Below are 257,029 nucleotides of genomic sequence, written 5' to 3'. Positions count from 1 at the left end.
TAACCCACTGTGCCATCCCTGACAACTACCATAAAATTGCCCAAATGTAGCCGTGTGTGTGTGTGTGTCTGTGTATCTTTAGACTCTTCCTTAAGGCCAACAGATGGGTTTATACGAATTTCCATGGGAGGGCAATCCAGATGATTCCCAAGCTGCTCTTGAGTTTAGGATATATAAAAGTCAAAGAAAGCATTCAAGGCAAAAACATATTATTTTAGCAGAAACAGGTATTTAAACTAGAGCAGGTGTGGGGAACCTTTGACCCGCCAGATGTTGCTGAAGTACAACTCCCATCTGCCCCCAGAAGCATAGCCAGTGACCATTTTGCTTCTCCTAAGAGTAAGCATCTCATGGCCCCTGTCTTCTTGTACCAAACAAAGTACTGTAAATCACATCATCTAATCCGTTTGTATCTGCTCTTTTTCCTCTTTCCCTTCACATTGCTGAATTACCAACAAAGCCATGGGCCACGGTGTCCAAAAATATGTTGTTGTTGTTGTTTAGTCATTTAGTCGTGTCCGACTCTTCGTGACCCCATGGATCAGAGCACGCCAGGCACTCCTGTCTTCCACTGCCTCTTGCAGTTTGGTCAAACTCATCCTGGTAGCTTCGAGAACACTGTCCAACCATCTCGTCCTCTGTCGTCCCCTTCTCCTTGTGCCCTCCATCTTTCCCAACATCAGGGTCTTTTCCAGGGAGTCTTCTCTTCTCATGAGGTGGGCAAAGTATTGGAGTCCAAAAATATATTTTTGTGGGAAAAGTGCATGCACTATTACTGGGAGACCAGCGTGTTAACAGCTGCAGGTGGGACCATCTGTCTTCCAGAGGCAGCTTGAGAAGAAAAAAACTCAATAGCTGTTTGTGTACATGATAAGATGACTGGCTGTTGATGGAGGTGCTAGGCCTCAGTTGTGTTTTATAGTAAGACAGGAGGTTCTTTTAGTAAGTAAAAGTGCCTGTTCTTACTGGAAGCCTGAGGACACCGTTGACTTACGTGTCATTATTCGTATTTCCATTCTCTTCTTGGGTCATAAGTGACATTTTGCTCTTAGGAACACTAAGGTCTGCTCTCTTCATGCCTTCGACCTCCAGTCATGCTAGTGTTTGTACATATTGAACCCTATTCATCTTTAATTTCTCGGACTATGATGACAGGCATATTCAGAGTTTGCCAGGATTTCCATAAGTGTTGCCTTCTCTCATATCCAGCACCTTGTAAGGACTAGCTTGCTTTCATTTCTCATTCCTTCCAATAATTAAAGGTAAAGGTAAAGGTACCCCTGCCCATACGGGCCAGTCTTGACAGACTCTGGGGTTGTGCGCCCATCTCACTTAAGAGGCCAGGGGCCAGCGCTGTCCGGAGACACTTCCGGGTCACGTGGCGAGCATGACATCGCTGCTCTGGCGAGCCAGAGCCGCACACGGAAACGCCGTTTACCTTCCCGCCGGTAAGCGGTCCCTATTTATCTACTTGCACCCGGAGGTGCTTTCGAACTGCTAGGTTGGCAGGCGCTGGGACCGAGCAGCAGGAGCGCACCCCGCCGCAGGGATTCGAACCGCCGACCTTTCGATCGGCAAGTCCTAGGCGCTGAGGCTTTAACCCACAGCGCCACCTGCGTCCCTTCCAATAATTAGTCAGCTCTTTTTCAGGAGGGTGGGGAGGCAATGTTATTGATTTAGAAAAGCTCTACACCGCTTAACATTTTGAGCAAAAAATCCCCAAGCAGTTAACAGAGATGATAAAATTTTAAAATGTAGTAGAATTATTATAATTAATATAAATAAAAGCAAAGCACAATAAACACAATGCTGTTGTTGTTTTTTAAAAATAGCCCATCATTTTAAATGCCAAGTCAACAATGTTGCCCATTATAACAGTAATTCAAAGCAGGAATGCATGGCTTAAAACTTGGTGTGTTGAAGATCTGAGATACACAGTGGTGGTTCTCAAACTGGGGAGAAGAGAATTGTTCTGCACTTGGTAGGCTACCATAGGTGTGTCAACTCCTAGGGGCCATGGTCCTTTCACTCCCCTATAAAATATTTGAAGTGCCCCCCCCCAGTTGAATGAGATTGCCATTCAGATGGTGTTTGTGTGCCACATCTTGTGATTGATTATGCGGGGCAGGACTTACCTACCCCCCCCCCCCAATATTTTATTCAAGTTGGTACCCCTGTAGGCTACATTGTCTGGCTGGTGGGCTGCTTGGTCGATCACAAAATTGGCAGGTCCAGTTTTGACCAACATTGCTTGTAAAACCTCTTCTAAAAATAGTTGATGCGGTATCAAAAATACTTGAAAATAAAATGAAAATAACTACTTATATATTCATACACAGAGAGACCTGTTTCCCAAGCTGAGACAAAGGATTAATATGCACTTTAAAATGGGTGGCCTGCTGCAGTTCTCCAAAACACCTTTTTCTCCCCACCTAAGTAGTGCCCCACTGATTTTGGCAGCAGCATACAGTGGTACCTCAGGTTACATACACTTCAGGTTACAGACTCCGCTAACCCAGAAATATTACCTCAGGTTAAGAACTTTGCTTCAGGGTGAGAACAGAAATCGTGCAGTGGCGGCGAAGCGGCAGCAGGAGGCCCCATTACCTAAAGTGGTGCTTCAGGTTAAGAACAGTTTCAGGTTAAGTACGGACCTCCAGAACGAATTAAGTTCTTAACCTGAGGTATCACTGTAATTAAAACAAAAAGTAACCAGTGCTGGGGGTTGAAAGCTCTCTGTGCAGTTCAGCATCTTCAAATGGGTGCGCTCTCTCTGCCCACCATAATTATGGATCGGCTGGTGTGGGGGAAGTTGTGTGCATGTGTGTGTTATATGTGTGTGTGTGTCTGGGGGGGGGGAAGACCCACTGCTTGCCATGTGGCTTCTGGAGAGTTGGCCCTGAATGTGGCCCTCAGGCCAAATAGTTAGCCCCCCCCCGTTAAAACATAAAAAAGATATTTTGAAACAAAACATACGTAAGTGTAAATGACAAAATTCGCTGGAATGCCAATAGTCTGCTTGCTTATGATCTCACTTAGTGCCATGGGCATAGCCAGGGTTTTTGTTAGGGAGGGGGAGCCAAAGTTGTTGAGATCCCTCCCCCCGCCAAGCTGTTGAGCTTTTTGGGGAGAAAATCATGGGTAAATATACTCCCCCAAAAGAGGACATTATGGGGGCAGGCTTCTCCGGGAGGAGGGGCCAGAACCTCAGTTAATTGAGTGCTTTCAATTCTTTTCAATAATTTTTGCGGATCGGGAGGGGGGCAGCTGCACCCCAAGGTACACCCATGCTTGGTACTTATATAGGTTGACAATCTATCAGCTTCAGACAGAGCCCCTGGCATAGCATACGGGAATATGAATACTTACTACTTTATGGGGTTGTTGTGAGTACTAGAGAGAAACAATATGTGAAAGGTTTTGAATGTGAAACCAGGCAGTGCTGTCATCCGCCTAATTGGAAAAGTGTCTTCTTCTTTTTTTAACTTCACCCAGGCTTTCCCTGAAAGGTTATCACGTTGTGTTAATGATCCATATGATCTACAGATGAATTTTGTATTATGGGGGTAATATAAGCAGTTCACCACCATCCGTGGTGGCACTGGCGGAGAAAGGGGGATGCGGTAGGTGTGGTCCGCCCTGGGTGTCATCCCTGAGGGTGACATCGCGGCAGCTAGCTCCGCCTCTGTGTGGCGGACCTTGGGTTCTCAAATTTCAGCGGTGCCCTGTGTGACACCAAAATTGTGCACCCTCTCCCTTCATGGGCATAGCCAATGGGGGGCAAGGAGCAGCTGCCGCCCCTAAATCAATACAAATCTGAGGTTCTCCCCTCCCCAACAAAAATCCTGGCTATGCCCATGCCCCTGACACTCACTTTCCATTCTATATCATACGTGTGGCGCCCCCCTCGACTCCACACCCAATAAATATGTGACCATATGTGCAAAGGCTCCATAAGCAAGACACGAATGGACAGGGCAAGCATTAGATAACACTGGATTTTCTATTAAAACTTAATTCTTGAGCATATTTAGTTTGCCCCCCATTTTAAAACAAAACAACAACCCGCGGAAAAACCCATTCAGCTTGTAGTGAGGCAGATGAGACACTAGAGGTCCTCATTACTCTAGTTGAAAAAAAGGCAAAGGGATTTCGCCTGTAGATTATTTACACAGATGCCAAATATTTCCCCCCCTAAAGATGTTCGTTGTTTGCAGTTGTCTGGTACCCAAGTGCTTGAAGGAGGAAACGCATTGTAACTGCTAGATACATTAGTAATGGAAATATCACTTTCTTAGTTAACTAAAAATGGAATTAGACACATTAACGAAGGAGCTGAGGTGACTATTAGCCATGATCCATGAAAGCTTGGTGGAGCCTCCATGTTTGTGTGCCTTTGATTGTGTGGTTCCTTGAGACATCTGGTTGGCTCATGCTGGTTTTGTTATATTGGTTGTTTCTATAGGGATATTGTAAGAATTTTAAAAACAATTTTATAATTCAGAGACATTCCCTTGTGAGAGATAACTTGTCATCTTAGTAATTTGCAGACATGTCCTAAACCCATGCATGGGGTTGTGGGAGCACAGAAAGGCCCTGGGCAGTGGTGGCTAAGACAAAAGCTCTGGATGAGGTTGTTCTCCCACTAAAAGAATGGGTTTGGAGCTTAGGAGTGCTCTTGGATCGATCTTTGTCACTGGAAACCCAGATAGCCCAAATGGCTAGGAGTGCCTTTTACCAGTACACCAACTATGGCTGTTTTTGGACTGGGGTGGTCTGGCCATGGTGATTAATGCATTGAGGCATGAATATAGGGGCAATTACTGTGATGTGCTCTACATGGAGCTGCCCTTGGGCCTCAAACAGAGGCTCCAGCTGGTGCAAAAAGGTAAAGGACCCCCGGATGGTTAAGTCTACTCAAAGGCGACTATGGGGTTGCAGTACTCACTCATTTCACTTTCAGACTGAGGGAACTGGTGTTTGTTCACAGACAGCTTTCTGGGTCATGTGGCCAGCATGACTAAAATGCTTCTGGCGCAACGTAACACCATGGCGGAAACCAGTGCGCATGGAAACGCCGTTCACCTTCCCGCCACAGCGGTACCTATTTATCTACTCACACTGGCATGCTTTCGAGCTGCTAGGTTGGCAGGAGCTGTGTCAGAGCAACGGGTCAACCTTCTGATCAGCAAGCCCAAGAGGCTCAGTGGTTTAGACCACAGCGCCACCCGCGTCCTAAAACAAAACAATGTAGCTGGACTGTTGATGGGAACAGGCTATCACCAGCACTTAACTCTGGTTCTGAAAAGCTTGCACTGGCTGCCCATATGTTACTGAGTCAGGCTCATGGTTCTTGCATTAATTTACAAGGCCCTTAACAACATAGGTCCAGATAAGGACCACTTGATCCCCTATACCATTGCTCAATCAACTGAGATCTTAAGGGGACTCACTATTAGTGACCCGCCCCCCCGGCTCAGATACATGGCTTGTATCCACCAGGCACCACGTGTTTGTTATTGCAGACCCAATTTTATGGAACTCCTTTCCAGTTGTGATCAGGCGGCCTCCCTGTCCCTGTATTATTTTGCAACAATGAGGAATAGAAACCTGCGTTTATTCACCACAAGCTGTAGCTCTCATGATTCTGCCAGAGGCCAAGAGCTGCCTACTGCATTTGAAGAGGCTGCATGGCTTCCCTGAGAATACAGTCTGGTTACGAACTTAATTCCTTAATTAATACCTCTGGTTACGAACTTAATTCGTTCTGGAGGTCCGTTCTTAACCTAAAACCATTCTTAACCTGAGGTACCACTTCAGCTAATGGGGCCTCCCGGTGCGGCCGCGCGATTTTTGTTCTCATCCTGAGGTAAAGTTCTTAACCTGAGGTACTACTTCCGGGTTAGCGGAGTCTGTAACCCAAAGTGTTTGTAACCCGAGGTGTTTGTAACCCGAGGTACCACTGTACTGTAATCATGTCACTTCAGTTGCAGTGGGACTGCCTGAATTCTACCACATAGCAAGGAAGTGAACTAATACTTACTTTCAAAGCTATTTTGTGACCCTTGCTTCCCATTATATTCCTGCCCATGCTTTTATTCTTCCAACTGTTTCCACAGTCTAAATGTCACCTCCTGTTTTATGTGCTTCTGCGAATGAGCTTGGCGCCATCTCTTTCTCTTCCTTGGACTCCTTCCTTGGAAACTCCCTTTTCAGAAAGTCCTTTTTCCATCCGTGAGCATGTTTAAATATACATGCTGTGCGTGTCATTTTGTACTGTCTCCTTCACCTTCCCCCCTCTTGTTTCTTGTCCCATTGTCTATTTTAGATTGTCAGCTTCTTGTGGGCAGGGACCTTTTGTGTGTGCATTGATTATCAGTTTTTGTAAAATACATACATACATAGTTTTATTTGTATGCCGCCTTTCTTCAGTTCAAACCGTGCTCAAGGCGGCCTACAACAATGGGGATGTGGGTGGTGCTGTGGTCTATACCACTGAGCCTCTTGGGCTTGCTGATCAGAAGGTTGGCGGTTCAAATCCCTGCAACTGGGTGAGCTCCCATTGCTCTGTCCCACCTCCTGCCAACCTAGCAGTTTGAAAGCATGCCAGTGCAAGTAGATAAATAGGTACCGCTGCTGCGGGAAGGTGAATAGTGTTTCCATGCTCTCTGGCGTCTATCACGGTGTCTCATTGTGCCAGAATCAGTTTAGTCATACTTCCCCCATATGACCCGGAAAGCTGTCTGTGGACAAAAGCCGGCTCCCTCGGCCTGTAAAGCGAGATGAGCGCTGCAACCCCAGAATCATCTGCGACTGGACTTAACAGTCAGGGGTTCCTTTACCTTTACCTTTAACTGTCCAGGGGTCTTTACCTTTATTTTTACAACAATGAAAAGAAAACATAGCTGCAACATAACAAAGGTAGTTATAAATAAAACATTGAAAATATACATCCTAACTGAACAACTTCCACATCTATCACAAGATCTAAAAGAAAGATACAAAAGGCCAACAGCAACAACCCCCCTCACACATAGTAGGACTCAGAGTAGAGCTATGAAGATGCCTTTTCCTGCAGCATGTGACTTGGTTTGGTATGTAAGGCTGTGTCAGCTGGAGTTTCCCCCCTCTGCAGACACCTCCTGCAATGCATTTGCTCCATGCTGGTAGCTTATTGTGGTCTGGATTGCCAAGGCTGATGTGCAGGCAGCTGCTAATGGATGGGTAGCCCTGCCTCTTGAGAAGTTTAGATGAGATGCCCTTTTAACACCTTCCATCTCTGATAACAGATGCGGAACACAGCTCCCAAGAGTGAAGGATGAAAGAACTGTTTTTGAATTGAGAAAAGAGAATTAAGGGGAAACACTTTGATGGTTTTCAGATAGCTCTTTTTACTGAAGGGGGCACAAGAACCATAGAATCAAAGAGTTGGAAGAGACGCTAGAGGTTCTCTAGTCTAACGCCCTGCAATGCTAAAGCAAAGGGTTATGAACAGCAGGGAGGCAAATTGAGTGAATGCCTCAAAAAATACCCTGGTTGTAAGAGACATCATTGCTAAAATAAAACTCTAGGGTTTCCATATAACCCAAGGTTTATTTACTTAAATATTCATAAACTGCGCACTCCACATAAAATATCAAGGCGGAACACAACAATATATCCAAGTACAATACAGTGGTACCTCGGGTTAAGTACTTAATTTGTTCCGGAGGTCCGTTCTTAACCTGAAACTGTTTTTAAGCTGAAGCACCACTTTAGCTAATGGGGCCTCCTGCTGCCGCCGCGCCGCCGGAGCACAATTTATGTTTTCATCCTGAAGCAAAGTTCTTAACCCGAGGTACTATTTCTCGGTTAGCGGAGTCTGTAACCTGAAGCATATGTAACAACCCGAGGTACCACTGTACATTAAATAAATACCACAAAACCTACATGAAATAATAATAACAATGACTGACTCTTGAGACAGTTTAAATGACAGTGTGAAAAGGCCTTCTGAAAGTTAGCAGCGAGGATGTCTGCTAAATCTCAGTCAGAAGAGTATTCCACAGCATGGGGTCAGCAACACCAAAAGCCCAACTTTCAGTTGAAAGCAATCCGGCTTCCGAAAAACTGGGTAACAGCTAACACTGATCCTCTGGATGATCTGAGTGACCCAAGCACTTTAGGACTTTGTATTTCAACGCAGGAACACTAGAACTGCCTCGGTAGTGCAGATGTTTTAGCAGAGCTGACACAAAGCAGCTTGATATTCAATTCCTCGTCATGTGCAGAAGTGGTTATTTTTCGGACTACAGTTTACATGCATCAAAGAAGTAATTTGAGATACAATCTGAGTCTGGATGCAATGTGTCATAGCATTGTTGTTGTGTGGCTTTGCAAATGTGGTAGCAATTCTGTTGCTTCACAGAGGCCTTTGGTCAGTTTCTGTATCCAGTTGGTTTCACTTAAGTCTTACGATGGTGTCTGATACATATTTTTGTTTACAGTATCTTCTCATTCTTCACATTCACTAAAGTCTTCCAGCGAATCACTTCTAACATTTTTAAGCGAGCTATAGACATGTTTAGTATTGTTTAAAACCACACACACTAGTTTTTATCCCGGGACCATCCATAAAGTGTTGCAGTGTATTCTCACCTGCTAACTGAAGTCTTCCCCTTTAGTGTTCTGGCCAGTAATTTCCTCCGAGAAGAACATTCTACCCACCTTCATAAATGCCCATTTTTAATTTCCAGCTGACAATATTCTGTGATTAATGAGCATGCTGAGTCTTCACTGGACTGGGGTGCTTTTTGGGTGTGCATGTCAGGTGGCGCTGTGGGTTAAAGCCTCAGCGCCTAGGGCTTGCCGATCGAAAGGTCGGCGGTTCGAATCCCTGCGGCGGGGTGCGCTCCCGCTGCTCGGTCCCAGCGCCTGCCAACCTAGCAGTTCGAAAGCACCACCGGGTGCAAGTAGATAAATAGGGACCGCTTACCAGCGGGAAGGTAAACGGCGTTTCCGTGTGCGGCTCTGGCTCGCCAGAGCAGCGATGTCACGCTGGCCACGTGACCCGGAAGTGTCTCCGGACAGCGCTGGCCCCTGGCCTCTTAAGTGAGATGGGCGCACAACCCCAGAGTCTGTCAAGACTGGCCCGTACGGGCAGGGGTACCTTTACCTTTACCTATGTCTTGCCCCTGCATATTTGTATGTCTGCAAACCTGAGAGTTTCCTCCCTTTTGTTTCTCAGAGGCCCCCTTTGGCCTTATTTCTTTCAGTACTAACCATCTAAGTTACAGGTAGGCAAACTAAGGCCGGATCTGGCCCAATCACCTTCTACATCCGGCCCTTCGACGGTCCAGGAATCAGTGTGTTTTTACATGAGTAGAATGTGCCCTTTTATTTAAAATGCATCTCTGGGTTACTTGTGGGGCCTGCCTGGTGTTTTTATATGAGCAGAATGTATGCTTTTATTTAAAATGCATCTCTGGGTTATTTGTGGGGCATAGGAATTCATTCATCCCCCCCCCCCCAAAAAAAAAAAATATAGTCCGGCTCCCCACAAGGTCTGAGGGACAGTGGACCAGCCCCCTGCTGAAAAAGTTTACTGACCCCTGATCTAAATTGATGGAATAGCATGTGATTAAAAAGGGAAGATGTTTCATCCCCATAAATACATGCTAGTCAATTAACTCATGGGTTACAGTTACTTGATTGCTTGCTTGATCAATCAATCAATTGATTCAATTTTCGCATAAAGAAAGCATTAGTTCTGAAGGTAAAGGCATGCTTTGTTGGTTTTCAGATTGAGCTCCCGGGTGTGCTAGAGGTCATCATAAGAAAGAATGTGCTGCTTACAGATTTTCTAGGTCACCCCAGGGTATGTATGGTCTGAAAGCAAATGAAGCTGTGTCTGGATGGGTGACTGCCCAGGAACCACAGTATGCCATCTTAGATTCCACCTCAGAAGAAGAATATAAATGTAAGGAAATAAAACAAAATAGATTTTTAAAACCTACTGCCCAATTGATTGTGGCTTTCTTAGGCCATCAAATGCTTAAATAGTTGATTGAATGTTGATTTATACCTCTGGAAGCTAAGGCCCGAAAAAGACCCAATATGGAGGCCAAATGGCCAAAATATTGGGAAATATTAGAAAAAGATGGAGACAATTGGAAATTGCAGAGTTTAGAGAAAATGAAGGATAAAGTGCGAGACTGGTTACATTACGCTCAGATTAAAGAAGTTTTTAAAAATGACAAAAAGGTAGGGTTCCAGGTGGAGAAATCGAAGTTGGAAACAGAATTGTTAGAACCAAAAAATAAGGTACTATCAAGAATGTATAACTTGCTGTTGAAATGGAATACACAAGACGAAATGGTTAAATCGGTTATGATAAAGTGGGCTCAGGATATTGGGCATAATATCTTGTTTGAGGACTGGGAAAGGTTGTGGACCACAGGGCTGAACTTCACTGCATGTAATGCTTTGAAGGAAAATGTAATGAAAATGATATATAGATGGTACATGACCCCAGTTAAACTTGCCAAAATATACCATTTGTCTGATAATAAATGTTGGAAATGTAAAGAACATGAAGGAACATTCTTTCACCTCTGGTGGACTTGCCCTAGAGTGAAGGCCTTCTGGGAAATGATATATAATGAGTTGAAAAAGGTATTTAAGTATACCTTCACTAAGAAACCAGAGGCCTTCCTTCTGGGCATTGTCGGCCAGAAGGTGTTAAAGAAGGACCGAACATTTTTTATGTATGCAACAATGGCAGCAAGGATACTTATCGCTAAGAGTTGGAAAACTCAAGATCTACCCACACTGGAAGAGTGGCAGATGCAGCTGATGGACTATATGCAACTGGCCGAGATGACTGGTAGAATTCGAGACCTGGGAGAAGAGAGGGTTGAAGAAGACTGGAAGAAATTCAAGATTTATTTACAAAAGTATTGTAATTTGGCAGAAGGCTAAGAAGGATGCTAGATCATAAATAACTGCCTACCATTGAATTAGATTTGAATTTGACGATAAGTGAGATTGAGGAAAATATAAAATTTTTGGAGAATTATTAGATTAAATTAATTGAACGAGATTTAAGAATGTAAACAAGATGATAAATTGCTGGAAAAAGGTCATAATGATGTAAGTGGGAGTGGGAGACGTGAGGGAGTCCAAAGAAGTTTTGAAAAATGTGTTATGATTCATGTTATATTGTTTATCATTTTTGCATTTTGTATTTAAAAAATTTCAATAAATATTTATATATATAAAAAAAATGAATGTTGATTTATAGACTCATAGAGTTGGAAGGGACCCAGAGGATCATCTAGTTCAACCCCCTTCAATGCAGGAATATGCAGCTGTTCCACAGGGGGATCGAACTTGAAACCTTTGCATTATCAGCACCACACTCTAACCAGCTGAGCTACCCAGGATGTGATCAATTATATGTCAAAAACACGGACCCACCAGTTAATTGCAGAGTGCGCTCTCTTCCACGAACAACCCTTATTTCCGTGGTGACAGTCTAGTCTGAGCTTGGGAAGGAAGCTATATTGGAACAATCATGGAAGAACATTTTGTTCCGCTGAGAGGCTTGCCAGCTACTGTTTATTTCCCCAACAGTATACTTTACTTTGCTAAGAGAAAGGGAGGAGGGATGGCAAGCCTTTGTAGTTGTCAGCACCTGAGGTGTGCCCTGCATTGACGAGGTTGTTAAACCAGTCATGGCATCAACTTGCTGGGGAAAAGTTGTTTTGCTGGGCAATGGCTTTATGGCACTGACCGACTCGGTATCGGTTGAGATTTTACTGGCACTTAATTTTTCTCTCCCAGATGTGGCAGCTGAGCCAGAAGGACCTGCAAAGCCAGCGAAGCTGAAACTAGTATTTTCCTTCCTTCCTTTTCTGCCACTTGACTATTTGACAGCAGCCAAATTCACATCTATATAAGAAACTAGATTATTGTATGTAACATGTGAAGAACGAATAAATCAGGGGAACTCTGCCAAAGGGTCTACATATTTATAGAGAAGCCAGTGAAGGTCCCTGTAAATTGAAAAGAACCTAAGAACAGGCACCCCCCCCCCTCTGTTAACAGGAAAAAACCCAACAGAGTTTATTCACAAGCTTGTAAGAAGAGGCTGCGTGATCAAGCCAATGACTGATTTAGTCAGGTATGCATTCTGTTCTTACAGTGGCCAACCAGATGCTTACGAGAAACCCCAAAGCAAGACCTGAGCGCCACAGCACTCACCACACTTGTGATTTCCAGAAGTTGGTTATCTGTAACCTTGGAGCTAGAACATATTCATCATGGCCAGTAGCCATTGATCACAATGGCTATATTCTACTTCCATTGTTGGAGGCACTATGTAGTGTGTGGGGTCAAGTAGCTTTCCTTTTGGTACATTTCAAGTAGCACTTTCTAAACAGAAGAGAGTGAGTTACGGAACTGTCTACCTAGTCCAGTGAAAGAACCATGTGAATTTATATCGCAATGGGGCCATTTCTCATCCCCTCACAACACCCTATTTCCCTTGCCATGAAAGAAGATAAATGACTGGAGCAGGAGATGGGCTTTTGGAACGAGTAGTGGTTCCAAGGCGTTCAGAAAATGTTTTTTCAAGGGGCAGGAAGAAATTTGCTTATTTGTGATTGTTTTAATTGCCTGCAACTCATACAACAGAATGTGTTTTGCTTGAGCCATGTGTACAGTTAACATTTTTACAGGCATTAGTACATTAAAGTGGACTTGCGAGTATTCAAAGGAGGCAAATTTCTAAATGCATTTCTCTTGGAGTAAGCCCTATAGAACTGGACTTGCTTTTGAGTAGACTCATAGGATGGCTCTGCTAATGAGTGCTATGATTTACAGCTTGCCATTTTCCTGCTTCGCTTTTCAAAGGTTTTCCAGGGTGTGGTCAGGCACAAGCTGTATCTGTGATGTTCCAGATCAGCATGACAAAACCACGAAAGAGGGCAAACCTATGTTGACACCATCCCTTAAAAATAATTTCATCAACCTACCCCTATATTATGTATTAGTAATGTAATTGTAGGGGACGCAGGTGGCGCTGTGGGTTAAAGCCTCAGCGCCTAGGACTTGCCGATCGAAAGGTCGGCGGTTCGAATCCCTGTGGCGGGGTGCGCTCCCGCTGCTCGGTCCCAGCGCCTGCCAACCTAGCCGTTCGAAAGCACCTCCGGGTGCAAGTAGATAAATAGGGACCGCTTACCAGCGGGAAGGTAAACGGCGTTTCCGTGTGCGGCTCTGGCTCGCCAGAGCAGCGATGTCACGCTGGCCACGTGACCCGGAAGTGTCTCCGGACAGCGCTGGCCCCTGGCCTCTTAAGTGAGATGGGCGCACAACCCCAGAGTCTGTCAAGACTGGCCCGTACGGGCAGGGGTACCTTTACCTTTTAATGTAATTGTGGCACACCATAATGGTGGTTACTTGGGAGGAAAAATATCAGTATGGATGGTTCTACTTTATTCAACCTCTCCTTTTGTTGTTGTTCTTAAAGCAGCTTTTTAGCCCTTATGCCTGCTCAAATAGACTCAAAATGTGGAGCCAATGCCCCTTTGAGTAGGAATTTCTGTGAAACCGAGCCCAAGCATTTATAACAGAAACAACCGATGTATTTTGCCCATTTACCCCTACCTCCACTCCCTGTCTTTTCTGCTGTAGTTTCCTGTGTGTTAAATTTTAGACTGCAGGGTTTTGGGGGCAGGTATATTTTTTCTCCTCTTGTACTATTTACATCATGCACAAAGATGGGCGCTACCTAAAACAAGAAATACAAATTACGATCACTAGTTGAGGTAGAAGACTTCATAAAAAAAGCAGAAATTGTATTGTGAGATTTGGGGGTTGGTCTGGATGTCTTCTAAGTAGTTGTAGAGCAGGTGGGTGAGGGTCTGGACCTTGGAAGGACTGCCTTAAGCATGTGGTCAAATATACCAAACAATCCTGACATTGCTAAATAAAGAATGCTTGTTTTCTTAAGGCGATTTCACTATATAGCTGCATTCTTCCTGATCAGCTGTTACCAACCTGCTATAGCTCTCCTGCTATTGTTGAACCACAACTCCCATCAGTTCCAGACTCCTTGTGGTTCTGATCACATTTTTGGCACCCCGTGTTTCCATCTTTCTGCAAGCTGGAGCAGAACCAAACATGTGCTGGTAAAATCTGTGCAACGTACCCTGGGTTGCCCGTACCTGGTGCTACCAGCCAGGGGAAAACTGGACATGTCATACATCTTAAAGCAGGCATAGGCAAACTCGGCCCTCCAAATGTTTTGGGACTACAACTCCCATCATCCCTAGCTAACAGGACCAGTGGTCCGGGATGATGGGAGTTGTAGTCTCAAAATATCTGGAGGGCCGAGTTTGCTTTTGCCTGCATTAAAGTAAAATAACGTAGCTTTGATAAAAATAAGGGTGTTTTTTTGCCAGTCTCAGAGAAGGAATAGGATAGAAGATGGGGCGGGGGAGAGGATCTGCTCAGATTTCTTAGCTATTTTCATGATGTTATTCATGTCATCTGGGCTTTGTGTTTTTTAAAATCAATAATCAGTATGGGGATTTGGATCAGTAGCACAAAGAGGGCAAAGGGTAAAATCCCACTTCCCTCATGCAATGGTCCCAAACCATTGTGGTTTTCCCCTACAAGCAATTAACACCACCATCACCACCACACACATGGCCAGAGTCTGGTCCTGAAGTGGATGGAAATCTATGAGCTACCCACAACCCATATACGTTAGTTGACCTGCTTATGAATTATTTTACAATGTTGTGAAGGAAAAGTCTCACATGAGGCCAGCCTACCGAAGGAGTTGTGCATGGTTGGTGGGAAGGGGCTGACAGAGTTGAGGAGGGTTTAATTTCTCATGTGCCCTTTTCTTCAGAGATGTTTATGCCACAGGCATGTCGCTGACATGTGGTAATGGGAAATTCTGGTACAACAAACACGCACACTATAAAACGTACATGCACGCTCTTGAGAAGAGGAAAAAAGAAGAGGGGAAGAGGCCTACATTCACAATAAGCCAGGAATGGAGTACCTTGAGAGAGAAGCAAGCACATCTTTCAGTGCTTTTCTTTGACTAGATCATAACCTTTGTATTTAAGTTGCAATCCACACCAGAACTTTGGGATGCCAAAAGGTAAAAACAAAAAAACACACAAAAATAGAGAATACGGGAAATGTTTAGTAGCATACTTTTCGAGTTTATTGACCTATACAAAATCATAGGTCTTTAAAAAGTCAGGAGTAGTAAAAGAATAGGCAAAAAAAGATATCCTTGTTTCTAAAAGGCTATACAAATATGCACAAAAGAAATAAATTATTATTTTTGTTTCTTTTTTCCACGTTTATTCCAAACTTTAACTCTAATAATACAAATGACTAAGGACCAGCTTAACAAATTCAGAATCTCTCTGTATATATATATATATATTTATAGAATTCTTTTTACATGATTTGGAGTATCAGTAAAAAAAAAAGGTTCAAAAACCTTCCCACCCCCCGAAACTTTTCCATATACAGTAACAAGGAGTGAGTCATTCTGCATTTTGTTTTTTTAAAAAAAGGAAGATCCCCAAACAGCACCATTGGATAGAATCCTGAAGCACAGTATAGCTGAGAAACAAAAATATTTTTTATAAGTTTGCAAAATTACACTAGGTAAACTTTAGCTAATTTGTTCCTACAGGTAGATGATATGAGGTAGGCTTATTCCTCCTAGATAAAACCTGCAGTTGAGTTCTTCCTTTGTTTGCACAGAAAAAAATATTCACTTATTTTGTTTACATGCTAATTCATCACTCGGTTGCCCCGATCTATATAGGAGGCAATTCACATGAGTGGAAACAGGTTTCCATTCACAGATCCCCCAGATGGCTATGCTAGTCTTCTTCACATATTACTTGTATGAAGGCGGCAACATGGAAAGAAAAGTACTTGAGGCCACAAAAGACTCCTCATATGGTGAGGGATAACAAGTGGAGAGACTTTTTCTACCCATGTAAGCTTGTCATTCAGGATTCTTAAATCATGCAGGGAGCTTGCAGGGATAAAAAGGCTCCCTACTTCAGAAGTTATCCTTCAACACAAAAGGGGTCAGAATGAATTATGCAGCCTCAAGGGCAGGGTGAACACACAGCCCTGCGGTCCATTTATATCTGTGTCGCCTCTTCGTTATTGTGTGAAGATGGCTACTGTCAGCTCAAGCCAGTTCATTCTCCACCCTGGTGCTCCTTCCCTCTTTCTCTCTCTCTCTCTCTCTCCTTGGATAACAGATAATGAACACTGATCACATCTTGAAGGTGAGAGGTTGCACCAGGAGAGAAGCAGGGGCTATTCAAGTCTTCTGCTCTACTCCTGACTTCATTGACTGGGACCAGCAAATGCATAGTGCACCTGCTTTTTACAGATAGCAGATTTTACAATTTAAATGCCCTTTGATTTTTAAGGCACCAACTTGGTATTACTGTTAAGTGCAATTGTGTCCACTGTTGTTGTTTTTTAAAAATAATAATAATACTGGTCAATATAGTGAAGCCGTTCAATGCATTGGACATATTGTCACATCAGTAATGCAAATATTCTCGCAAACTTTCTGTTTCTTAAGATGTATCAAAACCAAGTGTTTCCCTGTGCACTCCACATTTAAACCTGCATGCATTATTCCATAAATGAAAATTTATAATGGAGAGGTGTAAAATTATTCCACCCTAGGAAGCAATTTGAAGATGCCTGCTTGCACTTTTCAGAAAACAGCCACCCTGCTGCCACAGATTTATGTGGTACATTGCAATGTGCAACTACTACTTCTTTTCTTTTCATGGTGCTTCGATGAGAAAGAGACATTCAGGACAGCACATCTTAAAAAACATTTTTAACCTCATTCAAAATACTGTTTAAAACCCCAAACATCCTTCAAGTAGTGCTGCAAAGTCAACCTTCTGCCCTGTAGCCCACAAACTCGTCTTCTTGATCAGCAGGTGCTACGACAGAAGCGACTCCACTGTTGTAATTTTCTTTCTCTCTGAATTGTGCTCCTAAAATGGTCCCAACAAGAATCCCCTTTTCACATTTTTTTGAAGTTTGCACCATCATCTTCTTTCCGTCTTTTTTTTAAAAAGTGCTTTCCAAAATACTTCAACCAAAGGCTGCATTTTGTGGTAGGAGATTTAAAACCAGATCTCTTCCTCATTTTGGTCTATTTGGATTCATGTTGTTGTGCTAACGTGGATAAGAGCCTGCAGCTTTGTCTCGCTGAATACTTCATCCTCCCATAACAGTCCTCACTTCTGAGTTGCACCAGGAAGCTAAGTTTTGTTTGTTTTGTAGAACAGCATAAAGGTGCAAGGCACATGGGGTAACTGAAGCCAAGGCTAGGCTCACACTAAAGTCCCAGGCTTCGAATCCTCATGCCAGAACAGTCTCTGGTCACCGTCTTGCAAGTCGCCTTCCAACTGGTCCCTGTCGCTGCTGCCCAACTGGCTTGTTTCGGCATACATCCTGTAAAAACATAATGGCTATTAGTGATATGCAAGATGAACTGCAAATTCAGGTGCTGCTCAATAGTACACTCACTTATATTCAATATAACCTTATCCTCAAAGCAGTGAGATTTGAAAGTGGAATCAAGAGGACTTGCACCAGTCTGATGCTGGAGCAGTAAAGGCCCAGGAAGTAGATAATGGCCACAGTGAATATTGGTTTCGGTGACAGATCAACCCTGTATTTCAGCTTGTGTATTTAATTACAGATTATGAGCCCCTGGAAACTGACCGGTTATAAAGTTTGGAACATAAATACCCATTAAGAAAAGACATATCAGAGTATTTGCTTGGCATTTCTCTCTCATCCTATTCTGCAGAGTCCAGGTTAGGTCACAGCACATGTATAAACACAGCCCACCAAGATGATAGTTTTGACACCCTATGACAGTGAGAAATCCTGCAAACTGGGCTCCTCCACAGCCAGTGACAGATGAAAGGTCTCTTAAGAGTAAAAGGACCTGCTTCTTCCAGAACTGGCAATGGGAGCACTGGTCAGTGTTCTGGATTGGAGCCAATGAAATAAGCTGTTGTTTATGATGTTGGCTTGTTTAAACAAATTGTAGTTGAGGTTAATCACAGGATAGATTTGGGACACTGCAGTTAACAGACAGTAGCAGAGGAAAACATCCCATCACCTCATTGCACACACAGGGGAGAAGAGAATATCATGCACAGAACACTAAGCCATCATTTAGCATTACAGCTAAATCAGGCCTTTGTGTAAAGCTGCCAAAATAATGGCCACTCTCCTCAGTGTTTGGCATTAGGTGAGAAAACTCAGGCAATTAGTAATAAAATTAAATATGATTATAATGTAACTTTTAGCCATCCTGTTAAAAAACTGAAATGCTGCAAGGACTTAAATGAACCGTTGCCTGGGATGCTTTACTGTCCTTAAGAATGCAGTGTGGAGAATGAAGCTGATGTCAGTACCTAACTAGACAGCTTCACCCAAGCCAGTTCAGCAGTAAGAACACGGCAGGCCACTATAAACCATGCACAAAACGGTCACTGCTACACTCTGCTGGCTGCATTCAGCAAAAGTGCATTTAAACACGATCTCATATTTCAGGCACAAGCAACCTCCTGGACAGAAGGCCTTTGTTCTTCTGGGTAACAGGCGGAGTAAAGAGAAGGAGGAAAAGAGAAGAAGAAGAAGAAGATTTACATGAAAAAACATTTGGAAGCACTTGGACTTAACACTAGACTACCTGTTGCTGGCAGAATTGTGATGAGAACAAGGTGAGGAAAAGAGTGGGGAATGCTAACCAAAGAAAGCAATGAGGAACACCCTTGCCTTGAGAATGAACCCTCTATTTGACCCACCCCATCTTGCAGAAATGTGTATTTATTTTTCAGAGGCCAGGCACAAGGCCAGTTCTCTCTCTCTCTCTCTCTCTCTCTCTCTCACACACACACACAGACAGACATGCAGAATATGGATCATGCACAAGGTCACACAGCCAAAAAACAGAGGAAGCTGCCTTATGCTGTGGTCCACCGACTTGAGTATTGCCCACTACACTGGCTTGCGGTGGCTTTCCAGAGTTTCATTCGTTGGACATTGCTAGCCCCACCTGGGTATGCCAGGGAATGAATGTGGGTCCTTCTATTTGAGTGCTGGAGGCAGAACACCGCAACTCCATTCACCATGCACAGAAGGTACCTCCAGGAGTCAACATTCCATGTTTTGTTTTAAGATGCAGTTTAGAACTCTGATTGCACAGGGCTCTGGTTTGTTCAGTAAGGCTATATGAGAACACCCCAAAAACATGGGAAGTTAGAAAAGGCCTCATGGCAACAGGGAAGGAGATGAAGGCACAGCCTTGCAGGCCCTTTTGTACTTGTGTGGTGCCTTCACACAAATAACAAATAAACAAGTTTTCCCCCACTTTCCTTCTAAAATCCCCAAGCCAATGGCTGACCTGAAGATATGCTGTACATGCAAATAAATGGTAAGGAAGTAGACTACCCACAGTTCACCAGTGTAATAGCACAATGCAGGCTCTTGCACAACACATTTCAGGAGCACTTCATGGTGTTGCAAGCTCATACCGAAATTCAATTTATTAGGGCTGGAGTCTTAATTAGCACATGCAGTTTTTCAGTTCTCTAAACCAGGGGTAGGTCACAGGTAGCCTTCCAAGGTTTTCTGTACTGGCCTGTGCTTTCTTTTACTGCTACCCTGTAGACTCACCAGTGGACCATTGGTCTAGGGAAATGGTTGGTGTAATAGAGACTTTTTTTAAAACCAGGCCTTTTGGTTGACCTGATCAACATCCCATACCCTTTTAAAATGTGGCTCTTTTGGGGGGATATTATTGGGTTATTGCTTTTATTTTTATTTTATATACTGTGATCTTTTTATGTGAACCGCCCTGAGACCTCCGGGTATAGGGCGGTATATAAATTCAATAAATAATAATAATAAATGATACATTGCCCTACCCGGCTTTATGCCCTTCCCCATCACAGCTGCAAATTTCTGTCTCAATCTACTTTCAGTAAATAGGCCTAAAGTCCTGCGTGCTACAATCAAAATGCTGTACATGAATGAAGAGACGGAGCTTGAGTTCAGTTCTTAGAAAAAAGTTGAAAACGGCAGAAGTGGCTTTCTTATGTGTAGGCTGCTGCATTCCAACAGGCAAACCAGCTGTAGACATATCACAATGTAAGCCAGCAATTCCATTGTAAATAGCTTACCTGCTTGGCAGCTGGTGGTTGCCATACACACTCCCGTAACAGCTAGCATAAGAGGATTGAGACAGCGTATCATAATCGGGAAGTCCCAGTGCAATCGGATTCCGCCAATTCCCAGAGGCATTTGTAGAAGATGCTAAAGCAGAGGGGGAAAGAAAATAATGCTAGCAGTGACTAACTTGCCTAAGGATTCAAGTATGCTTTTCTTCTTCACATACTCGAAACACAGCCATTAGCTAGAGGCTGTTTTTAGACAGAGACAAATAAGTGGAAGACTGGAAGAATGTTTTTTTTATATTGTAAACCACCCTTCGGATGAAGGGTGGTATAGGAATTTAACAAGCAATAATAATAAGTAGTAGAACCTCAAACTGTGAGCAATTGATGCACTGCTACCAGAAAAGTATAGTCAGCTATTGCAATGAGTTCACAGAAGTACCACATAGATTCACTGGTGAGAATAACATGTTCATTCAACTTGATTAGGGCAATGCACCTCCTTTTTATCTAACTTTAGATTTTAATCCGATCAAGTTACAAACCAAATCACAGAAAACAATTGCTCTGCTTTTTATCTTACACTACTTAGTTCTGCTCTAATTCATAATTTAAAAAATGATCATAACACTGTATTCCCTTAGATTCCCTACCTCCACCATACATCTTCCTGAATATTCTAGGTTTAACAAAAGCGATACTTATTAATGTTTTATTTTAACTTAAATTCAGTAACTCTGTTTTTATATATGGTAGGTTCTGTTGCAACAATTGCATCTTTTTCTAATACACAAGTGCCCACATTTCTGTTATAAAATTACTCCCCCCTCCCCCCCAAGTTGTGTGAGGGTTTATCTATTATTAAGACTTTATGAGCTTTGTGCATTCAGACTGTTTCTTTCAATGGCTTAGGCAATTTTCAGTGTTGGGCAAGAAGTCCATGCACAGGTATCAACACATTTTGTATTTTTTTTTATACCCCCAAAGCACAGATACTGGTTGAAAACCCAATATAAACCTTAATATTTGTCTTATTCTCATATGTACTTGTCCCTTTGTGCAGTAATTTTTGGATGCGTTTGCTGCCACCTTTTGTGGATAAAAATGTTTCATTAACTGCCTAGATCTCACCACTATGAGAGGCAGGATGTTGAACTAGATGAGCCACCTCTGAGCCAGTAGGCTTGTCCCCAGTTTCTTAACCTCCTGCACACTGTTGACACCCAATTACTTTGCAAACCAGCTTGACCATTCTTTCTCAAACCAGTTTAGCAAGGCTTCTACAAATTATTTTAGCTCAATCCAGAGCTCTGTCGTTCTTACACAGCACCGTATCTACTCTGACACCGAGAAACAATATTAAAGAAATGTTTCCCATTAAATGTTTTATGTGGATTGAATTTAAACACAAACACACACACACACACACAAACGCTCGTGCACACAGATAATCTATTTGCACAAAGTAATTACAGAATGTAAGATTGGTCTAATACTCCGTCTTATGCAGTATTATGTATCTATTTACTATTCTCATTAAAAAAATTATATTCTGTCCTTTTCTTGTATTTAGGGTGGATTACGTACAGTAAAAGAAACTTCAATGAAATGCACTGGAAAACAGTAATAAAACCAGGGTAAGTGGGTGGACTCAACAGTTTAAAACAATACATACACCAGAAACTAAATATGTCTTAATCACCCATGAGCCTGTTCCATCCTGTTTGGCCTAGGCAGGCCTGTCTGCAGGCATGGTGTAATAACAGAGGAAACCTTGCTCTTGTGATTTCGCCAACCTAACCTCTGGCACAGAGCAGCAAGGCCTCTCTCTAGGTGGTACCAGGGGCAAGGGAGGGTTACATGGGAGCAGGTGTTCCTCAAGGTACACAGGCTGTTCACTGCTTTAAAGTTTTAGGCACCATGGCATGGACCTCCAAATCTACCTATTGATGAACGCAGCTATTTTCAAACAAGTGCAGTACGTTCCCTACTACTCAATATTCAAGGCATCTGCTTTCTGCACCAGATGCATTTCCAGGTAGTCTCAAACAAAGAAATACCAATATGAAGTTCAAAATTCTGAAGCGTCTCCATTTTGCATCGGTATTAAACAAGCTGTATTTATTTTCATATGCTGGTTTCTTTTAATATCCCAATAGTTATTCCTGCTTCCAAAAGCTGATCAACTGGAGAATTCTCTCCCCCCCCCCCCCCCGCAGCCTGTGCTGCTCATTGCATGAATCAACAAGGCAAGATTAGAAGCATTTGCTCCAGGGGCACCAGCAATCTGAGTCTCTGGGCTTTATCTCTGCCACCTGATCCAAAGCCCTGTAAACGTGCCAACGAACACAGGGAGTTTTTATGTGAGCAGGCCTTCCTGCTCACATAATGGAGGAGGCGTTCATTGTGTGCGAAGAAAGAATTCAATTTAGATATGGATGTGTTAAGTTGTTACAGTCAGGGGGACACCTCATAACACCCATGAGCAATTGCTGGGCTCCAGAGCCCACGATATGTGTGAAGTTGCAGAGGCACAAAATGGAGAGTTACCTGAAGAGAAAGAAGATGCGCGGCTGCTCGGACAACAGGGGACCTGCAGCCCAGCAAAGCCCAGGCTCCTCTGTGACCCTCTGTCGGCGTCAAAGCCTGCCTGCAGGCCATGAGCCTGATCTTTGTGCCCAGAGGCACGCTGGTACCAGCCGCGAAGATGCTCTGCTACTAAGGCCTTGTGAATGTTTTTGGTGATGTGTTCAGATTTCACGGACGGCTTCCGCGGCAGGCGAAGGGTGGCGTACGGGTTGTGCGGCACTCTCTCCATCTCATCCTCGTGGAAAGACCTGAAATCCCGATAGCGGCGCTCGTGTCCATAGTGCGCCGACGAACGGTAGGAAGGGTTAACCGTGTACTGGCCCTCTGTGCCATTTTCATACACGTAGCCGCTATTGTAATACACATCGCACTCCGTGTAAGGGGCGTAGCCAGGAATGTAGCAGGTGACCGACGGCTGCTCCTGGCTTTTTGGGTAGCCGCCATTGCGGACGTCCTTCTGGGCAAGGTTTGGCATGCTTCCCGAATTCGCAGCAGAAATGTTCTGCTTCTTGGTCCATCTCCTGTTTCTTGTGCGGTTGTCCAGAGTCTGGGTTGTATAGCAGGGGCTTGGGGTTGAGGTCACATAATATTCCGCACTGGACTGGCTGGTGTAGGAAGACCCATCATCTAGGATTTCTGTACTGCTGCTTCTCGGAGATTTTGAAAGGGTGAACACTGGCTTTTCGCTGGCAGTCTCAGACAGCAAGTTGGTTTGGGACTCTAAGCTGCCCCTCCGCTGCCTGCAGTGCTGGGGGGATACATCCGGCCTGAGAAAGCAGAAAATAGCCTTTGTTACAAACATGGCATGCAGTTCTATCCAACAAGTAGCATAGGGCAAAGCTACAATACTTTGAATTACAGGAAAGGTAGGCATTGGTTTTAAGTAAAAAAACCTTAAGAACAATGAAACAAGCTCTCTATGGAGTCTGTGACGCCTTTTCCCGTGAAGTTTTTCATGGGAAGTCCAGGCAGGAATCTAACAGGGATATAAAATATCACGAATGTAATGGGAGGTTGGAATAGTTCATGTTCCTTGGTCTACTCCACAAGAGTCTCAAATATCTACGAGCTATGCTAGGATTTCATGTATCATTGTTGGCATTCATCTGTCTCGGGAGACAATGGAAGAGTGTAAACTTTGGAGAGTTACAGTGCCTGCTGCGGCTGTAGAGACTGACACGGTGTCACAGGGCCAACCAGTGTTTCCCAAACTTCAGTACTTCCTGCGACAACCTTTATCTGATTCAGAACATCTGTACTATTCAAACATTTGTTGCAAAAAAATAAAAAGAAAATGAAGGAAGATAAAGCAGCAAAGGAAGCTGAGCAACATTTGAGTTCCACTGAATAATTTCAAGCAAAGCTTGTAATTCCTTCAGTTTCAAGGATACTTAAGAACGTCTAACATTCCTCTGGATAACATCCATCAGGTTAGGGAAATCTGGGGAAGCTCCCTCAGCCTTCAAGAGATGTAGGAGCTTGGTTTACTGTTGTTGATTGAATGCAAATATATAGGGGACCAGCAATAACTTACTTCTAGGGGTAAGCAGCTTTTGGGAAATTTTAGGGAAGCTTTTAATGTTTAATAGGTTATTGTATTTTAATCTTCTATTGGAAGCCACCCAGAGTGGCTGGAGAAACCCAGCCAGATGAGCAGGGTATAAATCATAAGTTGTTGTTATTATTGTTGTTATTATTATTATTATTATTATTATTATTATTATTATTAGCAATGCACCCAATGTCTCAAGCTTTCAAAGGAGTACTATGGCAGACACACCCATGACTTTATCTATTATTTTATGATATGCCTCTTATCATAAAGAAAGATTATGGATGAGCTAATTATTTTCTGTTGGAAATGCTTTCTGGGGGAAAGAAAGAAGAAAACCAGCTTACTGTAAATGAGTGCTACTATACGCATTGCGTGTGAGAACTGGTGTTGTGGGCATACTTCTTCCACCATGGTGCTGCCTCTCCACTGTTCTGTACGGGCTGCTGTGTGTTGACAAGGGGTCTCTGTGATTATAAATAGAGGAATCCGATATGTGGCCACCATCCCAATATCTTCAATAAAATGCAAAGCAGAACAGCATTCGCGTTACTCGCCAACAGATTGAAAGCGAAAGATTTGAAAAACACAGGAAAGATAGTATATAAAACAAGCACAAAGTTCACGCAGGAAAGCATCTTGCAGAATGGCTGGTATTTTGAGAGCTGCGAAAGTGGAACTTTTAAAAACGGGGAGGAAGAGAAAACGAAAATAAAAGCAGAGGTGAAACCAGTTAACTTAACAGTCATGCTTTGTTGGGATGATGGTGCAAGCTCACGGAATACTAATATACAATCTCAAGTGACATAGAATGGATGAGGAGTGTAGAAGTTAGAAATAATGGTGAGGAATTCACACAAGTGGTTCTGCACATGTACTGAGGATCTCCAGCTTTCTCATTCCCACTGAAGGTCCTTATGCTTCATTAGAAGCAGCTTGGAAAGGTCACCTGGCTTTCTGTAGCAGCCTTTGAAGGGGCACAAAGGATTGCAGTGGTAAGAGAAGAGCTCAGAAAACCCTGGGTGTGGAGATGAAGGCTCTTGAGGTCCTACCTAGAGCCAATAACTTGTTAAGCTTTGCTTGCAAGTTCCACAAGTCCAGCCACTTTTTGTTTAACCTAGCTCCCCTACTGAATAATCTCAAATGTTCAGTGTTGCATGCAAACACAGAGAAATGTGTCTTCAGTTTACAGATGAAAGGAAGTTCAGCCATGAGAAATTGCTCAACTACAACTGCCCCTCTCCCCACCCCCCAAAATTGTGTTGCAAGTCATTTTGCATGCTTTTTTTTTAAGAGGCAGAAAAGGTGATGGATGAGTAAATAAATAACAGCAGTATTTTAAAAATATCATCACCTCTGTAGAAAAACTAAGCAAATGTTACTGAAGTTTTTGGCCATATCAGAAATTCTGTACCTGGAGTGCCTGGATTCAAGGAGTTGCTCATTCATGGAGGACTTCCTGAGATGGATTCTCTCCACCCCAAGGGATTTGGGTGGTGGAGATTTTGGAGAAAGTGGCACAGAGTTTATTCTTTGGCCTGGCACAGCAAGAGAATCGCTACCTGCTTAAAAAAACAACAGCACATGGTTTAAAAACTTGGAAGGATGAGGAAGGCATGTTGTGTGAATCCCTAGCAACCTTCACATCCTTAATTAGAAGAATCTCTCTCTCAACCCTATCATTTTGCATGCTTTTCATTTTACAGAAAGTTAAATAATACAAAGGGAAAGAAGCAATACATAGTTGGAACAGGATTTAGTTGAATTTAAGGGCGAGGTCATGCACACTCCTGGCATATTTCATGAATTAATTTATTAAGATGTTAGCCTGCTAATGTCATGTTTTCCTTAAAAAGGAAGACAGATTTATTACGCCTAAGCAAAATCCCAAGCCACAGGGTTGAACAATGTAGCATTTTAATACAGTGCAGAAATGATAGAAACTCAGGTATGGGCTGATTTTTTAGTATTCAACAGTCATTCAGGTATTAAAGATTCATCCAGTTGTCTTTATAGATTTAGCAACTAGTTTGCATAAAAGGCTGTTTCTTTAATAACTGTGATTGAGAACTGATGGAGCCTCAGAGTTATATACTCACAGGACTTTCTTATGTAAGTGATTGGGAGGTCAAATAGAACATCAAGAACATAGGAAATTCCATTATTGCGAGTCAGACTATTGCAAGTCAGACTATTGGACAATCAAGCTCAATATTGTCTACAGCGTCAGACAGTAGCGGCTCTCTAGAAGATTTTCCCAGACTACTTAGGAGATATTAGGGACTGAACTGGATTCCTGTTGAGTTACAGGACTTCCCTAGTACTCTGGACTTACTTTCTGTCACATTTTGACCTGTTATAGCAAAAACTTCCTGAGGTTTGAAAGAAGCACATTCAGACCACATGTTCAAAATATCTGTCCCACAAACATGTTTAAGCCCCCAAAATGTTGGAATCAACTCAATTCCTGAGGCTGAATGGGATCAGTATTGTATCTAATGAGACACCAGCAGACGTTTCTCGTGCACACATTTGGATGTATACATTGAGATGTAAAGCAATAATCATAATCATAGATAAACAAATTCATGGAACGAGCCCCATGAAGGAGGAGCAAAGTTTTCTATTTATATAGGTATGTGCCTGGAACTCTATATCACTTTGGAAAGCGAATGGTTCATGCAGAGCAGCTGGTTGTGCTATTTCATGAAGAGACAGTTGCATTTTCATTCAGTCTCAAAGAGCATAACAGCTGTGACGAGTCAACTGGGGATAGGGGGGCTGTGCAGGAGAGCTAGTTATCTCCCCACCTAATGTGGTCTATACATTTCTCCCAATTCCCAGAGTGGCTTAACAACCAACCTCTCTTCCCAGGGAACTCTGGGAATTGTAACTCTGTGAGGGGAATAACTTTCAGCACCCTTTCCAAACTACAGGTTCCAGGATTCTTTGGGTGAAGCCATGACTGTTTAAAGTGGCATGATACTGCTTCAAGAGAGCGAGAGCGAAAGCCAAGTCCTTAGTTGTGGCTTCCCAACTCTGGAGCACTCTCCCCTAGAGACTTCCTGACACTGTTGTCTTCACTCTTTTTTTATTTGCCCAGGCTTTGAAGCTGCAGTGGAAGCTTTTTATTAGCTTTTCCTTATTTGTTCTTTCACTGACTACATCCTATCCGTTGCTCTCCTTGTTGTTTGTGCTCCCCCCCACCCATATATATATATATTTCTTTCATGGCTAGATCCCCAGGGAGCAAGCTTTTCTGAAAGTTTGGAGGGCACAGATCTCCTCCTCTTAAGTTGAAACATTTTTTTTATTATTATTAAAAAAGGCACTACTGTTTTATTAGCTGGACAATCTAAAACACTTGTGGGCAAACCAAGCTATCACTACCAGTTAATTCTATGCTACGTCTGAAATTGGCATGAGTTTCAAGTGTGAACATTTTTGCAAAGAAAAAGGAAAAGCTGAGGACTAAGTCCTCTTCTTGATGACTCAGAAGAAGCAAGATCAGATATGTTAAAAAGGGAGTCATCTAGGTCATTCCATTATTGGCGGAACCACAGCCAATTGGGACTGGCCAATCAGAAAAAGCTTGCCGGATCAAAGCTACGGAACAATTTGCACTGTAGGAGTTTGAGCACTAAAGTTACAGGTTATCTGTCTAAGCAATAATGAATGGGAAGGGAGGGACGGAGGGTGTTTCTAGACAGCTAATGACTAGATGAAGGAGTATGGCTAACCCTGCCTGTTGTCAGCGGGCAGGAAACACACAACCTAGATGTCATTATCGCAATTAAATAAATCATGGGAATCCTGAAAATATATATATATAAAAGGATAATAATCACTTGTTTGTGTGTTAAACAGGGAGCTATATCTCTCAAGGAGGTTGAGAGATTGCATTAGCACGCCAGATTTCTTCTTATTCTCAACAAATTAGCAGTTAAGTCCTTTTCAGAAAATGGCTCAAGGTTAGCTCAGGATCGCCATAAACTTTGCTGTTCAGTGCAATGTTCAAATGATATCATGGGGCTCAATCTTAGGCAACAGTAACGGTGGCAGTGATAAAGGGAGAGGGGGAAAATAGGGTTGCCATACATCCAGAATTTCCTGGACATAGCTGGTATTCAGCCCTTGTAAACATCACCAGGGAGGAAAGCACTGAAATGTCTGGGAAAATCCGGATGTATGGCAGCCCATGTTGGAAGTGTAGATTTTGGCAAATTTCATTAAAAATAGCTGCAAAAGTCTTCTTTTTGACTTCTTTGCAGAAAAAAAGCTCAACACCCCTAGAATCATAGAATCATAGAGTTGGAAGAGACCACAAGGGCCATCGAGTCCAACCCCCTGCCAAGCAGGAAACACCATCAGAGCACTCCTGACATATGGTTGTCAAGCCTCTGCTTAAAGACCTCCAAAGAAGGAGACTCCACCACACTCCTTGGCAGCAAATTCCACTGTCAAACAGCTCTTACTGTCAGGAAATTCTTCCTAATGTTTAGGTGGAATCTTCTTTCTTGTAGTTTGGATCCATTGCTCCGTGTCCGCTTCTCTGGAGCAGCAGAAAACAACCTTTCTCCCTCCTCTATGTGACATCCTTTTATATATTTGAACATGGCTATCATATCATCCCTTAACCTCCTCTTCTCCAGGCTAAACATGCCCGGCTCCCTTAGCCGTTCCTCATAAGGCATCGTTTCCAGGCCTTTGACCATTTTGGTTGCCCTCCTCTGGACACGTTCCAGTTTGTCAGTGTCCTTCTTGAACTGTGGTGCCCAGAACTGGACACAGTACTCCAGGTGAGGTCTGACCAGAGCAGAATACAGTGGCACTATTACTTCCCTTGATCTAGATGCTATACTCCTATTGATGCAGCCCAGAATTGCATTGGCTTTTTTAGCTGCCACGTCACACTGTTGGCTCATGTCAAGTTTGTGGTCAACCAAGACTCCTAGATCCTTTTCACATGTACTGCTCTCAAGCCAGGTGTCACCCATCTTGTAGATGACGTCCAAGTATGTGCATATTTGGAATTATTCTGGACAGTGAATGTGTATATTTTTTGCAAGTGTTCAAGGTGGGGCAAGGTGTGGGGCAGAGAGGAAATGGGCAAAAAAGCATGTCTCTCTTTGCAATGGGGAAGTGGCCAGCTGGAAGTATCCCTCATGGGAGGGATAAACCAACTTCAGTAAACTTTGCCGGCTGTCCAAGTCTTATGTGATAATCCAGCGTTATGTACAGCCATTACCTTCCTGTTTCTCTAGGTCAGGGATGGTGAGTCTGTGGTCCTCCAGATGTTGCTAGTCTAGAACTTCCACCATCCCTGACTGTTGATCATGCTGGCTGGGGCTGTTGGAGACCAACAACCACTGGTGGGGCACAGGTTCCCCACTCCTGCTCTTAAAGAAAAGGAATAGACAGAAATCCTCATAGACCCTCATGCTGTCTTTAGGAATAAGCCTGGCTTTTTTTTAAGGCTCTGTACAATACATTCCAGTCATGGGCTGTTGCAGGGGGACTAGCCAGTTCCCTAAGAATTTGTTGTTGTTGTTTAGTCGTGTCCGACTTTTCGTGACCCCATGGACCAGAGCACGCCAGGCACTTCTGTCTTCCACTGCCTCTCGCAGTTTAGTCAAACTCATGCTGGTAGCTTCGAGAACACTATCAAACCATCTCGTCCTCTGTCGTCCCCTTCTCCTTGTGCCCTCCATCTTTCCCAACATCAGGGTCTTCTCCAGGGAGTCTTCTCTTCTCATGAGGTGGCCAAAGTGAGAAGAGAAGACTCCCTGGAAAAGACCCTGATGTTGGGAAAGATAGAGGGCACAAGGAGAAGGGGACGACAGAGGATGAGATGGTTGGATAGTGTTCTCATACTCAGTGTAAAATTAGGGAGTTGGGACATTCCCAACTTTGCTGTGTTTTATCTGTTTGTGTTGAAAAGCAAAAGCCACATACCATCTTCAAATGTTGTTGTGTCAGACAAAGAGCTGCTCTCAGAAGGGATGATTTCATCTAGGGGGGAAAGAAAAGAAAAAAGCTTTAAAAAGGACAAATGTTACAATCTGGAATTTTAAACACAGGGCACAGTCGTTGGGTTCACTCACTCAAGTTTGTGTATATTTATAGGTTCTGATATAATGATCAACCAAAATTACCAATGGGAGTACTAAGAACAAACACATAAATACAGCCCCACAACTTAAAAATAACCAGGAAAAAATAGAATCCAAAACTGCCTTTTGATAGCAGGTGTGTTGGTTACTTCAGAAAAATAAGCATCTCTAGCGTAGTCAGAGAATCTAACTAGTCTCAGATTCTGTGAAGAATAATGCCAAACAAATCAGCTGTTGGCAATTTTTAAAATTCTTCTCTATATTACAATAGCGTCCATTGATGCTGGGCCACACGCATAACATTTGCTGCACTCTGCACAAATGTTCCTCACTATGAAATGCACAGGAGTCATACCAGAGCCTTTTACCATCACCCAGGATGTGCCAGCAGACAGCCCTGCACAAGCAAGACCAACAAAACTGTGGATATGGCTGCCAAATACATTTGCTCTATCCACAACTGTGTTTACTGTTGAGCAGCTCCAGAAAGACGCAGCTGCAACAGATTCATTGCTGAACCAGAAAGCTAATCGGCAAACTTTCCAAAAGAACTAGTCACTTCTTTTTATACTGGCAGATTTCATAATGATGAGGTGGAAACCAGCAGCCACACAAGCTGCTTGCAGAGTGTTTGGAAGAGCCCTTGGCAGAAACTGATGGAGAACATTGCTGATCTCTTACAAGGCTAGCTAGTCATTGCCCACAATGAGAAAAGACAGGCAATGAACTTGAGAAATGGCAGACACTACCTGCTGTAGGCCAAGTTTTTTCTTTGTCTAGCAAATAGCATGATAAATAATAATGGTAAACAGAAATTAATAAAATAATGGCAAAACAGAACTTAATAATAAAAAGTAGGACATTTTTCGACATGTTAAGGCAGCCATGAGCATCCCAAATTCTGCAATCCTTTTCTTTTGACACTCAAAATCAATCCTCTGGTTCCTCATGACTGTAAACAAGTGCTGAAATACAACCAGGTTTGCTTACTCTGTCGTCTTTCCATGAACTTCTATACACAAAGCTCTTTTTCTCTTCTCTCTCTCTCTATTATGTGTATTTTGTCCCCTTTAGCTTTTTGCCTTGATGCATCATTCTGTTCCCGTATCTTTGTTCAAAGCAGTCCTCAAAAAAACTTTCATCATCCTCACTTTGTTTTTTGAAGTAAGGAAGAATATTTTGCGATACCCAAGATCCCAATTCTAAGAGACATCTTATTTTCTTACAAATAACACTTCTAAGATAAGGGTATATATTCTAAATTCACCCTCTCTCACGTGTAAACACTGGGGGTTGCAATGGCAGCACCCAACCCATTCTAAACTAGCTTAGAAGGAACTTCCTGTCTTGCCACTTACACCATTTTATTGAATCATAGGTCTCTTAAGTGCAAAGGCAAGCATCAGGATAATCTATAGTAATGGACACCAATTATTACTCTTTGTGTCATTATCATATCCCTTGATATTTCCCCCTTTACCCTGATGATAACAACACTGTGATTTTTGCATTCCTGAACATTTTGCAAGGAATTATTTTTCAGTGATCTCATGTTTAAACAATGGAGGTTACAACTGCATTGCTTAGGCCACTTTAGCACAGAAGGGAGTTCCTAGTTTGTAATCACCATGTCATATCCTTTTATTAGTGTTTCCCCAAACACATCATGGTAATGGACATTTCCAAAAGCGTTTTTCTTCTCCTCCATCTCTCCCCTTGCCACATCCTATGTGACATTACATACAAAGGGTGAAGTACAAACTCTTAGCTTTAAAATCAGAGATGAGTGGATGCCAACAGCATGCCAGAAACCATACTGATGTCAGATAAGCAAGTTGTGCAGGCCTGCTGGGCAAATAACATGGTTCAGTTGCAAGTCAGTGTGAAACTGCTAGTCAACTACAGTGCAGAATACAGAAGGAACTGGCTTTCATTGGCAGGCAACTAACATTGAAACTGACCCATGGCTTGGCCCCCATGCCAATTGTCCAGCTTTTGCTCCCAGCAACTAGCACCTTTTAGGCTTTCCTTGGCTTCATTAAAGAGTCCATTTTGGTATCCAGACATTTTCTCCCCATGAAGGTGCCATAATCACCATCAACCTAATCCTCTTAATCTTCACTTTGATAAACTGTACTAAATTGTACTCTTCATGCTCCTGCCTGATCCGGTTTGTTTCCCAACGCCTGAATCATTTCAGGGAGCTCTCCTCTGTACATTTCAGTGTCATTTCAAAATGCAGGAACCACCTCTGGACCAACCACTCAGGCCCATGCATTTTCCTGCATTCATCCTCCCACATGTCTGCCCAGCACATAGGTGTTGACGGCTAGGTGAAACAAATGGCTCTGCATCATTTCCCAGGGCAGCCTGGGGTAATGTGCCTGAATGGAAGGGGCCATCAGGATGCCATCCATACTCAAACCAGGCCATTTTTGTCTCGTAGATAAAATAGTGCAAGTGTGCCTAAAGCAGCCGTGCCAAATTCCTCTCACCCCCACTCCATCCTGCTTCAACAGCCTGCCATGCAACAAACAAACCTATGGTCACGTAAAGCATACTCAATAAACACACGAAGAAGAAGAAGAGTTTGGATTTGATATCCCGCCTTTCACTCCCTTTAAGGAGTCTCAAAGCGGCTAACATTCTCCTTTCCTTTCCTGCCCCACAACAAACACTCTGTGAGGTGAGTGGGGCTGAGAGACTTCAGAGAAGTGTGACTAGCCCAAGGTCACCCAGCAGCTGCATGTGGAGGAGCGGAGACACGAACCCGGTTCCCCAGGATTACGAGACTACCGCTCTTAACCACTACACCACACGAGACGTAACTGGCTGTGTTCTTAGATAAATAAGGTATACTATTCATGTATCAATTCATAAATTTCAGCGGAAGTAACTCATAAAGTTCAACAAACGAACAAAGCAGAAGACCCAGTGGATCCGTGTAATGGTGTCTATTCCACCTGTCTGCTTATAAGGTCCAAACAATCCACATGCAAGGTTGTTACAGTTCCACAGAATCCCTTCACAGAGTCTAAGACAAGGATTTTCAGAATATTGGCCTTGTTTTGCCATCCTGGGCTTCATCAGTAGTTAAAGCTCATATGTGTTTGGACCTTATGAACAGACAGGTGGAACAGACACCATTACACGGATGGACCTTATGCATGAACTGACTAGAGAATGATCTGATCCACTGGGTCTTCCGCTTTGCTCGTTTGTTGAACTTTATGAGTTACTTCCGTTGAAATTTATGATTTGATACAATGAATGGTATACCTTATTTATCTAAGAACATAGCTGGTTACATCTCGTATGCCTCATCCTATGGCAGGAGGTTCAAGGGGCTTTAATAGAGTTTCCGAAGGAGGCAGGAAATCCCCACTGCACAAGAAGCATTCCTCTCGCTTGTCTCTGCATCCAACCCATTACTGTCCTCTGTTGACTTCTTAAAATTTTCAGTTCATTGAAAGGAACACAGGTAATACAATACTGGTCACGTTATTATCTACAGGTAATAAAAGATGCCCTGCCAGTTACTCACGGCTACATGAACATACATGCAGTTGTAAAAATGGCTGCTGTGCGTAGAAATGACGGCATGGTGGCACATCAAAGGGAAGCAGCTAGTTGGAACAACTTGGTTTGGAAACTGAAGAGGCCTAATTTGGACTTCTCAAAAGCCATATTTGGGACTCAGGAGCTGCTGCTTCTTTTTTTAAGAGCCCCTGGGCAGACGATGACTGCTGTGCATCATCTAGCCAGTATTTATTCACCCTGCTGTGTATTATACAACTGGCCCTAGATTGTCCCCTGTTCAGGGGGAGCAGCCTCCTCTAAAATCATCATTCCAGCTCTTAGAAAAAAGCAGTGTTTACAAGCACCTTACAATCCTCTTTCACAATGGGTCTCTTATATAGGCACTGTCTCATTACAACGTTGTTACTTTACAAACTCTTAAAGACAACTGACATATAAAACTATGCACGCTTCATTCTTGCTATCTTGCTGGGAATTCACAACCAGACACCATCTACACCCCCCCTTCCCCTTGCTGCCAACCTACACGTCTTAAGACCTAGCTTTAATTATGTGCTTGATTCATAATGTGCCCAGCATTAGCTAAGAGATCACACAACAATTTCTGCTAAAATCAGCATCTGATACTCAACAGAACAAGGTACCACACTAGTTTCGGCTGGGAGATGCCGCCAGCCCTTCGACATACAGCAATTCGTTGGTTTGCATTCTCCCTCAAACATGCCAGTGCTTGTGCTGCACTTTGAGACTCTGTTCCCTTTTAACCACATCTTACATAAAACACGGCAGTCAGATTACAGGTAAGCTCCAGACTTTGCTGAACGCAGAGGCTCTAGTTTCTGCTGGGCAGGACTACATCTTTGCCTGCCCTTGGTATCAAAACCATGTTTTTCTTCCACAAGAGAAAAACACACCCAACAAAAAGTACTTGAAAAACAGATTCTCTCCACAACCTCCCCATCCTCATAAGAATGTTGTTAGATCTCTGTTACCTGGTAAGGTCAGGGTTGATTTCTGTGTAGGCTTCTTTCCACACTTAATCCTATACTCATTAATGGAATTTTCAATGTCCTGAAGCTTTTTCACTGCCTCTATGTACTCCTGTTTCCTCTTCTTCTTCACATTTTTGCATAGGTCTGGCTCACTGGAAAGTTTCTTCACGGCTTCCACCATCTTTTGCTGTATGAAAAAGTTGCTCTCCAGATTCTGCAGAGCTGGGTCCTACGGAGCCAAAGTAAAGTAAAATAAAATAGGGATTTCCCACTTTGGAACCTGAATTTAAGCCAAGTCTTTGGTCTTTTGAGGTTTGAACAACAACAAAAAATTGACTTCAGGATGTGCAACAAAGAATAGGGAGGGCTTGTAGACTCATCTGTACGTAGCACTGGGTGGCCTGATGTGGAAAGCCAGGGTATTTATAAAAGGCCAACATTTCACACCCGTTTTCCGAACATCTGCCAAAAGCTAAACACCAGACTCTCTCCATTGCCAGTAAAGCATTTGCATTGCTATGCTAAGGACAACCTGTTGTCAGGCTTCTCTACAAAAGGGTTAGCAAGGTGTAAACATCAATATAATGATGCTCATAATGCTGGAAGCTTTATTACTCAGTGTTTGTAAACAATTATGAAGAGACCAGATGAAAGGAGGCACAAACATATAAACCCCAAAGCACTCATTATTTACTAGACAATTATGATTCAAAAGCATTCATATTCATATATACAAACAAGGACCTCGGTTTATGCTATCCTCACATAAGGGAATGGGATCCTACTAACAGAGAGGTGTAAATAACCCATTAGCCACAAAAAAGTAAAAGCCAGCCAGCCTTCAGGGCAAGTTACTGTTTGAAATACAGAAGGATAAGGTGAAAACCAGAATACGTGGCATCTTTCTCTAAAAGAGAAAATCTGCTTCTGGCTTCCACAAGTTCTCCAAACAACACATATTTGTGACTTTGGCAACAGTGTTCCCTGTTATATAAGAAGCATCAAACTGAGGCAATCTGAAGCATCAATCTGAGGCAAACAAGACCCAGAGAAGCTAAGCACTTGCCCCAGGCAGCCTCTGCAGCCATCTCGCTATACTATTATTGAGCATGGAACATGGGGGACCTAGTTGCCATTATCCCAGTCCTTCAACATAATCATAAATTGCATCATACATGCAATGAAAAGATTACTTTAGCTCTTTGTCAGAACTGCAAATGATTTGTGTCTCCCCCACCCAATAAATGCTTGTCAACACAGGATGCACCTACAGACTGTCAGTATACTGTGGGAGGAATTCAAGAGCACACTGGAACTTTAGGCTTGCACATTTAACGTTTGCAAAGCGGTGGGGAAATGCATTGAAAAGTGTGGGAAGAGCAAATGATTAATGTGAAGAGATGTAAACACCTCCATAAACGAAAACAGGATGAATGCTCATTGTGTCATGTAACTGCCCCGAAAACAAATCAGAATGAATGCTTAGTAAAGTCTACCCACCATGCAAGCTATGTGCAAGCAAATCGAGGATGAATGGTGAAGAAACAGGAGGAACCCGTAGCCAGAGTGCCAAATCGCACTCTAGCTATGTCTTTCCCACCCAATCCATCAGTGGTAGGGTAGGATAGCTTTAAGATTCTGTAGGTGAGGGGAGCAAAAGGGAATCCTTCTAAAGGGGGTAAACATTATAGCACAGGTGACACTCAACTGATGCAGGAGTTACGTTTCAGGGATTACACATAAAGTCAAAATCGCGTATTGTCAAAACACTTTGACTATGGATTTCCAAAGTTATTTTTATAACTTTGGATTGCCAAAGTTCAATGGATTTCCAAAGTTATTTTTATAACTTTGGATTGCCAAAGTTATTTTTCCAAGGCACCCACCCCCTTTCTTATTTTTTAATATTCTTCTGCCAAGAGTGTAAAGCTGCACAAATTAAACGTGCGCAAGTAGTGAGTTACCTGTATTGTGAAGTGGGGGTAGCTGCGTGTGGCAACAGGGTTTGAAACCCCAAATTTGGAGCTTATTTTAGTGCTCCTAGCTTAGGAACTGCTCCCGATTACGCATTACAGGGGACGTTACGTGCATAAAGTAAGCATGCATGGTGAGTGCCAGTCTCTGAGTGTATCCTTAACAGAGTGCCAATTGGGTAAAACAAAAACCCATGCAACTTGCTTGGGCTTGGTTCCACTCTGCAGTCATGTGTGAAGAGGGCTGTATTCCAGCATGCCAATGTCCCTATATCATTTCCTACATTAGCTCCGAGTTGGCACCATAATGGTATCTGGCAGCCAACAGAAATGGTTGCCTTTCAAATCCATGAGGAATATGTGGGAATCAAGGATTTCGCAAAGTAAATGTGAAACAACTTTGAAGGACAGACCAAGAGGTTCAGGTCAGAGCTACAGAAGTAGCAAGTGCAGAATTCGAGCCTCACCCTCCCTTATGGGGCAGGAACCCCCGCCCCCAAGTTATCAACTCCCTAGGAGAGGTGAAGTATGCGCGTTTTCCCAGCTTCCCAGGAGAGGTAAAATGAGTGCAGTTTCTCAACCACAATGTAATTTGGAGGAAAAAAATCTATTAAGCACGCCCCTATGTGTTAAACGCTTTAGTGAAACTACTGGCCGAAATTCCCAGCAATTTAAATATTTAAATCTTTACTGAGGCCAAATAGCTTTTAAAGCCATTATGCAAGGGCTGAATTCTGCACATAAATAATTAAGTGAGGCTTAATCTTTGTTTCAGAACATGTCTACACAGATTTCCAGCAATCGCCCTATCTGGGATTTCCCTTCACTGACCCAACGCAAACCAAAACCAAGAAGCTGTGAAGCCAATGTAAGACACGGCATCTGGGAGATGGTCCCAATGACACACGTTTTACAGCCTTGTAAAGTAAGTGAAACCTGCAACGGGGCTTGCACATACCTCCTCGCTGGGAAGCAAGTTGCCATCCAATTTGAAGGCTGTGCCTACACGCCTTCTGACCTGAGGTGGTTTCTCTCCTGTGCCCAGGGGGTATTCCTTTGGCATTTTCCCAGTGAGCTCCTATGGAGGGGAAGAAAAGCAGTATTAGGAAAAATCAGTGTGGACATCATAGGAACCTGCCTCATGCACTCAGAGTGCTGGGTTCACCTAGCTCACTACTGATAACCCCGGCTGGCAGCTGTTCTCTGAAGTTTCAGGCAAGAGTTTTTCCTGGCCCTACCTGGGATATATTGGGGGTTGAACCCAGTGGCGTAGCGTGGGGGGTGCAGGGGAGGGCCGGCCGCACTGGGCGCAACATCTGGGGGTTAGGGTTAGGGTTAGGGTGCGCAAATTACTTGCCTTGCCCCGGGTGCTGACAACCCACGCTACGCCACTGGTTGAACCTGGGACCTTCTGCATGCAAAGCATGCCCCTGCCCCTGAGCTACAAGCCCTGTCCTGGACCCACGCTAAAGAAAAGCAAGCAACAGGTCTCACCGCTTCCCGCAGGCAGATTTTCTTCAGTTCGTCAACTTTCTGCAAAAGCTTCTCCTGCAAAAGCTTTTCTTTCTTTTTCAGCTCCAATATTTTCTCTTTCTTTTGCTCCTCACTGGCCTCTGAATCTTGAGACCCTGTAAGATCCAATGATTTGTAAACTCATTCCTCCTTTTGGACTTAAAAGAGTTAGCTGCTGGGTGGGGTGGGGTGGGGTGGATGGCTAACATCTTACATCTTTTCTTAGTTAAAGGTGGCCTTTTCAAAGTTGGACACAACAGAACTAGAGTTAAATTGAAGGAAAAACCTCTGTTGCCAGCCAAGATAGGCAAACATGCATCGAGTCTACTTAAAATGGATTACTGTGCCAAAAAAAAGTGCACTTCAATTTGACCTTTTGAACCTTTCAATTAGAATCCTCCTTCCAAGCAGATTTTCCATATTTGTTGCAGGATCTGTGGGTTGCACATAAATCAATAGAATCGCACAGAATTGTAACTGTAGAGTTGGAAGGAATACACCAAGGGTCATCTAGTCCAAACCTCTGCAATGCAGGAATCTCAACATGTGAGTCCCCCATCCAAACTGAAACCACACAGGACTCTGCTTAACTTTGCAAATGTGCTAGCAGTTTTATTGCTGTACCACTAGGAGGAACTAATCATCAAACAATGCTTTAAATGTGCATACAGGTGACGTCTGGTATGTACATGTTTTATAGAGAATTCATGGACAAAGTGGTGCAATCCTGCAAAGCTAGGCTTTTCATTTTGCACTGCAAATCCCAGAATATAGGTGCAAGTTGGCTGCTGCACCTAAGGGCAGAGTATGCTGAAGGAGAAGGGGACATACAGGAAGCCTCTGTAGGTCACTTGGGTGGGGCAGGAAGGAGAAGTACTAACTATACCTGACTGCCCTGATATTGCCCTAGGTAAACCTGTGTTGCAGGAGTGGTGTTGACTACACCAGAAATTTTCAACCTTGGGCCTGCTGATGCTGTTGGACAACAACTCCCAGCATCCCAGCCCAGCTACTTGAGACAATGCTCAGGGATCATGGGAGTTGCTGTAGTTCCAACGATGCCCGGGAACCCAAGATGGAAGAAAGCTGGTCTATACCAAGGCTTCCCCAACTGTGGAATGTGGACAACTAGCAGTCTGCAAGCTTCATTTGGGTGGACTGCAGCACACCTGTGAAACACACTTCTTACAGTTTGAATTCTGTAGAATTTGAATTGCAGAACAACAAAAGGGGCAGGGGAGAAAAACAATCTACCTCCAGTGAGATCTGTTTTAGAGATCACAAGCTCTGTCTCTTGCTTCCCTCACCATAAGTCTGTGCAGAAGGGGGGCTGCAGGGGATGGAAGACGATGACTATTATGACCGTGAAGGAACTAGGTTCCATAGGGCGGCATGTTAACAGCCAGAAATGAATCGTTTTAGGAAACTAGAGTTGTTTTATGCAGTGGGATATAAAAAGGGTGAGAGAAAATTGCCAAATCAGCACAAGCTCAGGGAAAAGAAAGGCTGACTTCCCTTTTTGCGATTGTGGTGTGTGTGTGTGTGTGTGTGTGTGTGTGTGTTGTAAAACAGCAATTGTGGATGCGTGATATAGTAGAATTTCACCCATGTTAAGGAAAGACATATTTTCCTTGTACTACATGCAACTGAGTTACATAATACAGACACCTAGACTCCAAACAGAAGACATTTGAAACAATATGTGTTACCTGAGGAGATTAGGCTACCATTGCTGGCCATAATAAGTTGACTCTTTGCTTCCAAAGTGGCTAATTTCGAAACCTTCGGTGTTCCCATCTCTGTTAAGTCCATTGCAATATCGTCCAAGCTTCTGGCTGAAGGGATTTTTGCCTAGAACAATTTAAACACACACACACACACACACACACACACACAAAAGTGAGTGATCGTGTACAATCAGCTTAGCCCTAGCGAAGACTCCAAACAAAAGGGAAATAGAAGATGGCCTTTTGCTCCACTCCAAGAGCTACATGCATGCTGTCTCACTATTTAACTTATGTCCTGGGCACTGATCACTAAAGCCAACTTGACTATCTATTAGAGGCTCAAAACGAACAGAAGGGAAAACAGGCAGTAAAAAATAAATAAATAAAAATGCCCCCTAGGCACAGGGCCCTCATATTTACGGGACTGCCTCTCCTGGTATGCCCTGCAGAGGACCTGAAGGTCCATGAATAACCATAGTTTAGAGGTTCTGGGCCCAAAGGAAGTCAGACTATCCTCCACCAGGGCCAGGGCCTTTTCAGTGATGGCTCTGACATGGTGGAATGCTCTGTCCCATGAGACTAGGGCCCTTCAGGATTTAACCTCCTTCTGTCGGGCCTGTAAGACAGAGCTATTCCACCTGGCCTTTAATTTGAATTCAGCCTGATCTTTTATTTCCCTTCTCTTCCCTCTCCCTCTCCCTTTTGAAGATTACCCACTCTGGGACCCCACAGCTAATTCTCCCCTGGCCTCCTCGTAGGACTAATTCAGCCAGCTAGCCCTGGTGACTATCAAATGCTTATTAGATGGATTTCCCCCAAATTGATTTTTGAATTTTATTGTTATACATGTTTTTATACTGTCTTTTATGCTGCTTTTACAATTAAGTGTTTTAAATTTGTTGTTAGCTGCCCTGAGCCCAGTTGTCTGAACCGGGAAGGGCGGGGTATAAATAAGAATAAGAATATAGGAACAGAATAAGAGTTCTTAAGGGAAGGGCCATGGCTCAGTAGTAGAGCATCTGTCCTGAATGCAGAAGGTCCCGGGTTCAATCCCCGACATCTCCACGTGGGACTAGGAGAGAACTCTTCTCTGCAAATCTAGAGAGCCACTGCCAATCAGTGTGGACAATACTGAGCTAGATGGACCGTTGGTTCTGACTCTGTATAAGGCAGTTTCCTATGATCCCAAGAGGCTTGCTGGATCAGACCAAAGATCTAGTCCAGCAACCGGCTCCTTACACAGATCAACCAGGTGCCTATCTCACCATCGGGACATGAGCTGGGAGTATTTGCAAATTAGAAGACAGTTGACTTTTTCTTGTCTGGTGTGTTCACACAGATGACTAATATAGGTACATGTGCAAGCAGGTGGTTAAGAAAATAGTGTTGTGGCCTCATTTGCAAGGCAGATATAATCTCTCTTGAGGTATTCTTTTTGATGCAAAAGACAAACTATGCATTTTCAGCAACTAAACATTCCTTTATCGACGGGTAACTTACTTTGCTTTGTTTCCTGTCCAAGTAAAACTGATGTTGACTGATTGCCATAACCCAGATGGATTTGATCAGAGAAGTGTTCGCATACCAGGTTTGCACTACGAGGCCGCTCTGTCCAAAAGTCCTCCGTGACACCGAAATTCTAAAAACATTTTTTTTAAAAAAAGGCTACGTAAAGTGTTTTTTGCTGTTTCTTCAAAAATTAAGAAATAAAACTTCAGATGAAGTCACACAACAACTCTGTTCTGGTGAGGATGACACCCTCCCCACAAATAATGAAAAATCCTATTTTCAGTTTGGGTGTTATCTGACCAAGTTCTCAAAAGCTAGTAAACGCATTGCCTGGGCTAAGCCAGGGGTTGCCGCTGCCCATTTGGGAATGGTAGGGTGGAAGGCAGGAAAGCCAAAAGTAGGTGGTAAAGGTAAGGGTAAAGGGACTCCTGACCATTAGGTCCAGTCGCGGACGACTCTGGGGTTGCGGTGCCCATCTTGCTTTATTGGCTGAGGGAGCCGGTGTACAGCTTCCGGGTCATGTGGCCAGCATGACTAAGCTGCTTCTGGCGAACCAGAGCAGCACACGGAAATGCCATTTACCTTCCGACCGGAGCGGTACCCATTTATCTACTTGCACTTGGACATGCTTTCAAACTGCTAGGTTGGCAGGAGCAGGGACCGAGCAATGGGAGCTCACCCCGTTGCGGGGATTCGAACCAACAACCTTCTCATCGGCAAGCCCTAGGCTCTGCGGTTTAACCCACAGCGCCACAGCAAGAGTTAATGGCAGGTAGAGCCGACTAATTCAAGTTTTGTCCCCATCCTCCCTATTGATCTCTACAAGGGTAACACTAAGGTGGGGGAAGCCAATAGCCAGCACCACCACCTGGAGTTTATGCATGGATAAGTATTTTATCATGACACACACAGACACCCATTATGATCTGAAATCTGAAGTAGTATACTCCAGACTCAGGTTTGCCACCTCAGTGAGAAAGAGGTTTCTGTTACACCCAGGCTTTTTTACTTTCCTCTTTGTTAGAGAACTGAGTCACAAATGCAAAACCACTCCCGAGATGTACATGAAGCAGTCTGACCCCTCTCTTCCTCCTCCTCCTTCAGAGCATGCACAGATTATTTTTTAACCAGATCTTTGTCATCAGTCTACATAGGCAGTGTGCCAAGAGCATGCCTGTCCAGCCTCTGCAGAAAGGCAGAATTTTTATGAATGACTGCAACTCTCCCTTCTGCCCCACCCACTCCTTGCAGACCAGTGCTTGATTCAAGTACCCAAGCAAGCCCAGCTGAGAATGATCTGGTCCACCCACCACTTCCACTAAAGCACACTAGGTCTGCTGTGGGATGCCCGTTCCCATCAGCTCCAGCCAGCATGGCTGGTGGTCAAGGATGCTGAGAAGTGTCATCCCAAAACATCTGGGAGGGCCAGAAGTTCCCTATCCCTGCTCTAGAAAGACCTTATTAAGTAAATGCATCCTCCTGTGGACATCTCAGGGAAGGATGTGTAGAACCCTAGTATATCAATGCAACAGCAACATTACATCCTTCCCTGAGAGTAAGTCACGCAAAACTCAGTGCAACTTACTTTGGATTAGCCATGCATAGGAATGCACTCTTAAGCTTCTCTAACATACTCATCCCCTGCTCCCTGTGGCTTTTATGGTGTGACTGTGTAGACTTGGGATTTTTTAACTTCTGCAGTTCATATGAATTTTTGTGGTATAAACAATGAATGTTTAGTTGTTGTTGTTTTAAAAAAGCAACAACAGTCACAATTAAAGCATGTATTTCGTATTGTACTCTTAGGTTAATTTTAAATACAAGCAAGCAAGTGTGGCGTCTTAGAAATATTGTGCCTAAGCTATTTAGGCACAACTGCAACCGCATGCTAAACATCTCTCGTTTATTTGCATAGAAGATTTGCAGCAGACATTTCCAGTGGATTCAGGCCTGTAGCGATTTCCCAGCAGGTTTTTACAGCATGTGCCAGAATTTGTTTTATTTGTCCTATAAAACTGGTGCATGCAACTTTTCATGAGGTGACCGAAACCCACTTGTGTTAAAAGGGAAAAGAAGGGTTGTGATATGTTCGCTTTGTGCCGCCAAAGAGATAAATACTGTGGATGGCACAAGCAATGCAAGCTTAGCCATACATGCAGCGAAACATTAACCTGCGGTGTTCAATGTAATGGATTTAGGTCCCAGGGGTTCAGCTGCATGACAAACGAATGTTTTGGATATGGCACACAAATGCACTGCTTACCTACGGGGATCGTGAACCTCAACAGCAAATTTCTTCTCACGGAAATAAAGATTCTCCAGCTGTTTCCATTGGAATAACTGGAAGAGTGAGAGAAACAAAACAAGAAAGACAATTATTTAAGAGCCAGCCACATTATTAAGAATTATATTCCACAGAACTTTAATTTCAAAGAAACCCAAATTACAGCAGAGGATTAATTGTGCAAAACAACAACTCACTATGCATTTGTAAGATTAAAAGGACCACGTCATGATAAACAGTACGTAGCTAATTGCATTTTGCAAGTGTGTTTTAACTTCAGGTAGTGGCGTCTCTTACTTACTTCTGCCATCCTCTGCTCATCCTCCAACCCAGAACCAATTCCAGGATTTATGTCTAACAAACACTGCTGTCTTGGGGAGGGTAACTAAAGGCATTCTTCATTTTGAGCCAAAGCAGACTTAATAGAAACAACAAAAAGTAATTTCCCTTTCCCCCTCTGACCACCATATATCACTTCCCTATGGGTAAACCAATGTCCAAAGAGGCCTGATATGCTTTGGAGTGGCACATCAGGTCAGTAGGAGTGAGGAGTGAACCCATCAGTTAAAAACCCCTGGTGTCAGAGGTTTGAAACCACAAGATTCCATGTCCTGCACAGGCTCATTTTTTAAAACTTCATTTCATGGACACCATCCAAGAGATAGAGTGATGTGATTGCTCTCCCACAAGGTGCAGATGAAGTCCTTTTAAGGAAAACATGCTGGACAAAAGAGACAGACTGGGGATGTTGCCAGTGCACCACTATGCAGTAACTGATGGAGTTTGCCTTGAGATGGTTTCATAAAAGGCGTAAGAGGGTAGGAAGAAGAACCTTGCTGGATCAGGCCAGTGGGCCACCAAGTCCAGTGTCCTGTTCTCCCAGTGCCCAATCAAATGCCTATAGGAAGCTCACAAGCTCTACACAGGCAGTGCACAAGCAGTACTTGCAATAATAATAAAAAAGAACATGCATTAAGCAATCAGTGATGCTGCACTGATGCAGAAAACAAGAGGGGCAGTGGGGAGCAGAGGAAGGAGAGAAACCACCAAACGATACAGGACATGCACACAAAAACCGTCTGTCTTCTGCAGGCTCAGAAAGAAAAATTCAATGCATGTACAGAACAATTCTCTTTCTGTGCGCAACATTTCGCCCCCTCTGTACTTAGTGGAAACAAGGAATCACAGAGATTATCGTCTCGTTTGCCTTGGGGCAGTGAGTGTTGTGCACCTGTCTAGTTTTTTTAAATAAAAAAATCCATTATAGATCGATGAGCTAAAGAGGGATTGGCGAGCTCACCCTAACTGAGCCTCAGTTGGAAATGAAAGTGCAATCCATCTGCAGTATGCAATTCTCACAGACAACTTTGTTATCATGAAAAATTAAAAAAAGAGGTATGGGGGTGAGGGGGAAGAAATTAAGGAAGGCATTTAAGTTTCGCTTGGACTGTTTGTAAATAACAGAGCAAAATTATGATCTCTCCAGCCATGGTTTAACTCAAGTAGTGTGGTAAAATTAAACATGTTTGGAGACACCTAATGCCTTACTTGGACCATTCCCAGATGCATAGAAGTGGGGGAGCATGTAGACAAAAGTACGGAGTGTTACAACATGCACATTCACCAAGCACACCACAATGACACAGTATGTGGGCCGCATACTCTGTGAAATGGGAGCTATCAATGGGAAACATTAGGCACCCGTGGGCTACGCAGATAACATTTCTATGGTTTGTGCTCAGTAAAGACATTCATTGCCTTCCTGTGCACACTTGCTTGGGAGTAAGTACCACTGGGCACAGTGGGACTTGCTTCTGAACAAGCATGCGCCGGATTGTGCTGCAAAGCCAGCTGTGGCTACATGCAGGCACAGCTAAATAAGCCACACTCAGTTAACTCAGTTAAACTTAAGAACACACAGAGAGCCCTGCTGGGTAAGACCAAAAGCCTATCTAGTCCAATGTCTTGTCTCCCACAGTGGTCAATCCGCTATGTCTGAAAGCCCACAAGTAGGAAATGGGGACAACAGCAGTCTACCCACTCATCCCCACCCACTCAAACAACAACAACAACAACAACAAGAAGCTGGAATCCAGAGGCTTCCTTGTGTCCAAGCATGAACTGTATCAGGCTGCATAGGTCTCTTAAGCAGCTTCCTTTGAAGAGCCTCTGCTCATGCTTCAGTTTAGCCCAGCAGGCTTGATGCATGGCATATTAATAGTGTAAGAGATAAATCGCAGAATTGTAGAGTTGGAAGGGACCTTTGGGATCATCTAGCCTAACCCCCTGCAATGCAGGAGTATGCAGCTGTTCCATAGCAGGATCGAACTTGTGACCTTGGTGTTATCAGCAGCATGCTCTAACCAACTGAGCTGATACTAGAAAGCTAAGAAATCTTCCCCCCTCCCACCTCAAATTTCACGTGGCCTTGTGAACAGATGCTAAGCAGTGAGATTTCTAACTGTATCAAGGTAAAGGTAAAGGACCCCTGGACGGTTAAGTCCAGTCAAAGGTAACTATGGAACCTGGAATAAACAAATAAACCAACAGTATTCTCTGGGATATGGTGACTAGTAGCGATTTCACTGCAAAGGGACAGTGAAGAGTAACCTTGGGGAGAATTCAACATCCCTCCCACACACACACCCAAAAGGGGCATGTGAACTTTATCCTTACTCATATTGCCGATAGAGGCCCTGGAAGCAGTGCTGCTGACGCTGTGATTTGAATTAGTTTGGCACCCAGTGCTGGCAGCAGTGGCGATGCCTTGGGGGCCTCTTCGTGAAGCCTCAGACAACGCAAGAGGTGTTGCGCAGCTCTTGAAAGCAGCTCCATGTGCCGGCTTTCCATGGGAACAGGAAGAAACAGGGGTGGAAGAATAGGGAACAAACGGGGAAGAAGTAGGGCTTGCAGAGGGCAGAGAAAGAGGAAACTGGAGTGAGCATGTGAACAGGACATGGCAAGGAAGAGGCTGGTGTGTGGCAAGGAAGAGGGCAGGAGTCTCCCCATGATCTTCCAAAAATGCCTCTCTTACCACAGCCAGAAGATTAGCGAATTATTAGGAACACAGGAAGCTGCCTTATACCAACTCAGGACAATTGTTCATCTAACTCAGCATTATCTACACTGAAAGGCAGAAGCTACCCAGTATTTCAGTGGGGGGGTGGTGGTCTCAGCCCTACCAGGAGATGCCCAAGATTGAACCACTGATGCCAGAGGTGCTCTGCCACTGAGCCTTGGCCTTTCCAGAGATGGTCATAGGACACAAGAAGCTATATTATACTGAGTCAGACCACTGGCCCATCTACCTCAGTATCTACACCAGCGGTAGAGAACCTGTTGCTCTCCAGATATTGTGGGACTACAACTCCCATCACCCATGACCACCTGATGGGAGCTGTAGTTCCAGAACATCAGGAGGACCGTGGGGTCCCTATCCTTGGTCCATACTGACTTGCGACAGGTCTCCAGGATTTCTGACAGAGTTCTCTCTGAGCCTTAGCTGGAGCTGCTGGGGCTGAACCTGCAACCTTTTCCATGAGAAGTTCGTGATCTGCCACTGAGCTATAGGCCCAGCCAGTATTCCATATTGAATAATGTCAGTGGTCCATAAATAATTGCCACCTTCTATACCCGACCTACGCAAATACACCTTTTTCTAATTTATCAGCCAGTTCTCTCTTGGAATCATAGAATTGTGGAGTTGGAAGGGTCCACGTGAGTCATCTAGTTCAACCCCCTCTAATGCAGGAATCTTTTGCCCACAATCCTGAGATTAAGAGTCTCATGCTCTACCAGGTTATAGCTGCCCTCTTAGTTGCTTAGACCTTACAGAAGGAAGTGGCACAGCTTCCTAAAATTCTCCTCAAGGAGCACTAGTGTAAAGCAAAGTCAAAAAGCTTTCATAGTTGTCTTGCCCACCAGAGGTCAATCTGGAGGCAATGAGTTTGGACAGGTGTGGTCAATACTGTGATTTAGCTATGACGTCCTTTGTTGCTGATGTTGATGGAGCAGCTAAGACGGAGCTAAAGGGTTGATATTAAACTAAGAAAAGAACATCTCTACAAACTGGGCAAACTGAAATGAAAGACAATGCAGCACGCTTCCAGGTTCCACCAAACCTCTGCTCCCATGTGGAATTATTTGCTTTTGTTTTATGAATGCTATTGTTCATCAACACATACACTGCAGTAACTGTGCTTGGGTGCCCCTAGAACAAAGGGTGAGCGTGTTTGGCTGTTTACCTATTGGTGGTATGAGTCCACCCAGGGATGGCTGTAGACAGGATTCCTGCATTGCAGGGGGGTTGAAGTAGATGGTTTTTGGGGTACCCTCCAACTCTACAATTCTGTGAGCTACAACTTTTGTAGTCACTTCTGTGACTGCAACTTTTCATTCTGCTCCTATTATTGTTTGCTTGAGAGTAAGTGCCAGTGCTCAATATGGTTTACTGCCAAGAATATCTGCAATCTATACACACTTATCTGGGAGTAAGTCCAACATCTGAATAAACATGCATAGAAATCGCATTGTTAGTGTGCATAGGACCCGCTGAATGTCAAGTCCTTAGGCTACAATCTTATGCACACTTTTTTTTTTTTGCAAAGAAATTCCTTCCAACACAGCAGAACTGACCTTTAGTATAAACATCCACAGGATTCATTTCAATGAAGAGCACACTTTGTGTATGCACCAAACAAATCTGCAGTCTGCCCACTCATTGAGACATTTAATTCTTCACATATACAACAATATGTGTATGTGCGTATAAGCTGCTGTGTACCATTGCAGTGGAGAAACAAACTGTAGTCCACCTCACTCTGCATCCATACACTTCAAAAACATCAAAGATTACAATTTTTAAAATTTATTTTAAATGCACTTATCTCATGCCATAAATAAGGCCTAATCCTTCACATGTGTTCATGGAAGAACCAAGCACCACTCCTTCTGCAAGCCTTTCATCTTCAGAAATCCCACTGGATCCAAACTGCGCCTTTGCCCAAACTGTGCTTTATGATTGTTTTACTAGACTTCGCTGTTGAACAGGAGGCTACACATGAGATGTGATTGTGCTTTAAAAAAATACCCTGTTTCTGGCTCACAGGAATGTTTCAGCAGCCTTGGTTGCTGACCAACCCAGTTCTCATTCCATTAAAAAATGTGCATAAAACAGCCTCACAATATTCTGCATCTATAAAGCAAGCAAGCAAACCCTGGAAAGTTCACTATCACAAAAAATAAATTTGACCCAGGCAAGAAGTATCAAAAGAGAATTTGAAACCTTTCAACCTGTGAGATGATTTCAACAGCTAGTCAAACCTGTAAGCTCATTAACTTTCTGATCTTACACACTTTATGAGGCACCAGCCTGGCTAATTTAAACTGAACTATGCCCACTTAGATACACTTAGGGTCGCAGCCTGATACAGAGAGTTTTCTCCTCCCCCCTCCAGCTTTTGGAAAAGCAAAACCATGCAGCCTTACACTAACACTTCACCCACAGGGCAGAAAAGGAAGGCAGCTGTAGTGGAAAACCGGACGCAAGATCCTCTGTGCTTACCTGAGTTTCTTAGTCAGAGCCGATTTCTTGAAGGATTTTGGTTATTCCATATCCACATGTCTCAAAAGCGCCATTGTGGTGCGGTGTTTGGCTTTTCAAAAACAATACATGCTTAGGGAAATCCTCCCCTCTCCAACCAACCTCTCAAATTCCTTTCACCTAGTGAGCAGGGCAACTTCCTGTCTCAACTCCTCTGCCCGACTTTCAGACACTTAGCTAGGTGTAACTCCCTGTCTCACAGGCTGGCTGCCTCCCTCCGCTGACACACTGCTGACATCATCAGCTTTTATCGCCAGGGAGGCTGCCTCCCCATTCCACAGCTCTCTCTCTCCTCCTCCTCCTCCTCCTCCTCCTCCTTGCACAAGGGGGCAAGGGAGGAGAAGAGCTGGTGATGGGTGTCCCGCAAGAGGAAGGACGCAGCTGGCATGGAGGAGAGAGAGGAAAGTTCGCTGGTCAAGTCTGCTGAAAAGCAGCCTCCCCTCTGCCCTTGCGCACGCTATCGAAAGGCAACAGGTTTTACAGGAAGACTTTGCCACATTCCAGCCAGACTTCCTTTCAACTCGGCTATCATGTTCATTTAATAATAATAAAAACCCCCGAGAGAACCAAAAAGGAGGTGTGTGTGAAACAAGATCTCTTGGAAAGCACAGCGTCTCCCTGCCTTATCGCTCTCTGACTAATAATGACTCCAACTTACCATGCTCCCCCCTCTCTTATCACTTCCTTTGGAATGTTTTAATTCACAGTGACATCTTATGTGATGCTCTCTGCGTATCTGTGGGAAGCCAGAAAGGGCACCGGCAACATACCAAGAGAGACAACCTGTTTGACTAGGAAGAGGTCGGGTGTGGCACATGAGTAAGCACCTCAGAGATCCCTCAATGTTCGTGGCTGGAAAAGGCTGCCTTTTTATTTGTCGTATTTATTTTCCAGCTTCCCTCTAGCCAAGGCAGTATACATGGCTCTTCTCCTGGCCTTTAGCTTCACGACAACCCTGGGAGGTTGGTTAGGTTGACCCCAGTGAGGGGAGGGGGAAGCCTGAACCTAGGTCTCCAGCACCCTTATTGACTGTGTTGCACCGGAATGGGCCATAGCTCAGTGGAAGAGTGTTCACTTTGCATGTAGAAGGTCCCAGGTTCAAACCCTGGCACTTCCAGGTAGAGCTGGGAGAGAGATGCTGCCAGTCAGTGTAGACAAATATTGAGCTAGATAGACCAATAGTCTAGACCCAGTAAAAGTGCACCGACCCCTCTCGCTCTCCAGGCTTCAGGAAGCTATCAGCAAGCCTGGGGAGCCCGCGGGAGTTCCCGCAGGGCTCCCTAGGCTGCGGATAGCAGCCTGCTGCATGGAGCATGGGGAGTGCTGAAGCAGAGCGCCCTGCACTTCGGGCAAAAATCCGCAGCCTCCTGCACGGAGTGCAGGGTGCGCTGAAGCAGAGCTCCCCGCGCTTCGGGCAGACATCGGGCAGCCCCACAAGCTCGGGGGACAGCGGGGAGGCAGAGTGCCGCCATCCCGCTGTTCCCCGACCTCGTTTGGATTCCCCGACCTGGTTTTGGGGGGGAAATAAAGGAAAAAAAAAATTTCCTTTATTTCCCCCCCCCAAAAAAACTAGGTGCATCCTATGGGCCAGTGCGTCCTATGGGACGAAAAATACGGTAATTTTAAAGACCATAATCCCTTCAGTCCCCCAATTTTGAGGGAGCCAAGGGGCCAGTGGGAGGCTGCTCTGCCCTTACCTCCCAGAAAGAAAACCATAACAGGTGGGAGGACCAACCATTGGCCAGAACGTGAGCAAGTGTATGGCGCTTGCTTCAACTTTCCCTACTGGAAAGAACACTTGTAATTGTCAGAATTCAGGCTCGGTCAGAGGTATGTGCCTATCTCTCCAGGCACCGGCTGAATTCTTTCGACCTCCCTCCGGCGACTCCCGGTAGGAAAAACACACGAGGTCCGTTCCGGCGATTTTCCTCAGGCTGTGAGAAAAACACACCAAACTGCTTTCCTCCTCCCTGCTCTCCAGCATGTCCCCAGGGAGGGGAATCAGACACAGACAGAAATGTATCTACATGTTTTATTCCTGTCTTCAGCAGTCATATAGAGAAAACATGTCTGCTCTCATCAACAAACAGAGAGAGACTCCAAACTCCACCCATGTACATCCTGTACAGGTCATATGACACACACACTGAGCTAACATCCGGTGCTCAGTACAGAATGGACTGCCCCTTTGTTTCCATGGCAACAGTCACATACACCCTGTCTGGCTTTGCAGCCACAAGCAGCAGACTTGGCTGCTATAGCCTTTGCTTGCTGCTGCATTGCTGCTTTAGAATAACATACTCCCCCTAAAGTATCAATGCGTGCAGCAAGCAAAGCGTCATCCAGAGAAGAAAACAAACAGTTGTTATACTTATAACACTCCCCTGTTGTTTCAGTTCCACCCTTGGAACTACCCGCCACTGGTTTTACCAATGTACCTCTCTGGTTGTGTGACTTCCAAGGAATGAGTGCTTCTGCATTACCTTGGTTAGCAACTCTCTGTTGTGCCTTTGTCTCTGACTCAGACACAGCTTCAATTTGACCTTGGTCGTTTACAACAGCAACACATGCAATAGCTTGGTTGGCAAACTCTTTTGAATACCTCTTGGGTGGTACACCCTTTGTTGCTCTCTCAGACCTACGTAAGAGGTGCTGCTCTTCTCTGCTTTCTGGTTCAGCCTCTGAACTCTCTGAAGAACCAGTACTAAGCTTAATCAGTGGTTCATCCTTCTCTTCTGAGGGTCTAGTCATTGTGTGAGATTTCTTCTCAATGACTGTGACAACTGAGCTGTCTGAGCTATCGCTGTCATCATCAGTACTACTGAACTCAATAAGATCAAACTCATCATCATCATCATCAGAATCATCATCATCTCCTGTGGGAAATGTGTGAACAATCACTCTCTCCTGTTCAGGAGCACTCTCTAGAAACTTTGTGAGAATCACCTGACCAGATTCAGACAAAATTACTCTGTAGAGCCCCTTTTCATAACCCACAAAAATGCCTCTGGCATTCTTTACTCCACCCGGAGCTTCTGTCCTCACATGAGACCCAAAAACCTTGAAATGGGCAACAGAAGGTTTTCTATGGAACAGTTTCTCAAAAGGAGAACTTCCCAATTCTTTTGAAACCTTTCTCAACCACGTATAACAATATGACATTAGTGACTCAGCCCAGTACTCATGTGGCAGACGTGAACTAAGCAATTGCGCTTCCATTCCCTTTTGCAATTCTTTGTTCACCCTAACACAGACACATCTCCTCCAAGCTTCTTCGGAAGCTGCGATTTTGTGTCTTATCCCTTTCTTCTTCAGGAACCTCTGGAAATCCTGTAAGAGAAAAATTGGCTTCTCATCTGTGCAAAGACAATCTATGTCAGCATCATGCATATTTTTAACCTTGTCACAAAACTCTTTAAACCTTTCTAAGGCTTCTTTCGGTCTCTCCAAAAGATAAATCCAGACAAAACCTGTGAAAGAATCAACACATATTAGGTAATATTTTGCATTGCCTCTAGATGGTGCTAAAGGACCAATCACATCAGCATACACCCGCTGAAATGCCTTGTCGACCCTCGAGGTGACCTGCTTGGCGTTCTTTTCAGCTACACCTGCAAAAGAAATCATGTTAGAATCACAAGAATTACATTCCATGTAATCACTTTGATCAAAAGTCAACAAATACAGTCCATCTTTCTCTTCGGCAGAAAGATACAGCTCTCCATCTTTGTAGATCTCGCAGTGTTGATCATCACAGGACAGTTTTAGTCCCTTCTTGGCAATCTGCGAAACGCTGAGCAGATTGTACTTCAACTCTGGAACCAAATAAACATTGTTTATAGTCAAGTTCAGACTTTTAAGATACACAGTCCCAATTCCGGTGGCTTCCAGCTCTCGACCGTTGGCTTGTTGTACAACGAAGCTTTGCTTCTCAAACGACGAAAACAAATCCCTGCGATGGGTCATGTGAACCGTCGCTCCCGTGTCTAAAATGAAGGAATTCCCCACTTGTGGTGTGGCTTTTAGGGACATCAAAGCCTTTGCAGGCTTCGCCTGTGACTTGGCATGACTTCTGCCTGACGCCTCAGACTTCGTGGAGCTTCCCTTGGCTCCTTTGTTCTGACGTGGCTTCCTGCAGTTCCGCTGAGGATGCCCAGTCTGTCCACAATTGTGGCATCGGACAACGTTCAAAGCTACAGCGTCTCCTCCAGTAGCTACAGCAGTGGGGGTGTCTGAACTCCGTTCTTCCCTCCCCCTGTCCTTGACTTCCAGGGCGGCAAGTCTGTCATGTTCACAAAGAACCACGGCAAAGACTCTGTCCGAAGTCAAATCTTGCGCTGGGAGAGACCCCAGCTGACTGGCAACCGTTTTGTAAGTCCGATTCAGACTGTTGATCACCATGAAGCAAAACACTTCCTCCTGCAGACGGAAATTGCGTTCCACCATCTGCTGACGCAGAAATTTCATTTCCGTCAGGTGCGCTTGAACATCTCCATCAGGCGCAAGCCTCAGGTTAGTCAGCTTTTCAAAATACAGCAATGCTGAAGAACCTGCATCTCTCTGATGTGTCCTTCTCAGCGTGTCCCAAACATCTTTCGCGTGCTCTAAATCTTGTATATGAATAAGCTGAGAGTCCGACACGCACAGAATTATAGCGGTTCTGGCCTTCATATCCTGTGACTCCCAAGCACGCGTTGGTGCTGCAGGGATGGGGTTCTCAATCACCTCAAACAGTCTCTGATTCTGCAGCAGGGCCTTCATCTTAATAGACCAAGATGCATAATTGTCACTGGTCAAAAGGGTTGGAGAAGGCAGGCTTCCCTTCTTGACATCCATTTTGAGTCCTTGCATTGACTCTCAAACACAAGCCTCTAAAATCCAATAGCTGGCTTGTTTACACTCTGTGCACCTGGCAGCAATAACACTGGCTGCTTGGAAAGTCCCTTTCCAACAGTTCCTTTGTAAGGGCCTAGACTAAACACGAGCTGTTTTTGCCACTCTGGGCATAGCCTGACTTCCAGCCCTTATCTGCGTTGCTAAGCAACCACATTCCTTTCCTTGGACAGGAAAAACCACAGGAATGTTTGGAATGCAGACTCTTCTCTCTCGGAGCTGTTTTTCCCAAACGTTGCTCCCATGAAGCAGAGAATTAATCCATCTGCATTCACACTTTTAAGCCCGAAAATCTCATACCTGGGCTCCGTAGCTTGGCTTTCAGCTTCTTCTGGTCAGCTTCTAGCTGCAGAGAATCAGCATCCATCTCAGGCTTACATGGAGAGGGATGAATACAGTCTCCTTGATGCAGACTCCCATGGATCGTAGCAACCGTCAACTGCTACCAATGTCAGAATTCAGGCTCGGTCAGAGGTATGTGCCTATCTCTCCAGGCACCGGCTGAATTCTTTCGACCTCCCTCCGGCGACTCCCGGTAGGAAAAACACACGAGGTCCGTTCCGGCGATTTTCCTCAGGCTGTGAGAAAAACACACCAAACTGCTTTCCTCCTCCCTGCTCTCCAGCATGTCCCCAGGGAGGGGAATCAGACACAGACAGAAATGTATCTACATGTTTTATTCCTGTCTTCAGCAGTCATATAGAGAAAACATGTCTGCTCTCATCAACAAACAGAGAGAGACTCCAAACTCCACCCATGTACATCCTGTACAGGTCATATGACACACACACTGAGCTAACATCCGGTGCTCAGTACAGAATGGACTGCCCCTTTGTTTCCATGGCAACAGTCACATACACCCTGTCTGGCTTTGCAGCCACAAGCAGCAGACTTGGCTGCTATAGCCTTTGCTTGCTGCTGCCTTGCTGCTTTAGAATAACAGTAATAACTTGGTAACTATGACTGCAGTCCTAACACCACCTCCCTGGGAATAAGTCCAGCTGAATTCAATAGGACTCACTACTGAATCAATAAGGGTAAGATGGTGATGTAAGAAGCAGTGGCAGAGTTTGCCTCCCCTCCTCCTCCTTCCTAATTCCTTTTCCTTTTATGTCATGTCTTTTAGACTGCAACCTGAGGGCAGAGACCATCTTATTATTGATTACTGTAATCCACCATGAGAATTTCCCCCTTAACTGAACAGCAAGGTAAAATGACTTTAAATAAATAACTGACTTTAAATAAGTTTGTAACGCTGCATTTACCATCTGTTTTAAGAAAAAAGGCTGTCCATGTGCCCTTGCAATACAGAGGTACAGTGGTACCTCAGATTAAGTACTTAATTCATTCCGGAGGTCCGTACTTAACCTGAAACTGTTCTTAACCTGAAGCACCACTTTAGCTAATGGGACCTCCTGCTGCCGCCGCGCCACTGGAGCACGATTTCTGTTCTCATCCTGAAGCAAAGTTCCTAACCTGAAGCACTATTTCTGGGTTAGCAGAGTCTGTAACCTGAAGCGCATGTAACCTGAAGCGTATGTAACCTGATGTACCACTGTATTAATAATCCTTGCTACAGCTTGGCTCAGTGTTGCTCCACTAACTGTAACGTGACAGGGCTAGTTTAAACATGGTGACTTTCACAACTCTCTCTCCACTTTCTCCTCATGGTCCTCCTTATGAACTTTATGAACCTCCACTGTACAGCCTGCTGAGCTGATTCTTCCCCAAGTGAAGAAGAAACAATAAAGCCAATGGGGAATGAACTCAATTAGGCCTGGAGAGACCAAGGTTCAACTCCCTGCTCAGCTTTGAAGCTCACTGGGTGACCTTAGGCCCATCGCTATCTTTCAGCCTGACCTACCTACCTCACAAGTTTATTGGGAAAACGAAATGGAGTGGGTGGGTGGGTAGGTGGGAGGGAGGGAGGGAGGGAGGGAGGGAGGGGAAAGAACCAAACATGCTGCATTGGAAAAAAGGCCAGACAGAAATATGATAAGTAGATAAATCAATAGAATTAGTCGACATAAGAATTTCTGCCCCCTTGTCCTTATGAGCTTCTGAAACTTAAGTTAAGAGCTGTTCTTGTTTAGGCAAAGCATTGCTGTACCTTGCACCATATGGGGTAAAAACTGAAGCTCGGTGGTTAAGAGTATCCTCTTTGTATAAGGTTGCCCTATTCCTAAAAGTGAAAATCTGGACAAAGTTTTGTTTTGTAGTTGTTGAGCGTAACCCCCTTGCCATACCTCCAGGTTTTCCCAGACATTTTGCCCACTTGCTGAAAATCCGCCTGGGAGTGTCAAGGAAAACCTGGACATATGGCAGCCCTAACTTTGCATGTAGAAGGCCTCAGGTTCTACCCCTTGCATCTCCAGGTCTCAATCACTTGGGAACCTCTATCGGTCAGTGCATGCAATACTGAGCTGGATGGACCATTGGCCTAACTCAACATACAGCAGCCTCTTACATTCTCTTCCTGTTAACAGCATTGGAAGAACCTCCAGGTTAGCTGCACCGTAAATGAGATTATCAAGTAGTATTCATGGAATGGCTTCGGTTTGATACCTTTAGGGAGCAGTGGTCTCCCATTAGAATGATTTGTGCTTGACAGGAAGAAATTCCTTTCTAGTTACCCTGTCTGTTCACCAGGGGGTCTTCACTGCCTCTCTTTCATCAACCCCCCACCCCCACCTCCCACCTCTATTGGCTCACTGAGCACAGCCCAACTTTAGGCAGAGAGAGCAGGGAGAAACCACAGCAATATTTACCACCCAGCAGCCTTGCAAGTATGCGTAAGGGACAACGCCACTTTGCCATTTATTTTATAGGCTTGTGAAGAATGATTCTCGAAAGCCAACGAAGTGACGGAGCCACTTTATCTTAAAGTGCCGTAACATGAAGTGTGCGCAGCTGAACACACACGTTTGCTGTGTACACAAGCAATGGCTTTAGTTGAGACATTTACCATTCGTGGTATTGGTGTTAATCATGCAAGTCTGCAACTGTAGTAGGCACATTTACTGCTTCTGAGTAAGTCACACATATCGGCACAGAAAAGAGAGAAAGGGAGAGTGAGCACAAATGCAGCTCAATAGACTCCAAGCCTAAAATCCCAGTTCGGGCATTGGCAGGAGGCCGCTCCAAGCGCTGGGCTGTATCCAATGAAGCTGTCTCGTTAGAACACGTTGGGCAAACCCTCAGAACAGATTTGGGGGGCGGCACGGGGAGAGGTAATCCCATTGTGGAGCTGTAAGTCCTTGTGCTGATGGAACTACTTCAACAGATGTTGTTGTTGCTTAGTCGTTTAGTTGTGTCCGACTCTTTGTGACCCCAGGGACCAGAGCACACCAGGCACTCCTGTCTTCCACTGCCTCCCGCAGTTTGGTCAAACTCATGTTAGTAGCTTTGAGAACACTGTCCAACCATCTCGTCCTCTGTCGTCCCCTTCTCCTTGTGACCTCCATCTTTCCCAACATCAGGGTCTTTTCCAGGGAGTCTTCTCTTCTCATGAGGTGGCCAAAGTATTGGAGCCTCAGCTTCACGATCTGTCCTTCCAGAGGAGCACTCAGGGCTGATTTCCTTAAGAACGGATAGGTCTGATCTTCTTGCAGTCCATGATCTTCTTGCACTCCTCCAGCACCATAATTCAAAAGCATCAATTCTTCGGCAATCAGCCTTCTTTAGGGTCCAGCTCTCACTTCCATACATCACTACTGGGAAAACCATTGCTTTAACTATACGGACCTTTGTTGGCAAGGTGATGTCTCTGCTTTTTAAGATGCTGTTTAGGTTTGTCATTGCTTTTCTCCCAAGAAGCAGGCCTCTTTTAATTTCGTGACTGCTGTCACCATCTGCAATGATCCTGGAGCTTCAACAGATACAACCCTTTATTTTATTTAACACAATTCTATACTGTTTTTTCACAAAATGGCAGCTTTGTGGTAGAGCATCTGCTTTGCACGCAGGTATCCAGGTTCGATGACTGGCATCTCCAGGTACGGCTTGGCATAGCCCCAGTCTGAAACCCTTGAGAGTCACTGTCAGTCAGAGTAGGGTCAATACTGAGCTAAATGCACCAATGGTGTGAACTTAGTATAAGGCTGTTTGCTAGGTTCCTAATCAGTCATTACTTTTATGACCAACGAATTTTGGGACTGTACAGGTATAATAGCGGGGCTCTGCAACACTTCGCGAGGGAGCAGGATCATTCAACAACTAAGATGGGTAATGCCTTTTTAGAAATAATGAAACAAATGTTGGCCTATACTTGGAGCATAGACAGTAGTCTTGGCTTGTTCCAGTGTCCCTTCTGAAACATATATAACCCATTGCTACAAGCCAATACCTGAACTAAAAAGATGTGGTGATGCAACTATAAGCCAGTGTTCTCAGAAACGCTTCAGAGTTCATTAGCTCCTTGAAACTTGCAACACTTCCCAAAGTGTTGTATCTAGGATTTGTGGGAGACCTGAAGGCATTCTCAAGAGCGTAGAGGGAGACAACAGCCCTGATTGAGAGGCTTAAGCAATGAGCCCATGCACAGACCCCCAACGAAAAGCAGGCGTTTAAGTGTGCTTCAAAAGAAGCCTTCAAATTGCTTCTGTGCAGGGGAAATAATGCACGCCTGATGTAGCAGGCCAATGGCAAACCCAGCTCTCACAGCGGCCCACCAGATACCGCTGGGAAGCCTGCAAGCAGCACTTGAGCACAACAGCACTCTTCTTGCTTGTGATTCCCAGCAACTAGCTTCTAGCTGCAAAACGAAGGGCTCCTTTTCCTCCAGTCTTCCCTGGCTTTGGCAAAACTTCTTCATAAACACAGCCCGCTGGGAAATTCCACCAAGTATACAACAAAAGTTCTCCATATGCTATATATATATATATATATATATATATATATATATATATATATATATGAGTATGTTTTGACTATGCTCCTGGCTTAGATCCAGGGAGCAGGTTTTTTTTCTTATAACAAGGGAGGAAATGTTAAAACACAAAAACTTGGGCAGGGGGGAAGGAGGAACATTGCATACCATAAAAAGTAAAACGTTTGTATTCTGTTTAGCTGTCGAAAGCTGTTTTTTCTCTCCAAACAAATGAAGCCACAGTGGAATAAACAGGCATAAGGCTGGGCTGTAGGTTAATAATTCAACAGCCTCAACATTTCTTCGCTCCTGCTAGACACAATCCACCGGGAACTTCTCTTGCATAAGGTTCTGCTACAAGGAATGGGAGTTACACAAGAGTTCCATAGCAAGGAAGAAGTGAAATGGGGAATTGCTCCCATTGACTAAATAAGCATAGTATTCAGCAAATAGAGCCTTCTCCGCAGATTTAGTCCAAACATGTTTACCATTTGCTGGCAACCTGTTCTTGAGAATGCAAATACATTTATTTCCAAGTAAGGCACACACTGTTTCCATGGAACTCACTCCCAGGTTCACCTGGGGGAATCTAACTGATCGTCTTTAACCTGAATATATAGCTGCAAAAGCCTGATGAAGTCATAGGTCATTTAAAAACAAACTGTGTAGATAAATAATAGCACCCGTGAGAGCTATAGGCACACAAGAATCTCCATTTCCCTATTACTGACAAACAGATCAAGGTGTTCCCCTTTTCCAAGTGCTCTGAAAACATTAAGAACAAGGTGGAAAGAGGGCAGACGAGGGCACAGAGAAACAACCAACTTGCCCTAACGAAAGAAGCAGTTTCAGGTTCTGTTTGCAAACTCGGAACGAAATGCTCACTTCCCTTGGGGAGGCTGTGCTGTTGCACTTCAGCCTAGGCCAGTCACATCTGGGGGCAATGCCCTTCAGGTCACTGTCATTGTGACGGGAGGCAGGCCAAAGCAGCGGCCGCAGCCAATCACCAATGGCACGAACTTATTTATGATGCTGCAACCACAGCACAAGCCAATGGTTAATCACATCCCCCCCTCAACCTGGCACCCTCCAGATGCTGTGAATTTCAACCCCCATCAGTTCTAGCTAGTGTCAGGCTTGTTCCCTGAGAGCCAGGAGCTACTTGCACAAAGCACACACCCTACAACTTCTTTCTAGAAAGCAGACAGTAGCACATGTGACAATGCTGTACAATACGCCGGATAGTCCCTTCCTTACATCTGTTTATTGAGTCAATTTACTTTGGAGCTTGGGGTTTTTTTAGGCCAAGAAAGAAAGAAAGAGGGGGAAACTAGCCTGCCCAACTTGTTTCCTTGATGCTTTTGTCATGAGGCCAAGTTGCTTTATCAGCTGGGACTCCCCTCTTGCTCAGAAATGGCATCCTTGCTAGGCTGCCCTAAATCCTCAGCAGATTGTCCTAAATCCAGTGTAAACCTGCTCAGCACAGAAGCTAAGCATTTCTATAACCTGATATGATTTTTCAGTTCCTTCTCTACTCTTTCAGTCTGTGGCTGATCAAGGCTTTGTAGTCATCCTCAAGAGGCCTTTCACTCCCTGCCACACATGCTCCTGCCATATGCTTGGGACTGGTAGAAACAGGACCATAACCATCATTTCCTTTTTATACACAACTTTTACTGAAGAAAATGCCTTTTGCAACCTAGGGTTTGTTTGTTTTTTAATGGTGCAAACCTAATGGCATATCTTGCTTCATTTTTAGCTTCCCAGAAATGAGATTTTTTAAAAAGGCATCAAATTTGCAGATGACACCAGGAAGGGTAGCTAATGTCGCAGAAGACAGAATTGGGGTTAAAGATGACCTCAACATATTGGAGAACTGGGCCAAAACTAACAAAATGAATTTCAGTAGGGACCAATGTAAGGTTCTACAATTAGGCAGGAAGACCCAGATGCACAAATATAAGATGGGGGGGACACCTGGCTTATGAGTAGTACATGCTTAAAGGATCCAGGGGTCTTATTTTCTCCTGTTCCGGAGGCTAGGACCCAAACCAATGACTTCAAGTTAGAAGAAAAGAGATTGTGACTAAGAACCAGGAAAAAACTTTCAGACAGTAAGAGCTGTTTGACAGTGGAACAAACTCCCTCGGGAGGTTTATAAGCAGAGGGTGGATGGCTATCTGTCCTGGACGCTTTAATTGCAATTCTGGAATTAGTGACTTTGCTTCTGTGTGAGTTTGGCAAACTGAATTAAGGGCCACATTCGGCAGTGCGGACAAAGGTCTAGGGCAGCCTTCTCCTGAGACGCCAACTCCCATCATCCTTAGCTAGTAGGGCCAATGATCAAGTGTGATTGGATGTGTGGGCCAACAACTTCTGCAGGCCCCAAGTTGGGGAAATCTGGCCTAGGAACAGATCAACAGGGAAGCTGTCATTTAACAGGCAGTCATTTACCTGTAGATGAGATGAAGCAACTGGAAATTAGGGATGATCACAGAGTGCAGTACACATACACGTCAGATGATGAGTCATTGCTGCAAGCCTCATAATATTGCTTGGGGCAAAAATAAAAACCAGTGTCTCCAAAATAAACTAGCAGCGTACTCTCCACCTCCCTTAAGACCACCTCCTTATAGAAGACAAAACCAATGGTATTTCTGAATTGCTGAATGTAGAACATCATCTAGAGAATGCGTATGGTGTATTGTCTGGAGTGCCAGACTAGGAAGACCTGGGTTCAACCCCCCACTGAGCCATGAGTTTATGGGATGGCCCTGGGCCAGTCATTATCTGTCATCTTAATCAACCTCACAGGTTTGTCAGGGAGATTAAAATGGAGTAAGCACCATGCATGTTCGATCCCCATATGGGACAGCTGCATATTTCTGCAATGCCGTGGGTTGGTCTAGATGATCCTCAGGATCCCTTCCAAATCTACAGTTCTATGATTCTATGTATTCCACCCTAAGCACCTTGAGTGGACTGCAGAAATAAGCAGTACGGAAATAAGAATATTCTCAAATACGACTTTTTTCAGAAAACAAGAGATACTTGCAACAACATATAATTTACTAAGCCCTCAGACATCCCATCCATCTTGAACACTGGTTTTGCTGGTTTGGGCTGAAGGGAATTGGAATCCAAGAGTGTCTAGGAACACAAGTTTAGAGAAAGGGGATTAGGATAGGCCTATAGGGGCTTTCCTCATCTAAAATAAAGCCCTGAATGGATTAGACTTTTGAAAGGGTCAAAACTAGGGTAATAGCAATATCTGAAAAAGAGTGGGTTCGCCCCCCAAAAAAATAATTCTTCAAGTTTAACCCTCCTACTAATACCATGAAAAATTGAACCGGTGCTTCCTTTCAATTCAATACAAAGGAGTTAAATAGCAGTGACTCCTCCTCACTGGTGCCACCACTTTCCCACTTGTTTTCTTACCCAAGTTTTACTTGGTAGCAATGGGGCGGTTTCACAGCTCCCGTAGTCCCTAAATACTGCTGCAGTGGAAATAAATAAAACAAACAGGACATTCTTCATGGTTCCTTGAAGCCATTGCAGCACACTGCGGCAGGCTTTGGGGCAGGCCAAACTACAAGACCTTGCTGCCACCAAGGGAGCTTGGGACTCAAGGGAGTTAGTCCTCAGGGGCACACCACACTCCCAAGTAATGCCTTTAGGAGTGTGGTGCAGCCCAAAATTTGGAATGGGCTTCCTTTATTGCTCAACTCCATTCACTGCAGGTCTGGTGGTCCAAAGTGTGGTACACAGCTTTAGCAGAGATAAGAGGCTGCTGTGGGATGTGAAATTGGACAATGCTTTCATAAACACTTGGGGTCCCTTTGTAACATTTACGATGGGACAAGGCGAGTCAGTGGTACCTCCGAGTAATCAGAGATTTACTACCACTACCGCTTTATTTACTAGTACTTTTGGTTTTTGTGTGATTAATAAGTCAGTCAATAGACTAAATGCGATGACGCTATCCCTTCAGTAAACTCCCCATATGTAGGAATAGCATGCACCAAGTTGAAGTTTTTCTTTTTATTCCTTATTGATTTAATACTTTGCCTATGTGTTTGTTAAATAAATAAAAAATTCAATGAAAATTACAAATAAAATAAAAAACCCCTTTATTTTCAATTTACTCAGAAAATAAATGGTTTTAATCAGGTCTGTTCTGCACTGAGCCAGACTCGAAAACCCGTAAGAACTCTGCTAAAACTTAATTCCTACAAAAACAACTTGGGGTAGAATACCTGCATTGCCCAAGGCTCTGTGTTGAACTCTCCCCCCCCCCAAAAAAAATAAAAAATTGCTGTGGATGTTGGTTAGATATAGGAGAATGAGACTGCATCAATTACCAGCTTTTGCCTGGAACATCAGATGCTATCCAAGAATATAATCCCCCACATTCTCTAGAACCTTGTAATTCTCAGCACTATAAGGAGAGTGAAAACCTGAAACACTTTTCATTCCACTGAAAAGAACTTCTAAGTGATAGTTTAGAAAGGTTTAGTATGATCCTCAGTCACTGTTGGCTGCATCCTTTCTCCTGGCCAACATCTGATTCGAGGTGTGGGGTGACAATTTTTCTTTTCAGTAGGGAGTTAAAAACACTCACCCACAAAATGTAAGCCGTGACATGTGCACATGATGAGAGTGTGTTAAAAGGCTGTATACCAAGCCTTTCTTCTGAACCCAGGACCAGTTACTGATCTTGGATGAATAGTCAACGGCATACATGCCGACTCGTGTAGGTATAGGATTTTACCCTCACTGATTAGGAAAATGACATTTTTAAAGGTATGAAAAAATTATACTTATGTGCAACATGCTGGCAGGCCCTGACGGGGGTTGTAGTTCAATAGCGTCTGCGGCACACCTGTTTGGCCAAGCCTGCTCCACAGCATGGCAGGGGGAAATAGCATCGCAGGGGTAACCTCAGGTGACTCTCCTGCCCTTAGCAGAGAGCTGCACTATGCGTTGCTCTTGCCACCTGCCAAAAGAGCAGTTGATGGTGGCTTAGCATCATGGAAGCCGGGGGAGAAGGGGGTGAAAGTGGTAGAACGGGTAGGATTTACAAAATAAAATGCCTCATTTTTCTTTTAAGAAAAGTAGAGAGCTGTTGGTTCCCCGCCACCGCTGCTGCCCTACCCCAACTCGGCTTTATCTGGGAGAGGATTATTTTCAGGTTGCACGTTGAAACTAAAGGATGCTTGCGGTTATCTCTGACAGCAGCTTCAAAGAATGTGGAATTGGCTAATGGCCACGGGGGTGAGGCAGGGAGATCGTGTGGTTAGTTTTACCCGGCTGGAACAGTGCCAGAGAAAGAGGTTAGCACTCCTTAATCTTGCTAGAGGCACCTGTATCTTAAAAATCTCAGGCGCTTTCCAGCCTTGAACACATCAATGGGAACGGTGTACAGTCAGCATTTCCTTGTAAATGCAGGAAGAGAGAGCAAGTTTCGGCATATTGAAAAAACTCTGCATCTCACAAGATGTAAATCCGTGTATATCATGGTTAAGCTATAAACTATAGAGCAGATCATAAAACTTTGGAACAGCTGACGACGGAAAACAAAGGAATGTTTATGTGAGTGTACACAATGAAAAATGTTTGTGTTCTGAATCTGATGGTTTTAATACAGAGCAACTCTCCCTTCTCATACAGAATGGAAACCATTATTATTATTATTATTATTATTATTATTATTATTTTATTAATTCATTCAATTTATATACCACCCTTTATCAAAAGATCCCAGGGAGGTGTAAAACATTAAGAACACATTACGGATCACCAGTAATAATTAAAAAATAAAATAAAAAGCATAACAACAGATAGCATAATAACAAAATAATCGTAATAAAAGCTCCCTCCCCCAGCTTTAACAGGCCATAGATTATTTAATAGTAGAAGGCATGGGTAAAGAGGAATGCTTTTGCCTGGCACCTAAAGACATGTAATGATGGCACCAGGCGAGCCAATGAAAAGGCCTGTTCTCTTACTGCCACCTTCTGAAACTCTGTGGAAGGAGGGACATAGAGAACGGCCTCATACGACAAGCACAGGGCCCAGGTCTGTTGTTATGGGGAAAGGTGGTCCTTAAGGTATTGAGGTCCTGATCAGTGTAATGGCAGGTTAAAATTAAATGCATGAATGAATGAATGAAAAGTGCATAATTCAGTATTCACAGATTTTACCTATATATTGTATATATCGCGTTCTTTGAAATCAATCCTTTTTATATACACTGAACTGCTTGCATAAGAGATGAACTGATATTTCTGGCCTGTATCAGAGAGAGTGGATATAATAATCAATTTGTTTATCGTCTATGTCACAACAATGACTGGTACTGTTTGGTGTTAAGTACATACCCTTTGCGAGCTTCTATGGTAAGAGTGGAGTGGCTTTGCTGAGTGTTCTATCACATACATACCCAAACCCACCCCCCTTATGTTGAATGTACCCTTAGTGGCATAGACTCGAATGTATCTGGTTTTCTTTTCTTATTTTGTGACGTATAAATATTTATAATGTGGGTTTACATGTGCACCAGTCTCACATTCTTTAGAATTAATCAAGTTGTTGTTGTAACGGAAGATTTAATCTGCACAAAAACTTAGCCAATACCCCAAAGGAAAGCTCACGTGAAGCAAAAGCTGCCCTCTACCCTTGTCATCCATGCAGGCAGAGACAAGCAAGTGAATGTACAGGAGATAAGATTACTTTCACCACCAGCATTCCATTCCTAAGAAACTATTTTACATTTACCATGAGCTTTCTGTATGCATTATACAAATATCCCCCACCTCAGAATTGTTTCACTGAGAGATACTCACATAAGTGAAATGAAATACATAGAGAAAATTCACTCATTTTGTAAATCACATTGAAACGGGTGGCTTAGAAGGCGATTAAGAAATTAACTGTAATAGTAATAATAAATTTGGCACACTAGTTGAATCTAGCTAGGCAAAATGTGCACTTGATTCTGAGAGGGGGAAATAAAATTGAACACACACAGAGGTCAAACATTTGATGAAGGGCTTTTAATTCTCAGCATAAACATTTAAGAAAATTATAATACAAGACCTCCCATGTAGACAATTCTTTTTGATGAAAAACATTTAAGACACCTGCAAATCTAGCCTTACAGAGAAAAACAGGCATGGTTATTGCAAGGATCATACCTCAGAGGGCAGATCACATACGTTGCCTGCAGAAGGTCCCATGTTCATTAAAAGGATTGCTGTTAATTGTATGTGTTAGTTGCTATATATATATATAGAGAGAGAGAGAGAGAGAGAATGCCTCAAAGCAGCTTAAAAAGAAGGCAAAACACAAACAAAATAAACTAAAAGACAAATAAAAAACAAGTATAGTATGCAGATGGTGAGAAAGATTTCTGCCTGAAGCTCTGGAGAACCACAGCCTGTCCCACTAGATAATACTGGGCTAGATAGACCAGTGACTCGACCTCATACAAGGTGACTTCCTGTGTTCCTAATCACATGTGCAGTGCCCCTATGTCTTATAAACAACCTAGGTATTCTGCCTTGGCAAGTAACATTATATTGCTCCATAATCCCTATGATTAGAAGGGCAGGGCTTCCAGGTCAGAGGGTGAAGTTTACAGGTGTAATCAAGTCCAGGCACTTCTCCTTTAAGAAATTACCTGAAGTCTATGGTTGGCTTGCAGAAGGAGGTGCTGCAAAAATGTTTGCTTTTGGGTAAAGGAGCTGAGTTGTCTTGTTAAAACTGATCAACGCCTTCAAGCAGTATAGCTCAGATAGATGTCAGTATGTAATCTACATACAGAAAGCTGAATATTTCCTTGCCTAGCCCTCTTCTTGGTTGGCTCATTTCAACCTGGAGGAAGAGTTTGATGCATTATCTTTCAGAGCAAGTGGTCTACCATGTGTGATGAAGTTGTAAAGCCCTGCTGCAAGGCTCTACCAGGTGTCTCCCTGGCTGAGCTACACATGTAGAACCAACCCTGCTGGCAATGCACCTCTTTAGAATATTAGGCGTGGGGGAATGTCATGTTTTCATAGCCTCATGTGTTTAAAAACAATGTACATACAAACACTACACATGCGCAAAGCCAGCATGTCAGGAAAAAGCATGTCAGGCTTCTAGGCATGCTCAATGTGCATGAGAGTAATAGCTTTGCTGAGGTAAGGAGTTCAAACAAATGGTACCCCAAAGTCCATAAAGATTCTGCTATATTGCTCTGCTTTAAGGTAAGACAGCCAGTAGGCTATGTTTGACTAGGTAATAACAGGCTTCTGTATATTTCCTCTTAAAAAAACAAAACTCTGTTGGCAGAGCCAAGGCTAAGTGTCCCTTAACTTGCAAAGCAGTTACATCCCTGATCACCATGGGGCAGGGAGACACAGAGAGATGTAAACGTAGGCAAAAGAAATGGAACGGGAGGGCAGATTTTGGGAGAGGTCATTCCTCACACACATAAAGCAGACTTGGCAAGCATAAGGTTCAAATTTCACTCTTTGGCATCATCATGGAATGTGGCTAAAATCCTAAGACTCTGGAGAGTGGCTGTCCATTGGACTAAACCAAGGATGGGGAATCTGTAGCCTTCCAGGCGTTGTTGGACTCCAGTTCCCATCAGTCTCAGCCAGGAATGATAAGAACTGGGGTCAACAACATGCAGAGGGCAACAGGACTAGACAAAACTAGGCTATGTTTCCGAGAGTTTCCTAGAGACAGAATAAGGCTAAATTCCAGTTGCTGGAAGGCAACAGCATATTCTACTTCTGGGCTTTCCCAGAAGCATCTCACTGACCATTGTGAAGAAAAAGACACTTAACTGGATGTACCATCTAACTGACTGGCTATACTTTGGTAACCAAACTGAGGTTGTATGCATCACTTTTTCTGTGTGTGCAGAAAGAAACTTTTTCGACACCTGATGCACCAATCACACCAGTCTCTGTACACCTCTCTCTCACACCCTTGCTAAACATATGTATTTATTTCTCCTTGCAGTTACTCCTTGCTTAGTTGCTTTTGCTTACTTTTACAGTTTACTGCACATGGCAAACAAAGAACCACCCTCTGTGCAAAGAAACTGTTTGTACTATCATCTCTTCTTCCATGACTCCTTTTAGTAGGAGTCACTGTTTCCAGAAGCTGGCTGGCATCAAAACTTGCCACCCGCTTTCCCTTCCTTTTGTGGTCTATGCTGTGTAGCTACTGCAGGAGCTGCGTAAGTGTGTGTGTTGCTTTGGAAAATAGACTGCAGAATGTCTATTTTTATGTGTGGTGGCACGCAGAAACACTTGCCATTTGCTGTATCACCATTCCCAGTAATTGGTATTAATTAAGCACAGATTAACAAGCACAGATTCCCCTAGAATTGTCTCAAATGGTGTGAAAGATTGCTTGCAGTGACAACTAAGTGTTTAAGGCTGTAATCCTAAAACCATTATTTGGGCTTAAGTCACACTAAACTAAAAAAGAACTTATTTCTGAGGAAATGTGTATTAATAAGTACATTTAAAAACCTACCTTTCCTCTAAGGAACTGAAGGTAGTGTACATAGTTCTCTTCCCACTCCCCCAGGAAATAACTCTGACTTTCTTTAATGACAAGTGGTATAAAAAATACTGTGGGATACATTCCTTCATATTTAAAATAAACCCAGTGAGGTTAAGCTGAATGACTACCCCATGATCATCCAGTGAGTTTCATGAGTGGGTGGGTATTTGAACATTCGTCTCCCCAGTCCTAGTCTGACACACTAACCATTATACCACACTAGCCTAGATGTACAATTCAGGACTCCTAAGCAGCACTATTTTTCTAGAAAAAGAGGTGCCAGAACTCTCCATGAACACCTCCCTTGTTCTCTTATAATGACAATGGCACCCACCTGAGAGGTGACGGAACTGAGTTCCTGTGAAAAGCCCTGGTAGTAAGTAGTAACATACAATGATGCTTTGCTTAAGAATGAGCAGCGCTGTACCAAAATTGTCAACTTTCCTTTTACCCTGGAAGCCCAGGTTAAGCCCCAGGTTAAGACTACCCAGCCCTCTTCCAAACCAGTGTTTTACCAAAGAGCAGGCAATTACAGGCAATTGTTCAGGAACAACAACAACCAAACAACAACAGCAGAGCAGCAGCAGCAACAACAACTTTTGAACACAAAAGCAAGATATACATTTTTTTAAAAAAATGAAAACAAATTCACTGAATAATTTGATCACTGCATAGTCAAGCCATTGCTTGTTTGTTCTAGATCAGGTATGGCTAACCTGGGGTCTTCCAGGAGTCACTGAACTACAACTCCCATCATCCCTAGCCAACATGGCCAGTGGTCAGGAATAATGGGAGTTAAGAGTCCAATGACATCTGGAGAGCCATAGGGTCAGCTGCTCCTGTACCAGATGAATAACTGGTGGTTGGATGAACAAAACAAAATTGAGGCATGTTGACTAATTGTTTCTGGATTATTTACTTGCATTGTTGTGGAACAGTTGGGGACATGGGAAAGAGCATTTTCTGTGGCAGACCTCTTGTCCAGTAAGATCCGCCTCTTTTACGGTATTAAATGAATTTCACATTGAGATACTTTTTCAAATATAGACGTCTGCTAAAAAATCTGGCCAGATGTACCACTCCTACACATACCTGACTTGTATTCTGAGACAGCAGCAAAATGTGCAGCTGGCAGAAAATGCATTTGAGGTGTTGACCCCTAAATGATCTAGGGAGCAGGAAGAAGAGCAAAATAGCTAGCTCTTGGCATTGATATGCAGATAAAGCACAGAGGTGTGGCTGCAAAGAAGCAAGGTGCGTTTTCCCTGTGGGATAGTCACGTGCATTAAAGCATCCCTGCTACACTCAGCAAGGGAAATTGGCTCTTCCAGAAGTTTATGATTTGCACGTGTTTATGATTTATGAGTTGGGACAGTTCCTATACACATCATATGCCCAGGGAGGAGGAAAGGGGCCTTTTAGGGATGGCAAGAGAAAGCAGTGGGGCAGGACCATGCCCTCTATTTTGGTAGGGTAAGAGGGTTAGGCTTATTTTGTTCTGATATGCTGCTTACGATGGATGACAAAAGGTTTTAGCCTACCCACCTATCCTCATGCCACACCACAGGTTCACCTGTGATGCCACCGGCCCCTCAGTGAGATGGACAAAGAATTTATTCTAATCACGTTTTAGTACAGACCTAATCATGGCAAATGGACATGTCCTTTCCAAAAGGCCGGCTCCCCTACTTTTGATGGCAGACAGACACACAGAAAGTCAGTGGGCGAAGCTTTTCCCATTGGTTCTCTCCCTGGCAAGAAGAAGTGTCATGCATTACACAACTGCATGCCAGGGAAGGGTTAAAAATATGGAGGCAAAGGAAAGACAGACAGACAGACAGACAGAAAGAGGGCAACCCTAAGTGAGTGGATGCACAAACTAGGCCATATATTTCTGTGAAGTTTGTATAAAATAGTTCCCACAAAGGTGGCAAGTCCATTCCCCCCCCCCCCATTGGCCCATGACAGCTTCTTTAATAGCTGTGGGAGAAACAGAACAGGCACACATTTCCCCCACCACGGCAAAAAAATGCTGTATTGTGCCTCTCACACAGTGTTTATTTATATAAACACTTTCATAAAAAACACAGCGAGTCAGTATACAACAGAAAACGCCCTGACATGACAATAAAATCAATAAAAGGATCAATAAAAAATGGCAGATGAAAAGAAATTCACATTTCAAAAGGCCTGTTTCAATAACAGAGTAATCAGGGTGATTCCTGCCAAACTTCTGTTGGCAGGGAGTTCCACTGGGCAGCGCCTGCCGCACTAAAGGTTCAGTTCCTAATAAAAGCTAGATTACACTGGATTCAGTTCTTTCACTGAACAGAGGAACACTTTGCTAATCATCTTTTTTTAAAGTTGCACCCGCACCTATGTATTACAAAACACACACAGAGAGACTTACCTTCCTAGGCTTGACTTTATCTTGTAAATCGTACTGGCCGATTCCTTTATAACTGATCCCGAGCCACCATGGGATCCCTTGTTTATCCTGAAGAACAGAAAGGACACAAGTGGCGAGACCTAAGTAGGAGTCAAGCGCTGCCGAGTTGATGCAGTAGCGTTTAAAAACTATTTTGTTCTGCAACAAGTATCTGCAGGTTAGGGAGACGAAAAGCAGCTCTTTGTTAGCACACCTGCAGCCAACTGAGCGGGGATTATTGTTTAAAGTGGTCTGCCATTCCTTTCCCAGCTGGAAGATAGATGCTGTGCAAACAGGCAGAAAGCAGTGAGGAAGCGAGAAGGCTGCATTCCTTGAAACAGTGGCTACAGGCGGGGCGCAAGCTGAGGAAAATCTGTGGGCGGTAAAACAACAACAATGGAAGGGGTTTGATGAGGGGTATGTCCAAAGTACTGCTGCCCTGGGACACTGCTGAGAGGAAAGAATGGGCTATGTACACATGCAGCACAATCCCTGGCACTTTACTCCAAAGTACATCTTGCTGCCTTTAGTAGATCACCCTGCATTTATTGCTTTGCACGAGCATATGATAACTGAGTAAGGAAGTAGACTGAAGCTTATCTTGTTACTGTGTGACTGCCTCCTCTTTGAGGGACCTGTGCAAGATTTCATGTTTCACAGGTCTCTCTTTCTCAGTTAAGGAGATAATAACATGAAGCATTATGCAGCCAACACACTGTTTCAGTAAACCTGACCACAAGCCTTTAATACAGGTTATTAGTATCATCCACCTATTGCAGACGAGGTTCAGAGGCTAAGAAACGGCAGCTAGCCTAAGGCCACCAAATGCAATCACAGCCAAAGTAAACTAGGGCTTTCTGGTTCACAGCTCAATCTCTCAGCCACTAGCTTGCTAGTGTGAAGTCGGCATTTTTCAACAACTGTATTATGAACATATATTGGCAAGCTTGCATAGTTTAATCAGGAACGTATGGGATTATAAAATGTATACATTAGGTATGTGTGATCTTAAGTTATTACCAAATAATGCTGTCTGTGTTTTTAATGTGACCCTGCCCTAAAATTGCTTACCATTAATTGCTTAAAATTGCACACATAAATAAAATGCCACATCTTGTGTTTTTGTGTGTGGAAGATGACACAAAGTTCCTAGCATATGGCCTCACAGTATGGTCTGAAAGCACATGAGGCCACCATCTTGCTGAAGTTTATGCAGGTCTGGGTCTAATCACTGCCAAGGGGAACAAACACCTGGGAACCACATGTATGTTGTTATATTAAAAACAACAGACTGAATTAAAGCCAAGAGTGTTGCTCCAGATGTTGATTCTGACTCCCATCAGCTTCTGCCAGCATGGCTAATGGCCAGACATGATAGGGGGCTTCAGTCCAACATATGGACAGCAGCATGTCAAGGAAGATTGGTCTACCCTCACTGGCAGTGGTTTTCCAGTGCCTCAAACTGAAATTTTCCCCATCACCAGGGACTGAACCTGGGACCTTCCGCCTGCCAAGTATGTGTTCACTCCTGTTTTTTTTTAGGGGGGGCACTGCTCTTTCAAAACTCCAACGCTGTGAGTGGGATTCAACTAAATTACTGTGTGCGTGCAACGAAGACCACTAATGCAACAGGGCTCACCCCTCCTCCCCCGCAAGCACCCCCTAAATATGCTCTGGAGGGTTGAAGAAACCCCTAGAACAGGTTTAGGGGGCGAGAAGGGGGGGAAGTCCCATTGTACAAGCAGACTTTGTACCACACTTAGCGCAATGCTGAATTCTGCCCCAAGGCACTTAGGTTCTCTTGCAGCAGTCACTAACCTTTACTCCGTAGTAATGGACTCCGTATGTAGGCAGAGCTTCAACCACTTTCATGTACCTGTGCAGACAGATTCATAAGTAAATGGGCCGGCTCTTCTGTGAAGTTCTCTCTAAGCACATATTCTCTGATTTTTTTATTCCTATTTAAGCTGCAGCAGAGGGTTCTCCCCATTGCCCCTTAATTTTTTTTAGAACAGATCAGTCAACAGCCATGTTTGAAGTATGTTTACAAATGCGTTCAAGCACAGCAACAAACTGCATGGTCAAAAAAATGTCAAAAGAGCTCAGCAGAATGGAATTAACGTGGTCTCCCGTTAAAAAACACCACCAAAAGTTGTGCTGTGCAATTTGGCACAGGTGCTCAGCCCCTGTTCTACTTGCCAGCTTAACAGCTGAACTCCATTAAAAACTTGGCTCCAATTATTGTGGCTGAGCTCTCTAACAATACAGGTCTGCACTATTTTCCAAGCTTAGTTCTAAGGTGTGTTTTATGTTCTTCTGAGTACACTTCCATGGTAAATGTAGCTGACCAGGCTATATGATAGACATTTGAATAGTCAAGTACACATAACCTCAGGGAGATATGACCAGGAAACGAGATCTGACCAAGCTAGTGCCTATTCATGGAATGTTCAGTTGTTTGCACAGCTTCAGCTGTTGGGTCAGTTCTTAAGTAGGCTCCTGGCTATGAAAGGCACTGTGGAGTCTTCAGGAGAAAAGACAGTGTGGAAGGGGAATTGGGGAATTGGTCCAAAGATCTGCTGTCCATGCCTTTGCGACCTACAGGTGGGCAAGTCATTTTTCAGCATGTAATCGCTGACCATCAGTGCCTACCAGTGACTAACCGAGAACCATGTCAACCTATCAGACCATTGGTGAAGCCCCTTCTGCACTCCACCTCACCCCACAAATGTCCAAGTGAAACACTTACTGAACAATCGCTTGTCCTCTGGTCAGCCCCTTATTTTTTACATAATGTTCAATGACTCTGTCCTCACTGTGGAACAAGCAAAATGGTTAAGGAGGCGGCAGAAGTATTTTATACCAAATAATAATGTTTGACGGCACTCAGAAAACCATTCCACACACAAACATACAACACTCCGCTAAGAACCTCTCCGGTGAGGTGCGCACTCTTGCACATTCAGGAACTGAGCTGCACAGAATGGAACGATGTGTCTGTTCCTTGATATAGCAGGACGGGCTCTAATTTGTAATTAACCCTGCTATATTGTGCACACTATTGTAGAATGTCCCATTACTAAGACACAAGCATTGAACGAGTTGCAAGCACAGCAAAGCTGAAATTTAGCAAAAAGCAGGTGGAGTTATGTTAGGTTCCCTACCGCATCGCTTATCACCATGAAGAGAACTTGCAGACAAAAGTGTGCCTATGTCAGAAAACTGCCTATACCAATACATTATCTTTGGGGGAAATTACAGAAGAAGTTAAGTGGTTCCCTGCCAGATCAGGCCAAAGACCCATCTAGTCCAGGATCCTGTTCTTACAATTAGAGGCCTCTGGGAAGCCCATAAGCAAGAGATGAGTGTAATAGCACTCCCCAGCAACTGCTATTGAAGCATATCACCTCTGATAACGAAGGTAATATAATCATTGTGCAGCCATTCATAATGTAGCTGCTCAGTGAATTTGACTGCTGTTAAAGGCAGAAGAGTCCTGCTGAGTGGAGGAAGGAGTGCAGTAGCAGCTTTTAAGACATATGGGCTTGGATCCAGAGTTCCTGTAAGCTCAACTCTGATCACAGGATGCTCCTGCTAGAGAAAGAGGCAATTCCCCCTCCACCCCTGCCTGCCCCCATAATCCCTTGAAAAGCTACTCTAAAGGGTTGAGAGACCCTCTGGAAATAGTGTGGGAAGTGGCCTGCAGTGCTGCAGCAGGAAGGAGGACTGGGTGAAAATCACCTTCTCACCTCTTCCTCTAGCAGGAGCATCCTGTGAGCAGAGCTCAGCTCACAGGAACTCTGGATTCAAGCTAAAATGTCTTACAGTCCGCTACAGGCCTTACCAGGACCTTTCATAGTTGCATAAAATGCAGGTATTTAACAGGGATAATCCTGGTTTACATGGGCAAGCAATGACTGGAATAGCTAGATCTGTTGAATTTCTGCAGGACACTGATATTGTTAAGACACAGGAGCCCTGCTAGAGAAAAAGATAGCAACACCGTGGGGCCCACAAAGGCTGCTACCCTACATACACTGCTTAAAACTTACTGAGCTTGCAACACCTACCTGTGTGCATAACTGCAGCCCAAAAGGAATAAGCTGTTGTAAACGATCAATGACTTGCCCTCTCTGCTAACCACAGATTTCATAGTGCGGCTTGAGTTTATGAAGGTGAGTTATCAGCATGACAGCAATGGACTATGAAGCGGCAACAACAAAGATGGCCACGTAACTCTCATGGGAAGTAATAGTTACACTTTAGTCTGCACTAGGTAGACCTCATCTGGAATACTGGGCCCAGTTCTGGGTGCCACACTTTAAGAAGGATGAAGAGAGACTGGAACAGGTTCAGAGGAGGGCAACGAAGATGGTCAGAGTATGGAAAACCAAGTCCTATGAGGAAAGGTTGAAGGAATTGGGTATGTTTAGCCTAGAGAAGACTGAGCAGGGGACATAACAGCATTTTTTTTTAGTCCCAGGATTACAGCCCCGAGTTTACTTTGGAGAGAGATCATCTTATGAAAGTCAACTCCTTTAAAACATTCCTATGTTTTCCTTAAACATTTGAACTAATCTTTAAATCCTGGCCCTGGATTCAGATACACTTATCGACCTACAGAACTTGGGCAGTGTCTGTATTAAATACATCTATACTATTTGTTTAACAGCTTTTCAAACAAATAGTAGCTGGGAGGAAATTTCGACAGCCTCATGAAAATATGTGTGTTATTTAGGGCGTCAGATAAAGTGTTCGATGGGCCAGGAGGACCTTGGATTAAACCCCTGCTCAGAGGTGGAAGTCCTTGGATGGCCTTGGGGGCAAGGCACAGCCAGACCTAATTTACTTTGCTGGCCTGTTGTGAGGATAATATGGGGAGTTGGAGGCAGGGGGAGAAGAGAAACTATGGCTTGGATCTAGAGTCCCTGTGAGTGAAACAGGGGAGGTGATTTCTGCCCAGTTCCTCCTCCTCTCCTCCTCCCTGCAGCCTCCTTTGTCCATTGAAAAGCTGTTTAGGAGGGCTGGAGAACCCTCCAGAACAAGGTGGTCTGGGAAGCATGGGAAGTGAAACTTGTCAAAAATCTCCTCATCCTTACTTAATGGACCACAAGTATGGAAAGAGCCCTTCCTATTCATGGAAGAGACATTGTGACTCTCCGACCCTTCCAATTCTGCTTAGAGAAGAAGGGGAGGATAAAAGCGTGAAAGGCAAGTGAAACAAAAAATAAATGTGTCTTACCAAAAGGCGAGCGATGGGTGTTCCTGTAGCGTCTTGGTAGGAAAGGCAGGCAAGTTCTTTAGATCTTTCCTTGCATTCTCATCACTTGGAAGTGCACGGGAAAACAAAAGAATGGAAGAGTGTTAACTATTTTGGAATCAGTAAGACTTGCCCAGTTGGTTCTAGGAAAAGGGGGCTGAGTTTTAGCCACTCGGAAGCGGGTTCATTCATAGTGTAGTCCAGCTGTCATAGCAACGTAACCCTATAGGCCTTCTTGCATGACAACTCTGAACAAAAGAAGTGGGCTTGCATTACTTTTCTGATTAGGGACACAGTGCAACTGAGGAAATTTGGCTGCCGAAGAAAAAGAAGCAGTGATACTCATCAGCCACTGAATATTCTTTGCTGAAACGATACCTTCTGGTTCAATCAGTCGATAAAACAAACCCCCGCGTTCTCTAACATGGACACATCTCTTAAGATTCCTAAAGCAAATCTGATTCCACTTTTTGTCTAAATAATAATAATCAGCTAAGGCATTCTCACTATTCTAGTTCTTAGAGAGGGGGGAGAAATAGGAGAGAGAAAGTTAAAAGGAAATTGTAACTTGGCCCCAAGATGTAGGGTTTGGGCAGATATCCATTTAATTATTTTAAGAAGACAAAAAGGCATGTGTGGTTGCTGGCAGAAAAGAAAAGTGGGCAATACTTTCTGTTTATCTGCTTAATTTGGCCAACGAGTTTCTGCAGGATTTCTGCATGCTTTTAGCAGAGATCAGCAAGCACCAACATGACTTTTCTGTACCAGTAATTCATTGGGCTTCCTGAGTCACTAACACGTGCCTCGTTTTTCCCAATGGAATAAGCTGACACATGACTTATTATACAAGGTGCCTTGTTCTAAACTGAACTCACAGAATCTTTAAATAATTCAGCACAGGAGAAAAGTGTGACTCCCTCCCAACCCTCTATTGCAGAATCTCTCTGGATGTGCACCTGTCCAAAAACAGGGAAGGATTTCCTAACAGTGTGGTAGCCCAGGGGTGGGGAACCCCAGGCCTAAGGGCCAAATGCACCCCTCCAGTCCTCTCTATCTGCTCCTCGGGACTGACTGTCCCCAGGACATACCACTCAACTGCCCTGCTGTGTGCATCTGTCTGCCTGGAATGCCTCCCTGAACTGCAAGAAGACATTTTGGTTGCCTGGGCAGAGGATGGAGGGGCGTGTGTGTGTGCGTGCGTGCATAGAGACCTCTGGTTTCTGCCTGGCTAGCATGTAGTCTACTGTACAAAGGTAAGTCGCACATCTGCTGCTTCACACAACGTTGGCTCTGGCCCCATCCACCACTTACGCACACAGGGAAGCTGCCCATGGGAATGAAGGTTGAAAAAGGTACCCCACCGCAGTGATAGTATTATCGCAGCATTGGCATCCAAATATTTCTGGAAAGAGCCTCCTGTCAAGAGAAATATCTCCTTTCTGGCAGCAAGAATCGCCTCTTCCAGAACTGGAATATTTTTTTAAAAAAATCAGATTTAAGCTCTATCTGCTTATGTTTACACACATACACACACACACACACACACACACACACACACACACACACAGGACAACACTGAGATAAATTGCCAGTTGCCCTTCTGCAGTTCAGGAAAGGCTCTTGCTGGCAGAAGGAGGGAGGAGGCCTCCCCCTTTGTCCTGCAACGCCCCACACCACCCCCCATGCTGTTCCCTGATCCCTCTGGAGCACATTTTCATGGAACAAAGGGAATAAGAAATAAGCAAAAACTGCCCTCACTGAACTGAGTTCTGTTCACAGGATCCAAGCCATTATTTTAACACTTTCAGTTAACTGAAAAACACACACGGAGTGAGAATATGTCTGCATGTGTGGATAACACAAGCACTCCAATTCAACTGTGGTCCTTTAACACAAGTGTTCCTATAGGAAATAAAAGGATTCTATTTCAGCTGCCAGTTCTCACCAGAATCTAGGTCTCCACCCGCCACAGAGCAGGCCCATTGTAGTCCAGCGCCTGCAGGGCAAATAGCTATTGATGACAAGAAAGTCGATCTGCGAGGAGATTCTCCTAAGGGCTGCAGCCAATCTGAGGTGGTGGGAAAGTTTCTTCCTGACCTCAAATATCATTATATGTCAAACGCTTGAGTGTTATTTGAGCAAACCTCTTTCAGAGAGTTACTCCCAAAAGAAAAGAAAACCGGGAACAATTCTTATAAGCTGTTCGCATGCATGTGTTCATTGCATGAAGACTGCAACACCTTTTGCATTTGTTAATGGCCCACCATGGCTATAACATGGAAATAACTTTCACATTTCCTCGTACCATCTCACAAAAACATAGTGTTTCAATGAATTGTGCCGACACTTTCAGCTAGTAGTATTCCAGTGTACAATAACTGAGCAGGTAACTCGCATCTTACACTTATTTTACTTATGCAATCACACCTTTGCACAGTGTGTGTGTGTGTGTGTGTGTGTAACCCACTCCCCATTTATATATTCTCCCACCACCACCTGGGCAATGCTGCAATGCTGGGCTTGCCCAGGTTTGGGAAGGTGGCAAAAGGGAAGGAGATGTGAGCACTCTGGCAGTGTCCTAGAACCCCTGCTCCACAAAGCTGGGCAAGCAATCCTACACCTTGTAGTGGGGACAGTTCTGGAGGTTCCTGGCTTTACATGATTTTGCATCTGCAAGCAATGACCACAAACATAACCCCCACATAAGATGTCAGTTACCTGTACAATCGTACGTTGGAAGTCAAACAAAATCTGTTCCGGAAGTCCATTCGACTTCCAAAACATTTGGAAACCAAAGCTCCTGCAGCCAATTGGAAGCTGCAGGAGCCCCGTCCGACGTTCGGCTTCCAAAAATAGTTCACAAACCGGAACAGTCACTTCTGGGTTTGCTGCATCTGGGAGCTAAAACATTTGAGAACTAAGTTGATCGAAAACAAAGGTACGATTGTATATGAATGACAAAGTCAAGTCATGTCACCCAATATCCCAAGGTTTTCTCTGACTCCCAAGAAATGGGGGGAGGCAATATCTTGGGGGTGTGAATGGGTGCATCTGTGTGTAAAGGTTCCTGAATCAAGGCTAGAACACCCCATGGAGGGGTATCTAGAGTCTTCCTTGTACAGTTTTCGACATAAGCTGAAGAGACGCTTCTTCTATACCATAGCCTTAGACATTTAAGGTATTTTGTTTTGAAGTACCCTCCTCTTTCGCTGAATGTATACTGCTTTGTTCTGGCTGAAACGGTTCTCCTTGCTCTTACAAATGTTAGCTGTTTTATCTGTTTTTATACATTGCATATTCTATTGTTGTAATCAGCTCTGGGACCTTAGGTGAAGGGCGGGTAAAAAATCTTCTAAATAAATAAAACATCTCTGCTCTCATCTCGACTTTGAAGCAATCTGTTCATTAGTTCTCTGTGGTATACATGACAGCTTCTTCACCTCCTTCAAAGCTCCTCCGCAGTGGCTCACCACTAAGAGGCTAATATACGTTCACAACACACCCGTGACAAACTACAGTGCCCTATTTTTCTATTTCAGAACTATGGGCCAAAAAAAAAAAAAGTCAAAAGGCAAGTCGCCTCCTACACACTGAATGAAGGTGCAAGCCGTAATTCAGAGGTTTCCTATGACAGGGCTGAAAATGATAGACTCCTTACACTGCAGGAGAACTGAAGATCAACTAAACTTCAAACCCTAGTTCACAACACAGGATCAACTTTCACAAACCCAACACTACCCAGATGACAATGTGTGCAATACAAAGCGCACCACTGAACAAGGAGTAGCATGGCACACTTTCCTAAGAAAATAAACTGAATGGATTCATTAATTGAGCGGAGTGACATGTTACAGATGAAAGCAAAAAACCCCAACCACCTCACAATGTCAATGTGACCTGAGGAAAAGCTACCTCCCCAACTGCAAATAAGTCTAAATATAATGTCACAGGCACAGCGCTGCAAATTGTATTCTGTGCTTCTATTTCCATGAGTAACAGAACTTCAGGGTCTGAAATGCTAGCTTTGGCTCATTCCTTTTCCCCAGTTGCCTTAGCTTCACCTGCCAGTGTATTCAAGCTCAGGCTGGATTCAGATGATCATCTGCAATTCAGATTACCACTTAAAATCCAGCCCAGAGAGAATGCAACCAGAAACATAGTCCATTATCTGTGCCATCTGGCAACATGGCAAGGTGTTCAGGGGAGAAAAGAAATAAATAAAATCCACTTTGTTTTCTATCTTGGTCTCTATAAGCCTAGGCCAGGGAGCTGGTGTCATCAGCTCTTGAAGGTGGTCTGAAAATAATTTGTTCCATTTGCCTGGAACACATTGGGAGAAAGGCAGTACATAAATGCAATAAAGAATATACTCAGTTGAGAACGGCATTCTAAAATATGTCTACCATTTTAAAAGAGTTGCACATTAAATAAACAAAACGCCAACACTGGCCAATCAGGTCACAGAGAGATGAGTCCCTAACACTGGCCAGTGTTGGCCTAAGTGTACTAATTTGATAGCCAAACTCACTGCTATACCACTAGGCCATATCCTAATCCAGTTTGCCCAGGAATACACCCCACACTGAATTTAAGAGGATTTATTGCTGAGTGAGACACAGAGAGGACCGTGCTATAAATTATTCTTCTACAAACAGCTTAACGTCTACACATTACCGAAGACTACATCAGCACTCCCTTTTCAGTTAAACTAGTTTCTAAACTAACGTTAACAAAAACTCATAAGCAGACGGAATTGGCAGATGCGACCTTTCATTTACCTGCAATAGTGTGCTTCACGGCCAGCTATGGAAATGGAGGGAACACTAGATCACTCAATTCAAGGGGAAAAGCCAGTATCACTTTCCTATACAGCAAATTTGTGCTGGAGCATCCTAGAGGCTGAAACCATCTGTTGGTTCAAACATATGCAGCCTCCATGCTTGAAAGGTCTAACTAGTGTTTAGTAATTTAGAGTAAGCCCGTCACTCACATGGGGGTTACGTTCTGGGGGTTACACCTAGAGCCAATATCGCATAGAGTCAAAACACATTGGGTTCAATAGTGGGCAGGATTGGCCAAGTCTTTTCCCCCAGACATCTGCCCCCTTTTTAATTTTTTTTGCAAGACATGTAAATCTGAATGCACACAAGTTCAATGCACATAAGCTGCAGGCTTACTGTATACACCGATCCCAAAATGTGAAGCTGTGGTCCAAAGGTATACATTTCTGCACCCAGGTCCCTACTCACATAGGTTTCTTAATTGCGTGTGTATGTTAAATTGAGATACGCAGTTTACATATTTACAAAGGGCATTAAAACTAAAGAGCTTACAGCTTTTGGGGTGGGGTGGGGGGATAACCAATGGGTATATGATCTCATTCAGGCACTTACAACTTGCAAGAATGACCTCAGAGCACCAGACAGATTCTCCCATGCACCAGGCAGGAAGCGGATCTGTTCCTCTCTACCTGCGGATTTATTGTTGAGCGAGTGGGGATTATTCACGGTCTGCATGATGCTAGAAGATGTCTCCCATGAGGCTTCCAAGAGCTGCAGACTTGTTATTGCTAACACTCATGGGTTCTTCCTCTTTGCACAAAAGTCAGATTAGCCAAATTAGTCGTGGTTCCTTTGTGCGGCAGCAAAACTGAAAGCTTGTTATCACAGTCCTATGTGCTTGATAACAAAAGGCACCTCGGCCTACAAAAAGGCATGCATCCAGCAACAGGGAGCTGGCAAAACTACAAGGGGAAAGTGGCATTAAAGCGCATTCACTGTCTGTGCTATGTCTCCTGGGCACACAGTAAACCTAAGTCAGGGGAAAGCTTCAGAAATAGCAGAGTGGAGCTGCATATAAACACAACACCTCCCATTTTTATTTTCACAGAATCGAAGCAGAGAGACCTTAGAGACCATCTAGTCAACTCTCGGCTCAATTTAGGACTCTTGCAACTACAGCATCCCAGGTAGACGGAAGTCCAGCCTGCACTTCAATGCTTCCAGCTAAGGAGAGCCGATCGCCTCCAGAGGTAGCCTATTTCATTGTTCAGCTAAAATCTACTTCCTTGCCGTTTCTATCTATTAGTTCCATTCCTGCCTCCTGGAGCAGCAGAAATCAAGCCTGGTTCATCTTCTCCCTGAAGCCGATCAGATCTCTGAAGGACAGCTATGATGTCTCCCTAACTTCTTCCCACCAGCCTAAACGTACCCAGTTATCTCAACTACACTAACTGACTGACTGGAACCCTGTTCCAAGCAGATTAATTACTGGCACTGTTACGATGTTACATATAGGCACCCAAGGCACAATAACAATAGCTCAGAGGTATAGTACTGTATCTGTTTCTCAGATGGAAGCATGTAAAAGTCTAATGAATACAGTATTTCCCACAGATCTCATGAATTGTCTCACTTAATCTCTGTATTCACTTGAATTCTTTAGAAATGACACCACTGACAGCACAAAATTGCAGCAGCTGACATCATCACACTTCGTTAGCTAATTGCTTTCCAAAATAATGGACATAATTGAGCCAAAGCAACATATATGTTGATTTCAGTGGGAGAATTACAGGACAACCCTATAAAAGTCCATGCAGAAATAAATACCACCAAGTGCAATATGTAGGATTAAAGCCTTAAACATGTGCTTCAGTTCTGTCCCATTGTAATCAATGATAGCGCTTAACTTTGGCTGGATTGTGGCCACTGTTTTGTCACAGAAATTCCCTGTTTGTTCTACAGGCATATTTACACCTGCTGATTAACTTGGATGCACTGATTGCCTTCTAATACAGATAATTAAGATCTATTTCTGTTAACCCAGCCCACAGGCTAACCCTGTTAACCTCAAACTGCATATATCCTTTTATATGTATTTCAATAATAGTCAGTTTTCATTCCACCCCACCAAAAAAGCAGCACCAACGACAAGAAGATACTGTTTTCACATAGACTACATTGTGATATGTCTTTCTAAAACACATCAGGATAGATTCAGGCTACCTATTGGAACTTTGTACACAGGGTGCTCTGCTAGAGGAACGGGGTAGGTGATTTTTGCCTATTGTGTCTTTCCACAGAAAAGTTGCTCCAGAGGATTGGAAGACAGCACTGGAGGTGATGCTGGGAAAGGAGGAGCGAATTGGCAAAATTTGAGCCCTCTTTGTTCAGCGAGAACTTCTGTAGACTCTCAGTCCCTTCTGAGAATGGAAGGATTGGTAAGTCTGGATCCAACCTATAAATCACTTAACAACATCTGCAAGTGGAGCAATATTTTAGAACAGGGATGTCCAACTGGCCAACCGCAATCAACTGGTTGATTCCCTGCAGCTAGTGGTTGATCACGGGCCCTATTTCCTCCGTGGTGGAAAAATAACATCTGGCCCCGCCCCCTTGCCCCGTCCTTCATTTGCGCACAATCACAAAAGTGGCAGATGGAGTTATCTACCCAAATGGGTAGATCACTGCCAGCTTTTTATTGTGGGAGTAGATCGCAGTCTCTTGGGAGTTGGACGTCCCTGCTTTAGAAGGTTTATCAAGACAACAACCCTGTGAAGTAGGTCACCACACTCTTCCCATATGGGGAGCTGAGGCTAAGAGAAAAGAAATTTGCCCTGAGTCACACAATGAGTACATAATAGAGTTGAAATCATGTATCTTAGATCCTTAGGCAATTCTCTGGTCCACACAATGAGAGATTGGTATATTTGTTAATGAAAGATACTGGAACATTGCTCATCACTTAGATTTAAAAAGCTATGTTAGAAGTAGCTGTGCCTATGAAGTACCCAACAAAGCACAATAAATCTGTTAAGTTTTTTTTTTACAATGCCACAAGTGCAGTACTTTTAAGAATCCTGGGTGCTGAGCACGGCAGCTTATTTAATTCATATTTTGCCTGGTATAAAATTGAAAAAGAAATACCTCCCCCAATTGAAAACTAGCTCCCTGTGAGAGTAAATGAAAAGACTTCCGGTCGGCGCCAGCGCTTAATGGCGGTCCGAGCCTCGAGCTCCGAGGCAGGACTGCTCCGTTAGTTCGGGTCTTACCCGCTACGGCAAGCGGGGGACCCCTAAAATCACAGGCGCGGAGCCTGTGAACAAAGGAGATTCGGTGGGCACCTTTTGCGCCCCCCGGTACTGTGAGGGAGCCTTTTTAAAGGCTTCTGAGCGGCATCGGGGTAAGCGCGGTGCTGAGAGTCGTCACCCAGCTAGCGGAGTGAAGCCGCGTCGCCATGAGCGGAGAGCGCCGATTCCTTCCTGCAATTGGAATTTGACCACAACACCCGTGAGTAAGATTGGAAAAGTAACGGGACTTTTAAAAAATAAAATTGGCTGAAAACGGGAAAGGCAAAAATTAAGGAAGTCTGCCTCCCCGGAACTGCAGAAGGAATAAAGCAACGAAAATCAAGCTGCACTTAAAGGGAACCTTTCTAATTTTTTTAAGCTGTCAAACTGACATCGGACTTAAAACCTCCCCCCAGACTGGCAGGAGAAGGGGGGAAGGGATTGGAACGTTGTTATCTGCTGGAAAATTAATGGAAAATTAAGAACTTCCATTGCCAAATCCCCTGGGGTCGGGCTGCCCAAACAAGACACCTGGGACGTGGTCTGTCAAACTCTGAGAAGTGGGGACTTGTTTGCAAAAAAGTTATCGGACCTTAGATGTACTTTGTTGCATTTTGGCCACATAGAAAAATAGAGACTTTACAATTTGGATATTGGAAACTTTTGGCTACTGTTGTATTCCCTTGCTTCTTTGTTGTTTTTCCATCTTTGCCATTTGGATACAATTGAATGCTCCCTCTAGAGGGCTCTATCTGAAACTGTTGCACTTGAAAAAGTAACAGTGGGATTTTCCACTTGGGAATCAACTCTGTGAGAACGACCTTGAGGATATGAGTGCCCCTACAGATGAGATAGTAACAAGGCAGAAAGCAAAACAAGCTCACAAGAAAAGGGCCTCTATATCAGGAACTGCAGCTGTGCAGGAAAAAACACCAGCTTCTATGGATCCTATGACTCAGGCTCTACTTAAAATAAATCAATCCCTGGAAGCATTGACAAAACTTTCGACAGAGAACTCTAAAAAATTAACAGAGTTGACAACAAGGTTGGATGTGAATACGGCTAGTGTCGCATCGAACACAGATTCTATAAATAGATTAATCCAGGAAAATTCAGAAACACGAAAGATTGCAGAAAGTGCAAAAATAACAGCTGAAGAGACAAGGGAAAAATTTGGGCCTATTGTTAAAAAAGTGAATGAGCATGATGCAGCCCTCTCCTTACTGGAACTTCAACGTAAAGAGAAGAATTTAAAATTTAGATTGGTGCCTGAAGTGGAAGGGGACAACCTTGTGAAATTTCTCACAGAGAACATTATAACTTTTTGGCGGGAAGAATGGGAGGAAGATGAGGAACTTGAGATAATTTCAGCCTTTCGACTGGGCAGAAGGCAGGACAAAAAACCAAGGGATTGCTTAATTACATTGAGATCAAAAGAAGAAAGAGATAGAATACTGAATTTGCATTACCAAAAGGCATTGGTGATCCAAAATTGTCAGATACAGATTTTTAAGGACATTCCTAAATACATTTTAGAGGTGAGAACATATTACAAGAGTTTAGTAGACCTGCTGAAGAAAAACACCATACCATTCAGATGGGAATTTCCACAAGGATTGTCCTTTAACTTCAATGGAAGGAAGATTAAAATAAAAACAATTCAGGACAAAGAACTATTTCTAGAGAAGTATCTGGAGGATTTGCAGAAAGGAACCGTGGAGGAGAGGGAACCACCCGATATAGCAAATCTGTCATTTGGACTTTCACTACCACCATCGGAGGAAGAGCAGAAGCTTGGAGCAGTTGGAGGAACAGCTACCTAAATACAAAATGTCTCTGCAACTCCTTAGTTGGAACTGTAATGGTTTGAACCTTCCTCGGAAAAGAAGACAGGTTTTTCACATTCTGAAGAAAGAACAATTAGACATAATATGTTTGCAAGAAACCCATATTGCCAGGATACACAGGAAATTATTAATAAATAAGAGACTCGGTCAAGAATTCATCTCATCAGACAAAGTAAAGAAAAGAGGTGTGGTGATTTATGCAAAGGAAAAGTTGGCCCCAAAATTAATATTTAAAGATGAACAAGGAAGATACCTGGCAATTGAAATACAAATTCAAGGAGAAAAGATATTAATTGTGGGAGTTTATGCCCCAAATGAAGGGAAGGCCGAATTCTTTAGGAAGTTGCATGAGACATTAGTTGACTTTTTAGACTATAAAATCCTAATGATGGGAGACATGAACGGAGTTGTTTCAACAAACATGGATAAAGCACAGAGACAAGTGATTTCAAAAGAAGGGAGACTACCAAAGATCTTTTTCGAAATGACTGAAACTATGGACTTGATTGATATTTGGAGAATAAAGAATCCTCTAGAGAGAGAGGGAACCTTCTTCTCTGAAGCAAAAATGACATGGACAAGAATAGACCAAATTTGGATTTCTAGTAGTCTGGCGTCAAGAACAAAAAAAGTAGAAATCTGCCCAAAAACGTGCTCCGACCATAATGCGGTCAAGATGGAGATGAAACTAACAACAACTGGTTCCTTTAGATGGAGAATGAATGACACCCTATTTAAGGATGAAGAGATCCATAAGAAGGCCCTTAAAACATTAAAAGATTATTTTGAGATCAACAGGAAAACAGATGTGGAAAAAAGAATAATCTGGGACGCAAGCAAAGCCGTGATGCGAGGTTTCCTAATTCAACAAAATTCTATTAAGAGGAAGCAACAAAATGAAAAGAAGGAAAAAATTTTAGAAAAAATAAAAGAAGGAGAGAAGAAGTTGAGGTCTAAACCAAAGTCTCATGAGATTTTGAGAGAAATAAAGTTTCATCAGATGCAATACATGGAACTTATGAACCAACAAATAGAATGGAAGATAAAGCAAATGAGACAAAAAACTTTTGAGTCAGCGGATAAATGTGGGAAACTTCTGTCATGGCAATTGAAAAAAAGGCAGAAAATGAACACGGTAACAAGTTTAGAAATGGATGGAAAGATTATCCACAAACCCAACGAGATTAACAATTGTTTTCAAAGTTTTTTTAAGAAATTGTACGCACAAGGGCCAACCAACGAGCAAGAAATAGAAGAATTCATCAGAAAATACGGTTTACCAAAAATCTCAGAACAAAGTAAAAGGATCTTAAATGAGGAAATAACAGAACAAGAAATAGAGGGTGCCATTCAAAATATGAAATTGGGAAAATCACCAGGACCAGATGGCCTGACGGCCAAATACTACAAATTGCTGAAAGAATGGCTGATACAACCATTGAAGGAAGTTTGCAATGAAATTTTAAAGGGGAAAAAGGCACCTGAATCGTGGAAAGAGGCTTTCATCTCACTTATACCGAAAACAGAGACTGAGAAGAACCAAGTTAAAAACTACCGCCCTATATCTTTACTTAATGTGGATTACAAAATTTTTGCAGACATTTTGGCAAAAAGATTGAAAAGAGTGTTGGCAGATGAGATTCATAAGGACCAAACAGGCTTTCTCCCAGGTAGACATATGTCAGACAATGTGAGGAACATTATAGACATTTTGGAGCTGCTGGACGTTGACATTAACAGGAAAGCAGTTTTGATTTTTGTGGACGCGGAGAAAGCCTTTGACAACATTTGTTGGACTTTTATGAAAAAGAATCTCCAAGGGATGGGGGTAGGACAAGGTTTTGAAAACGGTATAGGTGCAATATACTCTCAACAAAAGGCCAAATTAATTGTAAATAACGTGGTAACAGAAGAAATACCTATAGAAAAAGGTACACGACAGGGCTGCCCAATATCCCCTTTGCTTTTTATATCGGTCCTGGAGGTTTTGTTAAACATGATTAGAAAGGACCAGTTGGTTAAAGGAGTTCAGGTCGGAGTTAGACATTATAAATTAAGAGCATTTGCAGATGACCTAGTATTGACTTTGCAACAGCCAGACACTAGTACTAAAAGAGTATTAGAATTAATTGAAACATTTGGTCGAGTAGCAGGTTTTAAATTGAACAGACAAAAAACGAAAGTGTTGGAAAAAAATTTAACAATGGAAGAAAGAGAGAGTTTTCAGAATGAAACAGGTTTGGAAATTACAAAAAGGGTAAAATACCTGGGGGTAAACTTAACATCCAAGAATGTGAATTTATTTAAGGATAATTATGAAAAATGTTGGTCAGAAGTTAAAAAGGATTTGGAAATATGGTCAAGGCTGAAACTTTCCTTGTTAGGCCGAATTGCTACCATTAAGATGAATGTATTGCCTAGAATGCTGTTTTTATTCCAGACGCTGCAGATTGTGGACAAGATGGATTGCTTCAAGAAGTGGCAGAAAGATATATCAAAATTTGTCTGGCAGGGCAAAAAGCCCAGAATTAAATTTAAGATTTTAACTGATGCAAAGGATAGAGGGGGGTTTGCCCTGCCGGACTTAAGACTCTACTATGAATCAGCAGCTTTCTGCTGGTTGAAACACTGGCTACTTCTTGAGAATACTGACATTTTGGATCTGGAAGGGTATGACAATAGTTTTGGTTGGCATGCATATTTATGGTACGACAAGGTAAAGGTGTATAAAAGTTTTAAAAACCATATTGTAAGGAAAGCATTGTATAACGTTTGGATTAGATACAAAGATTTGTTGGAAAGTAAAACCCCTAGGTGGGTGTCACCAATGGAAGCTAGGGAAGTAAAAAAGCTTAATATGGATTCTAAATGGCCAAAATATCATGAGATTATAGAATACGATGGTGAAAGGGTGAAACTTCAGAGTTATGAGAAACTAAAACCTAAGGTTCGAGATTGGTTGCATTACCATCAGATAAATGAGACGTTTAAACAGGACAGGAAAATAGGATTTCAGAAAGAGAAGTCAAAATTAGAAACAGAATTGTTGGAACCCAATACTAAGAATTTATCAAGAATGTATAACTTGCTGTTAAAATGGAATACACAGGATGAAACGGTGAAATCAGCTATGATTAAATGGGCACAAGACATAGGTCATGATATTATGTTTGCTGACTGGGAACAGTTATGGACCACCGGTATTAAATTTACTGCATGTAATGCTTTAAAAGAAAATATTATGAAAATGATCTACCGGTGGTACATGACCCCAGTCAAGCTTGCAAAAATTTATCATTTGCCTAATAATAAGTGTTGGAAATGTAATGAGACTGAAGGCACTTTTTACCACCTTTGGTGGACCTGCCCAAAGGTTAAAGCTTTCTGGGAAATGATCTATAATGAAATTAAGAAGGTTCTTAAGTGGACTTTTCCTAAGAAACCAGAGGCTTTCCTCTTGGGCATGGTGGGCCAAGTGGTGTTAAGGAAGGATAGGACATTCTTTATGTATGCCACTACAGCAGCAAGAATTCTACTGGCAAAGTATTGGAAGACGCAAGAACTACCTACTCTGGAAGAATGGCAAACAAAGGTGATTGACTTTATGGGACTGGCTGAGATGACGGGCAGAATCCGGGACCAGGGGAAAGAGACAGTGGAAGAGGACTGGAAGAACTTCAAGATATATCTTAAAAATAATTGTAAAATTGAGGAATGTTAAGATGTCAGGGGGTAAGAAGTAAAGAATTGCAGCAGTAAACAAAAAAAAAAAAACTTAAGAAATATTTATGAAAAAGAACTAAGACAGTGGACTTAAGGGTTGCTAAAGAATTTTAAACAAGGATGCAGGGATAGGGAGGTATGGGGAAGTCAAAGAAAAAAGACTATGAATTGATGATTATGAAGTAATACTGTGTTACATTGTTTTTCATTTTATGTGTGGAAAATTAATAAAAATCATTATAAAAAAAAAAAAAGAGAGTAAATGAAAAGTCTCTACATGCACATATTTATCCTGAATGTAGTGGCAATCCTGAAGTCTAGCACATTAAGTGGCTTTAGACTCTCAGGAACTTAAAATTCCATGTAGAAACAAACAAAGCACAAAGCAAATGCAACCGTTTGTAGTGCCATACATTTCACTCAGACTTTTAGATAACCTTATCATGCATATAGAACCCAAGTCCTTACAACCTCATGCATCAACCTGACAGCTTTAAGTATTTGTCCAAGATGCTGTATTCCTTTCTATACCATAAACAGGCATTGCCCTCTCAGAGAGATCATTGTTACCATGCCTCAGGATTCCAGACAGGAAACACCCACTTGGCAACAGCACACTTCAGAAAGCCAGTTCCATTGTTGGGAGTATACTGCATGCAGGTAACCAAAGATGGTTGGGTTCAGACAATCACCCACCAACTTAGTAAACCTGTGCTTAGTAAATGAAGTGCTAAGGAAGGTTACACACAGTGTTTGAAACTCCCATTGTCCTGGGCACCTTTTGCAACAGGGAATTTCATTAACTTGAGCAGCTTCTGAGCTCTGGGTGCAGTACTGAGCCTAAGATTTCAGATTAAAACTGCCACTGCTGGAAGAAAAGGAGGACCTTTTTCTGCCTCCCCACTTCCAGCCACTCTCTGAAGACTGGAGAAGGGACCCTCATAAGAATATTAGGAGGGTGGCCAGGGCAAGTATGGTTTGTTTTTTGCAGTCTTCAGATGAGGACTAGACCACATGAAAAATGAACATAAGATTTTAGCTGCAGTTCGTTCATTTTCAGCTTTGTACTCGTTATAAAAAAAGCACACATAAACACTCCATTGCGGTGCCCATAACCTAGGTTTTAGGTGTCATTTAGCTCCTAGCTTTCATATCTCTGTTTCTAACACAGGTTACACATGAACCTAGGTGAAGGGTCCACCCAAGAACAAAATGTTTGGCAAAGCCATGTTTCTACAGATCTCTCAGAATTCCACAACTGATCCTGTTCAATAAAAGCTGAGACTATTCCTGCTGTCTCTCTGCCATTTCAGTTAACATGGAACTGCTCTTTGTCATTCATCTCAGATTTCTTCACTATCAGCATGGAGGTGCCATAAGCAGAATAAAAAAACCCAGCAATTACTACAAAACCAATATGCACCAACTATTATGGCAGAGTTGGTACCCTCCAGTTGTCACTGGACTTCCCCCCAGTGGCGTAGCGTGGGTTGTCAGCACCCGGGGCAAGGCAAGTAATTTGCACCCCCTAACCCGTGGATTTGCACCCCCTAACCCGTGGATTTGCGCCCCCTAACCCTGGATTTGCCCTAACCCCAGATGTTGCGGCCGGTGCGGCCGGCCCCCCCTGCACCCCCCACGCTACGCCACTGCTTCCCCCTGCTATCAACTCCCATCAGGATGTTGGGAGTTGGGGTCCTAAATAATCTGGAGGGCAACTTGTTGGCTACCCGTGTATTGTGGGGATGGGAAAGCATGTGTGCATCAAGGTTGGCCACAGCATCTTGAGTTGCCGCCTAGACTACTTCTTAAGGACCCTCTCTACTTTCAGTACAATTTGGCAATTCCAGTCCAGTCTGGGCTTGCGAGAGAGCAAGGGAACAAGTGTGCAGTTCACTTTTCAAGCTCATCCCACCACCCTCCAGGAGGCAGTACATATGCTGGATCAGGTCCACACTAGTGTTAACTACTTTCAAGCAGGCATTGTGACATTTCTTTAGGACATATGCAAGTGCTTTCCCATGCAGGCTTCCAAGCTCTGGGGAGCCTCTCTTACCCCACCCCCACCCACAGCCACCCAGTACACCAGCCATTGGCCAGACTGTGATAAAGATTGCTATTCCTCTTCAGGGTGGACATTTCTGCATTAGCAGAGCCTGGATGGTACTGGGTAGCTCCTTTGTGTTCCAACTAAGATATCCAAGGCTTTATAGCCTGCCAATGATTCCAGAGGTTGTGCTGCTTTGTTGTTTTTTTAAAATAGCCGAGTCAGCTTTATGATGAGAAATGTGGCAAACAGGTGTTTCACCACAGCATGGCTCTGACTGCTTTTAGATTAGAGCAGCTGCTTTCTTTGAACAGCTTCCCAATTTTTCCCTCAGTAACATGCATAAATCATGATCATTACAATCCTCTCAGTGAGTTTGCAATGAGATGCGGCTACAGACACTGAGCATTTGCACAGCACATCTAAAACTTGTAAAGCATGCTGCCAGAAGTAAAAGGAAAAAAACCCAAAATACATATTCCTTCTGTTTGATGCGGAAGTTCGTGACTTTCAATTAAGCTACAACATCAGTCTGCAGGGTATGCATATGTATTTATATAAACTGTTTCCTCTTACAAACTGTGTTTATCACTCAAATAATAAACCCCCCCTACACACACCAACCACCAAGAATTCATTACATAGTCTGTGTTATGCTACACCAGGCAACAGTTATCTTTGCAGCCTATGGGCTATAATGGAAACCCAACATGTCAGCTATTTAAAGAAAAAAATAGAAGCCCTCCTGGCAGCAATTTAATTAACTTCCAGGGAGCATGCACGGCTAGGTCTGAGCTCTGAAAAAACATTACTACTGAAAATGGAATCTGAGATCATCTGTCAGAAATAAAACTCTTAAAAACTGATAACCGCCTGCTTCTTATACAGCATAGTCCTAAGCATGCGGACTCAAAGCTATGTTCCACGCTGTTCAACTACACATATTCTACAACATGCAGAGACAGAGAGATCTCCACTGCTCACTGCAAATTAACTTGGAAATGACCAGAGTTCTTTTGTGGGTGGGGTACGAACACACAGAAAGAATCTCCCCAGCATTTCTTACTTCTGGGTGCAGCCTCCTGGGCAAATGGATGGAGCTGAAAATAGGATGAATGGCAGCAGGAAACAGAGTTTGTAAAAAGGGTTGCTCTTTTATACTGTGAACAATTCCAGTTTGGTCTGGGCTGGTAAGAGCTAAGGAACAAGTGTGCAGTTCACTTTTCATGCTCACAATTTCCTAATGAGGCCATACCTCTGTTGGATCAGGTGCACGCCAGTGCTTACTACTACCAAGCAGGAATTTTTGCATTTCTTTGGGGCACATGTGAGTGGTTCTGGGCTGCTCCTCCATGCAGCCTGCCATGCCTTGCGGATCCCTTCCCACTTTGTCCACTGCTGTCCCCCTTGATCAAACATCAGCTTGGTGGTAGAGGGGAAACCGCTGTACTGGGAAAGACGGGGAGTTGTTTTGGCTGTGTTAAGATCATGGAGAAGGGGCTGCTTGAACATGCCCCCCGGTGCCCCTAATATAGCCAGCATCACTGTCTATGAGTACCTAGCTCGCCCAGTGGTAGCAGCCAACATCTGGAGGGTCACTAATTCTCTACCCCTGCCACACAGCAACTGAGTCTATTAGGATCCTTGAGGGGGTAAGCAAAACTTGGTATGTTTTCATTCATATGGAAATGTTTTCATCCACTGCCTGCCTATTTTTGGTGGTGGTGGTGAGGGTCATTTACATTTGATGTTGCCCTGTTGTTTCTCCTTAGGAATATCATTGTACTCCGCTGTTTCCCAAAGATCTGCAGGCAAGACACAAGAACCCTTGGCAGCCATTTCTGAATACTCCACACTCTGTTCCTTCACATATGCAACGGGGAAGGGAGAAGGCAGAGAGAGAACCAGCTGTCTCGTCTCTTATGTTTGTACACACAAACAAACATTAGACGCCAAAGTAATTCTAATCATAAGCACTTTGTGTGCGAAGTATCCAAACAATGTTTAACTAAGGAATAAGTGCTTTATTCTGCTTTGGCAACAGAACAGACATGAGCAGCATCAATGATGTCCTCTTTTTATGTTAAGACAGAGCAGGGATCATAGCTCAATGGTAGGGTATCCGCTTTGCATGCAGAAGATGTCAAGTTCAGTGCACAGCTATAAAGATCAGCCCCAGGGAGCAAGAGCAGTAAGGAACCCTGCTTGAGACCCTGGAGAACCCGTCAATCAAAACACACAAACAATACTAGGCTAGACAGACAAAAGGTCTGACTCATGGCAGAATCACGTGTTCAACTTTTTGCTTGCCTTGCATTCATATCTCTGGTGTGGCAAAGTTTCATTTTGCTGGATCTCGTAGATAAAAGTCTTCTGAATGACACTTGCTTAACTGACAGCTGGACCATAAAGAAGGCTGGGCTGGATGAATCCCTAGCCGGAATTAAGATTGCCGGAAGAAATATCAACAACCTCAGATATGCAGATGACACAACCTTGATGGCAGAAAGTGAGGAGGAATTAAAGAACCTTTTATTGAGGGTGAAAGAGGAGAGTGCAAAATATGGTCTGAAGCTCAACATCAAAAAAACGAAGATCATGGCTACTGGTCCTATCACCTCCTGGCAAATAGAAGGGGAAGAAATGGAGGCAGTGAGAGATTTTACTTTCTTGGGCTCCATGATCACTGCAGATGGTGACAGCAGCCACGAAATTAAAAGACGCCTGCTTCTTGGGAGAAGGGCAATGACAGGCCTAGACAGCATCTTGAGAAGTAGTGACAGGGTTTATAGGTAAACAGAATCAGCATGGGCAAATGGACTTGGCGATCACAAGGGATTTCACTCTTTTTGCAACTCAGTCAAATCACGATGGAAGCATTGGTAATGCAGACATCCAGGAAATGTGCGCTGCACTGCATTGCAAAATATGACCTCTCATACATAATCTGGCTGCTGCTGGTGGTTTTTTTTTTTTGAGAAAATATTCGTATACCACACATTCTACAATAAATTTCCCAAAATGGTTTCAGACCACAAAAAACAAACCCGAAAAACCACAATGTGATAAAACAATCACAACAATGATAAAACAGCATGTTCAGTAGCATTAAAACAATTAAAAGGTTTAGGCTGCAACCCTGACTCCTCTGATGTTGGTGGTGATTTTTGCAAACATACCCCAGCCTGCGCCCCCAGCAGGGGCTGGTTTAACCAACCTTTGGGCACCACTGCCTAGAAATACTGCTCTGAATGAACTTTGCCTTAAATTCATGGCACATTTGCAATATGTTAAAGAAAGACATTTGTTTGACAGCACCTTGAGACTAACTCTTTAGAAGCTTCTTATTGTAAAATATTCATGTTTATGTTTATTTTATTTATTTGCAGAGATTTCTGAACTGCCAACATGAATACATTTAAAAAAAAACAACACAGCAGTGAACTACATCATATAAACAATGAAATTACATTCATAAAAAAGAAGTACAAAATACATCACAAATCAGTAGACCGAGTTAATACATCAATACAGCTGGATTACCCATTTTCATGGTATTTACTTTAAGCTCATTTTATGTTGTGGCAAGTCACATGCAAATATATATGCTCTGCTTTGCACGAAAAGGCTGGAGGGGATAGAATGGGCCCCACTTGCACTGTGACTTAGTTCCCCCACAAACCCTTTGGAAGATGTCTGTTGCTGAGGTCCAGCCCAAGATTCCCATCCCTCTTTACCTACAATTCTGCAGGTCTCTTTTTATTATTAATTATTATTAAGAAAGCCCAGCTATCTTACACTGACACCAGCTATAAATGTTCTATAAACATAAGCGCACCTGGGGATCTTCGACTTCTGAGTTCCCCTGGCAAAATTCCCCTGGCATACATTCAAGCGGTTATGCATCTTCCAAATTTGCCACTCTGCTGCCAGATTTCTCTAGCTTTAAACCTGCTAAAGAGCTTTCAAGTAAGGACCCATTGAGCTCTCAGTATTGAAAACAAACATTGCCTTCCCTTCTCGTACATTGATGCTGCCTCTTCCCTTGGGCACAGTCTGTCTCATTAGCAGCATATACACTATTCCTGTTGATACAATCACACCGGCTGGTTGTCCGGGTATGACCCAGGTTTCTGAAAATGAAAAATGTGACACTTTCTAATCAACAGCTGTAGTTTGCAAATGAAAACAAAGCGGCGGGGAGGAGGGAGACTTCCAATGAAACAATACTTTCCTGAACTGTAACCAGACCAAAGAAAAATAAAACTTCCATGCTTTTGCCTCTGGCGCTTATGCCATAACAAGGTGCCAAAAGACTGCTTGTTATTTAAAAATATGTTCACCAGAAATGATACTCATCCGTACTCCACATCTTCAGCTGGAGAGCAGATAACAGAATACAGCGGTACCTTGGTTTAAGAACAGCTTAGTTTATGAACAACTTGGATTAAGAATGCTGCAAACCCAGAAGTAGGTGTTTTAGTTTGTGAACTTTGTCTTGGAAGCAGAACATGTCCCGCTTCCTGTTGAGTGTGTTCCATTTGTAAATTGAGTCCCCCACTGCTATGGGAAAGCACGCCTTGGTTTAAGAATACTGTGGTTTAAGAACGGACTTCTGGAATGGATTAAGTTTGTAAACCAAGGTACCACTGTATACAACAGCAGGCTACATGAGCCAGTGGCCTGACTGAGCTGGAAGCAGGGTTAGTATTGTTAGGCGTGCCAGAATTTTCTAAGCGGCGAGAATTGGAACGTGGTCGTCGCTGGAAGCTTGCGGCATTTTCCAGCCTCCGTGTTTATTCACCACACAGACTGAGAACAGGTGAGGCTCACTGCTTAGCATTCCAATGACACCCCAAATCTTCTGCTTGCACATCAGGTTTGCTAGGGGAGCCGCCAGCACTTTCAGAGCTCAAGAAACCCCCACTTCTTGGCTGCTTCAAACTGCTGCTGCTTCACACACTGCTGCCTATCCCCAGCTGAGGGACTTCATTCATATATTGGCTGGCTATGGATAAGGGCAGACAATAAGATACATCAGCCAGAAGGAAATCAGCCAGGCAAATCTTGTTGGGTTGGGCTACTTTAGCAGTTTCTTCTTGCAATTACAACGTCGCTGGGTCAGAAGGGCCAGCGACTATGAACACAAAACTGTTGGGAATGGGCATGTTTTTGTAAAAACACACACACACATACACAGAAAGATAAATTAACACCAGCTTCAGAATGCTTATTCCTCCCTCCTATTGCTCACCCCTCAGCCATCCTAGATTTGACATTTAGCCTGCAATCCCACACTGATTTACCCATTGATCTACATGGGGCTTATATCAGGGGCAAAATGAAAAGCTGAAACTGATTTCTTTTCTTTCTTTTTCAAGTGTTGCACTGTGAGTCAAACTCTTGGAAGGCTTAAAATATTTAACACATGGTTTCCAACAGGCAGCTCCTTCTTTCTGAGTCGAGGTCTGATATCTGGCAGTTCAAAACATTTGCTCCCCCACCTGTTTTCTGACAACTGTCCCCCACATTTTCATCAGTCACGAAATAAATGCAGTTATTCTTTATTGGACCATCCTGATGCTATACTGAAATCCGCAATGTGATAACAGTCTGGAGACAACCAGTAAGGAGGAAGAGATGTAATAATTAGGTTGGAGTGTTCAATCAATTAATCAGTTAGAATAAATTGGTTACGCTTGCAAACCTAAACACGCTAGAGATTTAACCTCACTGGGCACAGTGTGACTTTCTATTGAGTAAATAAAAAATAACTATTTGTTGTGCTGTGAAACTGCAGTTCTGTGCATGGTTACCTGGGAGTAAGTCTCATTGAACAATCCTAGGTAGGCAAATTCTGTGAAGCTCTTTGCATTGGCGAAATGCAAATTTTCTAAGAACACCTTGTCATTTGCTCTAAAATCAAGAGGCTCAAAAGGAACATTTCTTTTCTCTCACCCCTCAGAATTTTAACAAATCAGTTTAATTGTTGCTATTCCGTCCTGAGACTTCTCTAAAGAAAACAACTTTCACTTGCAGAAAGTGAAAATCTGCCTGTCTAATAACAATAGCTAAAACCACAACTATTTCCCCCTTCCCATTTCAATAAAGCTCCGATTTCTAAAAGCACAGTCCTCTGCATGTCTGCTCAAAATAAGGTTGACAGGGCTTACTAGCATATTAATATGCATGTTTGGATTGTAATTTGAGATCCTTTGGCAATTTTGCTGTTGCATTTTCAACTTCATTTCTACAATACAGGAGAATTAGAAACACACTCTACAGCTGCTGGTTTACCTTTTGCAAACCGCTTTGAGGGTTTGTTTTTGTTTTTTTTACAATCAAGCTGAAATAAATACCAAAATAATCTTTAAAATCAGTGGAGGAACCAGGTTGGTGAGTGTTAACTATTATCTGTTTATTACATTTGAATTCCCAAGCATTCCCTTCCCACCCAGGTAACAAAAGCAAGCCTTAGACCTGCTTAGCAAGAGAGATCAAAGATGCACCAGACACATTTGTACTGATTTCTGGGTCTATGTTTATTGACCTTCAAATTAATGTATCATCACACATTTATTTTGAACTGAAAGAACTGCTGTTTAGAAACAAATGAAAACTGTGATTCTTTGCATTCCAGTCAGAAACTGTAAGTCATGCGTAAGTGCTCTGAGGGCGGGTTGGGGCATACTTCACATTTGATCGCCCATGTTGCCCACACCTGCTGTTTCAACATGGTATGCTAGCAATCTAACTTCTCTCAGCAGCCTGACACATGGCAGTGACCTTGCTTTAACTCTGGATGCTTCCTGAATGTACACGATTGTCCCAAGGCGACACTAAACAGCTGGCCAGGCTTGACATCGCCAACCTCACTGCATACAGAGGAAGCAAAAGCAGTTTGCCTGGACAGAGCTATATCTTCAACTCAGAATTCCCACAGCAAGGCTAGTGAAGTTAGGGAGTGCACTGTCCTCAAGAAACTTGCAGAGTTATTTCTTCTCTCTACCTTCTGCGGGGAGATGAGATTATCAGTAAACTGCTAGCCAAGAAGTTTGCATGCTACCTCCACTGAATACCTGTTGCCTCTGACTCCCGGTTGTCGGGAACTGCAAGTGAGGAGAGTCTCGCCCAACTCACAACATGCATGTAGCATTCAGCATGACGGCATTCTCAACACACTGCAAATCCTTCCATGGATTAAATCAGATTACTGTTAAGTATTCTGATCTGGGATTAATTGGTTAATCTTACCAATTAAAAAAACCTATGGCTTTCAGTTAAATTTGCAAGACTCACCAACCAGCCTTAGGAAGTGCTTGCATTCTGTTACAAAATACCCAGCTATTGCTCAGTCAAAGCACATAGAGGTGGAGGATGTTTTTGGCACCATCTGACAACTGCAAGTTGCACAGGGACTGTGCTGATCCCTGCTAGCCCAAAGAACAGACCAGCTGATTGACAGTGCTAGTACTGCTAGTGCAGCTTGTATAGTGATAGGGGGTATTCATTGAATAAACACCCGTACAACTCTGAGGACCCTTTATCGTATAGGGGTTTTTCTTTTTCTTTTGTACATTATGCCCTGCAAATAATTACAATAACTATGCCAAGGGCTACTTCTTGCAAGTAACTGATGCGACCTTAACTACATTAAAGGGAACTTAACGACTGCTGGGTTAAACCACAGAGCCTAGGGCTTGCCGATCAGAAGGTCGGCGGTTCGAATCCCCACAACGGGGTGAGCTCCCGTTCCTCAATCCCTGCTCCTGCCCACCTAGCAGTTTGAAAGCACACCAAAGTGCAAGTAGATAAATAGGTACCACTCCGGCGGGAAGGTAAATGGTGTTTCCGTGCCCTGCTCTGGTTCGCCAGAAGCGGCTTAGTCATGCTGGCCACATGACCCAGAAGCTGTATGCTGGTTCCCTAGGCCAATAAAGCGAGATGAGCACCGCAACCCCAGAGTCGGCCACGACTGGACCTAATGGTCAGGGGTCCCTTTACCTTTACCTAACAACTGCTGGTAAGTGAAGTCAAAACACCTTACTAGAAAGTTTTGCTGTTGTGTTCGTGCTGTGCAGGGTGGAGAACCTGCAGCCTTTCGCCTAATCCTGTGTGGCTGGCAGGTTCCTAGAGGGCAAGATGGAGAACAAGAGGGGGAAATGGAGGGATGGGGAGGGGGGTGGGAAATGGATAGCACAGTGGAAGAAGAGAGAAGTCCTCTGCAAGCGATCAGTACAGACCTTTAGAAAGGAGGGTAGAGAGCCAGAATAGGCAGTAATGTTTGGGAGTGGCCACAGCTCAGTGGCAGAGCATCTGTTTTGCATGCAGAAGGTCACAGGTTCAATCCCCAGTAGGACACAGATAAGGACCATTTTTTAAACCATGGAAAGCCACTGCCAAACTGAGTAGACAGTACCAAGGCAGATGGACCAATGGTCTGATTTTGTATAAGGTAGTTTCCAATGTGCTTATGAAATGCTTTGCAAATGATCAGCTCAGACCTCTACCAAGAGCAAACTCTTCCTCCCCAGCAACATGCTGGGTGGGGAGGAAGGGGGAGATAGGTAAAAGCGGATGGCAGAAGGAGAGAGAGGGAGAGGGAATGAGAGAGAGAGAGAAAAAAGAGGGTGGTCCATCCCACTTTGGCCCTGTCCATTGCTGGCATGTGGCCCTTGACACAATTAAAGTTTCCCTGCCCCTCCTGTAATGGAATACAGCACCAAGTTATGTCACTGAAGAGGCGGAGCTTTGTAGAAAGGAGTGGACACCTCTGCCAATGGCTCCCATCAAGTACCAAAACCCATAACAAACAGACTCCAATCGTAAAGATCAGCATTTGCCAAAATGTTTTATTTAGACTACAACTCCCATGATCAGCTCCAGCCACCATAGGCTAGGGCTGGCAAAGGGAAGCAGCAAAACCTTTCTCCTGAATCAACTGTGAATCACCAGGGGCAGATTTGCCAGTACCGTGGTACCTCCGGTTACATACACTTCAGGTTACAGACTCCGCTAACCCAGGAAATAGTACCTCGGGTTAAGAACTTTGCTTCAGGATGAGAACAGAAATCGTGCTCAGGCGGTGCGGCAGCAGCAGGAGGCCCCATTAACTAAAGTGGTGCTTCAGGTTAAGCAGTTTCAGGTTAAGAACGGATCTCCAGAAAGAATTAAGTACTTAACCCGAGGTACCACCGTACTTCATTTGAGCGCACTGCTGTGGAAAGGGGGCACAGCCTGACACACCATCTAAGCAAGCATGCACAGAGACAGTATAGTTGTCCCACCCTCACCCCTCTGCACACGCATGCACACGCATACACACACACACCCACACACACACAGCAAGGATACCTTAAGTCTAATATACAGACCCTACTTCTGCCATCTGTAAACAAGCAATCTTTCCTTTGCAGGAAGGCAGGCATGTAGTAAAACATTAACGTGATGAAAGCTGACCTTTTGTATTTGTTTGCTCAGTGAGCCACTACTAATTAAAGTCCCTCTCTCCTCCAGCTCAGACACAATTTCCTTTTCAGTTGTTTTAATTCCCACCCACCCCACCCCTCCTCTTTCCTCCTTCTGCCTTGCAATTCCACCCAAAAAGGCAGGGTTTGGCAGGTAGGAAGAGACACAATGGCCAGGGCTGCCCGATTTATGCATCAGTAAGTAGAAAGCTAAGCCTTACACAAGCTCCAAGTCTCTCTCACCGGCCACAATGCAGCTTGTCAGGTCAAGAGCATGATGGGTGAGGCCCCTGTGGGGCAGCTGCAGAGGAAAAACTTTGTACACTGATCTCCAAATGCAAGCAACTGACAAGCTTCATCTTTCTGGGTACGTATCAGGGCTATTCACAAGCAGGGTCATTAGGAACTCTGGACTTCTTTAAAAATGAGCAACAATATGGAGCAACTTGTCTGCAGAGGACCCCCCCCCCCCCGCACAAAATGCTGCCATTGTTTATGCAAGTTTCGCCTTATTAAAGATTAGCTAATGCAAGCAAGTAGGCTATGGGGCTTTGAAAGACACTGCCCCAGTTCACACCCCATTCACAAAAGAATCACATCCCCAACCCAGTGCGAACGAGAACGGATGAGTGCAGCCTCTGGCTGCTGCAGTGATTCTTTCTTCTTCAGTTACTACACATGCTTTCCTTTCTTTTCCCCACATTTGCTGTTGGCGAATGATTGCCTAAAGTAATGCAAACTGAACAAAACATAGTCATTCTATATGCTAATATTGAAAAGGGAAATGTAATTACCTGGAGTAGTCCCCTTTAGCTTCCTACAATTGAGAAAAGTAATGATGTTAAAACACTATTTTTTTCGCAGTGGCTCTCAATGCTAAATTAAGACATCACATCACTGAAAACTTTTTTTAAAAGAAAACCCACACCCACACCCTAAACTCGTATTTTAAGCCAAGCCTTGACCACTCAGGCAAGTCTGAAGGACATCACTGGTTTTACAGGGTTTTGCTCTTTTCTTTTCTTTTCTTTTCTTTTTTTTTGGGGGGGGGGTTGCTCTTTTCAAAGAAACAGAGAGACCATCCTTGCTCAGCTACAGCCAACCACAAACTGAAATTACAGGGATGGCCAGCCCTTGTGAACAGTCTGGCAAGGTTCATTCAAAACAGCACAAAAGTTCAAAAAGTCAAAGTCATCATCAGCTTGCTGCTGAATTTTGTCAATGAAAATCCAAGTCTCTTGCTAAGAAAAAAAGCAGAAGAGACATGAAAATATGAACAACAACAAAATCGTATGTGGCAAGGAAGATTGCTAACTGGAAACCAACAATGTCCTTGATTGGGATCTACAGAACACTGTTCTAAAAATAAAATGACATTGCATTTTGAGCTTTTCTTTTTGAAGCACAACTGGTGAGAGAGGTTTAAAAATCTACAGAAATGCTTAACATTGTTGCACCATATCACACTCTTTACCCAGTGTCCAACATATAATTTTTTTTGGGGGGGGGCCATTAATTATGCTAGAAACGTGACGCTAGTTTAATCATTCTGTGCAACTCCACATCTTAAAACACATACTCATATTCCTACTTCACCCCAAATGTTTACGTCCATTCTAACATCTCTGTTTGCTCTTAGCACAATGGCAGTTTTGAAGCATTTGTATCACAAATGCACATTTATTTGTTTTTTTTGCTGGGGTTAAGGGAGAAATAGACATGCCTACGCAATATAACAAATACATGAAAAACTGCTGTCAAAATTTTGGAACTAAAGGCTTTTGAGCATGCATGTAAAATTAATAACAGCAACAGGCACGCAGAGAGTTTGAGAAAAATCTTACCTGTAAAATCAAAGCAGCTAACCTGAAGACTGTCTCACTTTCCACCTCAATCTGCCCCTGTTTAAATAAAGAGGAAAATATTAAGGAGACATAGCCTAAAACTGCAGCAATGGGATGCCCCCCCAGGGCTACACCGAATCTGTTAGTCTGTCACTACTCAGCACCACTGGTTTTCCTTCCATTGCAGATCATACCATTACAACAAGAAGGGGTGGGTGTAATTTGAGCTGTAAAGTTGGGCAACTTCATAGCAGTTAACATGGACAAGCAGGAAAATGATTCTGAAAACAGAGGTGCAGAAGGCAAGAGAAATCTGACATGTGGGTTGCCTGAAATCTTTGATGAATCACACCTCCCCCCTTACAAATTTAGCATGTTTGAACCCTGCAGATTTCCAGAGGTCTGTTGGCTGCACATTGACTGAATTTTATGCAAATACATCCAGCACACTTACAGTGTGCACAGTTGTTTAGAGGTAAACCCCATGATGCCCAATGGTCTAAACATACATAAAACTGCACTTTATCCTTTTAATGGCAAGGTTTGGGAACTTGAACTTTCTTGTTTCAATACACACACAAAAACAACTTGTGAATGTAGGCTACTGTATTCAGACGTTTCTAAAGATAAAACACCCTTGTTTTGATCGCAAATGCATTGTTATCGTTTCAATAACGTTTTTGAACATGCAAAAAGTCTTTCAAAAGTCCCTGAACTTTTCATGCCCCGAAAAACAGCCCTGCTGGGTAGGCTGCTAGTCTCATCTATTACGCAAATTCAGGGTCGAAGCTAAGAGGCAACAAACTGCAGCGGCTGCCACGTTTTTCATTATTCAAAAAGCCAGTAAACTTCAGATCCTGGCTGAGGATTCCCCCCACCCCACCCCGCTGCTTTTCTCTTCTTTCACTGCCACCCAATGGATAAGAAACTGGTTGCCAGGCACTTCCACAGGAATAAATAAACTAGTGCAGTGCAACCGCTCCCCCCCCCCCCATGGACCACTTGGAAATTGCTGAGGGTGTTGGTGGACTACTTAATGATTTTTCTGCCTGTTGCAGCATTTGTAATGTGCTGTGACAGGTGCCATGTGATTTGTAATTATATTTTTGCCACTTCTTTTATTTCTTATATTGTACAGTGGTAAAGGTAAAGGTAAAGGTACCCCTGCCCGTACGGGCCAGTCTTGACAGACTCTGGGGTTGTGCGCCCATCTCACTTAAGAGGCGAGGGGCCAGCGCTGTCCGGAGACACTTCCGGGTCACGTGGCCAGCGTGACATCGCTGCTCTGGCGAGCCAGAGCCGCACACGGAAACGCCGTTTACCTTCCCGCTGGTAAGCGGTCCCTATTTATCTACTTGCACCCGGAGGTGCTTTCGAACTGCTAGGTTAGCAGGCGCTGGGACCGAGCAGCGGGAGCGCACCCCGCCGCAGGGATTCGAACCGCCGACCTTTCGATCGGCAAGTCCTAGGCGCTGAGGCTTTAACCCACAGCGCCACCTGCGTCCCATTGTACAGTGGTACCTCGGGTTAAGTACTTAATTTGTTCCGGAGGTCTGTTCCGGAGGTCTATCCTGAAGCAAAGTTCTTAACCTGAAGCACTATTTCTGGGTTAGCGGAGTCTCTAACCTGAAGCGTATGTAACCTGAAGCGTATGTAACCCGAGGTACCACTGTATTTTATTGTATTACAATTTAAATTTCATAGAATTTCTATCCGTATATCCTCTGCATAGAGTCTATGTGGGATTTGTTTCTTAACCAAAAAACAGACAATACACTCTTATACAACTGAATCAGCAGTTGCTGAATTTTCTTCTCTTCCACTGAATGAAGCCACTTTCTTCTTGCCTTCACTAGGAACATCCCCCCCCCATGCTTCAAATGGGCAGTCCTCTTTTTTCTTCTTTTCTCTTTGTAAAAAAGCCACTTGTAACCTTATAAGACACATTCTCGTTACTTTTTTCTAAGTAGTCAAATGCTTAAAGGTTGTTCCAAGAATGAAGGTAGGTGTGGGAAAGAAGTGATGTCACAGTCATCAGCCAATCTATGCTGTGCACTGCTGCCTTCTCTTGGCATCTAGTAGAACCAGTTCTCCCTGAGCAAAACCCTGAAACAGGAATAGCAGCTATATCTGATTCAGAATGGGAAGTGTATTTTCAGAGAGCATATAGCATAGAAGATGAAATATTCAGAATATTGGGAACTGATAGAAATGAAAAGACTTTGCAACAGTTGAACTGTGCTATCCAACCCTTTGGCTAATTAAACAATCTGGTCTTTTAAACTGTGGAAGGTAATTGGTTTGTTTGTTACTATGTTGTGTACTTTTATATTGCCAAATGCCCTGTGATCTGGTACATAAATTTAATAAATCAGAATAATAAAATATCAATGCACATAGAACTACTGGCCTAGTTCTCATTGAGGTGGAAAATCTATACCTGAGCTGTCCTGCTTCAAGCTGCAGGTGAGGTTGCACATGACTGACTGTTCATTGAAAGAAAGAAAAGGAAAAAAAAACCTTGCATGAGTGATACCTTCAACAAGATCAAAATTGAAGGGACTAGCAAATAAATGTCACACCCTGCTTTTAACATTTAGAAAGAAAAGAGTTAGATAAAGATTGTAAAACACTTGGGTGAATATGAATATTCTTGTTGTAGAACAGTCTTTCCAAACCTGGTGCCCTTCAGATATTTTGGACTACAATTCCCATCATCCCCAACCACTGACTATGCTGGCTGGGGCCAATAGGAGTTATAGTCCAAAACATCTTGAGGGCACCAGGTTGGGAAATGCTGCTTTAGAAAAAGGACTTAGCTCCAGAGACACCATGAGCAGAATTTAGCTCATTCAATGGTCTGGCCGACAGAAGGAGTGGTAAATTTTCACTGATTCCACCTAAAGCCCCACAAAGTATGCTATGGACAGTTGGGGGGGGGGGGGGCTCTAGAAATTAGCAAGCTGCAGGAGGGAAATGAGCAAAAAAAAAGTCTCACCCTCCCCACTCCTTCCAGCAGTGGAAGTCTCCACTGGTTCATATCCTTCTGTGAATGGAAGGCTCCATCCTGTTTGTAGGAGATGCAAAGTCATTGCAGGAACCTTCTATTTTGGTCTGGGTGGTCCAAAATAATCCCCTTAATAGCTCTAGTGGAGGGGGCACCCGTCTTGGAATGGGAAGTACGCAGGAGATAGGTCTATCCACATAATCCAAACATCCTAGTTTCAATTTTAAGTATGTCTTGAAAGAATAGTAGTTGGGGAAGCCCTTTTATCTTGCTACATTCAATATGCATAGTTTGTATTAGTGAAGATAGGGCTGCCAACAACTTTGTCTGGATTTTCACTTTTGGGAATATGGAAACCCTAGTGAAGGACGCTTGCCAGTGGGAGAATAATGTGATGGAGTGGGGAATGCAAAGGAGCACAGGGGTACAACACAGCCAGTGTGATGATGTCATCCGCAAGTGTGCTAAGATAAATGACAGGCTCTCCTTGCTCAGACAAGTGACTGACATGATATTAAGACTTTCAGGGTTTACTACTGTTTGTGGCATATTAACACAGAAGGTAGTAAATGAGGCCAGCTCACTATTATATGGGATAAAACAAATTTTCCTGCATTTTTTTTACCATTCTTTGGAGTGTTCTTACGGGGGCTATTGAGATGACCTACTAAAAGGTAAAGGTAAAGTCGTGGCCGACTCTGGGGTTGCAGCGCTCATCTTGCTTTATTGGCTGAGGGAGCTGGCGTACAGCTTCCGGGTCATGTGGTCAGCATGACTAAGCCGCTTCTGGCGAACCAGAGCAGCGCATGGGAACACTGTTTACCTTCCCACCGGAGCGGTACCTATTTATCTACTTGCACTTTGACGTGCTTTCGAACTGCTAGGTTGGCAGGAGCAGGGACCGAGCAACGGGAGCTCACCCCGTTGCGGGGATTCGAACCGCTGACCTTCTGATCGGCAGCTCTGTGGTTTAACCCACAGTGCCACCTGTGTCCCGAGATGACCTACTACTGCACTTTAAAATTTACCTCTACACCACTGCAGTGGGAATTGCTTAACCCTAAACAGAATATAAATCCAGTGTAGGAGAGACAGTGTCCGTTTTTCACATTGCAGAACTGCACTAATGAGAACATTCACAGTCATAAAATGCTTCACCTTTTGTACAACAATTAGGGCCACTTGAGACCCCGTCCTGAATTGAACCTGGCAGTCCAGCTGATAAGCATCCCTGGGGACAGCTGACAAGAAGACACAACTTTATAAAATAAAATAGCTGCACGGTTAGTTATGTGGTACTCTGACATATGGCTACCCCCTAGGGATCATGCAGTTTGATGGCATCAATCCAAGCAGACATAGAATTTAAAACTCACAGACACTTGGTAAGGGCTCCATGGGAATCTGAGGATATTAATGCATAATGTGACACTTATCATAATCCTGCATTCAGAAAGTGGTTCGCTTTACATAAAAAAAGGAGGCATATGTTTGGAGAAGCACAATTTTTAGGAGCCAGGAAGTCTATCCTCAAGTTTTCCTCTATACAGGTAAGGATAGTATTAAGTAATTATTAATTCCACGATTGTACATTTTCCAGTACAGTATATATAGGTTCGTAATGCTGGTGTATCACATTTAGAGATAAAATATTTATGCCTTGTAACACTTGCTATAGTTTGGGTTGGTGTGTTTCAAGCTTCTCATTGTCTCCTGCAACCAGAAAACAGAATCGTTGTTTTTGCTTCTGCACTTTCTCCATTCTTCCAGGCTGACTTGTTTAAGATGCATATACAAGCCTAGGACTTGCCGATCAGAAGGTCAGCGGTTCGAATCCCCGCAACGGGGTGAGCTCCCGTTGCTCGGTCCCTGCTCCTGCCAACCTAGCAGTTCGAAAGCATGTCAAAGTGCAAGTAGATAAATAGGTACCGCTCCGACAGGAAGGTAAACGGCATTTCCGTGAGCTGCCCTGGTTCGCCAGAAGCGGCTTAGTCATGCTGGCCACATGACCCGGAAGCTGTACGCCAGTTCCCTTGGCCATTAAAGCAAGATGAGCGCTGTAACCCCAGAGTCATCTGCGACTGGACCTAATTGTCAGGGGTCCCTTTATCTTTACCTTTTACCAGCAATCTCTCACACCATTATTTACCTTATATTGCTTTCCCCTTTCAATTTTTGCATGGTAACATGTCTCTCTCTCTCTCTCTCTCTCTCTCTCTCTCTCTCTCTCTGTGTGTGTGTGTGTGTGTGTGTGTACACACAGACGGTACACACACTGTTTGTGTACACACAGAGGTACTAGGATCACAAATCCCTCTGTGCTGCAAAACAACGCCAGATCTAATATGAGTTGTATGTATTTTATGTATTGTATTCTGCCATGTGTGACAGGGAATCTTGGCTGGTTGGGGCTGATCAGAATTGGAATCCAACAACATCTGGAGAGCAGCAGGTTCCCCAAAAGAGATACCTGTGTAGAAAATTGGCACATGTAAAAATCACTGTAAACTAGTTACTTTCCACATGGAATGCTTTCGTGGTATCTACATTCCTGTGTAAAAATTAAAGAGGGGAAATCAGTCTGACTCTCCTTCACCTCAAACCTAAGTGCTAAGAGTCCACTTGCACCAAAAGAGAACTGTGTGGGTGTTTACAAACACCTCCCCCCGAAAAGAAGACAGCATTTCTATAGATTAATATCCTTGTCTTGATTTAATGTTTTGCTTCTAGACAGTGATTTTAAATTATTTGCCCCAGCCAACCAATCTCTAAAAGTGTTCAGTGCTCCTTTGCTAGAGCCTTTCCCCTCATTTCTACCTGGGGTGAAATCATAAGCCCATATTAAAGATTCAAAGTGTAAGTTTGACAGTTCAGCACACAGCAGCCTTATGAAAAATTCAGTGGATGACAGACGAGAAGTCCCAATGCTGTATTTACCTCAAAACATGACTTTTCACAGAGAAATAAATGAATAAAATATCAAGTGCCATCTTAAGTTTCATACTTTGGAACAGGATATTCTTTTGGGTCCAAGCAGGGGAAAGAATTTTTTTTAAAGATAATAACAACAAAACCTACAAAGTTAGATATGTTTTCAGAAAGTTTCTCAATTTGAACATGCTTATTCCTCCTATTAAAACCTTCATGATCATTTCAGACAGAGGGAAGACGAACTGGCCAAAGCATCATGAGAAAGTTGACTGTGTTTTTGGTGCTACTATAGTACCAATTGCCTCAAGGTTGTTGTTTTTTGTTGACACAGATAAACATGTATTGACATATGTCAATACGAGTTGATCTCATATGAGTGATGGTGGACAAGGTGGCATTTTGAATTTTGTAACTAGCTCCTTTCTTGTCCAACTGAGGTAATTACAGGGTGGTGGCAAGTTTGGAAATCAAACTAGTGTTTTAAACCTGGAACAACTTCAATTTTCAAAAACAAACCTAACATAAAAACAGTAATTTGATATCACTATAATTACACAGATGGCTTAAAGAGTATATATGCAAGCAAGCTGGCGGGGCTGATGTGCAGGATGAGTCTCAAAAGACTGGATACATTTCTGAATTACTCAAAATGGGAAAGGAGGACATAGCTGGATATAATCCAGATAAAGAAATCAGGGTTTTATAAGATGCAGCTGTAAAGAAGTTCAAACAGAACTATTTGAAAGAGAATTGAAAGAGCCATGCCTTTTAGTCTGATACTGTGGCGGCCAATCCTTTTAACATGAATAACTAAATTAAGACTACATGGAAATGAAAACTGCAGAACAGCAGAGGTGGTTTTTGTTGTTTTGGTTTCTGGGTTTTCTTTTGCATACAGAACATCTTAGGCCTGGAAATTGCTTTGGGTGACATTTCTTATACATTTTAAATAAGCTTCTGGCTGCATATACATTAAATAGCCTGCCTCATGGCTATTTCTAATTACCCATAGGGAATAGGGGTAAAAAGACCCTTCTTATGACTGCATTTTTAAAGTAGGTCTAAAGATCTACCCCCTCTATTGGCTGTCCTCCCACTAGATGTTGCATTTGTTTTATGCTTACGTTTTGTATTATTATTATTATTATTTATTATTATTATTATGCTCAACAACTAACCTCAGCACAACCTTCAGTGCTAATAGTATCCATTGGACTTTATATTCTGGTGAAAAGAATCTCACTTTTGCTGTTGCTGTTGATGTGCAAGGTCAATTCTGGAAGGTTTGGTGAACTTTGGAGTTAATGAGGCCTTAAAGGCTCATCGTTAGAAGTTTAGTCAAATAAATAAGGTCAATGAGCACTAATTAAGCATTAAATAGAATTAAGAACGAGGTTGCCTTTCAACCATAGTGTTCATTTTATTGCACACGGTGGTAGTTTCATCACTGAGTAAATTATTTCTTGCAATGTTCAAACTATTTGCAGCCTAGGTTTTGGTTTAGGATTGGTAATGAGGGAAAGCAGGGTTAAAGCCATGGAAGTGGCAGAAATACAGCAGGATATGCCTTTTCTAGCATGGAGGTTCAATTATGGGAGAAGCATCACCCATTCACATTTTGTCTGTTGGACATTTTAATATGTGTGTGGCCACTGATTTATTTTTGGGCTCTGCGCCCAATCTGCAAAACAGAAAAACTAATTTGTGTATGATGTAGCTCAAGTTCCTTGAGAATTCTGTCCTGTTTTGTGAGTGGGTCAGAGGGCCCAATCCACATACAGTGCACTGGGCCCAGAAAAACCTGTTAGCACCCCTTGGTAGAGAGGCCAGATCTTGCAGAACCAAGCATGACTTAAACCACTTCGTAAATATGCCCCCTTTTCCAATATCATTCTGCAAACAGAAATGTATAGATGTAGAGCATAAATCTTCACAGTATAGTCGTACCTTGGATCCCGAATGCCTTGCGAGTCAAATGTTTTGGCTCCTGAACGCCGCAAACCCGAAAGGGAGTGTTCCGGTTTGCAAACGTTCTTTGGAACCCGAATGTCCAGCGTGGCTTCCAACTGGCTGCAGGAGCTACCTGCAGCCAATCGGAAGCCGCGTCTTGGTTTCCCAATGTTTCGGAAGTCAAACTGACTTCTGGAATGGATTCCATTTGACTTCCGAGGTACCACTGTAGTTAGAAACTTGGCCAAAAGTCCATGCTCAAAATGTGTGATAGCACACGTCACCTCCCTGAAGACTAGATATCATTCTTTTTTCCATCTCTTGTTAAAAACATGCTTTTAAAGATCTGCTGTGACCGGGGTCCTTATGGACCATCAGAATTACAACACAACTCTAACCACATCTACTCAGAAGTAAGTGTTTGAATTAAATAGGGTTTACTTCCTAGGTGAGTGGGTTTAGAACTGCACCTTTAATCTTTTTACTGAAATGCTGGTAAAAGGAGCTTTACTGTACTGTGATCTAGAAAGGAATTTGGACCCTTTACATAGAACAGCTGCAAGCTTATCAGCATTTTGGGGTTGACCTTTTCTACAAGGAGTTAACCTTACAACACCTTTCAAGTAGTTCAGTTGAGACCTATGACTTCACCCACTGAACTTCACATCTGAGCAGGAATTCAAGCCTAGATTGCCTGTAGGCAACTCTGACACTTGAGTCCAACATGGTGCACTCCAGGGGCTACAACATACATCCCTGATCACTGGCTACACTGGCTGCAGCTTATGCAAGAGTTACTGTGGTTCACAACATCTGGAGGGTACCAAGTTGGCTACCTGTGGTCAACTCACGACACACCATTTCCCCCCTCCCCAGGTGTGCTCTTATTTTTGAGTGATTAATAAAATATTAATGTACAGAAATAAAGGAACACAACTTAAAACGCTTTTGATCTAAAGTCCTAGTTGCAAGGTACCTCAAAAAGGCAGGCTTTATGAAATGCCAAAAAACATCACGTCAATTGCAGCCTCAGAGACTTCAAAACTAGCAGTTATGTGAGCATAGGGAAGAACTGTACCTCTCCTCTAGTCATAAACTTGGTTTTCTTCCCTGAGGCTGGTGTCATTCAGAAAAGACTATGGGCTGTGTGAGTAGCCTCAAGAAATCCAAAGCACAAGTAAGAATGTGCAATTACACGTGACTGTTTGGGTGTTGGGAAGAGGAAAGTGGGTAGACAAAGAAAAAGGGGAGAGAGGGAGGAGAAAGTGGTAATTACCAGGGTGTGGGCACCCTGGTCAGTTAATTAAAGTTGAAGAATCCACAGTACAAGTATATCCCATTATCACATGAAATAAGGAGGAGAAGAAGAAGAAGAAGAGGAGGAGGAGGAGGAGGAGACGGAGGAGGAGGAGGAGGAGTTTGGATTTGATATCCCGCCTTTCACTCCCCTTAAGGAGTCTCAAAGTGGCTAACATTCTCCTTTCCCTTCCTCCCCCACAACAAACACTCTGTGAGGTGAGTGGGGCTGAGAGACTTCAAAGAAGTGTGACTAGCCCAAGGTCACCCAGCAGCTGCATGTGGAGGAGCGGGGACACGAACCCGGTTCCCCAGATTACGAGACTACCGCTCTTAACCACTACACCACACTGGCTCTAAAAGTAAGAATGCTGACCCTGGTGTGATTCAAACACGCAGCCTTCTGATCTGGAGTCAGACACACTATTGTTGTGCCACAAAGGAGCATCAGACACATAAAAAAATCACGGTGTTAAGAAAAGGTAGCAAACGTTTAGTCACCATCTGGATTCTTACGTTCAGTCAAACCATCATTAAGACTAACCACAGTTTTGCCTGGATATTATTAATCATCACCATTATTATTACCACTACTACATTGATTACCCACTATTCACCAGCTAGTCCCAGGGCAGTTTACAACAATTTAAAATTTGATATTAAAAACAAATTAGAGTCATGGAAATATGGAGCGTTCCAAAAAAACACACACCTCAGGTGTCAAAGGTGAGGGCAAAGAGGTGTGTACTGAAAAAAGATGTGCCTCTGTGGGGAGAGAATTCCAGTGTAGGGGCTGTGACAAAGAATGCCCTCTCCCAGGTCACACGTCCTTTAATCTTCAAAAGTGGTGGAGCTATCAAGAGGGCCCCCTCTGCTGATCTTAACACCTAAGAGGATGTGTAAGAATGGAGGCGGTATTTGGAGCCTACCAGCAAGTCCTTCAGCTTGAGTGCCTTAAATTAGGCCAGGAAATGAGCTGGCAGCCAGTCCAGCTGTTTCAGAAAAGGAGTGATATGAGTTCTAAAGTGAACCCCAGCCATTCATTCATCTGGCTGCTGTACTTGGAACCAGTTGAAGCTTTTTGAGTCATCTTCAAGGGCAGAACCATGTAGAGTACATTGCAATAACCCTATCTGGAAGTTAACCTGCTTAGCTGAAAACAGAAACAATCGTGTAACTTTCTCTATGGTCACCATACATGCCTCATACATTTAAAGCACTCATTCAATTTGAAGAGTCATGGCTTCCTACCCAAAAGTCATGGGAACTATATTTTGTTAAGGAAGGTGAGTTGCTAAGAGACCCTTAATAAACTACAGCCCCAAGCATTCATTCATATTTTTTTTTTGGGGGGGGGTGTCCATGACTCCCAGTATGTTTCCAAGCGCAATTCAAAGTGTTGGTTTAAAGCCCTAAACGGCTTTGGCCCAGTATGCCTGAAGGAGCGTCTCCATCACCACTGGTCAGCTCAGACACTGAGCTCCTCCTTCAAGGGTCTTCTGCTGGTTCCCTCACTGCGAAAAGTGAAGTTACAGGGAACCAGGCAGAGGGCCTTCTCGGTAGTGGCGCCCTCCCTGTGGAACGCCCTCCCATCAGATGTTAAGAAAATAAATAACTATCTGACTTCTAGAAGACATCTGAAGGCAGCCCTGTTTAGGGAAGTTTTTAATATTTTATTGTGTTTTTAATAATCTGTTGGGAGCCACCCAGAGTGGCTGGGGCAACCCAGTGGCAACGCAGTTAGGCGGCATATTATTGTTGTTGTTGTTGTTGTTGTTGTTGTTTTTAATGTATGTCGTGCTGGAGATGGAAACGTGAGAACATAAACCCAAGGTTTGTTTATGTAATGCTTAACTATGGTTTAGCAAACAGCCAGACAACAAAGTATCTTGTAGCATCTTAAAAGGAAATGTTTATTGTGGTATAAGCTTTCATAGTTAAAAAACCACTTTGTCAGATGCATTAAGTGTCAGCCACATTTCATTGATACATTTACATAGTACATATATGTGCATGAATATGAACACCCAAGAGAGAGGAAAATGTAAATAGTGTAGCAGTGTGGTCAATGTCTATATATCTTTCACTTCTCTCTTTTCCTGTGCACTCTTTCAACATTAACTTTGAAGTTACTTTATTTTTATCAGGTTTCCATAAATGAGAAATATAGTCAAGACATTGGAAATGTATTTAAATTGTTCTCATATGCAACAGAATAATTTTCATATAGTGTCTTCTATGGACTTTCTCAAATGAAAGGAAGCTAGTCGTGTTTGTGGTTAAGAGGTACTCAAACTGCTGAAGGAGTGGCAACTGAACATAATCTTCTGTGATATGTTGAAGAGCAGATTTGGAAACTAAACTAGGCCAGGAAATGAAGGGCGGCTACTCACCTGAAAAGGAGGCCACCAGCCAACCATGAATAATTAGTAAGGAACAAAATAATGCCTTCACAGAGACTACAGGGGATATGCTTAATCCTTTGCCTTTTACACATACATAAGTAGGCCTTCAACAGACTCCTACTAGGAATCCTTTGTGATCACAAGCACTCCTTTTTGTGAAATGACTGAAGTGTTAAGAGCAACTGGGCTCTAAAACCACCTCCCTAGAAAACAAATGTGCAAAGTTGGTGGGATAACCAAATACAGAAAAAAATAAAAAAATAAAAAATAAAAGTTAAGTGCTAGCCTTCTTTTCTAAACACACAATTCTGAACCAACCAAATCAGAAGTGGAGAAAAACAAAAGGTACCTCCACTATTGTACATAAAATGGAAAGGCAGCCATGTTAGTCCAGAAGAAAAGGGGGGGGGGCACTCCAAAATTCAAAGCTGGACTACTAGGATCCATCAAAATGCCAGGAACGTGTGTGTGTGTGTGTTGCATTTAAGGTGTTGGACAGAACCCAGCTGCAAATCAGGCTTTAATTTCTCAGAGTTGGGGAACAACCCTAATTACTTCTTAATCCCAGAATCTTAGGTGTGTAACTTGATAAAGCACCAGTGAAGTACTTACTCAGCCCGAAATGTCAATCTTGAAATTTCAATCAATTCTCTTCTGGAGAACTCTTCATCAGGCAATCTTTTGTTTGGTTCGGAGGACTGAATCTGAGACAGTTTCCATGCAGGGCATGTGGAAGATCCTTTCCCCCAAAACATTACAAGAGTAACATCTGAACTCTCGCCTGCAGAGCACAATGGATTTCTAGCCTATCGCCTTCATAACATGGCCTCCTTGTCCAGCCTGGACTGACACACTGAACAGAAGCACTTCACACTGCAACATTTTGTTGTGGATCCCGCTTGTGTAAACACACACAAATAAACACAGTAAAGATGCTAATTAAATCTTATTCATTTGCAGGGCTTGCAGGCCCTGAATTGGCTAATCACTAAAATACTCCTAAGCAACCAGGGAGGGTTTAGGATAAAGGCAATTCATAAAAGGATTTCGTATCTGCACTTTTTCATTTCGTTTTACCCCCCTCCCCTCCTCGTGCGAGTTCTATCTTTAGGAACAGAAATGATAAATCTAGTCTGCTGCAATGTATATTTAAGTAGTCACAGGCAGAAACAGAACACCCTTCAGTGCAAGAGAACACTCCTCTCTCCCAGACAAGAGACGGAGGAATTGTGAAATGTTTGTTGTAAAGCTTGCAAGAGCTCTTGACTTTTGGCTAAACTGGCAGGTGGCCATACAACTGCAAACACTCTTCAGAAGTTTTCTTTTTCCCAGCAGTGCTAAATGTACTCACTACCAAATGCAAAAAATAAATCTTTTGTGTGTGGAGCGAATTGTGGCAGACTCCGTACGTAATGGTTGCAACATCTCAGTATAAAATGCTATAAAGCTTAAACAAGGATATTGTATTCTCACTGGAAACACCCAAAACAGCACCTTGAAAGGTGTGGTGAATCAGTAAATCTAGAGTGTGCAGGTAATAACCTCGACACCCAGAGCCATTTCTTGCACTTGCCATCCTTTATCCTGGCTCTTGTGTAATGCAGTCTCTGCTTTTCTCATCAAACGGATGTGGCCAACCACTCATGGTCACTGGGGAAGTGAAGTCACTCCCCCCAGTTTGATGGATGTCCAGCTATGATGAAACGTCATGCATAATGAGAACAATGATGCACAAGCAGGGTGGGGAGGCAAATTTGAACAGGAAGGGGGGTGTTGTACACTGAACGTGTGAAGTACTTTTAAAGCACTTTGTTCCTAATCCCCTTGACTTTTGTCTACAATCTAAGAGTAGCTATGTTCATATGCTTCAGCTGTACCCAATTACCAGTGACAGCCCTGTTTTTTCCTGTGCTCGCCCTTGTTTTTGGGGATGCTTTTCCAAAAAAAAGTTGTTAGTGTGCACACATGCAATAGAGTTGGCATCCAGAGCAGCAGGGGAGCTCTGTGGAACAATGTACCTTCTGTTCATCTTGAATAGAGCCAATCAGGCTACAGTTATCCATGCTCTTGGACATCCAGGTTAGACTACTACAACCCGTTGCATGTGGGGCAGCCTTTGGACACTGTTCAGAAGTTTTCAGTGGGTTCAGAAGACAAGTGCCAGTATGTTAACTGGAACATGTTGTTTGGAACATACTTTGATGGTGTGTGTTTTTTAAAAAAAGTCACTGACTTCTGGTCTGTTTTGTACACCTGCATTTTGACCTATAAAATCATAAACCAATCTTACCCCAACCCCATGCCCTCCAGATGTTTTGCTTGACAATTATAATCATCTCTCACCTTTGGCCATGCTGACATGCCTGATAGGAGTTGTAGTCCAAAAAATATGACAGTATATGACACTTTCTGACAGTAAGAGCTGTTCAACAGAGGAATGGAGTCCCTCAGGAGGTTGTTGACTTTCCTTCCTTGGAGGTTTTTAAGCAGAGGCTGGATGGCCATCTCTCATGGATACTTTAACTGAGATTCCCACATCAGGGGGATTGGACTAGACTTCCAACTCTAAGATTCTATGAAGTTCCTTTGAGAGCTTTTAGGTGGTAGGAAAGATGTTTTAAATAAACAAAAAAGTTGCCCCCTTGAGGTTTCATTCCCTTGCCTTCTCCAGAGTTCTTGAGAGTGCCATCTCTACATGGAGGGGAGATGCACGTTTCCTGCATTTGTTTACAAGATTTCTACCCTTCCTTTCAATCAAATGATCCTCAAGGTGGCTTACAAGAAACAGGTACTAATGCATGGAAACCAAAAGTCGTACAAGCACAGCGACCCTTAAATCTTCTAGCTAATAGATGGGGCCAGACTGGGTTGCTGCTTCTTCACTCTACAATGGATGGGGCCCGGCTGGGCTTCCCCTTGCAATCATACTGTTCCTGGAGCACAAGGGGACAGCCTCCCAGTGGTCCTTGTTCCCCTGGCTAGTGGCAGAGGCCAGAGTGTGCTTCCCTTCTGCTTCCTATTCACAGAGCGTGTTGACTAAGGCGCTTATGCACATGACTGCAGAGGCATGAACAGCAAATGCAGTGTGCAGCCTTGCCTGCTGCAGCTGGTGAGCCTGGTAACCACACCTACCTCAAAAGGCTTGCAGGACAGTCAATGAATTCAGGACACAACAGGGAGGGAAACATTCAACCATGTGAATGTGCAGTCAGGCAAGTGATCCTTGGTACAAGACAAGGAACACTGCAAGAGCGCACAGGAGCAAGCCTATTTAAATCTGTGAAATATTGGAAAGTATACACGTGACACCCTCTGATCTGTTAACTTCAGAGTGCTTGCACCTTCACTGATATCTGATCTCTCCCACTTAGTGATGGCGCCACCATCTGCATTAGCTTGTCCAGACCTTATAGTCAAAACATTGAGCATGTGCACATAAGCATGATGAGTGGGTGTTAAGGCTAATAGGCCAGACAAGGCTGGAGGCAATGTGAGCGGCAGTGGGGTGGGAATTCCCTACAAGACAAACAAGACACATAAATCAGGTGGGGTGTGGACCAGATGCCTGGGTGTAACAGCTGTAAAGGCTCCAAATATCAGTATTGGGTAAATGCAACAGCGATAGGGAAACGGTGCTGCCCTAGCCCCATTTCCTCACTCACTGCCCTAGCCCCATTTCCATTAAGCTGCTTCACTGCAAGGCTCCACAATTTTTGGCAGGCCTTAGGAGCTAAGCCAAAGGTCGTGGTTGCTGATACAGTTGCCCTCTTTCTTTGTCACTGACCTCACACAGAGCCTCCACTCTTTGTTAGGGACAAGATCCGGAGCTGGAAAAGGGGGTAAGAGGAGCTTGCTGATTTGCCCACTTCACAGTGCATCTCAGCCACTCCCCGCCCCCCAAGACGACTGGTATCCTGCTGATATAGCTGGCCGAGCAAGTCAAGGTGCTCTGTATGCTTTTCTAGTTCGACCAGTGAAGGCCCCCCATCACTCCTTCCTGCTGTGGAGCATGAAAAACAACAACAGGAAGGTTGGTGGTTTCATCAGTGTGCTGCCGAGACACTTCAGGTACCTTGGGAATTAAGTAGACAAGCAATTCCCTTCTTGTAGCTGGGGAAGAGGTAGGAATTCCACTGGAATGATCCTCATCCACCTCTGCATCCCTAAAGCTTGGAACAAAAGCTAGGGTGTGCCATGTTTGCCAGACAGCTGCAGCGCACTCACCCTAGCAAGCATGGCGAAAAAACAGAAATGCGGAATGTTCACATTCAAGCATCCAGGTGTGATGCTCATGCTCACATTACCCTGATTCCTATCTATCTTCAAGCGACTGAAATATTGCCACACAAAGAAAGGGCAGAGAAACCACCTTCCCATGTCTCAGACACCATGACAGGAGCCTACTGGGGTATGTTGCAAAACCACATAGAAGGAGGCTTGCATTATGGCAAATGTTTAGGAGCAATGAGAGCTGTGTGGTGAAGGGAGCTGCCATGACACTTTCTCTAGAGACTTCTCAGGAGAGCCTGGATAAAATCTTATAAGCAAGGGATAAGTATGGGTACAGGGTAGGCTTCCATACTAACATACTAACATATGGGATACTATCATACTAACATATGGGATTTAATGGGTGATGTGAGAATCACAACATTAATTGGCAAAGAACAACTATAGAGCACTTCAAGGTCAGGTATCCATCCCATGCCCCCGAGTCAAGTTCCTTCTAACTACTGTACATAGACTCTCCCAATGTTTCCAAGGTTGTTCATTCCCAAAATTTAGGTACCTATGGAACTCCCTACCCCCCCCCCATACTGGAGATGGAGTATACCAAAAGCTATTGGTCTGCCACTGATGGGTTGGGACCCACTATTGAACCACAGCCTAAACTCAAGTAGCCTGCAACAGCAGCACAACCACTGTACAAATGCATAGCAATAATAATAATGCTGCACCTTTGGGTTAAAGGTAGGTCTCAGATTTGAAAAGACCAAAGACTACTGCTATAAACCACCCTATACAGAAAATCAATGGTTTGGTTTACAGTTAGAAGTTCCTTCCAGACAGAATCATAGGGCTGCAACCAAAAGCTCATTGCCTAAACACTGTGCACTCCCCCCACATCTGTCAGCCTTCCCAGATTATCCCATGCAATCTCACCAAAAGTGTGCCACAAGCAAAGCACAGGAGCCAACAAGAAATGTTAGTACAAAGCGTTGCAAAGCTGGCGGCTCAAGCAAAATGCCAAAAGAAAAGCCAAAGCAGAGGGCAAAAAAAGGCCAAGGTCACTGGCAACCAGGATGAACAGCACTTTTTCACCTAACGCTGTACATGATTTAGGGTTTGTTTAGTTTATGTATAGGCAATCTTAGCCATGGTGCTAGCCTACCCGGAGGAACAAACACAAGATAAGAAACTGCTGGAAGTGTTTAGTTTGCCTCAAGTGGTGTTTGTGTGTGCAGAGTGTCATTTATGTTCTCTTTGTGCCCTGAGCACAGAGAAAGGCAAGTCAGGTGGAGACTGAAATAAACACAGGCTGAACTGCGCAGGCAGGTTTATCCTATAGGTGTGTAGAGTGCTGGTTTCAATTGGAAGGAACTTGTGCAATGTTCATTGTTAAGAGCCCGCCCAGTGTTAAAAGGCATGGCATTGAAAAGATGACAGCACTTGTCTAAGGAAAGTCTGTGGTCAAAGCACCAGGGTGTGTGAAAATAAACATGACCAGCAAGTCACAAATGTGCTCTAAATCCCATTAATGTTTTTCCTCCTGTCCAGCTTGTCCAATTCAGAAACCCAAAAGGAGAGAAAGGGAAGAAAGGAAAGGGAGAGTAGATGCAATTCAGCAGGGTGTTATTAAGCCATTTGCTTCTCTGCAGAGGCTTGGTATTTAGATGTGCACCATGCCTAGGGCAAGGGAGTTCCTGGAGAATTCTAGGACAAATGGGTCAGCAAGCACAGTAATTGATGTCTTGCTTGCAGCAGAAGCATCCCAACCTGTTAAGGGACTTCATTTCTGGAAGGCTTGGGTTAAAATCAAAGCTAAGTACATCACAGAATGAGGTTCCAACCCAAACCGGGAGTCTTGTCGTATCATCACTGTGCACGGAGACAGCCAAACCCACACCTGATACTGGGCTCCATTTTAACTCCACAGTATGTGGTAGTAACTACTGAAATGCCCCCTGTTGCGATGGTTCCATGTGTGTGTGTATGGCTAGATGACCCACATCCTGCAAGAACCCATGGGAGAACTACCGCCATAACCACATGCAGGTTTTACTGCTCATGAAAATCTAGTCACCAAACGTCAGGACTGTGAGGCTGGCCTATGCTTAGTCACAGAGTGAAAGTGCAACGTGAAGCATGTTTGCTCAGAACTAAGAAACACTGAATTCAGTGGGACTTATTCCCTAGCAATGGAGCCTAACAGAGCAAACCTTTCGTCTCAGTCAGCTACACTGGTACCTGCTTACGCTGGTGTAAGGTCAGGGAACACGGTGGGTTCTTAGACTCTTACATGGCAGAGATTTCCTTTTGCAATCAGCTGCTCACAGGGTTCAGATTAAGCTTGCTCTTCCTCTGACACACTGCTGACGCCACCCATTTTCAGCCTTTCTGCCAGCATAATATCAAGCTGGTGTATCCCTAGTGCCATGCTGGGGTAAGCCTGAGGTCAGCATGACATTGCTAGTGCTGAGGACTTGCACCAAATCATGAAACACTCCAGTTGATGTAAATGGGAGCACAGGATTAAACCGTGAACGTTGTAGAAGGCAAATGTGATGCCAGGAACTCAGTAATGATTAAAGGATTGCTTCTCTAAATATATAACTAGTCCATAACTAATACTGGATTCTCAACTCATTTTGTGCTTATTTCTATCTTTTTAAATGCAAAAGCTGGTACCATTGCAGCCATATAATGATGTCCCTTTAATGACAGCAATGTTCAATTGAATAAAAATTTATCACCCACCCACCATCATTACAAGGGCTTTTAATTTTATTTTAAAATTTAATCTGGTGGTTTTGGGCTATGGAGGAAGCTTTTCAACTCCTTACTTTGCCCACAAACCTCTTCAAGGCCGCTCCTCAGCCCCCTTCCCCCCTATAAATGTAGAATCACATAAATGTGTTGTACTTCTGGCAGCATGCAAATTAGGGTACTTTTAAAAAGAGGAACAAAATGCCATAAAAAGGCTACTAAAAAAGGAAATAATATCCCAAGAAGAAGAAGAAGAAGAAACCATAAGCAACTGAAAGAGGATAGGATGTGCAAAGACTCACAAAACGTGAGCAAAAAAGGAACAACTTGTTAAATAGCAGACGAGGACAAGCTGTGCAAAAGAATTGTTCTGCAACAAGCATGGCACCAGTACAGTTGAAGCACAGCCACTCCTTGCAGCCAAATGACACAAGATAAGCATGGACTCTTCCGTCTACCTGTCCACAATCCACCCATTTCAGAGATGCACACAAGCAAAGTGCCTGGTGTTGTTGTTTTTCCCAAGCACATGTTTAAATGTTATCTCAAAGCTGGGGCTTGATGCATACATTCCTTTCCCTCAACAGTTAAACATTAAATAATGTTTCAGGACTGAGATGTTCGAGAAAACTGTTATTGATCTAGCCAGGTTTCTGTACCACACCCGTCTATCTGAGCATCTCTCTTTTTGGGCTACTACATTCCTGGCCCACAGGTATGTGTGGAGAGTTGCACAAGATCACTCTTTCTCTGTTTCCACTCATTAGGCAAGGTGTGCATGCAAGAGCATTATTGATTAGTTTCACCTATCACTTCTAAAGGCTCTCTTAAAAGAGTTTTATACTTGCGTGCTCTGTGAGGGTGGGAAGAGCTGGAGTAAAAATAATGAGGTGGGAGGAGGAATATCGGAGATTTCTCAACTAGGCATATGCTCTGTTGAATGGGTTCAATGAACAGTTCCCATTTGCAAACTCGGGGTCCTGTAGCACTGGTGACAACATGCAGCAGACATCATACACTTGGTCTTCAAAAAAGCAAATCCACTGACGCACACCCACAACAAGGATTTCAGAGTAAATTTAGGGATCATGGGTGCAGTAACACCTTTTCTGTCTTCTCCTGGCACCCATGAAGATTCTGAGCCCTCCCATCCATTGCCTCTGTTTTCATGAAGTGGTGGTGGTAGTTGTTCCCTGCCAGCTCCACCAAAACATACATAGAGCTGAAGGAGGAAGTTGGAAAAGTGCTATTATTTCCCAATTCCTTTTGCAGTTCTGTGTGTTTTTCAAGGCTCACATAAAAGGCAGGTCCACCTTATGCATTTAAAGCACATCCAATGCACACTTGAAAAACATGACTTCCCCAAAAGAATCATGGGAGCTGTAGTTTGCCTCCCCCCAGGGTTACAATTTCAAGAAACCTTAAACTACAGTCCCCACAATTCTTTGGGGAAAGTCATGTGCTTTAAATGTATGACATGGGCCTGCCTTAATTGTACTGAATCCAACTTTTACCAGATCCTTGGAAACTGCAAAGCGTAGGCTCGTGTGGTTTATTACTTTGCCAGCTGGGGTTGGGGTTGATCCAGGAGAGGTAGGAAGTAAGTAACCAGGGTGATGGTGCCCATGGGAATTGATTAAAAAAAATCCAGATGTGCCTATGGACTTGAATAAATTGGTCACATCTGTTATATCTGTAACCCAAACCCTATACTATTGTTTCTTGATCATGAGATGGCACTGTTTCAGGATCAGCAGAGGTGTACTAACAGGTTTGCAAAACTGGCACCCACCAGGGACGCACACCTGGAGGGGTGCAAAAATCACCTATCAGGCTAAGGAGATGCCTGGTGATGCACCGCTGAGATCAAACGCGGGAGAAGCTTCCCATCCTTCTTGCACTGCTGCACAAAGGGATACGGTAAAGTGATTTTTTTTGGGGGGGTGCCGATACAGCTCCTTGCCAAGGGCGCAAGGAATGGTAGGTATTCTGAGGATCAGTCACTGATAGTTGTAGAAACTGCAATGCATATGCAAGCAGGCACTCTCCGATGCCGACAGGTTATAAGGGCGTTCCATGAAATACAATCCTAAACCAGCTTTAATAGGGAAAAACACACTAAGCATAGTTGACAGTCAACAAATTATTAATTTCAGTTTTAGATTAATGATGTAGAAGGGTAAAGGTAAAGGGACCCCTGACCATTAGGTCCAGTCGTGGCCGACTCTGGGGTTGCAGCGCTCATCTCGCTTTATTGGCCGAGGGAGCCAGCGTACAGCTTCCGGGTCATGTGGCCAGCATGACTAAGCCACTTCTGGCGAACCAGAGCAGTGCACGGAAACACCATTTACCTTCCCGCTGGAGCGGTACCTATTTATCTACTTGCACTTTGATGTGCTTTCGAACTGCTAGGTTGGCAGGAGCTGGGACCGAGAAACGGGAGCTCACCCCGTCGCGGGGATTCGAACCGCCAGCCTTCTGATCAGCAAGTCCTAGGCTCTGTGGTTTAACTCACAGCGCCACCCACCTCATGGATGCAAATCTACCTGCAAAGACATTTTCACCTTGCCTGCTTCTGAGTGAGAAACAGCCAACAAACAGAAGGTGACACTGCCATGCTACTCGTTATAAATACACCTATTGCATCTGTGACCCATATTTCTGTCTACCTCTTTCTCATGCCTCCCACAGAAACTGAGTTCTAGGGACAGCTATTTTTCTCTTTGGCTGACAGGCAGGCTCAGCAAGAAACCACCGCCTGGCACCATCTATCCCGATACCAATTAACACACACCTAGTAAAAAGAGAAAAAAGGTTGTCCTCTCTCAAAATTGTTCTCTACACCCTTAAAGTCTTTAACATAACACTGATGAGCAGCATTACTACATCTGCACATCGTTGCCACTATAACCAGTTCCTCTCAATGCTAGAACATGCAACCAACATTAATATATTCAAATCATATATCTTGGCAAAGTCACAAGAGCAAATTAGCAATGTTTACGTTTCGAACATTTTCAAATTTCTTTAGCGTATATAAGTAGGTACGCATTCATCTGCACACCTGCAGAGATACTCACACCCATTTGTTTTGGCAATTCATTCTCACTTTCATTCCCACCTTGTTCTGGATTTCTTAGTTGTATTTTTTTTTTAGCCTAGCTCCGACATTTCCAGAAAGTACACTTGACAAAGGTCAAAACGCTTATTGGAAAATACTGATGACTCCAACATCTTACTCTTACTGAATCTAGCTGAAGGATGGTCATGAAATTTCTTTAGAACAGGGATGGGGAAGCTCTGATCCTGCAGAAGTCAATGGACTCCAGACATCCCTGACCATGTGGGCTTTCCACCTTTCCATAGGCATCTACTTGGCCACTGTGAGAACAGGATGCTGGACTAGATGGGCCATGGGCCTGATCCAACAGGCTCTTCTCATGTTCACTGCCCATGCTGGCTGAGGCTGCTAGGAGCTGAAGTCCATCAACATCTCCATCCTTCATCATGACACACGATGGATGCTGTTACCTTGTTGAGTAATGCCTAGATGGGAGACCACCTGAAAACCCCACATACTCTGCCTTGAATTCCCTTATGAAAGATACAAACATACTTAAGTTTACTTAAGAAAAAACCTTTGCCTTTATTTCCCCTTTACTTCTCTAATCAAGAACTTCCTGTATAAGCTACATCTGTGCACTTTAACGGGCTATCTACATATCTTATACCTATTTTGAGTAGAGAAGATTTGTGTGCTCACTTAACTCTTCACCTACTTAAGACCATAATAAGCAGAGCTTGCTAGATCAGGCCGATGCCTCATCTTGTGGTTTTTTTTAATATTAAATTTTTATTATTTTCCTTTAAACAGCTTTCCAAACAATACATTAATCAACATAAAACCCCTTTTTGCTCTGCCGAGCTTATGACTTCCCTCCTTCCCTTCAACCGGTATCCCATATCAAATCCAATCGTGCAATCTAGCTCTTTACTATATGTCTACAGGATTTACTTCAATCCTGCTAGTGTCTTCAAATTTTTACAGTTATCACAGGCCAATGCCTCATCTAGTCCATCATCCTGTCCTCACAGTGGCCAACCAGATGCCTGTGGAAAGCCTGCAAAGTGAACATGAACGCAATGGCACTCTGCCCACCTGGAATTCCTAGCAATCAGTATTCAGAGGCTTGATGCCTCTGACAATGGAGCAGAACACAGCTATCATGGCTGGCAGGTGTTGATAGCCTTACCCTCCATGAATCTGTCTAATAATCCCCTTTAAAAGCCATGCAAGTTGGTAGTCATCACTGCCTCCTTTTCTCCACTCCAAACTGCCCTCCTCACACCCTGCTTTTTCCTGCAACCAACACTAGTTTTGGACCTTGCAGGGAGACAAACTGCATTGGGGTGCACTTTTAAGCAAAGATATAGAGTAACGAGTTATGCCCCTCTTCCTCACTCTGTTTCAGTATTCAAAATCTCACCCAGTGTGCTTTCCTTTTTTTAAAGCAAGCCATCAGGGCACTGTTAACTACACTGGGCACAGCGCATAACACTTTGAGAAATGTTTCTGTGCCTCTGAAAGCAATGATTCTTATGGGTTTGAAGAGCGTAAATAGTAAATGGTGTGGCAGGAACAGCAATTAACTGGACACCAGCTCAGGCATCTATTCATATTTTTTTGTTGCTGCGGCGGTCCAATGACGGGAGCATCAAAGTGGTTAAAAGGGAAAACCCCAGTTGCTAGAAACCCTTTAGAAGTATGTCTCTTTAGAAGTTCTAAAAATAGTGCGCTCCTGCGGGGTTGCATTCCTAAAACAGAGGGCAAAAGTGTACTAACCCGCTAGGTGTCCTGCCTTATTTTGTGCTGTCATGCATCCACTGACAAACGTCAGTAGCTTTCTTTTTGGACATGAGGAAAAGGCCAAGCAGCAATTTATGGGAATGGCTGAGAGGGCGAGTCAACAGCAGGTGGAAAATATGACCACATGTTTTAATACACCTGTGAGGCTCCATCCAGCTGCTTGCGCAGATGGGCACCTTCATGCGCACAAGGGCCTCCTCATTCATAGCTAAAGGCAAATCCCATTGCATGCTAGAGCAGGGCCATGGCGTTCATTCTGATAATGTTTCCATTTCAGTAGTCTAGTGGACAGCATGTCCCTAGAAGATGTAAAAAATGTTTCCCCTCCAGCTGGCCCTCCCCTTACACTGGGAAGTCAGCCATGCAGTCTCCATAGCCCCCACCAGCCAGTGGTGTTCTCATCAGCTCTGTACTTTGGGCAGGGAAATCAGAATGCAGGAACACTGCACCAGTGAATTTACTAGCTCACAGCCATGTGGGTTTGCCCTACACCTGATGCTAACTTAAATCCTGAAGCCTTAGACCAGGGTTTCCCAAACTTGGGTCTGCAGCTGTTGCTGGACTACAAGTCCCATCATCCTTAGCTAGCAGGACCAGGAGTCAGGGAGGCTGGGAATTGTAGTCCAAAAACAGCTGGAGAAATCCTGCCTCGGACTCCAAACAGTGGGCATAAGTTTCTCCTCTTCCTTCTTGCCACTGTGACAGAAGAGAGAAAAGCAGGTATGCTTCTGCCACCTGGCATCTGCTTCTGGAGGCTGAATGAATCTGCTGAATCAGCAACCAGGTGACTCAGTGGCTTGTTCAGATTCAACAATGGGCCACTGTTCAGCGTTGCATGAGTGAGCCTCGCAACTCATGCGACGTGTGCTCCTGCTCCCCTCCTGTGGCGTGGTCATGAGGAGAGAGTTGAAGCTTTTGCTTCCAGTTGCAATTAACTTCAGTTACATTGGACCATAAACTGTGGTTAATCTTCCGACTGTTTATTAAAACAAGCCAGCTTCATAAATCACAGCTTGAAGACGAGCTTGTTTATGTAAACCATAGTTAAGACTGGTGGTGCTGGAGAACCTTTCCCAGCTTGAGGGCTTCATTCCCTTCTAGGCAACTTACCAAGTGACACATGCCTGGAGCAATAACTGTTAGCTTACTCTCACATCCCTCTCTATCCTCAGTCCAGGCAAACAAGAAGCCCATCAGAGTTTAAAGACACCTTCTAGACAGGAGTAAGAACTCAGTCTCTCTGAGGTCTCACAATACTTCATTCTTGCGTTATTTCTGGAACTTATCCATCCATTTCTGTTAGTTACTTCAGGCAGAATGAAAAGTATCAGTAGTGTGTGTGTGTGTGTCCCCATATGATTGAACAAAGTTTATTTTTACAGCTACACACATACAATTGTACAGGAAAGGTGCTAAATTACCTTATGTACACAGGACTTTGCATTCAGGAAAAAGAGCTCAACTGTGGTTTTGTCCTTCAGAAAGGAAATGCTTTCAATGTAAAACCTAAAATAAAGAAGGAGAAAGTGACTTTATATTACAGTACTTCCAGCTGTAAACGAATAGCAATCTGCTGGTTTGTGCTATAATAATGAGAACACCAGATTAGGGTGATGCTTCGATTGACTTTATGGAATAATCATGAGAGTGATGTTGCACTAAAGTCCAGCTTTCAAGATTCCCTAGGCATCCACTGTGAAAACAGGATGCTGTTTTCAATGGGCTACTGGCCTGATCTAGCAGGCTTTTCTTCCATTTTTATGTTCTTATGGTTACTCAAATACAGTGCAAAGAGGGCCAACGGGCCTGGCGCCTGAAGCCAGCTCCCTACAGAGCACATCCCTTGAGGATCCTGCCATCTAACATTCTGTGGACATGATCAAACCAGCATAGATGTCGCTGAGACAGGAGTGTGAATACGCTGGGATTGTTATGGGTGTTTTAATATTGCTGTTACTATTGCTGTATATATGGAATGTTGTCCACAGAGAGCTGAGAACTCAGATGTCAAAGCAGAGTCATCACATAAGAAGTTTCTTATCACCATAAAATGAACAATGCAAGTCAGAACCACAGACAGACAAGGCGGTGATAAACTTATTTCCTGTGGGATATGCTTTCATTATTCTGAAGAGCATGAGATGTCCATTATTAAGCTGCCTCTTCAGACCATTGCTATTTTAAAGAATATTTCATTAGCTGAAATGTAAAGGAGATAAAACCAAGCCAATGTGTGGTGTGTTTAGCTCAGAAGGATACTTTAATTATTTGTGAGTTCATTGCCTTAGATCCCAAGATAAGTTAACTTAAGGTTTGTGGGAGGAAAGTTCTCTGTCGCCCCCCCCCCCCAGCATTGAAAGGTCTCTCCAAAGGATTGGGGGCCATGCCTGAACAATATGGGAAGCAGCAGAGGTACTGCTGGGGGAGAGGAAATATCACCCCAAATTGGGCAGATTTTTCTCAGTTTAACCTATCCCACTGAGTTGTTGTGAGAAGGAAATGGGGAGGTATGTGGGAAGAAACGTATCCTGGCCTTGGAGAAAGGGCATGATGCACACATAATAAAACAATACAGTGTAAGGAGAGTCAGCTAAAAACTAAGAAATTAATGAGTGGGTGGGTTTGCGTGATTAGATTTATAGAAGCGAGAATTGGAAGCCTTGGGGAGGTAGGGATGCAGAACATTTGCAGTCCTGCAAGATATTCCTTGAAGAAAGGGTTCTCTTTAAAATCTGCATTGTGTGTGTGTGTGAGAGAGAGTATATATAGCGCATTTTGAGTCATCTTACTGAGGTTTAAATAAAGAATTTAAAACGTGATGCAGCATGTTCTGTTAGGAAGTGATAGGCAAGTGTGACAAAGTTGCTCACACAAATGACACCACACACAAAAAAACCCCACAGGAACCAACTGGCTATTACCCTGCTGCCTGTGTGTTGAAAATTAACTTACTTCACACAGGCACACTCAGAATGGCAGCCTTACTTTGCCTGGTGCTTCTAAGTAATCATTACTCACCTGACAGCAAAAAACAAAGTTGCTGGACCAGGCTTCTTGGGCAGATCATGATCCAGAACTCTGTGATCTAACTGCAGCCAGATATTCTGACCTCTGGAGGAACAAAAACGAAGCACACCCCCCCCCCCCAAAAAAAACACAGGGTTAGAGACAGGAAAAAGAAATGAAACAGGTTAGGTTCAGAGCGATAGAGGATGTATTTCAAAGGTATAATAATCGGAACATGCCGCCCCTCCCCCACTTTACTGGTTTTTAAACAAACCCTGAATTTTAAATTTAATTTTAAGCAACTTTTAAAAATACATAGTGCTTTGTATTGCTCTAACCACTACTGTTTTAACCACCAAACTCCTGGAGTTGTTGTTGGTTAGGACAGCATGCAGTGCACACAAACTCATCCACACGCAAACAATCTATACTGTATATTATATATACCAGAATGTGGGTCATTATCTAAGGAGTCACCTGCCACTTCACCAGCCCCAGTTCCTCTGCATTAAGAAATCAAGCATGACAGCAGGAAAAGGCCAATTGTTTTAAGCAACTGTTATTTATACCTCCCACAGCCAACGTGGCTTCTAACAGATTTGCAATAGAATCTGTGCAGAAAGAATAGCACTGCAGATAGGAAGGACTCATTTGCAAGCAAAATGTATTATTAACCATCAGGTCACTGCCCATAGAGGGTCTGAGTCACTAAGTCCTTGCCACAAGCACAGTTTGCCCTGTGGATTTTACAGGAGACAAAGTGATGTCGTCCATCCACCATGTGGACTGTGTTAGAAAACTGAGATAAAAAGTTCTAATTGAAAAGGGCTCGATTGCCCTCTGGTGGTTGCTAAATTCATACACAAAATGCAACTAAATGGAGAATCACATCGACATGAGCTTTCAAGCTCCCTGTAACTTGTCAAAGCAAAAGCTGCTTTGTGTTGTAAGGATAACACTAGGGCCAGCCCAAGACATTTTGCTGCCTGAGGCAAAGAAGAAGATGGTGCCTCCACTTAGGTCCTTGTACAGAAGCTGGCTGAATTAGAAACTGAATCTGGTGATGAGATAATGTGACTGAGGGCAACAGGCTGGTGTAAGGGGTGCATGAAAGGCCATGAATCACCCACAACTCTGTCTTCCAACTGAGAGAAACAACCAAGGGGCTGCAGCCACTGCCCCACAGCATATGCCAATCTGAGGCAATTGCCTCATGCTGCCTAATGGTAGGGCTGGCCCTGGATACCAGTCATTTCTGTAAAACTTAAGAGGCAATTTCTGCAAGATCACCGGATGGAAATGCTACTGGGCAGGAGGCTGGAAGTGGGAAAAGTATTGCCACACAAACAGCCTGTCCAAAAAACCCCCCCACACCTGAAAATAGAATCCCAAAAGGTATTTATAAAAAGAAAGCATTTTCCGTTGGTGGAAAAGACAAAAGACATATATACAGAGACAAATAAAAATCCCCCCACCCTCCGCCTCTATTTTCCAGGAAGGCTTTCCCAAGTGTGAAGTGTTCTTCCAAAAATATACTGATGACAACACAGAAATCTTCAGGGAAATTTAACAAGGGTGATAACATGCAGCAACAGGAAGCCCAGCACTCGTGTAACAGAAGGCATTGGCTCACATGTTAGCAAAAGGGTAGGAGTGCAACTTTCTGAGATGGGAATGCTGGAGATGGGTGTTTAACCCTTTCCCTGATCACTGTTTCCCTGCTCCAAATTGCCCCTCACATCACTTCCCACCACTACAAATTCCCACCTGAATGTATGGAGAGGCAAACATACATTTTGAATCTTGGGTGAGAGAGAGAGAGCTGGAGTGGAGAAGTGACAAACAGGAAGTGCATTAAGTACTCTCTTATACTACCATTTGTCCCCACCAAGTCCCCAAGAAGTGCAGCTGTAACACTTCTGAAACAGGTGATTAATATAGACTTCTGCACCCACAGGAGGAATATCTGATGCTGCCTTTCTAGATGCATTTTGAAGCTACACAACTGCAACACAAGAGTAACTGTGTAATAAAAGCTTTATTTCCTTACATATATACACTCCAAGTTTTGTTTTGTTTTTACTCCATTTAAGGAGCCTTCACACATCTGACAACTCATGATAAACCATTAAAAAAAAAAATCTAATGTAAAAACAAAGAAAGACGCTGCAGTACCGTTATCACACTGTAACAGCGTGCCTTAAAAGCAAAAAATAAAAAATAAAAAAAATAGCTGGCTGAAAAAAGCAGACAAAGGGAGATCAGTCTAGTAGTGAAAAGGCCATGGTGATGTGTCCCTACCCACTGTACTACAGAAAGCTGGGGGGGGACACAGCAGGACTTCCCTCAATGAACTAAGCACGCATGCAGGGTTATGTTACATTGGAGAAAGCAATTCCAAATATACCCTTGTCCAGTGGCAATCAGTATTGTTGAACTTCAACTCCCATAATCCCTGGCAATCAGTATTGTTGGACTTCAACTCCCATAATCCCTGGCTGCATTTGACAGGAGCTGCAGTTCAATGACAACAGCAGCAGGAGGGCACCATTCGGCTACCTGTACCCTAGTCCCAAATCATGTACTGCATGATGGCAACTTCAGCTGGTGTTTCAGAAGACGGTCCCAACTATTTACCAAAGTCTGGAGGAAGTAATGGCTGTGGTTTTTCAAAATATTTTTTGGTCTATGGACAATTTCTCTGTGCAGTGCCTTTTTCACTGGAGTTAATATTTGTTGTGCATGTGGTTGGATTCTGCTTTAACTCATGAGCCTGTTGGTGGCCTCCTGCTACAGGAAACTTGCACATTGGGATATTTTCTTGGCCAGTCCCCAGAAGTCAGTTAATTGTGGAAATGAAACAGACAGTGACAAAGCAAAGGCGCAGCAAATGGAAAGCTATTATTGGCTACATTATTACCCAACAATTAGAAAATCTTTTTTTGAAGAAGCCAATCGTCATTCTTTGGCAACTAGCTCAAAACAGTGGTTTACAAAATGCCTGCATAAACTTACGTATCATCTATGAATGTTATCCCAAAATACTCCTTTTCTTTGAGGTTGAAATGGGAAGCCACCAGATCCAACAATTCCCGTGACAAGAGCTTGGGCTATTGAAGAGAACGATATGAATTAGATGGCATTCTTGCATCCTGTACATAACAAGCTATATTTGAAACAGGGCTATGGTCAAGCGAACCTTACAGGTCATGGAACCTTTGTTGTTGTTTTTTGCTTTTACCCCCAACAGCTCTCTGTGCAAACAGAAAATGTGTGTTAAGACCACCTCCTCTTCTTGTACAAATATATCTACTTCTGCAGCCATGGTGCATGATGATTTTTAATGTTTGTTGTAGACCAACTGAAATCAATGGACCTTTAGTGTGACAAAGTGATTTTTTTGCATGCGATGATACAATATACATTATATCAACAAACCTTATTACCTATGTTACGAATTCTCGTCTATCTCCATATTATGGGTGATGGGCAAAACCGGAGAGATTCTTAGGATGTTGCCATACACCAGACTATCAGACTATTTCTCCATCTAGTCCAGTACTGACTGCTCTGGCTTGCAGCAGCTCTCCAGGGTCTCTGAAGAGCCATAAGCTCAGTGGTACTCTATTGCATCTGCCTTGGATGCAGAAGGTCTTAGGTCAATCCCTAGCATCTCCAGGTAGGGCTGGGAGAGGCTGCTGTCTGAAACCCTAGAGAGCCACTGCCAGTCTGGGTAGACAATATTGAGCTAGAGGGATCAATGGTCTGACTTCCGATAAGCTTCTGATGTTCCTATGACAACAATGAGCCTGTGTATATAGAAACACCTGGCTTTTGTGTGGCTGGAGCATAACCTACTGTACAGTTGTTGCTCCACTCACCTTTTGCCTCTGGTCGCACCCACCACTGACTTACAGCTCCTTGAAAGTTGCTTATGAGGGAATGCAACCTTCACCAGAAAAGAGCTTCTCCCACTAACGTAAAGACTAAAATCCATACAGATCATGTACCTACCTTTAAAATATCAAAGCATCATTATCTTCAACATCAAGCAGTGGCTAATGTGAAACTGGCAGTGTGATCCTATATGTATGTGTACTCAGAAGTAACTCCCACTGAATCCAATGAGACTTACTACCAGGTAAATGTATACAGGTTGCAAGTTACAGCATAATGCTCACCTGGCTGAGGTAGGTATTTGCCCCCCCCCCCCCACAGCTGGGCTTTTCAGCTAGTGCATCCCCAGCTTTTAAAAAGCGAGTACCCTCTTAGAGCCATTGATAGAGACCACTGAACTGGAGAGGCTGGTATAAAGCAGTACTGAAATGATATAATGATGCCAGAAATACAGGTGTCTCACCTGAACCAGCAGCTCCAACTTCCTGTCATCCAGAAGCTGTACCTGACAGTGTCTCCCTTCTGTCATCTGCAAAGTGAGAGAAGCATAATTAGAAGTAGAATGGACTCTCTGCATTTCAAATAATTGGAATAACTGTCCTTCAGGTACTGCTAAGGTACCTATACCAGGCATGGGGAATCTCTGGTTCCTGGGCCAAATTAAGTCTACCACGGTCCTAGTTTGGTCCACTAGACCGCTATTCTCCAGCCACACTCACCTGGCCCCACACCTGTCATTATACAGTATTTTCTTCTGTTTACTCTGTTATTTTGTCACCAGTGAAGGCCCACCTGAAATATTTTCAAAGCACACTCTCAGGCATTCCACTAAGTTAGTTTGGGTGGTTTGAAATGTTTAACTCTTTTTCATCCAAGAACCATTCCTGACTGAAATAAAACAAGGCATTTCCTAAACAAGAATCAGTACAGCCTACACTGCACAGTATATGTAGATGTTCTCCTGAAATGCGAGACTTACTTCCAAGTAATAAAAATTTACCATTGGAGTCTGACTTCCATAACATTTCCGACATGAACTTCCATCACAAAATCAAAAGGACTTTATTAACCAAATATGCTACCTTAGGCACTTACTTGGGAGTAAGTCCCATTCTGTTTCAAGGAAACTAAGAACACTGCCTTATCACAGGTCAGATTCTTTCATCTGTCTAGTATTGGCAGTAGCTCTTCAGGATCCTGAGAATGGTCTTACCACCTGCTACCTGATATTTTTAGGCTATCTTCTCTCTCATAACCACTGAGTAAAAATACATGTGATCTGGCAGCCCATCTCTTAATAGGCTTAATATGCAGATATGGTGAACCTGTGGCCCTATAGATGATGTTGGATTCCTACCCCCAGCAGCCTGAAAATTGTCATGGATGATTGGAATTGTAGTCCAGCAACATCTGGAGGTCCACTGGTCCACCATACCTGCTGTAGTGAGATGGATCTACAGCCTTTGTTTGGTTGGTATACGTGTTTTTAAGTTCAACATCCTAATTTCTAGAAGGACTCCGTTAACTGAAGATTTGAAGGGGAAATCTTAGACTATCTAAAACTCAGCACTATGTTTTAATCATGGCTGGCTGTGTTGTGAGCTGGTAGATTAATGAAGGGTCCCAGAAGACATACATGTGCTGGTTGCTACAATGGCTGACTGAGGAACTTGTAAGGTCAAAAGAAAAGGGAACAAAACACAGCGTAACTCCTTTTCGCTTCCTCCTGCTCTGATGGAGAACAAAGGTTCTTTCTTCAACTTTTACAAGACCAAAATAGTACACGACACAAAATGTTGAATGTTCAATTTTCTGTCAAGTCAAAACGTTAGTGGCTACGGATTCCATGAAGGGTCCCAGAAGACATACATGTGCTGGTTGCTACAATGGCTGACTGAGGAACTTGTAAGGTCAAAAGAAAAGGGAACAAAACACAGCGTAACTCCTTTTCGCTTCCTCCTGCTCTGATGGAGAACAAAGGTTCTTTCTTCAACTTTTACAAGACCAAAATAGTACACGACACAAAATGTTGAATGTTCAATTTTCTGTCAAGTCAAAACGTTAGTGGCTACGGATTCCACGTGTCAAATGCCACAATAATTGAAGAATGTTTTATTCCAAAGTGACTGTCAGGAAAAGTTGGGGGAAAAGAGCAAACTCTCCACAATGTAAGCTTGGTTTTCCTTCTGAAACCTCAGAAATTTGGAATAAAACCTGCAGGATATTTATGCTACTCCTCCACAGGAGCAGCATCCTCTTGATGCACAAAAACATGCTGTTAGAGGCAATATTTTTAGATCCCACCGTGTCATCAAGTTATATGTGTCACCAAGTTATACACCCAACAAATTTAGATGCTATATAAACAGGAAGCATTTATTTTTTTTTACAAAAAAGAGAGAGCGCCTAATTTAGGAAGTGAAAAAGCAGGGACAAACCTATCTTTCTAAATACAGAGTAACTTTGTAGCAAGGAGGTCTTTAACGAAGGTATTTCCAAACTTGATTTGTTCTTTGCCTAGAACTGAGATTTTATCTCCTCTAAGACAAAGCACATTTGTTTTGGCAAGTAACACCTGTCACCCTCCTCTCCTCTTCTATCACAGGATTGTATTTTAAAGTTGCAAAAGTAGATGCTTTTTTTTTTTAAAGAAAGGGGTAAAAAAAAAAAACAACCCAAGCATGAGTGCTTTCATTTTCAATCCATCTGCAGAATCTCAGGTTGTTAGTAGCAACCTATCAGCCGCTCCCCTCCCCATAAAAAAAAGTGAATGTATCTGCACCTGCAATTTGAGAACAACTTTTAAAACCCCATGGCTTTTAAATAATCTGTTTCAGAGGTCTTACCACCTTTAGATATGATGCAACCAAACACAGGGCCTTTTCGATAGTGGCACCTTAGTTGTGAAATACTTGACCAGTACCAATTTAGCTAGCTTTCGGTGACCAGTTTTATTTGCCTGACCTTTCAATAGATGATCAGTTTTATTTGAGCTGTTCTTTTTCTGTTGTTTTGACATTTTAAAACATTTATTGTTCTATTTAAATTTAATTGTTACATTTATTTTAAATTGCTTGTTCTCTTGGAAACTTATGTCAAAAGGTAGAAAATGCTGCACCTTGTATAAGACTTTTTTCAGATAAAGAATGCTGTAAAAGTTTGGCTCAGACCTACATCTTGCGTGTCTGTGCATATTTAGTTAATTTAACATAGTTTCAAGACTACAGTATGACTGAAAGCAGATACCAAAATGCATGAGCTAGTTTTGTTGGAATTATTTCCAATATAGCTCAAAAGGTTTATAGGTTTGAAGGGAGGATTATATATATATTTGATTTAAATTTCCAAAAGATGATAATATGATCCTTTCCTTTTTAAAATATCCAGAAGGAATATCCCCCATTCCTCCAGCCTTTTTAGCTAAACTAGCTAAGCTTCTTGTGGAATGTCTCTCTGATTTAAGAGTGGTTTATCTCATATTAGCTTAATCCTGTTACCAGATGAATGAACATAAACCTTGGTTAATTCACTCTTAATTGAAAAGGAAAAGTGTCTGTGTAGAGTTGTGCAACTGTTACAAAACTGGATTAAACCTCAGTATCTCATTATAGTTGATTCACATAACCAAAATTCTACCACTTGCCAATGGCAGAATGCAGAGGGGAGGGGAATATAAGAAGCCACATTTTAATCAGGAGGTCTTGAATACAAAGGAAAGGACCTGTCAGTTCATGTTATAAAGTAATGAATAAAGCAAATTTGTTCTCAAAGTCGCTAACTAGCTTGAATCCCGTGCAGCTAATTGACAAGGGGAGGGAATGCAAATTTGCCCATTTCTTCCCCAAGACAGTTAATTTTTCAAATATTGATTGAAGAAAATCTGCAATGTAACGTTTGAGTTCCAATGGACTGAAAATGCAGATCAGTCAAAACAGACGGATTGAGATCAATACTATACTCCCTGAAGACCCCACCCAACCTACCCTGGTGTGAATCGGCAGAGTTAAAGTGAAGCCCAAAGTATATGTTGTTATAAGCAGCACTTGCCTCCTCTTCCTCTCATTACGTACCAGTAACGTAAGGAAGCCACTTGCCATGCTATCACTGCACTCAGCATTTCCTAAGCCTATCAGCGTCCAGTAGGAGTCAGGATACAGCAATGTTTCAGGTCCACCTACGTCCTACAGACTAGGGTAGGCTCAGTTCAAGTTCTAGAGGAAGGAGTCAAAGACTCCAAAGGCAGGTAATGTAACCAAAGGAAGGCAAGAAGTCAAATACCCAAGAGCTACCAATAGTAGCATTATTCTGGAAAGAGACTGGCTTCAATGGAGAGCAGTACCACAGACGGGAGTAGTCCCTCTGTCAGGCATTCTTCTTCAACAAAACCAGTAGTGGATGGCATGATGGAACAGGTTTGTTTACCTGACCCCCTGGCAAATGAGTCACTGCTGCTTGCCAGGAGGGGCAGCAGGGAGGGCAGTGTGGTGTAAACCAACTGAGAGGAGTACTGGGTTGTCTCCACTGACGTGTTTGCACCACGAGTCATAACAGAGTGGAAACAAATGGACCCAGTTTCACTGGTGGTCTTAATTCACCTCCTGGCAGCATCACAGAATCATAAACTACTAAGCACATCAAAACTGTATACGGCGATAAATATTTTGGGATATTTTTGGAGATGCAATAAAAATGTTTTTTAAAAAGTTGAAGTGTGAGTCCCAGAAGGATCAGGAATGGAGGTAGATGGTGCACTGATGGAGATCTGTGGGAGAATGAAAGAAAGACCACACCAATTTGCAAGCCACGTTCTTAACTTGGTTGTTGTGGGAACTGGATGCAATGGCAGGGGTGGGAGGGTATGCAGAAAGCAAGACACGAAATCAGGTAGGGAAGCAGAAAGATACGGGTTGGGGAGGGAGACTGGTAGCGGTTGTGCTTATGGTCACACCAGGTGAGAAAGAACTAGTGGATTTCCAAGCATGGGGCCCCATAGTGTAACATGGGAGAGTGCTGCTACTTCTTCACTAAGCAACCCCAAGAGGCTGACCAGATGGGGAACTAGTGCAAAGCTTAAGGGGGCTCAAACCCAGCCAATGCCGACACCTACAAAACCAGATGGAGAAAAAGAAGACTAAACTGCCTGGGACCTGAAGACTGGCAAAAGGAGGAGTAAGCTGGCTGCAAGAAATAAAGTCAAGGTGGTCTTCTGCTGGACCCCATCGTTGTTCTCCCAGGGCAAGCAGCAGTCTATGAAAAGCATCTGCAGCTTAATGCCTTTTGGCTGATGTTTCCATTGTCGTTTCGGCTGTGCGGTGTTAACTTTGGCAGGGTCTCAGTGCTACTTTGGGACAGTTTCAAAACTATTCAGAGAGAGCTTAGTTTTGATTCTAGTGCAGTATTTTTCGGTCTATGTATAGAAGGGTTTGTTTTTAACAAACAAACAAAAAAAAAAAAAAAAAAGAGGAGGTGGGAGGGAGGGGAAACTGCTTGGCTCCTGCAGAGCATCAACTGACTTTCATATAATCTCCACCAGCTGAGCCAGTAAAAAAATAGAAAATAAAAACTGGCATGGTCACAAGCGTAAAGCATTCCCCATCAGGGCTCTATGCACACTGTATTCCCTGCCTTTGAAGAATGCTCCCAGCCACCACGCACACAGACAGACACACCAAATTCCACACCAAGGTGACCCAAGTGTTGCGCCAAGGAAACCAAGTGCATATATTTGCTTTTTCTGCAGAACTTTTATTCTGTTTCAAAGTACAAAGTTTTAAAAGGCTGCCATATTTTTTTGGAAGAGCTCCATGAACTGTTGGGATTTGGAGCGATTTGACAGGTAGCTCTTTGGGGTGGAGGTAGAAGTCAGCCATAAACAAATTATAAAGAATCATGTAAGCAGGGCTTTCCCACACACCCCAGCCGGAACTCACTGGAATTCAGTTCCAGCACCTCTCAAGTGGGCACGCCACGGCCATTTTAAGAGAACAAGTTAGGCATTCATGGTGAGTTCTGGCACCTCTTTTTCTAGAAAAATTGCACTGCATGTAAGGCACCAGCAACCCACCTCTCTAGCACTTTAGATTATTTCTCCTATTACACTGTTCTGTGGCCCCCACATATTTAAAACACAATGCCATCTGTCGCCATGGCTTCGGCAGGGAAATATCTACCGCATGCTAATGAAGATGGAAGCATGGGCATGGCAGATGACGTGGTAAGTAGAAGAGGGCAAAGGTTCTAAATGCTAACAACAACAACAACAATTTTATCATTTATACCCCGCCCATCTTGCTGGGTTGCCCCAGCCACTCAACCCACAAAACTAAGCCCTTCAGCTCCAGGAAACTGCAAATCAAATACTAGTTGTTTGTGGTCTCAAAGGAAACCATCTTTATCTTCCCCCCTTGGGGGCTTCTGAAATTTTGCCAGACATTTGTAAAAAAATTTCACTGTGGCTATAAGGACTGGAAATTTTGTTTCCCTAAATGAAAGCTGGAATTGTTGTATTCTGCGAGAGTTGCCATATGTCTGGAATTTCCTGAACATAGTCAGGACTCAGCCCCCATAAACCGTGCCCAGGCAAAAATTGCTGAAATGTCCGAAAAAATCAGGACATATGGCAGCCCATGTTGTTAGTGTAGATTTTGGCGATTTCTTTTTTTAAAAAAAGCAGCTCCAAAACTCTTTTCGTTTCTTTTTTAGTCTTTGCCCAAAAACCCCCAAAAACCCCCATAAATTTTCACTTTTTGAAATATTTCCGGACTTTCACTTTTTGAAATATGGCAACTCTATATTCTGCAGACAAAGCACAGAAAAGAAATGAATACCACACACATCTAATTATATCACATACACACAAACACAGACATACATCCCTCAACTGCTACAAGTTAAGAATATAATTAGAAGCCTGATAGGATAGCTCTAAACAACTACTCTATTACAAACTTAAAAATGGAAAGCGTAATGCTGGTGGTCAACAAAAGAAGTTTAAAGACTGTCTCAAGGCAAATCTAAAAAAAAAAAAAAAAAAGTTGTATAAACACTGACAACCGGGAAACACTGGCCTGCGAGCGCTCCAGTTGGAGAACAGCCTTTACCAAAGGTGTCATGAGCTTTGAAGACACTCAAATTCAGGACGCAAGGGAGAAATGTGCTATGAGGAAGGCACGCTTGGCAAATCCACACTGTGATAAACTCCCACCCGGAAACCAATGTACCCACTGTGGAAGGATCCATGTGGATCCAGAATTGGCCTCCACAGTCACTTACGGACTCACTGTTAAAACCGTGTTTATGGAAGGCAATCTTACTCGGCTATGAGTGATCGCCAAAGAGGATAGCTCTAAATACTGAGCCAGTGAAATACTTTGTGTACATCTGCTTTCCTTGCCAGTAGTGCTGCAAATTAATTAAAGCTTGTGCTCGGCACACTCTTCCCATACAATGCTGGTTGTACTGCAAGCCATAGTAACCAGGCAAAAGCTCATGAACATGTTTTGTTCCAGTATCTTGCATAGAGTTATTGCTAAATCTCCTGGGTAATGACATGCACTTGGATAATTCCTGTAGTAACAAGGCAGCAGCCCTAGTTATATTTGTTGATGACAGGCAGCAAGACAGAGCCAGGAATTTAGTAACCATCCTGGGAGTGCGGGACCATGATTTCTATTGACTCCAAACCTTTAGCAGATCACTTTACCCTGCCTCTACTTAAATTGCTGTATCTTCATAATGAACAGCATAGACACTAAATTTTCCACATCAGAGTTTTGCACCAATTATAATTCATATTTTGCTAAAGTGTTTTGCTAATTCTATACAGACACCAATCGCTTCTGCTTCTTCGTGCTTTCTATTGCTGATACCCGAAAGCCCATATTAGGAGTATCTGATATGGGGAACATTCTTTAGGGCATTAATGATGATGCAGTGTTCATCTTTCTGAAGCAATTCCCACCTAGAGCTACACTGTTACTTCCCATCCAGATTCATCTCTCAAAATTAGTCAAGGGATTATAATGCTATCTGTTGGACTAGAAGAGTTTTAAAATGGTTTATAGTTTGATCATCAGGCAGCTGCATCTTGGTGGTTTGGTATGGCACTTTCGCTGTCTTTCGCACACGCATACCGAGAAGGATGCAAATGGATCTGACAGGACTGAACTTTCATGACTCATTTCAACCTTTCAATAAGGGTGTGGATCAAAGGGCCCTTTCTAAGAGGCTGCTAATGAGCTCAGTGCCTGCCACTGCACCTCCCAGTGCCAAGCATTGCATCAGATGAAATGGGGGACAAGGGAAGAGCAGATCTCACTCATGAGAAGTTGAAGGGTTACAAAGATGAAAAGAGGCATCTGTATCTTTGGAATACCGGTAGTTCTTAGCTTGCCGTAAGATCATGTAAAATCATTCTCCTCTGAAGAGTTCCAACACTGTAAGATGTGCAAACACACTGAATCTGTGACCAGAAAGTATGACCTGAGTGATGACTGGGACCAAGAGAGATGGAACTTTTTCACAAAGTAACAAACCCAATGCTTGCAACAATAGCGATAAATACAGTGGTTGTTGTTGTTGTTGTTTAGTCGTTTAGTCGTGTCCGACTCTTCATGACCCCATGGACCAGAGCACGCCAGGCACTTCTGTCCTCCACTGCCTCCCACAGTTTGATCAAACTCATGCTGTTAGCTTCAAGAACACCATCCAACCATCTCATCCTCTGTCGTCCCCTTCTCCTTGTGCCCTCCATCTTTTCCAACATCAGGGTCTTTTCCAGGGAGTCGTCTCTTCTCATGAGGTGGCCAAAGTATTGGAGCCTCAGCTTCACGATTTGTCCTTCCATTGAGCACTCAGGGCTGATTTCCTTAAGAATGGATGCGTTTGATCTTCTTGCAGTCCATGGGACTCTCAAGAGTCTCCTCCAGCACCATAATTCAAAAGCATCAATTCTTCGGCGATCAGCCTTCTTTATGGTCCAGCTCTCACTTCCATACATTACTACTGGGAAAACCATGGCTTTAACTATACGGACCTTTGTTGGCAAGGTGATGTCTCTGCTTTTTAAGATGCTGTCTAGGTTTGCCATCGCCTTTCTCCCAAGGAGCAGGTGTCTTTTAATTTCATGACTGTCACCATCTGCAGTGATCATGGAGCCCAAGAAAGTAAAATCTATTACTGCCTCCATTTCTTCCCCTTCTATTTGCCAGGAGGTGATGGGCCCAGTGGCCATGATCTTCGTTTTTTTGATGTTGAGCTTCAGACCATATTTTGCGCTCTTCTCTTTCACCCTCAATAAAAGGTTCTTTAATTCCTCCTCACTTTCTGCCATCAAGGTTGTGTCATCTGCATATCTGAGGTTGTTGATATTTCTTCCGGAAATCTTAATTCCAGCTTGGGATTCATCCAGCCCAGCCTTTCGCATGAAAATACAGTAGTACCTCGGGTTAAGTACTTAATTCGTTCCGGAGGTCCGTTCTTAACCTGAAACAGTTCTTAACCTGAAGCACCTCTTTAGCTAATGGGGCCTCCTGCTGCCGCAGCACCGCCAGAGCACAATTTCTGTTCTCATCCTGAAGCAAAGTTCTTAACCCGAGGTACTATTTCTGGGTTAGCAGAGTCTGTAACCTGAAGCGTATGTAGCCTGAGATACAACTGTACTGTACTCAGAGCAAACACAGAAACGCCTCTATACTCCACATACATCAACAGTTAGAATCCCAGAATTGTAGAGTTGGAAGGGACCACAGGGGCCATCCACACCAACCCCCTGCAATGCACGAACCTTTTGCCCACCGCAGGACTCGAACCCACAATCCTGAGATTAAGAGTCTCAGGCTCTACCAACTATCCTCCCTCCCATGTTCTACAAAAGGAATCAAGCCTGATCTTCATGTTGAGCTTGCAATTATTGTCTAATATGCAATACTATTCTTTGCAGCAGTTTTACTCTGAAGTTATTTAATTAAGGCCACTTTGCAACAACCAGCACAAGAATGTGCCTCAGAAAAAGAAATTCATATAAATTTATCTTACCTCCAAACCACACACTCTGGTAGGTTTTAAAGGGCTGCATGAAGTGCAGAAGATACAATGCAAAGAACGACAGTGTTCCCCCACCTAAATAAAAGCTATTTGGAGCAGAGACTCACACAGTCCCAGACTTTCTTCCGTTGCCATGTAATCTCTAGGAAATGGCCTTACTGTTTGTTGCTTTGATAACAGATTGAGAAACAAAAGCTTTCCCCAGTGAGCAAGGCGGCACGAGATATTAAAGATTTGTACAGAATGGGAGGCAATCAAACTTGAGAACTTTTATTGTTAAGATGTCCCGTTGCAATAGTTATTTGCCCCTTATCATTTCCAGCCTCACCTCCCCCCCCCAAAAAAAAACCACTTCGAAAAACAGACTCTCCCTATAACTCCAGTGTAAAACACTATGTGGGTTCGATGCAAATACAAGGTTGCCAAATGAACTCTTCTCCAAATCACTATGCGGGTTCAATGCAAATACAAGGTTGCCAAATGAACATTTCTCCAAATCACTATGTGGGTTCAATGCAAATACAAGGTTGCCAAATGAACATTTCTCCTCATGCAGCAAGTATGTACATCAGGGGTGGCTAGTTTGTGGGCCTCCAAATGTTGTTGTAGTACAACGCCCATCATCCCTGACCATTGGTCATGGTGTCTTTTGCTTAATAATTTAATAATTTTATTATTTATACCCCGCCCATCTGGCTGGGTTGCCCCAGCCACTCTAATTATGTTATATGAATTGCATATAAAACTGCAGTGTAGTAATAACAATTTTAGATCAGGACTGTTCCTCTTATAGGGATCAGGAACAAAAGTATTGGTTTGCTTCTCTTTTTTCCAAAGTAAAATAGGGAGAGATTAACTCACAGACTTTCAACAATACTGAACCATCTATTTCAGCTGTCACCCAGAATCAATGAATGATATGACTTTTAATCAACTAATTAATCAGTTAAACCTGTATACATTTACCTATTAACAAAACCATTCCCTCCTTTGTGAAAGAAATGCCTGAGTACTAGTATTCAAAATAGTAAAATTTTTTAAAAAGTTGTCCATCATCAGGGGCAGATATTTAAAAATATGCTGTTCAATTATTCTGACCAAAAAATCAACTAATAATTGCTTATTCTTATTCTTATTATTATACTTATTGCATGTGATAACCAAATATTTTTAAAGTACATGCATCTCCAACATTCAATACCTGCAAATAGTTATTCTAACTCTCATTACATTTAGTTTCAGGAGCATTCTGCCAGACCCATTCAACCTACTTTGCCAGCTAATAGGCAGTAGTTTTAGAAATCTCCCTGCCTCCACTGAACAAACACTGTTTTCCTCTCCTAGAACCAAAATGGAAAATACATGTGTGCAATAAATGTGCCACCTGTGCAGAGGAAATAATAATAATTTTAAAAAATAAAGAACAAACATCAAGCCCACACCAAAAAGGGGCCAACTCTAAGCCATATACAAGTTAAATCTTCACCAGCTGAGCATAGCAGTTCAGGTATGAGATGTACTAAAAACAGATGACAAAAAACACTCATTGGGAACTATGGGAGCTATCCAAAGGCCCAGAGAAAATAACGGCAGCTTGTAAATGCCAGTTGACATGACTACTAAAACAAATGCAAGCTACCAACAAAGCAAGGAATGGATCTTGGAAAGAAATGGAATGGATTACAGGGGTAGAGCACATCAATACGGAGACATGATGGGGAATGACAGACCTTAAGAGACTGCAATGATGGCTCCTGAGACTGGGATGACAGCTTTGAGACTGGATGCAACTGGGTTCTGAGGAAACTAATAGTGCTCTGCAGGTGCTGGCAATCAGCAGATTGTTGGTTCTTGCAAAGGCATAAAACTTTGCAGACTAATTCCACTTTTTGCAAGAAGGTGTGTCTTTATCCGCTGCACACCTGGCATTACATATAAAGTCAGGTGTAGAGTATGGATGTGTGGCTTGGACAAAACAACCTTGCACCAGGCCTAATCAGGCCTGCAGGCCAGAGAGGTTCCCCACCTCTGCTATATACTAATGAAAGATTTCCCAAACTTGGGTCTCCAGCTATTGTTGGACTACAACTCCCATCATCCCTGGCCACTGGTCCTGCTAGCTAGGGATGATGGGAGTTGTAGTCCAACAACAGCAGGAGACCCAAGTTTGGGAAACCCTGTACTAATGCAAAGAAAATTGAAATCTAATAGCTCAGCCCTATCTTGCACTTTTAGTACTACTGAAAGTGGTAATCCCATGTGTTAGGGTAGAGGACTTTTGAGTAGGTACCAGACATTACAAAACATCCACAAACCTCTTGAATTCAGATTACACTTGGCCATGAATCTTGCTAGGTGACCCTGGGATAGCTAGACTCCTGACTATTGCTCATAACGGCTGGGAGTGACATGCACTGTGGTCTAGCAACATCTTAGGGCACAGGTTCCACACCCCTGACGTATGTAATGAATTCTACCAATACACAGACATTCATAGGTGTAACAGAAACATTCAAAGCTAAGTGCTAGATGGGAAGTGGCCTGCCTCCTGTCTCCAAACACATCCTTTGTTTTCACAAGTGATCAAACACTGGAACAAACATGGGTAGAAATGGGCAAACTGCCTTGCTTCATATTCATTTTTAATTTGGAGGGAATCACTTCTCTCCCAATTAAGACTATGACCTTTGCCTGCTCAGCAGAGTACCATATTTACCAGGGTTGTGCTGGACAGGGAAAACTCGCCCCATGTGAACATAAGAACAGCCTGCTGGAGCAGGTGAATAGCCTAATCTATCTAATCCAGCACCCTCTTCTCACAGTGGCCAACCAGATACTTATAGCAAGCCCCAAAGCAGAACCTGAGTACAACAGCACCGTTTGTCCCCTTGCAGTTTCTGGTATTCAGAAACATACTGCCTTCAACAGTGGAGGCAAAACAACAGCCATGTGTAGTTCTAAGGCTTGGCAAGAACTGTTGAGTTTGGAGTTTAAACAAGTATCATGAAGCAGGGATAAGCGTGGGGAACAAAACAATAATCATGAGGAACGGAGAAAAAAGGTTGAGCAACAGACGGCAGTGTAGAGAGACCTGAAAGGATGCAGAGCAAAGAGAAAGCATGCTGGGGGTACAGTGAGAAAGGGGGTGATACGGGGTGCAGTCAGACCAGTAAACAAGGGAAAGGAGGAGGTAGCTGAGAGATGGAGATATAGAGAACACTGTAGGGGGGAAACAGAGAAAATGGGAAAGGCGCGGGAGGACCAGGAATCATCTGGGACACCTAAAGAAAATAGGTTAAAAGAAAACACTGAATTAAAACTGAAACAAAATGCCCTTCTTTGGATAACAGCAAACAATGCAGTCCTCTTAGAGGAGGGAATGCAAATGTAGCCTTCAGAGAGGTTTCAGCTGTCCCCCCACCCCATCCGCAAGAATCTCAGGTGAATTATTAGTCAATGAGAACACAATGCCATCTTTGTTCCATCCACTTCTAACAGACTCAGCCTTTTTCTCAGATAATCTACGAATTCCCTCAGCATCACCTTGTGGCTCTCTCCTGCCCTGACATGCTCCCCCACTTACTCCTACGTGATCCTCTGATCCTGTGCCCTACTTCTTGTGTGTATTAACAAATGAACTGGCTGAGCAGGAGATTTGCCAGAAGCCCTCCTACACAGCAGGTAAGAAGACTAGGCAGACGTCAGAAGCTCAGGCAGCGGAAATACAAACTGGAGTACTACTGCTTGATAGGGAATTCCACCTGGAAAACTGTTTGGAAGAGGAAATATTTCAGAGAATTAAGGGACAAGTCCACAGGCCTGATACACTGGCTCTAGCAGAAGCAATAGCACCAGTCCTGCTCACTTCCAACCAGCTGATAAGCAGTGCTAAGGCAGAATGCACAGTAAAAAAAGTGTGGCGTGGATATTATTTATTTATATTTCATTTATTAATCACTTCCCATGAAACACCCTGAAACTATTAACAATAAAACATCAGCAACAAAAGCATACATATAAATGCATCTAGTCCAATGTAGACAAAGACTGGCAATGAAGTAATTTTAGCAATTAACAGATAAAAGGAGGCACCATTACATAAATGACCAACCAAGACTCCCTGTGCTATACAGTCATCCGGGAAGACCAACCTAGGTCTAAAATGAACATGAACCCAATGTTTCCATGGTGTTCCATACATACTCATCCTTCTCTTTTGTTAACCAAGTCAGTAAAACAGAACCATGTTCCAAAGAAGTGAGCAGTTTCTGCTTGCCTTTTCGCTGCCCTTATTTCAGGTGTCCGTTTTTTTAAACCAAAGTGATATTCCAGATCAGCTGAAACCAACAGCTCTGTCTGGGCATTCTGCTCATGGTTAACATGTACTTCCTACTCTAGCAGGAAGTGGGGACATTCTGAATAATCCCTCCCCTAAGTGTCCACACAAATGGAAAATAAATGTCACAAGGGAGGGAGAGAGTCCTCATGTATATAGGCTTCCATGCAATTTGGAACTAAGCCTATACACACACAGACTTCCCCCTTCCTCCAGACATTGGAATTCTATGTGTGAATGCCAGGGGGATGGCCCATATGTTGATTTTAGTAGAATGCAAAAATAGGGCTAACATGCTACAGTTAAGTCTGTCCTCAACTTCTAGTTTCTAGCTATTGCTAAGTAAGCTGCTGCTAGCATAAATGGCAATAATTCTTTGTATGGCAGGTTTTTGTTAGGTCCTTCAGAATGAGATAGCAAAGTTATTTTAGGTTACGTTGCACTTTTGGGCGCATTGCTGCGCTACATTCTTCAAAGGTTTGTTTTTCTACCACAATCTTTCCACTAGATCACACTGCCATCTCACATGGAACCTGGCATTGTACTTTCTCCCTAACAATGTGGGTTTAACCTCCCTGTCAACCTGCAAGCAAATCAGGATGAGTGCTCAAATAAACTGGTTTACTGGAAGCGACCTGACTTCCAATGTATGTATAGGTTTGCCATGCAAGACAACAAAACCCCAAGTATAAAAGGAGCTGATGAATCTGAAATCACAGAATTGTAGAGTTGGAAGGGACCCTGAGGGTCACCTAGTCCAAACGTTTGCAATGCAGGAATCGCAACTAGAGCATCCCTGACAGGTGGCCAATGAATCAATGAACATACAATTCACAGAGGCCCAGTGAAACTGCCACATCTTCACTGCTTACACAACAGGCAGATGAAGCCTCTTTTGGATGCAATGACTGGGAAGGCTTGTCTCTAGTGTGCACTGCCTGCACCTCAGATGCTGGAGGAACACAGACAAGGGCCTCCGATGTTCATCTGACCAAAAGGGCTGACTCATATGGGAGGAGATGGCTTAGAAAATACTAACACTGTTGATTTTCTACAGCCAGCCAGAGTAGACAGCTGGATGCTGCAGCATCTGCGCCATCATTACCATAAACAAAAAGAGAGATGTGGTGCCAGCCAAGGGTACAATTGTTGACACAGCAGGTCATGGTGATGAAGCCCCATGCCTGCTATTCCAGCTGTGGTGTCTGGCTGACCATGACTGCCACTTTGTGCTTTAACTGTTGGTACCTCAGAAATGGAAAAACTAGCTTGTTTACAGCTACAGCTAAAAATTGTTGCCGATTTTTATTTTATTTTTTATTTTGGACATAATGCATTGGCCATTCAGAGATCCAACAGTAAGCCTTGAAACAATATTTTAAGTGGAAGCTAAGCACATGGCAATCAGATTGATCACTGTGTGCTTGGCCTCCTCTAAGGGGTTACCATCCAAACTGTGGCAAGCACCAAAGTCCCCAGTTCAACCAGTATATCACAACACTTATGAACGTCTGCCAGTATTTCTCAAACTTTAGTATCTGGCTGTTGTTGGACTACAACTCCCAACGTCCCTAACTAGCATGACCAGTATGATGGGGGTTGTAGTCCAGCAAGAGCTAGAGACCAAAGTTTGAGAAATACTTTGTTTCAGGAACTGTGCCAGGAGAGTCAGTGTGGTGTAGTGGTTAAGAGCGGTAGACTCATAATCTGGGTAACCGGGTTCGCATCTCTGCTCCTCCACATGCAGCTGCTGGGTGACCTTGGGCCAGTCACACTTCTTTGAAGTCTTTCAGCCCCACTCACCTCACAGAGTGTTTGTTGCGGGGGAGGAAGGGAAAGGAGAATGTTAGCCGCTTTGAGACTCCTTCGGGTAGTGATAAAGCGGGATATCAAATCCAAACTCCTCCTCTTCTTCTTCTTTAATGGCGGAACAGACTCCCTCGGGAGGTTGTGGACTCTACTTCATTGGAGGTTTTTAAAGCAAACGCTGGATTGGTCGTGGATATTTTTGTTGAGATCCCTGCATCGCAGGGTGTTGGACTAGATGATCCTCGGAGGCCCTTACAACTCTACAATTCTATGAACTCACTATTGGCATATGTCCTAGTAAATGTCCTAGTTACTGCAGTCATCTTTGGGCCCAATATCCTAGGGATTTCTGAGAACGTTATCCAAGGACAAAGTTGTTCTTCCCCTGGTCAAACAACAAAATGATGAGATAATGCTCTGGTAGGAGTTTCGCAATGTTATTTCTTTTCCCAACACCTAATGAACATAATAAATGTTCTCATTTGAGAAATGACATATTCCTCTTGGAAAATAAAATTAAAATAAAAAGTAAAGGCAAAAACAAGGAGATAACCCAAACACTGAGGCAAAATTTGCAGATCTGAATAAGCAATTGGTTTGTAGGCAAAGAGAGAAAAGTGTGCATGCATAGGAAGCAGAAGATAATGTATTCCAGCACTGACAGCATTATCCTCTTTGCAATCAGCGACAATGTGCCATCTGTACAGGAGATCAGTGGAATTACCAATGACTAATTATGACATGGTAGTCTTCCCTGTTACAACTTGGCATTAAGGTTCGGCATAATTGTGATATTGAATGACACAGTAATATTTTGAAGCTGAGCGTTGCTTTTTTTTAAGCTATTAATCGAAGATCCAGAAAGTTCGAAGTTCCATTTGTACTAAGGCTTTATGCTTGAACTTGGAACAGGAACTGTCCCAACCGCTGAAGGATTTCTACTTGATTAGTGTCATTTGCATGGCATATCTCATAATATGCTTAACATTCAGGAGTAATTCCAAGAATCCAGGGGCAACTGTATTGCATCCCAGTCCTGAAGCTGACCGCAACCGGGAAAGGCGGGGTATAAATAAAAAAAAATATTATTATCATCATCAAAGTGGGGATTTGTTTTTTTTTTGGGGGGGGGGGGGTGATGACGACGACTGCATACTCCTCCACAAAGCAGACCCAGTTACTAAAGTTTCTTGGGAAGCGCTCAAAGCAGGATAAAAATGTGGAAATCCAGGAACTATTTCATGGTGAGGGTAATTCTTCCTGTGATGTCCTTACAAGCTCAACGTATTCCTGACTGGCTAAAAATCGAGGAAGCCCCTTAAAAAAAAGGTGTCCATACTGGAGATCAGAAAACTAAACAGGTGGTACATGACACACATAATAAGATTAGAGGGGCTATGACTTGCCTTAACCCTCTCCTTTGCTTCCAAAATGTTTGACACCACTCTAGTCTTAAATGTTTCTATTGGTACATCTGTGTTTGATGCTTAAGTAATATATTTATCTACTTGCACTTTAACGTGCTTTCGAACTGCTAGGTTGGCAGGAGTTGGGACCGAGCAATGGGAGCTCACCCTGTCGCAGGGATTCGAACCGCCGACCTTCTGATCGGCAAGTCCTAGGCTCTGTGGTTTAACCCACAGCGCCACCTTCACCCCCAGTTTGGTTGTTAGTTGCCCATAACTCACTACCATAAAGCAGCGTGCTCAATGCAGAAGCTTACAGACTAGCCAATTTAATGCGGCACAATATATTTGGGGCTGAAGTCAACTTCATCAGATGCATCATTCCTGATAATCCATGAAAGCTTGTGGAATAATACACTTGCTAGCCTCTAAATTGCTAGTACTGCCCCTTCCCCACTCTGCAAGCCCTATGTGCCAGGGCCTAGAAAGTACCTTAGGAATTGACTCTGCAGAGAACTATTGCTGGTCAGCTGAAATTAGGGCATGTTAAACTATGGTTTCCCACTCTGAATAGCCAATATAGGGACAGCTATAAATGGAAGGAAATAAATAATAGAAAACCATATTCATTTTCTATGAAGATAAAAATATTCACCAACTTTCTTAAGGTAGTTCTTTAAAAATACTTTTCAAACGCTTCATCCACTGCTTGTGAAATCTAACATATCTTGTGAACAACGTCAGCAGAGGAATATATTACATAAATGCACAGTGCATAAGGGAGCACTGTTTTTAAATTGGCCCATGCAGTGCCATGAAGGAAATGAGATGAAATTCACAGTCTGGAAATGAAATCTGTCCAGAAATGGGGAAGGAGGGGCAATGCAAAACATCATTTTATTCAGTCTAACCATCACCGCCCAAAAGCAAACTGAAGTGGAAATATGCAGAGCTGAAATAGTCTGAGAGTAGTTTTTAGGCAATGGAATGAGCAAAGTAAGTTTAACTATAAATTAGGACTTACTTGATTTACTTTCATCATTTCAGAATGTGTTCTAATGATTTCTAATGATTCATTCACCAAAGGGAAAGAAAATCATGGACCGTCAGACACCGCTTCATTATTATTATTATTATTTAAAAAGAGCTATTGTAATGCCCGAACTTTTCTTTGATCCGCTTGGAAACTCTCTGGCACTAAGGTTTGGACACAGATGTGGAAAGAAAGCATAGGAGTATTTCTAGCTGTGCAGTTTCCATACCTGCGCTTAAAAAGTGAGTGTGTGCAATTGAGAAATTAAGTGCCCAAGGTCTGAGAAAAGACAGTCCATTAATATTATAGGACGGTAAATAAATAATAATTATAAGCTCACTGATTCTCAGAGATTGGTCTCTTCTTCACTTCCCCCAATCCCACAAATTAGTGCTCACCTCAGCTCAGCTCTTCCCTCTACAAAAAAGCTCTGCTTCCAACCACGCAAAATGGTGTGATCCCAGAAAATGGATGGCACCTCTCACTTTTCATTATTCATTATTAGCCTTTACTACATCAACCCTTAATGAATGTGCCTCTGTTGGCAAGGGATAGGGGACCTTGGCAAATCTTAGTGGGGGTCTCTAGGCTCCCCTACACCCTCTCTTCCAGGGTCCATGTCAGAGGATGCAGCAAGACTTGGAAGGTTTTACCCAACTCCACATCTTCCATTCAAAACAAAGGATACTCAAACTGGAATGCCTATAGAACAATAGAGAGGGAAGGACCCATGCGTCTAGCTGAACCGCTGCCTGCTGCCTGAACTCACCTCCAAAGGTGATTCCACAAGCCCTACAGACTGAGGTAGCTTTCTAATTAGGCAATTCTTTGCACTTAACTGATAGTTAATGTTAATCAAACACATATAGCTTACAACCTATTGGACATGGGCTTGTACATTATCCCATGCGCGTATGAGGTTCCAAATACTTGGAAACTGTCAGCATTTGCTAATTAGCAAGAGGCAGAAAGATCAACACAAATGCACAACACAAACACTCAAGACAGCAAGCCCTACAGAACTCACTTGAGCTTGATTCCAAATTTAAACAAAATTGGGATCAGGTTGTAAGATACTGCAGCATTGGTAAAAACTGCTTTTTTATCAATTAGGGATTTTCCCCACACACATAAAGCATTCCCAACTGCTGCTAAGACCTTCTAATTACTACACTCCAAATTACACATATAGATGAAATGATTTCAAGAAGGGAAGAATTTACCTTGAAATAAAGGAGGCATCTAGTGGAATTCAATAGAAAATTATTATAGCAGCAGCAGCTAAGCGGGCTGACAGACTTTGCAAACATCCTATCTGAACTAACAGCTGTCTCAGAATTTTAGGTCTGAACAATCTTGAAAGTCAAAGAGTAAACTAGCCTTTAACATTCATTTGCCCCATTACCCTACATCTCGTATTGGGTGTTTCAAAGCTAACAATTTCTCTCTTCCATCTGGAAAAAGAATTGTAAAGACCTTCCCTTTTTTTGTGTGCAATATCATTTTGGAAAATTAATCAAGGGTGGAGTGGCAGAGGAAATGTTAATGGTGCAGCTGTCCAAGCTACCGGAGTCTGAATTACAGGAAGCAGAAATTGCCTATTTCTCTCTTTATTCCACTTTCACAAGTTAGGTCTCGAGCAAATGTGTGCACACTGCCAAGCTTATGTACTGTGCTTAAGTACTTTGTCAGCAGTTTCTCCACCTGACCTAGAAGAAACAACCTTCCTGGTTTCAGAATATGCTCCCTCCACCCGCTCTCTATAGAACGCCAGTTCCATTTCAACAACTTTAGGTCAGCCATCACCAAATCTAAAGCTGTTCAGGCACAGTTTCCCTGCTGCCTCATTACTCTTCTGCAGTGACATCCCACAAATAGGGGACATTATGAAGCCTGCCCCAGATTAATCCAACAGGAAGACCTCTTGGAAAAAACACTATTTCACTGTATACAGAAGAACTATATAGTTATTTTGCTGTGCATGGTCACTCTCCCAAAGGGACTGTAACATGGTTGTAAAGGGCATTATTTGCCTGCAGGAAAAGCTACAGCTGAAGGATATCAGATAATAGCACTGTGTAGGACTACTGAGATCGTGGAGATCCACTTTGGGTGAAGAGAAACAATCCTGGGCCAGATGCACCAGGGGTATGTCTCCCCAGTGGTAGACTGGGGTGAGGGAAGAGATCATTGCTCACTGATAAGAGCATATGCTTTTCAAGCAAAGTACTGTGCTAGGTGGAGCAATGGGCTAACTCAGTGTAAGGTAGTGTCATATGTTCATATACACACCAAGGCACCTTCCCACTTGCAGCCACCAACCTTCCTTGCAGCTGACCTTATTTCTGTCCTGTTATTTGCCAACACGTTCTATCCTTGCCAGTACCAATGTTTCAGATTTGATTTGGGGAAAATATTAAGCATTTATGGGCTGCACTGAGCCTGGCACCTGACTGGTGAGTGAGGGATTTGAACCTCCCACTTCCTAAAGAAAGCATCATTACCAACCCTCCACACTCCTGCTCATCAATGGAATCAGTATTAAACTGTAGAGTCACCCAAACAACAAAATAAGGACAATTATGTCCTGAGCACATTAGATAATTTGAGGAGCTAACTCTTACGGGGAACACTGTTTTCCCTCAAGATGCCCAAAGGCTTCCAAAGTTGAGGGACACCCCGCTGCACTCATACTAGGAAAGGTTGGCATCTGTTTGTGTCTTGAGGTAAAAATGACCTTCTAAACAAGAGGATAACATTCCTGGAGTCTTCTAAGCTCCAGGCTTTATTTGGGAGTCTGGCCAAATCCTAATACTATTAGTATTAGCTCTTATTGACTTGCAAAGGACCCTGCCAGGATTGCAAAGACCCTGTGTGCCAACTCTTCATCAGCACCTCCCAATGCAGATTTCTGAGGACATGCTGCTCTATTTTGTATGGAGCACATAAGGGAAAGTTTGAGGTCGCACCACTATACTTTCTAGACAGAAAGAGGTACTCTGTCTGCCAAAATTGGGTGAAAAGATATAGGGACCTTGTTTTATGTCAGGCCCTCCAGATCATGAGGACCTCCAGATATTGCTGGACTACAGCTTCCAACGTCCTAGACTACTGGCCATGCTGGTGGGAGCTGATGGTGGCCAGGAGTCCAAAAACATCTGGAGGGCCACCAGTTCCTTGCCCCAGGCTGGAAGCATGCATGTCCTTTGGTACCACATTGGAACAAGCCAGAGTGGTACTCTGATTGAAGCGTCTTAAGGGGGATTCTAACTGCATTTAGGAACACTGTGTGATTAGGGTAGTTGTGTATCCTATTTTATAGAGGGCAGCTCTTTAACTAAACAGCAGAGGATTCTGCTCCATTTTGAAGTGTTTTCCCTTTGAAAGGCTGTCCATCCAAGTGTGGCTTAAAGGTAAAGGACCATAAGGAGATATCGCGAAGGTCTTACAGTTAGCACCTTAGCAGCAGACTGAGCAAGAACAGGTCACCTAGGCATAGCTTTCCCAATTATTGGGGATTATTTGCTGTATTTCTATTTAAATTGTATAAATTGTTTCTAAAATTTGCATCTATACATATGATTAATGTATGCAAATCTCATGCAAATTAGTTCCTCTTTATTTGGCTATGTGCACCTAGTGAAGTCTAGGTTCCTAATCAAAGGGAGGATTCTAATCGTATATGTATGAGCTCTATTAATTAATTTGTGTATCGCTTCCCGTAAAACACCTCAAAGCAATTTGGAAATAAACATCAACTTACTATATATATATATATCTCTCCAATACAAGTACAGACTCCACTTAAGTGGCTTGTTGGAAAAGGAAGTTGTTGCTTGTTGCTAAAAAGATAAAAGACAACACCTGTCTGATTTACAATGGGAGGGAGTTCCAAATATGGTTCTAATCTTGCAGATCTTCAAACTCCATTTGCAGAAGTTGGGAAAACAGGAGCATGAATTGGTTGTTATGTAGGGGGGCACTTAGGGCTGAGCTGGCATGCACACTCCCACATCCGTTGCACATTCATACAAATAGCGGAACAGGGTTCTTTGAGTGAAGCTGATCCCACTAGTATCCTGAAACACCTGTGGAGATGCTACCAGTCATAAGTCACAATACTAGGCTAGGTTGACAAATAGTCTGACCTGGTATAAAGCAGCAGTACAAATTTGGCTACCTGGGAACAATTTCTCTCCCCCCCCCCATGTTCATCTCAAGGAAGACGAACTCTGAACTAGGTAAGGAACTGGATCATTTCTCATCACATAGTAAGAAGAATAGCTCAAAATTCCCTACTCATTATCTTCTGTGAAGCTAGAAAGCTCAGGACAAAATAAATACATGTTAGATTCTAAAAGAGTTCTAATATTCCAGAATGAGAGTGAAAAGAGTATACAGTACAACAAAAATAGTCCCAAAGTGAGCTGTCCTGTACAAGGAGGCAGGGCTGATAATGTGATACTTGGGCAAAAAGGCCAGGGAGCAGTGGTTCTCAACCTGTGGGTCCCCAGATGTTGTTGGACTACAACTCCCATCATCCCTGAGCTCTGGCCTTGCTAGCTAGGGATGATGGGAGTTGCAGTCCAACAACATCTGGGGACCCACAGGTTGAGAACCGCTGCTTAGGGCAAGGGAGGACAGTGGGCCACAAAAGGGACCAAATGTCAAAACAAACTCATAGTTGCCACTGCAACGTTGTTCCAACACAACCTAACCTGCCACTATACCATCAACAGATCCTGTGGAAGATGGTTGTGAGAGGAACCACACACATACAATTTAGCTTTGCCTGCAGCCGTGTAAGAAATGGGGAAGAATTCATCAATCTGGAGCCCTAGAATCATAGAATCATAGAGTTGGAAGAGACCACAAGGGCCATCGAGCCCTAATGTTCATGTGTTTGCTAAGCATATGCATTAAGCCACAATGACTTAATGGCCCGGAGTCCTTTTACCAGCTCCAACTGCTATGCCAGCTGTGATGGTTCCTGGAGCAAAACAGCTTGACCATAGTGGTCCATGCATGAGCAACCTCAAGACTTGACCACTGTCACATGCTTTATGTGGGACTGCCCTTGTATCTGGTCTGGGAGATAAACTAATATGCAGAATTCAGCAGCCACACTGCTCACAGGAGAAGGCTACTGGCTGCAGAGAGCACTGCACTGGTTGCTGATTTGCTGCTGAGCCAGGTTCAGTGTTTTTGTGTTTATTCACAAATCCCTAAACAGGTTGGGCCCAAAGAATGTAAGAACTGTCTGATCACCAAGCTCTTCTGATGGGTACTTCTGCTGGTTCATCTGATCCCTGAGGTTCAGCTGGTCTTGACTAGGGACCAAGCCTTCAATGGACCAAGCCTACATTCATTACTTTGCCGACTTTTGCCTCTGGACCTGCCCACCTGCACGTGGCACCCCCAAAAAGGTGACTACAGGGGAATGCGGGCCTCAGGCTGAAAAAGGTTCCCTACTCCTGGTGTACAGGACGCGGGTGGCGCTGTGGGTTAAACCGCAGAGCCTAGGGCTTGCTGATCAGAAGGTCGGCAGTTTGAATCCCCATGACGGGGTGAGCTACTGTTGTTTGGTCCCAGCTCCTGCCAACCTAGCAGTTCAAAAGCACATCAAAGTGCAAGTAGATAAATAGGTATCGCTCCGGCGGGAAGGTAAACGGCATTTCCATGCACTGCTCTGTTCGCCAGAAGCAGCTTAGTCATGCTGGCCACATGACCCGGAAGCTGTACACCGGCTCCCTCGGCCAATAAAGCGAGATGAGCGCCGCAACCCCAGAGTTGGCCACGACTGGACCTAATGGTCAGGGGTCCCTTTACCTTTACCTTTTACTCCTGGTGTACAGAATCATACAGTTGGAAGGGGACCACAAAGATCATTTAGTTCAACCACCTGCAATGCAGGAAACTTTTTGTCCAACATGGGACTCGAACCCACAACCCTAAGATTCAGAGTCTCATGCTCTATTATATAAGGAACAAAGGCCAAACAGCTGGATGCCCTACTCCAACTGAAATTCAAGCTAGCTTTGTAAGGCCACAGAAGGTCACATTATACATATTGTACATTAAGTACTATAATCTCAAAAGATCCTTCACTGAACCACCCATGCGTTCCCTTTCAATATCACACGCATGCACGAAAATTCACAACAGCAGGCTGAGTATTTCAAAACGATTCTCCTGTCACATGAAACAGCTATTTTGAATGGAAATTGCACAGTTGGGGAGAGTAAGAAGCCTGCACCTAATGCCTTGTGGACTGCTTTTATAGAAAATACAGATAACAAAAACAATTGTGTTAGCTTTAAAACAATCACAGTAGAGTATATGCAACCACGCTGAAGTGCTTCCAGGTATCTGCTGGATTTTTGTCCGACTGGCAAACCAAGGATTAAATGGGGTGAAGAGAGGAAAGAGTTATTGGAAGAACATATTTCAATATTTATACCTCTCCCTATGTAATATACAACCAAATTACCAGCATAAGGCCCCATAAATAATCACTGCAGAAACAGAGTAAATGTGGGATCATGAATAAGTTTCATGCCCAATGCATGCTCTGCCTGCTTGCTTGATGGACGTGAAGGGCAGGCACTGAATTAACCCCATTGGATTTAAAAGCATGTGGTGGCAGCGAAGGGTTGTCCTTTTGAAAGGCATAGGGATGGAAAGGGCGATCAATCTCAATTAGCAATTTTAAACACCGTTGGAGGGCACTTTGCCCAGCAAAAGTTTCCAGAAACCACTACAATTTTTTAAAGTGTGCATGTCTGAAGTCAATTAAGTCATGTGGAAACAGAAACACTGGCATTTCAGACTTCCACATTGCCAATCTTTCCAGGGACTATGAAAATATAAATTTGCCTACATGCCTCTCATTCAATATTCATCCATCCATCCATCCATCCATCCATCCATTGCCATGCTGGATCAGGGCAAAGGCTTATCTAGTCCATTGCCCTGTTCTCACACTGGCCAACCAGGTGCCTGTGGGAAACCAATGAGCAGCACATGAGCACAAGAGCCCTCTCCCCTCCTGTGGTTCCCAGCACCTGGTATTCAGATGCACAGCATAGCCACCACAGCTAGCTGTTTTTGATAGCCCTCTCCCTCCCCAAATTTCTCCAATCCTCTCTCAAAGTCATCCATAGAATTGTAGACTTAGAAGGGATTCCAAGGGACATCTAGTCCAACCCCCAGCAAGGCAGGAATATGCACATGGCCCCTATGGGGATCGAACCCACAACCCTGACATTATCAGCACCATGCTCTAACCGACTGAGCTAACTGACCGAGTTGGTGGCCATCGCTGGCTCACTGTGGCAGGGAGTTCCATAGTTCGAAGCAGAGATGCCTACCAACAAAGCCTCAAAGGGGTTTATATAAAAAAGGATAAAACAGTAACATTTCCAGCCCTTTAATTTTTTAAAATAAGAGCCAACCAAAAGCTAACTATTATCTTGTGCATGTATAGAAAACATACAAGCTTCATCCAAGAGCATCCCACAGGTGAGTTGGTTAGGGCTGGTTGCACATAGGCTTTCTCACCCCGTTTCTCTCCCCCCCCCTTCTTTGGGGGCTATGCAATAAGAAGGAACAACCAAAGCACCCGAGGGCTCCCCCCTCCTTTCCTTTTTACCTGATAGACGTCCCTTATCCCGCACCACGTCCTCAGCGCCTGGTGGCATCCCCTCACCCGCTGCGTGTACCACCTCCTCAGCGTCGACACCGTCAGGTTCCAGACGAAGCGGCTCCCGCTGAAGAGCAGGTCCTCCACTCCGCACATGAACACCGAAGCCATGACTTTGCCACTTCAGAGGGGGACCCTCGCACTCGCTTTCTCAGAGCCACGCTTCTTCCTCCTCTACCTTGCGCCTTGGCTCTCAGCAGTCCAGTTAATAACAACAACAACAACAACAACAACAACAAGGCGCTCCTTCTGCTATTGCAGGCTCATGCTACACCGCGCCGAGCAAGGGGAGGCGTGCTTCGCGGAGAGGCCGGGGGCCGGAGCCTCTCGCACAAACTCCTCATTCACGCGCCGCTTCCTGGGCAGACCTCCCAGACGCTGCCCCGGCGCGGCTTGAAGCCCAGCCAAGGGCTGAAGCCGAGGCGGCGGCGGCGGCGGCGGTAGCTCCACACAGCCCAGCCTTGTGTCCTTCTTAACAGCTTATATAAATCTCCGCTAAGCTTCAGCAGCTACCACTACGGGTTCTAATTAAAAGTTTAACCCGTTTTGTGAGCGGGGAGCGCGTCTCTTTTTCTCTCTCCCTCTCTCTCTCACACACACGAGTAGCTTATCTGAATACTCCTGAGCTTGCTCCCCCCACGAGGAAAGGGAGAAAAGAGACCACAAACAATTCCTGTCAAGTACTTCCAGACTCCGTTTCCCTCCTAAATGCTCTTATAATATGGAAGCGCGCGCCTGCACGCACACACCCTCTCCAAGGAAATAGCGTAGAAAAACACCTCATAAGACACCTTCAACTTTTTTTGGTGGGGGGGGAGAGTTATAACGCTGTCACCATTTTTTCCCAGTCAGTTAATAAGGGGCCTGAATTTATTTCCGTCTCTCCCTCACACACAGAACTCGCAGAACTTTTGAAACCTAAAGCATCTTCTGCTTGTTGTGAGAACCTCCCTCACGCGCAGGAGAAGACTGTAATACCTTAGTGAAAGTTTCCTGCCTCTCTCTCTTTCTCTCTCCCTCTCCCCCTCTCTCTGGTATTCCCTATTTTTTAAACACACACACTCGGAGAAAGCCGCCTCGCTAGCTAAGAAAAATGAGCGTCGATTTGGGTTCTCCTCCGTTTAAACTGACGGTAATCCTATTAAAACGCAGCATGCGGAGCACGAGAAAAACAGAGCCGCCTCACGCACGCTGAGCCCTTTCACCAAGCAGGCCACAAGTAAATAAACACTCTGTGAAATAATAGCCCACAAGAGAATCCCAGGCTTGCCTCAGTGGTTGGTATAAAATTAGGCTGCCAAAGCCCAGCCCTTTGGAGAATTAAACCGTTAATACTGGACGGGAAGGAGGGGGGTGGGGACGACTGCATTTCATTTTACAGGCCATTCCCTGTAAGGCTCTAAAGTGGGGAGGGCAGTTGTTAGTTGCTGGCAGGAGAGGAAGAAAACTCATCTTTTTAAACGATTACTCATGGGATTTGGAGTTTTCTAAGCTTTTGAGGTATTGGAGAGGGTGGGGCAAGGCAGGGCTTTCTTTGAACCGTTTCCCTACCAAACAGTGAAAATAAACTGTCCAGGTTGCAATATAAACGCAAAAAGTAGCTGAGGAGGACCACAGTACAGTGGTACCTTGGGTTACATATGCTTCAGGTTACATATGCTTCAGGTTACAGGCTCCGCTAACCCAGAAATAGTACCTCGGGTTAAGAACTTTGCTTCAGGATGAGAACAGAAATCTTGCTCCGATGACGCGGCAGCAGCGGGAGGCCCCATTAGCTAAAGTGGTGCTTCTGGTTAAGAACAGTTTCAGGTTAAGAACGGACTTCCGGAACGAATTAAGTACTTAACCCGAGGTACCACTGTAGTGCAAGGCAGAATCAATTTGATTTTTGTTTGTTTGTTGCGTTTCTATCCCACTTTCTCTCCAAGGAGCTCAGTGCCTGGTTCTCCCCTGCCTCATCTAATCCCCATAGCAACAACCCTGCGAGGTAGGTTAGGCTGAGAGGCTGCGGCTGGTCCAAGGTCACCCAGTGAGCTTCATGGCCAAATGGGGATTATGAACTCTCAAGTCTTAGTTCAACGGTATAACCATTACACTGCACAGGCTCTTGACAAAGAGGAGGGAGCTGGAATAGAAGCCTTAAGGAACAGATGCTGTGTGGCACCATGCCACTTCCTAACATTCAGTTAAATTCCCTGCATATTTTTGGACACAAGTTCATTCTTTTGTGCACAAGAAGAAATAACTTGGAACTCCCTGCCTGTTGACACCAGGCAGGAACCTTCAATGTACTCTTCTTGGCCTTGGCTCAAAACATTTTTCTTTAAGCCAACCCTATCCGGGATGTGGGTGGCGCTGTGGGTTAAACCACAGAGCCTAGGGTTTAGCTGATCAGAAGGTTGGCGGTTCGAATCCCTTCAATGGGGTGAGTTCCTGTTGCGCGGTCCCTGCTCCTGCCAACCTAGCTGTTTGAAAGCACGTCAAAGTGCAAGTAGATAAATGGGTACCACTCATGGCATTTCCGTGTTCTGCTCTGGTTCGCCAGAAGAGGCTTAGTCATGCTGGCCACATGCTGGCCACAAACGTCAGCTCCCTTGGCCAATAAAGGGAGATGAGTGCCGCAACCCCAGAGTTGTCCGCAACTGGACCTAACGGTCAGGGGTCCCTTTACCTTTATCTGGACATATAGAAGGCTGGCATGATGTTTGCATCCATTTGCTTACTGTTGGTTTTAATTATCTTTTGAATGTTGTTTGAATGCATTGCAGGGGGCTGGGCTAGATGACCCTCAGGTCCCTTTCAACTCTACAATTCTGATTCTATGAAATATGAGATGAATTGTCACATTATTACATTTTAATGTGGATACATTCCTAGAAATCTGGTTCTGCTTTCTAGGAATCAAGGTCCAAGGAAAAGAAAACCCATTCAGAGGGCCAGAAAAACTTTATTATGTAAGTTGATGAGCACAATACCTATATTTGATTAACAGTGACATCTGTAATTGTTTAATGCCTCAAATTTGCCTGTTACTTATGCTATTTGTGTTTTTTCATTAAAATGCTACATAATACCTGATCAGACTTCGTTTTGGGAAAGGGGAACATTTATACCAATTTGGAACCAGCTGAATTAACACATACGAGCAAGAAAATAGCAATAATTTTACTGAAGGAATGGTGACCTAATGCACCCCCAAAGAAATACTGAGATAAATCCAAGAACCCCCTGGCATTTCCTCGCATATAAATAAAAAAAGAGGCTGCTTCCCAAATGTCATTTTGAAGCCAAAGATACTTTCATGGAACACCTAACACATCAGAATGAAAAACTGGGCTGAAAAAAGTCAGAGACTAATGCAAAGTTCTGCCTTTAGGCAACAGCAGCAGGAACAACAACAAATCAAATGCACAGAGATTGGATTGGTAGTGGTACATGTGAAAAGGATCTTGGAATCGTAGTTATTGACAAGCTGAACATGAATCAGCTGTGTGATGCAGCTGCAAAAGAGGTGAATGCGCTTTTAGGCTGCATTAATAGAACCACAGATTCAGGGCACGCCAAAAGCCCATCTAGCCCAGCATACTGTCCTCACAGTGGTCAAATAGATGCTTATGGGAAGCTCACAAGAAGTGCACAAGAGCCTTCTTCCCTCCTGTGGTCCCCTCAACTGGTATTCAAAAGCGCACTGCCTCCTTCTGTGGAGGCAGACCACCACCAGCTTTGAGCCCAATTTGGTGATCCTGATCAGGCCCAGATTCCCAGACCCTAAAATGATATCTGGGGCCTTGCACAGCCCTACCTGTTATGGCCTTGACATACACCTTTATTAAACATGCAGCAAGCTGTGGTAGATAGAAGATGTAGGCAGAGAGTCTCTCCTGCATATTTTCCTTCTTCCCCATTGTCCTGGCTGCTTAGTCACATGTTTAATCGCCTCCCTACTTTTGACTGCTCCAGATCACTCCAGGTAGACTCAATCCAATCTGATCTGAGGTCATCTGGGGCTGTCTTGAACCACTCTGGACAGATCCCGGTTTCCATCTGGGATCCAGGATATGTCCTGATTAGTAACCAAGCTGAAGCTGGGAGACTAGAGAGAATCAGAAAAGGTGAGGGTGGACTTTTTGGTGTTTTTAGTTGGCTTTGCCAATTAGGAGGCCTCTTTCTGCCTGCCTATCATAGAAGCTGATGTTAGGCATTCCTACCAAGAAAGGGGGTCTGAAGCCCAAATATGCACAGGACTGGTTTCTGAAGTTCCATGTTCTAATCCCGAATTCTGGAGCTCTGTGCAGGTTGTAGCCCTTCATAATCAGTCAAATGCTCTCTTTATTTAGTACAAAGTAGTTACAGTTCTTATCTCATTTATCCTCACACAACATTCCTGTGAAGTCAGAAAGGTGTGTAAAATCACAGAAAAAGCACATATTGGACTCCGTCAATCAGGCTTCACAGCATAGCGTATCACAACCCACAATGACCTGTTTTGTTTTGTTTTTGCCCAGCCTTCATTAAACCTCATTAAACGATTGCTTCATAGAGCTTTGAATAATACCACAGAGGCTTGAACTTTATAGGCACCCCCCCCCCAACAATTCATTTATGAAACACTGCAATCATTTTTAATAGTCACACGCAGAATAGTAACTATTTTAGTAACGGAACTCCAAGTCCCAAGCATTATTTCAACACATTATATTTAACCGTGCTTTTGCTCACTGAATTTCAACAGGAGTGAGAAAGAACATCTGCACTGTGACAACTAAGATTCTCAAAATAAAGAACTAGCTAGCATATAAAAATGCATACCACTTTATTGTACATAATAGCCCAAGTGTCTTTAAGCCAAAATATAAATCAGACAAAATGCGGGGGTTGGGGGGGTGGAGATAATTTCAATTGTTTTAATTCTAGGGCCAACATATAATTGTTTTAAAAAGAATAAATAATATATATTTTCCACCCTCATGCTCTCAACTCACATTTCCAAAGATCAGTCCTGAATAATCTTTGCACTTAGCAGTCATCAACATACAAATAGCCAATCGTTTTGCAGATGCTGATCAAAAACCAAGGCTGGAGGTATTTAAGCAGAGACCAGGTGGCAATCTGCTATAAGAGGTGCTGCACTTGCAATGAGCAAGGGGTTGAACTAGTTGTCCTCCAAGGACCCTTCCAACTGTCCAGTCCTTTGGTTTGTATCCAACCAAAGCACTTGATGTGTGGAATGACTTCCAAGAGTGCTCCGGCCTCCTCTCCTCTGGGAGAGCAGATGTACGTGCAGGAGCCAGGCCCTGTGACCAATAAGACTCTGCAGGACTGTGGCCTTCCTTAGTTTGTTCTGAAGAGGCAAGGTGCAGCCACACAGGTGAGGCTCACAGCACCTGGTGGCAAGAGCCGGGAAGAGATATAAGGTCAGCATTTTCCCTTCGGCTCTTTGCCACAGCAACACGTTCCCTGTCCTGCTGCGTTTGACTTCTTGACTCCTTGCTTCTTGATCCATGGGCCCCTGACTTTGTGACTCCTTCCTGATCCTCGGACCCTTGACTTTGTGACTCCTTGCTACTTGACCCTCGGACCCTGGGCCTCTTGACCCCCAGCTCTCTGATCCTCAGGCTCTTGGCTTTCGGACTCCTGGCTTCTGGACTCCCGTTCCTGCTCCCACCCCGCCATCTTGCCTGCGGTCCCAATGTCCCCAGCCGGGACTTTGATTGCTCGTGACCGGACCGTGACAGATAGAAGGGAACTTCAGCTGCACTTGTGGAACTTTTCTACACACACAATTATTAGACTGGATACAACCTTAGGAGTCTATCATTTTCAGCTTCCCCTCACCAGTCTGACATTATGCTCTGCTTCCCTTGACATGATATTAGCTAGCTGCAACACAGTAGGGTCAGGCCACCAGTGTTTCTGCTTTTAATCTATATTCTGGAATAGTAGTTAGAAAGAAAGGCAAATTCCAAAAAACATTTTATGGCCTTGGCTTTCCAAATGGTCCAGGAGGTGGTGACTGAGGTCAGAAGAGGAAGGATTAAATCTACCACTTTGAATTTTCAAATATTTCTTGCAGACATACCTGCTTTCAGTGTGAAGCATTTAAGAGTAGTCTGCTAATGAGAAATGCCTGGGAGTCCCAGCCTCCTCAGCTCTGGTACACACACACACACACACACACACAGAGAGAGAGAGAGAGAGAGAGAGAGAGAGAGAGAGATTGGTTTGATCAAATCACCTACCTGGGACTATTTTACAAAAAGGGAAGAAACTTCTGGTGATATTCTGAAGGCAAAGTGCTTTGAAAATGGACTACACTCAATTCTGTTGAGAGTGAGTGAGCGTCATTACACGTTATGTCATAAAGTGATATGTGAGTGAATAAGGAGGATGGAAAAGCATTAAAGGGTGGCGCTGTGGTGTAAACCACTGAGCCTTGGGCTTGCCGATCGGAAGGTCGGAGGTTCGAATCCCTGTGACGGGGTGAGTTCCCATTGCTCGGTCCCAGCTCCTGTCAACCTAGCAGTTCGAAAGCATGTCAAAGTGCAAGTAGATAAATAGGTACCACTCTGGTGAGAAGGTAAAAGGTGTGTCTGTGCGCTGCTCTAGTTTTGCCAGAAACGACTTAGTCATGTTGGCCACAGGACCCAGAAAGCTGTCTTTGGACAAACGTCAGCTCCCTTGGCCAGTAAAGTGAGATGAGCGCCACAACCCCAGAGGCGTTTGTGACTGGACTTAACTGTTAGGGGTTCTTTATCTTTACCTTTTTTACAAGACAAAGGAGCATGCATCATAAGGAAAGGTTGAACATTTAAGCACAGAGAAACTTGTTTTAAATCCCAAGTATAACTGATGTGAAGGGAGGTTTTAAGGTAGAATTTCCTCAAGCAGAATCCCTGGATGTCAGGTGAGATAGAAAGGGCATAGATTTTAGTGCAAATGATTTCCCCCCCTGCATTTGTGCAAAAGAGAAAGCACAAAAGCCCTGAACCTCTGGGTTTGGCAAAAATTCAGAACACGAGCATCAGGCATGTACGTAAAGTTTGTAAATAGGCAAAGGAAAAAAGAAAGTGAAGAGAAATTGAATTATGATTCTTAGGTAAAACTAACATACCTGTAGCCATTTTGGGTACATTTTAGAGAGGATTATTTAGCTTTGACGGAGGTCACTCACCTTTTTCTACAGATCAGTCTTAAAAGGACTCTTGAGAGCAATGCTTCTCTGTGTCTCTTGTTAGAAGATGGGCATCTTATACAAAACTGTAGGGGAAGAACTAGTGGGATACTCAGAAGATGGCAAGGGCTTATTATAACCATCTCTTTATTCTTCAGGGGAGAAAAAGAAGGCTGACAATGGGAGACATGCCCCACTTTGAAAAGACCTGGAAAAAACCAGCTGCTACATATCTTTTTTTTTTCAGGCAGTTTGAACAAAAGACTAAGATCTTTAGCCAAGGAAAAAATCTTGTAAGACACAAGTTCAAGGAGACTGCACTTTAAAAATAACTCAGTGTGTTTCATGAAATCACGCAAAATAGTATAACTTTAGAAGAGCAGTGAAAGACAGAACAAGAGATAGATGATAGATTAGATAGAGAAGGAGAAGGAAAGGAAATGGATTCTAACTGAAGTCTGATAATATTTTTAAGCTAACATTTGCAGGGACAGAGGATGGAAGGCAGGAGACAACTGTTAAAAATCTGAGCTGGGCATTGCATTAGCATAGAATCCGATGGAGAGGCAGATTGACCAAAGTTCAGCCCCCCCAGCCCCCCAATCCACCCCAGATAAGATTCTACAGGAGGGCACCAGGTACATACAGCTGTCCCCTCTCACACTTTGCTGCCATTTTGCGTGCCCCTCCTCAGCAACTGCAGCCTGAGGCAGCCACCTCAATCTGCCTAATGGTATTCTGTTGCAGATTTGGGGTGCTATGAAGGGGCAAAATACTGTTAGTATGTAACAATGCTGTGATTATAATATTTTTAACTCAAATGATACAAAACGGTACTTGTGAGATTTTCTGCCTCCAGGGCAAAAAAACTTGATTGGACTTTGTTACTGTGCCATTTGTTGCACTGCCTCAGGCAGCAGAAAGTCTTGGTGGGCTGGCCTCTCTAGAAAAGTATGGTAATAAGATTCATGTGGCAATGCGTGGCTAGCATAGTGTGCAAACACATTTAGATACCATACATTTTAAATTGTGAATCCTCTGCAGTTGGTGCCAAACCCTGAATTAGCTATTACATCCATTTGGGAGCAAACAAAATTGGAGCACTAATACTTCATTCATCTTTAAACATTGTGGAGTCATTATTTCTTGATAAGCAGATTGTTTCACACTCTGAGCACAAAAGCAAGCCAGGTAGGTAACTAGGCTTAATGTACTCTAGTTCCATGTTCAATTGCATATATTGGCATACAAAATGCCCTTCCTGTGTTGGCTTACTTAGCCACCAATGAGGCACAACAGCAGTCAAACCATCAGATCATTTGGCATCAATGCTCAAATCATCAACCATCTCCTATGCACATCATTACCCCTAGAGTTCAGGTATATTGTGAAAAGCCATCAGATCCTATCATTTGTTGAATAAAGTACATCCCCCTATCTCTCCATGTTTGCCAAGCCATTTCCCTTCCTTAAGTATTTTGGTGGAATTACCCTTGTTTTGAAGCCATCATGCAATAGCTTCCAAACACATTGCTCCTGTTCCTTAGAGTCCCACCACCACCACTGCCTATGACAGCATGTAACACTTATGTGCTTGCTCCCATTGATGCACATCATTATTGACACATTTCTTAGACAGAACGTAGTGCAAAAGAACCAGCCCAGGAGTTCTGCCTCATGAATGACTAAGAGGAAAACAGAACTCCTTATCAGTTAGATGGCTACTGTCTGCAGCACAATTTCTTGGTGCCCAGGACTGCCTGATACCAATGAGATCATAATGAGGTGACAGCTTCTCAGTGTGAATAGTACAAGCATGCATATTCTTCTTTGAAACAAAAGCAAGCTGCAAAATAGGGGGGAAACGGTCACTTTAGCCCAGCCAGACTGCCTTTCAAACTTCTAGTCCAGATAAGAGTTCAGCAAACAAGATGAATTTTAACAGGGAGAAATGTAAAGTATTGCACTTGGGCAAAAAAAAAAAAAAAAAAAAAAAAGGAGAGGCACAAATACAAGATGGGTGACACCTGGCTTGAGAGCAGTACATGTGAAAAGGATCTAGGAGTCTTGGTTGACCACAAACTTGACATGAGCCAACAGTGTGACGCGGCAGCCTAAAAAAGCCAATGCAATTCTGGGCTGCATCAATAGGAGTATAGCATCTAGATCAAGGGAAGTAATAGTGCCACTGTATTCTGCTCTGGTCAGACCTCACCTGGAGTACTGTGTCCAGTTCTGGGCACCACAGTTCAAGAAGGACACTGACAAACTGGAACGTGTCCAGAGGAGGGCAACCAAAATGGTCAAAGGCCTGGAAACGATGCCTTATGAGGAACGGCTAAGGGAGCTGGGCATGTTTAGCCTGGAGAAGAGGAGGTTAAGGGGTGATATGATAGCCATGTTCAAATATATAAAAGGATGTCACATAGAGGAGGGAGAAAGGTTGTTTTCTGCTGCTCCAGAGAAGCGGACACGGAGCAATGGTTCCAAACTACAAGAAAGAAGATTCCACCTAAACATTAGGAAGAACTTCCTGACAGTAAGAGCTGTTCGACAGTGGAATTTGCTGCCAAGGAGTGTGGTGGAATCTCCTTCTTTGGAGGTCTTTAAGCAGAGGCTTGACAACCATATGTCAGGAGTGCTCTGATGGTGTTTCCTGCTTGGCAGGGGGTTGGACTCGATGGCCCTTGTGGTCTCTTCCAACTCTGTGATTCTATGATTCTATGATATGAGACATGTGTAATTCATGGGTGCAGAATCTCTGCAAAAAGGCTGCCCAATTCTTTCCTGAGTGTAATCCTCTCCTGCCATGGGCAAAGAGAAAAACACTCAGTGAAGGCACACTCTTCAACAGGCAAAGGTGCTTTCACTTTCTTAATTGTCCAATAAGTACAGTTGTTTATTTACTTTATAGAATTATAGAGTTGGGAGGGTTCCCAAGACTCATCTAGTCCAACCCCTTGCAATGCAGGAATTACAGCTGAAGAATCCCTGGCAGATGGCCAGCCAATCTCAGTTTAAAAACCTCCAGTGGAGCAGAGTCCACCACCTCCTTTGGAGGCATTCTGTTCAGGGCTGGATTTAGGTCTGATGAGGCCCTAAGCTACTGAAGGTAATGGGGCCCTTTATATGTCCATATGTCCTTTGTCAACAACAAATTGTCGCTGGTTTGTTTTTTTGGGGGGGAAGTATATATATATATATATATAATTTAAAAATCCAGTAGCACCTTAGAGACCAACTAAGTTTGTTCTTGGTATAAGCTTTCATGTGCTTGCACACTTGTTCAGAGACTCTTTGTGTGTGTTCAATATATGCTACATGGTAATTTATGGACCTAGTAGGTATCTAAAGCCATTTGCACATAACAAAATATGTATTTTATCCATTTTGCATTACTTCCCATGGGAAAGCATGCCTTGGTTTTGGAATGCTTTGGTTTTGGAACAGACTTCCGGAATAGATTAAGTTTGAGAACCAAGGTACCACTGTATATAGAAATGAGCAAACCAGTGATATTTTAGGGAGCAGGCTAGTAGGCAGGGCCCATTACTTACATCATAGGAGCCTACACAACACAAAACACGGTTGCTGTATGTAGGTTTTATTTTATTTGTTTTTTATCTTATATTTTGGAAATGTACATCCAGGTTTTTTCCTTTAATTTTTTTGGGGGCCCCCAAGAGAGTGGGACCCTAAGCTATAGTTTGTTTAGCTTATACGTAAATCTGGCACTGTTTCTGTTCCACAGTTGAGCAGCTCTTACTGTCAGGAATGTCTTCCTAATGTTCAGTCAAAATCTTCTTTCTTCTAATTTGAATCCATTGGTTCAGGTCCCACCCTGTGACAGCCCTTCAGTCATTTGAAGATGGCTATCGTATCACCCTTCCCTTCAGTAGAAACCTTGTACTCCACCCTTCCAGTGCATTTGCATCACATGGAGTGGCTGACAACAATTAAAAACAAATATTCTGTTCCGAAGTGTTTCTCGGGAATTTTGTGGCAAATACCATTCTCTGCACTCCCCTCCCTGTCATATTTCTGCAGAATTGTAGAATATACACACTCCAACACACTTAGACTGCCTTTACAAGATCACTTCCACTATTACTGAAAAGTGAAACCTGTATTTTATTTTATTTTTTATTCACCAAAATTATCCTGAACTCTATCAAAAGAGTCACAAAATGCACTCCTAAGCAGATATTAGCATTGGCCATAAAGTGCAGTGAAGCACACTTGAAATCGATTAGACTTACAGGACAACCCTCTGCATGCTTACTCAGAATCAAGTGCCACTATGCTCAATGGAGCTTGCTCCCTCATAAGTGAGCATACAATTGAAGGTATAAACAAGATTAATTGTGTTGTGGCAGCCATGTCCCCCCTCCCGCTTGCCCTAAACAAGAGAAATTCAAACCATATGATGGGAGTTTGCTGACTACTCTCAACTGAGTAGGGGTTGCAGTTTGCTGTTAATTTTCTAATCCCCTCCAACTGCTTCCAGCTAATTTCTGATTACGGGTTTCTCTGGCGATCTCTCTGAGAAGTCACTGTGAAATAACCTCAAAGGGCTTGACAACAGGAGATGATCCTACTAGGGGTCTTTTGTACCCAGTGGGGTACATCTGAGAGACCCAGAAGGTGCCCTTGGTATTTTGGAGAGGCATAAAATATCAAAGGGAGGCAAAAGCAGCCAGGTAATTATATCTGCACGAAGTATTTTCATGGCTGAAACAGAGCCCAAGAGCTAGCCTGAGTTTATTATCAATATTATCTTACAGCTTCATTAATCTGTGGAAAGTGGGAACAGAACTGCAGAGTGATCTGAAATGATATGCAAAGAAAGGCGTCCCACTAGGAAGCTGATAGTAGCCTCCCACCTGTTTTAAGGACATTGTTTATCTGTATTGGAATTCTGAGATAGTTCTTGTTCCAGCACATTTATAACAGCCTCCCACAGCTTGGTGCCCTACAGATGTTGCCAGACTACAGTTCCTATGATCCCTGGCTGCTGGCCATGCTGGCTGGGGCTAATAGCAGCTTTATTCCTAAATATATGGGCTGGCACTAAGTGGGAGGGGTGGTGGTCACTAGCATAACTAGTGGGAGGACGGGCTGCACTGGGCGACCACTTAACACAGGGGCGCCGGGGGCCTGCGGCACGCCCAAGCCACACATCTATCCTGGGAGTGACATGGTGGCTTGGGTGCCTGCAGGTACCACACCACCTGAAAAGGTGGCGTAGGGCTCGTGTTCGCCTGCATAGGAGAGGTGTGACAGAGGCAGAGCCTGAAAGGGCCTCACTTCACTTCCAGTCCCCGTTGGAACAAGTTTCTCAGTAAGGTCACACCTACGATATGTTGAAAGTGCATGGCTTTCCCCAAAGAATCCTGGGGACTGTAGTTCGTTAAGAGTGCTGTTATTGCAAATCTGCAAAGGCAACTACAGTTCCCATCATTCCCATGGGGAAACCATGTGCTTTAAATGTGTGTTGAATGTGCTTTAAATGTATGGAGTGGATATGACCCAAATATTCTTGGAGCTATGACAACTGACCTACCTTGCTGCATAGGACCAGGAAAGGACAATTTGCAATTTTTGCTCTGCAACCAGCCAACTAAGGATAACATCTGATGCATCTAGTCTGCAATTTGCCTCAAGACTTTTTCTTGTATTCACATTAAGACTGGAACATATTAGTGGGAAGTTTGGTCTGGTGTTTTTAGAAAAGGAAGTTGCCAGTATATTTTGAACACGGTCAGAAAATGTACACATTTCACATCTCCCACATGCAGTCAATGGCCTATGGTGATTATGAACCAACGTAGTTTTAAGACTAGTCACAGTACATAATTATCCTTTTTTAATTTTAAATTAATAAGGTATTAGCACAATGCAAGTTTGACAGGCTAGCAGGGGGAAGTCAATAATGATTTAAGATCTGGAGAAGCAGTGAATCGATAGGCATTGTTTATTACAGCAGATTAAAGTTGGCATAAATGCTCCTCCGATGTACAACAAACATCTAGAAATCAGACCTCAGCATTATCGGGGGCATTTGACCACGGAAGAGAAAATGACTCAGCTTGCAAAGTGCAATTTAACACTCATCTCCATTCAATAGGGCTCTGAACTTTATTCAGCTACAGCATATCCATCAAAAAGTTTGAAAACGCCTGTGGGAATGAGAAAATTAGAATATGGCAAAAAAATGTTTTATTGTGGATCATTTTATTTTGAGATTTAATGAGCTGTAAACCACTTTGATATGTTCTCTTTAGGTAAAGGTAAAGGTAAAGGTAAAGGTAAAGGTAAAGGTAAAGGGACCCTTGACCATTAGGTCCAGTCGTGGCCGACGCTGGGGTTGTGGCGCTCATCTCGCTTTACTGGCCGAGGGAGCCGGCGGACAGCTTCCAGGTCATGTGGCCAGCATGACTAAGCCGCTTCTGGTGAACCAGAGCAGCGCACGGAAACGCTGTTTACCTTCCCGCCGGAGCGGTACCTATTTATCTACTTGCACTTTGACGTGCTTTTGAACTGCTAGGTTGGCAGGAGCAGGGACCGAGAAACGGGAGCTCACCCTGTCGCGGGGATTCGAACAGCTGACCTTTTGATTGGCAAGCCCTAGGCTCTGTGGTTTAACCCACAGCGCCACCCGCGTCCCATGTTCTCTTTAAAATATTTTAAAAAAAAAAAAAGTGGCATAGAAATGAAATTAATAGATAAAAGCTTTGAGTTCTGCAGAATGGTTGAACATCTGAACACATGCACCCCGCTCCAGTACTCTATTCACATGCTTTGTTCTTGCTAAGCTTGAATCATATTAATTTTTTTCTACTTCGGTTAAGATTCAAACTGGAAATCTAGTGCAATGCAGTCTTCATTTAGCTTTCCACATTGTATGGGTAGCAATGGTAGAAGCAGCATCAGCTTTCTACCACCCTAACATATGCTTTCTCCAATTAGGAGTGCCAAGAGCTAAAGCCAGCTCATTTAAAAATAGTGCTTACACAAAATGTTCTACCAGGAGCTGGGTTTTCCAAAGCATTCAAGTAATTTGCTTTCCAGGAGGAATAAAACACCTAAGTACCTGCAATGATTAATCTCAGTGTGGGAAGTGTCTGTGCTATCTCACTGATGGAGATAAATAGAGATGTGACCAGGGCAGCAATTATATGGAAATGGTTCCCATGATTGGTCCATAATTTCATCCCTATCTCTTTGCTTCTTTCTTCAGCCCTTGACCCCACTTCTCTTCCTCTGCTTTCATTCTAATACACCCATTGCTTGTATACCCTCTCATCTTCCTATTTCCTGCCTCTTCTCCATCTGCTTTCCTCCATCTCTTCCTTTTCCTCTCTTTCCTCCCAATGACCATTTCTAATTTTTTCCGATTTTCCATTTTCCTCACCCCAGTGCATCATATGTTTCTTGTGCACCCCATTCAACTATTTAACTTGTACACCCCAGTGCACAGCTGGTCAACCCTCTACTGCCCAGTTCAGAAGTAGCCAACATGGTGCCCTCCATATGTTTTGGACCACAACTCCCATCAGCCATAGCCAACATGACCAGCAGTCAGGGCTGAGGGAGTTGTCATTCAAAATATCTAGAGGGCACCATATTGGCTACCTAGACTAGATCTTTCACACTGACAATTTCTCCTAAATCATTGGATCATGCATCCTACAACAGAGCAGCGAGCCTCATTTCTATTATCTCTGAGCTTCTGTGATATTGCAGCAGCTCAGCCAATGGCCCAAGAGTCCTCAAAGTTTGCAACTTGCACTTGCCTCATATTTTTTTCCTTAAAAGCAATAGCCTCATTTTGCCCCCTACTTAAAAACGATAATACCAATGTGACCCTTTTGAGCAAAAATGGATGTGCTGTGTGCTTTAACTGGAACCTCAATTCATCTGTCTACAAATGTGGTAAATGCCCTAAAGTGGCATCTCCATTATGTGTGTGTATGTGAAATTTATTATTATTATTATTTAATAAACTTGTATACTGTCCTTCAATGGAAATGATCAGGGTGGTTTGCAATCAAAGCTATACACACCCATGTACAACAGCAAGTGGGTTGTTGCTGAAAGAGAAACATATATCCCTTACCACAGTTGTTCAGAGTTTTCCCTAACACAGCAGGCAGGCAGAGGGAATGTGTATCTCAAAACTGAACTGTTCATAGGAACAACCAGATGTTAGATCTTTGTTCACAGGAACAACCAGATGTTAGATCTTTGACTCCCACTATGTGCTACTAAGGGCAAATGAAATGTTGCATTGACGTGGGGTAATTGCATTGCCAATTTAGAACAATGCATACTAATGGGCAAAGACACTTTTTTTAAAAGTTCTGCCGGGCAATGGACTGGCATCATCATCAGCCTTATCCAGCGGGAATTGTGACATTTGGAAATGTCAAAAAACAAACCTTCAAACCTGGACAAAACACACTCACACACACCAGTGAGAAAGGATGTTGGAGAAGGAAACTCTAGAGTTGGGGGTCAGCCCAGCCCATATTTACTGTCGTAGCTTAGATGAGTCAGCCTAGAGAGAGGAAAGGGAGACCTTGGAGCCACACCAAAAAGAAAGGGAAAGAGATGAAATCAAACTTGCCCACCAGAATGAGGAAGGGACTGATGAGAGTCACATCCAAGAGAAAGCAACTTTTGGTACTGCACAAAATATGGGGGCTTTCAAAAGCTGTGTATGACCTGGTTTAATTTCTATTTAATTCTCTCTCTTTTTTGTTCTCCTGATGGTTTCTTGCAGGAGAATGGGTTGCAGATGGATGGATGAGCTGCCTCCCTGGCAGTAGTGTTATCTCAATGTTAGGCAATAGGAAGGGTCTACCTGTGATCTGTGATTGTTGGGCACATTCATCCCCCACTGCCTCAGATAATCAGGCAAAGAAGATGGCTGCTGTACTCAAGGCAGGCTGGTTTTCCTCTAGTGTCCTATAATTCTTAACTGTGACCCCAGAATTGTAGAGTTGGAACGGGACCCTGAGGCTCAACTAGGTCCTACCCCTCCTGCAATGCAGGTGATCAATGACTAGGCCTTAGATTTCTTTTTTATTCAAGTTATCACATAGGATTGTGCAAACTTATAGCTTTGTTATTTGCCCATTTGATATGGAGCTGGCAAAAACATGTCTGAAAAGCATGGAGCATTCAACATGTTTGCCTTGAGCCCTCCATCCCTTAAAAATGCTTCTAGCTCTCTGCATGAGAAAAGGCAACTGTGGTCCTGACATTCTGCCCACCCCCTTCCTCTACTTGTTGCGGTGGGCAAGAATCCAGCAGTGCCACACAGCAGGTGGGGGGGGGGAGAGCAGGAAGGGAAAATGAATGGGTGGGAGAAAGCCACACCTACCTTCTTTCCTCTCGCATAAAGGTAAAGGTAAAGGGACCCCTGACCATTAGGCCCAGTCGTGGCCGACTCTGGGGATGCGACGCTCATCTTGCTTTATTGGCCGAGGGAGCCGGCGTTTGTCTGTAGACAGCTTCTGGGTCATATGGCCAGCATGACTAAGCTGCTTCTGGCGAACCAGAGCAGCACACGGAAACACCGTTTACCTCCCCGCCTGAGCGGTACCTATTTATCTACTTGTACTTTGATGTGCTTTTGAACTGCTAGGTTGGCAGGAGCAGGGACCGAGCAACGGGAGCTCACCCCGTTGTGGGGGTTCGAACCGCCAACCTTCTGATCAGCAAGTCCTAGGCTCTGGGGTTTAACCCACAGCGCCACCCACGTCCCTTCCTCTTGCACAGAGAGATTTAAAGCTGTAGTAACAGTTCTCCAGGCTCCAACCTGGCAACTCTGCCTGTGACCTCTACAGCGGCTTGGTTGGGCATGCTTGGTGCTAAATGTCACTAGAGCAACTACCAAAGTGGAAGGAACTAAAGCCACATTAGATTAAAAGCAAATATTACATAAATATGTATGTTTCAAAGTGTTGGTGTTGATCTTTAAAGCTCTTAACGGCTTTGGCTCTGTACTCCTGAAGGAGCATCTCCACCCACATTGTTCAGTCCGGCCACTGAGGTCCAGCTCCAAGGACCTTCTGGGGGTTCCCTCACTGTGAGAATTGAAGTTACAAGAAACCAGGCAGAGGGAATGCCCTCCCATCGGATGTCAAAGAGATAACCAATTGCATGATTTTCCGAAGACATCTGAAGGCAGCCCTGTATTGGGATGCTTTTAATGTGTGGTGTTCTGTTGTGTTGTTGTAGTCTTGTTGCATATACCCTGTTGGGAGCATCCCAGTCAGGTGGGCAGGGTACAAAAAACCCCCCACATAAACATATAAAGTAATATAATTCTTGATTGGTGACCACAGAGCAAAAGGGCCAAACATTTCATCAAAAAAGAGCAGGCAAACGATGTAGTAAGTAGAGAAGGAGCAGGTGAGGGAAAGAATAAAGATGAACAGGTATTTAATAAGAGACTGTGAAGTCTAAATACTTAGACTCGTTTTTGGAATCTCTGTTTATTGATCAAGTGCGCAGCCTGGACTCTTCTATACTTTAAAATTTAATTACTGAGATTTTCGTGTATATATCTATTACAATGAGCAACTTACATGGCCTGTTTGTTACACAGGTCTGATCGTTCTTTTGCCAACAGATTGTTAAGGAACAACTGTTTTCCTTAGAGAGAACATAAGGTGAGCAGTGGCTGTCAGAGGAAGCCATTTGGAAAAGGAAGAGGATGTCTGGCAGCAAAGCACAAATGCTCATACAGGGCCATTTAGGCAGCCATAGGAAGGCAGCCTGGCACTTCAAAGTTCCTTGCTATTCACACAAGTGAACCAAATGAATGACTCCCGTGGCTCTAGGGAAGCTAATAATAATAATAATAATAATAATAATAATAATAATAATTTATATCCCGCCCATCTGGCTGGGTTTCCCCAGCCACTCTGGGCAGCTCCCAACAGCATATTAAAAGAATGATAAAATATCAAACATTAAAAGCTTCCCTAAACAGGGCTGTCTTCAGCTGTCTTCTAAAAGTCAGATAGTTGTTTACGGTATTTCCTTCACATCTGAAGGGAGGGCGTTCCACAGGGCAGGAGCCACTACCAAGAAGGCCCTCTGCCTGGTTCCCTGTAACTTCGCTTCTCGCAGGGAGGGAACTGCCAGAAGGCCCTCGGAGTTGGACCTCAGTGTCTGGACTGAGCAATAGGGGTGGAGACGCTCCTTCAGGTATACTGGGCCAAGCCCAGATACTGTAGAGACTAAAGAGCATCTACCAGCAAAAGAAGAGTGGCAGATGAAACAGATGGACTATGCCGAGTTGGCGAAATTAATTGGGAAAATTTGGAACAAGCAAGACCAGACTTTCCTGAAAGACTGGAAGAAATTTATGATTTATTTGAAAGACAATTGTAACCAGTTGACATCGCTTGTATGGTTGCAAGAAGTTTTGTAAGGAGAACCATATGAATTACTGCGAAAGAGGACTAAGGAGGAGTTTATTTAGGATATGGATTTTATAGCAATAACTATTAAAATAAAATGCAAAATCAGAAAGAAAGTTAGAAAACCATTAGTCAAGGTTGACGGAAGTCTCAGGCTGTGATAGGCGAAGGTATGTTGTTGTATAAAATGGGGTGTTATGTTTGGAAAATATATGCAAAAACCCATAAAAATTATATCTAAAAAAGAAGGGGGGAGAAACTAAAGAGAATCCAGAACTTCACATGACTCATTGGAAAGGATGCAGGCTCCCCCTATGAGAGGGAAGGAAATATTAATATCCACATGTTGCACTTTGGAGAAGCACATGGAGTGCTGGTCAGAAAGTACATTACGCAGCAGGCCAATCCAGAGTGCCCCACTTTACAGGAGCAAATGGGTCACCCTCTCTATAGAGAGGACTAGCTCCTTTCTCCCCTGAATCTCTGTCCTACACTAAACAGTGATGACAGTTGTCTGGACTGACAGTAAGTGACAAGGGGACACCTGAAAGACAAACTGCTCTCTTACACATGTTGCTAGGGTTGCCAAACCCTTTGGAGTCTTATTAATGACGATGCATCCATTCTTACTGTATTCCCACCCCCAAATGGTCAAAATACCTCTTAAATAGATGGCTGAATATTTTCATATACCTATGTTTGTTTTATAACTTTTTATCCATAATTGGCACAACAGAGAGCAAGTCTCTGATAGCCTTCAGGGTGTCAGGAATGGGTTTCCCAAGGTAGACCGCGTTCCACAATATGATACATGGCTTTATTTTATTTTATTTTTGTTACCCTGTGCCCTGAACTGGACAAGCAAGAGGAAAACAAAGCAGACTGAGCGTAAAATGAAGAACAACCCAATTTCCCGTAGTAAGGCTCTGTCGTTTGGAATGCAATTGATATGTCTCCATTGTGGAATTATGCATCCACCTTCCACTACATCAGACTGCAGGAGCACGCCATCTGTTACCTGGCCAGGTATCTCCTGGTGGCACTTGCTGCAAAGATTTGCAGTTACCGGTATGTTCCTTTTAGCTCACCACTGAGATTATGAGAATGGATGGTTTTTGCCATTAGAGGCAGGGCATCTGTCACTAGCATACAAGACATTTGGGAGGCTGCCTAGTGGCAAGTGGGTAACAGCTTATTCTCTGCCATATGGGATATAATGTGCATAATGCCAACTCTAATGAATAGTGCTTGATGGTGCTGCACGTCCAGAGAAGACTGCAGAAGCAAATTTTCCAGCCATTTATTTGTCAGGATGGAGTGCGTTAATAGCAGCTGCTTCACTGCCAAGCAGTTGGTATTTCAATATATGATTGTTCCAGTGGTATGCGGTTTTTTTTTGGAGGGGGAGGGTGTTCTTTTAAACCACAAGCAGGCAACCCCAACACCTCACCCCCCACCATCCCGTTCTTCCACCCCATCACAAATCTTTAATTCTCCTTGTTTTGTTTCCTCCTTATTTTCCTCAGCTTTAAAAAGCTTTTTTATGCTTTTTCTACTGGCTGGTTGTATCTTGTTTTATAAATATAAATGGATTCACCATCCCCTTCATTTTTTCCTGGTTCTACGGTTTTCAGAGTGGGGGAAGGTTTTCCCTGAGCTGTCTGAGAACAAAATGGTAAGCTTTAGCCGTGTGTGTGTGTGTGTGTGTGTGTGTGTACATCACACACTAGCTTAAGAAAGGAACAGCTTCCGTTGGCTTTCCAGAGCAGTAGCTGAATTGGTCTGTTTTATTTTTTGATCCTCCATATAGTGGTACCTTGGGTTAAGTACTTAATTCTTTCCAGAGGTCTGTTCTTAACCTGAAACTATTCTTAACCTGAAGCACCACTTTAGCTAATGGGGCCTCCTGCTGCCGCCGCGCCGCCAGAGCACAATTTCTGTTCTCATCCTGAAGCAAAGTTCTTAACCTGAAGCACTATTTCTGGGTTAGCGGAGTCTGTAACCTGAAGCGTATGTAACCTGAAGCGTATGTAACCCGAGCTACCACTGTATGCTTATTTTATAGTAGCTCCATCAAACTGAGTGAAGTCTACTTCTGAGTACAGCCGTACCTTGGAAGTCGAACGGAATCTGTTACGGAAGTCTGCTCAACTTCCAAAGCATTCAGAAACCAAAGTGTGTCTTCCGATTGGCTGCAGGAAGCTCCTGCAGCCAACCGGAAGCCACAGAAGCCCCATCGGATGTTTGGCTTCCAAAAGAACGTTCCAAATCAGAACAGTCACTTCTGGGTTTCAATCGTTTGGGAGCCAAAATATTTGAGAACTAGGCTGTTCAAAAACCAAGGTACGGCTGTACATGATAAGAGCTGTGCTGGATCAGACCACAAGCTCATCTAGACCACAAAAGGGAACACTATCAATGGCTGCTAGCTATGATGACTATATACAGTCATACCTCGGGTTACAGACGCTTCAGGTTGTGTGTTTTTGGGTTATGGACCTGCTGAAACCCGGAAGTACCAGAACGGGTTACTTCCGGGTTTTGGTGGCTGCCCATGCACAGAAGCGCTAAATCACACTTTGCTCATGTGCAGAAGTGCTGAATCGCAACCCACGCGTGCGCAGATGCGCTGCTGTGGGTTGCGAACGCTGCGGGTTGCGAACATGCATCCCGCATGGTTCACGTTCGCAACCCAAGTGTAGCCACTGTACCTCCCTCCAGTGAATAGCACTTGCTGGGAATCACAAGCGGGGACAGTACTGCTGAATTCAGGTCCTGCTTGCAGACACACCATAGGCTTCTGGCTGGCCACTGTGAGACGAGGATGAAGCCAAGATGGGCCTTCAGTCTAATCCAGCAGGACTCTTCTTATGACTAAGGGCCCCTCCAGACTGTGAGTATACATTGCAACATATCACAGACACCATAATGGGGCATTCATACAGGACACATTGTTCCACTATATTAGTTGTTCCACAATGATCCCTCAATGCTATTGCATTATTGCTGTCTGGAGTGCAACAAAAGTGGAGCAATTAAAATAAACCAGAACACTTGTGGTATAAAAAGTCACAGGATTTCATCAGGAAGCTACAAGACATGCCGTGATTGGAAACAAAGCAGTGCGTCTTTCCCCAAAACCTTTGCAGGCACAAACAGTATTGAAAGCGAGATTGTATTCAACCGCCCTGATGCCACCACCATCAAGCACAAATCATCATGAATGCATAACAAAAAGGATGTCTTAATGCAGTTACTCCTACCAAAAATGAAATTAAAGTCTGAATCAGCTCTCAGTGTGAGCTGACCTAAAGACTGGTGTATGTAACAAACATTTAAAAACGATCTTGATACTATTTTAAGGTTAAAAAAAAAAAGGAGGAATGAAATTGCCTGGAAGTTCTCTAAAATGGATACAGACAGCGGTCACTCTCCTTTTCAATCATTTTGGAATGAACATCCATGCAAGAGTTAGGAAGGACAGGTTTCAAGGTTGGATGGCCTCAAAGATGCTGCTAAACCTCTCCTTTTGAAATCCATTCCACTGAAGACCCATTCCATTCTGTGCAGGGGACAAGCACAGCAGCACAAGACATTCTCTGGAGCTGTGAGGTTCTAGAACCAGGTCCAACGGCTTAAACATCTGGCAACCCAAGGAAGGAGAGCAGTGTCACTTTTGACACTCCACAGAGCACCAGAGGAGCTATTCTGTTCCTCATACTCCCTCTGGTGGTCACGCCACACAATTAAAATAGAAGAACCCAGATCTGTGGTGAGTGGGGCAGAATTGACATTTTTGCAGTCTCCAAGGGTGAAAAGCAGAATGTGTACGTTAGGTGTGTAATTCTTTTTCCTTTTTGGATTTTGGAAAAAAAAATGCAATGGAGCCACTTAAGGATGCAATTTGAAATGAAAAGCTGGAAGTCAAGTCACTTGTTGGGTGTCCGTGTGACGTAGGTGTGTAGGTATGTTGATATGTATAGTATAGGCAGGTATTATATAGAGCAATGTAGGTATGTTTATGTTATGAAAATAAGGTAGTGTATTGTGTATGTGTATTGTGTAAATGTATATGTATGTGTTTTATATGTTAATAAAATTTAAATAAAAAAAAAATGAAATGAAAAGCTAGCACCAAGGATCCTTTTTCCTTGCAATTATTTACTGGTACCCCAGGTTCTTTGCCCTCACTGGGAGAAAAACAACAACCAGATGCCTCTTTATCTCCTGCATTGGTCTTCTGCTTCAAACTGAGGTCTGCACTGCACACAGTGGCGGAGCTTCATGCTCTGGCACTGGGGGCGGAGAGCAGGCGGGGGTGTGGCTGGCGTGCATCCCAGGGGGTGTGGCAGCCACCCGCAGGGGCGTTGCGTGCGTCCTGAGGGCATGATGCGCTGCCTGCAGGGGCATGGCGCCCAGCACGGGGGGCCCAGCTGCGACGGCACCCCTTTGGGATCATGGTCCAGGGGCGGTGCGCTCCCCCTCCGCCAGTGACTGCACAGTGTGTGCAGGTGAAAGACCAAAAGAGAACTCATTGACCTATGCATAATATGCAGAATGGATGGGGCCAGAGAGGTTGCAAGGATGTGGAAGAGAGAGGTGAACCGTGCAGATAAATCAGTGTCCCTTATTCTTTACTCAACACCAGTTCAGTCAAGCAATAATTTTAATGTGAAGTTCCAATGGGTTTTGAAAGCTTTGCTAGACATCTGTATATTCCAGGGGTGATAATGTACCATAGCCAGCTGACCGAGTAGGGGAAACTTTTATGCTGATTCCTACCTTTATCTCAGAGAACAGCCTCCTCTCTACTTGACCCTCATGGTTTTCAGCCTTCCATTATTACATGAACACTTCTTCACGCTTCTCACTCCTTCCTCCCATCTTTTGCTGTATCCATCTTCCTGTAAGGAGAAGAAAAAATGTTAAGAGCATGTAAATTCAGTTCAGCAGAACACTCTTTGTTGACCTGGTGCCGCCGAAATGCTTTGAACTACAACTCCCATCATCCCCAGCTACCATATGCATGGGAGTTCTAATTCAAAACATCTGGAGAGGACCAGGTTGATGAAGGCTGAGGACTGCATCCAATGATGACAGCAGCGGCAGAAAACACTTACGGTACGTTCTTGCAAGTTGTGGGGATATTGCCCCTAAGCCTTTTGAGCTCTGTGTTGCTCATGAACAAGTGGCATTCAAAGGAATTAATGGGGAACCTCACCAAATGTTTCTGTTTGTGTTCTTGCGATGTTGATGTGGCCAGCTGGCTACACTGTCACATAATGCTCATAGGTAGCTTGAAAGAGCATATTCTGGGCTGTATTCAATGGTGGCTTTGCAGCTGGTGGAAAGCGCTGACTTTTGCGCAATTCTGGGCATCCGGATTTCACCAGTCTCCCCCTTCCCATCACTGCCTTCCCAAGTTGCCCCTGAAGTTTGGGGAACCCAATATGGGATATAGTGGCATATTTGGCCTCCCCAGCCAAATTTCAACCTGCAAACTACTTCGCCAGCTCACGATGGTGGGAATTTAGCTACAACTGTCACCGTATATGAAATCTGTTGCAGAAGCCCAGAAGAACCAATGACCCTTTAAATGGAAGCCAAATACAAATTAGCATTGCCACCCTAGCCTACTGGAAACACAACCCCTTCATGATAAACTCTGCAGCAAGGTCTCTGCTGACACCGTTCAGTACAGATCTAAAAGTAGGAAGGAATCTAGAAAGTGGGGTTGTTTCACTGCGTGTATAATGGGACTGTAGAAATAACTTCTTCAAATGAAGTAAAATTCAATCTACAGGGAAGGCAGGAGCAAAGGGTCCTTATGGGGGCTAAAATGCATATAAATTGTAAAAACATGCATAAAACAAATATGCCAAGATTAATAATAATAATAATAATAATTTTTTATTTATACCCCACCCATCTGGCTGGGTTTCCCCAGCCACTCTGGGCGGCTTCCAACAGAATATTAAAATACAATAGTCTATTAAGCATTAAAAGGTTCCCTAAACTGGGCTGCCTTCAGATGTCTTCTAAAAGTCAAGTAGTTGTTATTCTCTTTGACATCTGGTGGGATGGCATTCCACAGGACGGGTGCCACTACCCAGAAGGCCCTCTGCCTGGGTCCCTGTAACTTGGCTTCTCGCAGTGAGGGAACCGCCAGAAGGCCCTCGGCTGGACCTCAATGCCCGGGAGAACGATGCTCCTTCAGGTTAAGTTAGAGCCGTCCTGGAACAGAGCTATAAACCTCCACTCTTTAGAGTTAATGGCATATTTGTAGCTGAGTAAGAAATGGGGTAGACTATTTGATACATGTCTGTTGTGTGGTGGTCATTTTCTCTGCCTAAATGGTCCATAGTAATAGAACAGCAGAAGTGGCCTGAAGCTCATATGTCCAAATTGCCTGCAATGAGGAATCTCAGGATTATTTCTACCAAAGCATGCAGTGTATATACAGAATGACAGAAAAAAGGAGAGGGGAAAAGAGTCCACACACCAGAAGAGGGGGGCGGGGTGTGTGTGGAAGAAAATGAAAAAGAAGGAATGGTCTTTGATGAAGAAGGCAGATGGGCAAACAATTGCTGGTAAACAGTCTGGGACTTCTGTTCATAGTAATTAAAGGTAAAGGTAAAGGGACCCCTGACCACTAGGTCCAGTCGTGACCGACTCTGGGGTTGCGGCGCTCATCTCGCTTTATTGGCCGAGGGAGCCGGCGTACAGCTTCCAGGTCATGTGGCCAGCATGACTAAGCCGCTTCTGGCGAACCAGAGCAGCGCACGGAAACGCCGTTTACCTTCCCGCCGGAGCAGTACCTATTTATCTACTTGCACTTTGACATGCTTTTGAACTGCTAGCTTGGCAGGAGCAGGGACCGAGCAACGGGAGCTCACCCCGTCGCGGGGATTCGAACTACCGACCTTCTGATTGGCAAGTCCTAGCCTCAGTGGTTTAACCCACAGCGCCACCCGTGTCCCTCATAGTAATTAGGGAGAAGCTATAATGAAGTGGAGCCCTAATCAAGGACAAAGGATGGCAGAGAACAAGAGGTGGCATGTTTTGCATCGGTTACTTACTGAAAATATATGAAAAGGGTATCATGCAGAGGGGAAGCTTCTCTAAGTCTTAAAGAGAGATATATATATATATATATATATATATATATATATATATATACACACACACACACACACACACACACACACACAAAATCCTCTAGTATTTTCCATCATTTTTAATACCTTCATCTATGCACCAGGGGGCAGACTATGCAAAACTACAGTTTTATCAGTTCAAGCATGTTTTTTGCGTTTTTTAAAAAATGAAAGAAAGTGGGGAAAAGTTATGCGCAGGTTCGCCCTTTGCAACTATACTTTTGAAACCCCAGGAGTTTGTAAATAAAAAAGGATGCATTCAATGTCAACTGAAAATTTATAACATCTCTTGACAAAACAAATTTTGTTTTCTTTCCGTTTCCGGGTCCTTAATTGGGACATACATTACAAGCACACATTCAGCCTTTCTTTCTCAGCTGTGAGCATTAACACAATTGCTTTACAATAAAGGTAAAGGTACCCCTGCCCGTACGGGCCAGTCGTGTCCGACTCTAGGGTTGTGCGCCCATCTCACTTAAGAGGCCGGGGGGGGGCAGCGCTGTCCGGAGACACTTCCGGGTCACGTGGCCAGCGTGACGAAGCTGCTCTGGCGAGCCAGCACCAGCACAGCACACGGAAACACCGTTTACCTTCCCGCTATAAACCGGTACCTATTTATCTACTTGCACTTAGGGGTGCTTTTTTCATGCTGTTTGGGTGGCATCCTGGAATTCTTGAGGAAAGAAAGGGGAGACCACACAATCCATAGTTTGTCTATATGTTTGGAACACAAACTATGGTTTGTTGTCTAAATGATGTTTAGCAAAAAACATGGTTTGGCAATACAGTGGTACCTCGGGTTAAGAACTTAATTTGTTCTGGAGGTCCGTTCTTAACCTGAAACTGTTCTTAACCTGAGGTACCACTTTAGCTAATGGGGCCTCCTGCTGCCGCCACACTGCCGCTGCACGATTTCTGTTCTCATCCTGAAGCAAAGTTCTTAACCCGAGGTACTATTTCTGGGTTAGCGGAGTCTGTAACCCGAGGTACCACTGTACAGCCAAACCAATCCATAGCAGTGTTCCATAGAATGATGCTCATATATTGTGCAAATCATCTCTTCTAATAGCTTCCTAAGTAGACAACAGTTAAGCAACTGCAATATGGGTCAATTTACACATAGTTTTAGAGTTAATATGAAGAATGCATTCCAACCTGCATTACAATTGTATGTCTTAAGCATTGCATTGTGCCCCAATCCTAAAAGCACTACCCGGAGTTCAAAGGCAATACAATTCATCACATGGCCATACTGGCATTCCCTAATAAAATTTGTGTGTGGCTTTATGATAGGAAAGAAGCACGATAGCTCAGTTGGTTAGAGTGTGGTGCTGTTAACACCAAGGTTGCAAGTTTGATCCCCAGAAGGGGCAGCTACATAGCCCTACATTGCAGGGGGTTGGACTAGATGATCCTCAGGGTCCCTTTCAACTCTGATCTATGATTCTATGATCATCAACAACACCGAGGAAAAGCACCGAAAGCTCATCAATAAGCTCTGCTTTTATTGGCTCCCACCAAGCAAAAGTGATAAAAAGGGAAACTGCAGACTTAAGTCATGCCTTATCTTGAATTAAGAACAATAGGTTTCACGCGGCGTTAATCCAAGCAATTCAGCTCCCCTTTAAATCACATGGGACATATATTGAGAAACAGGGCGATAATCCACTCTGACTGCCATCCCAAATCTTTGCCGAGCGAGACTTTGCCAGGTTTTAATAGCTTCTCGCAGAAGTAATAATTTACAGCAGTAGGTAATCAAGGGACGTGTGGCAGAGGAGATGAGAAAATGGCATTACGCTGGTACTTTTATTCCAGTCAATTCTGTTTAACAGCTAGCCATCCCACCCCAGGCCCTGACCAGCGGCAATCATTCCTTCTAATAGCAAATGCAATTGGCGAGTGCTGACGGGGATTGCAGCCAAAAAATGAGGCGGCTGAGAAGAGAGAGGGGAGGGTATTGAGGTGCTTAGAGAAAGCTAGAGGATTGAAGTAGTATGTAAAATATTTTTTTAAAGGAAGCCCACCGGGGTAGGGGGGCGGTGGCAAGGATGTGGCAGTGGAGAGCATGCAGCCGTGGCAAAGCCAGGGAGGCAGGTAACAGCAGCCTGTGTGTGAGCAGGTGGTGACTGCAGTGCCAAGGGAGCAACAGTGGCAGGGAGATAAGAAAACAGGCAGGCTTTCTGCCTTGCGGCTGGCATGCCCAGGAACTCCTCTTTCCCCTCCTGCACAGATGAAGAAAATATGAATGGACCACACCGCACACAAAAGAGGTTTTAATGTGCCTTCCAACAATTGTACCTGCTTCCTTCCACAAACAAGATCTGCAGGAGTGGGAGGAACCAAAGAAGCAGCAGCAGCAGCAAGCTATGCATTCAGTCACTACAGGGGATATGTATAGACCATGGGTAGGCAAACTAAGGCCCGGGGGCCAGATCTGGTCCAATCGCCTTCTAAATCCGGCCCGTGGACAGTCCAGGAATCAGCATGCTTTTACATGAGTAGAATGTGCCCTTTTATTTAAAATGCATCTCTGGGTTATTTGTGGGGCATAGGAATTCGTTCACCCCCCGCCAAAAAAAAACATATTCCCCCCCCCCACAAGTGAGAGTGGACCAGCCCCCTGCTGAAAAAGTTTGCTGACCTCTGGTATAGACTGCAGTTTATGTTCAGGAAACCAAGCCGCTGCTGAAAAAGAATGCAACAGGCAGGCCCCGGAGTCTGCAATCCAAAGCATAGGATGGAATTCAAAGAAGTGCTGAGCAAATGGCTCTGCCATTGCAAGTATTTCTGCTTGCCTGCTGGAACAATGTTCCCTCTCCTTCCATTGTTATGGGGGGTTCTCCCAACCCTCTCCCCCCAAACCGATTTAGAGGGGCAACGGGGAGAGGAGAGGAGGAATCCCTGTTGCGCCAGCAGGATTAATTTTGCTGGCTCCCCCGGCGCAACTATTTAGCAAGAGAGTTCAGTTGGTACAGCCTGAGTCCCTTAATCTCAAGGTCACGGGTTCGAGTCCTACGTTGGACAGAATGATTCCTGCACTGCAGGGGGTTGGACTAGATGACCCTCATGCACGACCCCTTCTGCGATTCTATGAATCTAGCTCAAATTTACTGGTGTGAACACTGTGTCCTGTACTGAAGTCAGCGGGACTTAGGTCTGTGTACACACTGTCAAAACCTCTTTGGCTTTGGTAGGTGAGGTTCAGTTGGGATGCAGTCTTGGAGGAAAATCCTAAACTCTGCTATGACGGCGCATAAGTGCTGCTTGCACTTCTATTGTTTATTTGTTTGTTGATTACATTTCTTTCCCATGCTTCACCATAAGGTGTCAGGGTGGGTTGGAAAAATATATATTGTAAGATAAATTAAAGCAATATACAATCAGAAGGGTAAGGTGGGCTCTAAAATATATTTACCTCAGGGTCCAGAGGTGCGTCTTCAGCATACAGCAAAAGCTATACAGTGGTACCTCAGGTTAAGAACTTAATTCGTTCTGAAGGTCCGTTCTTAACCTGAGGTACCACTTTAGCTAATGGGGCCTCCCGCTGCCGCCACTGCACGATTTCTGTTCTCATCCTGAAGTAAAGTTCTTAACCCAAGGTACTATTTCCGGGTTAGCGGAATCTGTAACCTGAAGTGCCTGTAACCTGCAGCGTCTGTAATCCGAGGTACCACTGTACAGTGAAGGGGCCAGAAACATCTCTGTGGGTGTGGCACCCAGATATTAGCATCTCTCTGTGTCACCTCTCTCAGTGGAGACTGCATTGTTATCTGCCTGCATCAAAACGTTCTGTGTGTGAGGCGAGGCCTGACGATGTGAAGGCTGTGCCAGAGGTGTTTTATCTCTTCGTAGCTCCTTCATATACTCAGTGCTGGATGATGCAGTCTCATAAATTAAGCACAGATATAGGCCCAGTTTGCACGTGTTTTATATTTAATATGAGAGCAAGGCATTAATGGTGATGGCTATGCTCTGCCTTCACAGTTGGAGGCAGCAAGGTTTATGGGTACCAGTTGCTGGAAAACCACAGGAGGGGAGAGGGCTTGAATCCTGCTTGCAGATTTCCAACAAGGCATCTGGTTGGTCATTCTGAGAACAGGATTCTGGGCTAGATGGGCCACTGGCCTGATTCCAGCAGGCTCTTTTTATGTTCGTAAAATGTACCGGGGAGTTTTGGATGTTCTTAAAATTGAATAAAGTACCTTCCTTCCCAATAGTTACTAATGATAAAGCTACCCATACAGTGGTACCTCAGGTTACAGACGCTTCAGGTTACAGACTCCGCTAACCCAGAAATAGTACCTCGGGTTAAGAACTTTACCTCAGGATGAGAACAGGATGAGAACAGAAATCACACGGCGGCAGGGGGAGGCCCCATTAGCTAAAGTGGTACCTCAGATTAAGAACAGTTTCAGGTTAAGAACAGACCTCCGGAACGAATTAAGTTCTTAACCCAAGGTACCACTGTATTCAGATGGCCCACCCATGTGATTGGACTCCTTGGAAAAGTTTACAAAATTGGAAAAAGAGGTGACCGCATAATGCTAGTGCATTCTTTAGTAAGGATAAGGGACACGTCATCCTTATGGAGGGACACATTTTGGTTCATCCCTACCGACATCCACAAATAATGATAATGATAATGATAATGATAATGATAATGATAATGATAATGATAATGATAATGATAATGATAATGATTTATTATTTATACCCCACCCATCTGGCTGGGTTTCCCCAGCCACTCTGGGTGGCTTCCAACAAAATATTAAAATACAGTGGTCTGTTAAACATTAAAAGCTTCCCTAAACAGGGCTGCCTTCAGATGTCTTCTAAATCCTTTGATATGAGATTCCATCCTATAATCATTTTTAAAAAATACAATTAAAAGAATGTATAGTGCCTATTCATCCAATTCAAGTGCTGTATGTCATAACCATGGCTGGAATTTTATATGCAAAGTTTTGGAAAGGTACTTGCAAACCTAGTAAGCTGGATTTATTAAGGAGACTCTGGGATAAATTCAGTATTATAAAGTTAACTGCTATGCTTGGAGATAGAAAGATTTACTGAAGTTATAAATAGCTGGGACTTAGTGACCCAATATGTGAAAAAGTCCTAGTAATCTCATGAACAGGAATAGATTGTGTGTGTTTTATGATGTAACAAAGTAGTTCCTCTCCTTCCTGTACTGTGACCAGGTTGTGACTAATATTTAATATCTGAAATGGATCTACTGTATTTAATATCTATTTAGTATTATTCATCTAACTTTAAAATGTCTTTAATGAATTGAGATATTGTGTAGTGAACTAACATTATGTGAACAGAAATGTATTTTACTATTGTGTATTTGGCATTTTTAATACAGTCATTATATTTATTAGTATTTTATTGAGATTTTTAAAAGGGAGAATAACCTCACATCCAGTCTACACTTTCACATAAATTAACCCGAACACAACTTGTACAGCAAATGTCCTTAAAATGCAGGTGATTAAATGCTTAGCTGCAGCAGAAGGGTTAATGGAAGGTGAAATAAATCTGAATGAGATATGAGAGATGATCTGGGTGGAGTGAAAAAGACCAGGCCATCCAGGCTGCGATGCAGAGAACAAGGTCAAAAGGATGCTTTTCTTCTTCTGAGAACTGGACTACACAGGACTGGATATACTACATGGGAACAGCCAATCAATGCATGATAATAAAAACTAAGGCTTGATCAGCTGCTCACAGATCTATACAGGGAAGATTAAAACAGCTATCAGTGCAGAAACTAGGGGATAATATAGCACCATGCCCAGTTGCAGCAGAACATTAACTGAGAAGCCAGAGTATAGCCATCCAAACCACATACTTCTTTCAAAGCTATCCAAGCCACACTTCTTCCTGTGGACGTGAGTTCCACAGTTTAACTACGCACTGCACTCTCTTCTTGCTTTTTCACAGCTCTGACTGGATCCCACCCCCGCCACCAAAATTAAGGCAGCCAGCACCAAAGTGGCTGCTCTTCCCCCAAAACTAAAAAGACATGTGAAAAAGAAGAGTTAGAAATCAACTTGATCAAACCTCAACCGATTAAAATCCTAGCTCACCCATGTAAATACAGGGAAGGCAGATACCCTCCTACCATATTCTACTCCCTCACTGCAGGGAGATAGGCACCACTAAAATCAATGAGACTTATTTCCACATAATGAGCATTGGATATTGTCAGGGCTGCCCGAGGTCCCAGCTCACAAAGGACCAACGCCAGTCCGTTGTTATATACAAGAGTCTTTATTGAAACGCAGTTTCGATTTCAAAGCCGCAGCGTGCAGCCCTACGTCTTAAACCCTAGACCGCTGAAGTTCCGTCTGAATCTCCACCCCCCAGACACCAGTTTAAGACTCTAGCCTTGCTCCACCTCTTCCTTTGCTCTTTCCTCCTCTGGGTCCGCCTGTCCGCTGGGGTGTTGCCCTTTCTGGACTCTTCTGATGCTGAGTCCCCGGATTCTTCCCCCTGTTTCCGGCGTGCTTTAGGACCTGGCTCTCAATCCGTGCTTCCTGCTGTCCCGCGCGCCTGTACATTTGAACTTGGCGCGCGCGCCCAGCCAGCAACCTTTCTCCTGACCGTTACACTGCTCCTGTCACTGCTTCCCCCCTCGGGGGGGCTAGCTGGACCTGACTTCCCCTCCGTTCCCTCACTCTGCGATGGGGGCGTGGCCAGCTCTGACTCATCTTCTCTCCCTACTGGAGGAGACGCTGGCCCTGATTCATGAGACTCTTCCCCCCCACTCCGCTCTGGTGGGGGAACTGGTCCTGATCTCCCGCTGCTGCTTTGGGAGTCCCCGCTGGCCCCTTGCTTCTGGTGTGTCCCCCCTGGGACCCCCCTTGCCCTGGCCATCGGCGCCCCCCTCTGGGAATCTTCTGAATCGCTGGAGAAGCTCATGGAATCTCTCGGGCCACTGTCATACTCCCCTACGCTGCCCTCAGATTCTTCCCCTTCGCTCTCCGTTTCCTCTCTCCCCCGTGTCTCTGCTCCTGAACCCCTGACAGATATGTTTGCATGCCTGCGTTTCTTTTGCTTTGCTTTTCATCGTAGCAGCATCTGCCGCCCTCTCCCAAAACTCCACTCCCCGCACATTTTGATGAACCAAATGGAGAGCTTTAAAAAACAACAACTTGGGGAATTAATAAAATGGGTATCAACTCAGCATACGTGGACGCAGTGGTTTTGCTAAACATAGGAGCGGTGGCACTGTGGTCTCTAAACCACTGAGCCTCTTGGGCTTGCCGATCAGAAGGTTGGCGGTTTGAATCTGCATGACAGGGTGAGCTCCCATTGCTCTGTCCCAGCTCCTGCCAACCTAGCAGTTTGAAAGCACGCCAGTGCTTCTGTCATGCTGTCCCATTGTGCCATTAGGAGTTTAGTCATGCTGGCCACATGACCCGGAAAGCTGTCTGCAGACAAATGCCGACTCCCTTAACCTGAAAAGCAAGATGAGCGCTGGAACCTCATAGTCAAGTTTGACTTGACTTAACTGTCCAGGGGTCCTTTGTTGTTGTTTAGTCGTTTAGTCGTGTCCGACTCTTCGTGACCCCATGGACCAGAGAACGCCAGGCACTCCTGTCCTCCACTGCCCCCCGCAGCTTGGTCAGACTCATGCTGGTAACCTCGAAAACACTATCCAACCATCTCGTCCTCTGTCGCCCCCTTCTCCTTGTGCCCTCCATCTTTCCCAACATCAGGGTCTTCTCCAGGGAGTCTTCTCTTCTCATGAGGTGGCCAAAGTACTGGAGCCTCAGCTTCACAATCTGTCCTTCCAGTGAGCACCCAGGGCTGATTTCCTTCAGAATGGAGAGGTTTGATCTTCTTGCAGTCCATGGGACTCTCAAGAGTCTCCTCCAGCACCATAATTCAAAAGCATCAATTCTTCAGCGATCAGCCTTCTTTATGGTCCAGCTCTCACTTCCATACATCACTACTGGGAAAACCATAGCTTTAACTATACGGACCTTTGTTGGCAAGGTGATGTCTCTACTTCTCAAGATGCTGTCTAGGCCTGTCATTGCCCTTCTCCCAAGAAGCAGGCGTCTTTTAATTTCGTGGCTGCTGTCACCATCTGCAGTGATCATGGAGCCCAAGAAAGTAAAATCTCTCACTGCCTCCATTTCTTCCCCTTCTATTTGCCAGGAGGTGATGGGACCAGTAGCCATGATCTTCGTTTTTTTGATGTTGAGCTTCAGACCATATTTTGCACTCTCCTCTTTCACCCTCAATAAAAGGTTCTTTAATTCCTCCTCACTTTCTGCCATCAAGGTTGTGTCATCTGCATATCTGAGGTTGTTGATATTTCTTCCAGCAATCTTAATTCCGGCTAGGGATTCATCCAGCCCAGCCTTTCGCATGATGAATTCTGCATATAAGTTAAATAAGCAGGGAGACAAAATGCAGCCTTGTCGTACTCCTTTCCCAATTTTGAACCAGTCAGTTGTTCCATATCCAGTTCTAACTGCAGCTTCTTGTCCCACATAGAGATTTCTCAGGAGACAGATGAGGTGATCAGGCACTCCCATTTCTTTAAGAACTTGCCATAGTTTGCCATGGTCGACACAGTCAAAGGCTTTTGCATAGTCAATGAAGCAGAAGTAAATGTCTTTCTGGAACTCTCTAGCTTTCTCCATAATCCAGCGCATGTTTGCAATTTGGTCTCTGGTTCCTCTGCCTCTTCTAAATCCAGCTTGCACTTCTGGGAGTTCTCGGTCCACATACTGCTTGAGCCTTCCTTGTAGAATTTTAAGCATAACCTTGCTAGCGTGAGAAATTAGTGCAATTGTGCGATAGTTGGAGCATTCTTTGGCACTGCCCTTCTTTGGGATTGGGATGTAGACTGATCTTCTCCAATCTTCTGGCCACTGCTGAGTTTTCCAAACTTGCTGGCATATTGAGTGTAGCACCTTAACAGCATCATCTTTTAAAATTTTAAATAGTTCAGCTGGAATACCATCACTTCCACTGGCCTTGTTATTTGCAGTGCTTTCTAAGGCCCATTTGACTTCACTCTCCAGGATGTCTGGCTCAAGGTCAGCAACCACACTACCTGGGGTATATGAGACATCCGTTTCTTTCTGGTATAATTCCTCTGTGTATTCTTGCCACCTCTTCTTGATGTCTTCTGCTTCTGTTAGGTCCTTTCCACTTTTGTCCTTTATTATGGAAATCTTTGTACGAAATGTTCCTTTCATATCTCCAACTTTCTTGAACAGATCTCTGGTTCTTCCCATTCTATTGCTTTCCTCTATTTCTTTGCATTGCTTGTTTAAGAAGGTCTTCTTGTCTCTCCTTGCTATTCTTTGGAAATCTGCATTCAATTTCCTGTATGTTTCACGATCTCCCTTGCATTTTGCTTGCCTTCTCTCCCCCGCTATTTGTAAGGCCTCATTGGACAGCCACTTTGCTTTCTTGCATTTCCTTTTCATTGGGATGGTTTTCGTTGCTGCCTCCTGTATAATGTTACGAGCCTCCATCCATAGTTCTTCAGGCACTCTGTCCACCAAATCTAAATCCTTAAACCTGTTCCTCACTTCCACTGTGTATTCATAAGGGATTTGACTTAGATTGTATCTTACTGGCCCAGTGGTTTTTCCTACTTTCTTCAGTTTAAGCTTGAATTTTGCTATAAGAAGCTGATGATCTGAGCCACAGTCAGCTCCAGGTCTTGTTTTTGCTGACTGTATAGAGCTTCTCCATCTTTGGCTGCAGAGAATATAATCAATCTGATTTCGATGCTGCCCATCTGGTGATGTCCATGTGTAGAGTCGTCTCTTGTGTTGTTGGAAAAGCGTGTTTGTGATGACCAGCTTGTTCTCTTGACAGAACTCTATTAGCCTTTGCCCTGCTTCGTTTTGATCTCCAAGGCCAAACTTGCCAGTTGTTCCTTTTATCTCTTGACTCCCTACTTTAGCATTCCAATCCCCTGTAATGAGAAGAACATCCTTCTTTGGTGTCACTTCTATAAGGTGTTGTAAGTCTTCATAGAATTGGTCAATTTCAGTTTCTTCAGCACCAGTAGTTGGTGCATAAACTTGGATTACTGTGATGTTAAAAGGTCTGCCTTGGATTCGTATCGAGATCATTCTATCATTTTTGAGATTGCATCCCAGTACAGCTTTTGCCACTCTTTTGTTGACTATGAGGGCCACTCCATTTCTTTTACGGGTTTCTTGCCCACAGTAGTAGATATGATGGTCATCCGAACTAAATTCGCCCATTCCCGTCCATTTTAGTTCACTGATGCCCAGGATGTCAATATTTATTCTTGCCATCTCATTTTTGACCACCTCCAACTTACCCATGTTCATGGTTCTTACATTCCAGGTTCCTATGCAATATTTTTCTTTACAGCATTGGACTTTCCTTTCGCTTCCAGGCATATCCGCAACTGAGCGTCCTTTCGGCTTTGGCCCAGCCGCTTCATCAGCTCTGTATCTACTTGTACTTGCCCTCCGCTCTTCCCCAGTAGCATGTTGGACGCCTTCCGACCTGAGGGGCTCATCTTCCAGCGTCATAACTTTTATATGCCTGTTGTCTTTGTCCATGGAGTTTTCTTGGCAGGGATACTGGAGAGGTAAAGGGGTCCTTTACCTTTTACCAAATATAATTTTTGGGCCTGTGGTTTCAGTTCAGCAACTGGGTGCTAGAATGGCAGAAAAGCCACAGAAAAACGGCCACCAGCGCTGAAGTGAATGGTCATACCAAATGTTGGTATGGAACAATGAATGCTGCCAGTGGGTGTTTTTTTGACTTGATGCAAACAAATGTGCATTTGAAATCCCAGCTTGGAATGTTTGTATCTGAAATAGAAATGGACTGTTGAATGTTGGTTCGTTTGATATGATATAAGTTGTTTATTTTAAAGGTATTGTGACTTTTTATATTGGATCAGATTGTTACTATTAATGTTTGATGTTTTATTATGTTTTTATGTGTGTTTTTATGTGTTCGAAGCCGCCCAGGTGGCTGGGGCAACCCAACCAGATGGGCAGGGTATTTTTATTTTTATTACTATTACTATTGGCTAAAGAAGCTTTGCTCCTGCCCACTTCTCCACTAAAAATTATTGTCAATATTCCAACACCATCCTGCAGCCTGGGAGTCCCAGGCCCTTGTTTTCTGGTCTCAGTGTACTTCCACTCCGGGAGACAGGTGAGCAAAGTGAGGACGTAAACCTGGGTTTCCCACATTCATACCCAATTCTCTATCCCAACACTATACAATGCTGTTCCCAATCTAGGAGTCAAATCCTCAGTTCTCAGAGCCAAACTAGATATGATGGGGCAGCTGATTTATGTGTCTGCCTTGTTTAAATGAAAAACAGAGCAGAGAAGGAAATCAAACCTACCGCCTCCCCTACTTTTCCTTTGCTGTGCTCCACGGTTTAAACCGACTTTATCCCAGCCCAATTCCAGTCACAATTATATAGTTAATGGCTTAGGATGCCTTTTAGGAAATACTTATCCCCCAGACATGGACCAATCAGGAGAGAAAATTCCTTAAAGGAATGGAGCACAGTGTGGTTACATTGGGGAGTGGATGGTTTTTGCTTACTTTCCCCGCATTCCTGTTGGGTGTTGTGGAACGACATTTCCCATCATCCCCAGCCAGCATCACCAATGGTCAGGGATGCTTATGTCTGGAAGCCAACAGCATATGGAGAGCCATAGGTGAACCACTCCTGATGTAAAGGCTACCTCTACACACACAAACTACTGTATATGTGAACAGGGCAGATATATTGATAGTGCAAATGCGCCTGACCCGTCCCATCAAGTCTGACTCTAAAGTGAAGAGTTTCACGTCTTAAAAACTGCTTGTAAAAGAGAGTTTTGCTATTAATCCAGTAATGGGCAGTTACCTCCATGTGGTCTACGACCAATTATGAGCATTGGATTTCTGCACAGAGTTACAATATGAAATAGAATCCCAGAGAAAATGGGCAATAATAATCAGACGTTTCCATTAAAAACAAATTAAAAATCACAGCGACTGAGAAGACAATCCAAAAGATTAAACATATAACAAGATAATATTTGGAAATATTTTATCTTTTCTGGACAGAGCAAAGAGAGATTGAGCAGGAGTGACACAGTCATTGCCACAATAAGTTTCCTGCCAATGATGCTTAGTTTTATTTATTAACTGTTGCATTCCAAAAAAAGCAGGAGGGAGGGAGTACATTTAGAAATGTCAGGACTGGGCAGATTTCCAACAAGACCATGTGCAATAGATAAATGATGCTGTTGGCAACTTGAAGGGGTCTTGAAGCTCCTGAAGAAAGAACAGTAAGAAGATCACAGTAAAACGTACTGCACGCCTTTATATTGAATAATATGAACAACCCTGAAACTTGCTTTTCTTTAATCTGATTTTCTTTCCTTTTTTGCTTTTACGCAGTGTGTTAACTTCTTAAAGCATGGAGCCAAAGAACCACCACCAGCAGCAGAAGATGCTTACAGTGCCATTCCAGATCCCTTGCACAAATGCAAATGGCAGACTTCTCATAGTGAAGTGCCACAATGTATTGGGGGTTGTAGTACAATGTGAGAAGCATGTGAATAAAAGAGAATGAGGCATATAAACTCACCATAAAGGTCTCAAAAAGAGCTTTTACACTCTTGTACTCTATTAAATTCCATGTAAAGGTAAAGGTAAAGGTACCCCTGCCCGTACGGGCCAGTCTTGACAGACTCTGGGGTTGTGCGCCCATCTCACTTAAGAGGCCAGGGGCCAGCGCTGTCCGGAGACACTTCCGGGTCACGTGGCCAGCGTGACATTGCTGCTCTGGCGAGCCAGAGCCGCACACGGAAACGCTATTTACCTTCCCGCTGGTAAGCGGTCCCTATTTATCTAGTTGCACCCGGAGGTGCTTTCGAACTGCTAGGTTGGCAGGCGCTGGGACCGAGCAGCGGGAGCGCACCCCGCCGCAGGGATTCGAACCGCCGACCTTTTGATCGGCAAGTCCTAGGCGCTGAGGCTTTAACCCACAGCGTCACCTTGAGCCAACTCCAAACATGAATACATGAATAAACAACCAGCAATCCATCTCATAACCTGCAGCGATCCTCCAATCTGGAATGAATGCCTTTTTTAAAAGTGTGTGAGACCTTGTATTCATCAACGGTGGCTGCAAAATTCTGTACTTGGCCTGCTCTTAGTTTAACACTGTTCTGAGGGTCGACATTAGCTCCACAATTCCATAAACCCTACAGAAGGCTGGTTGACTTAGACCAAGGGTTCTTAAGCCCTTTTCTTTCAGTAGTGATAAACCTGTGTCTCCGCTGCCTGGTGCAGATGGCAGCCCGGAAGATGGAATATTATCCCATGGGAAAGCCAGCCAGCCAGCCAACCACTTCTACATATAGAAAAATGGCATGTCAGAGAGAAAGCTAGGCTAGAACCCTTGACCCCAACATCTAATTTTCTATGTAGATGCTGAAAGAAAGAAAGAAAGAAAGAAAGAAAGAAAGAAAGAAAGATTCAGTCATGACGAGACACTACTTGTTCACATTGGCTTGGCCTGGGCATAGGGTTACCACCTCCTTGAAAAATAGGCTTAATTATAGGCTGCTGGTGACCTCAACCTCCTACTCAGCTTAAATGACAGATAATGGCAAAGTTTAGGGGTGGCCACTGTGGTGCCCTGCAGATGTTGTTGTACCCTGAGGTGTGTGTTGTACGCCAATGATTTGAAACCTGTGGCCCTTGAGATGTTGACAAGCTTCAGCTCTCAACACCCTCAGGCAGCAAAAGGCAACAGTCAGGACTGACAGTAACTGTGGTTCAGTAATGTTCAGAGGACACCAAGCTGTCCAGCCTAGTTACTCTGTGCCTCTGGTGGTGACTGGACTGCCGGTGAGCTAAAGGGAAACACATGAGGCCTAGGTTTTAACAGGTTCATTTCCGTAATGCTAAAATATGGTTTAGCATTGTGTCTGAACTATTTTATTTATTGTTTATACCCTGCCTTTTTGCATGACGGGACTCAAGCCAGCTTACAGATAGAAACAAGAAAACATGGCGGGGGGGGGATACAATCATTAAAAAACCAATTAAACATTAATGGAATTGAAACTATATACATACATAAAATCTGTTGGAAACATACAAATTATTGCAATAAAAACAGCACAGCATTGGCCCTTTCATTAAAAGCAGTTAGTTCCCCCAAAAGCCTGTTGGAAGAAGAAAGTCTTCAGCTGATAATGGAAGGACAAGGAAGGAGCCAGTCTGGCTTCTCCAGGGAGGGAGCTCCAGAGTCTGGGAGCAGCCACTGTGGCTGATCGAGAAGGTCCTTTGAAGAGGGCCAAAGTATTCACCCACCTCCCAAAACAGGGTAGGAACGTTTGCATATATTGCGACAAATACCGGAGCGTGCATGTGTGCCCACGTGCTCATGCGCACAATGCATGTGTGGGAGATTCTGTGGGGAAATGAAATGCTAAGCAAAGCAAAGCTAAGTGGAGTTTATGGGGAGTGAGCTGCATCAAAGCTAATTTAAGTTCATATATTAAAAATTGAATTTGTAACATTGCAAACCAGAGCACAATCTTCTTTATGTCTACTTGTATTCATGCCTTGCTGCATTGTGTTCCAACCATACCGCAGGTAAATATGCACAAATTGCATCTGTGCCTTTTTAGCTGATTTGCCTTCATCCAGACAGATATTTGGAAATAAAATGTGCATTTCATTTGCTGACGCCATATTTGTGGATTTCACAATCTACTTATCCAGATAAGTCTTGAGCTATTTTACTTTAAATACTGTGGCACTGGACACAATACGATCAAATATAACCAGTTTTAGCAAACGGCAGCTGACCTTGGTAACTAAGGCGCCTGTTTTTACAAAGCAAAGTGGCTCAAATATTCCCACACATGCTGTTGCTCTGGAAGCTGATTCAACAGTATTTAACATACCTGCATATCATATTTCACATATCTCAGAGGTAGATATGTCAGGCCTTCTGCTACGTAAACAAAACTCACTTTTTAAAAACCAAGGTGATACACTAAGTCAAACAAAAAAATAAACTGAAATATAATTAAATAGGATACTTGTGCTTTGCACAGAAAATGGTCTACAGGTGTGTGATGGGTAGCTCTATCAGTGAACCTTAGTGGGGGCTAGATCTACACAGCTATAAAAAATACTCTGAAAACGATCTGCAAAAAACTGTCGTAAAGCTCACAATTGAAAATATAATTGAGTTGAGATTTCAGCTCTACAGCTCCCTCTAGTGTCACAGTGTTATAACGCATTTATAACACCATATTTTGACTAATATAGCTGAGTCCAGGGTCTGCCCAGCTCATGAACCAGCAATCTGAAAACGGCTCAAAACTCTGAGGAGGGTGGAGGAGAAATGCAGGGAAATATACAAAGCAGCACAGCAAATGATTCCTTGTCGCTAGAATCCTCCCTCCTCACTGCCTAGGGTTGGTATATTTTCCCCTATCCCATTCTCACTGAACTGCAATTCATGCAAATGATGTCAGGACTGGTTTAAGGTGCTGTTTTGACCTTTAAAGCCCTTCACGGCCTAGGACCCTCATACCTACGGGACTGCCTCTCCTGGTATGTCCCATGGAGGACCTTAAGGTCCATAAATAGCAACACCCTAGAGGTCCCGGGCCCTAAGGAAGTCAGATTAGCCTCAACCAGAGCCAGGGCCTTTTCAACTCTGGCTCCAGCCTGGTGGAACGCTCTGCCTCATGAGACCAGGGCCCTGCAGGATCTGATTTCTTTCCGCAGGGCCTGTAAGACAGAGTTGTTCCACCTGGCCTTTGGCTTGGAATCAGCCTGGTCCCCTCCCCCTCTTTCCTTTTCCTTCTGTGATGGAAGCCCTATTTGGGGACTTCCCTGGCTTTTTTCTGGCCCACGTAGGACCAGTCTGGATAGTTGGCCTTGGTGAAGATTTGACGTTTTCTCCCCCCCAAAAGTTTTTGATCTGGGCTTCCACTGAAATGAGGCTGCATTTTAAGTTGTATTTTAATCCTGTTTTTAAGTTGTATTTTAATCAATTGTTTTTATACCTGATGTTAGCTGCCCTGAGCCCAGTCTTGGCTGGGGAGGGCAGGGTATAAATTATTATTATTATTATTATTATTATTATTATTATTATTATTCCTAGCAAATAATTGCATCGGGCTGCTGCTTCTAGCTCACCTAGAGGAATTAATGGCACCTCATTAATTGCTCTTACATTTTCCTTTTCAAAAGCACATTTGCTCAAACGGTTTGGGAGGAAAGAGGATGCAGCGTGTGAGGTAGCCCCATCAACCAGCTCTTATTTCTCTAAAGAACAGTCCCTAAGAATATATACGATTCCACTCAAGCTTCTAGTGATTTGTCTAAAGTGCACTTGCTCTCCCGCTTTGCTGGAGAGTTGAGCAAGGTAGTAATTTATCCCTACTGCAGCATCTTGGACTTATTGAGAGCGGGTGCCATAGTTAACCACAAAGGGTAAAAAAACAACAACCCTCCCCCCACTCACATTCACTTAGCTGGCGTAAGAGCTTGGCAGAATCACGTCCCTTTCTGCCAGACTCTCTGTTCTTCCTCCAATCGGCCTTCGTCCACGTACGGTTACTTGGCTTCGCTCAATGGGCATGTTTCCAAAATCTAAACACCGCTGGCACTTGTTCTCAAGATAGAAATGTTACTGAGTTCTCACTGGCATTGATGCCAAAACAACTTCTAAAGTTACAAGGCTGTGGGATGCTATCGGGATGGATGCAGCAGATATCCCAGGCAAGCACAGAGTAAATATGGGGCTTTATTTATTTGTTGTTGTTTTTTAAAAGCAAACCACCAAAGCGAAGCAGAATAGAAGCAGAACTGTTACACCTGCAGGGACTATTTCAGTATATGCTGTTCCTTCCCAGCATCCAGCTCAGTCCTATGCTCATTTCCTTCTGCATTCAATGGGCAACACTCTCAAATAAGGAGAACTGAAGTCCCAGCTTGTAGGTCATCAGCTAAGGTGCTTCTCTCCATTTCCTCCTTGCTGGAGGTGAAGAAAGTAACAATACAGTGGGAGGGCCTTTCTTTGGTTGTTGTGACGCCCCTGTTTGTGCAACGCCCCTCCCTGCAGTCGCTTGCTTGCCCCAATTATTTTCTTTCAAGCTTTAGGCATTTTTAAAAGGCGCATACGACTGTGTATTCTGATCCTTTATAACTACCTGTTCAGAATTATTATCATTCTACAAGGAAAGGGATACAGGGTTTGCAACCTGGTTTTCATTTCTTTCCACTCATGTGATGGGCTAAGAAGGATCACTCCAAGACGAACACCCAACAAATCATGCTCAGTCTGGCTGTGCCAGTGGAAACTCATAACCATAGGTATCTAGCCAGATCAATTTTTAACTCTGATTGTTAAATACAGTGGTACCTCAGGTTACAGACGCTTCAGGTTACAAACGCTTCAGGTTACAGACTCCGCTAACCCAGAAATAGTACCTTGGGTTAAGAACTTTGCTTCAGGATGAGAACAGAAATCGTGCTCCGGCGGTGCGGCAGCAGCAGGAGGCCCCATTAGCTAAAGTGGTGCTTCAGGTTAAGAACAGTTTCAGGTTAAGAATGGACCTCCGGTACGAATTAAGTACTTAACCCGAGGTACCACTGTAGTGCAAGGCAGAATCAATTTGATTTTTGTTAGTTTGTTGATGCTATGGAGACAGTTTTCAAGGACAGCTAGTGTGGCGCAATGGTTAAGAGGCTAAGACTAAGTCCTGGGTGACCAGGGTTCAAATCCTGGCTCAAATATGAAGTCCATGGGCCAGTCACTATCTTTCAGCCTAACCCAATGCACAGGACAAAATGGAGAGACACAAAACTGCATGCATCACCTTGAGCTCCTTGGAGAATGTAATTTAATGGGTAAAAAAACCCACGGATGACCTAACCAGGAAACAAAACTGTGGCTAGGTGACTCAGGCTGCAACCCCCTATACTTAACCTGGCAGCAGCTCTCACTGAACTCAATGAAATTTACTTCTGGGTACACATGCATTGATTATGTTGCTGTGCAGCTACTCAGGGCTCAAGTACTAGGAAGCCCATGCCAGCTGTCCCCACAGATTTTGAAAACAGCCAGAAACTTTAAGTCATTAGGGAAGGGTCACACTACACGACTGTTGCAGTAACATTTCTGCCACATGGGGCAACAGATCTTATTGTCAAGTCTTTTCTTTATGTTGGAAAATATGAAATTTTACTGAGCTTAATATCATGAATTGCAAAGATTTAATGTGGCAATTTAATTGTAATGGATTGTAATGGATTAATTCATGGGTAGGCAAACTAAGCCCGGGGGCCAGATCCAGCCCAATCACCTTCTAAATCCAGCCCACAGACAGTCTGGGAATCAGCGTGTTTTTACATGAGTAGAATGTGTCCTTTTATTTAAAATGCATCTCTGGGTTATTGGTGGGGCCTGCCTGGTGTTTTTACATGAGTAGAATGTGTGATTTTATTTAAAATTAATCTCTGAGCTATTTGTGGGGCATAGGAATTCGTTCAGCTCCCCCCCCCAATATAGTTCGGCCCCCCTCCCACGGTCTGAGGAACATTGGACTGGCCCCCTGCTGAAAAAGTTTGCTGACCCCTGGATTAGTTCCTTCAACCTTTAAAATTTTAATATTTTAACCTTCTGTATATTATTGTTGTTGTTGTTGTTGTTATTTGTATATTTTAATGTGAAGATACATTTTGGTTCTTTAAGACTGTATTAGTTGTATACTTTTTCTGTGGTTGATATGATGGTTGAAATGACAATAACTATGAGAGAACCTTATCGGTGAATTACATTGGTGGACAAACAGAATTTTACAGGTTTAGAATCCGGATGTGAGGCAAGAATCCAAAAGTGGCCAAGTTGTTGGTTTGAATACACTGCCTTGCTTTTAACTGTTTGCCTCACACATTATTATTTTTTTGGATATTCACTTTGATTTCTATTTTCCCTTTTTTTGGTGCTCCCACTTCTCTGCCCCAATTTTTGCCCACTCCAGCCTCAACTATCTACCATCTGCTTCTCTTTCTCCTCTTAACAGCTTACTCGAAAAATCCTCTCCTCTCCTCTGCCCGATGCTTGTGCTCTTGCTACCACGACAAGCCCTAAGCCCCCCACATCAGTTGGGTGTTTGGATCTAATCCCTTCTGGATCTGAAGCACGTATACAGTATTACTTCCATGATTTAAGTAAAAGATGATTAATTTGGCCCTGTGCTTTTGACATACCAGATAAAGAAAAATCTAATTTTCTTTATCATGTGTGGCTCCTCAATGGATCAAAGAAATTATTAATTTGATGAACATATCAACTCTCAAGGGAAAGGATCTACTTTAAAAAATAATAAATCCTGTAATTTATTATTAGGCTCCTGGCTCTGTGCCTTATTTCTAGGAAACTTAAGCAGAAAAGCCTTGGGTTCATGAAGTTTTGCTGTTTTTCCATATTCATGAAAGCATCTTTAGGCCCACTTTAAATTCATCCCCAGCTATGACAGTTAGTTACTGGCTTCTAGCACATTGGAAAACCCAGTGCTCACTGTTCGTTAGGCATTAAATTAGAATAACGGATGCATCCAACAGCAACACCCCCCCATCAACTCCGACTGTTGGGTCCGTGAGCTCAAAGAAAACATAACAGCTGGCTATCGATTGGCAGGGTTTTGGTGCCCCTGGGGTAAAGGGAAGAGAACTCAAAAAGCAAGATCTTGTCCCCCCAATTGTCTCGCCACATGGCGTGGAATTAATGCAGGTTATCCTTTTGAAAAAGAGAAAAGTACAGAAGTTGAAACTCATTAAAGGTAGCAGATTGCACACTTTTGTTCCACACAGCCCCTGGGATATACATCAAGAGCGCTAATGCAGTGGCCAACATGTTTAATGTACACACACTTTTGCAAACATCTACTTACCAGCCTCATGTACATGTTTTTGTGTGTGTCGCTCTTATATATTGGGATGTTCCCTCTCAGGAACGGTGAAGAGAGAATGGAGAGGCCTTGCTTTCTCATTTGCATGTCAATGTCCCGATGCTTTCAGCTAAACCACAATTTTGTAGCAGCTGAATCATATTAATCAGACAAGCTTGTCCCTTTCTAGCTTCCAGTAATAAGAGACAGGTGGCTCGTCACAATGTAGTGAGGGTCTTTGAAAGGCAGCTTGCTCAGCAAACTGCTGGAGTGAGCGGTAATAATGTGGGCAATTAACATTCATGCTTCAGGACATATTGGGAAGGGAGGCATAAAAGGTAGGAAGGAATTTTGCTACATGTACTGATGAATAATTGGGCAGTTGTCGCTCAAGATTTTTTTGAAGACATGCCGAAAACTTTTCAAATAAGCGGTTTAAAATGGAAATTCGCAAGCTACTTGATTTGCATGAGAACAGGAGCCACCAGCATGATACCCATGGGTGCAGGAGTGCCCTTGAATTCTTGCCACAAAGCTACTTGAGGGCCCCCTTTGTAGTGAGGCAGGAAGGGCAGTTCCCATTTTTTCCCTTGTAAAGTATATCGAGTTGAAGGAGGAAGTTGGAAGAGTGACACTCTTTCCCACTTCCTCTTTCAACTCTATGTGCTTTCAAAGACTCAGATTAATCCAACGGGATCCAACACTTATCGGTCATGCCTAAAATGGGAGTTGCCTGTACAGTGTAAAGAGCTGGGTGAGGATCCAAGTGTTTCAAATCCCATTGCGGTCACTGATTGATTCATTGTCTGACTGGAAACATGTCATGCTTTGTTAGCCTCCAGGGATGCCAACTTGAACAAAATATTGTGGGGGCCCAGGTAAGCCCCCCACAACATAATCAATCACATGACGTGGTGCACAGACACCATATGAGTGGCAATGCCCATCAACTTTTGGGGAGACAGCTCCCACATATACTTTATTGTGGGGCAGAAGCCCCTGTGGCCCCTAGGAGTTGGCTCCTATGTTGGCCCCAGTTCCACATCTGTAAAAAAGGAATACCAGTGTTACCTCTTACAAGTGAGTTGTAAAAATGACTGCTGAACACAATATGGCTAAGCCATATTGAGGATAGTACTAACTTGGTTGATGCAACATCTAAGTAATACAGTGGAACTTTGGTTCTCAGACTGAATCCATTCCGGAAGTCCGTTTGACTCCCGAAACCATTCGAAAACCAAGGTGCACTGGCGGAGGAAGAGGAGTGCAGGGGGAGTGCACCGCCCCCAGCAGCATGATCCCGGTGGGGTGCCATCGCGGCTGCCCCCCTGCCCGTGTTGGCTGCCACATCCCCACAGGCAGCGTGACACGCCTCTGGGATGCATGCCAGCCCCCCCTGCTCTCCGCCCCCCCAGTGCCAGAGCATGAAGCTCCGCTCCTGCCAAGGCACTGCTTCCAACTGGCTGCAAGAGATTCCTGCACTCAAGGGGAAGCCGTGTCGAACGTTTGGCTTCTGAAAAACGTTCAAAAACCGGAACACTTATTTCCAGGTTTTTAGTGTTCTGGAGCCAATTTGTTCATCAACTAAGCCGTTCAAGAACCAAGGCATGACTGTATTCAAGTACTACACTGGACATGTATTACTTAAGTTCCACAAACAAGGGTAATAAAAATCTGTCTAGTTGCTGTTAGAAACAGAATGTTGAACTTAGATGGAGGTCTAAGGCAGCAAGGAAATTCTTAAGTACAGTATATATTATTATTATTATTATTATTATTTTAAAAAAGGAAAAGCCAGCACTGTATTTTATATTGTAACCCTCAAACATAATATTCTTCTAAAGATATGTGATCATATTTATACCTGCTCCAGCAAACAAAGTGCATTTGCTTTAATAAAAGTAAACATAAAAAGAAAAGGTAGGTCAATTCAAACAAGGCAAGGTCAAAACCTTCCCATTGATTTAAAACTACTCACCTTGCTTGCAGATGGGAGTCTGATGTTTAATCAGGAATCACAAGATTATTATCTTCTATAAGATGCTTATTGTAATAATGTATGATACACACACACACACAACTCCCTCCATAGATGACTTTTTGAAATGTGAATAACATTTGCTGTTCTTAAAATAACACATAGAAGCCCAGTCCAGTATGCTCAATGAATACTACTATAAGTTCAAATTCCTGTTTAACCATGTTCTTGTTAAGTAGCTTTGGAAATAAACAAGCATTTAAGCTTTGGTTCCTATCTGTAAAGCAAAAATTTGTGCAAGATGACACAGACCCCTGTCTGCAACCACGAAAATCCACTGCCAAGCAGCACAGGCAATGGACCTTAGTACTTAGTACTTAAGGCAGCTTATTATATAAGAGCTCTGTCGGTTAACAAAAGAGTGCTATAGAAATTATCAATATTAGTATCTCCACAGAAAACCGATCTCCAGAATAACAAAAACTTTTGTTTACAGACAGTGCTTTCCCTAATATTTGCAATGTTCATGAAGATCTATGGTATTTTTTCTTGTCATAACTACTTTTTTGAATTAAGTCAAAATTATTCCCCTTTTATAAACAAGAAAAATGAAGGGCATTTTCACACATCACATTCTTTATTCTAATTATCCAATGTAGTGTCAAGTGTGAACGCAGAATACAAATTTGCAAACTTTTGCATCATACAGACATATGCGGCGGCAGCCCACCCATGAGGCAGGCTAGGGCAGCCACCTTGGGCGGCGGCATGCCAACCCCGTGGCCAACCCACTGCCAGCAGCTTCTGGCAAGATCTCACAAGATCTCATGGAACGCACAAGATCTCGTGAGATTTCAGTGTGGCCTTGCTAGAACCTGCTGTCGTCACGGCTGCTTTGCAGGTACTGCATGAGTCAAGTAATGGAGGTGGCAGTGGGGAGTGACAGGGCAGTGGCAGAAGTACCTTCCTGTCCTGTCTCACCTCAGGCGACAGGATGTACCGCCCCGGGAGAAGTGACAGGAGACTCTAACTGCCTGCAGCTCCTGCTGAGTTTGGCACCAAATGTAATCAATAAATGGTCTTGAGGCTAAAAGATGACTTGCCCATGATAGATACTGTTAAGTTGTGGGTGAACATATCAGACGACACAGCAATTCTTCAAACAGTTCTTGTTTATTCACAGGCCAGAACTGAATTGAACTGAAGGGTTCAGCTAGCCTGCTTATATAGAGCTCCACTACAACGCAACAGTAACCACTTTCTGTAACTATCCAATCACTGAACGTCACTTTCATTCCCTTATTTGCATATGTGGACCTGAGTGAAAACTATCTACCATATCCCCCTGCTGGCCCAGGGTGAGAACTTCAGTACATAACAGATACATCTGTCAGAGACACCTCTAGTCCATCCACTGACCATGCTTGCTGTTTTCTCTTAAAGACGGCTTAAAGATGCAATCACCTTTTCTTAACATTGGCTGAATAAATCCAACTCACAGGATTGTGTCCAGAGAGAAATTGCACAATGGAAAATCATTAGGAGCTACTAAGTAAGAGCAGATTAAAGTTCCAGTAGTGTGATATAGGGATACTGGGTGTATTTTTTCCTCAGAAACTAACACAAAATTTACAAATAATCCAAAGCACTTCTCTTAACAAAGTACGCTTTGGGTTTACATGTAATGCAAGGAAACAACAGCTCCCCCTTCTACCCGCAATTCCCAAAAGCTCCTGCAGCTAGGTCCTGAAAACTATAAAATGCATTTGTCCTCTCAGCGCCCAGGGAAGTGTAGTTAATCTCATTTCAGAGACAGGGATCTGAAGGAAAGGAAGAGTAAGGGTCAGATTAATAAAGCCACACAGCAGCTCTTTTCTCTGTGGTGTTTCCAGCAGGCCTGCTGCCTAGGCAGATTTGCAAACGCATTCATCTGGCAAATAATAATAATAATAATAATAATAATAATAATAATATTCCTCTAAAATAAGGCACCCACTGGGTGTCGGCAGGAAAACAGCTAGGCTACATGCATGCATGCATAAGAGAGAGAGAGAGAGAGAGAGAGAGAGAGAGAGTAAGCACTAGTGGAAGCTGTAGTTCTATGAGGAGAATAGAGGTGTCATAACAACTCTCATCACCCTGAACATATTATTGTTAGTTCATTTCATTATTTATATGCCATCCAACTGACATCTATCAACTCCGGGTGGCTTCCAGCAAAATATAAAGCACACACACACAAATCAAACATTAAAACCTTCCTTATACTTCCCCATACAGTGCTGTCTTCAGATGTCTTCTAAAAGTAATATAGTTCTTTATCTCCTTGACATCTGCTGGGAGGGCAGGTGCCACTACCGAGAAAGCCCTATAACTTCACTTCTTGCAGGGAGGGAACCACCAGAAGGCCCTCGGCGCTGGACCTCAGTGTCTGGGCTGAATGGTGGGGGTGGAGACGCTCTTTCAAACCACAATTCCCAGGATTCTTGGACAGAAGCCACAACTGAAGTGCCATCATACTGTTTTAAATGTGGTCCCAATGAGTTCGGACCCTGGTTTGGTTGGCCTTCAGGAAGCCTGTTAATCTGGAAAATTTCTCCAGGTGAGGTGGGACTGACATTATTTCAAGAGGAGCTGTACCATGTACATCTGTACTCCTTCCCATGTCCATTGAACGAGGTTTTGGTCTGTGACAGAGGCATGTGTCGAGCGGTGGGGCTCCTCTGTTCAGTACCTTCTGGAGCGGGGTTATGTAAATCCCTCTACGAGAAGCAGGCATGGGCAGAGGAGCACTTTCAAACAAGAGGCCCCCATCTACATGCCTCACCCACATCTTGCTCTTCCCTTCCCTGAGGCAGATATGTTACAAGCTCCAATTTGGAATATTTATCCTAATTTGGAGAAAATCCAAAGTCTTCCGTCAGATTCATGTTAAATTATGTAGAAAACCCCCAAAGCTGGGTGAAAATCCATTGAAGAATGATAATGCGTTCTCCCCCCACCCCACCCCAGGGCATCTTCTTTTTATTTACAGTGTGTAGAAGGCAATTAGAATTTAAATGTATCGTCATTTATGAGTCCTTATGATCAGCAAGAAGACAGATGCCTTTTTCTGTAGTTCCTGCAACATTTCAACAATGCTGTTTAGAAGGATGGAGTCAAACGCCCAGATCCTTTGCATCCCATTACTGCTTTTCTCTCCCCCCCCCCACCCCCCAAAAAATCTGGGCAATAGTTCGATCCAGCTTCCCAAATACTAACATACGGAGAAAGCCTCTGTGGTATAATATGAAGGGTTCAAAAAAACAACAACACCCTCATATATTTTAATGCAATTGCGGTCATGGATGTTTTGTGGCTTAGATACTTGTGTGTCTTCTCTGTAACATAGGTCATGACCGGTCCCAAGCCCAGTGGGAAATCCCAGTGAGTGGGAATCTCCATCCATCAAACTGAAAACAGTCTTGCAGCATGACCCTAAACATGCCTACTCAGAAGCCAGCCCCTCAGTATTCAATGGCGCTTACTCCCAGGTATGTAGGATCAGGATTGCAGCCTGAATCTGAAAAGAAGATCCACAGTATGCTCTCCAGCCATCGTGCTTCGCAAAAAACTGTCAGACAGGGGTGCCAACTTGAATGAAATATTGTGGGGTGGGCAGGTAAGCCCTGCCCCACATAATCCATCACATGACACGGGGCATGCACAACATTTGAATGGCAATGGCTATCGACTTTGCGGGGGGGCGGTCCCCTCAAATATTTTATTGCAGGGGGCCGAAGCCCCGGCCCCAAGGACTTGGCTTCTATGCTGTCTGGCATATCAACACCCGCAACCTCTGATTTACTTTTATTTCATTTCATTTATTGCCAGTGAGGTTCTGGAAATATTACTGAATTGGGGTCGACCTATGTAAGCTACACAAGGCCACCTTCCTAAACTCTGCTATATATCACCCACATTTCCAATAATGCGTAGTCTGACAGGTCAGTTCTCTTTTATGTAAGCCCATTGGGGTGAAAGGCCAAACCAATTCTTTTTATGCCCCAATGACACACACACACACACACACACACTCTCTCTCTCTATATATATGCACAGTTTTTATTATTTTTACAGTTGCCCTTCACTTGTACTGACTTGCAAGCTTCACCAGGCACTGTCCTTGAAATATGCTCAGAGTCACCTGGGTGCAGAAGACATGAAAGACTTCAAGATTCTGGGAATATTCTTAAGGCCTCTCGGGGAAGCAACTTTTGCAAAAAGGAAAAACACACAGACACGCAAATGTATTATTTATGGCTGATGCCAATGCAGCTGCAAAAGGCGCTTTCATATTTAACCAAGCAGATATCCTGATGCAGCACAGCGTATCAATCATCTTTATATTCATACGCCATACGAAGATTGCAGTAGGATAGCAATATTTCCCTCTCGGAACGCATTTCATGTGGTTTTTTCATTGCCTGAAATACCCTTTTGCCAGTCAACTCGCTTTTGCAAATGCCCACTTGCTGCTTTGCAAACTTCGCGGCCATTATCAATATGGATCTGAACATCTGCCCAAGAGGACTTTTGGAGGGGAGAAGTGGGTAGTTGGGGGCAGTGCTTTTTTCCCTAGAAAAATAGGTACCGGTACTCACCATGAAGCTGTTACAGTAAGTGTCACTTTTTAACAACAATAACAACAACAACAAAGAGGTGCCAGTACTCACCATGAAGTTGTTGCCGTAAGTGCCACACTTTTTAACAACAACAAAAGAGGTGTTGCGTGCCCCCTGGGGGGGGAACACTGGTTGGAGGAAATGGGGAGCAACACTTCTCCCCTCAGCAGCTTTCCCCCGAAAATGACTCCCTCCCAATGCTGCTTTTGTCTAAAGTTTGGGAGTTACAGTGGTACCTCGGGTTACAGGCACTTCAGGTTACAGGTGCTTCAGTTTACAGACTCCGCTAACCCAGAAATAGTGCTTCAGGTTAAGAACTTTGCTTCAGGATGAGAATAGTAATCGCACGGCAACAGCGGGAGGCCCCATTAGCTAAAGCGGTACCTCAGGTTAAGAACAGTTTCAGGTTAAGAACGGACCTCCAGAACAAATTAAGTTCTTAACCCAAGGTACCACTGTATTCCAGATCACATCCAGGCCATACATTCAAAGCACTCTTACCACTTTAACAGTCATGGTTTCCCCTTCAAAATCCAGTGAACTGTAGTTTATTATAGCTGCTGAGAGTTGCCAGGAGACCACTACAATTCCCATCACTCTTAGTAAACTACAGTTCCCATAATTTGAGGAGAGGGCATTACTGTCAAAAAAATATGAGTGCTTTCAATATCTGGTATGGATTTGACCTCAAATAGCTAAACCTGGTCAGGAGGAAGGCAGAATTAACATAAGTTTTAAAGAACTGAGATGGTGCCCAGTGCTTAAGTTCTATTCAGAGCAGACCCATTGAAAAGAATAGACTTAGGACCATTAATTTCAATGGCTCTGCTCTGACCTTAATTAACTACAACCCTTTTTCCGTTCTTTTTAAACAGATGTAGAAAACTAATTAAGAAAATTTACTCCTAAGAACTGTTTTGAGAGCTTGCATATAAAGCTTGCTTGCTTATAAAGCTTATAAAGTCTTTTGAAAAGTCTCCCAAGGAGCCTAAATAATATTCACTTTAAAATAAATAAATAAACAAAAATACCGCACGATCCTCTTGAGCCAGCAGAGATGCAATAAAATAAAGAAACCCAAAATAAACATATATTTAATAATAACTATTATTTTTTCAGCACATCTGCACCGTCTGTTTTCCATGCAATGATCATTAAGAGGAAGGCTGGCGACATCATGTTTATATATTATTGTAATTGTAATATTTGAGTTGCTTTTGTAAAGCAAAAAAACAACAACTAATATTTGTTGCAGGTACTGGGAGTTGTTAAAGGTAAAGGTAAAGGGACTCCTGACCATTAGGTCCCATCGTGACTGACTCTGGGGTTGCGGCGCTCATCTTGCTTTATTGGCCGAGGGAGCAGCGTACAGTTTCTGGGTCATGTGGCCAGCATGACTAAGCCGCTTCTGGCGAACCAGAATGCCGTTTACCTTCCCACCGGAGCGGTACCTATTTATCTGCTTGCACTTTTGACGTGCTTTCGAACTGCTAGGTTGGCAGGAGCAGGGACTGAGCTCACCCTGTCGCGGGGATTCAAACCACTGACCTTCTGATCAGCAAGTTCTAGGCTCTGTGGTTTAACCCACAGCGCCACCCACATCCCTGCTGGGAGTGGTTAGCAGACCCCTATTCCCCTCATAGACCTACAATTCGCAGAACTCCCTGGGAAGAGAGATTGATTGTTAAACCACTCTGGAAATTGCATCCAGCCTCACAAAACTATGTCAGTCAAATGATGATGCACAGATGATTCCTTCTACATCCATACTCTAGGATGGCCACTTTGACATTTGCCCTAATATTTCACAAAGATCTGATCACATCAAGTGAATAATCCACTGAAATCTGGATAAACAGCTGCAGCACTAAGTTCCCAGTACAGTTTAGTTGGCCCATAAGTTTAGAAATCAAAGGGCTAAGTGCTTCCCCCAATTTTCACATTTAAAGAAATGCTTCTGGCTAACCTGGAAGTGAAGAAAGGTTTCAAAGGGGAACATCGACCCCAAAATACTTAAAAAGCAGGAAGACTGATAAAACAGATCCAAGCTCATTTCATTTCATGATTTGAGGGTTAAAGCTGTACTGGCGTTTTGATCCATCCTAGCCAGACGGAATATTTAGCTGGTGAGATAGAGATGTTACTCTTCCAAATATGCCCGAAATAGCTTCTTGAAAATAAAACAAGGCATCAAGTCAACCATTTCTGGCTTGTGTAGTAGAGCACAGAAGCGAAAAATGTCTCCCAACTATGGCCTGGCAGCTGATATAGTCATGCAAAATGTTATGCTACATACACATAATCAACACATGTCAAGTCTCCATTAATTCTAAAGTCATACTTGGTGCCAATCACTTTCTGTCTGTTGCACACCTACATTCCGAAACACAGGCATGTTGGGAAGTATCCTTCCTATGATGAAGTGATGTTTTGTTTTGAACTTCATTATCCTAATTCCCAGGGGGGAGAATAACAATGCCACACAACTCAAATCATTGAGCTGGAGTACAAAAAAACAGATGCCCCTCAAAATCAATATAGCGACATCAATTTACTCCGGGTGACAGTAAACCCCACACGGTGTCAATTATAGCACAGCAATATGCATGTTTATTCAGAGACGGGCTCCATGACCTAGTATCCTCAAGACCTCACTGTGTTGCCAACACATCCCTGTCAAAGAAAGTGTTAGCTGTTTGTCGTTGTCCGGCTATGTATAGTGAATACTTATCTACTTTTAAAAATTTTCACCTATGATCCTTTTCTTTTACTTCTTTATTTTGTCTTTGTTCTTTTTTTCTTTTTTCTGATATCTTTCATTTCACTCCTTTATTGTGAATAGCATTTTATAGAGGTATAAATAATTGTAAATATGAAAAGAGACAAAGAATTCACTAACTTTTTTCCTTGGTTATATGTATTTTCTTTTTCTTTCGTATTTTCTTTTGTTGTAAATATGTATGTTTTCTAATTTGTACTTAATAAAATTTAGTTAGAAGAAGAAGGAAGTGTTAGCTGTTTTTCCTTGCCATTGACTCCCGACAGTTTTAAAACATCTTTCCATGGAGAGAACACCCTGCTTTTGGCAATGTTCTACTCACCAGATATGGAGGGCCTAGCGAAAGGAAATGTCTGAGCATGTTACATTATAACTTCAACGCAATGCATCTTTAAGGGGGTTTTCTAAAAACACAGGGGTTTTTTAATAGCTAGGGTGGGGGTGATTACAAATAGTCTCTCTCTTCTTTCCCATGCTGCTGACTAATAATGGCACATCTCTTGGGTAAACATGAGTCGCAAGACTCTAGGGTTCCTTCAGTTCAGTTTGCTGTATTGCCTAACAAACAACATAAACCAGCAAGCATCACTGTGCTGCTCCTGTTTTTGAGAAGGCAAAGGAAAACTTGTGAACAAAAGGCAGAATCGTTTTTCAGTTTGAGAGGTAGATTAATACTAAACCCAAGTCTTATTTCAATCTAGAAGTTACAAATCCCACTGTTCTCTTAATGGGCCAGCTGCCATAGATTACTGGGGAAACCTAGCTAGATGGGCGGGGTATACATAATTTATTTATTTATTTGTTTATTTATTACTACTACTACTACTACTACTACTACTACAGTGTTATCTCTGGTTGCGAACGGAATCCGTTCCGGAGGTCTAGCTGCACCCCGAGGAATTCATAACTGGAGGACCGCTTCTGCGCATGCGCGACAAAACCTGGAAAAACCTGGAAAAACTTCTGGGTTTGCCGTGTTCGCAACCCGAAGATTACGTATCTGGAGCTTTATCCTATGTGCCTTAATGTACCAAGAGAGTCACTTTGTAAGAACTTAGGAAGTTGCCTTATACCATTGATCTGTCTTTCTTTGCATCCTGAATTTGGGTGGAACCTACATACCCTGTGAAAATGCTTTTTTTAAAAAAAAGGTTTTGAAAAACATATTGAATTTGCCATAGCATACTGTCGCCATCTAGTGTCACATTTGTATCTTGCACTTTACAACACACTTAAAACCTTTTATTTGCAGCTGTATAGCTGAGTCCTTGGAAAGCATATATGAAGTGGCTTTCATTTTTTGAAATGTTTGGAAATCAAAAGAACCATAAGTTAAATCACTACCCAAAAGCATGTCGTTTCTGAGAAAGCAAGGAACAGTGAGCATATAGATTGTGTGAAGCTTCACAATGTCCCAGAGTTTGGGGCTTGCTAAGAAGCAGTGCTGTGAAAAGATTCAGGAACAGAATAGGGGGGATTTAAAAGGCACAGGTAGAAATGCTGGCAATGGACCCCTCTTCTGAAAGGGGAAAGCAGATATATTTCTGCGTGTGGCAAAGGGCAAGCTAATACAGGAGATTCTCTATAGCTTCTCTTTTATGTGTGTTGAATCATTAAAATGATATAATCAGAAAAAATGTCTCCTTGGGGAAACCAGGATTTCAGCTTGCTTGTGTTAAAGAGGAAAAAAGTGCTTCAGCTGGAACAGAAATGGAAAGATAATATAATTGAGTCTCTCAGGTGAAAGGGCCTCCCTGAGGATGTGAATCCTACAAACAGAGGTTCAAGATGATATCTCGCTAAGTGTGCTCCACTCTTGTCTTCCATTTAAGCCTCGTACGGCGGTTCCTTTATGAAATGTCTCTTTGGCCCTTGTGTGCTTAAGCAGAGAACAGGCCTGTGGGCAAAGTTAAATAGTACCTGTTAATGTGGCTTCACTAGGCTCCTGAAAGGGTTGGCAGCCAGGTTATTTGAAGTTTGGCTTCCACCCATATGAACTTGTGCAGGCCCTAAGATTAGCCTTGGAGACTCTACATGTAGGCCAAGTCAGCTAGTAAGATTGAGTAGATGAGAGGGTGACAGAAACAGGGCCTTCTCTGTGCAACCTCATCCCAAAGAATATATGTTTGGTGCAACTTTTACTGGCTTTTAAACAGACCTCAAGAGGGACCCCTAGATTTTCACCTCCCCATTGTCATAACAGTTCTCAGGGCTGGCACCAGGTTTAACTCAGCTCCTGGGCAAGGTACCCTCTGATGATGCACCTGCTTGTGGGGGGTTTTCTAAGGGTACTCAAGGGTACGCAGTACTGGCACTTCTCTTCCCCCCTCCAAATGTTAAGTGTGGCACTTACTGCAATAACTTCATAGTGAGTACCAGCACCATTTTTCCTTTAAAAAAGCACTGTGCACCTCTTGGGTGGGATTTCCAAATCTTACCAGGGGCGGGGGGGGGGGGGGGAGATCGGCATAGGCAGTGTCTGGAAGCAACTCACCTCCAGTTGACTGTACAGTGGTTCCTTGGTTCTCAAACTTAACCCGTTCCGGAAGTCTGTTCCAAAACCAAAGCGTTCCAAAACCAAGGCATGCTTTCCCATAGAAAGTAATGCAAAATGGATTAATCCGTTCCAGACTTTTAAAAACAACCCCTAAAACAGCAATCTAACATGAATTTTACTATTTAACCAGACCACTGATCCATAAAATGAAAGCAATAAACCATGTACTGCAATCAATCAATCACTCAGTAGCTGAACTGGGTTCCACACAGTCACAAAAACAAAACAAAAAAGCCACAAAAACAACAAAACCACAAAATAAATAGCAAAAACAGAGAGAACTCAGCGTCACACTCAAAATGAAAGTGCGGCACTCAAAACAGAGCACATTCAGCTTCCGAAAATGTTTGCAAACCGGAATACTTACTTCTGGGATTGCAGTGTTTGGGTTCCGAGTTGTATGAGTACCAAAGTGTTTGAGAACCAAGGTACCACTGTACTCTCTTCACCCAACACTGGTCAGGCTAATAATAATAATTTACATGCCACCCATTTTACTACAGCCATTGGTGTCTCAACCTTCCTTACACCTAAACCAATGTGGGGTGCCACTCAGAGACACTGGAGATAAGGGAGTGGGGGCTGCCACTAGTTTTCTTTATAGCACTAGGCCAATACTCTTCAAGGGGGTGGGCAGTGGTGGCCAGGGTGGGTGGAAGTCCTGGCATTGCCTCACCATGTCAGGTGCTGATGGTAGCTCTGACAGTCCAAGTAAGTGGAATCAAAGACAAGAGATTTCCATTCACCCACAGCTCAGCATGATGTAAAGAGGTGGGAGTGGGGTGGGGGGTGTCCAGAACCAGATCAACCCTGACAAGTGCAGTTCCCTATTACCCTAGAAGAACAAGCTGGTGAAGAGAAAATTAATTTGCTCATTTTAAAAAAAAAGCCTCAGCCTTTTTACAGTTCAGTTCCAGAGTCTCGCTCCCGGCTGTTATTTATATATTCTGCCCTAATAAATTGAAGAGGCCTTTAAAGGCCACTACCATATCCATCCTTTTGTTGCTAAATTCCCATAAGTCACTTCCTTGCCAGCACTTCCACTGGTCTAATTACGGTACTAAACACTGACCGTGTGAAGTCTGTGTGTGCTCCACAAAAGTCAATAGTCCAGCAGGTCATGTAGCTCTATAGCCAGGACTGTGTTCAAGCTGTGATTCTGCAGGAGTTCAGAAAAAGTGCAAAATGTTATATAGAGTTCAAGTTACTGAGAACATTAGCTTCTTTCTTTCTAAAAAAAATCAAGCTTCTAGCCCTCATGGATGGGAATATATGCTTTACTGAAATTCTAGAAGTCTGAGTGGCTGAATCAATTTCCTGTGGATAAAATCAGGAAATTCTTTCCCTTTCCCTTGACTAGCAATACCAGAGCATATTCTGCCAATCAGGAAAAAGAGGCAAATTATTGCATTGTTTCTAAAGAGAGGGAAAGCCAACATTTCTTGACACATAACTGGGCTGCCCAGGTGCACAATTTGTATTTATGTCTTTATTCTTAACAACATACATTTGCCTGCATATGTTGGCCACATGGCTCACCACAACGATGTTGCAGTGGAAACACAACAAGAACATCCAGGTTTTTTCCCCCCTGCTGGATTTTAACATCCATCCTCACCTTTGAGGCTCCTGAGAAACTCACAATTGAAATTCTAGAGACAGTGGGCCATGCAGGGCAATTCCAGGCCCCTCTGTTGTACAAGCAGAATGACTGAAAAATTAATGACTCCTGAGGCATAAAAATCAAACCATATCTAGTGGTGAGATGTGTTGGCTGTGGGCATGTGTGTGTTTTACTACTTTCTTTCGGGTCGCTGGTTTGAGAATGGTAGTAATTTAAACACTGTGATTTGGAGGCAAGTGGGCATTATTATAATTTAAAAACAAAAACGGCAGGCTGTCATCACTTTTTATGGAAACGTTTCTTAAGGGTGTGAAGGCAAGACCCCGAAGGAGGCTCGTGTGATCCCAGCAACAAAATTGCTTTCAACCAGATCAGAGAGGAAGAAAGACTGATACAGAAACCTAAAGAAATTGAACTGAAAATAAATAACGCTGCTAGGACGAGAGCGGGAGGACGCGGAAGGTCAAAGAGGAGCATGTAGTAGAGATCTAATAATCGGCTTATAAGAGAGAAAACGGAGGAGGGAAAATTCATCACCAGAGGTAAGTGAATCTAATGAACTGTGTAAATAGCTTGGTTATAAGATCCTGACACTACCCCAGCCAATACAATAGGGAAGACTAACAGGTGTAGCAAGACATACATTGATACGAACAGAGGAGGGGGGGGGGCTTAAAAAGAAGAATTGTTCATCCATTTCACCACAATCTGGTATAGTTAAAGAAAACCACTGCATGATGGTGAATTAAGGAAGCCAATGCATCCATCATCTGACTCTGTGCTTAATTGCACAAAGGTTGCTTCATCATATTAAAGGTAAAAGGTGAAGGTAAAGGACCCCTGGATGGTTAAGTCCAGTCAAAGGCGACTACAGGGTTGCAGTGCTCATCTCACTTTCAGGACGAGGGAGCCGCTGTTTGCCACAGACTAAACCGTTTCTGGCACAATGAAACACCGTGATGAAAACCAGAGAGCACGGAAACACCGTTTACCTTCCCACCGCAGAGGTACCTATTTATCTACTTGCACTGGCATGCTTTCGAACTGCTATGTTGGCAGGAGCTGGGACAGAGCAACGGGAGTGCACCCATTACGAGGGGGTGGGGCCATTATGCTGTTCCAACGTAGGCTTCTGAATAATCGTGACATCTGCAACAGTTGCAAAAGTACAAAAATGGGGCAGGGGGCAGAATCCTTAGCAGGGGAAATTCTTCACACAAAACAGCACGATGTGGTCTGAGCATGCTCAATGGCCACAGAAAGCTGAGTAACTCTGGGTGGTGGGGTTATTCTCTGCTCTCTTCATGCCTCTTCTGGTTCTGGGAGACCAGCAGGGAGGGGAGCGTGTTGCAGCAGCAGGAAGAGACACGCATGCCTCTTCACCAGCCAGACTCATCTCTGTCTCTTGGCCTCCTTCCTCTCCTGCTTCAGCTTCTACCTACAACTCTGAACTGCTGTCTGCCACAGATACACACACTCACTAAGCCCTTTTACTTCTTCAGCTTCCTACACCTCCTCCCAGTCTTCTCCCTCTGACCACTCACTGTTGTCACATCACTACTCCCCTGGCTCTAAGTCGTCTTCTCTTGGTGGTTCCCCAACTGGTTCTTCCTGCCATCCTTCTGCGTCCGACCAGACCATGACACCTGAGAAAGGACGAGAAAGGGCTTGCACCCTGAACAATGGGAACATCCCACAACACAAGATTTTGTTGCAGGTTCCACTTGTAAATGATAAACTAAGCCAGTTCTCAGCATAGCTGTCAAGTGTCCCTTGTTTGAAGGGGCAGTCCCTTATTCCAGCACCATGTCCCGCTGCTGTCCCTTATTGATGGATGTCCCTTAAATGTCCCTTAAAAGATGTCCCTTAAATTTCAAAGCAAGCAGCTCCTCTCCCTCCCTTCCTGCCGGCCAGGGAGGAGGGAGGCTCCAACTGTGTTGCTTGGCTGTGTTGCTCACCCAATAAGAAGTCTAAGAACGACTGGGGGGTGAAGCTTGCATGCCTTGTGTGTGGCTAGTTAAGGCAAGCTGAGGGGTTTTTTGAATGCTGGACGCCATTTTGTTGCACATGCTGCTGCAAACTTTGCAGTGCAAAGCCAGGCCGGGGAGCCATCTTAAGTTGAGGCTGCATAGGCCTTGTGGTGCATGTGATTCAGATTCTATTCAGTTGAACCTCTGGTTACAAAGTTGGTTGGACAGTGTTCTTGAAGCTACTAGCATGAGTTTGACCAGACTGCAGGAGCACAGGAAGACTGGAGTGCCTGGAACAGGTGAGGCTGCAGGTCCCTTATTTTGGCTGCTGGTCCTTTATTTTCAAGGCTGCTAGTCCCTTATTTTCAAATCTGTAAGTTGACAGCTATGGTTCTCAGTCTACTTTACATTCACAGAATCCTTCAAGAAAACATGGGAGTTCTACTTTTGCTAGCATGTTGGGTATTCTCCCAACACTTCACAGAACTACAATGCCCCAGATGCCCTGGAGCAATCTGGGAATATAAAGGTGCAACCCACATCACACTTTATTGGAAACCCCTGACACTGACATTAGGGAGGAAGCTTGCACCATGAGTTTAGCTTTTGGTAGCTATATCTGTCCAGCATAACATTTGGAAACAGTTAACAAATATTAAATAAGGAAATCCTACAGCTGTGGGGACACATTTTTGGCTTGGAATGTCTGTTGGAGTAGGAGTAAGTAGTATTACTACCACCCAAGGATGTTTGTAGCTTACATTAAGTGATCTAATTTTGAAATGCTGGTTTCAGCCCAAGGTGATGACCTCTGGCAGAAAGCTTGTATCATAGGATGGACTATATTTTTATGAGTGCAAAGCAGCCTTGCCAGAGCCATCCTTCCAGGCAGTTTTATTCATCCCAAAAGCAGGAGCCTTGTAATAGGAACAGAAGATTTGTGTTTAGTAAGGGATTTCCCCCTATGCACACGCACACTCACTTCTTAAAATAATTTTACTACTGTGCATTACAGCACAAGTTCTTGCATGCAGCTTAAACATCAGAGGGAATTTCCTCCTTGCTATCCTTGACAGTTTGCAGTCATAAAAAGCAGCTTCTACACTTTGTATTTCACTGAATTTGTAGCCAGGAAGCTGTGATAATAGACACTGCCTATGATCAGGTCCTATGTGCCAAGGAGCTAAATGAGTGTTTATGAGAGTAGTATAATCTGGAACTGGCGGCAAGGAAAACTAGACTGTCAAGGTGATTAAAGCAACTCTCTCCGGGACCAGAGCAGCTAAAGGCCTTTGCTGTCACACCTGAAAACACCTTTCCTCCAGGATTGAAAACTCAGCTGTTTTCAATTTGCAGCAGGAAATGATTGTCCCCAACACATTACATGTGTTAAGAGGATGCCCTTTCCCCTCTTATTTTTGGCAGATGCATTTGATCTTAAGTCTGCAGCTGTTCCCAAGGACTGTGTTGTTGTTATTGTTGTGGGACAGGCGGTAAACATGATTTAAGAAAAAGCAGCCAGCGTAACAAATAATTTCAAGGTAGAAAAGTGCCTGGGAGTTAATGAAAAGGTAACACGCAGGGACCATGATCTTCATGCCCACCATCATGGCAGAAGTTGCTTGTACTGGTGTTTAGCTTCTACTGATGTGTGCTGAGGCATTCATGAGCTGGTTGACGACACAGCGCAGGACTCTGCTCAGCACTGCAATTAATGAACCCGAGTTAGTCATGTCCATTAACCTCAATGGGTCTCCATCGCTTCAGGGGGCAGGACTAGAAACAATGACTAGAAATGGCAGGGAAACAGATTTCAGCTAAGCTTCCTAAAGGTAAGCGTTGGTTAACAGAGGAGCAGTTTGCCATGGGATAAGGTGGGTTCCGCTTGACTGGAGGCTGGACAGCTCTCTTATCAGTCATCAATAGTTGCATCATGCGCTCTTCAAAGTCCCTTCCAACTGGAGTATTCTTAATGCAATGTAAAAACAAAAACATTCTTAAAGACTAATGCATTTATTACGGCATAAGCTTTTATGGACCAGGTTCAATGCACTGTAGGAACCATCCCAAAGCTTTCTTGAATACACTGACTGGTCTAAAATGGAAAAAGTTGACTAACTGCTCCAAAGTATTGTTGATGTAGCTACAGTACAAGGCTACATAATCTTCACCAGCCACATATTTCCTGTACAATGTGCAGGACAAGAAACATCTGTGGTCACCGACCACTGTATAAAACAGTGACACAAATATATCCATAGTGCCCTAGAAGTGAGAAACATGGAGGGGTTTTTGCTTTTGGTTTTGCTGAAGCAGAAGGCTAGAACCACATATCATACCTTAGATTTTCTACTGCTTTTCTGCAGACTTAATTTTGCATGGCAGCGGGCAAAGGCACTTAAACATTTCTAGCATTTGCTTAAGGGCAAAAAGTCTAACAGTATCTGATTTGAGGACCTTTGAGAAATTCCTCACTACCGGGAGGGGAAAAGATTGGATCTTCAAAAGAATGTTGGAAGAAAGTGTGAAATTGCAACCAGATTAGAATGTATTGGGCTGAAATAGCAGTGTTCACAGCTGAGCCAAAAGACCCGTTGTATGCATGATGAAGACAAAGTACCTGGAGCACTGTGTCTCCAGCTAGAAAGGAATGCCATGGTTGCTGCATTTTAAGATAAACAGGCTCCAAACACGGCAAAACAACAACAGCAATAGGATAGTGGCTGGAATGCACAGTGCAGGAAGGAAATAATGAAGGCATTTTTAGCAGTGATAAAAGGGGCATAACAATAATTTTCAAACATGCAGAAGGCTTCCACAGAGTGGGCCAAGATTACCGAAGGTCAGAGAAAAAAACCCTCCAGTTGTAGTGGTGACAAGGAACACCTTCTAGCACTGCCGTCCAATAAGAAGACTACAATCACTGTTAGATTTCAATGGTAGTGATGGTCATCTGTGATTTTACATGGACTGTGACAAAGGCTGCATGGAAGAAAGAAGACTTGATATCTCGCCTTTCACTCCCCTTCAGGAGTCTCAAAGTAGCTAGCTATCTCCTTTCTCCTCCTCCTCCACAACAAACACTCTATGAGGTGAGTGGGGCTAAGAGACTTCAGAGAAGTGTGACTAGCCCAAGGTCACCCAGCAGCTGCATGTGGAGGAGCGGGGACGCGAACCCGGTTCCCCAGATTACGAGTCCACTGCTCTTAACCACTACACCACACTGGCTCTCTGAAATATTATATGGGCATTTCATTCCACCACTTGATCTGAATCACTTGATGGAGACCAGGGGTGCATTGGCTAATCATTCCCCCCTCTCCGTTGCATAACCTTGCCTGGCCCTGCCACGCTCCATACATGGGAGGGAGAACATTTGCACTGGGAAGCCTATCGTGCTCATGGAGTCTCCTCCCATTGCGATTTAGAAACCTGCCTGCACAAAGGGGACACCATGGAGTGGGCAGCGGTGGGGTAGGGACAGTGCTTACTCAACCTCCGGTCACTGGTGTCACTGCTGCAGTGAGGTCCGTGCAATGCAAATGCACTGGTGGAGCCAATTCAGTGCTCCTGCTGGTGTGTTTGCACCATGACAACCTCGCTGCCTCCCTCCTCTTCCAGCCCAGTACGCATCAGCAACCGAGGGGACTGTAGGTCAGTGGAGTGCTGCCACTCCAATCCACTGCCTTCTGCTGCTCGCACTATTCTAAACTTGTAGGATATTTAGATCCATATATAACAGCTTTAACATAGAAGGGTAATTCCAGCAACTTTCTGTTTCCCTCGACTGCATCTGGTACTTTCACTGCTGGATTATGTTCCAACAGAGTGGCTGTCCCTGCATTTTTCACTACTGTTGTGCACACCTTTTTGTCCATAACAAAAGGTTTCATCGAATACGAGAGGCATAAAGAGATTTGCAAGAGGCAGAGTCCTAAGACGCAGAAGCGTTGCCTGCACTTTTAAGACTCCCGGGCTGTAAGTACTAAAGTAATGTACATGTTGGCATACATTTTAATGGACCCCTGTGGCTTGATTAAGCTAAGAAACAGGATTCTGCTGCTGGTAGACAATTGCTTCTTAGGAAGCAATCCCAGTAGCTCAGCCTCCTGAGTGCAGCCACGGAGGTATTCACACTGAAATTCTCTTCCTTTTAGCTCATAATTCAAACTTAGGCCTTGTCACATGCTGAAAGTACCTTCTCTGTGACTCACTATTCAGGAGATGACTCTGTATGCTGAATAGTGTTAGAGATACAAACCTGCCTCAGCAGTCTCTTTTTTAAAAAAAATAGTGGGTTGTACTCAGCAAAGTTGTCCCATTAGTGCAAAGGTGTCCACCTGCACAACAGGACTCCCTTCTCTCACTCTGCGCACCTCACACACCTCACACTCCCACCAAATCTTCTCCAGACAATTGGAGGGATACACAGAACAGATTTCAGAGGGCTCAGCAGACAAGGAGACGCAGAGCAAGTCCCAATGCACAGGCAGAAGTCCTTGCACTAAGAGGATGACTTTGTGGGGAACAACCCAATATTTCTAAAAATGAACCCAATTCTTCATTTGCTGCTGTAGACCGGCAGGCTTCCATAGTATTGTGAGCTGGTGCTGGGTTAGTTTGTATGGTGCCCGAGTCCCTTCTAATCCCCTGGAGGATTCCATTGTTGAATTAGCCACGGAAGGGGCCTAAGTACCACTAAACCATGGTCCTTAGTCTGACAAAAGAAGTGGCTTTGTGTCAGAGGGCAAATGGGTGGGTCTCTTCCCTCAGCTGGCTGGTAGTGAGAAAGACAATAGCCAGAGTGGAGTGTGTTAGAGCCAGGCTACAAGCGAGCGGACAGCAGAAGCCTGAGGAGAGCTATGAGACTATTATAGAAGCAAGACCTTCTGGGGTGTTACTGCTGTGAGCCCCTCCATCTTTGGTTCAGGTTGTGTATATATGTAAATAAACCATAAACCATAAAGACACCACAGTCTCTGCTGTCCCTCATTCTGAAGAAACTGAACTTTGGGTAACTCCTGGAATCTCACACCACTTGGAGATTGGAGTGACATGGAACAACAATATAAGAAACAGCATTCTGTTGTCAATCTAAGCTTCCACCATTTCTTCCTACGCCTATATAAAGAGAATGAAATAAATAAATAAATAAATAAATCTGTGTACTGGAAACAAGCTCAATGCAGTAGCTTTGAGAATAATAGCTACTAGTCATGATGGATACGCTGCCATTAAGGTCCCCCGTCCCCCCCCCCCCCCCGCGCGAGCTTAGACAGCATTTCTAACCACTGCGGCAAACCATGGCAGTGGCACAGGCAGTTTCCCAGAATGCCTCGCTCTGAGGAAGGGCTCCCTGGGCTGTTCTTGGAGCAAGGCAGAGGAAAGGCAGAGCCAGTGCTGCTGCATTTCGAAAAATAAATTGGGGGGAGGGGAGAGAAGGTTTGTTGGGATTTCATTTCCCGCTGTGCAGATATGTGGGATTGTTTCATCACATGTCTGTGTGTTTACATTCCAACACGAGTCATGGGAGCGGAAGTTGTTTTACACTGTTCCGTTCTGTTGTGCTTTTGAATTTCCTTCTCTCCAAGAAAGCAGAGAGAAAGGAGATATGTTTTCTTTGTCCTGTTATGTATATACGGTGGTACCTCGGGTTAAGAACTTAATTCATTCTGGAGATCTGTTCTTAACCTGAGGTACCACTTTAGCTAATGGGGCCTCCCACTGCCGCTGCGCGATTTCTGTTCTCATCCTAAAGCAAAGTTCTTAACCCAAGGTACTATTTCTGGGCATAGCTGTCAACGTTTTCCTTTTTTAAGGGAAATCCCCTTATTCTGAATAGGATTTCCCTTTAAAAAAGGGAAAAGTTGACAGCTATGTTTCTGGGTTAGCGGAGTCTGTAACCTGAAGTGCCTGTAACCTGAAGCATCTGTAACCTGAGGTACCACAGTAATAAATAGCTTAGTACTCACACCTCGAGCCTAGCTTCTGCTGTTGTTTTGACTCTGCTGTCAATGTGTGCTCATGTCTTTGCCCCGACAGGAGCACGTCGGGGCAGAAGATTGATGCATCTCCCAAGCACTGCTCAAAAGGGAGTAATGGGCTCTGGCCCGTATGCCTCGTGTGTAGCCCCACCTCGCAACAAGGGTGACAACAGCAACAGGGAAGGGAGGAAGTGAAGCAGTGTGGGGAGCGGCAGCTCTGGCACCACAGAGTCTTACATCAACTATGAAGCAAAATGTAGGGGATTCTTTTCCCCACCAGGAATGTGGAACCAGTAGAATAAAATGTAAGCAGAGTACGTCAGTATCCTGCATAAAGAGGTAACAAAATGTCCTCCAGATCTTTCCTTTAATACTTGACTTCACAGTGTTTTACCCTTCAATAACACCCCCCCCAAAAAAAAAGCACACAGGGTTCATTCTGGAAACTTTGTGGCTGGTGTTCAGCATCAACATGCACAAGAGAGCCACACACCAAACTCAAGACATTGCACATAAATTGCCAGAATTTTATTGCACTATGTGAAAAGTGCTACAAAACTGCAGGTGCATGAGGCTCAGAGATGATATAAATCATATAACTACTGAGAAAAGAAGTCATAGTACCGGTCTTGAAAGTCTTACATTGGCTCCCAGTACATTTTCGAGCACAATTCAAAGTGTTGGTGCTGACCTTTAAAGCCCTAAACGGCTTCAGCCAATATACCTGAAGGAGCGTCTCCACCCCCATCGTTCAACCCAGATGCTGAGGTCCAGCGCCGAGGGCCTTCCGGTGGTTCCCTCACTGTGAGAAGTAAAGTTACAGGGAACCAGGCAGAGGGCCTTCTCAGTAGTGGCGCCTGCCCTGTGAACAGCCCTCCCATCAGATGTCAAGAAAATAAACAACTATTTGACCTTTAGAAGACATCTGAAGGCAGCCCTGTTTAGGGAAGTTTTTTTAATGACTGATGTTTTAATGTATTTTTAATCTTTTGTTGGAAGCCGCCCAGAGTGGCTGGGGAAACCCCACCAGATGGGTGAGGTATAAATAATAAATTTTTTATTTTTATTTTTATTTTTATTTTTATTTTTATTTTTATTTTTATTTTTATTTTTATTTTTATTATCTTATGAAACATGCCAAGGTTTTCAGGTGATGTTTGCCATGCAGGGGGGGGGGAAGCCAGCATATCTTCTTTGCATTTGGGGCAGAGGTGGGGCAGCAGTAAAGGTTCCCCTGCTATTAAGGGGCATATAACTTATGCTGTTGGACAGATTTCTCTGCCCACATCCCTGATATTAGCAGTTGAATATATATTTGCAGTGCTCCCTTATGACATTTCTATGGTTGTTTTGAAAGAGATGGTGCTCCTCAGAGAAACCATCATTCACTCACCTTTTCGAATGAAATATAAATCTGGAGATCCAGGATAGTAGTGGTTCTTACATCCAACAGTAAAATGAGTGCACGGCAGATGAAGATTAAACCCCCTCCCCTCCAGTACCTTATCTCCTTAAAGCTGCTTGCACCACCGTTTATTTGTTCTTGGAGAAGCAGAATGGAATGACGGGGTTGGAGCAATGGGCTGTAGGGAGGAACCTAGAGATTTGCCTTAGACCAAGTCAGAACATTGATCCGCCTACTTCAGAATTGTCTTCACTGACTGGCAGTGGCTCCTCGGGGCTTCAGCCCTGCCTGGAGATTCCTGAGAGCTGAACCTGGGGTCTCCTGAATGCTAAGCAGATTCTCTGCCGCTAAACTGTAGTAAAGGGAATAAGGAAGGGATCAGCACCATTTCCTCCATTTTACTACCAAAGCAATACTCTATATATTGCTACTAAAGTAAGACTCTCTCTGTATAAAGACTCTCTATATAAACAGAGTAGACACGTGAAAAGAAGCATGTTTGCCACATTTGCTTTGAGTTTGGCTCTAATTCATTATACAGGGATAGAAGCATGTCATAATGAACCCTCCCTAAGCTATAGGGTTTTATTCGGAGCAGTGCTATGGAGATGTCCTGATGGTACAGGGCTTTCTTCTTGCATGGAGGAAGGACGTTCTCCCCACCCCCTGAGCACTCCCTAAATCTCTCCTGGGTTTCCCCCAAACCCTCCAGAACAGATTTGGGAATGGTGAGGGGGCACAAGCAAGGGAGAGGAGATGGGCAGGGGAGGAAATCCCACCGCACTAGCACTAATCCCTGTGTCAGGGATGAAGAGCACCCACAGGATTTGGTCTTCTCCGAGAAAACCACACAAGAGCATAGTTCCACTGTGAGGTGATAAAGGCACTTTAAAGTCTCCGAATAAAACCATTCTAAAAACAGGAGCACTATTAATCATAAGATGAAAGGCAAGGAGAATGAGAGCCCATATATTAGACAGATGGGGAGACCCTGGAATGCACCTTCTCCCCTCCCCAATGTTTATAAGTTTTTAACTTATAAACCTTTTTTTAAAAAAAAGCTGAAATGGGTGAGGAAGGAGTGGGCAGCATCTCTAGCAACTGCTGATATACACCTTAAGGAAGCTGGCCTCGTGCTTTGAGAACTATAGACATTCTGATTGGAAAAGAAATGGGGTGAGTCATGCTGTGGCAGAGAGGAAAGATGTTGCAATGCAGGGATCCATGCAGTTGGTGTACAACATTTCCTCTCTCCTCCCCATCCCCCTTTTTATTTTGACACGCCAAATATTGCCTATAGCGAGAGGCAGGATGTCAGCTAGAGAAACAATGGCCAGTGCCTTTAGAGCAAATCCTGTGTTCTCAGGGCCCTCAGTTGCACAGAAAGTCAACAAAAAGCTAAGAATAACTAAGGGACCAACAGGAAGGTGAGAACAGCACATTCGTCTTTCCTCCCAGGCCCAGAATACCTGTCATCCTTTCCTTTTCCCTTCTTGGGACCACAGAGCACCATTTACCATTATAGACATAAACTGCGTCAAAAAACGTCAAGATTATGGCTCTTATGTATGTACGCTGTTTTCTATGTCCCCATAAGGTGATATGACATTCAATGCTGAATTCTACCATCCATTCTTTCCTGCATTAGAAAAATGGGGATATGGTTTGCAAAGCCAGTGTTCACAGCCCAATATTTCTCCCACGATTTTATGTGCAGATCACAGCATCTCGCTGCTGCTCACTTGCAATGTGACAATAACAGTAACTCGCCTCACGGTGTGAAGATGACGGAACTCAAGCTCTGCAAACCTCCTTTCACGCGATGGAGGCAAGGCTATACATGCTTGATTGAGAGGGGGCACCACTGACTACAGTGATACCTGCACTTGACTGTTGGGGAAAGGGCTGTAATTCAGTGGCTGAGCATCTGCTTTGCATGCAGAAGGTTCCAGGTTCAATCCCAGGTGTCTCTAGGTAGGACTAGAAGAGACCCTCTCTGGAAATCCAGAAGACCCACTGCCAGTCGATACTACACAAGATGGACCAATGACCTGACTCAGCAGAAGACAGCTTCCTGAGCTCCGATGACTAAACATGCATACGATCAACTTGCCTCAGTAGCAACCTCGTTCACATTTCCTAGGAAACCATGGGAGTTACTTCTGAATAAGCATTCTTAGGGTCACGTTGCATAGGACAGGGAAGTGCAGATCAGGTACTCTTAGCTGGAAGCCAAAGCAAATTTACTTGGAAGAAGCAAATGGCCCTTGTCGTCGCTTCCAACTCTACACTTCTGTGATTTTATTATTCTAAGTCTTGCTTTTTTAAAATGGGGAAAGCTTTAGCTTCCCACAACATGAGGAGCAACGACTTCCTCCTCTTTTGCAGTGTGGGCCCTGAAAACTTTTACTTTTTAAACTAATCACAGGCCCCTGTAATATCCAAGCTCGGTTCAAATTTTTTATTTGAAAAGCAACCCGGATCTGAAATAGTATGGCCAGATGCAAAGAAAACAAGCCTTCTGCACCTTTAATAGTGGTGCAGAATATTTGAAATCATTTCTTCTACCTAATTATTACAGGAACAGGAGCCCTGGTCATCCTTGTGGCTTATTTTCGTAGCAGGAAGAAATAAGTTGCTCCCATTAAACTTAACGGGGTTTACTTTTTGAGAATAGATAGATGGGCAGACAGATAGATAGAATCAGGCTGCAAATCACCAAATCTCCCTAGTCACTGAGTTTGGAAAAGCTTTTCAGCAGCAAATCTAAATCCAGGCTCTACCCTTTTCTGCTGGATAGAATCAAGCCACAGTGTGGGGAAATGGGGTATTTTTATCACTGTGTTGAATGAGAAGCACTAGGAGCCTTGATCATTGGAAGCTGTCTGACCCCTCCTTAAACAGACTCCTGCCGGTTCTCTGGCTCAACCTGGCTCTGTCTGGTTAAGGAAGCTCCAGCGCTATTTCCAGCACTAGCGAAACAAAACAAAACGGACAACAGGAAATTATGCATTGCAGATACCCTGCAAATCTGCCGCTGCTGCCAAGCATTTTTGTACATAGAAGATGCATGCGATGACCCCATGCACACTTAACACAGGAGTAAGTCCTATTGAACTCAATAGGCCTGACTTCTGAGTTAACGGCAGGAGGAATGTGTTCAGTGAGACACTTGTTGAGGGAAAGGTACAGTCTTAGGTCCAGTCCCTGCTTGTCTCCTCTTCTGCAACAGCTCGTAGATCCAACAGTCCCATTTCCTGAGAGGCACGGCCTCCATGCAGGAAACAACCATAATAGACAAAAGAAAGCATCATTTATTCAGGCAGTGGTGACCATTGGCTGAGATTGCTTGGAAAGGAGGTAAGACCAATTAATCGAGGTTTAGAAAATCATTAGCTATTAGCCATTTAAGGAAACTTCATGATCACAGCAATACGTCACCTGGCTCCCATTTGCTAGGAAGCAATAGGTGACGGCTGCTGGCTTCATGCCTTAACTCCAGGGGTCAGCAAAATTTTTCAGCAGGGGGCCGATCCACTGTCCCTCAGACCTTGTGGGGGGCCAGACTATATTGTGGGGGGGAATGAACAAATTCCTATGCCCCACAAGTAACCCAGGGATGCATTTTAAATAAAAGCACACATTCTACTCATGTAAAAACATGCTGATTCTTGGACCATCCATGGACCGTATTTAGAAGGTGATTGGGCTGGATCCGGCCCCCAGGCCTTAGTTTGCCTACCCATGCCTTACTAACTGGCTTTCCAAAGGCATCTGTTTATACACTGTGAGAAGCAAGAATGCTGCATTTGATCTGGTTTGATCCAGAAGAGCTCTTCTGTAACCAAGCACAGCCCCAACTCTCTGTTTCGGGGCTCTATGAGAAAAGTAAAATGGCGGATAGAGCCAGAAGCGGGTCACCAGGTGAGGGAGCCACTACGCTTGGTTCCCAGCAGGTAGGCTGCTGTTGCTTACCAGGAAATGGGGAGAGGAGAGTTGGTGGGAAAGTTGCCATGGTGCAAACACACTGGATGGGGTTCAACCAGTGTTCTAAATCCCGTGGAGATCTCTGCGTGCCAGGTTGGCAACTGACATCTCCATCTGGCCAGCCCCTCCAGCTTTCTTAAACAGGTAATCAGAAAAGCTTATTTACTGCATTTCTATCCCACCTTTTCCTCCAAGGAGTGCATGGTTCATCTCCCACCCCAGTTAATCCCCACAGCAACCCTGTGAGGTAGGTTAAGAGGCTGTGACTGGCCCAAGGTCACCAAGTGAGCTTCTCATCTGAGTGGGAATTTGAACCTTGATCTCCCAGGTCTACCTAGTCGGACACTCTAACCACTACATCACACTGGCTTCTTAAGAGTACTTCTGCTGTGGGGAAGCTACAGAAATTAAGTAGGTAAATAAATATAGAGAAAGCAAAATGTCACTTAGAGAAAGAACTGAAATATTTTCCCTGAAGCTTGCATTCGTTTTACTCTGGATTGTTTTATTTGATGTTTTAATGTGCTATAAACCGCTTCAAGATTTCCCACCCCCCTTTAAGATATAAAGCAGTATAGAAATGAAATGAATAATAATAATAATAATAATTTTTCAAAATTCCACTGAGGGGAAATGGTGCCCAGACATTCCGTTGTGGCCACCATAACCTAGGTTTAAGGCGTCATTTGGCGATTAGCTTTTATATCTGAGTTTCTAACACTGTTCCCAGCAACTGCTTGGTCGCTGTTGCTTACCAGGAGATGCAGAGAGGAAAGGTGGTGGGGAAGCCAGCATGGTGGAAACACACTGGGTGGGATTCAACTAATAAGTCCCATCAATGGAAGCCATGAGGAAGAGCTTTTGCTTGCCCCATGGGGCTTTCCTTCACCCATCCCCACCCTTGGGAAGAACCCCTGGAACAATGGGGATGGAGAGGAAACGGGGAATCGTTCCATCTGGAAAGATGAAATTCTGAAGAATTCCTCCCATGGCAAGAGCATCACATTTGCACCGCGCTGACCTCCCTGCCTCGTCCCTCCACCTCTCCCTCCCAATAAGCAACAACAAATGAAATGCCAAGAATTTGGCATAGTGGCTCTGCCCCTCCCAGTGAGCTGCTTCTAAGCTAGTCCCAGCCACCTGGTACTTCTCAGAGCTGTAGTCCTTCGCTGCTACCTAAGGCCACCAGTCCAGCGATGGAAGAGGTGGCCCACCAAAGGACACATTGCCCAGAAGGGTTCCTTCAAATTCAGAGCCAGCCCTGAAAGTTAACAGCCCTAGCAATGAAAATGCACAAGTCGCCTTCTCCATTTGCTCCCAGCCGAGTACGCTCCTTCTGTTTTATTTCTAGCCTGGCCTTGCCAAAGTATTCCTTGCACAATCCATCTGTTTGCAACTTTTCCATCCAGCAGTTCAGCCGTGCTTCTTGGCATGGTCAGAAAATGGCACCACATGGAAGAAAACCAAACACTGGCCTACGAGCTGTTGACAAGGATAAAGGAAATGACACAAGCAACTAGACAAAACAATTTGGGTTCAGAAAGGAAGCGGGATCTAAGCCATGGCTTTATTGTCTTGCCACATTACAATACAGTATTCTGAGGACTTGTAGTAACATCTGAACTTTAATATTCAGATACAAGAAAAATGTGTTCATATGAGTGTGTGTGTGTGTGTGTGTGTAAATGTGTGTAAGTGTGTGTATTATCAGCATATTTCCGTGCAATTCAGGCTAGACTACAAAAGTGCTTCTGGCGCGAAAGGAGGAAAGGTTTCTTTACTGAGATGGGAGCAAAGAATTTAAATTTTCCAAAATACAGCTAAGACAATGAGGAAACATAAAAGATCTTAGTAGCACTTACTTACTTTGTCCAGCATCAAAGCTGGAAAAATGTTAAATTAAGAATAGTTTTGTCAATTCAAGCTGAACACACAATTTAAAAAAACACAGAACATAAACAAAGCTGTTCTCCTGGTGTTCAAAGGGAAAGACTTGGGATTAGTAGCAATCTGCTAATTAAAAATCGTCAGATGAAGCTGCATGCCACAGCAGAGTAAACAATGTCTGGTGGAATAAACTTCTGTCTTGCACATTTTATAACCACAACACTCCTCCATGCTGAATGGGCAAATATCTAAAATCCAGTTTCATTTGTTACAAATACTACACTTGAATTTCGTGATTGGCTGTCATTGGGGACATTGGGGACAAGCAGCCATGGGGAGCAATTTGTGATCAGGGCCGCTGTACAAGAGAAAGGTTGGTTTTAACCCTTTCATTCACTCCCCTCCCCCACTCCCGAAGCTGCTATTAACTTTGAAACTCACTGTATCATCTCTCAGGCATTGGGTTAAGATATTTTCATTCTCTTAGGCACTTGAATGGTTTGTATATTGAGTGCCGGATGGATGCTGTATTTCAAACTCAGCATAAAGTTTTCAATTCAACTCTATGTTGTTTGATATTTAATTGTTTTGAGGTTTTTTAAACTGAAGGTAAGATGACCAAGCAGTTCGAAAGCACGTCAGGTGCAAGTAGATAAATAGGTACTGCTCCGGCGGAAAGGTAAACAGCATTTCCGTGTACTGCTCTGGTTCACCAGAAGCGGCTTAGTCATGCTGGCCACAGGACCCAGAAAAACTGTATGCGGACAAACGTCGGCTCCCTCAGCCTATAGAGCGAGATGAGCACCGCAACCCCAGAGTCGTCCGTGACTGGACCTAATGGTCAGGAGTACCTTTACCTTTACGATGACCCCGCAGCATGAGGCTAAAGGCCTATCTAGTTTGGCCTGTTCTCTTAATGGCCAACTAGATACCTCTGGAAAGCTCATGCACTGAACATTAGTACAACAACCCTCTTCTATCATCCCTAGCAAATGGTACACAGAAGCATGATACTGGAAGCAATGTAGCAATCACGAATAGGAACTATTGCTTATAAAATAATGTTTTTTAATTGTTTAATTAAATTGCATATGATTATTTTGGTTATATAGACAGAGAGATATGTATGTGTATGTGTATGTGTATGTGTGTGTGTATGTGTATGTGTATGTGTATGTGTATGTGTATGTGTATGTGTTGCAAACAAATAAATAAGGAGAATACCATCTTTTTAACTGTAGCTAATTAAACTACAGAGCTAGGACTTGCCAATCAGAAGGTCGGCAGTTCGAATCCCCATGGCGGGGTGAGCTCCTGTTGCTCAGTCCCTGCTCCTGCCTACCTAGCAGTTCGAAAGCATGTCCAAGTGCAAGTAGATAAATAGGTACTGCTCCAGCGGGAAGGTAAACAGCGTTTCCGTGTGCTGCTTTGGTTCGCCAGAAGCGGCTTAGTCATGCTGGCCACATGACCTGGAAGCTGTACGCCGGCTCCCTTGGCCAATAAAGGGAGATGAGCGCTGCAACCCCAGAGTCGGTCACGACTGGACCTAATGGTCAGGGGTCCCTTTACCTTTACCTTTACCTTTACCTTAATGGGTAGAGACAGCTGAAGTCAGGGAGTGATTGTACCCATCTCTCTTAGCACCACAGCCCCAAATCCAAACGCTTTTGTCTGCAGGATGGTTTCCAAACAAAGGGGGGTGGGGAGGAAAGAGTTCTCCCACATCACACCTAGTTTGATTCCCAGCAGCAAGATAACAAGATCCTCTTTTGATTTCGCACTTCTCCTTAATTAACATCGTCCCTGCCCTGCTATACTATGCAATTGACTGCTGAAGCTTTTGATTATGAGTGTTCAACATGCAGTTATAAAGAGAGAGATTACCGGCACAGGGGGGAATAGTTGTCATTAACTGGTTTTATTTCTCGTATGGCACAGAGCCCAGCACCCTGATGGGGATGCAAATTGGACGAGTGGAAAAGGGGGTGGTAACCTCACCTCCACAAGTGATCTGCACGGATCAGCTGAGAAGGGGGGGCTGTGTGCCTGCCTTTTGTGTGCTGTGGGGGGAAATGGGTGGCCACACTCCTCAGTGGCTTGAGACCCACAGAGGATGAAAATTGGCACATCTTTTACAAGACCACCTTAGACTTATTCACATGACCATTTAAAAAAATAGCATCCTAAAGTGATTCACTTCCATGAGGTATCTGGATATACGGCTGCACATGAGAAAATCATAATTCATCGGTGCCACTACTTTCTGGGAAAGGAAATGAATTGCATTCATCTGAGATGTCGCCATGTGCACAAACTTTTCCCGCAGTACAGGGCTAAATGTGGTTTCTTTTTTACCTGTCTCAGGTGCTGAGCGATATTGCTGCTTCAGTGGATGACAAAGCCTCTCCTTTCTAGGTTTGGCATTGCAAATGTGATCGTTTGTTGCTGTCCCACAATCTGATGTTTTAAAAAGGGGGCTCATCTCCTCAAGGCTCGTAAAAACATGCATTCCACCTCTCCACCAAATGACATTGAGGCAGCTCAAAACATAAAAACCAGCCACATGAAACATCATGATAAAAGGCTGAACGGTAAGCTTATGACTGGATGAGACTTGAATTTAAAGACTTTCTGTCTCGTAGCTCATATCTTTAAAAGTATTATACTACATGGCATCTAATATTAACCCCTTTTCTTCTGCAACATTGATCCAGGGTAATGTGATAAGATGGGGCCAAATGAGAGGAATCCATGCTAGCGTTCCTCCCCATAAGAGCTGTGGAGAAGACCCAACATAGGACTAAAGCCTCTGTGACTGCCCAATAAAAGTGATTGAGCCAAAGTATGGACTCTGTTTGTCAACTCCAGACTGCCCCACTGTAAGCAGCAACCTAGATTTTTTACTACAACCCAGATTGGGAGTCACATCAGTGGCACAGGAGACATGGGTGTTGGGAACAAGATTAACATCATAGCCAGGCCCAAGCTGACAGCCCTTGAACTAAGGACATCCGAATCGTGTCTCCAGAGTCAACAATCCCTAAGCCTGCTCTTCTAGAGCAGCTGTCTTCGGCACCAGGAATCCTACACATTCCCTTGCCACTTTCAGTGCAGTCAATGAGCCTTGGGGAAATAAATCAAGACTGGGAGTGGTAGGCTCCAAGCCAGAGGGCTGCCCTTTTAAGGCCTTCCACTATTCAGGTAAGAGGCAGAGCCTAGGACAGGTAATCTAGCCCTGGAGGAATAAAATGGTTCAGTCTCAGAAATTGTCAGAACACTGTTGATTGCCTGGAGCTCTCCAAGGTTCTGTAACGGTACCCTATGTTGGTGCCCCATAGTGCTACGGCCCTACAAATTGCCAGGGTGATGATGATATTGAATGTGGGTTTCTAACCACCAATACCTACATATATATTTACTCTCTGTAACAGAGTGCCACTGAACTGCAAAAACAACAACAACACCCTACTCAGTGTATTTTTTAAAACAGAGCAATAGTTAGGAAGAAATCCAAAAGTTTCCACTGTATAATACACAATAGGTTCATATTTGATTATGAAAAATCACTTCCTCTTCAAGAAGAAGGCAAAGGCATGTTACGCAAATCAAGGCTGGGAAACATTCATTCCCCCTTCCCACGGTTTGCTGAAAAGCACTCACGACCACCTCCTACCTCTTCTCCCAAATGCAAGATTTTGCAGAAAAGGAAGCAAATAAAGTTACAAGCATGTTGTGAAAGTGTGTTGCTTGCATCACTTATTTTAAAAGGGCCTATTGAGAATCTGGTGCATTCATCAACAGCTGGTATTAAGCCAAGAAAGAAAGTGGGTGATGTGCAGAAAGCAAGGTCATATATAGCCAGAAGTAACTTTTATAGACAATGGTGCAGCATTTAACCACTACTTTGTAAGAGTGCAAGAATGGGCTAAGGGACAAATTTAAGCATCATTCTAAATGTACACACCACTGAGCTTTCATTAGACAGTAGTTTATGATTCTGCTATTCCAGAAAAAGGAAAGAATGTACTAGATTATTCTCTGCTCCTATGCCTTTTCAAGTTCTCATTGTACTATATCAGGGATAGGGAATATGTGGCCTTCCAGGTATTGGCGGACAACAACTCCCATCATTCTTGACCAAGCTGGCTGGAGCTAATGGGAACTGGGCTCCAACAACTTCTGGAGGGCAACAAGTTTCCCACCTCTGGCTATACATGCTTCTGCTTTTAATGAGATGTTTTATATTGTTGCTAAGGCCCCTTATGCATCCTAATGGATCAATATTTCCCAAACTTGGGCCTCCAGTTGTTGTTGGACTACAATTCCCATCATCCCAAAACCAGTGGTCAGGGATGATGGGAATTGTAGTCCAAAAACAACTGGAGGCCCAAGTTTGGGAAACCTTGTGATGGATGGAAAAAACTGTGTATATTGAATTACATTATAAATAAAACAGTTAATAGGTACTATAGATTCTAACATGGAAAAAGGCTTTGCCTCCCTGGTTCCTAATTTGTAAAATGGGATTATCTGGCACAAATCAGCCTGAAAGGCACCACCTTTGATTCTCCTGATTTGCAGAAGTTGACAACAGCTACTCTCACCCACAACCATTCCTTTAATTCTACTGTGCAAATCCTTACAATAGAGTCAGTACCTGGAACTACAGATGGGGCGATGAACCCAAGGGCCACATTCTTTCTTGGGGAATTTTCTGAGGGCCATATCTCAGTGGGCGACAGGGCCTGGGGCAAAAGTGGGTGGAGAAATGAATGCAACACCTACGTTCGTACAGCAAGATGATTTCTGTACATGCCTCTCTCTACTCTCCATCCAAGTTAGCAAGAAGCATTGCCAGCCAGGACACATTCCAGCCGGGCAAAAACATTCGAGGAGGATACGGAGAAAGTCATGGGCATGGCTGGGAAGAGAGGGTGTGTCCTGAGGACATTCTTGAGGGCCAGGGAAAGAATATTGAGGGCCATGTTAAAACCGCACAGGTTCTGCATCCTGGACTGCACCATGACTCAAATAAAAAATTGCTCGCTCCCTCCCCACAGCCTCCAGTCAACAACATATTTCAGTTTCCAAGCTAGTTCCGAAAACTAGTTTTTTCTTCTACCCCATAATCACTAGACCAAAGGCTGGAAGCCTATACCAACACACCTTTCTGAAGCTTTAACTTCAATACTAACCTTGTCTACTGCAAAGTAAATCCTACTGAATTCAATGGGGCTTCCTCCCATGCAAGTGTAGTTAGGATTGAGGCCCCAGGAAACTGAAACATTTCCCTGTTTCCAGATTCTAAAAATTTTGCTTTTCACTAAGCTCTCTCTGATAGTGGGCATATTTGTTCTCAAAGCTCCAATTAGGTTTCCTGAACAAACTGTATATAAAATTAATTTGGCCATGACATTCCCTCCTATGAAGCAACTTCTTCTTTTTTAAAGTGTTTTACCGTACAGTAGTAAAATTATGCAAATGATCTCAAAAAATATAAATTAAACAAACTTACCAGTCACCCACTTGGAGATGACTTTTTTTGTAATCCTAGTCAATCTGTAACTTCCCTGCCTGCGGTTATAGGGCACCGAGGAAGCAATATTAAAAAATCTCAATTAGGTTGTATTTGGGCGGAGGCCAAGTCTTGCTTTGTCACAGTACTTGAAGATACATCGTTCCAATTTCCATTTTCATCTCTAGGAAATTAATTTTGTCGCTCCCTTGCACTTGTTTATTATTTTTTTTAATACACAAACAGAATCCCAGGGAAGTAGAGATGCACAATCTTCTCCACACCCTTCTCCTTTTAAATTAATACTTTATCAGGCGTGCCATTTTTATTTTAACCAAACAGATGCAATTTATTTAGCGCCTGTTCCAAACATCCTGCTTCTCTAGACTTGCAGCATTCACAATTACAACTGAAGCCATGATTGTTAAAGTAGAAGCTCCTTGTCCAAGGGCAAGAGATCACAGATTAGCGCAGGCCTCCAGAAGTTGCTAGACTATAAGGCTCATTATCCTCGACCATTAGTCATGCTGGCTGGTGGGACTCCAACAACATGGGGCAGGGAGAGACGAGCCACACTGGCTACCCAGGTTGGCAGATGCCAGAGACAAACAACGAGTGAAATCCTATGCATGCCTTCTTGAAAGAAACCCTTGGAATTCACCTCCCAGTGTGTGTAGAATGGCAGCCCTATACAGTGGACGCTCGGGTTGTGAACGTGATCCGAGCAGGAAGTGATTTAGCGCTTCTGCGCATGCACGACTGCCGAAACCAGGAAGAAACCCGTTCCGGTACTTCCGGGTTTCGGTGGTCTGTAACCTGAAAAAACGCAACCTGAAGGGTCTGTAACCCGAGGTATGATTGTACTGGCTATAGGCAGGCACCTTTGCTGTAGTGTTGCAGACAACTGCCAAGAGCATTTTTATCTCATCATGCCCACCTGAACATATTATTTAGTTATCTACGCTAGTTTTAGAAGCTTTACTGATAGCATGTGTTCTGTTGATAATTATCGCATATATACTTACTTTTTAAGAGTTTTGTGGATTTAAACTGTTTTATTGATAGTTCTGTGCTAAAGCTACAGTGGATGCTCGGGTTGCGAACGTGATCCATGCGGCATGCACGTTCGCAACCTGCAGCGTCCGCAACCCTCAGCAGAGCATCTGCGCACACACAGGTTGCAATTCGGCACTTCTGCACACGTGCAAAGCGTGATTTAGCGCTTCTGCGCATGCGCGACCGCCGAAACCTATAAGTAACCCATTCCAGTACTTTCAGATTTCGGCAGTCCGCAACCCAAAAAAACGCAACCTGAAGCGTCTGAAACCCGAGGTATGACTGTATTTGTAAATCTGAACAAATAAATGCCTCTAACACTTTTTTAAAAACTTATTATCAAATAGGGTAACGCATACTTTTCATTGCATAATGTAGTTCTAGGCTGTTGTCACTTATACAATAGTAAATGCCCCCCTCCCCATTTACAGTTTTCTTTGTGTACATAAAAAAGCACTGGGTTCAACTGATATTTCTGCCCCTGGGATACCATATTTTTTGCTCTACAAGACTCACTTTTTCCCTCCTAAAAAGTAAGGGGAAATGTGTGTGCGTCTTATGGAGCGAATGCAGGCTGCACAGCTATCACAGAAGCCAGAAAAGCAAGATGGATTGCTGCTTTCACTGCACAGCGATCCCTCTTGCTGTTCTGGCTTCTGAGATTCAGAATATTTTTTTCCTTGCTTTCCACCTCCAAAAACTAGGTGCGTCTTGTGGTCTGGTGAGTCTTATAGGACGAAAAATACGGTGTGTATTTTTTGTCCGAGACAATGTTAAAGTATAAGTGGGGGTGGTGTTTTCTCTTTCTTTCTCAAAATGCCATTAAGTTTTTTGAAACAAAAACAGATCAAGGAAAACAGGCAAGTGCCCTTGGTTATGTACAGGGACCCCACCAACACACATTCTAATTTGCTTAGGTTAGTAAATTCTCCGCAAGAAACGGTCTGTGTCAAGTTTCTTTGCTTGAGCTGAAGAAGGTTTAAAAATCAATAATATGAAAAACCAGGAAAGGTCAAAAATTATGCTCTGCTAGGTTCTCTGGAGGAGTTTGGCCAACTGCTCTATCAGCCCAGTGTAGACAGAGGCGAATTTAGGGGAGGGTGGTTGGCAAAATCATTTATCAGGAGAGAGATCGTATCGGGCAATTTCTCTCCTCCTCCTCACAACTTACAACCTTATTTTATCTCAAGAGATCAAGGAACCATTATGGATGGAGAAGCCACAAAGCAGGGCGGGGGAACACACAAAAAGATAATTGAAACCGCAGCATCTCATTGTGCTTTCAGGTCCCATTCTCAATTGTCATCTTTTTTTCCAGGAGTGCTCAGCATTTCAGGGCACTCTTAAGTATTAGCAGTAACTTTTTTCTTTTCTTTTTAAGTTTACGCTTCTGTAAGTCGTTCTGTTTAACTCAAAGTAACTTTTTCAGTAGTAGAAAGCACCTTGGCAATGTAATGCGAGGGGGAGCTGTTTTCTTATTTGCTTGGGTTCCAGCAGAAAGGGGATTTCTGCGACACTTATTAAAACAATGGAAAGTAAGGTAAGAAAGTAAACTAAGAAGCATCTTTTGAAGATTCCCATACACTCATACCTCGGGTTACAGCCACTTCAGGTTGTGCGTTTTTGGGTTGCGCACCACGCCGAACCTGGAAGTACCAGAACAGGTTACTTCCGGGTTTCAGCGCTCACGCAGAAGCACTAATTCACACTTTGCGCATGCAAAGAAGCGCCGAATCGTGACCCGCACGTGTGCAGACGCGGCGCTGCAGGTTGCGAACGTGCCTCCCACACGGATCATGTTCACAGCCCGAGCGTCCACTGTATTTTAATCATTCTTAAAGGCCAGTCACGTGTGGTCTGTGAATCACAGGCTGCAATCTTGCACAGTACTGAGTGGCACAGTCCAGACATAAAGCTTGCCATCTCCGTAAAAGATGAAGCCACAATTTTATCCAAATACATTTTTGGTTTTTTTTGTTTGTTTTTAAAAAGCTTCAACTAACAAGCTGGTTCTGCTTCTGCTTTCGATTATTTCAAATTACTGGCCTGGCTGATGCTCTGTTTAATTAGCGCCCAGATTGTGTACCCCCATTTCTCTTTATCAGTTTAAATTAGAACAAAGTGGCAGGGAGCCATTCCATGGGGACTTAAACAAGGTTTGCAAATGTCTCTCTATTCATCATGCATCTGCCTCCCTCCACTTTTCATCTGCGCACCAAGCTTAATCCTCCTGGCTCAGTTAGGTGAGAGAGGCCGGAGTTGCTGGCCAAATCTCCCATTTGGCCGAAACCCTCAGCAGAAACCAGCACAAGGAAGGAGGAAGAAGGAAAGAGAAAACACTGGAAGACATTAATATTTTCAGGCAATGGCAGAGAAACGGAAGCATGCTTAATGCAATGGATCATCTGGTGATTATTATTATGTGGGCAATTTATATATTGCTTCATATTTCAAGGAAAATCTCTAAGTGGCTTACCATAGCCTAGAAATAATCACAAACAAAAGTCAATTCCAAAAAAACCGAGTCATAAAACACCCACATTTGGAGCAGCACAGATGACAGTTAGATTAGATATCTGCTTATGCATCAATATAAAATGAGACAACTAAAATATGTTCAGCTTGCCAAATTCAACCAGTTTGAAGTTAGTAATAATATTTGCAAATAAATAAGAAAAGGTGAATTTAAGCCTGCAATCCTATACCCACTTACCTGAGAGCAAGTACCATTGTACTCAATGGGACTTAGTTCTGAGCAGACATGTGGAGGATTACACTGTAAGGCTGCAGTCCTAAACATGGGAGTAAGTCCTGTTTGACACAATGGAACTTACTTCTGAGTATACATGCACAGGATTGCACTATAAATCTACTGGTTCATAACAAGATTGGGAGCTTGCCCACACTGGAATTTACTGTGTCTTTGCATCCCTTCTCATTTAATTTGTGTAGTTCACATGTTACTCTCAAACCACACCAATCTTGATGCTTGTCCCCTGTAAATCTGGGTTTATCGGATACAGGCAAAATCGGATAAACTGAGGAATCCCCCCCCCTTAAATCGATCAGATTTGCACAAAACCAGAAAACTGAACAAGCAAATTTAAAATTGCCTGACACTTCTCGGGTGGGTAATTTAGAACAAACAAACAAACAAGCTGGGTGTGCAGCCATTGGTGTGCAATATGTGCATGCCCTTTTGGTACCTAATTACCATAATAGAATCAACCAATTAGAAGGCCAAGACAATCACAATGGAGCACCTGCTGCTGTGAATGGGAAAGACCAAAGTTGTTCTTCATAAACAAATTCTAATATATGTGGGAGTGGACAACTCTGGTCTAATGTGATTGGCGGGGAAATGGATGAACAGCTAAATACTGCTGAAATGTGGACAAGCCCTAACTCTGTGGCTCTGACTGTAAAAAATCCAGGATTAGCAAGAGACTATAGAAACTGATTTGGTCATATCTTGCTGGGGCACACCTTGTGTTAACTGATAGATATCAACTCAGCTGTTGCCTTTTTTAATGGGGACCCATCTGTTTGTTTGTTGCCTGAGGTAGAGGGGTTAAATCTAGTGAGGAGGAGTATCTGTTGGGGTGATACTGTTCTGGACCTCTATCCTAGGTTCTCCTTGTATATTTGTAAATAAATTCAAATATTACAAGATGAAACAAGCTTCATGTAACCTCTCTCTGAAGAAAACTGAACCCTGCACCCCTAAAACATTCCATTGTTCAGAAGTGGGGCATGCATGCCTAGCAGAATTATGGTGTCGTAAGTTGAAATATCTTGTTTCTGGCAACTTTGAAATTATTAGTTGTGTGAAGATATCTGGTTTGCTTGCCATTCTTTTTAAAACATATATATATTATTGATATTGTTTTGTTATTTGCCACTCTGACTCCAACCCAAAATGCAATTAAAATTTGACTCCAATGAAATACTCAATTAACAAAAATCTATAAGCCCCTTTTACAGGTCTCTCTCTTGGACTCAAATGCCACTTTCATATATCCAGGAATCCATATACAAATTACATTTCAGTTAAACTAGTCACCGAAAGAGTGGCAATGATGATTTACCAATTTGAAACACACCACTGTGAGCTTGGAAACCATTTGGGAAACTGGTTGTGAGGCAAATTTTACCTCAGGTATATGCGTGAACAGAAATCCAAGGAAATGGAGGAATGGGGGGGGGGACACAACCACCTCACTGTTTGGCAAGATGCTACAACCACCAGCTTACCAAGTGCTCATATGCTTCCCAATAAGTAAACACCCCACCAAGTTGCAAAGGGGCTATGGTATTTCACCATAGTGGCTGTATTCATCATAGTTTCTGTCCTCACACATTTGTCTGAATAGGGCTAGTGTAGCAGTCAAAGTAGGATCTAGGTTGACATCTCTGTTGGCCATGAAACTCAGTAGGGAAACTTGATGTGGTTACTAGTCCTCAGCCAAACCATAATAATAATAATAATAATAATAATAATAATAATAATATTTATACCCTGCTCATCTGGCTGGGTTTCCCCGGCCACTCTGGGCAGCTTCCAGCAGAATATAGAAACATAATAAAACATCAAACGTTAATAACTTCCTGGTACAGGGCTTGCCTTCAAATGTCTTCTAAAAGTTATATGGTTGTTTATCTCCTTGACATCTGATGGGAGGATTTCCACAGGGTGGGCACCACTACCGAGAAGGCCCTCTGCCTGGTTCCCTGTAACCTCACTTCTCGCAGTGAGGTAACCGCCAGAAGGCCCTCAAAGGAGGACCTCAGTGTCATAGGCTTGTTGTAAGGATATATATTAAAGGTTGTTAAATAGGTTTAAATGTGAAGGATGTCTAATTTGGGGTGAGCAGCTGTGGAATGCAATACTGAAGCGTGATATGACCACACTTGTGATTAGGAGAGAGATAGCACAGAAAAGCAAAAAGAGGGGAAATGGACACAGAAAACAACGCAGGAAGAGGGACTATTGTAGGAAACTGAGGGAGGAAACGGACAAAGGAAAGGCGGTATGACAAACACCACAAAAAAAGCCAGCCAGATCAGAACTTCAGTAAATTCGGGATCTCAAGTTGGTAGGTTTTATTTTTTGACCTGCTCTGCATCTGCAGAACCGTAGCATGTAATAGAGAAATAGCATGCGACCATTTGCACAGCAGCACACAGCAGCGCAGTTGGGCTTTGGCTTCCTTAGGGGAAAAGGTGGAAAACGTTGCTGTCAGAGGACTACGACAGCTGTCTAATCGTTGTGTTTCATAGTGCCTACTGCCTGTGCTAGACAGGGTCTCTCTCTCTCTCTCTCTCTGTGTATAAACTTTCCTTGCACCACATGTTTATAGTCACTCACTTGTTACACATTAAGCAGGCACAATGTGTGTACTCCTAACTAAGTTGGTTATCAAGTACTTTTTAAAATCAACATTCTTGTGCAGCACCATCTCCACATACAGTCACAAGTATGTCCCAGTATGAGACTTACTCCCAAGTAAGTGTTGGTAGTATTTCAGCCTAATGCTGCATGCTTGCGTACACCTGTAAATAAACTGAATTGAGTTCAACGAGGCTAACCTAATAGACATTGCACGGATAGGGAGTCTTTCATTACAGAGCGGTTAACATCTAAGTAAACCCACATAGGAGTGTAGGTTTTGAGTTTCTCTACACTCTGTAGAGCACCTGTGGCCCTCCCGATGTTGCTGGACTATAACCCCTATGATTCCTGACCCCTGGGCTATGCTGACTGGGACTGATGGAAGTTGGAGCCACAGATTCCCCCATACCTGCTGTACAGGCTACAGAAAAGGGAGGTGGTTGAATGCCTGATCGTTATATCTTTCACTTTTTATTAGGCTTCAAGTTGAAATGTTTTATGAAGTTTTTTCAGGTTTAAATACTCCTTATTCAACAACTTTTTCAGAACTTCCTACGATGTGTATAAAGGTAAAGGTAAAGGTACCCCTGCCCGTACGGGCCAGTCTTGACAGACTCTGGGGTTGTGCGCCCATCTCACTTAAGAGGCCAGGGGCCAGCGCTGTCCGGAGACACTTCCGGGTCACGTGGCCAGCGTGACATCACTGCTCTGGCCAGAGCCAGAGCCAGAGCCGCACACGGAAACGCCATTTACCTTCCCGCTGGTAAGCGGTCCCTATTTATCTACTTGCACCCGGAGGTGCTTTCGAACTGCTAGGTTGGCAGGCGCTGGGACCGAGCAGCGGGAGCGAACCCCGCCGCAGGGATTCGAACCGCCGACCTTTCGATCGGCAAGCCCTAGGCGCTGAGGCTTTAACCCACAGCGCCACCTGCGTCCCGCACGATGTGTATAATGCCAAATATAATGCTTGAATTTTCTGACCACAACTTAGCTATAATTATTTATTAAGTTTAATCTTTTTTTAAAAAAAAATCTCTTCACATTGTGAGTGTAATTAAAGTGTAATTAACCACTTTATTTAAAAAATGGATTGTTTTTCATACAAACATTAGTAACAGGTGTGGGGAACTGTTGTCTGACAACCCCCAGGGGGCGCCACATCAGCGATACACCTGGTTAATACAAATTGCAGGTGCCAAGCACCTTCCTAAAAAGTGGCATTCTCCTTTCTATCACACCCAGAAAGGATCTCTCTCCTAAGATTATGCCTATCACTGAAACCACGTGGGTGCATCATCCAGAGAATAAAATATGTGTCTGCCTTCAGAAATATCATAGTTTGCCAACTGCAAATTTAAAATGGATAGATTAGTCCATTACTACCCTGAAACTCATATAATCTACCCACCTATCAAAATCTCTTTAAAACAACCCCCCCCCCCAATTTCTTTCTTTCTTTCTGGCCTTTAATCTTTCCCAGCAAAATGAAACCCCAATGGGAAGCCAGGGCAGCACTCCAGCACTTGGGAGCTCAGAGCAAAAATACCAGCAGCTTCTCTGGGCATTTCCTACTCCTGATAAGAGAGAGCTTAAGTCCCACAGATAAGAGAGTGTTCTTGGAAATTTAACCCTGAAGAGCCTCTCTCTCTCTCTCTCTCTCTCTCTCTCATCCCTTTTACAAGCCCCCCCCCCCCCCCCAACAAATCAGATGAATGCTGGAAAGCTTGGAACTCTTAGAACGGGAGCCGCCTCTACTCTTCCAGAGCCCAGATTTGCACCCAGAGAGCTGTCAAGGGAGTTCCTCTCTTCCTGTCTTCTTTGGACAGGAGCACCCAGCCAGAGAAGCCTCTGAAAGCAGTGCCAGTGTCTGTCTGTGTGCATGAGAGACAGAGAGACACCTGAATCTGCAACCCTCTCTGGAGCAACTGACAGCTTGGGGAGATTCCCTTCTAAGCATCGCATCTGTCCTCACTCACCCCTCCCTGCCCCCACCCCTCCATCCCAAACCAAAGAATCCGGCTGGCCTGAACAAGTTGCCTCCATTCTACGTTTAAGTGCTCCTTCAATCCCAGCCTCGGGGCTCGAGTCCACACGCAGCTAAGTAACTCCTTTGCTGCTCAATGAAACATCCCATCTCTCGCTCGCTCTCCAGTCACTCTTCACAGATCGCTCAGAAGAACAAAGCACATGGGTTGTGTGCTTTGGTGGTTGGGTTTTTTGCACGTTGCCAATCAAAAAAAAAAAGGAGGGAAGGAGAGCTTTCACAAATCCAAAAGGAAAAAGGAGGAGGGGGAAGAGAGAAAGGCAGGGAGGGGAAGCCACAGATAATATGATAATCCACACGCCCAAACTTCCAGCCGGGCTCGAGTGTAGCCTCGGGGTGCCCGCAGCCAGACACCCTGCCCTAGTCTCTGAGCTTTGTTCCTGGGAACACCCAGACGCGGGGGAAACAGCCCGGAGGATTAGCTTTCGCTGGCAGCCAGGCAGGGAGGGAGAAAAACAAGCCGGCGAGCCAGGGAGCCTTCCTGCACCAACGCCGCCCTCCCGGCGCTGCTGGCCGTGAGCGCAGCCGAGGAAGCGTCGAGCGGGCAGCTTGTTGCGACTGACAATGGCTATTACTGGGGCTCCTGGCTTGCTGCTGCTGCTGCTGCTGCTGCTGCTGCTCCTCCTCCTCCCCCCTCTCTCTCTCTCTCTCTCTCTCTCTCTCTCTGCTGCAGATGGAGAGAGCGCAAGGCACCCCATCCCTCTCCATACGCGCGGAGGGGTGCGCATCCAAAGACGAGACAACAATGCGTGCCTCTCGCAGCGGAGGAAACGCGCCTACCTTTGCGCTCTGGTCGCGGCTGCTCCTGCGGGCAGGAGACGCGTCTGTCCCCACGGCAGGAGCAGGAACTCCGCCGGCGCCGCTGAGTTTCGCTTCCCTGCCGAGCAGCCCGTGAGAAAGCCTCTCCCGCAGCCTGGCCGCGCTGCTTTCCCGGGCGCTTCGCCTCGGCCGCTGCTTCGCTTCTGCCCAGGCAGCGCGGATGCTGCTCCTGCACGCTCGGCGGAGATGGCACAGCCCTGCGCCAGAGAGGGAGGGAAGGAAGGAGGGAGGGACGGAGGGAGGGAGGGCTCTAGCGGCCGGGAAAGGGTCCCGCACGGCGCTCGCCGCCTGGCAGAAAGCAACGCCGCCCAGGGAATAGGCAAAGAGGCTCCCCGCGGCTCGCCAGGGAGGAGCAGCCCCACCCTCCTCTCGCCCACGTGCCAGTTGCGGGCTTGAGCGAGGACTTGGACCGTCCGGAAGAAGCGCTGCACTCAGACAACTTTCCCGCGGCCTCCGGTGATACTTTTTAGTGGGATCGGGTCACACACGTGAAGGCAGGTGGGAGTCAGCGTGGTTGCCTGCCATCACCCCCAGACCATTGGCCATGCTGGGAGTTGAAGTTCAAAGACCTCGGCGATGCAATATGGTGCAACCACCGCGCAGATATTGTTGGACTACAACTCCCAAAAATATATATACACCAAGTATCAAATGTGGTGACAGTGATAATAATACAACAAAACAACACCACCACAAACTGGCTTATAAGTATAAAACCAAATTTACTAGAATAATAGCTAGAATAGAGATAGGCTATAACCATTCAAACAACAAACATACTAAGGTGCCATGTGCAAGACAAAGCCTGAAGAGATTGTAAACATGGAGTGGATAAATGTACAACTCTATCTTAACAAGTTACCATGTACAGTAAACATTATACAGACTCGATAAATGAACCGTTCAACAAGTAGCGTAAGTCCAATCACGGAACGGCAACGCCATGCCGCCACAACGGCAAGGGTAGCACACTGGAGAATATGAAAAAGTTTTTCAAAGCTGTTTTTCAAAGCTTGAACTGGATGAGATGTTCTTCGCAAGTAGGCGAAAGGAGACCTGTTCTCCAGATATATTACAGGTTTCGCTACACGCTTCATCAGTCCGTAAAGCTGCATGATACAAAATAGCACTCCAATTACAATGTGTGGTAAACCATAAAAATTAGAAAATATCAGTCTATTACTATACCTTACCCAGTCATACAAAACGGTTTGCTCAGGATAAAGAAGGTATTCACAAGCACAGCTAGTGTTCAGACTCATAACAAACAGTTAAATACAATACAGTGGTACCTCAGGTTACATACGCTTCAGGTTACATGTGCTTCAGGTTACAGACTCCGCTAACCCAGAAATAGTACCTCGGGTTAAGAACTTTGCTTCAGGATGAGACAGAAATTGTGCTCTCGCGGCGCGGCGACAGCAGGAGACCCCATTAGCTAAAGTGGTGCTTCAGGTTAAGAACAGTTTCAGGTTAAGAACGGACCTCCGGAACGAATTAAGTACTTAACCCGAGGTACCACTGTACAGGTGTATAGAATCAATCATCACATGATTACATGATTAAAGGTGCAGCATCACTTTTCTGTTACAACCAAACAGCAGTATACAAATTAACTCACACATAGCATCCCAGGTCGAATTCAGTATTCAAACCCTTTGGATACAAGGTTCCTAATTGAAATATTAATTTATACTCCTTTTGTAACAAGGCTCTTTGTATATCTACAGTTCTAAAAGGTTGTGTTTTTGATGGTCCACAAGATAAAAAAAACTCAGATCATTCTCTGTATGGGCTACTTGCTGGAAAAGCTGGTCTAATGGGGCATCTAGACATACAGTCATATGTATGTCTCCGGAACAGATCCCGTTCGCATCTCGAGGTACCACTGTATATTACGTATTTTGGACCTATGCTCAGAAATTCTGGTCCTAACTGCACGAGTGGTACTGCCTACATATAACAGCTCACAAGTGCAGCGGAGGCAATATACACAGTTTTTAGTAGAACAATTTGTGAACTGTTGCAAGACAATCTTTTGTCCATTCATTGTATTAGTGAATGATTTTACAGGCAACGCAAATCTGCAACGTGTGCAGTGACCACATCTATAATGCCCTTTCACCAATATATGAGGATCCTCACTATGATATTCTAATAAATCAGTGTGGCTAAGAACATCTCTAAATGATCTAGTCCACCTTTTGCCTAAAACTTGCAAATTTTCACAACCTGGAATATGGGAGCTGACATGCCAATGTTGTTTAATAACTCTTTCAATAGAGGAGGATAAACAATTGTACTCTATAGAACCAAAAACCCTGTTCTGTTCATTCTCCCCTGCCTGGAAGTTCTTTTAGCCCTATCAAGGGCTGTTTGAATTGTAGTCTGTGGATAGCCTCTATCTCTTAATGAAGAGGAAAGAGATGCAGCATTTTTAAAAAAATCAGATTCAAAAGAGTTTCCTGCAGCCAAACTGAAGCCACACTTTGGTTTCCGAACGTTTTGGAAGTCAAACGGAATCTTTTCCATCTCCAACTGTACTAATTTGTATGAATGAACTTTCAGAAGGAAATCAGCCATATATAGCGGTACCTCGGGTTAAGTATTTAATTTGTTCCGGAGGTCTGTACTTAACCTGAAACTGTTCTTAACCTGAGGTACCATTTTAGCTAATGGGGCCTCCCGCTGCCACCGCGCCGCCAGAGCACGATTTCTGTTCTCATCCTGCAGCAAAGTTCTTAACCTGAAGCACTATTTCTGGGTTAGCAGAGTCTGTAACCTGAAGCGTATGTAACCCGAGGTATCACTGTATATATAAGGATTTAAGAGGGTGGGGGTTGTCCCGGTGCCAAAGACCAGGGACTTGGACCCTATGAGTCATTCCCACACAACTGCTACTTCCGACAGTCACTCAATAGCCAGTACAATATGTAGAGCTTCAAAGGGGGCGGGGGGAGGTAGAAGGACCCTTATTGAAATCCACAAACAGCATCCTCCAGGTCCTCCCAATTTATCCCCCCTCCCAGTATCCTTCAAAAGTAGCAAATGGGGTCTTCTGCTCCATCCCCCAATAATTTAAGTATTGACTATGTTGCTTAGATGCTGTAATGTGGAATGGAGGAGGAGGGGCAGGGAAGGATATCATCTGAATGGGGCTCCATGGAGATAGTTGGGTTTATTCCTATTTTGAGTCAACCTTTTTCAGAAAATGGCCATCATCACACCCATGACAGCATTGTTTGGAGGTGCATTGGAACCTTGGTTCTCGAACTTAATCTGTTCCAGAGGTCAGTTCAACTCCCGAAACCAAGGCGCGGCTTACAATTGGTGCAGGCTCCCCGGACACAATAGCCAACAGCCGTGTTGGATGTTCGGCTCCTGAAAAACATTTGAAAACATGATCACTTACTTCTGGGTTTTCCTATTTGTTCATCAACTAAGCTGTTCGAGAACCAAGGTTCCACTGTACTGAAACAGAGGCTGGAGAGCCACCTGCCAGGGACGCTCCTTCAGGTATACAGATCCTCCTTACATTCAGCAGCATGTCATGGGGGGGGGACAGTGGTAAGGGAACACTGAGCTGTATCAGGGCAGTGGTGATGTGTGAGCCATTCATCATCTTAAAATAAAGGTAAAGGTAAAGGGACCCCTGACTATTAGGTCCAGTCATGGACGACTCTGGGGTTGCGGCGCTCATCTCGCTTTATTGGCTGGCGTACAGCTTCCAGGTCATGTGGCCAGCATGACTAAGCCGCTTCTGGCGAACCACAGCAGCGCACGGAAACGCCGTTTATCTTCCTGCCGGAGTGGTACCTATTTATCTACTTGCACTTTGACGTGCATTCAAACTGCTAGATTGGCAGGAGCAGGGACCGAGCAATGGGAGCTCACCCTGTTGCGGGGATTCGAACCGCTGACCTTCTGATTGGCAAGTCCTAGGCTCTGTGGTTTAACCCACAGCGCCACCCGCGTTCCTAATCTTAAAATATATGGCATTTAAAAATGGAAGCTGTTGTGGGACTGGCAAAGACCTGCATATGGGGCCAACTAATCATAGTCTGTTGTCGGGGGGGGGGGCCTGGAGGTCTTCCCATATTAACTGCAATTCCAAACTAGTAATCTAGGCAGAGAAAACCCAGAGCAGAGTGCCTTGGTTTTGCATTACTCCTTTCCTTTGGCACGGATAACCACATTTGGCACATATTCCTGTGGTATATACACACTGGCATCCATTTGCCTTCCACAAATAATCTTCAATCAAAGTCAAAGGAGTAAGTGCCTTCTCTAAATGGCTTCTAAAGGTCAGCCAAAATTTATAGCTGCTGAGATAAATACTCTTTATCTATTCCACTGCTATATTATTATCAAATTTTAAAAGGGCTCTGTGAAAATATTTCTGGCATGGTCGGCCATATTTGAAGGAGATTTAGAGAGCTGTAATGTACAAAACGGCAAAATTATTTCTGCACAAAGCTTAATCTCTCTTGCCATTCTCACCAGTAACCTGAAGCTGCAAATCTCTGCCGAGGTATTCAGAAGTTTCCCATTGAATAAATTGGGACTGCTGCCAAATCATAAGCAAGCATAGGATTGGGCTGACAGCGATTCAATGGAGCACAGTGTTAATATTTAAGCTGGAAATGAAGCTGGTAATTTTCTTCTCTGGATATGAGAAAACTAGGGGCTGTGTCCCTGCTCACTCGCCCACCCACCCCCAGCCATTCCCCCACCCCACATTAACCCCTGGAGCTGATGACACACAGTTCTCTATTTCCATTCCGTCAGAATCAGGAGAAGCTGGGAAGGTAGATCAATGTCTGGAAGCAGTGACAAGATGAATGGGAGCCAATAAATTGAGGCTGATAAGACCAAAGTGTTGTGGGTATGTTCAGGAATTAGATGTACAGCCTGTTCTGGGAGGGGTCGCATCCCCCCCCCCAAGAAAAAGGTTTGTAATTTGAGAGAACTTTGTAATTGTGAGCAGATTCCAGCTTTCCACTGGAGTCTCAAGTGGCTTCAAGGAGTGCTTAAGCCCAGCTTAGGTTGCTTCACCAGATATGGCCATTCCTGGGTCAAGACAGCTTGGCTTCAGTTGCTCATGATCTGGTGACTTCCCACCTGGTCTACAGTAATGCGCTCTACATGGGGCTTCCCTTGAACATGATTCAGATGTTGTAACCAGTGCAGAATGTGGCTGCAATGTGGATAAGCCCAATGCAATCATGTGTCATCAGTCGTGAGAGGATTGCACTGGCTGCCAGTGAGCTACTTGGCTCAATTCAAGGGAGCAGTACTATCATACAAGGCCCTAAGTGACTTGGGACCCAAGTACCTAAACGAGTGCTTTCCCCAGTATCAACCATCTCGGGCCGCACAATTGGCAGGGTTATTGCCTAGCTGTCATTGTCTCATGAGAAGGCTTTTTTGGTGGTGGCTCCCCATTTGTGGCAAGCTTTTTTCTTTTTTCTTTTTTAGAAACATCACACGCACGCAAACGAAATGTCTGTAGATTTCACCTCTGTCCCACCTAGGCAAAACAATATTTTTGGCAAATCAAATGCCATGTGGAAAAAGAACCTTATATACAATGTTTATTTTATTTGATTTTTAAAGGAAAATGTGTGCTTATTTCACTCCTGATCCTAAGACACATTTATAAGGGAAGGGAACTTCTGAAGGAGTCAGACTGAGCACTTGTTCAGAAAATGTGTTTAAACCATTAACTCATACCACATCAAAGGTTTCTTTGGGACATCCAAGGGAAGTCTCTTTGTTATAAAGTAACAAATAAATTAATCATAAATTGGCTAATACAATGCAGCATAAACATAAAATTGTAAGTACATTGAAGCCAGTATCTTAATACAGTGGTACCTCGGGTTACATACACTTCAGGTTACAGACTCCGCTAACCCAGAAATAGTACCTCAGGTTAAGAACTTTGCTTCAAGATGAGAACAGAAATCGTGCTCTGGTGGCGCGACAGCAGCGGGAGGCCCCATTAGCTAAAGTGGTGCTTCAGGTTAAGAACAATTTCAGGTTAAGAATGGACCTCCGGAAGGAATTAAGTACTTAACCTGAGGTACCACTGTATATTCAGACTTCTAGTCTAAAGAATTAAGAGACCCTAGGCTAACAGGAAACAAAGCAGGCGAGCATAACTTAATTTATGAACTCTGAACACAGGGTTCAAAACCCTGCTTCAAGCATTCGGCAGCCACCTTCCTTGTGTATCGGGACAGGAGCAAAGTTATACCTTTCTCAGCTTTTAATTAGCGTGATCCTGAATTTTAATGAAGGGAAGGAGTTCAGGATCCAAGGTTAGGACTGGGATTTTTAAGCCTGTGAGAGTTTTGGTCTCTCCTTCTAATCCAACAGGCAATAGAGACCTTACCAATTCCTTGATCTGATGTTCCACAAAACATTCAAGCTGTTTCTTTGAGAGCAATGTAAAGGTGTAAAGAGACTTTGATGCGTGTTCCTATTTGTTGGCATCTGTCTGTCTCAAGAGACAATGGAGAATGTGTCCAAGGGTGAAGAAAAACCAGCTCCGAAGTGACGTTCCCGGGGTGTATGGAAGAAGAGTTTGGATTAGATACCCCACTTTATCACTACCTGAAGGAGTCTCAAAGCGGCTAACAATCTCCTTTCCCTTCCTCCCCCACAACAAACACTCTGTGAGGTGAGTGGGGCTGAGAGAAGTGTGACTAGCCCCAGGTCACCCAGCAGCTGCATGTGGAGGAGCGGAGACGCGAACCCGGTTCACCAGATTACGGGTCCACCGCTCTTAACCACTACACCACACTGGCTCTGTATGGAGATCCTGGGCTGCCCAGATGACAAGACCCCCTCTTAGCCTCACTGATGTGGTCCAAAGGAAAGCAGAGCAAGACATTTGGCACCAGCTTGGCTGCAGGTGTTGTTGGAAGAAGGCGTACAAGGCGCCACCCAACCATCTTAGGGACTCCATGCCGGATTTGTGTAGGTTTTACTCCATAGTCTTTTATTCTCCTGAAGATATCCACAAGGCAGCAGAGGTTTAGGATCAGAGTTTTCCTTCTCCTAGATGGGCTACCTTCCCAGGTTGATGAGCTTCATCTGCCCTTCATCTTCCTCTACAGCAAGTGCAGAAACCGGCTTCTTGGCCATTGGACCCACTATTGGTCTTATCCACTCAATCTGCAGGATTGTAAGATGCAGATGTAAGAAAGATATAGGGTCATATTATCACATGTGGTGGACCTGTGTAGGTATCGGTGAATTTTGGAATAATATCTACAACGAATTC

General features: G+C 43.8%; 1 protein-coding gene across 7 annotated transcripts; it reads right to left on the bottom strand.

Annotated features, from left to right (window-relative positions):
- Positions 1 to 15,200: 15,200 nt before the first annotated feature.
- FRMD4B (FERM domain containing 4B) lies at positions 15,201 to 249,820 on the bottom strand. Of its 7 annotated transcripts, XM_079958857.1 has the most exons (24): positions 249,700 to 249,820; positions 183,733 to 183,854; positions 134,475 to 134,540; positions 133,130 to 133,224; positions 130,127 to 130,219; positions 128,530 to 128,614; positions 103,666 to 103,722; positions 102,616 to 102,638; positions 76,649 to 76,732; positions 74,156 to 74,221; positions 73,225 to 73,282; positions 71,389 to 71,475; positions 44,029 to 44,105; positions 41,757 to 41,895; positions 40,239 to 40,380; positions 38,512 to 38,645; positions 37,976 to 38,095; positions 35,045 to 35,273; positions 30,355 to 30,411; positions 25,814 to 25,964; positions 24,747 to 24,914; positions 22,809 to 23,614; positions 20,265 to 20,397; positions 15,201 to 17,517 (listed from the first exon to the last, which is right to left on the bottom strand). In XM_079958857.1, the coding sequence occupies exons 3-24, from the start codon at positions 134,538 to 134,540 to the stop codon at positions 17,397 to 17,399; spliced, it is 2,991 nt and encodes a 996-aa protein (XP_079814983.1). In that variant the 5' UTR covers positions 183,733 to 183,854; positions 249,700 to 249,820; the 3' UTR covers positions 15,201 to 17,396. The 7 variants fall into 7 exon arrangements, with proteins under 7 accessions (XP_079814983.1, XP_079814979.1, XP_079814981.1 ...); XM_079958853.1 differs by lacking the exons at positions 183,733 to 183,854; positions 249,700 to 249,820 and adding an exon at positions 160,291 to 160,511; XM_079958855.1 differs by lacking the exons at positions 183,733 to 183,854; positions 249,700 to 249,820 and adding an exon at positions 160,291 to 160,511 and having other exon boundaries at positions 24,747 to 24,866.
- Positions 249,821 to 257,029: the final 7,209 nt, after the last annotated feature.

Source organism: Podarcis cretensis (genome assembly GCF_951804945.1).
Source record: "Podarcis cretensis genome assembly, chromosome: 2".
NCBI lineage: Eukaryota > Metazoa > Chordata > Lepidosauria > Squamata > Lacertidae > Podarcis > Podarcis cretensis.
This window is presented reverse-complemented; position numbering and strand designations above follow the sequence as displayed.

Excerpts from the sequence above, each read along its gene's own strand:
- FRMD4B (XM_079958853.1), bottom strand. The coding sequence starts at position 160,452 with ATGGCTTCGGTGTTCATGTGCGGAGTGGAGGACCTGCTCTTCAGCGGG. Across the intron at positions 35,274-37,975 it reads ACTTGCTTCCCAGCGAGGAG|GACCCAGCTCTGCAGAATCT; the intron begins GTATGTGCAAGC and ends TTGGCTCCGTAG. Across the intron at positions 30,412-35,044 it reads ATCAACCCTGACCTTACCAG|ATGAAATCATCCCTTCTGAG; the intron begins GTAACAGAGATC and ends TTTCCCCCCTAG.